The 288,358-nt window shown below is 40.3% G+C and overlaps 1 protein-coding gene, 1 long non-coding RNA gene and 1 pseudogene across 2 annotated transcripts; 1 reads left to right on the top strand and 2 right to left on the bottom strand.

Moving 5' to 3' along the window:
* Window positions 1-149,629: 149,629 nt before the first annotated feature.
* LOC123836145 (large ribosomal subunit protein eL8-like) lies at window positions 149,630-165,933 on the top strand (annotated as a pseudogene).
* Window positions 165,934-181,402: 15,469 nt separating this feature from the next.
* On the bottom strand, window positions 181,403-286,809 carry HIBADH (3-hydroxyisobutyrate dehydrogenase). Its single transcript, XM_045864520.3, has 8 exons — window positions 286,581-286,809; window positions 274,626-274,786; window positions 265,978-266,087; window positions 263,404-263,525; window positions 197,172-197,305; window positions 195,048-195,124; window positions 187,150-187,306; window positions 181,403-182,354 (listed from the first exon to the last, which is right to left on the bottom strand). Exons 1-8 carry the CDS (start codon window positions 286,669-286,671, stop codon window positions 182,196-182,198), a joined length of 1,011 nt encoding a protein of 336 aa, XP_045720476.1. The 5' UTR covers window positions 286,672-286,809; the 3' UTR covers window positions 181,403-182,195.
* LOC135362094 (uncharacterized) lies at window positions 239,428-263,362 on the bottom strand. The gene is made up of 2 exons (XR_010406453.1): window positions 248,880-263,362; window positions 239,428-248,031 (listed from the first exon to the last, which is right to left on the bottom strand). It is a non-coding gene; the product is annotated as an uncharacterized LOC135362094 (long non-coding RNA).
* Window positions 286,810-288,358: the final 1,549 nt, after the last annotated feature.

Genomic DNA, 288,358 nt, shown 5'->3' with positions numbered 1-288,358 from the left:
ATAGAGTCTAGGCTTTGTGCTTATGTACTCCAAATACACACCAAGTAGCATGCTAAAAACCTTGTGCAACGTGCAGCACATCCCATGTTGAACATCCAAATGGAACATTTCTGACATCGTTACAGTGTTGTTCATAAACAAATAAGTATATACGGCATAAAGAAATCTTTGGATATATTTTGTGAAGTGGATGATAACAGAAGATTCACCTTTAAAATCTGCCTGCCCCGGGCGCCTGGGTGGCTCAGTCGGTTAAGCGACTGCCTTCGGCTCAGGTCATGATCCTGGAGTCCCAGGATCGAGTCCCGCATCGGGCTCCCTGCTCAGCGGGGGATCTGCTTCTCCCTCTGACCCTCCCCCCTCTCATGTGCTCTCTCTCTCTCATTCTCTCTCTCAAATAAATAAATAAAATCTTAAAAAAATAAATAAATAAAATCTGCCTGCCCCCCCTCACAATTGTTATGTTTTATACTTTTAAAAATGTCAAAAGCCTTGAGGTTGAAAATCTTCCTCCTCCTCACTCACAGCCCTCCCTTCTTCTCTCTGTGAGTACAGTCACTGATTATAGTCAGCTTCAGAGCACCTTTCCCTTCAAAACACGTTTGCAATGATGAAAAATGTATTGTTCATTTGTGAAATTTTATCTGTAAGTAAGTTTAAGCGCTCATCTTTGCATTTTTTAGGAGTACTTGGCAAGAGGCATCCTCAAGAAAAATAAAGTGGAAGTCAGAAAGCTTGAACGTTGAGTATTTTAGGCTAATTTCTAGACCATAAGTTCTCTCAAGGTAAAGAGAGTGTCTGATTGTTGGGGAAAAAAAAAAAATTTCCCTATCATGTACTCTTGGAATCCAAAGAACCAGAGGTTCAAAGTGAAAACATATGTAACTTCTCTTAGACTTTATATTCTCAAAAGAAGAAGGAAAGAAATGGTGGGGGGGGGGGGGGGAGGGAGGGTGGGGTTGGGGAGAGGGAGGAGGGAAGGAAGGAGGGAAAGAAAGAGGGAAGGAAGAAAGGTAGGAAGGAAGGAAGGAAGGAAGGAAGGAAGGGAGGCGAATAATCCCTTAAGCCCTGGAACATAATACGTTCTTCATAAAATCTTTTATATTTACCACATTCTCTGAATGATTTTAAGATTTGTCTCTTTATCATTGTTTTTTTTTAAAGATTTTATTTATTTATTTGAGAGAGAGAATGAGAGAGAGAGAGCACATGAGAGGGGGGAGGGTCAGAGGGAGAAGCAGACCCCCTGCTGAGCAAGGAGCCCGATATGGGACTCGATCCCGGGACTCCAGGATCATGACCTGAGCCGAAGGCAGTCACTTAACCAACTGAGCCACCCAGGCGCCCCTATCATTGTTTTAAAGCAATTTGAATATGACATGCTTTGGAATAGTTTTTGAGTTTTTTTTGCTTGGGTTTGTTGAGCTTCTTTGATCTGTGGGTAATGAAATTTAGAAATATTTCATCCATCATTTCTTTAATTAATTTTTTTTTCTGCCCCACTCCCTTCTTCAGGGACTCCTCTACCAAATGCCCCATGAATTGTGAGGTTTTCCACTCTGGCTGGTGGGAAGAGGGACTCTTCTTGGCCCTGAATGTTTTCCAGAGATTGTGTCCTTAAATCCTTCCAGGTGTTTCTTTTCCCAGCCTCAGGTGGCTTCCTCACCCATAGGTACTATCAGCACTTAGCTGAAGACTCGAGGGCAACTACTCTGCCAATCTGTGAAGTCTCCTGTGCACTTGCCTCCTCCCTGGCCCTCTGTACCGTGTCCTCTAGCTGCCTTGGCCTGACTGTATTCCCAGCTCTCCCCAAAGCAGGGCACTTCCAGGTTTTCCCCTCCCTATACCACAGCCTGGAAACTCTCCAAGTAATAGACAGGTAATTGCAGGGCTCACCTTGTATGTTTTCCATCTTTCAGGGATCCCTGTTCTTCATTGTGCTATGTCCAATGACTTGAAAACTATATTTTGCATTTTTGTTTGTTTCAGGCAAAGGGTAAATTAGGTCCCTGTTACTCTATCGTGGCCAGAGCATAAGTCTCAGTAAATTCAATAAATACTTATTGAATAAATAAATTAATTCTGTGTGATCATAATGGAGACCACCTCTTTATAGTTTTCTTACTATTCCGGCCCAGTGGTAGAGTTCATTAAAATGTTTTCACTGAAACTTGTTCTGTTCCTTGAAAAACGAAATCAGGAGAGAACAGTAGCTCTTGAGGACAAATATGCTGTTACTATTTGGCCATTTTGTCAGGACGCCATTTCTGTAACAGATGATCTCCAGCTGTTTTATTTTCCTCTCCTTATGTCCCACTACTAAAGATGGAGAATCCTAGAGCCTGATTGGTCCAGCTGGAACCACATGCTCCTCTCTTGGCTTGGGAGCATAGTGTGTCTCGGTTGACAGTCCTATCAAAACTGCCTACTGTGACGGGAAGGTAAGGCCCCAAAAGGAAACAGGGATGCTGTATCCAAACAAAAGAGATGGATTCTGTGCAGCTACAACAATAAACGCCTCCTGCTTGATGAAGATATTGATTGGATTTTTTTTTTTTAGTACTGAAATCTGATTGGCTTCCGATACCATGAACTCACAGGTAAATGACTGTTAATTCTTTTCATTGTACTTGAAAGCATTTTTAATGATATGATTCTCAAATGATTGCTGTTGCATCCCATTAGCAGAAGAACGTATATAAATGTGCCCTGCTGCACACACTTGGCTTCTATTCCGAACATCTGAAAATGCTCTTCTACCTAACATATTTTAGCCCCAGAGTGGCTACAAGACCACAAGACCATATGGCAAAATGTATAATTTTGTGCTAAATCAGATGTCAACTTATTTGAATTCTTGTACAGACATGCAGTAGTATGTGTCAAAGATTCAGAAAGAATCTGAGATAAAAACTTAAAAATAAGAAAAATGAATGCATTATTTTTCTGTGAAAGTAGAAAAAGTCATAATCTTTTCATTTTTCATTAGTGGAGAACTTTGATTTAACTTGTCTAACACTGGGGTTCTGTGTGAGTAGACATTGAGAATACTTAGAGTGAATGGTCTGTTCTTTTTTTAAAAAGTCTTTTTATTGAAATATAATAACATATTTATATACCACATTAGTAATAGTTAATATATATTCACAATCCACCCCTTGCACTATGTGGATCCATGTGCTGCTCAAACCCCCTTTAAGAAAGAGTTCATTTCTTTCTTTTTTTTTTTTTTAAGAAAGAGTTCATTTTGACTGATGGTTACCAGAGGGGAGGTGAGTGAAGGATGGGTGAAATAGGTGATGGGGATTAAGGAGGGCACTGGTCCTGATGAGCACTGGGTGATCAAACTTAAAAAAAAAATTGGGGGGGTTGCCTGGGTGGCTCAGTCAGTTAAGCATCTGACTTTGGCTCAGGTCATGGTCTCAGGGTCTTGGGATGGAGCCCCTTGTTGGGCTCTGTGCTCTCTGCTTCTCCCTCTTCCTCTGCCCCTCCCTCTACTCCTGCACTCTCTCTCAAATAAATAAATAATCTTTTTTAAAAATTAAAAAAATTTTTTTTAAAGAACTCATTCCCCAGTTGTAGGGAGTATGCTTAGCTGACAGCCTCTCACTGTTAACACCTTCAGGTCTGCTTTTGAGCTTTTGAGCTGAGGTCATGCTCTTCCCAATGTGGCCCCAGCCAAAGACCCCAGCAAGACTTTGTTACAAAGGCCTAGTCATTCTTCCCAGGGAAACTTCTCCAACAAGCAACCTCGCTGTGGCCTCCAGATGAGCGGCTGGTATCTGCCGGCTCCGCCCAGGGTCTGAGAGCTTGTCCTACACAGTCCTGTGTCTCTCCCTTGCCTTTCACAAGCGTTGCCCTCCAAGAAACTTTTTGCACTCCTCTCTGTCTCAGCATCTGCTTCTGACCCAGCTGAGAGAGAGGTGCACATATCCCAAGTGTCCACCTTGATGAACTTTTCCAACCTGAACATCCTCATGTGACCAGCACATTCAGAAGATAATAAAGAGCACCCTGGAAGTCCCTATGTTATCTTCCTTCTGGTCACCACCCTTCCTAAGAGTAACCACTATCCTAACTTCTAACAACATAGATTCTTTTGCCCCGGTGTAGTGCTTCATAGAAATAGAACGTTAGGGTATCTTTTGTGTTTGACTTCTTTTGCTCAAGATTGTGCATTTTTAAACATTCTTTTAAGTTCATATAGGTCAGCTGTAAGCTTTTAAGTAAATGCTTGGACTTTTACATCTTTCTCTTCTTACCTCTCTCTCACACACACATGGCAAGTACAATGAACCTTTTTCAGTTCAATTTTCTATTTGATATAGGGTGTATATGAAATAATAGTAAAGTGACATAGGATGTTCAATCTGTAAATTGGCAAAATGTAGACATGCTGGAATTGTCTGTGCCTTTATTTGTCTCACACTTACAAGTTCTGTGGTTTAGCTTCCACAGGATCTGAGTCATCAGGGACAGATCACCTTTTACTATTATTATGGAGGATAGTAACTGGTTTCAAAAAAAACCAAAAACCAAAAAACCACCAATGGACCATCAATAGCTATACCTATGTTAAGTAGATCTTTCCTGAGTTTTAATCAATTCACTAGCTTTGCCCTAGAGAAATGGGGATCTTATTACACAATATTTTTTTTTGCTCAATTCCAAAGACATTTCTTCACTCGTTAACTACCTCATGGTTCAATAGCTTCTAGAAAAACTTAAGAAATACTTAAGGGGCTTGATACTCTAAGATTTCACCCATTAAATATATATGTTTAAAGACTTTCCACCTTTCGATTCTTACTCCCTATCCTATTTAGGAGCATTCTTGAAAATAATAAAGGGAAATTTAAAGGCATTTTGCATAATTGAGCACATGTACTTATGTATATTATAAAGAGTCCTCTGGTGAGAGGGCAGCTTCTAAGGTCTTTTTGTTTATAGCTTTATTGTTGGTGGGATTATTTGCTAACCACTTCAGAAAGAGAATTCTCCATTCCTCCCTGGAGCAGGAATTATCTTGCTACAAATTGCTATGCTTTTGCATATGATTTTGTTTCAAATTCTTGAAACCAAAATGGTGGTTTAATATAGCTAGCCTTCTTTTTCCATTCTTAAAAGTACTCACAAATATTCATGTTATAAAGACAAATGAAACCAGGGTTCTGCACTCTAGAAAATCTTTTTTTTCTTAACGCAGGGAACTGTTAGTATTATTGACCACATATAAACTCCTTATTGGCTTTCTTGGGGAATCAACTTTAATAGAGTACTTTAATAGAGTAAGCTTTAATAAAGTAAATGAATGAATTGATATAAAGGCCTTTATAGTTTCTTACCATGTTAGAACTAAAAATGATCTTAAAAATAACCTATCACCGCTCACCCCATACAGATGGGGAAGCTGACACAGAGAACAGGGAAATGACTCTCTACATCGCCCCACTGATAGATCTGGGGCTTTTCACACTGTCTCCTCTTTAGGGACCCCAGGGTAGACTGGACCATTGTTCTTCAGAGGTTGTCAGTGTATTTATCTCTAATTTACATATCTTTGGGAAAGAAATGACTGACATCTCAGGGTCATCTCATTTACCTCAACATTTGAAGTTACTCTAACCTCTTCCAACAGTGTCTCTTTCAATGTCCATAACATACATTTGACAGTTCACCTAACTGAAATATACTGGATGTACCAGATTTAGGCAGGGAGTGCATAGTCAGGAGGAGAAGACAACAACTACAACACCATGTGAAGAGTATGATAACAGGAGAGTTATGGAGGGACCCCAACCCAGACTTGAGAGGGGGGTTGAGGAAGATGGGAGATGAGAAGAACACTTTGAGGAATGGGGAGAACATGCCATGTCCAAGAGTCATGCCTGTGAGTCTACAGGGAAAAGTGTTTTTGATTTATTATGGAGAAAACCAAAAAGGAAAACAATAAACTCTGGTAGAATTTTGCTTTGAATGGAGAACTTAATCTAAGGTTAGGAAAACCAACAAGCTCTGGTGGGAAGAATACTGGATGGGAAGTCTGGAAACCCAGGTTGTCCTCCTGGCTATGCTGCTAACTGGCTGTTTGACCAGGGTAAGTCACATAATCTTTTTAGGTTTTAGATTCTTCACCCAAAAAATAAGGAGTGAAAGATGATATCCGAATTTCCTCAGATTCTAGCATCTAAGGATTCTATGAGTCTAGGTAGCTTTATGCACTTACGTCTACTACACAAGGAAATGTAATGAATAAAATTTCTGAATTTTATCCCATCCTGATCCTCATTACAATTTTATTAAATCCACTTTATTTAGAGAGACATAGGCAATGTAGACTTCCCAGTGACTCCTTTTCCTTTTCTAAGGGGAAGGAGAATAAATATTTACAACCTATTGTATTTCAGGTATTTTATTTAACCATTGAAATAATACTGCAGACTAGGTGTTACTACTTTCATTTTACAAATGAGGGAACTGGGGCCACAGATGTTTTACTTTATTAAATTCAAGTTAGTTAACATATAGTGTATTATTAGTTTCAGGAGTATAGAATTTAGTGATTCATCAGTTGCATGTAACACCCAGTGCTCATCTCATCATGTTCCCTCCTTAATGCCCACACCCAATTATCCCTTCCCCCCACACACCTCCCCTCCAGCAACCCTCAGTTTGTTCCTTACAGTTAAGAGTCTCTTATGGTTTTTACTCCCTTTCTGTTTTATTTTATTTTTCCGTCCCTTTCCCTATGTTCATCTGTTTTGTTTCTTAAATTCCACATACGAGTGAAATTATATGGTACTTGTCTTTCTCTGACTAACTTATTTTGCTTAGCATAATACCCTCTAGTTCCATCCACATCATTGCAAGTGGGAGATTTCATTTTTTGATGGCTGAGTAATAGTCTACTGTATACATGAACCACATCTTCTTTATCCATTCATCCATTGATGGACATCTGGGCTCTTTCCATAGTTTGGCTATTGTGGACATTGCTGCTATAAACACTGGGGTGCATGTGCCCCTTCAAATCACTATGTTTATATATTTTGGATAAATACCTAGTAGTGCAATTGCTGGGTTGTAGGGTAGTTCTATTTTTAACTTTTTGAGGAATATCTATACTGTTTTCTAGAATGGGTGTACCAGTTTGCATTCCCACCAACAGCGTGAGAGGATTCCTCTTTCTCTGCATCCTTGACAACAGCTGTTGTTTCCTGAGGTGTTACTTTTAGCCATTCTGACAGGTGTGATGTGGTATCTCATTGTGGTTTTAATTTGTATTTCCTTGATGTGGAGTGATGTGGAACATATTTTCATGTGTCTGTTGGTCATTTGTATGTCTTCTTTGGACAAATGTCTGTTCATGTCTTCTGTCCATTTCTTGACTGGATTTTTTATTTTTGGGTGCTGAGTTTGATAAGTGTTCTATAGATATTGGATACTAGCCCTTTATCTGATATGTCATTTCCAAATATCTTTTCCCATTCTGTAGGTTGCCTTCTAGTTTTGTTGATTGTTTGCTGTGCAAAAGCTTTTTATCCTGATGAAGTCCCAATAGTTCATTTTTGCTTTTGTTTCCCTTGCTTCTGGAGACATATCTAACAAGAAGTTGCTGCGGCCAAGGTAAAAAAAAAAGTTGCTGCCTGTGTTCTCCTCTAGGATTTTGATGGATTCCTGTCTTACATTTAGGTCTTTCATCCATTTTGAATTTAGTTTTGTGTATGGTGTAAGAAAGTGGTCCAGTTTCATTCTTCTGCATGTGGCTGTCCAATTTTTCCAACACCATTTGTTGTTGAAGAGCCTGTTTTTTTTTTTCATTGGATATTCTTTCCTGCTTTGTCCAAGATGAGTTGAACATATTGTTGAGGGTGCAGGGGCCCACAGATTTTTAGTAATTTGTTCATCCATCAGATAATCAAAGTGGTGCTGCTGGAATTTGAACCCAAGCCTGTATGATGCCAAAGCCCATCTTCCTATTATGCTATTTCAAAGCAAATGTCTGTTAGAATGTTCACCATTTAGGAAAATACACTATGAAGATGACTTCCACTTAGACAAAAGACCTCAGGGTCATCTTCCCCATCCAGTGGCAAGCCCTAACCCATTTATTTTTTGGCTGACTCTCTCTTCTTAGTTCTCCATACCAAATCATTTTTTGCTCAGGTCATTGAGTGAAAGAGAACCAGGAGATAAGGCTAGTGGAGCAGGAGAAGTTTTCTTCAGAGACCACCTCCTCCACCTGAATGCAATTGCCTTTGCTCTGCCCAGAACCAGAGTTGAAGTGTCCCAGTACCCAGACTGGAGGCAGAAATCCCTCCCTGTTTCAAGAATTTTCTACAGGAGAAATTACCTGGCATGCCTTTCTCACTTCTCTATTTTCTTTTTTTTAATTTTTATTTTTTTTAAATTCTGGTTTTTAAATTCTATTTTCTTGTTATTCTATCTGTAAAAGCCCCTCTCCTGGTCACAGATATTGCTTCATAGTGGGACCTATTATCAGGCCCTCAGGGACTATGATTGACAAAACTTGTTTAGTTGCAAGCAACAGTGATCTACTCAAGCAAGTTCAAGAAAGAAGCAGTTTATGTAAGGATTAACATGGATCTTCATGGAATTCCAAGAACATAGCTAAAACAGGGCCAGACCTCACAGAGTCCAGAACTTGGGGGCATTTATGGATCCAAGGTGGCCCTAAAGGCCCAAGGACCAGGAGTCTATGGGTCCTTACTCTGGTGTTCCACCAGTGGTGTGTCTTAGCAGTCTGGGTATACCTCTTTGTCTCTGATTATAACTAGCTCCAACGCACCTACTCTTTTCATTTACTTTATTCTTTAAAAAAAAAAACTTAAAGAAAACTTTCTCTCATGGTTTTGACTTAATGATAACTTCAGCTTGCCAAGACCCCACACAGCCCCTACTCCACCTTCCTGTCATAATTCCAGCACAACTTCATGGCTTCTCTTTCCTTTTACATCCTTTAAGTCTCCACTCCTGCTAATTGTCTATATTTCTCCATGTTTCCCAAATAAAATTCCCAAGGAACTGTTCCAGATCATCTTTCACAAGAACAATGTAAATCTTCCCCAATCTAGCACACCCAGATCAAGGGCACCTGACTCAGAGTGGACAATTCATTGGCTAACCAATGATTTATGACAGAGCCTGAAATTAAAATATGAGTTGGATCTGTAATTCTTTGCCTGAAGACTTTTTTTTTTCTTTGAGAGAGGAGGCTATGGGAGTACACTCAACCTGTTAATAGGCAAGCTGAAAGAATAAGAAAATTAATGACCCCCAAAACAGTGCTCTACCAAAGATGGATGGGGAGTTGACAGATATGCTACCTAGTTGTACCTCATTTAGGAACTTGAGGCATGTTCCACAATACTCCCAGAGTTCCCCAGGAAGGCTGAGTTCCAGTTGCTGAGTGAGAGGGGTGCCTGACCTGATAAAGCACTCCATATTGGCTCCCTTCCTTCTTTCCCTTCTCTTCCCCACCTTCTATTGGTGTTTCCTGGGATCACCTCCTAAGTAAACTATTTGTCCTTTAATCTTTGACTTAGGCCCTATTTCTGGGGGAACCCAAACCAAGACCCTCCTTCTTGGGGACAGACGGGTAACACATCAATTAACATCTAATACCCCATGAGAAATATTGATCTAGGGGACACAGGAGCTAGGGAAAATGACCTTTATCTCAAATGAATTGAATTTCCTGAGATTTGTTGATAGTAAAACGAATAGCTCAAGTATTTTTGATTTAAGGTGTTCTTCACTGGGAGTAATTTGACATATATGAGGATACTTAGATCTTAGATGTGAAACCATTCCATTTTCATTTTACCTCTTTGTTACTCTCTCCCTGAAGTATGGTTTACATTGTATTCTTTTCTATTACTGTATCTCACAAGGAAGACATAGTAGAGCGTTTTTCTCAGAATGACTATAAATCCTGGTTGTGTTTTTGAGCCTGGCTCATTTTAGGTATTATTTTGAGGACTCTGTGAGTTACCACAAATATTTTCGTGGTGTTAACAGAGGCAGGGATACAGTTTGGCCTGTTAATATAAGAATTTTCTCCATTGTAAGATTTTGAATCATAATGATTTCTAAGACTACATACATTATCCAAAGCTTTTAACTTTTAACTAATAGATTTCTTTTTTTTTTTTTTAAAGATTTATTTATTTTAGAGGGGGTAAGGGCAGAGGGAAAGAGAAGGAGAGAAACAGACTCCCTGCTGAGCATGGAGCCCAACATGGGCTCTCACGACCCTGAAATATGACCTGAGCCGAAATCAAAAATCGGATGCTTAACCGACTGAGTCATCCAGGTGCCCCACTAATAGATTTCTAATAATTTCACTATTCTAATCTTCAAATTTTTAATCACATGTCACTATTAGCTGAGATGATTTTATATTGGGCCTTTCAGGTGACTTCTGATCTAGATAGAAGAGGATTCTCATTTAGGAAAATAAAACGTATTTTCAAGAAAGCTGGAGCACCTCACAAACGTAGTAGTACCCTATACTGGTTAGACAATTTAAGATTAAGACATTCAACTAGTTGTAGTATAACTTTAAAAGCCCTCAAATTGAAAAGTGTACATGTTCACCTGTATAGATTTTGTTAGATGTTTGGCTGCAAATAATGGAAAAACTCCTAGTCAACTGTCCTGAACAATAGGGCATTTTATTTTCTTATTTAAGTCACAGTGGCTCTAGAGCTGGTGAAACCATCAAGTCATTATCAAGGACCCAGCTTTCTATCATCTGTCATTCTCAGTATGTTGGCTTCTTTTTTAGGCTAGCTCATTTCATGGTCATGTGACAAGCTATTGCTTAAAAGAAGAGGAGTGTTTCTTAGTGCTTCTTCTTTGTCTTCTTTCTTTTTTTTTTTTAAAGATTTTATTTATTTATTTGAGACAGAGAGAATGAGAGAGAGAGCACATGAGAGGGGGGAGGGTCAGAGGCAGAAGCAGGCTCCTTGCCGAGCAGGGAGCCCGATGCGGGACTCGATCCCGGGACCCCAGGATCATGACCTGAGCCGAAGGCAGTCGCTTAACCAACTGAGCCACCCAGGCGCCCTTCTTTGTCTTCTTTCTAATCAGAAAACCTTTCCAAGAAACCTCTGGTAGACTTTTTCTTGGGTTTCATTGTCCATGGCCTTCCCTAAACTAATAACTGGAAGAAGATGATATTACCTTGATTGGCTTGGTCTAATCAGGCTTTTCCTATGAATTGCATAGAGGAAGGGTGGTCCTCAGACAAAATCAAGGCTCTTTCAGCAAGGAAAGGCAGAGAGGATAATTGTTGGGTGAACGACTATTCAAGTCTGTTGCCATCTCTCATACTGTTTGTCTTGGGTTGACCAGAGTAGGAGCAGCAGTTCTTAAAGCACTCTCTTCTGTAAAGTTTTATGGGTAAAGAACATAATCTATTAAGGAATTTGCAATGATAAACTATCACGTTCTGACTTAAAGATGGCTACTGAGCACCATATGGTGTTCAAAATTCCTAATACGAACTTTGCTGTGGTAGGGAATGGAATGGATTTGGAGTTAGAAGACCTGAATTTGTTCTCTGACTTCAGCAATTACCAGTTTGACCTTAAGTAATGAATCAGCTCTTAGCCTTATTTTCATCATCTGTGACATAGAGATATTGTCTACCTCACAGGACCTCAAAGTTCAATGTGAGGATTAAATAAAATTTGATGCAAGGCAGAGTGCTTTGTAAACTATTAAGTGGTCCATACATAAGAGAGATATTTAAAGAAGAGCCATAATATATCATTTAAAAAGCAGAAATATCTACACTGGTCTTGGCAGTAGACTCAAGGAAGCTCAAAGGGGAACCCTTGGAAGGATTACAGTGAGTGAATAGGTTTTTTGATGAAACAAAGCTGATTTATGAACAACCCAAACAAAGTCTCAACAAACTTTTTTTTCTTAAGTTAATAATTCAGGAGGGGGTTTAGATGTACAAGTGTGTCACCTGTCCTTCCAACGTCTGGGCTGGAACAGGGTATACTGGTCTGAAATGGATTAAGGAGCACGATGACTTGTGTTTTAACATAGTTAAGGCTGGAAACCAAAGGTCACCCATACAAGTTCTAACTAGCTCAAACCTGCACACATTTCCAGATGGCCTACCAGAAAAATATTTTTTTCTCCTGAAAAGTTACTGCGATCTCAGTTCTCTTGCCACACCGTCATCGGAGCCTGAATCATTCCTCTCCAACTATAGAGCTGGACTCCAGCTGTTCATATTGAAGGAGGCCCTGTTGACCTTGAGCTCAAAAATTTGTATGTGTTGTAATACAGATGGCATTAAAATATAACATTTACCTGCTGAGAACAACATTATACTATTTATGAAACCATATAATTTCAATAACTAAACTCAGCAAGATTTTATTGCTCTCTCCACCTGTAATCACAGAAGTGCTGACTCATCATTCTAGAACCACTGCTTATGGAGTTGCAGCTTTACTAAAATCTGCAAGGAGTCTTTCTTTTCTCATCATTTCTGTGTGACCTTTTTTTTTTTTTTTTTGGCAGTTAAACAACCCCCTTCTAAAAGGTTATAATTAATTAAAGGTTCAAATTAACACCAGGAAAACTTTCATGTCACAAAATTCTCAGGGCCTCCATGGTTAGAAAGGGCTATAATTCTAATATCATGATGATAAATTAAAATTCATGAATGTCTTTAAAAATTTTATAGGTATTTTAACAGTCGATTTCACTTTCTCTGAAGATATACTAAAAGAAGACTTCTTTGATGTATTGGAGTGCTTTCTTCCTAATTTCCTTATCCCTTACTCTGGTTTATTTATTTTACTTTATGTTATACATACACACACACACAAAATTTTCCTTCTAATATCAGTCCCTTTTTATTGGAAAGTTTAAGTGATTTTGTATTTCTCTTAAGGCCCTTAGAGATGGTCAAATGAACATTTATACCGCATTATATCTTGATCTCCCTCAAAAAGGAGGGGAAGAAAGATTTGCCACATAGAAATAGACAAATAGTCCCATTTGCACTCTGAACCGTAGTTGACATCAATATAGTCAGGGCGAGAGGAAGGTTTGAGAAGAGCAGAAAAAGCTAATCGTGCACTGGATACTGGTGTATTTATATCTTACCAACTTAGTGTGAGTATGTGGAGGGCAAACAAAATGTCTTCCTGACTTCAACTGAGATGAGTGTACGTACAGCAATGTGAGGATTGATAGTTACCAGTTGCTAATGCCATTTTGATCTGTAGAAGTTTTACATCATTTAAAAATTTTTACTAAGCTGTTAGCCTCCATCATGCCCTGAAGCGGTTATTTCCACAGGTTAATGATGTGTTAGATAAAGAACGAGTTCCCTTTTATTCTCAGTGAATTTGCCTTTTAATTTCATTTAGCAACCATTTTTGTCTTACATGATAGAGTGGTGTAGATTTAAATGAACTCTCCAAAGATTGATAAAAATCGATGTCTGTTCTCCATGCTTTGAACTAAACGTCAACCTTATAAATGGAATTTGCTGTTTTCTTTTAAGAGGGAGGATCATAAAGAATATTTGATTATTTTAGTAAAGTCGAGCTTCCCTTAGTACCACAGATGGTATGTTATGGAATGACGTTTATAACCTAATGTTATTTAGATAAAGTGAAGGGAAAAAAAAACCAAAAACCCAGCAGGACCTCAGTGAGGGAAGCAAATCTGGAAAATGAGGAAATCTGTTAAAACAGAAAACAACCATTTTCCTCTTGTTTTGCAGGACCTCGTCATTACCTGCTGGGGAACCCTGGCAAGTCTGTTCAGACAGGGGTTGGCAAACAGATTTACTAATCATCTCCGGAAAAATGAAGAATACCTTCAAAGACAATACCCTCTCCTGGGCTTCACAGAATCTTTTTACGTTTTACTGTCAATAAGATTAAATAAGAGATGGGCAGTAAAGATACTGGAGTGGAGTTTCTTGTGAGAAAAAGTATACATTAAGAATCAGTCTCCCCCTACCACTTAGCTCAGCACTCTGTACACATTCCTCCATTCAGATTTTTTAATTGCTGTTTGCTTAGAGAAAAAAAGTCCCGGGTGAAAGAATGTGGGCAGGAATACATTCACGGCCTCTCAGGGGCTCCTTCTGTTGTGCAGGGCCATGCATCCCTCCCAACTTTGTAGCTCTCTGCTGCTCTGAGTTGTAGGCTGCTGCTGGCCCAAACCCAACCTTCTCCTTGCAAATAAAGGAGTCATCTGCCAGCCTTGTATTTGTTGGGCTTCTTCTGAGCCAAGAGACTGCTCTTGATGGAAAGATGAGGAGAAGTTTATAATAGGATCAGTTTTGTTTGCAATTTGTTTCTAATAGATGCCAATAAGCCAGTTAACTAGGCTCCAGTTAATGGACATTTTATTGTGTGTCCCCCCACCCCGCCCCGGCCCCCCTGCACACATGACCTTTCCTTAGAAGCATTTGTGATGCCTGAAAACATGTATCTGCCGCCTGGTAGCCGGAGGGCTCTCTCTGCTCTAGAGAACTTGTTTGCCAGCCTCAGGCTGCAGACCAGGCCAAAATACTTTGATCATCCTGTCAGTGGGAAATTTACAGCAACATTCGGGCTTTTGTTCCATGTGTATTTCTCCAAATATAATATCTCCCTCAAGAAATCAATGATAAGCTGTTAAACTAAAGAGCATGGTAACATCCACAGAGCAGTAAATTAATGGTCTTTTGTGGATAGATGGTTACAGATTTCATCATAAAAAATGGATAAAAGATTACATATCACGCAGAGCGAAACTTTTAATAACTCAACATGACTTTTCTTAATGGGTTTTATTCATTTTAATCATTATAGTGTCAATGATGATTATAGCCTTATTAGATTGTAGTGATTGAGGGGCCTGTTTATGAGATATTGAAAATCTCAGGCTGCTCAGAATAGCCCAGCAGCCTGTGTGGGTTTGATGTGTAACTTTATCTGGAGGAGTAGGGCCTGTCAGGAGAGTTTCAATGAATACTTTTACTAAATTGCTCCTGTCTTTAGTGACCTAGGTCACAGATGACTTAAGGATTCTACAACATCAGCTTTTCAAAACAGTTGAGCTGCAGCAGTGTAAATCAAAGGAGGCTGTAAGTAAACGTGTGTGTTTAAATAAGGTAGGGCCAGGAAAAGCCTCAGGCAAAAGTGGCAGATGTCCCTCCACCTCATTTTGTAGCCAGTAGGGTCCTCTTTAGGCTTTCATGGTACCTCCCCAGAAAGGAGCTATTTTAACAACAGCATCTAAAGTTGGAAGAATCAGGAAAGTTAAATTTTCAGCTTTCCCCTCGATGTCTGGACACATGATTAAAATGAAAGCCAGGACTTTATTAGTGATTAAAAGGTGCTATTCCAGAGAAAAGCCCCAAAGACATCGCCATGCTAAGAATACTATTGTAACAAAGGTGTCAGTGTTGTTCCTAAAAAACACACAAAAAGAACTCTGCTAGTGAATACCTTCAGTGGGACCAGGATCATAACATCATCCACCTGATATCTTCTTGATTTAGTATTGATTCTTCGGGATGTCTGTTTCCATTACAAACAATTCTGTCACCTAAAAATTATTCTAAATGTTTCACTATAATAGAAGTCATATATAATGGGCCTAGGGGAAGCAGTATGTCATGGTGTCATAGCAGGAGACCTGGGTTTGCATTTGGGCTACCTCCTTCAGTAGCAGTATTTTCTGGGGCAAGTGACTTGAACTATCCTAGCCTCCATTTCTCCATCAGTAGAAATAGGATTGACATTAATACCTGTTTTGTGTATCTCTTTCACAGGGTTACTAAAAGAATCCAATAAGCTTACTTTTGTGCTTAAGAAACTCTGTTTTCAAGTTATTCTTTAAATCTACACCGAGATCAAGGGGTGGGTGACCTGGCTTTTATACAGGGTTCAGTAGTAGGTAGAAAATACCACGGGATTTTATGAAGAGCTGGAAGAGCTTAATCCAAACTGAGTGTAAGTGATTAGGCCCAATCATTTGAAAACAGAACAATAGAAGTGAGGAGGAATCCAGAAAAGCTTCTCTTTCCTTTTCTGGAGGGAGGAGAGGTAAATACTTGTGTTAAAAAGGATAGTGCAAGCCAGTGGGAATGGCTTAGGAAACATAAGTATGTATGAGTATTCTGTCTCCATCTGTCAGATGGGCAGAGCTGAGAATTAGCCTCAGTCTAGACCTTAGCGAAAGAGAAAGAAACCAAGGGTGAGAGAGGTGGGCAGCTGACAAGACTGTTGAATGTTCCAGTGAAAAGGGAACATACAGCAAGGAGGAGGGTGATCTAGTCAGGGGAAGAGCATGGACTTTGGGGTCAGACAGCCCTGGGCAATTCACCATAGCTCCCCAGTTGCCAGCTCCAATATCCACTCATCTACCAAGAAACTCCTATGAAGTCAGTCATATTTACATCCGTTTGGGATAGATACAGTCTCCTTAGTGGTTAGGGACACTCAAATGGCCTCAAAATATACTTTTCTTTTCTTTCAGTAATCTCTACACTCAACGTAGGGCTCGAACCCACAACCCCGACAACAAGAATTGCACACTCCACCAGCTGAGGCAGCCAGGCACCCCTATAGACTTTTACTCTTGATCTATAAACTCTCCCTGCAAAATTCCATCCCAGCCTATGGCCTCCCTATACATCAGTCACTCCCAGATTTCTGTCTCTAGCTCCAACTTTCTCCAGGGGTCAAAAAAAACCTTTCTAACTGCCTTGCTGGCCATCTTTGCTTAGACATGTCTGTCCTAAATCTACCTCTTTCTCATTAAAACTATTCTTTTTCCTGATCCCTGCCTTGGTTGGTAACATTCTCACTGACCTAGGTCTTATGGATTGAATGTTTGTGTCCCCCTCCCCCAAATTCATATGTTGAAATCCTAACCTCCAATGTGATGATTAGGAGGTGGGGCCTTTGGGAGGTAAATAGATCATGAGAGTGGAGCCCTCATGAATGGGATTAGTGTCCTTCTGAAAGAAACCCCAGGGATGCCTGGGTGACCCAGTCGGTTAAGCGTCTGCCTTCGACTCAGGTCATGATCCCAGGGTCCTGGGATCAAGTCCCACATTGGGCTCCCTGCTTGGTGAAGAGTCTGCTTCTTCCTCAACCCCTCCCCCTGCTTGTGCTCTTTCTCTCTCTCATGCTCTCTCACTCTCTTTTAAATAAATAAATAAATAAAATCTTAAAAAAAAAAAAAAAAGAAAGAAACCCCAGAGAGCTCTCTCCTCCCTTCCACCACATGAGGACATAGTGAGAAGATAGCCATCTATGAACCAGAAAGCCCACTCTCTTCAGACATTGAATTTGCTTGTACCTTGATCTTTGGTTACCTAGACTCCAAAACTGTGAGAAGTAAATGCTTGCTTTTTACCTACTGAGCCTATGGTGTTTTGTTATAGCCACTGGAATAGACTAAAATACCAGATGATTAATTTTGGAGTCAGTTTTTGCTCCCTATCTCTTCCCCAAGTCCAAGCAATCATTAAGTCCCATCAATTCTAATTCCCTACTGTGATGGTTTTAAAATATATCACAAAGTCTTTGACATTCCTCCCATTGAGAGGTGGGTTTATATCTCCTTGAAACTAGACTTCTATGACTGTTTTGACCCATAGAGTGACTCCGTGTGACTTTCCAAGCTAACTCATAAAAAATGACTCAGCTTCCACCCGCTCCTTGGAACATGTCAGCAAAAGGCCTTCATGTTATGGGGGAGCCCAAACTAGCACATGTGGAGGAACCACATAGAGAGGCCCTGAGACTGCAAGAAGAGACAGATGCCTGGCTAGCTCTCAGCCACTCCACCCCTCTGCTTTTCAGGTTTCAACCACCACCTGACTACAACTGTGATAGCCGCTACCTAGATCACCTAGCTGAGGTCTCCCAAATTCTGACCCACAGAAACCATGAGAGGTGATAAAACGATTATTGTTTTTAGCCATTAAGTTCTGGGGTAAATTGAACATAGCAATAGAAACTGGAATGCAGACCATCCATTCCTCTCTCTGTTCCTGCTATTAGCACCGTAGGTCAGGCCCTCATCACCTTGCCTGGCTCAGTGATTGGCACACAGGAGGCCCCATCAGATTTTTTGGCTGAAGGAAAGCCAACTCCATGAGTGCAGGCTTTGTGGGTGGGATTAGGATCTTAAATCTAGTTAGGCCAGAATTTTGTGACCATAGAGTTATCCTTACATTGCAAAACTGTCGATCTATGACCCAGATGAATCAGAGAACTTGGATGAGACACACACTTCTATCATAAATGAAACAAACAAAGGGAAGGGAAAAGGTTTTAAAAAATGAGCATTATCGAACCCTACAGAGATCTTTTCCCAAAAATGTAGTCTTTCTGTTGTCTTATCAGTTGAAATCAGCCCAATTACTTAGTCTTTGTTTTCCAAAAGGGCAAAACAAAGACTGTCTTACGTTTTTCTTTTCATCCAGATGGTGCTCCCCAGTTTCTGTTGGAGACATTTAGATTTTGACTTCTTTTAATCCTTAGACAATACTAAAAGGATTCGAAGCTTCTGATTTACACAGTCAGTGAGAAAGAGCCTTCCAAGTTGTATAGCCTTTTACATGTTCCATTTTTCAATTTTATCTATTGGAATGTAAAATTTCAGCCCTTTTATAAATTGCCTATTAATATTTAATTTCTTATATCATTGTATTGTTACTGGATAACCACAACTGCTACATGGAACAATAACGGAAGATGCATTAACTATCAATAGATGAGGACACAAATAGATAGCAAAGGTAATATACATGAAAAATAGTCTGTCAAGCAACGTCAGCCTCAATGAGCATGAATTTACAGTCGTGTACAGTAGCCACAATGGTTCTCATTGTTGATTCATCCTCTGATTACTCTGTTTGCACTGTAGACAAAATGGTCCAAATGAAGACCAAGATAATAAGTGAACTATCTATCATCTCTTTTATTTTCATTCCAAGCTAGGAGAATTGGCAGAAAGAGAACAGTAAATGGAGATTCCTGCTGGTTCTGTGTCATAGGACTCTTTTAAAACACTGAAGGAGCTGTGAATTATTTAAGACAGAGAATAGAAAGTAGGACTTTGCAATTTTACTGAAGCTTTATGTTGAGTTCCTTACCCATACTCCAACCATGGTAATCGCAGGCTATGATTTTGGTTTTTTGTTATTGTTCAAAAACTATCAGCACACAACTGTTTGCTTTCAGTAAAAGGTAGAAATGGCCAAGTCAGGAATTAATGAAAGGATCAGGAATGGAAACAAATATTCTACGTGCAGGTTGAGAACTCAGAGGAATATTTTCAGTTAATCAGAGAATCTCTTATTTTAAACCCTCTTTAAGTAATTTTATCTGCTTGACATCTCTACTTGGAGGTCCCATGGGCATCTTAAACTCACTGTATTTAAGAGAAGACTTACTATTATATTCTTCGCTAGCCATTTTATAACACAACATTACTAACCCTGTTCCTTTTCATCTTAATTGCTCCCTTGCCTTCATGGCATCATGATTTTTTCCCTTACTGGTAACCTTACTCCCTCTTTCTCTGTGTACTTGCTGTGTTCAGTCATTGCTAAATGAGACACATTGACCAAGAGGCAGATGAAGCTTCAGTCCAGGGCCTCTCTTGTACACAAGTGTCTTCCAGGACAATGTTTTGGTAAAAGCCATATATTTTCATTAAATTTGGAAAAATAAGATATTTCAGCTGATGTCTCTTTCCACTCAAACTTCTCCTCAGCCACAATTCTCCTCTTACCAAGTGCCAGTTTGGAGACTGGGCAAAAGGGATGTTGAACTGAGTTTGGAGATACGTTTATCTGGGTTCCATGGGACATATTTATGTGTTTTGGAGGCAATCCTGTTTATATTTAATTATTGCTAGTTGTCCCAATGTAGCGGTTGGCTTTCAGTATATTCCTACTGCCCACTGTGCTGAATCACCTGGTTGATATGACAAAGAAGCAAGGTCAGAGTGTGTTGTGCTGTGTGGGTGTGAGGAGAAACACGATGTGAATGTGTGGAACCAGAAGCTGGTCTGTGGAAAATTCTTCAGGCTCTCAGACGGGTAAAACTGTAAGCAGAGAATTTACTTCTCATCAGCACCTGGTCAACATACCAGTTCTCTCCTATTAGGAATATACTCTAAAATGCAGTGTATACGATTATGAATTCACCATACATTTTTTTCTTTTGTAATGGGAATAATGAAAAATAGAATTTTTCAGCTTGTGCTTGTATGGCACAAACCTGTAGCAGGATTACAAATAGTAAGGGGGTCTATTACAACTCATTTATTAAAGAAACTTAAGAGAAATGTTTCTCAGGGTACCTGGCTGGCTCAGTCCGTAGAGCATGTGCCTCTTGATCTCGGGTGTAAGTTCCAGCCCCATGTTGGGTATAGAGATTCCTTAAAAGTAAAATCTTAAAAAAAAAAAAAAAAAAATTTCTCAGTTTGAAAACAATCCTAAAAATTTACATGACTTCACCAGTTTCAAAGAAATTTTGCTAAACTACCAGTAGAGAAAAGCTTTTCAATCAACCATGCTCGAGGAAAGACTGAGTTATCTTTCTATTCCCTCTATGGAAAGTGGTATTATAAAATATTGGTCCTATGAAGAGGCAATCAAGAGGTATAGAGCCCAAAGTGTACCAAAACAAGATTTATAGAGGTCTGTCAGGCAGTTCATTTTTAAATGATATTTGTCCATTTTCTCAGTTTTGTAATTTGTTATGATTTCTTTCCTAGTTCTAAATAAATACTCAATTTTCTACTTACTATTTCATTCTTTTCCTTTAAAAAGATCTCCAAATTATGTAAGCTTCATGCCCTACCAAACCTGGATTCACCCTGGCCCAGCCCTATGGATTCTTCCCCCGTGGTGTTTCTCGACTCTGCATCATCCTTCCATTTGCTACCAACATCACCTTTTTCAGACTTCATTTCTTTTTGGGTGTAATCTAGCAGATGAGTGTCTAAAGTGCTCCCCACTGCACCTTCTTTTCTTCTTACTCGAACCCATGCTCCTTCCTGATATCAGATTATTCTTATTAAGAATAACAAAAGCACAAGTGACGTAGTGCCTGTGAGTAGCGGGTACTTTGTATATTTTGTCTTTAATTCCCACAGTCACCTTAAGATGTAGGTAGGGTACCATTGCTGAGATGAGAAAACCAGGGCACAAAATGCTTCAGTAACTTGTCCAAGGCCACAGAGTCACCACACGACAGGGGCGGGATTCAAAACTAGTGCTTCCAATTCTCCGTCTGCCTAGAGCATATGGCTTGCCTCTTTTCTAAAATGCTCAGCTTCTTCCACTGCTCCCAGAAAGAAACTTTAACCCTTGCCCCTCCTCAGGAAGATGCTGGCCTCTCCTTCCAGGCAGACGTGTCACCTTTCCCATGTTTATGCCCCACAACGCAGCCGAATTGAACCCTTGGTGGTCCCCAAATATATATGGCATGGAACTTCCCCCTCCACAGTAACCCCTTCCCGACTTTCTGGAACTCTTGAATGCCAATTTCCTGTGCCATCTCCATAGTCTCCACATGGGTGCCATTGCTTTTTCTCTAGCTCTTAAAGCACTTTGGTTTTTCTGCAAGGGATTATAGCATTTATTCTATTTCTTTTCATATTAGGAAGAGGGGCACTCATCTGTACATTGTTGCAACATTTCCTGTTAGAGTTTGCTTATTTCATTAATGTCCTAAACATTTTTCATATTTCTGCATAGTCTTAATAGTTTCCATGTTGACTGGCTATGTATCTTATTTTTTTACATAGCTTATTTAAATATTTCTTTAGACATTTTTTGTTTCAGTCTTTGCTTGTGTTTTTTTGTTGTTGTTATAAAAATGTAACTTTTAATGATATTTCAAAGAATGAAATCTGTCTGCAGAGTTAGTGCTGGGTTCTCCGGAGAATTAAAGCAACACAGATAACAGATTCTCACAGTCATTTTGGAGCTATCTCCACCATGGAACAGCCTTTTTTTTTTTTTAATTTTTTATTGTTATGTTAATCCCCATACATTACATCATTAGTTTTAGATGTAGTGTTCCATGATTCATTGTTTGTGCATAACACCCAGTGCTCCATGCAGAATGTGCCCTTCTCAATACCCATCACCAGGCTAACCCATCCTCCTACCCCTCTTGCTTGTGTTTTTGTTGGTTGTTGCTGTTAAAGTCAGCTTTGGAAAGAACATCTTTGGAGTATAAATTTCTTTCCCCTATGGCATTATTTTCTCAGGATAAAACTCGGGAAATGGTATTATGGATTCAAAGTGCATGGACATTTTTTGACTCCTAGGGTCCTGTTGTTTTGCAAAGATTTGCATAATCTGCATTGTTTTTAGTGGTACAAGATTGTACTAGTTTCACCTGGCGGCATTGGATGATATTATTTAACTTCATGATATTATTTAATTTTCTGTTTTTGCTACTAGCAAGTTGTTCCTTTTTATTTTTTATTTTTTTTTTTGAGATTGTTTTTTGAAATTGGGCCCAGAGGAAAAGAGGGAAACTAGATGAATTATGTGAATAAAATGACTTCAAATTTTTAAAATTTTAAAAGGAATAGGGGAGGAAAGATACATTGGGAGAAAGGTTTGTGAATAAGTTGATACAAATTGTAAAAATAATTTGATACACAAATGTGTCAAAGTCTTCAAACCCACACAATTATTACCTGTCAATCAGGCTCAGTTGGCTGATTGGCTGAAGATTTGCAGATGCGAATATTACTGCTACACCAGATGTGTAATTGGACAGCCCCTGCCAATTAAGCAAGGCAGCAAACTGAAGGGGTCCAGGAGATAATTGATTCTCCAAATTAGTAACTCAATTGGTCAAAATTATAATACCTGTTGAAGTTACTTTAAATTATGCTCTAATAGTAATTAGAGGCTTTGCCTCATGTTCTATGAAATAGTTCCCTTTGCCGATGAAGTACTAAGGGACTGGTAATTTAGGCAAATAAATGATGATTGCCTGATCAAAGTCGTTAAATTAATATAAAATGTAATGGTAGTAAATTCTCCGATAAAAGAAAATGGCTTAATATCTCTATAGGGAGGTGGCCAAAAATACATTTTGCAAATATTTGGATACATTTTTCATAAGGTCCAGCAGCCCATTCCATTTTGCAGGTTTTCTTGATAGGTTCATAGACCCATCTTTTTTCTTTTACTATGGCAATAAGTAATTGTATCTATTCCAGGCCTTTGTCATACCTAATTGCCACTTTATTGTTCCCAAAGGACAATCGGACTAAGACTTTTAAAAAGCTGAATTTAAAATGACTAATAAGGATTAAAGGAACGAACCAGAGATCGCCGAGCCATCACAGCCTGATACTATTTCCTATGGTTATATTTTAATATAATTAAAAATAATCACACATTGTTGAGAGAGCAACTGTGCTTTCTCAAGATCTAAGCTCTAAGAACCACATATTCACTCTCATTTATGACATAGCACATTCTGATTCCCTCAGACAACTTTGGCTAACTTTCCCATCCAACACTGTCATTTATTTAAAAAATAAAATTATCCCTATGTTGTGCAGGATCCACGAAAGAAAATGAGTCTGAAATAGAAAAAGTCGATTCTCCACATCCTGGGAATTTCATTTAATATGCAGCACTTAGAGTGTGAGAGGATTTTTGGCTTCTTCTTGATCATGGCTCCTGGTTGCTTTGTAGAAAAGAAGATTATGGCCCAGTCTATGCATCCCAGAACAGAGGGCCTGGAGAGTACTCACTTTCTCACTAAAAGGAAAAATTGTAAGTATCTACTAAATTGCAAGACTGAGTTCTGCAGCAATGATACTTTTGCAGAGATAATAATTCCTCTGCCTTGAACAAAAGTTATGGTCGAAATTGTTCCCAGGACTTTTGAATACATGAATATAACCTAAAAGTATAACCCTCTGCTGCTGCAAAAGCAGTGTAAAAATTTCACATGATTTTTGGAATATTTTTTGGCAAGGCAAGCTTCTCTTGGATGCTGGGTAAGTGCATGAGGAAGGAGGCCATACTTTCCGTGTTTAGCACTTACCAAGAGCTAGTGAATCTGAACCTTAATCATTGCAATTCCAGTTGGTCTGCCCCAAGTGAAACACAAAATCGTATTTTAAAGGGGTGAATAGATGCTGTAAAAATGTTTTCAGAATAAATGTTCTGAATGTCAGTTTGATTTCGGGGTTAAATTGCTTCTAAATTACCAGTTCTAAAATCGCATTTCAAAGCTTTGGGAAAGCCTATCTGGGGCCTGTCTAGACCTCAGAATTGGCCTGGTTTGTTTTAAGGTTTCAACAAGGCCCTGGCCTGCTGTGTTTGCCTAATGCCAGGGGAGAGACATGTATGAGACGTGATGCTGATTTCTAAGGTACTGTTGTGGTTTTGGGTTTTTTTTTTCTTCATTATAGTCAGTATGGAAAAATAATTTGAAAGATGATGTCATGGTATATTTCTGGAATTGCATCACCCCTTGGCTTCATCACTTCTTAAGTGAAGCAGGACAGAGTGGTGGATCGAAACCAACGAAGAGAGATGAGAGACCTGGCTTCTAGTCTGACACCATCCCCCACCCTCTGTGGGACTCCGGAGAAGTCACTCAGTCTCTCTCTGCTTCATTGCTAAAATGAGAACATTTGACTTTCCACAGTCTCTTTGCTTCTATCCTCCTACGATATTACAAAAAGCGCTGACAGGTTTTCTAAGTTTTATTGTATTCTATATGTTTTTACTAGAAAACAAACCAACAATTCAGCACTAAGTATATACAGGGCAGGTCTAAAACTTCAAATGGACTTAGCAGCTGGGCAGTCATGAGTGAGTAAATAAGGGTTTGTGGACACTCGGAAGCTCATGCAATTAGGGCACCAAGCCAGAGGGGTTATACATCTGTCACAATTGGTGTGGCAAAAGATTCAAACTGAATATACACTTTTAAAACACAGACCCACTTTGGCTTTTTTTTTTTTTTAAATAAAGTTTTGGACAGAACCAGAAACATTGATCATATCAATTAGCTCATACCTTAGCAGTTCTGCTTTGCATGCATTTGACAGGGTGGAACATTCATAAATAAGTACGTTCAAGCCCCCGTCAGGGCTGGATTGTGTCATGGTCTGGTATGTGTGACTTCTACCTTTCTCTAATTACTGCTTCATGCAGCACCTGTGCCACATGCTGAGCACTGTGGGTCTCGAGAGCCTACCTCACACTGAAGGGATGGAGGGCATCACTCGTATCTGTTGCCTGATCCTTTCAAGTTGGACAAAGCAAGTGGGTCAGTCATTGGGGACTGGCACGGTGGGCGCCATCCTGGGCGCTGTCATTCCAGCCAGCAGAGGTGTCCCCTCAACAGCCAGAGCCATTCGCACGTGAGTTTTGAACAAGGAGGCTCACAGCACACACCACGGGGCTACTCCTTCTGGCATCTCCATCCTACTTTACGCCATTCTCGCTGTATGAGAAAATTACCGCCCCTAAAGGGAGACATGTTTTCAGTCTTTACTCAGGAAAGAGGAGATGAAGTCCTTTTGGGTAACTGGGAAAAATTTTCTTTCAAATAGTACGTATTAAACAGACTCATTGGCTAGTTGTTAAACTCTCTTCTTACAGACCCATTCCATGATGTGAATTTTCTCCCCAAAGGTATCCCTGAAACTCTGTTTCATAAGAGAATGGACGATAGGATGAAAAGCAAACGAAATCTGTGAGAACATGCTTTACCTTTTTAAGAAATTGAGGTGAGGGCGCCTGGGTGGCTCAGTCGTTAAGCGTCTGCCTTCGGCTCAGGTCATGATCCCAGGGTCCTGGGATCGAGCCCCACATCGGGCTCCCTGCTTGGCGGGAAGCCTGCTTCTCCCTCTCCCACTCCCCCTGCTTGTGTTCCTGCTCTCGCTGTCTCTGTCTCTGTCAAATAAATAAATAAATAAAAATCTTAAAAAAAAAAAAAAAGAAATTGAGGTGAGATTCGCATCACATCCAACGAACCATTTTAAAGCGTGCAATCCAGTGGCAGTTCAGTGCGTTTGCGATGTCAGGCGACCATCACCTCTCTCTGGCTTCAAAACTTTTCCATCACCCCAAAGTACACCCCACACCCATTCATTCAGTCGTGACTCCTCATTTCTGCTTCCCCCATCTCCTGGCAACCTCAAATCCACTGTCCATCTCTGTGGATTTGCCTATTCTGAATGTGTTTTATGTTTGGAAGAGCTACTTTTATTCCAAAGTACTCAGCCCCAGAGGACATGAAGGAAAAAAGCATGGATCTGAAGAGAAAAGGTTCCCGGAATTATTAAATATTTACCTGTTGAGGCCTCCAGCTTCCTTCCTCCTGAATTACATCCACCTTCAGAGCACAACAGGCTGCCGACCAGCCGGGAGGGAAGAATGATGTCCATTTAGAGTTCCAGGAAAGGCGTAAGTAGAACTGAATAAAATGATTTTAGTTGGAATCTGGCCACATTCAAGGGCTAATTAATGGAGATTATGAACAAAGTGAGGAATGTGCTCCTGGCCGCCACGGAGTTATCAACGTAAAGTATGGCCTGTGAGTTTCCTAACCTCTGGAGAAGGACGCCCTTGTGCTCCATCCAACTTATTGAGTCTGTGAAGTGCTGAAGAAACTGGACTCTTGGAAAGGGATGTGTAGTCTCTTATTCATTTGCTGAGAGGTTGGTGCTTAAATCTGCAGGGACCTGGATACTTGACTCTTTTGATCTTAAATCTCGGAGAGAAGCAGTTCGGTGAGAGGTCTCTGTTGGGCTGCCATTCTGAAGCTTCAAAAAGCAAAAGGAGGGATCATTTGCCTTTTGCCTCTCCTAACTCAGACAGTTACCGATTCCTACAGTTGAACTGAGGAGACTTCTATACAGGTGCAAAATGAGAAAAACAACTTTGTGGGTGAATAGGAGCAGCTCCGTGGTCTTGTTTCTTCATTAAGTATTTTATAAACCTGGGAACTCAAGGAATGCCAGGCTGGGAAGAGAATGGGAAAATGAGGAAAATGACCCCAAAATGATGCCCTCAGGCATCATTCTTCAAGAGTGAAAAAAGTTTCCAAATACCTGCCTGTGTTTCAGGATCATTTAAGGAATCTTAATAAACTCACCCCTATTTCCTTATTATTCCACCCCCTAGTCATTTTTTCCCCTCTAGAGTTGAGTACCAAGTTGCATTGCACATGGAAATGCATGGGTTTCATCCAAAAGCTGTGATTTTTCTTAGGTGAGCTCTTTCTTCACTCACATAAAGTAGCATTGTACATAAAAATATAAAAATCTCCAGCCCATGATTTTTTAGAAGTAACTTGCCTTCCCCCTGTAAATTTCTGGCTAGGTAACTCAATAAATGAAAATTCTATGCTTTGCCATCTAGCTTTTAAAATTTGTCAACAGTAAGCATTCACTGAAATTTGCTTTATGACATGGGGCCTAAACAGTGTTTTAAGAGAAAAGGGAAGGGTACAAGCAAATGGAAATGGAGTTTGTTTTTCTACTTTTGAACTGGAATAGCAGCTATTTTGCATTTCCTCAAAGTCTTGAAATAAGTGGGGCAGGTTGAGATGGGTCTATACCTGGCAAGAGGATAAGGGAGATGAGAAGGCTGTCTACAGGGGTTTCCCTGAGGCAGGCTAGGGTGGGGCAGGTAATGAGTATCTGAATAAAGAAGAGCTTATTGGAGGTTTGTGACTATTTCCCCTACTGGGAATCTCAGAAAAGCCCAGGTATGGATTTGGTGGAAGGCAGAGCTGGCTTCATGGGCGCTTTGACTTGCACGGTGGCACAAGGTCTGGTGCTCAGGGTGTGCACTGGGTTTAAGGTTCTGCTATCAATCTTGAGGTTCTCTCTTTCTCTTGTACTCCCTCCTCTCTCTCTCTCTTTTTACTGTTCATACCTATATTCCAAATAGCACAGCACAACCTTAATAAAGCAGAAACTACCATATATGCAAAACCCTATAGACATCATACACTAGTCAGAGATTTTAACATATACTTCTCAGTCTAAAGAGAAATAAAGTGGATACAAAAATAAGGTAGAATGTAGAGAACATAAGCAACTTTAATAACGTTTATCTTATGGCTATATATCAAACTTTATTTTCCCAACACAGGGAATGATATTCCTTTTCTTTCTTATTTAAAAAAATTTTTACATTTTATTTCCAATTTTTTTCACCACTCTGTATCTTGCACCTAGAAGTGGATTTGGTACATATTTAGCATTAATAAATACCATTTGAGTGAATGAATGAATACCAGGACCTGCAACAATCTTTCAGTATATATTTTTTTAACATTTTGAACTCTCAATAATTTTGTTTTTGAACTTGTGTTTTGTATATAAAGTCTGATGGACCATGGAGCATGCACATGAACATTCATGCAGTGTTCAGGTTCACTGTTCCTTACATCACATTCTCATATCAGCTCACGATGCCTCCTGAGCACAAATTCCCTGAATACCAAATACCATGTTTCTTTACCAAAGCACTTTGCCCCTCTTATATTTCCATGAGATAGGTCCATTTTAAAAATGAGAACAGTTCTGCTCCAAGGAGTGGCTTGTCTTTGGGGGTCTCCTCCTAGGGCTGGTGCAAGGGCTGAGATCTCATACCCCTCTGTTCTTCCCACTGAGCGTGGCTGGTTCCTCAAGCTCCAATTTGTTACTTTACAGTCCATTAAAAAACTTTTAATAAAAATCTCCAAGAGAACAGGGCGCCTGGGTGGCTCAGTTGGTTGGGCGACTGCCTTCGGCTCAGGTCATGATCCTGGAGTCCCGGGATCGAGTCCCGCAGCGGGCTCCCTGCTCGGCAGGGAGTGTGCTTCTCCCTCTGACCCTCCCCCCTCTCATGTGCTCTCTCTCATTCTCTCTCTCTCAAATAAATAAATAAAACCTTAAAAAAAAAATCTCCAAGAGAACAATAACAATGTAAATTTTCTAAAAAGGTAATACAGGGGCACCTGGGTGACTCAGTTGGTTAAGCGTCGGACTCTTGATTTTGGCTCAGGTCATGATCTTAGGGTCATGAGATCGAGCCCTGAATAGGGTTCTGTGCTCAGTGCTGAGTCTGCTGGAGAGTCTCTCTCTCTCCCTCTGTCCCTCCCTTGGCTCACGTGCTCTCTTGCTCTCTCTCTCAAATAAATAAGTAAATAAAATCTTTAAAAATAAATGAATAAAAATAAAAGGTAATATAAAAAGGCCAAAAAAAATCACATTAGCTATTTTTTTCAAAGGCCTCAAACCATAATCAGATATTATTATAATTGTGGGTGTCGTTAATCATATCTTGCATTTGTTTTCACATTTGTAACTGTGGGGTTTACTAATCTCAGAGCTATAATACTTTTTATAACTGTAAGTAGAAGCTCTTCCCTAGGTTTGATTTTTTAGTCTTCTATTCTGCTGTTAATTTATTGGTTCATTCTACATATTTTACAAAATCTGACCCTTGCAAAACAAGCCTTGGCAATTTAGCTCCATATATACTTTAAAACTTAAGAAATGGCTGATGTGTTTCATTGATATTCTTTATTATTCATTTGACTTACAAAGTATAGAGGCATGGAAATTGCCTGTCAGTTTTACTACTGGAAGCTCTAGCTACTCTTACTTAAGATTAAAGTCATTCTTTTTATAATCACTCACTTCCCTCTAAGAAAATTCTCTTTGTGGGGGGAAATCTTCAGTGGAGAAGGATTCTATGTAGACTTCCAACCCTTTAACCTAGATTATGGTAGGATGTTTAAGTCAGGAAATGACATATCGGGGCAGGAATCAGTGGTTCTCCCCGCCAAGTCTATTTTAAAGCACTTTCCATTTTAAATATAGCAATAAAATATCAGCCTTGAAATGTCTGATAAGGATAAAAGCAATAGATCCAAATTCAATCTAAATCTGACACTGCCAGGAACAAGAATTCACATTGGTAAGTCAGGACTCATTTATGGGGCCATAAATGGGTGGGCCAGCCATAATTTGGGTATTAAACTTGTAAAATATATCGATGGTATGTAAGAGCTAAATAAATAATTTACTACAAGAAAATTGGAAATCTTTACATGGCACTAATTGACCAGTTGGTCTCACAGATTCTCAATGGCTCCTTGCTTTGCATTTGTGTTTTCCCCAGGCTAGATTTTTCTTTTCCTTCCTTCAGTTTAATTTCCCTCTGCAGTGAATGATCACAGGTTAGGGCATTTCTGAAAACACACATCCGTTTCCATTTAAAATTCTGCCAATCTATTACATGCCTTGACAATTTCATTTACCTTTTAAGAGGATAAACGTGCCACATACTCTGTTCTGAGATTAGACAAATTTCTTTCTGGCCCCCAAAAGTTTCTTTAGTACCACATCTCAGATGCCTGTTCCAAGCACAGAACAGGAGGGATTTCAATGAGATGCTTTAATGTATTTACTGTATCCTTTTGTTTGGTATTTGGGGAATCTGCTGAATAGGGAGAAAAATGATGCTGGAAAACTCTGTCACTGCCTTCCATACATCGATGAGATGCTTAGTATGGTTGGGGAAAAGAAAGGAGAAAGAAAACAGAAACTCAAACCAAGGCATTGTGATTTACGTACACGTACTCAGAAAAACAAGCAGATTTTCTTGACATACTACAAACGTATTTACCCTAAGGTAATCATACCTCATATGGATATAACAATGACATGTTTCAAAGGGCTTGCGTATGTCTTATCTCCTCAACTCTAGTGGTATTCCTCCAAAGTAAGCAGGATGGGTATTACAATACTCAGTTTTACTAGACAAGAAAACAGAGGTTTGGGGAAGTTGGGACTTGCACAAAGGAATTTGTACAGTAAACAATTAGGCTGGAGCCTAGAGCCCAATTCTCCCAAATCCCAGATTGGCTCCGGAGTGGAGAGTAATTTTGTGTTTTCAGGTACACGCAATAGAAAAGCTAACTAAAACAGGCTTAGACAATCAAGAGTTGCATTGGCTCATATAATGGAAAGACCAGAGGGGGCAGGCTTCAGACTTGGTTCCATTCAAATTTTGACTGTTTCTATTCAGTTCTTTCTCCTCTGTGCTCCTCAGGCTGCTGACTTTGATTTCAAGCTGGCTTTCCTCACAGCTGCGAAATAGTGGTCAGTAGCAATTGGGGCAGTATGCTTCCTAGTTCACCCCTAGCAAGAAAGAGTCTGATTTCTCCAGTGTTATTTCTTAAAAGTAAGGTAAGACTTTCTAGACACTTCTAGAGACTTTTATTCCTTCTCCAGAGGTAGAGCACATGACACCCTCCATCAATGATGGAGAAAAGGCCGCGGGATTACCACGATTGGCTTAATCCCGAGTCACATGGCATATTCAGGGAAAGGGAACATACCTGAACAAAATCAGGGTTTTGGAAGGAAGAAGTGGAAATGGGTCAACAGAATCCTGTGAATTTGGTAGCCAACAAATTTGAAAAAAAAAATCCATGTGTTTGCTATGGAAGAAGGCAGCCGAAAGAGACGATTTTATGTGGTCAGAGGGAGTGACCAAAACTAAATTCTGTTGTTTCACTGTCTTTTATCTGTTTCCTTATTTTATTTCCACAGCAACATCCCTGATCCCATGTAGCCTCTGCTTATCCAGGGCAAGACGTAGGGCTTTTCACAAGCTCCATTACTGTGCATCACCCTTAGGATCCCAGTGGTTTGGCAGAAGCATTCACTCCCCCAGGGTCCCTAACTTAATTCTATGCTAGATCTCATATTAAAAGGGAAAACACACAGGGAAGTTAGTCAGATGGAATCCTATGCAATTCCAAGAGGGAAAGCAGATGAGAGTTCATTCCCTGAAATGAGTCCTGGCAATCTAAAGTATTCATAAAAATGTGCTGTAAGGTAGCTTATCGGCCATGTGGTCTTCTTATACCAAACTACTATCCCAACTACTACTCCATTCAAAAGAGTAGGGCCATATAGCTAACCAGATCCTATCTATCTTCCCTGACAAGAAAGGACTTTATTGAACAGTACATACCCTGGAGCTTTTATTTTCCTGTCTGGAAGAATCTCTGGTGTTCCAAATATGTAAAGCCTTCTTTGTAGCAGGCTCCCGCCTCTCACTCTGAAGGTGGGCAACAGCGATTCGCTTCAAAACCAGGATGGGCTGCACACACCAGGGCCCAAAGGACCAGACCCCGAAGTACAGAGAACGCACAGTGCTTAAAATAATGCTCGCTGGAGATGATGAGGATGAGAAAGCCAGCCAGGCCTTGATAACATCACGTGTTTCCAGGAGAGGATTCACTGAAGCAAGGGAAAGTACTTTCCATAAAGGCATTGGGCCCAGCTAGGTAATAAAAAGCAAAGAACACAATTCTAAACCCCAAACGCTGTGTTTTTAAAAATGAGGCTTGAGGCTTAGTTGTTCATGGGTGACTAGCAGGACTAGTGAGATAATTTGCAGGGCCCGGTGCAAAATGAAAACATGGGCCCCTCATTGACAAATTAAGAATTATAAGACAGTGACAGCAGAGCATTAAATCAAGCATGGGGCCCTTTTAAGCGTGGGGCCCTGTGGCTGTACAGGACTCAGGTCCATGGGGCCGGCCCTGGTGACTACACTCTTTAAAGTGACCGAACACATTTTCTATCATTATTTACAGTCTGTATTTCTTAGATCTAGTGATTTTCTTCCAAAGAGCGCAGAATATGGAAAACTAAGTTTTTTGGGTATTAAGAATTGTTTTAATTGGAGAGACTGAGCTTAGAAGGAGATTTAAGAGAAGCTGAGATTGAATAAATAAAACTGTTGTTTTCCCTCTGGAGTCAGTCTTGGTTTGATTGTGCTTTAATCCCTGAATGGGCTTAGGTGGATCGCCTACATCTCAAAGTTTTAGTAGTCTCACTGTAAAACAGGGAGAATTCTAGTACCTACCTTATTGGGCTGCTGTAGGGATTAAAAGCAATATTGAATATAATGCCTGGCTCATAATAATTGCTCAATAAATATTAACAATTGCCGTAATTATTCCCGGTTCCAAGGAGAAGGGATGGTTGAGGACTGGGGATCCTCCAAGCATGCCTTAGGGTCAGCAGGCTCAAGCTGTGTCGTCTTCACCTGAGCTTTGTTACCACTAGAAATGTTTTAAGTGTCTATTTTTTTTTCTGATAATATGCTCTTTAATTGTAGAAATTTTAGAAAATATTTTTAAAATGACATTTACTTGTGGATTGGTCATTCAGGGACAACTGTATTTTACATATTTTCGATTGCATATATATGTATCAAAACGAATCCTAGTATATCTACGGTTGTCTCTCTTGCTCTTCACTCTCACTCACTGTGAATAGCACTTCATGACATCACGAATATCAACTCACGCCGTTAAGTGGTCTTCAAAAATTTCTTATGACGGCTTAACTTTACATTGGGCAGATGTTCCGTATTTTGTTTTCCTATCTCTTGGACTTTTAAGTTGTTTCCAATTCTTCACCATTCTAAATTACATTGCTGTGAGTGACCATGAGCAGATATCCCTGATCAACTCTCTGATATTCTTCCTCAGGGAAGAACTCTCCCTTAAAGAAGGGTAAGGAGCAGGAACAAATTTAAGCCTCTTGATAGGTACTTCCAAAAACATTGTACCAGTTTCTCTCCCATCGGATGTGAATAGAGGGGGGCGGGTTCTGTCCCCTCACACCCTTACCTGTATCAAGCATTCTCATATTGCAAACCTCTGACCACTTTACAGGCAAAAAATTAATTGCCATGTTTATGATGATTTGTTTGCCTTGATCAATAGCAAGGTTGGGTATGTTTTAATGTTTATGGAGTATTTGTATTACTTTTTGTAAATTTTAAGTTCATGGCTTTGTCAGTTTTTCTACTGAGGAGTTAGATTTGTGCCTTAAATTATTTTTAATAATGTACCCCCAATTCTTGCATCTTCCACTAATAATGCATCTCACATACATCAGGTAATCTTCTGTAGTAATGTATTTTACTTCTGAAAACATATAGGACCAGAGCAAAGTATGAAGCAGTAAAGATAAGATGGTAAGGTAACTGACCAATGTCGCCACAGACATCTCCTCTCACCATCACAGTCATGTTAGATGAAACTTGTCTTTTTAAAGAATTACAACAATACTGATAGAGAGCAATCATTCTATATTTTACATGATTTTTGAGAAGTCAAGGGATTATCACCAAAATGTGAATAATAATTTTTTTTCTGTGTGTTGGGGCAGCAGGTGCTTATTTTATTTTACTTTATTCCTTCTACTTTCCAAAATTTGTATCCTAACGCATTACTTTTTTATTCTCTCTTTTATAGCAAAAGTAAACAATAAAATAAATCCAAAGACATAATGATAATCAGAAGACACCTGTAATATTTTTGCTCCATCTGAGTTAGCAGAACTGAAATTTCATGTCAACGAATTATTTGACCAATTACAAGTGAGCTTTGTAGGCAAATTGCCTTTTTAGTGTTTATCTACTCTGGTCTTGTAGTTGACCACTAGCAAAGTGCTCCCGGGGGGGGACGCTGGGCTCTCCACCACAAAATTTGTGTCACCTACATGTGAGGTCAGATCCACATGGCCTCATATTTTAGGTTGCATGACCCTGGACATTAATGTTTGTGTAACTCAGTTTTGTGTCTTTTAAACGGGGACAACAATATCTTTCTAATAAGAAATAAATTAGACCGTAGAAGCGATGCCACGCCTACTTGAATGGATAAATTGGAGTCAGCTATAGCACTGAAAGTCAAGTCCACTGAGGCCTCTTAGGACTTCACCCCGAGTGAGTGATGTCCAGGGACAAAGTTCACTGTGATCACACCTCCCTGCCTAAGTGGGTCTCGAGGAGAGAGGTCTGATGGGGCCGTGTACATGTACATCTCTCTTTCTCTCTCCCCCTCCACCAAGTTTCTCCCCGGCTTACCCTCTCTCTGTCTCGGTCTCTCTCACATAGGACACACTCATACGTACTCTGTAACCTCAACAAGTTGTGCATGTTGGAGGTATACATTAGTTTCTTCCTTTCAACGGATTTTCATTTTATGACACGTGGTTGTAACCACAAATATGGTTAAGACAACTAATTGGAAGAAGATTGGTGGCAATCAATGAAAAGCTTAAATTAAAGAATGTGTGTCTTTTAAATGCAAACATATTACTTTTGAGCATACTTTATGACTGGAATTAAGCATTAGAAAGCAGAGGTCCTGCTGGGCCTGTTCGAATCAACAGACACACTGCGATTAAGGCAGAGGCCCATGGCTGCAGTGAGGAGGCAGAAGCCCTGAAAATAGCATTTTTGCACAAGTAGATGAGCAGGCCCTATGAATCTTAATCTAAATTCTGCCTATCACATCAGCAAAGAATTACAAGTCTAATGCTGCTAAGGGAAAACAGGCATTCTCATATTCTACCAGTAACGTGTAACTTGAGATTGTCATCTGGAGGGCATCGAACCCCTTGTGGATCATCAGTGAAGATACTTTTAGATGCAAGTAATAGAAAACCTAGACAAAAATGACTTAAATAAGAAGGAAATTTATTATTTCACATAACAAGATGTCCAGAGGAGAGAGAGTTCCAGGGATGGTTAATTGAATGGCTCAATGGTCATTGGGGTTCTGTGTCTTTTCGGCCTTTCTGCTTTGCTTTCCCCAGCATGTGGGGGTGGTCCTCATGATTAATTCCTCATGGTGGCAGGATGGCTGCAGCAGCTCTAAGCATCACAGACTCATTCAACAATGTACAAAGGCTGGAAGAAAGAATATCCCCTTCCAGTGTCTTTACTTAAGAGGAAGAAAACTTTTCAGAAGGCCCTCTGTCTGCCCCACTCTGAAATTTTTTCTCACATGGCTCATTGGCTAGAATCATATTACATGCCTATTCCAAACCTATCATTGGCAAGGAGAATGAAATTACATGATTGGCTTGGAGCTAGGGAGAGATTTGGCTTCCTCTGAAGCACAGACCCTCTCAATATCTGAATCAGATGTGAATTCGATGAACAAGGAAACTTAATGAAGTCTTGCTGTCTAGGCATCAATAGGGTCTGTGATCTTCTCTAACAGTGCTTTCCAGTGATTTTTACAACATAGCACACATTGGAAATTCTAATATTTACATGGCACACCAGAGTAAATTGGAGGGGGTTGGGGAGCTTCTATGGGGCTTGGTAAAAATAATCCCTACTTTTTCTTTATGCTATATAATTAGGATACAAAAAAAAGTACTAAGAAAGATCCAAAACATTAAATTTGTATAAAACTTACAAATAAAACCTTTCTGAGTTTTAAGAAACTTGAGCTTGCTTCTATAGACATTTTTTTCTATTTCAGATTTTATGTTTGAAATGGCTATATTCAACACCAAATCAAGACTTTTCTTTTAACGATGATCTTGTCAAACTTCTTATAGTCCCCAGAGAAAAACTTTATTCTCAAAGTAGGTGATAAAAAAAATTTTAAACCATTTTTACAAACATTCGGAAAATTTCTACAGTTGCAGATCTATTAAAAAATTTAATAGATCTTCCTTTTCTTTCACTGACAAATATAATTTTGAAATTTCTTTTATTAATGTGATTGAGTTTCAAATTCATTTGAACCTTTTCATGGCAAGTCTTTCAAAATCATGACAAAGGTCCCATGTGCCCATGCAATGTGAGAGCAGACATCAGTACGTAGCCTAGGAGCTGCTAAAGGGGCTCCCCAGCTACAGACGGAGAGAGGTGTATGGGGTACATGAAGAAAATGGTCCCCACTTCACTGTTGGTATAGCCATTACAGAAAACAGTATGGATTTGATTTGTGGTTGTTAAAAACAAAATTCAACTGAGTACCTTTTAAAGATCTTATTGGCTTTATTCAGTGATTGATGAATCAGGCAGCATCCAATCTTGCAGATAGGAAGGAGCTTCTAAGAGCTCTCCAAGGCAAGAGATGGTACAGGCAGAAAGGCACAAGTACAAGGAACTTGTGCTGGGCAAAAAAAAAAAAATGGATTGGTTATCTCAAGGTTACTTTCTTCATAGGGGATGTCAGGAGTCTATCAAGCAGATTATCTAATACTGATCAGGTGGTTCATGATTAATTGGGATTCATCCCAGATTCATCCCAGATTCAATTTCTGGGAGAACTAAACTATAAGTCTTGGTTTGCCAATGTGGGATTTATCATACTAACAACTCCATTTTGGGCCTATTGTCTTGTTTTAAACATGGTGACACTGAGACTTGACCTCAAGGATTCTGGCTCTAAACATTCTCCCCTCCTCAACCCCACACGCCCAACCTCCTCATCCTTTCACATTATTCATCCTCAGCAGGTCAGGGTCAATCCCATCCCTATAGACTAATGATAAAACATTCTGAGACTTGCTTTGTCTAAGAAAAGTATTGTTATGTCAATAAGCATCCTCATTTTCGGGAAATATTCTTATTTAGACTATCATTCTTTCTTTGTAATGGAGCCCATTTTTTTTCTTGTTCTCTTCTGATAAAAAGTGGGTGTGTGTGGGTGGGGGGTAAAAATAACAATAACTGAATTTATTGAGCATTAGTGTGTTCCAGGCCTATTCACATGTCTGTCATTATTTAATCCCCACCCTACATGAGGTTAGTACTCTCATAGCCTCACTTTATAGAAAAGGGAAATTGAGGCACAAGGTGTTAAGTAAACTGGCCCAATGACTAATATGTGGTTAAGCAGGGATTTCAGCCAGGTGGGTGGACTCCAATTCTATGTGTCTAACTCCAATACCATGTTGACTTTAAGGAAAGAGATCCCTGATAATCTACTTTCTTTTTGTATTTTGTATAATTCCTTTAGTCTATCTCTCCAAGTAAATCCAGATGCTTTTGTAGTTTTTCTCAGATCTTACCATTCAGTTCACCTCTTTCTCTCTCTCTCTTTGTTTTTCTGTCGGCTGCCCTTCAGCAGTAAACACATTCGGGAACTTGTTTCTATGTCGTTTGACTCCTGGGTTATTACTTCCACTGTGGCAAAACTGTTAGACCTAATTTGAATGTAGACCTCCCCAGTAAATTTTTTCAGGTCCCTCCTCTTCAAGATCAGCAGGAATTTCCCTCCTATCCTCTGCTCCTTTCCCTCCAGGCAATACACTTCAACTCAGAAATTCACATTGCATAAAGACTCAGCCAAACATTTTTTTTTTTTTAAGAATTTGTTTATTTATTTGACAGAGAGAGGCACAGCGAGAGAGGGAACACAACTGGGGAGAGTGGGGGAGGGAGAAGCAGGCTTCCTGTGGAGCAGGGAGCCCGATGCGGGGCTCCATGCGGGGCTCCATGCGGGGCTCCATGCGGGGCTCCATGCGGGGCTCCATGCGGGGCTCGATCCCAGGACCCCTGGACCAGGATCAGAGCCAAAGGCAGATGCTTAACGACTGAGCCACCCAGGCGCCCCAGCCAAACATTATTCTTGAGGCTGCTATAAAATTCCCCAATATAATGAAACAAAAGATTTTCTATTAGTTTGAATAATTTTCAGGTTAATTTAATGGAGTAATCAAAATAAAATAAGTAAAGTCTAACCAGTCAACTGAACCTATTTTAAAAGCTTGGAATTCAAGGATGCAGAAATGAATAGGAATAAGCCCAGGCTACAAAGACTAAGAAAAAATGCTTTCATCATTATTCCTAGAACTCCAGAGCAGTTCTGAGCAGAAGACTGGGGAACAGAGACAGTGATTATCCCATCCAACACAACAGCTTCTTCCTAATTTGTCCCTGGCTATCATCATTGTCTGATATCCACTTCAGACACCTGCTTCTCTACAGGGAAGCCTTCCCTGATGCCCCCAGATTGGGTTATGTGCCCCCTCCTGCCTCTCCCAGTGTCTCCGATTTGCCCATACTGCTGAAGGGCATGGTCTCCATCCTCCTCCAGGCTGCTGGTCCTTGTAGGCAATGACCTGGCCTTGCCCTTCATTGAATTCTAGTCTTACCTAGTAAAGGGACTCATTCATAGATGCACAATGAGTTTTTAGTTAATGAATTGAGCGAGACTTTATTAGTGAAGACACTTTTTAAATTTACTTTTTCATTTCTGTAACAGAGGCACCCTGACCTTCCTATGTTGGTGAACATAATTAGAGTGTTTTTTCCCCTGACTTCTGTCCTTTAATTAGGTGGATCATGAAAAATTACAATGTACTTTTTAAACTGAACTGGTTTGGAATATCCATCCCAATTATTAGCAGCTCCCAAGGATACTACAAAGTGCTTTCATGGTGTCCCCCTTTCTCACTGATGTTTCCAGAACCTGGGCCCAGAAAGAACGTCTGAGAGGGGAAAACGTGATAGGTTGTTGGGCTGATTTTTCAAGCCAGCTTCCCAGCCAGGCCTTTTTCTTCTACACTTTCCCAGAGATCAAGCCGGTGACTGCTTCCTGCCCCCCTGCTAAGCTGGACCCGGGGGTTGATGGTTTTACTATTCTTCGGTAATCATGCAGATTAACAGCTGCGGGTTCAGTAGCTTGAGGCCTCCCTTAAATTGAGAGGGCTGGAGCCACACATTCCACAAGCAGTTGGAAACGTCTCTGCCTTTGGTTCCTTATTATGAGAATGTTACTGTGGCTCTGGGCTAGACAAGGAATGAAGCAATGGTTTTGATGTCTTTTGTTTCATGCAGCCCATAAAAAAGCAGCTTTACATCCCTGTCCGCACTTGGTTTGGGCAGATAGACCCTCTACCACAACAGCCCTTAACTTTTCTCTCACCTGCAAGGGGATAGCTTGCATATCATGCTTCATTTTATAGTGGCATGTAACCCCTTCCTGATGCCTGCCCCCACCCACTCGCTCTGGGACCCTGATTCAGGAGCTAAAGAGTATTGTCTCCATTTGGTGTCTCTTAGAACTGTGCCTAGTTCACTGGCCTGCTATGTCTTTTCTTCCATTCAAAAGCTGCAGCTGAATTTGGTGATCTCCTTTTCTGCCTCTGAGGTGATTTTAGGGAATACATGGAAATCTAAATCTCCTGCTGGTCGACCGGCAAGAGCTGGGTACCAGAGGCTGGGCAGCTGATGGGGTATTTGATTCTTTTTCATTCTGATTAAGCCCCTGGAGACTCAGAGTCCAAACATGAAGGGCAAATGGATTTTAAATTAGTTCTTAGGATCCAAAAACTCTGGCTGCAAGTACAAAGAGTTTAATGGCCTTGTAGGCATTTTTACTTGCATCTCAGTTTTACAGCTTTGAGTCCTTATGTGAGCCTCTCTGGGCTTCTCTTTGGCCAGAGATGTTAGAGAACTAAACCCAGGAATAATAGAAATAGTTTAAGGAGAGACTGTCAGGCTGTTTTGACTTTTCTCAACCCATGCAAGCCTGCACCTGGGAGAGCAGGGGAAGATATGTGAAGGTCCCTATCTCAGTCTATGTCTGGGGCTAGGACAGAATTAAGGGCAGAGTGTCAAAGGCCTTCCTCCCCATTCTGATGTGCCCACCCAGGCGGAATGGCCCTGTTGCTTTTTTTTTTTTTTTCAATAGTGGACATTTATTAAATGAGGGGAAAGTCCTTTTGCAGATCTTTGTGCAGAATGCAATTATTCATTCAAAAGCAAAAATGGTGGGAAGTCAGAGATAAACCAGCATATGCTAACAGAAAAGCGTAAGATATATACAATTTCCTCAACTAGTACCAAAGAAAGTGTTACTTCTATTACAGATACTTGATTCAGAGAAATTCAGATGAAGAAGATAAGCAACCTTAGCTGAAGTGGTAACGGGCTTCTATAATCTATATGTCATCAGTCCTTCAGCTCAGATGTGGGTTGGAACATGCAGCTTCCAGCAGTATTTCCAGTTCCAAAATTGAAAGCAAAATTTTAAGTGCCAGGATGAAATCTGCAATAATATAAAACGTACTAGCTCCATTTACTATTGGAGAGATAATCCAAGGTCTGTGGTTGTTTTCAATCACAGTGTGTTTTAATGGCAGTATGTCTTGTTTCTCTGTGGGAAAAAAAGGTTGTGATCCAATAGCCCTCCTGAGCACATTTCACACCTCTGCACAAGGCGCTTGGGGAATCTCTATGAGAAGAGTCTCTTTGCTTGGGTTGAACGAGACTTGATTTGGAAAGTGGAGGGGCGATTGAAGGCAGGAGATGCTTCCTTTGACTTGCTTAACAGGCAAGCTGTTGTCTCTGTGCCAACTTCCTCTGGGTCCTGGGGGCAGAAGTGGGCAAAAAGTGTTGTTGACATGGTCTGTGAAGTCAAAGATTCAGTGGTCCGTGGAAGAGTTTTATAGCCAGTCAGGGAATCTGTGTCTAGGCTCTGGGAGATGCAGTGCAAGAGGTAGGGAGAAATGGTGTAGGTCCTTCAAAGCAAAGCACGGCAAACATCTCTGTTCCATTAGAAAGTCTCCATGTATTGCTAATGGGCTGGTGGCATATGAGCTGGTCAACGCGCTGGCCAGAGTTGATAGGCTGCTTCTGGAGGAGCGGGGCCGGGGGGGGGGGTCTCTCTTGGGTGATGGTGGTAGGGGATATGGTGTCCAGCTGTCCCTGCTTTGCACATGACACCAGGTCAGGATTGTGTGGTCTAGTCAGCTCTGCACCAATGTCTACAGGCTCGTGGCCAGATCAGGATTTATCAGTGGACAAAGTAGTGGGAGATGAAGAAAGAGTCCTTCCCACATGTCCCTTTTGTTTATGATTCTCCCTTGGCCATTTCTACATTTAGTCACATAGGAATTAGAAACAAGCTGTTTAATCTGGGCAATTCGCTGAGCCTCTCAGAACCTCTGTTTGCTCATTGCTGACAATCCTTACCCCTTACCTCCCCACCCTCAACCTGGAACTTCACAGTGAGATTTCTTATTCTTGCATCTCTCTCCACAATCTGCTAACTCTTCCAAACACTGAATTCCTTATTAAACCAGACATGTGTATCTAATTTAAAAGGTGATCAATTGAAAAGTTAAGGGTGTGGATTAAGGAGCAAGGCCCACCTAGCAGTCCCCAAAGTTGTTAGTGTTTTCACATTGGAAAACAAGCCAATTGATCCCTTTCAGTGGAAGAAAAAAAAATGCATTGAATTCTGTGACCAAGAATGTGTATGATGCATCTGACCCCAAATTGCAAAACCCATTGAAAATAACATTTAAATTTCCCAGCAATCTGAGATTCAGCAACACAAATGAGGAACAAAGCTAAGAGACTATGTTTCATCTTTGAACTGAGGTTTTTTTTTTTTTTCTTCTTTTAAATAAGGTCTTGATAAATGATTTCCCATGTACCTTCTTCCTTTCCCTGTTGCCTCTAACCTTGAAACTGGATTTGCTGTCCACCAAGTGATACTGATTTGCAACTTGACTAGGTAGGATGGGGGAGGAGGGATCTGCAGACTCAGAACAGCCCTGTCTTCCTCATGGAGGGGAGGCTGGAGGGAGGGGTGCTCTGAGTGGGGCTTTGCTGGGTGCTACTCAAGGTCACAGGCACTGTGGTTGGTATTCCCAGTCCCTAACTGGGTGAATCTTTCGAGTGTACCTATATAGCACATTTCTGATGCAGAAAGACCATGTCTGCTCTGCAGAGCTGGGTGTGAACACTCTCAAGGCTCGGAGGCAGCCGTGTTGAGTCACTGGGTGAGAAAGCTGGGCAGACTGGCCTCGGGTGCTTCCGGGCAGAACACAGGCCATTTTTCTCTCTGTAGGCAACAGTAAGCTAACAGAATGCCTTTAAAAAGGCAAGTCAGAGACTTGTTAACTTTTTCATAGAGGCTGGATTCTTGCCCTAGTGCTAAAAAACACATTGCATTTTTTTTTTTTTAATTGCCATCATGTGGCATAACTATCATTTCCCTTCTCCGGCGTTTCTTCTTTCTTGTCCTCCTACCTCCAGTCCCCACAGCTGAGCACCCCTAGACAAAACCGCAGTGGAGGTAAAGTTTGCCCATGGCAGCTCTGACACCCTGTTTGTACCGCTCTGTTCCCTGTTCCCCACCCCCGGTGCCCAAGGAACAGCCTCTCAGCCAAGGGACTTGCTCTCTAATGGGCAGCAGAGCATGAACTTCCATTCTGACTTCTGTCACTTACTGCAAAATCACAACCCCATCCCCCCAAACAACAACAACAAACCACCTCTGTGCCTCTATATGTTTCCCCATATATGTAAATGGATAATAATCCTCATTCTATCAGTTGGGTGTTTTCAGCAATAAGTAACAGAAAATCCAAGTCAAATTATCTTCAACAATCAGAATACTCACTGATTCCTGGAACAGGAAGCACAGTGGTAAGGAGGAGTTAGCACAGTGGTTCCCATTTCCTTTCCTAGCATCTCCTGTGTCAACCACAGTCTTGGGTTAATAGAGAATCAGGGGCAGCAGTTCTCAGCCTGACATGGGCGCATAGAGCACGCAGAAGAGACAGACAGGGTTGTCTCTGGCTGCTTTCCTAGAAGAGTAAGATGACCAAGAAATTGCTTGGAAAACATTTTTCTTGAACCTCAGTAGCCTGAATTGAGTCCCAGAGGGGTGGGACTGCCCTTAGACTCACCTCTGGAGCTGGGGGAGGCAAGGGCAGAGGGGAGGGGCTTCAAGGGGATGAGAAGGGTGCTGGGACAAGAAGTGAACTCCTCTTAGCAAGAGGATGGGCGTAAAGGATGCTGGAGCAACACCTGACATTGTCTATTACATGGGCTTCTCTGGATGGTCTAAGGCCCAAAATCAAAAGGAGAAAAAGCTTGAAAACTCACTTTGGAGGGTGCAAAACATTCAATTAATATAAGGGACAGTTACAAAGCTAATTTTGCCAGGCTTTGGATGATTTCATTTAAGGCATCATCATCCTAAAAGAAGATTTTGATCTACAAAGGTTCTGGTCTTTAAAGGTGAGATTTAGTGCCCTACAGTCAGTCACTGGCATTTATAGATTTGAAGTATGAGGTGGACTTCCAATATCTGGCTATCATGCTTGCGTAAGAACATAGGGCCAGCCTTACCTCCCTTGGCATTTGAGAATGTGTCCACACCAGAGTGTAGGAGCTGGAACGTCCAGACCTCCTGTGGGATAACCTGCATTATCAGATGATGCTCTTCTTAGGGGAGGTAGAACTGATATGCCCAATTAATACCCAGAGCTGGAGAGGCAACTTGAGGCTGAAATTTAAAAACTTGTCCAGAGACATCAGGTTGTGTCACCTTGGGTTCTCTTGGAAGGAGGAATGCAGAGCAAGCCAGTTCTCTCACTCCTGCTGGTCCTCCAGAAACCTAGGGCAGTGGTTCTCAAACTTCAGCATATCAGAATGCCTTTGAGAGCTGGTCAAAGTACATATAGATCACCTGGCCATATCCCAGGAGTTTCTGAATCAGGAGGGCTGGGATCATCTGCATCTCAAGCAAGTTTCCAGGTGAGGCTGATGCTCCTGGTGCAGGGACCACACTTTGAGAACCACTGGCCAAGGTAGGTGATAAATGATGGAGTATGGTTTGCAACAAAGAGAAAATAGCAGCTGTCCAAACTCAGTTGACTTTCTCCCTACTCTGGATTAGTTCATTTGTTCTCAATATGCTCCCCCATTTGTTGAAGTGTCCTGGGTCATTCACTCATGGAAGGAACCTCATTTTTATCCTATAGGCTAGAGTTTCTTGTGGGAGAGTGGTACGGTGTGTAGTTTGTCAACTATGAGGAGCCTCAAGATTTTGCCACCCTGGCTGTTTATAATGTACAAGAGAAGAACCACATTTCCAGAGGTGCTGCTCTCTCTGCACTGGATATTCAACACTGGGAAGCACAAGGAAGTCCCAAACAGAAACCTTACACAGTGCCTCCGGAGAACTTTTAACTAATGGGCACTTGTAAATCTAACAGGATTTCCTACTGTGTGAATGCCTTGGGTAAAATACTCATTAAACTGTCAGCTAGCAGAGAGGTGTTGCTCCTGGGAAGAGGGTCATAGCATCATGGGGTGGAAAGAAGCCCCCCCAGGCAACCAGGGTCTTCCCCTCCCCCAATCACTCACTACCCACCCCAGGCTCAAACCCTTCTTTCCAAAGCCCTTCAGAGGATTTTATAGTTCTCTTCCAACTCCATCAGGAAATTATTCATTTTGTCCAATCCAAAATATATATCCCTTTTAAATTTGCTATTTCCTCTTGTTGGAGAAGATCTCCTCTGCGGAAATTGGGAATGGCTAGCCACTGTCCATGGTAGAACCATTCTTTGTGTATAGTACATAAAGTCCCTTATAAAATCACTCTTGAATCTTAATTTTTTCCTTTTGTTTCAACAGTTAACATTTATTATTACTCAAATAACACCAGCACATGGTAAAAAAATTTTTATATAGCACAAAATGGTATACAATGGAAAGTGAGTTTCTTTCCCACCCTTGGCTCCTGGGCTGATTCCCTAGCATTAACCTCCAACAACACTTTCATAGGTGCCTCCTAGAAGTTGTCTGAACATATATCTGTATACACGCAAACACAGACACACACTCACACTTTCTTTTTTTTTTTTTACTTAATGATACATCTTGGGGTTCCTTCACGATAGCACATACACTTCTTTGTAAGAATATACCATAAATTATTTATCAGTTCTCTATTTATGGTCTCTTGGCTGTTTCCAGTTTTGTGCTTCCAGACAATGATGCAGACACACCTTTGATTATGTTGACAAATATAAGATTTCCTAAAGCAGAGTTGCTGGGTCAAAAGTTTTGTGTGTTTTTAATTTGGCAGCTTATGTTCAGTAGAGATTACACCAATTTCTGTTCCCTTCAACAATATTCAAAAGTGCCAGTATTTTACCATATGCTATAGTGTGTTGACAGCTTTAACATTTTTGCCTGATAAGCAAAACTAATGCTCTTTTAAACCTATGATTCACACCTCTCTTATTATGAGTATCATTGAGCAACTTTTAAAAAAATTATTGTATTTTACTTTTAAGTAATCTCTACACCCCATGTGAGCCTTGAACTCACAACCCTGAGATCAAGAGTTGCATGCCCTATGGACTAAGCCAGCCAGTTGCCCCTCAGTGAACAACTTTTCATATGTGTATTTGTATTCCTTTTTGTTTTTTAAATTTGTTTATGATCTTTTACCTATTTTTCTATTGGTTGTTGAACTTTTTTCTATAGTTTTAAATGGTATTTATATATATCAGGAATTAGGCTTTGTCTGTTATATATATTGTAAATTTTAAGTATTATTCCCCAACTTGTCATTTCTCTTTTGATTTAGTTTAAGTTTTGATTTTGATTTAGTTTAAGGTGTTTTATGTCATGGAGGAATGTCTAATTTTTATGTAGTTAAATGTAATTGTGTTTTTTATTAGTGAATTTTAAGTTTTATGTCATGTCTAGAAAAGAAAGGGCTTCTTTTTTTTTTTAAGTTCTTCCTTGTTTTCTTCTAGTAATTTTGTGGTTTATGGTTTTGTGGGTTTTAAAAAATATTTATTTTGGTAAAAGGAGATGCTGATCCAAGTTCATTTTGCTTCCCAATGACTCCCCACTTCTTCTGACACTAGTTACTGAATAATCCGTTTTTCTTCTATACTGATATGCAATGTCACTATAATAATAGCCTAAATTCCCATTTGAATGTGAGCAGGTTATTTGTGCGATCTATATTCATTCCATTGACTGGTATATTCATTTGCCAGAATCTCATTATAAGAAATAGTGCAACTTTATAATGCATTTTAATATCTGGTAAGACTAGTATCCTTCATTACACTTCTTTTTCAGAACTTTCTAGATATACTTGCATATTAACTTTTCCATAGAAACTTGAAAATTAGTCTATCTGGAATTGGAAATTATTCTGGTGGTATTTCTACTGAGACTGCATTAAATTTATAGATTAATTTAAGGAGAATTGAACTTCTTTATGGTTATTATCTTCTTATTCAATAAAAGGGTAGCGTTTCTATTTATTCCAGTTTCCTTTTGTGTCCCTTAGCATTTTGAAGTTTTCTTCACATATAACTCGAACACTTTTTGTTAAGTTAATTCCTAGGTATTTTTTGGTCTTTTATTGTGAATGGATATTTTTCCCATTTTGTTTTCTGACTTGTGTATATTTTTGTATCTTGTTTCCTATATCCATCAATTTTCTAAATTCTTTGGTTTATAATTTTTCAATTAGAGTGTCTTTTTGTATAATTTACAAATAATAATTTTAACTTACTTTTTTCCTGTATTTTCACTTTTTATTTTTTTCTCCTGTTCTAGTTGCAATGCTAGTACATCTAGAAAATGGTCAAATATAATTTGGGGCTAGTAGACACCTTGGTCTTCTGATTTAAAGATGAAGGCTTCTACGGTTTCCCCATTCAATATGATTCAGGCTTTAGTTAATGATCATGTTATTTTACTGAGTTAAGATATTAGGGAAGTATCCATCTATAACATTTTGTTAAAAGTCATATAAAAATAAAAAATGGATGTAAGATGGTTTCATGACTTTTTGGCATCCATGGGAGTCATTATGATTTTTCTCTTTTGCTCTATTAAAATGGTGAATGGTAGCAATAGGTTTTTCCTATATTGAATAACAAATAGCTAATATTTATTCAGTGTTTACTATGTGCCAGACACTATTCTAAGCACTTTACATGCATTAATTCATTGAATCTTCTCAATACACTATTATTTTTTAAATTTTTATTGTTATGTTAATCACCATACATTACATCATTAAATACACTATTATTAACTTCATTTTATAAATGAGAAAACTGAGGCATAGAGAAGTTAAATAATTGTGTGTGCAAGGTCACATACCTGCTGAGTAACAGAGCTGGGAACTGAACACAGGCATTTTGGCTCCAGGCTCTATGCTTTCAACAGCTATGCTTACCAACTATCTTTAAATTTTCTACCAGGAGGCAGCATTCTCTTAATGTACTGTTGGATTCTGTCTGCTAAAAATTTATTTAAATTTGTTTTGCCTTGATATTGATAGATTAGTTTGGACTATAGCTTTTCTTTTTATATGTGTGTGTCATCTTTGTCAGATTTTGAAATCAATATCTTGCTTGTTTCACCTCTAATTTGAATGTTTTTCTTCTTTTACTGTGGCCTGGAACAGTTTGGGCAGCCCTGGAATTATTTTTTCTGTAAAGATTTGGTAGAAGGCATTCATCATACCTGTGAAAGTGTCTGATTCTGCTTAGGGAGGGTGAATTTTTGATAATTTATTCCATTTCTCCATAATAATTAGTCACTTAGATTTTCTACAACTTTTAGTCAATTATATGCTTCTAGAAACCCATCCATTTCAGGGACACCTGGGTGGCTCCGTTGGTTAAGCGTCTGACTTCAGCTCAAGTTAGGATCTCACGGTCCTGGGCTCCCCACTCCTCACGTTGGACTCCCCCCTCAGCCGGGCCTCTGCTTGTCCCTCCACCCCTCCCCCTGTTCATGCCCTCTCTCTCTCAAATAAATAAATAAAATCTTTTTGAAAAATCCATCCATTTGATCCAGATTTTCAGCTCCATTTTAGTAGAGCTGAGCAGAGTCTCAGAATTCTTTTAATTTTTATATATATTTATTAGTTCCCCACTTACTATTTTCATTTTGTATTGTTTGTTCACTTTTTCCTTAATTGTATTAAGCAGTAAGTTTAATGTTTTCTTTTGTTTTCAGAGAACTAGCTCTTGGATTTATTTATTGTTTCTCCATTTTATTATACCATTTCCTGCTTTAACTGTGGTTACTTCTAATTTTGTATATTTTTGTTCCACCTTTTTAATTAACTAGGTTGGCTGATGATTTATTTTTCTCTTTTATTGTTTTCTTTTTTTTAAAGATTTTATTTATTTATTTGACAGAGAGAGATAATGAGAGAAGGAACACAAGCAGAGGGAGAGGGAGAGGGAGAAGCAGGCTTCCAGCCGATCAGGGAGCCCAATGCAAGGCTCCATCCCAGGACCCTGGGGATCACGACCCTAGCCGAAGGCAGACGCTTAACGACTGAGCCACCCAGGGGCCCCTCTTTTATTGTTTTCTTTGCTTTATTTCTTCCAAGAACTATCTCTTGGATCTATTTATTAGTTCCACTATTTTTTAAGAAAGATTTTACTTATTTATTTGAGAGAGAGAAAACACAAGCAGGGGGAGGGGCAGAGGGAGAAGCAGGCTTCATGCTGAGCAGAGAGCCCAACTTGGGGCTCCATACCAGGACTCTGGGATCATGACATGAGCCGAAGGCAGATGTTTAACTGACTGAGCCACCCAGGCACCCCAAGATTTTTTTGTCTTTGACTAAAAAATTAATTTCTAGTTTAGTTGTACTGAGATCAGAGATTTTAATATGTAGTATTTCTGTTTTTTGAAACATATTGAGATTTTTCTTTGTGGTTCAACTTTTGTAAATATGGTAATTTTTATCAATGTTTCAAGAATTATTGAATAGTAGGCATATTCTCTGTTTTCAAGGTTTAGAGGTATAGATAGATACAGACAGATGTAGATAGATCAGAGATACTCATGCTTATGCACACACACATGGGCTCCACCACACTAACTATGGGATGTAGATTTTCACTTTATCTTAGCCAAAAGGTTGAGAAGCAATTAGGATATAGATTTTCCACAGCCTTACTTGCTTTTTTGTCTATTTGATCTGCCATGAGCTGAGAAAGTGATTTAAATTTTTCCACAATTACCTTTTCATCTATTTCTTTCTGTATTTATTGCAGTTTTCTTTTACACATTTTGAAGCAATGCTATTTGAAAATTCACTGAATTATATGTGTACCATTACAAAGTGTCTATCTTTGTTTTTTAATGTTTTTGAGTTCATTTATATAAGTAATCTCTGCACCCAACATGGGGCTCGAACTTGCAACCTCGAGATCAAGAGCCACATGCTCTACTGACTAAGCCAGCCAGGTGCCTCTATCTTTATCTTGTATAGTGCTGTCTTGAATTTTCCTTTTCTTTTTTTTAAGGTTTTATTTATTTATTTGACAGAGGGAGATGCAGCGAGAGAGGGAACACCAGCAGGGGGAGTGGGGGAAGGAGAAGCAGGCTTCCCGCTGGACAGGGAGCCCCACGCGGGGCTCGATCCCAGGACCCTGGGACCATGACCTGAGCCGAAGGCAGACACTTAACGACTGAGCCACCCAGGTGCCTGATACCCCAGTAACTTTTAATAATATGTTGAAAAGTCTTCTTGATTTGTCAACTTCAAGCAATATATTTTGACACCCTGCCGTAAAAAATGAGGAAATTAGCAAGACTTCCTCTTGCCCTCCATACTTTCCTGCCCTTCAAAATTAGCTCCCCTCCACCATTATACTCAATCACTACCATTAGTTTACTTCTTCTTGGCACAGTGTGTAATTATCCTCTTTATTTATTCATTTACTTGTTTGTTCTTCAACTCCTTGAGTGGACAATAGAATACTTGAGGCCAAAGGCATTGTACACTTTTGGGTGATCTGAAAGAGGTGGTACAGTTACAGAATAAGAGCAAGCAATATGAGATTACCCGATCCAACTCTCTTTTTACAAGTGAAGAAACCCAGCCCCAGGGGATGGAGACATTTGCCCTTTGTCATAGAGTTAGTGGGTGAAGGACCTGGGCTAGAACTTAAATCTGCTCACCCAAGTTTGTTCCAAAACTCCAGGTTTCTTCAAAATGCATCACCACAATGTTTACATCCTAACACCAAGGGAAAGTTGACACTTACACAGGACCAATGTCAAAAATATTTTTTTCGTTATTAAGCAGTAAGTTTATTGTTTTCTTTTGTTTTCAGAGAACTACCTCTTGGATTTATTTATTGTTTCTCCATTTTATTATACCATTTCCTGCTTTAACTGTGGTTACTTCTAATTTTGTATATTTTTGTTCCACCTTCTTAATTAACTAGGTTGGCTGATGATTTATTTTTCTCTTTTATTGTTTTCTTTTTTTTTAAGATTTTATTTATTTATTAAGAGAGATAACGAGAGAAGGATCACCCAGTGCCTTCTAAGTGACATGTTTGAAAATAGCTTTATTATAATGTGCAACTTAAAGGGATTGCCATTTCAAACATCCACAATAACTCCCATAACTCTTTACAGATATATTCTGAATCTTGACATTTCTAGATTGAGGAAGCCCAACAGGGAGAAGACCCCCATTGTAAACTGGGAACCAAGATTCTAAATGACACACTCCAGCTGGGAACCAAGATTCGAAGTGACACACTTAGAATGGCCAGAATTGATTCCAGAAAAGAATCTCTGTTTCCTGGCAACCAGCTCAGGACTCCCTGAAGGGCACTTTGAAGAAAAGTTCAATCAATGGAAGGGTCAAATGTTTTCTTTTTCAAACGTCCATTTTGCATGTAATGGCTGCTATGAGCAGACTTTAGGGAGTGTTCTTTTCTTATCCCCAAGATCTAGGGTCCTTATGCACAAATGCATGTGCTATGGGTAAGAAATTACTTCAACTGAGTTTATTGACATTTCTTAGAGCATATGAGTTCAAAGAAAATTATTACAGGTAAGAGCTCGGTCCGTTAGAACACCACTGTATAGATTACATAGTGATATATATGGTCAGAGAGACATCCAAGAAAAGCTCAGTACAGACCTCACAATTCTAAAGACCAGCCTTTACAACAGGTCGGTAAATCTTTCTTCTGACCCCAGAGCCACCTGCTTGGCCCTGATTATTTTTTCAATCTGACTGAGATCTCACTAGTGGAAATGAATGGGGTACAGAAAGGGTGCTATACAGTCAGACTGTCCTCGGTTTGAGCCTGGGCTTTTGCATGGCCTTGAGAAAGGCCTTTAACTTTGCTAAGCCTTGATTTCTCTAGATTTGGATAGAGTAAAATAATAATGTTTTAGACAGTAGATGTGATATTTCAGTATTTTATATGCAGGAATCTGCCACTTGGTATGCACTTCATTTGACCATAACGCCTTACTGGTTGTCAAAGAGATTGGCATGGAGGTCTGGACCAAATGGCAAACCGAGGACTAACTAATGCTCTATCATCATTTGTGCTCAATTAGGAATTATGTCAGTTCTCTAAACTCTATATTAAGCATAGAAAATAACTCCTAGGACTTGGAAAAATGGATTTCCACTTAATAGAAGGACAAGTGTAGTCATCAAGAAGGAAAGTCATAAACTTAAAGCTACACATATCACTAGTCAGCTCTGTGGGTGAGCAGCTTTCACAGGGCACACTATGGTACCCTGTGGGGTCCCATCTGTGAGTGTGGAGGGTATGCCACAGATCCCCAGAGCCTTAGTGTTCCAGAGAGCTCTCTGTTTCTGACCAACATGACATATTTCCTTAAATTCCAAGTTTCACCCTACAGACACTCAGTTTGCTATCCATAACCATTATTGCTTTGTGTGCTAGAAATGAGTTAGAAGGAATAGGGCAGCCTTTCAGAAGACAGGCTTATGAGAAATAACCCTACAGAGAAATGGGGAGTTGTCATTTCTCGCTCAAGGAATATTATGGAGCACTTAAATGGGCTAGACTCTGTGAGTGCTAGATGGGAGGGACACCATAGGTCAGTCAGACCCAACCTGTCCAGTGTTGAGCTGCAAATAACTAAATAAGACTGTTGTACTAACATGGGCCAAGTTAACCCAAACCTCAGTTTCCTAAAGTATAGAAAAAAGAGGCCTGGACTAGGTGATTCCCCAAGATTCACTGTACTTCTCTGATTCATATTTTTATGAAACTTTACCCTAAGTTCCTTAAAAAAAACAAACCCCAAAGGATAAAGGGATATAATAAGAGACAAACACTTGAAGTGATTTTACAACATCTTAATGTCCTCTCTAAAAAGATTTGCCCTGAACTAATAATGGTGGCTTCATCTTAGAAGCCAATTTCAGTGGGTTAGCCTGGTGGTGGGTATTGAGGAGGGCACATTCTGCATGGAGCACTGGGTGTTATGCACAATGAATCATGGAACACTACATCTAAAACTAATGATGTAATGTATGGGGATTAACATAAGAATAAAAAATAAAAATAAAAATAAATTAATACAATCATTAGTAAAAAAAAAAAAAGAAGCCAATTTCAGGTCAACATTTAAGAGTCATTTTGAGAGAGTCCAAGAGCCTAGAGAGTTGAGTCCTTTTTTGGGTTCTTCTTCTGGTCTGTGGCTGCTAAGTCTTCCATGTAGATTTTTTTCCCTTTTCTTGCTGCCAGCTGGTTCCTCCATATTGTGTACTGCCTGTGTTAACTCATTTTTATTTGACCCCTAGCATCATCCATCAAATTCTCATGTGGCCCTTAGCATATTGTTTTAGTAGAGGGCTCATTGGCATCTGGCCAAAATTCCTGTAACTCTTGCCGTTCTTTCTTCCTCCTTCCTTCTCTCGCTCTAGCTCTTTATGGGTGATATTAGCATTTAGAGGTCTAGCCCATCCACCTCTGTCTTTTCTCCCACCCAAATTTCAGCTTTCAAAAGTGAACAAAGTGGTAATGCAGTAGGACACTATTATGCTAAGGAAATTGGGATTTTGCTTATTAAAGAAGTGGGGTTTCAAATCATAATGGATTTGAATTTTTCTTTTGAAAACATTACATCCAGTGAAGTTGTATGTGAGCTAGGCTCACAGTCTATGGTTTATATTGTTATAATTGGCCGACAAAATAAAGATTATAAAACATACTGATGAGGGAAATGCAACTTAAATACGTTAGAAGTGTTAATTCAAGACATTTCAATTTTTTATTAGCCTCTTTATAATTAAAAGTACAAGCTAAATGAAACTAAAAATGACGATAAAAGGATATTTTTAAAGACTCAACTTAATGTAATTACCAAACATTCTCAGGTTTGCCCAGAGTCATCTCCATCTATCTGTCCATGTTTCCTTTCAACAGCTGGCACTGGAGGGCAGGGTTGTGAACAGAAAACAAACTGGATGTTGTCCCTTCTAATGAGCTTTCATTCTAATAGGTGGAGACCCAAAACAGAAACAAAAAACAAGTACACAAATAAATGAGCATAAAAATTTCAAAATGTGGTGAGTTCTATGAAAAATGGTGGAGGGGGAGATGGTGGAGAATGCCTGGGGAACCCTTTAGGGTACCAATGTCTGAGGAGATGGCATTAGGGAGGAAGCCTAATGATGAGAAAGAGATAATCATAGACATATTTGAACAAAGAGTGTTCTGAGATGGAAATATTAATGTTCTTTACAAGGAAAATGAACTTCCATCCCATAAGCATGTTTTCTTGAAAGGGCTTTCAGAAGATGAGGAGAGAAATGAGTAGTCAGGAGACAATTCGTAAACCAAACTCTAGCTGAGAGAATATAAGTCCTTACAGTGTTGGCTTGTAAAGCCAGAGATGATGGAGCCTAACCCCCACTTAACCTCTCTGTTCTGTCCTCTACACTTTCTCTACTCAGCCACACTGACCTCTTTACATTTCCTTGAACATTGCAGGCATGCTTCCATCTCAGGGCCACCATTCTTGCTGTTCCTCTGTCTGGAATACTCTTCTCCCAAAGAGTCACATGTCTTGTTCTCTCACTTCCTTTGGGTCTTTGTTCAAATATTACCTTCTCTTTGAGATCTTCTTTGGCCATCCTACTTAAATGTGAATGCCTTACACCCTGGCTTTATTTTTTTTCCTGTAAGAATATCATCATCTTTCATGATATATATTTTATTAATTGTTTTTTGTCCAGCCCTCCTTCCACAAGAAATAAGGTAGGGAATTTTGTCAGCTTTGTTTAGTGCTGTATCCCCAGGGCCTAGAATAATGCCTGGCATATAATAAGTGCTCTTTCTTTGTTAAATAAATGAAAGAATAAATGGTCATATTTGCAGAACTAAACCCCTAGTATTATAAAAGGAAATTATTATACTTGAAGCTAAATACAGTAAGTAGAATATATGTGTTTATCTCTGGCTCCTCCAGAAGCCTCTCTAAAAGAACATGCAAATACAAACTCACAAGGACTAAGGAACTAGAAAAGACAACAGCAGAAAAGAGATTTCAACAAAATTTTGATGGCTTATAGCCTTAACTATTTTGCCAGGCTGGAAAAAGCTGAAACATAAGCCTACATGGAGAAGCCAATTAGAAACAAGCTCTTTGTGCCATTGATCCATAGAAAGGCTCAGGATTTGGAGGCATCTTGTACCTCATCTGCACCTTTCTCAGGAAGCTACTAGAGGATGCACCCCAGCAAAACAGAACAGAAATGGAGAAAGAAAAAGACCTAGGATTGAGGAAATAAAAATCTAATACAGGAAAAAGGTAAAGGAAATTTCCAGCATGAGAGCAAAGGGAGGTCCCAGTCTGACAGATGGTTGGCAGGTATAGGGAATAAGCAGTCCAGAATGTAGCAAGAAAAAAACTTCCAAGGTTGATGTCTTAGAAAAAAAGAAGAAACTGATAGACAATGTGGTGTATTTGAACATACAGAGAGGAGATTTTACAGTTCTATCAGAGGATTTAGGGTTCGATTAGTTATGGGAACATGGAGAGTAAACAAATGAGAAAAGCAATTATTAACTCCAGGGAAAACAAAGAGTTATACAAAAATGGAAATGGAATTATTATTTACTACTCTGACTCAACTGTGAATAATACTTATTTATTCATCATCATATGACATTGAGAGGCTGAAGGGGAGGGCAAGTGTCTGATGTATGCAGGGAGGTGATAATACTAAGAGGAAAAAACCCAATATCTTCCATAGTTGGGAGTCGGTAGGTATTAGTTAAAACTGGAAAAAAAAAAAATCAGTAGAAACATATTATTTAGAACTATGGAGATAAAATACAAGAAGAAATGGCTAGAAATTAAAAGTGGTGACCTCTGAAAAGCAGGATTATGGGTAAGGAAGAGGTAGGACAGGAAATATAGCTTTTCATTATAAGCCCTATAAGCTTTCTAAGCCATGTGCATACGTTATATTTTGATATAAGTAAAAAATTAAATTAACAAGAGAAAATTATGCTTTCTTATTAATCTCAAGGGAAAGATCTTAAAATAAAACATGTTCATCCTGGAATACCCATACATAGAAGAATTTGTTAAATTATAAATGAATGAGTGAGAACTGTCATGAACTTATTTAGAGTTCAGAATGTATCACTGGCGGCAGGTGGAATGATGAGAGGTTCTGCACTGGAAAACGATTTAAGGAAGCCCAGAGAAGATGTGTAATTGTGTACCCCACCACTATGGAGCCCTGGGGTTTCTGCTCAGTTTAACCTATAACACAGTGTAAGGCTGGCAAAAATTGCTCATTTCCATAGAGCTGACTCCACAGATTTAAAAAGTCCTGAATGGGAAATAAATATGCTGCTCTTAATAAATGTCTAGTTAAGGTATAGTTAATATAGTTAAATGTGAAAGTGTATAAATGATATATTTTAATAGCATTCAGAGCACATTTCAGCACTGAGATAAATGCAAACTTAAAAAAATTCTAACATCCTCTAAACACATTGCCTTATCATAGCAAATGATAAATTACTAAAGAAAAATGTTATTCTGTAATGTTTTGAAGATTAAGTGGAGTATGAGTGGAATTAACATTGTGTGTAAGTGAAGCTGTGACTATATCATGTCAGGGTGGTAATAAAATTGCAAAGGGGAGAGAATTAGAGTTTTATGCCACAGAAATGGAAGTAGTTTTCATTTTAATTGTTTTTCTTTAAATGGATTGTTTCTGTAATATACTATATTCTTTCCAGTTCACAGATGTTCAGGAAGGATAAAAGAGTTATAAAATATTCTAATGTGAGCTTTTAAAATAGCTTTTTTGGAACAGAAAAAGAACAGCCTAAAGAATTCAGAATTTTTAAAGTCCAATAAAGCATTCATATTGCAAAGTTAGTGATTTGCATTTTGTGATATGGAAAAACAAATGGCCTTTTAACATTGATGCCACGGCTGGCCTCTCAGTTAAATAAATCAGTTTCATTGATGATAATCTTTCTTGAAAGTCAGGTATCCCTACAGGCATTTCTATTCTTTCTTCCTCTTCTCATCTTCTGCAAGCAGTTCTTTATGCCTGGCACTAGAAAAGTCCTCCTTTGCTCTGTCATATAAACATGGTCCCGGGCTTCACCTGAGCTCACCCAGATGGATGAATTTGTTGGGCCAATGGCAGAGCCTCCCAACTGTCGCCCTGCTACCTCAGAGCCCCCTTCTCCCTTCGCTCATCCTGAAGCCCCTGCCATGGGCTGCCCGGAAGCTCAGCTATGTCAGTAGAACCAGGATGCTATGCTCCCTACAAATTCCACACTGGTATTTCTCTTCCCCTTCTTCCTTCTTCATACTTACTTTTAGAAAGTCATTATTTTTTCCGTGATTCTTTCTACTACTTGTATCCTTCATGCTGTGTACGAAAGCTCCAATGTATCCCAACAGCCCTGATTTTCTCTTAAAATCATAGTTGCTTTTCTTTCCTGGACACATGGTTGGAGCCTAATATATACAGCTTGAGGAGTGGGACCACCGTCCCGAGTGGGTTAGTGTTCTATTGGAGATTAGCATTAAGATTAAGATGCTACATGGGCCGCCTGGGTGGCTCAGTCAGTTGAGCGTGGGACTCCTGGTTTCCTCTCAGGTCATGATCTCAGGGTCATGAGATCAAGTTCTGGGTGGGGCTCTTGCTCAGCGTGGAGTCTGCTTGAGATTCTCTCTCTCCCTCTGCTCCTCTCCCTACTTGCACTCTCTCTCTCAAGTAAATAGATCTTTTTTAAAAAAAATTAAGATGCTACTTTATTTGCTTACTTATTAAATGACAACAGTATTTACTAAGTGCCTAAATTGCACGTACTGTGCTATGTTCGTAATGTTGAGCAAGTTGGAATGGGCTCTGTCCTTATGAAGCTTACAATCTGGTGAGCAGAATAAACATTAAGCATACAGCTGAAATGAATTAATTGGTGAACCCATGAATTTCAAGTATCATAAATATTTTGGTTTTGCAATTCCTTCAGTAAGCCAGAAGGTTAGGATGACCCTACCCTCCTATCCTCCTCTCTATAACCCAGTAAAAGTATTTTCTCTGTGGGAAGCAACACTATTTGGTGATATTTCATTTTCTACCAACTATTTAGAAAAATAAATTATTCTGCTCATCATTCCGTGATTCCATTCAGCATCAGAGTATTTTCTTTTTTTTCTTTGTTTTTTATTTTAATTCTAGTATCATTAATATACAGTGTGATATTAGTTTCAGGTATACAATATAGTGATTCAACAATTCTGTACATTACTCAGTGCTCATCATGATAAGTGTGCTCTTTTTTTTTTTTAAAGATTTTATTTCTTTACTTGAGAGAGAGAGCACAGAGGGAGAGTGAGAGGGAGAAGCAGACTCCCTGCTGAGCCGAGAGCCTGATGCGGGCTCTATTCCAGGACCTTGGGATCATGACCTGAACCAAAGGCAGATACTTAACCAAATGAGCCACCCCGGTGCCCCATGGTAAGTGTGCTCTTAATCCCCTTCACTTCCCCTCTAGTAACAATCAGTTTGTTCTCTGGAGTTAAGAGTCTGTCTTTTGGTTTGTCTCTCTCTTTTTTTTTTTCCTTTGCTCGTTTGTTTTGTTTCTAAAATTCCACAATGAGTGAAATCACATGGTATATTTCTTTCTCTGACTGACTTATTTCGCTTAGCATTCTATTCACTAGCTCCATCCATGTTGCAAATGGCAAGATCGCATTCTTTTTTATGGCTGAAAAATATTCCATTGTATATATATGCCACTTTCTTATCCATTCATGAATCAGTGGACACTTGGACTGCTTCCATAATTTGGCTATTGTAAATAATGCTGCAATAAACACAAGAATGCATGTATCCCTTTGAATTAGTGTTTTTGTATTCTTTGGCTAAATACCCAATAGCGTGATTACTGGATCTTAGGGTAGTTCTATTTTTAATGTTTTGAGAAACCTCTATACTGTTCTCCACAGTGGTTACACCACTTTGCATTCCCGCCAACGTGCATGAGGTTTCTTTTTTCTCCACATCCTCACCAACACTTGTTGCTTCTTGTGTTTTTGATTTTAGCCGTTCTGACAGGTGTGAGGTGATATATCATTGAGGTTTTGATTTGCATTTCCCTGATGGTGAGGGATGTTGTGCATCTTTCCATGTGTCTCTTGGCCAACTGTATGCCTTCTTTAGAGAATCTCTGTTCATGTCTTCTGCCCATTTTTAATTGGATTATTTGTTTTTTGGGTGTTGAGTTGTGCCTGTTCTTTATATATTTTGGATACTAACCCAGCATCAGAGTATTTTTTTTCTGCTACATTTGCATTTATTTATTTATTTATTTATTTATTTATTTATTTATTTATTTATTTATTCTTATGTTAATCCCCATACATTACATCAGTAGTTTTAGATGAAGTGTTCCATGATTCATTGTTTGTGCATAACAACCAGTGCTCTATGCAGAATGTGCCCTCCTCAATACCCACCACCAGGCTAACCCATCCTCCCACCCTCCCCCCCTCTAGAACCCTCAATTTGTTTTTCAGAGTCCATCGTCTCTCATGGTTCGTCTACCCCTCCGATTTCCCCCGCTTCATTCTTCCCCTCCCGCTACTTCTTCTTCTTTTTTTTTTTTCTTAACATATATTACATTATTTGTTTCAGAGGTACAGATCTGAGATTCAACAGTCTTGCACAATTCACAGCGCTTACCAGAGCACCTACCCTCCCCAGTGTCTATCACCCAGTCACCCCCTCCCTTCCACCCCACCCCCCACTCCAGCAACCCTCAGTTTGTTTCCTGTAATTAAGAATTCCTCATATCAGTGAGATCATATGATACATGTCTTTCTCTGTTTGACTTATTTCACTCAACATAATACCCTCCAGTTCCATCCACGTTGTTGCAAATGGCAAGATCTCATTCCTTTTGATGGCTGCATAATATTCCATTGTATATATATACCACTTCTTCTTTATCCATTCATCTGTCGATGGACATCTTGGCTCTTTCCACAGTTTGGCTATTGTGGACATTGCTGCTATAAACATCGGGGTGCACGTACCCCTTCGGATCCCTACTTTTGTATCTTTGGGGTAAATACCCAGTAGTGCAATTGCTGGATCATATGGTAGCTCTATTTTCAACTTTTTGAGGAACCTCCATACTGTTTTCCAGAGTGGCTGCACCAGCTTGCATTCCCACCAACAGTGTAGGAGGGTTCCCCTTTCTCCGCATCCCCGCCAACATCTGTCGTTTCCTGACTTGTTAATTTTAGCCATTCTGACTGGTGTGAGGTGGTATCTCATTGAGGTTTTGATTGGGATTTCCCTGATGCCGAGCGATATTGAGCACTTTTTCATGTGTCTGTTGGCCATTTGGATGTCTTCTTTGGAAAAATGTCTGTTCATGTCTTCTGCCCATTTCTTGATTGGATTCTTTGTTCTTTGGGTGTTGAGTTTGATGAGTTCTTTATAGATTTTGGATACTAGCCCTTTATCTGATATGTCATTTGCAAATATCTTCTCCCATTCTGTCGGTTGTCTTTTGGTTTTGTTGACTGTTTCCTTTGCTTTGCAAAAGCTTTTTATCTTGATGAAATCCCAATAGTTCATTTTTGCCCTTGCTTCCCTTGCCTTTGGTGATGTTTCTAGGAAGAAGTTGCTTCGGCTGAGGTCACAGAGGTTGCTGCCTGTGTTCTCCTTTAGGATTTTGATGGACTCCTGTCTCACATTGAGGTCTTTCAACCATTTGGAGTCTATTTTTGTGTGTGGTGTAAGGAAATGGTCCAGTTTCATTCTTCTGCATGTGGCTATCCAATTTTCCCAACACCATTTGTTGAGGAGACTATCTTTGTTCCATTGGACATTCTTTCCTGCTTTGTCAAAGATGAGTTGACCATAGAGTTGAGGGTCCATTTCTGGGCTCTCTATTCTGTTCCATTGATCTATGTGTCTGTTTTTGTGCCAGTACCATGCTGTCTTGATGATGACAGCTTTGTAATAGAGCTGGAAGTCCGGAATTGTGATGCCGCCGGCTTTGCTTTTCTTTTTCAACATTCCTCTGGCTATGCGGGGTCTTTTCTGGTTCCATACAAATTTTAGGATTATTTGTTGCATTTCTTTGAAAAAAGTGGATGGTATTTTGATGGGGATTGCATTGAATGTGTAGATTGCTCTAGGTAGCATTGACATCTTCACAATATTGGTTCTTCCAATCCATGAGCATGGAACGTTTTTCCATTTCTTTGTGTCTTCCTCAACCTCTTTCATGAGTATTTTATAGTTTTCTGAGTACAGATCCTTTGTCTCTTTGGTTAGATTTATTCCTAGGTATCTTATGGTTTTGGGTGCAATTGTAAATGGGATCGACTCCTTAATTTCTCTTTCTTCTGTCTTGTTGTTGGTGTATAGGAATGCCACTGACTTCTGTGCATTGATTTTATATCCTGCCACTTTACTGAATTCCTGTATGAGTTCTAGCAGTTTTGGGGTGGAGTCTTTTGGGTTTTCCACATAAAGTATCATATCATCTGCAAAGAGTGAGAGTTTGACTTCTTCTTTGCCAATTTGGATGCCTTTGATTTCTTTTTGTTGTCTGATTGCTGTGGCTAGGACTTCCAATACTATGTTGAATAGCAGTGGTGATAGTGGACATCCCTGCCGCGTTCCTGACCTTAGGGGGAAAGCTCTCAGTTTTTTCCCATTGAGAATGATATTCGCTGTAGGTTTTTCATAGATGGCTTTTATGATATTGAGGTATGTACCCTCTATCCCTATACTCTGAAGAGTTTTGATCAAGAAAGGATGCTGTACTTTGTCAAAAGCTTTTTCTGCATCTATTGAGAGGATCATATGATTCTTGTTCTTTCTTTTGTTAATGTATTGTATCACATTGATTGATTTGCGGATGTTGAACCAACCTTGCAGCCCAGGGATAAATCCCACTTGGTCGTGGTGAATAATCCTTTTAATGTACTGTTGTATCCTATTAGCTAGTATTTTGGTGAGAATTTTTGCATCCATGTTCATCAGGGATATTGGTCTGTAATTCTCCTTTTTGATGGGGTCTTTGTCTGGTTTTGGGATCACAGTAATGCTGGCCTCATAAAATGAGTTTGGAAGTTTTCCTTCCATTTCTATTTTTTGGAACAGTTTCAGAAGAATAGGTATTAATTCTTCTTGAAATGTTTGGTAGAATTCCCCTGGGAAGCCATCTGGCCCTGGGCTTTTGTTTGTTGGGAGATTTTTGATGACTGCTTCAATTTCCTTAGTGGTTGTAGGTCTGTTCAGGTTTTCTATTTCATCCTGGTTCAGTTTTGGTAGTTGATACATCTCTAGGAATGCATCCATTTCTTCCAGGTTATCTAATTTGCTGGCATAGAGTTGCTCATAATATGTTCTTATAATTGTTTGTATTTCTTTGGTGTTGGTTGTGATCTGTCCTCTTTCATTCATGATTTTGTTGATTTGGGTCATTTCTCTTCTCTTTTTGATAAGTCTGGCCAGGGGTTTATCAATCTTGTTAATTCTTTCAAAGAACCAGCTCCTAGTTTCGTTGATCTGTTCTACTGTTCTTTTAGTTTCTATTTCATTGATTTCTGCTCTGATCTTTATTATTCCTCTTCTCCTGCTGGGTTTAGGCTTTATTTGCTGTTCTTTCTCCAGCTCCTTTAGGTGTAGGGTTAGGTTGTGTACTTGAGACCTTTCTTGTTTCTTGAGAAAGGCTTGTATTGCTATATACTTTCCTCTTAGGACTGCCTTTGCTGCATCCCAAAGATTTTGAATAGTTGTGTTTTCATTTTCATTGGTTTCCATGTATTTTTTTAATTCTTCTTTAATTTCCTGGTTGACCCATTCATTCTTCAGTAGGATGCTCTTTAGCCTCCATGTATTTGAGTTCTTTCCGACTTTTCTCTTGTGATTGAGTTCTAGTTTCAAAGCATTGTGGTCTGAAAATAGGCAGGGAATGATCCCAATCTTTTGATACTGGTTGAGACCTGATTTATGACCTAGGATGTGATCTATTCTGGAGAATGTTCCATGGGCACTAGAGAAGAATGTGTATTCCGTTGCTTTGGGGTGGAATGTTCTGAATATGTCTGTGAAGTCCATTTGGTCCAGTGTGTCATTTAAAGTCTTTATTTCCTTGTTGATCTTTTGCTTAGACGATCTGTCCATTTCAGTGAGGGGGGTGTTAAAGTCCCCCACTATTATTGTATTGTTGTCGATGTGTTTCTTTGCTTTTGTTATTAATTGCCTTATATAATTGGCTGCTCCCATGTTAGGGGCATAGATATTTACAATTGTTAGATCTTCTTGTTGGATAGATCCTTTAAGTAGGATATAATGTCCTTCCTCATCTCTTATTACAGTCTTTGGTTTAAAATCTAATTTGTCTGATATAAGGATTGCCACCCCAGCTTTCTTTTGGTGTCCATTAGCATGGTAAATGGTTTTCCACCCCCTCACTTTCAATCTGGGGGTGTCTTTGGTTCTAAAATGAGTCTCTTGCAGACAGCATATCGATGGGTCTTGTTTTTTAATCCAGTCTGATAGCCTGTGTCTTTTGATTGGGGCATTTACATTCAGGGTATTATTGAAAGATAGGAATTTAGTGCCATTGTATTGCCTGTAAGGTGACTGTTAACGTATATTGTCTGTGTTCCTTTCTGGTCTATGTTGCTTTTAGGCTCTCTCTTTGCTTAGAGGACCCCTTTCAAGATTTCCTGTAGGGCTGGTTTTGTGTTTGCAAATTCCTTTAGTTTTTGTTTGTCCTGGAAGCTTTTTATCTCTCCTTCAATTTTCAATGACAGCCTAGCTGGATATAGTATTCTTGACTGCATATTTTTCTCATTTAGTGCTCTGAATATATTCTTTCTGGCCTGCCAGGTCTCTGTGGATAGGTCTGTTGCCAATCTAATGTTTCTACCCTTGTAGGTTACATATCTCTTCTCCCGAGCTGCTTTCAGGATTTTCTCTTTGTCTATGAGACTTGTAAGTTTTACTATTAGATGTCAGGGTGTTGACCTATTTTTATTGATTTTGAGAGGGGTTCTCTGTGCTTCCTGGATTTTCATGCCTGTTTCCTTCCCCAAATTAGGGAAGTTCTCTGCTATAATTTGCTCCATTATACCTTCTGCCCCTCTCTCTCTTTCTTCTTCTTCTGGGATCCCAATTATTCTAATGTTGTTTCGTCTTATGGTATCACTTATCTCTCGAATTCTGCCCTCGTGATCCAGTAGTTGTTTATCTCTCTTTTTCTCAGCTTCTTTATTTTCCATCATTTCATCTTCTATATTACTGATTCTCTCTTCTGCCTCATTTATTCTAGCAGTTAGCGCCCCCATTTTTTATTGCACCTCATTAATAGCCTTTTTGATTTCTACTTGGTTGGATTTTAGTTCTTTTACTTCTCCAGAAAGGGTTTCTCTAATAACTTCCATATTTTTTTCAAGCCCAGCTAGTATCTTTAAAGTGATGATTCTGAACTCTAGATCTGACATCGTACTAATGTCCGTATTCAGTAGGTCCCTGGCAGTCGGTACTACCTCTTGTTCTTTTTGTTGAGGTGATTTTTTCCGTCTTGTCATTTTGTGTAGAGGAGAATAGATTAATGAGAGAACAAAATGCTAGCAGAGTAACAATGTCCCCAGAAAATATACTCTAAACAAATCAGAAAAGACCTGAAGCAGTGGAACAAGAAACGGAAAGAGAGAAAAAAGAAAAAGAAAAAAAAGAAAAAGAAAAAGATAAAGATAAAAACAAAAACAAACAAAACAAAACAACAACAACAAAAAAACAGAATGTGACCAAATATGATCAGGCTGGTATATAGATCAATGCCACACACTAGATTTGGGGTGTATTTTGGTCTTTTAGAAGAAAGTGTCTCCCAAAATTTTAAAGAAAGAAAAACTTATATATGTACAAAAATAAGGGTTGATATGATGAAGGGATGGAATATGACTGTAAAGATGGAAATTATAAAAAATTTTATAAAAGGAATTGATAAGAAGTTGTTTGAAAAAAGAAAGAAGAGGATTTAAAAAAAGAAAAAAGAGAAAAAAAAAGGGAGAGAATGTGATCAGGCAGGGGAATAGTAAACACCATATACTAGAGATTTAGGGTATATTTTAATCTGTTAGAAGAAACTATCTCAAAATTTTAAAGAGAGAACAACTTATATATATAAGCCAAAAATACGGGTAACTACTATGAAGGGATAGAATATGACTCTAAAAATGAAAAATAAAAATGTTTTTTTAAAAAAAGGGATTGATAAGATGTTGGTTGAAAAAGGGAAAAAGAAAAATTCAAAGAAAAAAAAATAACTTTGAAAGACTAAAGAATCATGGTAAAAAAGCCGTGAATTCTATGTGCAGTAGTCCCCTAGCGCTGGAGTTCTGCCGTTCTCATTGATCGGTAAACTTGGTCTTGGCTGGCTGTTCTCGCTGATCTTCTGGGGAGGGGCCTGTTGCCATGGTTCCCAAACGTCTTTGCTGGAGATGGAATTGCCCTGCCCTTGCTCGGTCTGGGCTAAGTAATCTGCTCGGGTTTGCTCTCTGGGGCTTTTGTTCCCTGCGAGCTTTCCGTACAGCTTTGGAGGCGGAGAGTGAAGATGGCAGCCTCCCAATCTCCGCCCTGGAGGAGCCGAGAACTCGGGGCCCCACTCCTCAGTGAGCCCCAGAGAAAAGCCGCCAGTCCCTCATGTCTCCCCGGTCTCCGGCCGCACTCCGTGCTCACCCGGCCTGTGACCGCGCGTTTCTCTCTCTGGCCCCCGACCCCGGGTGGAGTCTCCAAACCCAGCAGATCCCTGCGGTGCACTCCCGCGCGGCTCCTCCCGGGGGAGGAAGGTGAGTCTCCCCGGATCTGCCGCTTGTTGGGTCCCTGCTGGAGGAGCAGTGGCCCGACTGTCCCGCGGATCACGGTTTATGGCCACCCCGAGCTGAGAGCCCGCGCCTGGGCTCCGCCTCTGCAGCCGGCTTCCTTGCTCCGATACCTGGGAGCTCTGCCGCACTCAGGCACCCCCAGACTTGCTGTGACCCCGAGGGTCCTGAGACCACACTGTCCCGGAGGGTTCCACCCCCCGCTTGGGCACCAGAGTGACGTCCCTCAGCGGAGCCGACTTCTAAAAGTTCCGATTTTGTGCTCCGCGTCTCTATCACTTGCCAGAAGCGGCCGACGGAGGCCCCTCCCCCGCCGTCTATCCTCCCGAATATCGCCTTGGATTCACTTCTCCGCACGTCCTACCTTCCAGAAAGTGGTCGCTTTTCTGATGAGAGAGTTGTTGCTCTTCTTTTCTTCGATCTCCTGTTGAGTTTGTAGGTGTTCAGAATGGTTTGATCCCTATCCAGCTGAATTCCTCTGAGGAGACGAAATCCAGGTCTCCTACTCCTCCGCCATCTTGCTCCGCCCCCCATCAGAGTATTTTCTAATGCTTTCCTTGTAATTCAGCACTTGGTTTCACTGGGCAAAAATGTTTTCTGAGTATAAGAGTAAATCCCTCCCTGCCTTTGTCTGTCTCTTCCTTCCTTCCTTCTTCCCTCTTTCCCTCCTTCCATCGCTAAGTATTGTTTATGACATTCAAAGCGTTAACTTCACTTCAGGGTCAAATTTGGGTGAAATAACAGTTTTGATAATAATGCCAGCATTGTCCTAAAATGGCTCCCTATTTATTGATGGCCCAATACTGCCTGGTCAAGTCAGATGATGTCCTGGCCATGTTGATTTTGCAACTACAAATCCTGTCTAGCACATTTATTTTGGTTTACCCAGGCCTTCCCTATTTGTGTGCCTTTTTTGGAGGGGTATGAGAAAAAATTGAGTGGGTGGAGTGGGAGAGGCTATTCCTTCCTGTAAAAAGGAGGGGACAGAAGGTGACAGTACAGCTGTACACAACAGAACTCAGGCACCTGAGTGAGGCCCAACGAGTGTTAGAGAGTGGAGCGGGTACCCACAGGCAAATGACAGGGGAGATCCATCAGCGAGAGAAGGTGGGAGCTAGGGGGAAGCTTGGGGAGATGTGCTTATCCAACCCTCCCTAGCGCTTGACTAGGGCAATGTTGCCTCCCCGACCAGCCAGTGGAGCCTTAAGGCCATTACGCTTCTCCCTCTGGCTCTATTCATTAGCACGTCTGTGCACCCACATGCTCAGCAAACATTTATTGAACACCTTGTTTGGAAACAACATTGAGATGATCACACATCTTTTCATTCCTCAAGGAGCATAAAATCTAGTGGGAGGGAAAGAAAGAGACCACAGAAGTAATCTGTGGCAGGGTGAAAGAAGAAGTTACTCTAACAGAGGGACATTGGCAGGGATACAGGGAGAAAGGAAGAATTAATTCTGGTTGAGCTTGAGGTTCAAATAAGGGAACTAAATGCTTAGCCACAAGACAAGGTCATGATATAGGAGACTGTAATGTCTGTGATGTGTCTGTCAACTCTTCATATCAAAGAAGCCTGATGTATGAAAATGTAATCTTAGAAAAATTAGGTGAGACAGTTACAGTATAAATAGGTGCTTTGCTTTACAAAAAAAAGATTACTTAAATAACAAGTGTATTGGGGCCCCTGGGTGGCTCAGTCGGTTAAGCGTCTGCCTTTGGCTCAGGTCATGATCCCAGGGTCCTGGGATGAGGCCCTGAGTCAGTCTTCCTGCTCAGTGAGGAGTCTGCTTCTCCCTCTCTCTCTGCTGCTCCCCCTGCTTGTGCTCTCTCTCTCTCTCAACTAAATAAATAAAATCTTTAAAAAAAACCCCAACAAGTGTATCTTATGCTATAATATTAACTAACAGAGGGCATAGATTTAGATAAAAGACTTTTGAAATGTTAGTGTATCTGTGTGAAAATATGGTTCAAGCTACAAATACGTTACTGCACATGACTTTTCATAATATTTCTGTTGTATAAGCCAAACTATACCTGTAATTTTGATCACAAATCACAACCAGCATTTAGTAAATGCAAACATGTTAATATGAATACACCCAACAAACGGAAAATATGTAGGACAGTAAGGAGTCAAGAATGCAAGAAGCTCTCACTATGGATTACTGGGCAAAAAGCTACTGGCATGAATTCTGATAAAGGTCTTCCTTTAGTTCTCCTTCCTGGCTGCACATTAAAATCATAGAGGGTGCTTTTTAAAAAATCCCAGAGCCCAGGCCACACCATCAGAGAATCTCTAGGAATAGGACTGGGGCACCAGTAGTTTTTAAAGCCCCCTAGATAATTCTGGTATGTGGCCAAAACTAAGAACCACTGCTCTGGGGAAAGGGAAGGGCTTCTCCAATGTTAATGTGCATGGAGTCTTGGGAAATGCAGGTCTCGATTCAGTAGGTCTAGAGAGGAGCCTGAGATTCTGCACTTCTAACAAGCTCCCAGGTGGTGTTGATGCCGCCAGCCCAAAGGCCACACGCTGGCAATGATATTGGATTTAAACCATGTGCACTGGCGCATCTGGAGGAGCATGTGATTTGCCAGTGGGGACTTGATTTCTCCAGGTCTCACCCTGGAGTACAAAATGGAATTATGTAACAACAATAACGTGAGTTCTACTACCTCTCATTTGAATGAGTTCTCACAGTGCACAGCACCCCTTAAATATGTCCAATGGTCCTGTGATAGTTCTCATGGGGGGGATCTTAGGGAGGGTCTTCAGTGGGGTCACAAACATTTCCCCCCTTAATTAGCTCTGCCTTTAATGAAACCCCACCCCTTGCCCCCAACCATAAAACACAGTGATTTCAATCGGGAATCCAGCCAGCTGACAATTCTAGGTATAAGACACCACCCTGTCTTCAGAATCACTTGTCCCAAACTCCTCAGTACAGCTCCAGGTGCCAGGGTTGGACTTCCCTTAGAACGGCTTCTCTCTCACAGGCTCCCTATTCCCTACTACTAAAGGCATCAGGGGGCCTACCCCTCAGGGAGACTGCCCTGTCTGAATCCCTGCTCATCTTCAAGTAAGAACCGTGGCCCTACCAAGCTTTGTTTTGTTGCTAGAAAGAATAGAACAGGTCCAGTGGGAAAAGGAGGAAAGAGTTCTTGGGAGGAGTTAATGCTAAGGAGCACTACAACCCCAATCTGCACAGCAACAGGGCACTTCCGCTGCTCCAGACCCGGTGGGCTATGCTGTAAGAGGAGGGCTGGACTCCTTGGCAGTGTGTTAGCTCAGGGATTTTGACTTACCACAGACCAGCTGTCTCATCCTAGAGTGGACCTTACGTGACTGGGCGTAGGTGAGCGGCTTCCCCATCAGTGAAGAGTGCGGTGCTTAGGGAGGCACCTTTCCCTCCAGTGGCTGGACCAACCTCTGTGACCCCCTCTCACCATTTTTCCAAGTTCTACTTTTTCTTTCCATTTGCTCTATTCCCATCTTATATGTGGAGGATATGATATGTGTCTGTGCCCGATGTTACTGTTAAACAAATTATCTTCTCTTTTGCCAAAATGTGCTTTTTGGGGGGTTATTTGAGGGGCTACTAGCCAGTTGAAGTGGCCCTCATAATGATTTTAAATACCCTCTTGCAACAATGTATAGCCTTCAGGAAATACTGGCGCAGTGTCTATTCACATTGCCGTATGAAATAGTGAATTCTTGGAAAATTATATGAGGCACGGATATTCAAACCATTCTGCTGACATTTATGCCAAATGGGTCTATAACAATATATACTTCACTCTTTTGTGCATATTCCTATTGTTTCATAAAGCTCTCTTGAATAAGCATTGTCCACTTTTTAAGTGGACTGGAGATGCCAAGATGGTCGCATCCTCCAAAGTTTTGTCTTATGAAGGCAAGTAGCGTGAGGGTCACAATGTTCAACTATCTTAGCATAGTTTAGATGTAGGGAAGCAGAAATGTACCTTACTGCAAATCACCACCTCCAGCACCATTGCTGTGTGAAAACCCCAACTTCCGAAACATACAAATTCAATGAACGCTGAACCCTTCATCTTACAAAATGTTCCTTAAGTAGTGAGTTCCTAGAATGCATTCACATCAAGGCAGCTTTCCAGAAGTTAACCTCCTGCATGATATGAAGTATGCATACCTCTCATCCTGCATGAAGCATTCCGACTAATTTTAATCATGTAGCCTGAACTCAAATGCTTTACAAGGAGGAAAAGAGCCCCATGTTTTTACATTTGTAACCAGAGGATAGAACAAGATCAAATCTCATCTTTGAAGCCAAGAATATCTAGTCCTGGAGAGCAAAGGAAAACATGCAATGTTTGTCAGTGTTCCAGCAGCCCATGCCAGAACCACAAAGATAAGCAGCTCTTGGTGCAGGCTACGGTCAGGGGCCTGCTCCAGCCTGCCCGACCTTCCTGTAGGATGACAAGCGGGTTTGCTGGCTGGGGCACACAATCATGTCCACCCCGTGGGCAGACATCACTAGGCAATGGCTCACTTCTCACTCAGATTTTCCCAGACCTGGTGGACTCCTCTAACCAGGCTTAACCAGGTGATTGTCAAAGTATTTCTGGACAGGCTGGGTCTTAGGAAAGCCACGTAGTTCTGTCCCTTAACTTATGAGATGAAGAAACAAATAACTTGCTCAGGATCATAACACAAATGAAGGCTGGGGTTGAAAGTATAGTTTAGTGCTCTTGGCTTCTAGTCCAAGGCTCTTTCTCTACCTGGTACCATAACGAACTCTTCATCTCTTTACCTCCACAGTGGGGGTACCCATGTAGTTAACCTGCCAGTTAACCTGTTCATTAATAAAGAGTGATCATGGAAAACTCTGGGGCCTGAGCTCCTCCAGCCATGGTGTGAGTTCAACAGGTAGAGATAACAATCCCCAGGCTTCCACGTGCTCACCTGCTCCCAAGCCCAGCTCCTGGTGCTCTTAGCAAGGAGCTCAGCCTGCTCTAAATCTCTCCCAGTACAAACCTTAGGACCCTTCACCTTCAGCTCCCGTATACACAGCCACAATGGGGCATTAAGGCTGCCTTGATTTCCTCCAGGAATGATCAATAGTTCATGGAGCATTTTCTATCGGCTCCACGTGGTTCCAAATCATAGCCTGTGGCCACGAGAGCTGCCAGCACCCTCCACAAAATTGGGAACTTTGTGGACCCTGCGAGAGGCCTTATTTATTACATCTCCCAGAGAAAGCAGACTGGGGCAATAATCGTCAAAGTAATATTTACCCCTTAATAACTGCCTATTTTTATACCGGTGTTAGAGGTTAATAGCAGCGTTATTTACTCCTCTGCCAAAAAGAACTGAGGGATGTGAGATGTAGCAGTCAATAAAGCTGAACAGTCAGATAAATAACATTCATATTATTTCCTGGCAAATCCTTCTGCAACCCAGGGATATAAATAACTCTAAGAAAGCAGTTCCTGCATTACAAGTTTACTGATGTGTAAAATGTAATTTTGAAGGGAACTTCAAACCCTCGAAGCATCGGATTCTATAACTGTATACGCCGGCAGACAGCCCCCACGGTGAGTGCACATGCATGTGTGAGTCCTCTGGGGGCACACATGCTTTCTCAGACGTGCTTAGTACCTTCCATATGTGAGTGTGGTGTCACTGTGCTTAGCTGTCGCTTGTCCTTTTCTCTCCGCTTCTGTGCTATGCCCTTCTCTGCTTTTCTTCCTGCCTCACTGATGGCTCTTTCTTAGTCTCCTTCTCTTATGCTCTTAAAGTTGGAGACACGAGGGCTCTGTCCTAGTCCCAGGCTTTCCGCTCTCGCGTCTTCCTAGGTGATCCCGCCCATTCCCATGGCTGACGGGCAAATGTGTGTCCTGCCCCTCGGTCTCCCTGAGCTCTAGTAACAGGATCCTTGATTTCCACTTGGATGTATAATAGGCCTTCCAGTCACTGTCTGGCCATGAGGCAGCTCTAAATTCCACCCCAATCCCTACTGTCTTCCCCACATCAGCCAATGGTACCACTTTCCATGCAGTTGTTGAATTAAAAACCTAGTACGTTTTTATTTTTTTTTAAAGATTTTGTTTATTTGAGAGAGAGAGACAGAGATATTGAGAGAGAGCCCGAGCGGGCAGGAGAGGGAGAAGCAGGCTCCCCGCTGAGTAGGGAGCCCGACGCGGGTCTCGATCCCAGGGCCCTGGGAACATGACCTGAGCCGAAGGAGATGCCTAACTGACTGAGCCACCCAGGCGGCCCCCCACCAGTACCTTTTTAATCCCTCCTCTAATAGTCACCTGCCCCCCACCTTGCATCCAGTCCCTGAGCAATTCCTATAAACTTTTCCTTCAAAATATGTCCGGCATCCATCCATCCATCCATCCATCCATCCATCCATCTTCTTCTTCTTGTCTCCACCTCCCTCCCTTAGTCCAAGTGTACCATCTTTCTGGCCGCTTTCCCAGCTTCCATTCCAGCCTCCTCCTCATTCTCCTCCCAGCAGAGCAAGCTTTAAAATATGAGCCCAAATGTCTTTCCTTGACCTGCAGGCCCTATGGGATCTGGACCTGTTCCTCCCTGACCTCTTCTCTTGTCTGTGTCCCCTCCTTCATTGTCCTCTGGCCACTGTGTCCACCTTTGATCCTCAAAGAGATTCTGCCCAGAATGCTCTGGAGCTGGTGTTCCCATGCTGGTTCCTCTTGTCAGTCCATGAGCAGGCTATCCCTGGTTGTTCAACCACCTGGTCTAAATAGATGCACCAGCACCCCAGATCACACCCTTCACACTGTCCTTACTATGTTCTTCATAGCACCCCCCATTTCTTTTTTTTTTTTTTAAAGATTTTATTTATTTATTTGACAGAGAGAGACACAGCGAGAGAGGGAACACAAGCAGGGGGAGTGGGAGAGGGAGAAGCAGGCTTCCGCTGAGCAGGGAGCCCGATGCGGGGCTCGATCCCAGGACCCTGGGATCCTGACCTGAGCCGAAGGCAGACGCTTAACGACTGAGCCACCCAGGCGCCCCTAGCACCCCCCATTTCTTAAAATTACATTGTTCATAGATCTGCTTGCATGTTTATTACCTCCACCTCACCTTCTGAAAGGCAGGGCCTTTGTCTGTCATCTTTACCATTGTACATCCTAAGATGTACATCCTAGGAACCCACCAGGCACATAGGCATCTGTGTAAGTGTCCTGAGGTTGCCATAACAAAGTACCACAGATCTGGTAACTCAAACAACAAAAACTTATATTCTGAAGGTTCTGGAGGTCTTGAGATCATGGTGTTGGCAGGTTTGGTTCCTTCTAAGACCCCTTCCTTGGCTTGTAGGAGTCTACCTTCTCCTTGTGCTCTCAAGTGGCCTTCCTTCCATCATGTTTATGCCCAAACTTCCTTCTCTTATAAGAACACCGATTATAGGGCGCCTGGGTGGCTCAGTTGGTTAAGCAACTGCCTTCGGCTCAGGTCATGATCCTGGAGTCCCTGGATCGAGTCCTGCATCGGGCTCCCTGCTCGGCAGGGAGTCTGCTTCTCCCTCTGACCCTCCCCCCTCTCCTGTGCTCTCTCTCATTCTCTCTCTCTCAAATAAATAAATAAAATCTTTAAAAAAAAAAAAAAGAACACCGATTATATTAGATTAGGGGCCACCCTACAGGCTTCATTTTAAATCAAGCACCTCTTTAAAAATCCTGTCCCCAAATACAGTCACATTCTGAGGTATTGGGAGTTAAAGCATCAATATAAAAGTTCTGGGGAGGGACACAATTCAGTCCATAACAGCATCTAATACAAACTAATGGTGATGATCAGGAAAGCTAATATTATTGAGATATTGTGTGCTGGACATTGTTTCAAGTGCCTTTCCTCTATTATCTGAATCTTCACCATTAAGATGAAGAATGAAGAATGTCACCATTTTCCAGATGTGGAAACTGAGACACAGAGAAAATAGGTGACCTGCTGGAGGTCACAGGTTTTAAGTGGTGGAGAGTGTTGATTCCGGGACCTGTGTCGTTTCCTACTACCCTACCCTGCTCCCCTTGTGTTTATAAACTCTGCTGAATGAATGGACAAAGAAACCTGCATGGTATTCAGCTTACTGCAAGCGCATGGCCACCAACGACAGCTCACAGTGGCCAGAAATACCTCATTTATAGCTCGGGCTCCCTTCTTAAAAATGATTTGAAGCCAAAGATATGCAAGGGCATCTATGCAATATCATTAGCAAAATAGAAATTAAATAGAAAATCAAGAGGAAGAAGAGGAAGAAAAGGAAAAAGACATTTACAGGGGTACCTCGGTGCCTCCATTGGTTAAGCATCTGCCTTCGGTTCAGGTCATGATCCCAAGGTCCTGGGATCGAGTCCTGCATCCAGCTCCCTGCTCAGCCAGGAGTCTGCTTTTCCCTCTGCCCTTCCCCTGATCGTGCTCTCTCTTCCTCTCTTTCAAATAAATAAATAAAATCTTTAAAAAAAAAAGAAAGAAAGACACAAATTATGAGCATTAATGGAGCTGCTGAGATTAACACCAGTTTTGGCTCTGGGCTTCCTAGTTCTTTTATCAGAAAAAAAGCGTACCAGTTCCTTAGATTAAAATTTTTTCTAGAGCTAAATTCTAAATATGTGCCTCACATACTTGCATTCTCCTGAGAGGATCCACATCCTTTTTTTCTGCTCATTAGGGACGTTCTGTGACTTCACTCATTCTCAGTTTACTAATCCATCCAGAGTTAGGCCCTCGCAGACTTTCCTCCTTCATACCAGTTAGGTGGAAGAATGGCTGTTCTTCCAGCAGAAAGCCTCCGAAGGGCGGAGACGTTAACCACAGGGAAAGAAGCCCCCATTTCAGAGAGGGGGCTGGGTGTATGCAAAGGAATGAACTCATCTCTTTCTTTTGAAATGATAGTGGGCGGGGCAAATTGGAAGGGCCAGAGAGATTAGCTTCCCCTCTAAGAATCAGTTCCCCGGAAGAAGCAACTCAGACACGGCCTCCAGCAGCGAGTCAGAATTTGGCGGAGGACGTTGCCTGTGAAAGACCCAGCCAAGGGCCTGGCCTATGGTAGCAGGCAGGAAGTATTAGTATACGAGGGGCTTGAGAAAAGTGTTCGCTACGCCTTGGGAATTCGGACGAAGTGTTCTCTAGAGTATTTTCAATAATACGGGCACAGAATAGATGTTTATTAAATTGTGGAATTCCTGGTAAAAAACAAACTAGAAGAACATTTCCAGAAACATTTAAAAACTGTGTATCTATAGCCTTCGTAATGGCCATAAGCCCCACCCACTTCTACGCTTCTATGATTTTACTCTAAGAGAGGTGTGTAAAAAGATTATGAACAGGGGTGCCTGGGTGGCTCAGTTGGTTAAGCGACTGCCTTCGGCTCAGGTCATGATCCTGGAGTCCCGGGATCGAGCCCCGCATCGGGCTCCCTGCTCGGCAGAGAGTCTGCTTCTCCCTCTCCCGCTCCCCACTCTTGTGCTCTTTCTCTCTCTCACTCTCTCTCTCAAATAAATAAATAAAATCTTAAAAAAAAAAAAAAAGATTATGAACAAAGATTTCATTATGGAATTATTTGTAACAAAGAAAACGAGAAATTAGGGGATTTATTTTGAATAAACCCAGAAATGATATATCAAAGGTTCGAAAATCTGAATAATATTATAAACATTGTTTTCCAATTTATTTTTTTCCACTTACTCTTTCTTGGTTTTTGTTACAGCACCTATAAGTCTACTATATTCTTACCCTACTGTCCAACTTTTCATCATGAAAATTTTCTAATAAACAGAAAAGTTTAAAGAATCATATGATGAGGGGCACCTGGCTGGCTCAGTCGGTCAAGTATGTGACTCTTGATCTTGGGGTCATGAGTCTGAGTGCCACATTTACTTAAAATTTTTTAGGGGTGCCCAGGTGGCCCAGTCAGTGGAACGTCCGGGATTCTTGATTTCAGCTCAGATCATGATCTCAGGGTCCTGAGATTGAGCCCTGTGTGGGTCTCTGTGGTCGGCATAGAATATGCTAAAGTTTCTCTCTTCCTCTCCCTCTGGCCACCCTCCCTCCAGCACTTTATTTTTTTAAAGATTTTATTTATTTATTTGACAGAGAGAGCAAGAGCGCACAAGCAGGGTGAGCAGCAGGCAGAGGGGGGAGCAGACTCCTCACTGAGCAGGAAGCCCAATGCAGGGCTCGATCCCGGGATCCTGGGATCATGACCTGAGCCAAAAGCAGATGCTTAACCGACTGAGCCACCCAGATGCCCCTAAAAAAATTTTTTTAAAGAATAATATATGGTGGAGGAATTCAGCTGGATAGGGATCAAACCATTCTGAACACCTACAAACTCAACAGGAGATCGAAGAAAAGAAGAGCAACAACTGTCTCAGCAGAAAAGCGACCACTTTCTGGAAGGTAGGACGTGCGGAGAAGTGAATCCGAGGCCATATTCGGGAGGATAGACGGCGGGGGAGGGGCCTCCGTCGGCCGCTTCTGGCAAGTGATAGAGCCGCGGAGCACAAAATCGGAACTTTTAAAAGTCAGCTCCGCCGAGGGACGTCACTCTGGTGGCTCAGCGGGGGGTGGAACCCTCCGGGACAGTGTGGTCTCAGGACCCTCGGGGTCACAGAAAGACCGGGGGTGCCTGAGGGCAGCAGAGCTCCCAGGTAACGCAGCAGGGAAGCCGGCTGCAGAGGCGGAGCCCAGGCGCGGGCTCTCAGCTCGGGGTGGCCATAGACCGTGATCCGCGGCACAGTCGGGCCCCTGCTCCTCCAGCAGGGACCCAACAAGCGGCCGATCCGGGGAGACTCGCCTTCCTCCCCCGGGAGGAGCCGCGCGGGAGTGCACCGCAGGGATCTGCTGGGTTTGGAGACTCCAGACCGGGTCCGGTGCCAGAGATAGAAACGCGTGGTCACAGGCCGGTTGAGCACGGAGTGCAGCTGCAGACCGGGGAGACTGGAGTGACTGACGGCTTTTCTCTGGGGGCTCACTGAGGAGCGGGCCCGAGTTCTCGGCTCCTCCGGGGCGGAGATTGGGAGGCCGCCATTTTCACTCTCCGCCTCCAAAGCTGTACGGAAAGCTCGCAGGGAACAAAAGCCCCGGAGAGCAAACCCGAGCAGATTACTTAGCCGGGAGGGGGCAAGGGCGGGGCTATTCCGCCTCCGGCAGAGACATTTGGAAACCACGGCAACAGGCCCCTCCCCAGAAGATCAGCGAGAACAGGCAGCCAAGACCAAGTTTACCGATCAATGAGAACGGCAGAACTCCAGCGCTAGGGGAATGCTGCACATAGAATTCACGGCTTTTTTACCATGATTCCTTAGTCTTTTAAAGTTAATTTTTTTTTTAACTGTCTTTTTGTCTTTTTATTTCTTTTTGAATTTTTCTTTTTCCCTTTTTCAAACAACATCTTATCAATCCCTTTTTTAAAAAAAAACATTTTTATTTTTCATTTTTAGAGTCATATTCTATCCCTTCATAGTAGTTACCCATATTTTTGGCTTATATATATAAGTTGTTCTCTCTTTAAAATTTTGAGATAGTTTCTTCTAACAGATTAAAATATACCCTAAATCTCTAGTATATGGTGTTCTCTATTCCCCTGCCTGATCACATCCTCTCCCTTTTTTTTTTCTTTTTTCTTTTTTTAAATCCTCTTTCTTTTTTCAAACAACTTCTTATCAATTCCTTTTATAAAATTTTTTTATAATTTCCATTTTTACAGTCATTTTCCATCCCTTCATCATATCAACCCTTATTTTTGTACATATATAAGTTTTTCTTTCTTTAAAATTTTGGGAGACACTTTCTTCTAAAAGACCAAAACACACCCCAAATCTAGTGTGTGGCACTGATCTATATACCATATAGATCATATTTGATCACATTCTGGTTTTTCTTTTGTTGTTGTTCTTTTGTTTTGTTTGTTGTTGTTTTTATCTTTATCTTTTTCTTTTCTTTTCTTTTTTTTTTTTCTCTCTTTCCCCTTCTTATCCCACTGCTTCAGGTCTTTTCTGATTTGTTTAGAGTATATTTTCTGGGGACGTGGTTACTCTGCTAGCATTTTGTTCTCTCATTAATCTATTCTCCTCTGCACAAAATGACGAGACGGAAAAAATCACCTCAACAAAAAGAACAAGAGGCAGTACCGACTGCCAGGGACCTACTCAATACGGACATTAGTACGATGTCAGATCTAGAGTTCAGAATCATCACTTTAAAGATACTAGCTGGGCTTGAAAAAAATATGGAAGTTATTAGAGAAACTCTTTCTGGAGAAGTAAAAGAGCTAAAATCCAACCAAGTAGAAATCAAAAAGGCTATTAATGAGGTGCAATCAAAAATGGGGGCACTAACTGCTAGAATAAATGAGGCAGAAGAGAGAATCAGTAATATAGAAGATGAAATGCTGGAAAATAAAGAAGCTGAGAAAAAGAGAGATAAACAACTACTGGATCATGAGGGCAGAATTCGAGAGATAAGTGATACCATAAGACGAAACAACATTAGAATAATTGGGATCCCAGAAGAAGAAGAAAGAGAGAGGGGGGCAGAAGGTATAATGGAGCAAATTATAGCAGAGAACTTCCCTAATTTGGGGAAAGAAACAGGCATGAAAATCCAGGAAGCACAGAGAACCCCTCTCAAAATCAATAAAAATAGGTCAACTCCCCGACATCTAATAGTAAAACTTACAAGTCTCACAGACAAAGAGAAAATCCTGAAAGCAGCTCGGGAGAAGAGATATGTAACCTACAATGGTAGAAACATTAGATTGGCAACAGACCTATCCACAGAGACCTGGCAGGCCAGAAAGGACTGGCAGGATATATTCAGAGCACTAAATGAGAAAAATATGCAGCCAAGAATACTCTATCCAGCTAGGCTGTCATTGAAAATTGAAGGAGAGATAAAAAGTTTCCAGGACAAAAAAAAACTAAAGGAATTTGCAAACACAAAACCAGCCCTACAGGAAATCTTGAAAGGGGTCCTCTAAGCAAAGAGAGACCCTAAAAGCAACATAGACCAGAAAGGAACACAGACAATATATGGTAACAGTCACCTTACAGGCAATATAATGGCACTAAATTCCTATCTTTCAATAGTTACCTTGAATGTAAATGGGCTAAATGCCCCAATCAAAAGACACAGGCTAACAGACTGGATTAAAAAACAAGATCCATCGATATGCTGTCTGCAAGAGACTCATTTTAGACCCAAAGACACCCCCAGATTGAAAGTGAGGGGGTGGAAAACCATTTACCATGCTAATGGACACCAAAAGAAAGCTGGGGTGGCAATCCTTATATCAGACAAATTAGATTTTAAACCAAAGACTGTAATAAGAGATGAGGAAGGACACTATATCATACTTAAAGGATCTATCCAACAAGAAGATCTAACAATTGTAAATATCTATGCCCCTAACATGGGAGCAGCCAATTATATAAGGCAATTAATAACAAAAGCAAAGAAACACATCAACAACAATACAATAATAGTGGGGGACTTTAACATCCCCCTCACTGAAATGGACAGATCATCTAAGCAAAAGATCAACAAGGAAATAAAGACTTTAAATGACACACTGGACCAAATGGACTTCACAGACATATTCAGAACATTCCACCCCAAAGCAACGGAATACACATTCTTCTCTACTGCCCATGGAACATTCTCCAGAATCGACCACATCCTAGGTCATAAATCAGGTCTCAACCGGTACCAAAAGATTGGGATCATTCCCTGCCTATTTTCAGACCACAATGCTTTGAAACTAGAACTCAATCCCAAGAGGAAAGTCGGAAAGAACTCAAATACATGGAGGCTAAAGAGCATCCTACTGAAGAATGAATGGGTCAACCAGGAAATTAAAGAAGAATTAAAAAAATACATGGAAACTAATGAAAATGAAAACACAACTGTTCAAAATCTTTGGGATGCAGCAAAGGCAGTCCTAAGAGGAAAGTATATAGCAATACAAGCCTTTCTCAAGAAACAAGAAAGGTCTCAAGTACACAACCTAACCCTACACCTAAAGGAGCTGGAGAAAGAACAGCAAATAAAGCCTAAACCCAGCAGGAGAAGAGAAATCATAAAGATCAGAGCAGAAATCAATGAAATAGAAACTAAAAGAACAGTAGAACAGATCAACGAAACTAGGAGCTGGTTCTTTGAAAGAATTAACAAGATTGATAAACCCCTGGCCAGACTTATCAAAAAGAGAAGAGAAATGACCCAAATCAACAAAATCATGAATGAAAGAGGAGAGATCACAACCAACACCAAAGAAATACAAACAATTATAAGAACATATTATGAGCAACTCTATGCCAGCAAATTAGATAACCTGGAAGAGATGGATGCATTCCTAGAGATGTATCAACTACCAAAACTGAACCAGGATGAAATAGAAAACCTGAACAGACCTATAACCACTAAGGAAATTGAAGCAGTCATCAAAAATCTCCCAAAAAACAAAAGCCCAGGGCCAGATGGCTTCCCAGGGGAATTCTACCAAACATTTCAAGAAGAATTAATACCTATTCTTCTGAAACTGTTCCAAAAAATTGAAACGGAAGGAAAACTTCCAAACTCATTTTATGAGGCCAGCATTACCTTGATCCCCAAACCAGACAAAGACCCCATCAAAAAGGAGAATTACAGACCAATATCCCTGATGAACATGGATGCAAAAATTCTCACCAAAATACTAGCCAATAGGATCCAACAGTACATTAAAAGGATTATTCACCATGACCAAGTGGGATTTATCCCTGGGCTGCAAGGTTGGTTCAACATCCGCAAATCAATCAATGTGATACAGTACATTAACAAAGGAAAGAACAAGAATCATATGATCCTCTCGATAGATGCCGAAAAAGCTTTTGACAAAGTACAGCATCCTTTCTTGATCAAAACTCTTCAGAGTATAGGGATAGAGGGTACATACCTCAATATCATAAAAGCCATCTATGAAAAACCTACAGCAAATATTATTCTCAATGGGGAAAAACTGAGAGCTTTCCCCCTAAGGTCAGGAACGCGGCAGGGATGTCCACTATCACCACTGCTATTCAACATAGTATTGGAAGTCCTAGCCACAGCAATCAGACAACAAAAAGAAATCAAAGGCATCCAAATTGGCAAAGAAGAAGTCAAACTCTCACTCTTTGCAGATGATATGATACTTTATGTGGAAAACCCAAAAGACTCCACCCCAAAACTGCTAGAACTCATACAGGAATTCAGTAAAGTGGCAGGATATAAAATCAATGCACAGAAGTCAGTGGCATTCCTATACACCAACAACAAGACAGAAGAAAGAGAAATTAAGGAGTCGATCCCATTTACAATTGCACCCAAAACCATAAGATACCTAGGAATAAATCTAACCAAAGAGACAAAGGATCTGTACTCAGAAAACTATAAAATACTCATGAAAGAAATTGAGGAAGACACAAAGAAATGGAAAAACGTTCCATGCTCATGGATTGGAAGAACAAATATTGTGAAGATGTCAATGCTACCTAGAGCAATCTACACATTCAATGCAATCCCCATCAAAATACCACCCACTTTTTTCAAAGAAATGGAACAAATAATCCTAAAATTTGTATGGAACCAGAAAAGACCCCGCATAGCCAGAGGAATATTGAAAAAGAAAAGCAAAGCCGGTGGCATCACAATTCCGGACTTCAAGCTCTATTACAAAGCTGTCATCATCAAGACAGCATGGTACTGGCACAAAAACAGACACATCGATCAATGGAACAGAATAGAGAGCCCAGAAATGGACCCTCAACTCTATGGTCAACTAATCTTCGACAAAGCAGGAAAGAATGTCCAATGGAACAAAGACAGTCTCTTCAACAAATGGTGTTGGGAAAATTGGATAGACACATGCAGAAGAATGAAACTGGACCACTTCCTTACACCACACACAAAAATAGACTCCAAATGGTTGAAAGACCTCAATGTGAGACAGGAGTCCATCAAAATCCTAAAGGAGAACACAGGCAACAACCTCTTTGACCTCAGCCGAAGCAACTTCTTCCTAGAAACATCGCCAAAGGCAAGGGAAGCAAGGGCAAAAATGAACTATTGGGACTTCATCAAGATAAGAAGCTTTTGCAAAGCAAAGGAAACAGTTAACAAAACCAAAAGACAACCGACAGAATGGGAGAAGATATTTGCAAATGACATATCAGATAAAGGGCTAGTATCCAAAATCTATAAAGAACTCATCAAACTCAACACCCAAAGAACAAAGAATCCAATTAAGAAATGGGCAGAAGACATGAACAGACATTTTTCCAAAGAAGACATCCAAATGGCCAACAGACACATGAAAAAGTGCTCAATATCGCTCGGCATCAGGGAAATCCAAATCAAAACCTCAATGAGATATCACCTCACACCAGTCAGAATGGCTAAAATTAACAAGTCAGGAAACGACAGATGTTGGCGGGGATGCGGAGAAAGGGGAACCCTCCTCCACTGTTGGTGGGAATGCAAGCTGGTGCAGCCACTCTGGAAAACTGTATGGAGGTTCCTCAAAAAGTTGAAAATAGAGCTACCATATGATCCAGCAATTGCACTACTGGGTATTTACCCCAAAGATACAAAAGTAGGGATCCGAAGGGCTACGTGCACCCCGATGTTTATAGCAGCAATGTCCACAATAGCCAAACTGTGGAAAGAGCCAAGATGTCCATCGACAGATGAATGGATAAAGAAGATGTGGTATATATATTCAATGGAATATTATGCAGCCATCAAAAGGAATGAGATCTTGCCATTTGCAACGACGTGGATGGAACTGGAGGGTATTATGTTGAGTGAAATAAGTCAAACAGAGAAAGACATGTATCATATGATCTCACTGATATGAGGAATTCTTAATCGCAGGAAACAAACTGAGTGTTGTTGGAGTGGGGGGTGGGGTGGGAGGGATGGGGGGACTGGGTGATAGACACTGGGGAGTGTATGTGCTCTGGTAAGCGCTGTGAATTGTGCAAGACTGTTGAATCTCAGATCTGTACCTCTGAAACAAATAATGCAATATATGTTAAGAAAAAAAAAAAAGAAGAAGAAGAAGAAGGTAGCGGGAGGGGAAGAATGAAGCGGGGGAAATCGGAGGGGTAGACGAACCATGAGAGACGATGGACTCTGAAAAACAAACAGGGTTCTAGAGGGGAGGGGGGTGGGAGGATGGGTTAGCCTGGTGGTGGGTATTTAGGAGGGCACATTCTGCATGGAGCACTGGGTGTTATGCACAAACAATGAATCATGGAACACTTCATCTAAAACTAATGTTGTAATGTAAGGGGATTAACATAAGAATAAAAAAATTAAAAAAAAAAAAAAAAGAATAATATATGGTGAACATCTGTGTATTCACCTTTTTCAATTATACAATTACCACATTATTTTTAAAAGAATGTAGAGTAACTTATCTTAGGACAGACTATTTCACTTATTCCTTAATGATGTATATTTATGCTTCTTCCAGTTTTTGGTGTTACATAGCACATCAATAATCATCTTTGTATATATATCATTATGTATACATACAAGTAGATCTGCAGTATAAAGTCTTGGAGCTGGGGACTCAAAGATCAAAAGATATATGGATTCTAGAAGTTGATATATATTGCCATGTGTCTTACCAAACTGGTTGCAAAAAGAGGGTAGGAAAATGCTTATTTCACTTCACACCTGCCAACACTGGGTATGATCAAACATTTAAAGATTTTATTTATTTATTTATTTATTTATTTATTTATTTATTTATTTATTTATTTGAGACAGAGAGAATGAGAGACAGAGAGCATGAGGGGGATGAGGGTCAGAGGGAGAAGAAGACTCCCTGCCAAGCAGGGAGCCCGATGCGGGACTCGATCCCGGGACTCCAGGATCATGACCTGGGCTGAAGGCAGTCGCTTAACCAACTGAGCCACCCAGGCGCCCTCATCAAACATTTAAAATAGCTTATAATTTCATAGATGGAAATGGTGTGTCTCTTAGTCTATTTGGGTTGCTGTAATAAAATACCACAAATTAGGTGGCTTAACCAAGAGACATTTATTTCTCACAGTTCTGGAGGATGGAAGACCCAGATCAGGGTGCCAGCATGGTTGGATTCCAGTGAGGGATCTCTTTTTGGCTTGGAGACAGCCAAACAGCCACCTTTTCCCTATGTCCTCATGTGACAAAAAGAAGGAGCAAGCTTTTTGGTGTCTTCTCTTGTAAGAGCACTCGTCACATCATGAAGGCCCCACTGTTAAGACTTCATCTAAATCTAATCACCTCCCAAAGCCCAATCTCCACATACCATCACACTGGGGGTTAGGGGTTTGACATAGGAATTTGGGGAAGATACAAACATTCTGTCCATAACAGTATCTCACTGTGGTTTTGTTTGTTTTTATTTGTGAATTTTTAATATGTCTATTTGCCATTTGTATTTATTTTTCCATTAACTGCTTGATTAGCTTCCTTATCCACATTCCTACTGTATTGATTAATAAGAACTTCTGAATTTTAGAGAAATTAGCCCTTTGTCATATATATTGCAGATTTTTTTTTTAGAATTAGTCTTTTGTCTTTTGAGTTAGTTTATATGGCTTTTTGGGCAGAAATTCTAAATTTTTATATAGTCAGATTTATCAGTCTTTTTCTTTATGGCTTCTTGTCTCACTTAGAAAAGTCTTTCCTTCTTCAAGATTTACAAATTCAGGGATAGATCTTTCTCCCTAATCTTGAGGCATGAATTGTTACTTAAGAAGGTCATGAGAGTCATCCTTTTGGTATGACTTAAGCAATGTTTTTCTTAATTCACAACCACCAGAAACTTTGGACCTTGCATATAATGGTGGTAGAGACTAGAAAATTTGTCATTTGCAAACCTTCACCAGGACTACTCCCCACAAACCCTTCTTCTCGTGTTGTGTTAGGCACTTGGAAAGTATCGTTCCACTTATATTCTTCTAAGCCAGAAGTCCCCAAATATTTTCCTGATGGCAGTTACTTTTAATTTCTCTGAAGTCTTCAGAAAAAGCAGGGAAGCAAATGTACCTTTGTGTGTGTGTGTGTGTGTGTGTGAGAGAGAGAGAGAGAGAGAAAGAGAGACCAATAGAGGAGTGGGGGTAGGGTAGTTACGGAGATCTGATGATTGCTTCCCCCCTCCGCTTGAAGTCGCTAAAAATCATGGCAGATAGAATGATTGAGCAGGTTAGGGAGAGAGGGGAGGAAACCACAAGGTGGCTACAAGGAGCTGGCATGAGTGAGCTGGCCTGAATGTTGACCCAGTAAGGCTTGGAACCCTATTAGTTGCAAACATCAGAGCTTTAAAAAACAAATCCTACTGAAGTAGTCTTGGTATGGCATGTCCCATTCTGGAGATTTCGGGCAGGTACGATCTGTCATCATGTAGCACTTCATCACTGTCTCTTCCGCAAATTTCTGAGAATAAAAAGAATTGGCTGAAAAAAATTCCTAACATCTCCATCGGTTTGTAATCAGTGAATACAGTAAGTGCAGGGGGTTGATGACTGTTTGCCGAGTATGTTATTTTATATATCTTGTGGGAGAGGTTGAGAGGATTCTGTTTAAAAAGCCTGCCCTAATAAATGATTTACCAGGGCAGCCAGAGATCAAAGAAATTGCTCAGAAATTGCATCTCAGGGCACCTAAAATTGTAAGTTTATGGAAGTCCCCAGAACCCCAAACCTTTTATGACTTTTATATTAGCTAACCACTAAATTTTCAAAGCAGTGTGACTGCTGTGGGTTTTAATAAGAGCTGCATGTTTGACCCCTCCTCCCTTTAATAAATGTAATGGTGATGCTGCTGAGACATTTTGAAAATATGGTAAATGTCATGGAAGATATAACACGAGTGAGGCTCAGGCTGCATGGTGGAAATTTTTAATTCTGATGTGAAAAAAAATTGACTGAAGACAAATTCCACCTACCTTGTAACAAAATGATAGGAATACTGCCTTAGACATAGTGTGTTAACTAAAGTCTACATGTAAGAGCATTGTGGGAGGCTAAGAAGCTATGGAGATCGGAAACCAAATTTAGTGGTGTCCAAACAGGCTGGGCACTGATTACTCTTGCTTGCAGTTTGACAATTAGAAAAATTTCCCATCACCCTCAGGACTTGGGAGAGTTTCTCTGGAGTTAACTGGTGTCTCTCCTCCCAGACAAGCCATGGTCTAGTCTGAAAATGGAGAACCAAAAACAGGTAGGATAGTGGTTTTCAAAGTGTATTCCAAGGACCCTGGGGCCCCTCCAGATGGTATGTAAGGTCAAAACTATTTTCATAATAATACCAAGGTACTATTTGTCTTTTTTATTCTCATTCTCAAATGAGTGGCCACTAACAGGACTGAGGGAAGAATGACCCAGATGAGCACTGTCTGAATTGCAGAATCATGAGCAAATATGGTCATTGTTTTAAGCCATTGAGTTTCAGGGTGCTTTGTTTTGCAGCCATAGATAATTAGAATAGGCATGTTGGGGATGTATGTTGATGCTGCTCGTATTGGTGATCCTGATTAGGGATCACTCTAAGTTTTTTCAACCATCTGGGGACCTAGTCTGGGCATCACTGTGGAGAACACATAAAAGGATTACTCACAGGGACAGAAATCAGAATGACTGGTTTCCTGACACATGGACAGCTCAAATCAGAAAGTGAGGCGACAAGCCTGAGCATGGTTCCTCCATCATAGACAGAGCCAAAGATAATTCCTGACACTTGAAGGAAATTTCTTCTGATGAATAACTTTGAGAACATTCATAGTGATGCTGCTGCTGATGTTGATGATGACGTGATGAGGAGGAGGAGGAGGATGATAGGAAGGATAATGAGGATGATGGTGGCAATGGCAGTGATGATTGTGTAGCAAGGATGGAACTTGGTCAAGGGACTCTAGAGTCTTGAACCAGAAGAAATGACCACGGGCGATAATACACTGTACTGGAGAGAGTATAGACTTTGGCATCAGAAAACCTGGTCATGTCCTGGCTTCATAATCTTGGACAAGTCATGCCTTCCCTCTGAAGTTCAGTTTCCTAAGTACCAAATAGGAATAACTGGACTCCCTGCCCTTCCCCCTGACAGAATTTTCATGAGGGTCAAGTGAGAGTATGTGAAAGTGCTCTATAAACTGTAAAGTACTATACAAAAGGGAAGAATATGAAGATAAGAGAGAGGAGATTGTTGCTAAAAGGAATCTTCCTTCTACTTAAGCTGTTCTGAGAAAACACAGAGCAGATGATTAAATACCTTTCTGCAAGAAGTTTTTGAGTTTGCTTGTGGGAGTTCCTGAGCTTGCTGTCCCATACAGCTGCTAGCCAGCCTCAGCAAATAAATACAGGTTCCTGCTGTCTGGAGCGTGTGGTATTTTCTGTTCTGTTTACCAGCATCAAATATAAACCAGTCAATATTTTCTAGACATCCAACGCTGTATTAGAAATTGGGGATGGGGCTGAAGATGTAAAAGTAGCTCCATCCTTTCTAGCCTGTCTGTGGTAAGCAGAATAATGGCCTCCCAAAGATGGCCACATCCTAATCCCTGGAACCTGTGACTATGTTAGGTTACATGGCAAAGGGGAGTTAACATTGCCGATAGAATTATGGTTGCTAATCAGCTGTCTTGTGATGGGGAGATTACCCTGGGTTATCCGGGTAGGGTTAGTGTAATTACAAAGTCCTTAAATGTGGAAGAGGGAGACAGAAAAGGGAGAAACAGAAAGATGGCAGTGTGAGAAGTTCTCAGCCTAATGTTGTTGGCATTGCAGATGGAGGAAAGGGCCATGAGGCAAGGAATGGAAGCAGCCTCCAGAAGCCAGAAAAGGCAAAGTAATGGATTCTCCCCTTCTTCTAGAAGAAATGCAATCCTACCAACATCTTGATTTTAGCCCAGTGAAACCCATTTCATACTCCTGACGTCCAAAACTGTAAGATAATACATTTGTATTGTTTAAGCCACTACCTTTGTAGTAATTTGTTATGGCAGCAATGGAAAACTAATATATTGCCCAGGAGCCTGCTAGGCAAGCTACCTTTGTGGGAGGGCTGAGCAAAAGAATGGGAGATTTGACCCAATGGTACACATGATGTCAATGGAATTTTAGTTCCATTTGTCATGATAAATTCTAAGACCTAAACCAGCAGGCAAGGTCTGCAAATTTTCCCATTTGGGAAGCTATAGTTGTGTGCACAGGAAGTATATTGGCACCAATGGCCAAGCTGTATACAGCTTATCGTTTGACATTGATATATTGACTCATCTGGTTTATGTCTGTCTTCCCCTCGCTAGAATATAAGCTGTGTCAGGCTTGCTTCTATACTTAAATGCTTAAATTATGCCAGGGTTCTAGTTAGTGCTCAGTAATTTTTTATTAACAAATTCCCTCCTTTAACAAATTTTAAGACTATGCATCAAGCCTAGAAAAAAAGTTAATTTTAGGCAGAGCTATGCATCTGTTTTGTTAGCCACTGTATTTTTGTACATAGAATACGGTGTACCTGGTATTTGATAACTTATTAAATTTATTAAATGGATGGATGAATGAATGACTTAAATGAATGAACGATTTCAAGAATGAAACATAAATGCCCCTTGCTCTTGAGGGATCCATAGTTTATAGACTTGGTTTCAGATTTGTCAATACAGCCACTTACACCAAAATTGAATTTGCTTTCCTCCTCAAAATTTCCAGGAATTGGCAATGATTTGTCAGGTCAATGTGTTGTGGAAGAGAAGAGGTGAAGGCAGAGAATGGAGGTGGGGAAATAAAGTGGTGACATGTGCTGGGTAACTTGGGGACTCATCTAGACAAAGAGAGTATTTTCTGGAACAGTTAATTTCTATTTTTATTATTATTGTACATTATTCGTAACTTTGCTGCATTACATGCTCATTGTAACAGAGCTCCAACCCCCCTCAGAAGTAACCACTGTTAAGAGTTTGGTCTATAATCCCCCCCTCTTCAACTATCTTAGTAGATGACTCATTTTCAGAACTGCTTAAAGTAAGTATAGGCCTAGACCTTGATATGATACAAAATGGCTGAGAAAAACAATTTAAAAACATATACTAAAAATATATGAGACAGCCATGTAGCAGAAATCCCTAGATGGGAAAAATCATTTGTAAATTGCTGTGATTTGTACAATAGCTGGCTTTCCCATGCTCTATATTTTTGTCTCTTTAGAGTTTTTCATATCTTGAAATTGGAGCCCCAAGCCTATTTGCCTGAGAATTAACAAATGAGACTCTATTACTATATTTTAAAAAAAGAACATTTCCTGACATTTATGGGAATGGTATTTTTGTGAAAAGTTGTTTAAAGTACTTCGAAAAAAATTTATGTTTTTCTCAAAGGGAGGTGGGGCTATCAGTCACTACTGAGCAGCCTACTGATTCCCGTCCATGACTGACATTGACAGAACCCCAGAAGAAAGACAAGTCAGCAAACTAGGACTGAAGTCCGGTCAATGCTCTCAAGGCTGCACCTGAACTTCTCTGTCACTTTTATTCTCTCCTAACCCAGTTTTGTCCTGACATTTAAAGAATAAGTTACACTGTAAAAATAATTAGCACTTGCATATCACTTAGTTTACAGAATGATTTCCTACCTATTTTCTTATTTGATCCTTGAACTTCCTAAGAGATATGTGTTATTGTTCTTGTGGTGACTATTAACTCTCTCAGATGAGGAAGCTGAGGCACAATGAGCTTACATGTGACTTGCCCAAGGTCATATGGCCAGTTAGCAGCAGGACTTCCACCTTCAAATCTCTTCCCTTTTCCTCGAAGCACTGTTGACTCCAGATAAGGAGCCCCAGGCCATAACCTCCTGACATTGTCATTAAAACTCTCAACAACTTGTTAGGAAAAAATTAGACAAGGTGTATTATTTCACTGTAATCTTTCATGCAGTCAATGCAAAGTGTCCAGTGCCTCTAAGATGTCTTCTGAGTTGGGGAATGGACTTGCTTAAGGGAGAATAATCAGCAGGTGCACGTGGCCTACATCTGACTCTCCACTGCCCTGATGCCAAGCCCTGACTAGGGCCCTGGACACTGTTCTGCATGAGTGCAAGTCCTCAAGAAGGCAGAGAGCTTTCCCACAGCATGTTTGCCAACACCACTTACCCCAGTGTCACTCTTCCCCTGGTCTGCTGTCTCATCATCCAGACCACCCTTGTAGCCAGCCAGAAAGGCAGGTGAGGGAAGTGACATGCCAGGAACTTTCCAAGGCTTTATTGAATTTAATGCAGGTCTGAACCTAAAGGTAAGACCCCCAGGCTGTCATAGAAGGTATGTCAGGCTTTAGGCTTCCAGTGGTCTGGCTCATTAGCTACATTTGTGCACATGGCTGGGATCAAAGCATTATGGGAAAGCCTTGAATAAAAACAAGATGGGATGAGGGAGAGCTGAGTTTGAATCCTGCCTCTGCCACCAAATAGCTAGAAGCATCCTAACCTTTGAGATTCCTTTTTATCATGGAGGTGAAATGGAAGTAGCATTGTGTCCCATTCCTGGTATTTAAGGTTATAATGACCCAATGAAAAAAAGTTTGTGGAAACACTTTAAAAACTCTAAAGTACCAAAATAACATCTGTTTGAGTTTTTGTTGTTGGTGGTGGTTTGTCTTCCAGATAGAGATCTCTGCTCATAAAAATCTTCCACAGCACAGAGACACCGATACAAACACATGTCTCCTCTCCATTACCTCATCATCTATGTGCCCCTTTAGACAGCTCCCTGGTGAATTCCTTACTTCTCCTTTTCCCTGTACTTACTTGAGTCCTTTCCTGATGACTTACCATAGCATGAAGCTTTGGTCCTCCTTCCCAAGTAGTCTGAAGAGACCCATTTAATGGATGGGAAAGTAACTACAGGGTGAAAATGAAGTCTCCCTTCTGTTCCTCCTAATTTTAGCAACACTGCTCAGACTGCTGATCTGACAGTTACTTAAGTTGAGGTTCTATGTCAGGGACTGGATTTTTGTCTCCCAGTATGTATTTTCTCTTCTTCTGTAATTAGCTTTTAGCTGGGCACATGGCTGCTGAATTAAAAAACCACATTTCCCAGCCTCCTTTAGGTGTGGCCATGTGACTAAGTTCTGGCCAATGGGAGATAAGCAGAAGTGATGTGTGCAAATTCTGGGACAGAGGCTTGAAGGGAAAGGACACAAAACTCCCCTTTTCTTTTCCCCTTCCCACTGGGTGGAATGCTGATGTGGCAGTGGTTGTTGGAACAGTCATCTCAGAGCACAAGATGGAAGCCATGTGTTAAGGACGGTAAATTAGACATTGGAAGCAGCCTGGGGCTCTGACCTTGCTAAGACACCCTACCTTTGGCATGAGACAGAGAAATGCATTTCTCTCCTGTTTAAGCCCCTTTATTTGTGGGTCTCTTGTGATGGCAGCCTGATATATATCATAACAGATTATAAGAGGAATACTTTGAGGTTTTTTTTTTTTTTTTTTTGTACTTTTTGTACAAAGTGTAAAAGTTTTGTACTTTTTGAGCTTGGGAAGTTCCATGTCTGCTCTAGATTTTGGTCTAAAATAGGAAAAACTCACAGGTGCTCTCCTATGGCTTCCTCCCTCTGTGTCAGTGTCCACTATTATCATTACTGTTGTGGTGGTTATCACCATTAACATTGCTTTAAATAAGCCAGGGGATATAAGCACAAGCAACAACTGCAACAACAAATGGAAAAGTTGGGCCTCATCAAAATTTAAAACTTTTGTACATCAAAGGACATTATCATGAAAGTGAAAAGACAACCAACAGAAAGGGAAAAAATGTTTGTAAATCATATGTCTGTTAAGAGGCTAGCATCCAGGGACGCCTGGGTGGCTCAGTCGGTTAAGCATCTGCCTGCAGCTCAGGTCATGATCCCAGGGTCCTGGGATCGAGTCCTGCATTGGTCTCCCTGCTCAGTGGGGAGTCTCCTTCTCCCTCTCCCTCTGCCTGCTGCTCTGCCTACTTGTGCTCACTCTCTCTCTGTCAAGTAAATAAATAAAATCTTTAAAAAATATTAAAAAAAAAAAGAGTCTAGTACCCAGAATATATAAGGGATTCTTACAAGCCAACAACAAAAAGATAAACAACCCAATTAAAAGGTGGGTAAAGAACTTGAATAAACATTTATTTCTCTAAAGAAGATATACCAATCAATGGCCACCAAGTCCACATCGTTAGTCATTAGGGAAGTGCAAATCAAAATCACAGTGAGATGCCACTTCATAGAAGCCACTAGAAAGGCTATAATCTTTTACAAAGGGAAAATAGCAAGTGTTGGCTAGGATGTGGAAAAATTGGAGCCTTTGTACACTGATGGTGGGAATGCAAGGGATTCAGCTGCTGTGGCAAACAGTTGGGTGGTTCCTCAAAAAGCTAAACATAGAGTTCCCCAGCTCCTACTTCTAGGCCTGTCCCCCACAGAATTGAAAACAGGTACTCAGACAAATACATGTACACGCAAGTTCATAGCAGCATTATTCACAATAGCCAAAAGGTGGAAACAATGCAAATGTCTATCAGGGGACGGGTGGATAAACGCTTGGTGACATACACATTCAATAGAATATTATTTAGCCAGAAGAAGGAATGAAAGTGCTGGTACATGCTGTAACATGGATGAACCTCACATGCATCGTACTAAATGAAAGCAGATGCAAAAGGTCTCCTAGTGTATGATTCCATTTATAGGAAATATCTAGAATGGGTAAATCCTTTGTTTTTAAAGATTTTTACTTATTTATTTGAGGGAGAGAGTGAGCGAGCAAGAAAGAGTGAGTGAGCATGGGAAGAGCAGAGGGAGAGGGACAAGCTGACTCCCGTTGAGTGGGGAGCCCGACGCGGGGCTCGATCCTAGGACCCTGAGATCATGACCTGAGCTGAAGGCAGATACCTGACCGACTGAGCCACGCAGGCGCTCCTAGAATGGGTAAATTTATCAAGACAGAAAGTAGATTAGTGGTTGCCAGGAGCTGGGGGAGGAAGAGTAGGGAGAGTAACTGCATAACGGGGTTTCATTTTGGGGTGATAGACTAGATAGTGCATAGTTTGGACTAGATAGACTAGATAGACTAGGTGATGGAACTAGATAGACTTGGTAGCTGCACAACATTTTGAATATACTAAATGTCACTGAATGGTACACGTGAACACTGAGATGGTTAATTTTGTTATATGAATCTCACTTCAGTTAAAAAAAAAAAAAATCCATGGGGTCCCAAAGCAGTAGTTGTGTTGTTTGTTTCCAGAAAGGCCCCTGACAGTGCAGGGGTCCGCTTGAAACAGGAACGTGAACCCTCTAAGCCACTAGGTCACTAATGAGCGCCTCTCCTCCCCTAGAAGCAAATGCTCCTCCTCCTGCTCCCAACCATTCATCAGGCTCTACCCTGCTTCTTCTGTCAGGTAGCATTAGTTGTGCAGGTATCCAGGGAACTGGAGTGCCCTTGCTCTTCCAGATTCCTGATTTATTATGTTAATGAGAACATGACCACTGCTCTGAGGCAGAAACTCCAAGATGGGTGGCTATTTGGGCTGTATTCAGTGGCAGGTGGTCTGCACAGGGTGCTATGGAGGGACTCCTACCAACAGGTCTGTTTTCAAACAATTTTGTCACACACCTGCTCCATATTCTTGAGAAAGTCAGTTATTCTGAGACTGAGGTTTCTCACTCTAAAATGGGACTAAATACTATTCTCCTTTCTTCATTTCCATATCCAGAAACTGATTGCTTCTCAATACCTTCCTTGCTACCATCTTGGTTCGACCCACTCTTATATTTTCCGTGGTGAATGCCATGGTCTCCTAACTAGTCTCCCTCTTGCCTTTGCCCTCTCTCCAACCTATTGTTATGCTGCCATAAGACTGGTCCTTCCAAGCATAAGTCAGACCGTGCATTGCTCTGCTCAAAACCCTCCAGAGCCCTCAGCTCATCAGGGGAAAAGTCAAGCCTTCACATTGGCCTTCAAGGTCCTCCATGATGGGATTCTTGCTTCCACTCTGACCACTAGTTCTCTGGCGCATTCTGCTCTACACCCAATGCTCTTTCATGTTCTTGACTTGGAGCCTTTGTATTTGCTGTTCTCTCTGCCTGCAAGGCTGTTCCTGCCCTTAGCAACTCCAGATCTCTCTCAAATGTCATCTAACCAGTGAGGTCTTCCCACCGTGGCATTCCCTATTCCCCTTCCTGCTTAGTTTTTATTTTATATTACAATTCCAATTAGCACCATTCAACACTGAACACCCAACAAAAACATATTTTTGTTCATTTATTTGTATTTTACTTGTCTCCCCCTAAAATATAAATTCCATGAGCTGCTTTGTTCACTGGGGTATCCAGAGTACCTAGAATAGAGCCTGGAACATAGTAAGTGCTCTATAAATACTTACTAAATAAATGAATGAGTTATTTTGAAGATAAAATAAGCGATAAATGTGAAAGTACTATACAAATGTACAGTATTTTATTATTTGTATCAAGATGAAATTCATCTCAACAAGGCCTACATCAGTAGGATTTGTGATAGCTGGAGAAAATAAATAACAAAAATTAAAATTTTCAGTGCTCAGAAAACTTTCATGAACCCCAAAGGATATTTTAAGATCCGATACAGCCTCCATTTTTAGACCCTCATCATTAGTAATATTCCCAGAACTCATTTTGTCAACCTTAATGGAATGGACTTCAGATGCTCCCTGATATGTGTGAGTCGAAGGAGCCTGCATATTTCATAGCCTGTGTGGGATTTTACGGATACATCAAATTGGCTTTTTATTTGCTACTGCAAAATTAAATTAGGAATGAAAGTAATTTGGTTCAATGAAGATAAAAAAAAAAATACTAAACTCAAAATAGGGGAAAAAAGGCCAAATCACGCAGAGGTCAGGACTGCCAAGAAGGTTCCTCTTAAAGTCTTATAAATAGAAGGTAATTTCTAAAATGTCAAGGGTTTCTCGGCTCAATTAAAATTATTTGTAGCACAAATGGTTGAGACCAGGGAGTGCTTTAAACCATGGAAATGCAGTAACAAGAATAATAAGCAACTAGGCTATTGTTGCTCAGGAGGAGTCTTATTTAGATGTTGAAGAATTTCAATCATGTCGGATGCCAGAAAGGGCCAGTTATAAAGGGAAGTGGAGCTGTTTGCCCTCAGATTCCTCTCCTCCTGCTCCCACTTAGAAATAGGAAACAGCCAAGAGCCATTTTGCAATCGAAACGACTTCATTTCCCGTGTCCATTCGGAAGAAAGAGCCATAACTCAACGCATACACATTTAGGACAGGTTGGGGAATGGCCGTGATGCCGCAGCCCTGAGCGAAGAGCATATAACTTCTTTCTAAATGTGTTTTGGACTCCGTGGCTGTCATCTACTAAAGGATGAATTTTGCAAATATTATGAACTTACTCATTTGGGAAGCAAAAACAAATATCGGATAGACCCAGCTTCTGTCATAGATAAATAGTTCTTTACATAGCAAGCCCAGGAGTGTTTGGAGCAACCTCGCAAAGTCCAATGAAGTGTCAGTTCAAACCAGAGGCGTGATCATTTATTGTCAACATGGACTGTCACCACTTACGGCCATAATCGGAAAAATTACTGATGATTGATACTGACGGCAGTGATGATTACTCTTGCACTAAGCTTAATTAAAATAATGAAGTGTTATTGCATGTGACTTAGTTGTGGCATGGGTGAGATAACGTGTACGTGCCACAGAGAAGTCACCAGCCAGCATGGCGCTCATGTTTCAATCCTGACACAATGGGGAGCCAGGAGGAATCGTGTGCAACTCCCGTGGTCCCTTCCCTTCTCACCGAGGCCCAAAGTTCCTCATCCCTCCTGCACATATAATTGCTGGCATAAGTGGCAATGACAAGAGATCATTTCAGCCGTAAATCCCGCCCAGCAGATGGTTGCGACTGTCTGCTCCTGGTTGGTCTGCCCGTGGAGCGGCTTTACCAGACTCCATCGGGGGCGGGGAGGGGGGCAAGTTAAGCTGTGCACTTTCCCCACCACGGGCAACGCACCCCCTCAAAGGTGAGAGAAACGCAGCTGACCTCCTGGAACAAGGGCTCCAGAAAGTTCATGTTTCTTCCAGAGCCACCTGCTGCTTCCTTTTCCTCGGTTCCTTCGGCACCGGGGAGGTGGGGGAGACAGTAGGAGAAAGAATAACAACCGTTGAGGGACTTGGGAGCCACCCAGAAGGCCAGCCTCCAACCCAGTTCTGCATCCATTTCATATAATTGATGAAGGCCTTAAACACCCAAACAGCTCTCATCCACGGCGGGAAGATCAAAGGGACATTTACCTACTCACTTAACTTAGAAAAAATAAAACGCCCAGCGCAAATTGTGGGCTTTTAACTATCTTGTGAGACCAAAAACCTAATCGGAGCGCTGAGGACTATAAACATGTAGGAAGGGAAGCAGACAGGCATTAAAATCTGATTAGGAGCCCGGCAGCGCTGATAGGGTCTGATGGCCCACCTTCCTGCAGAGGGATCAGGTGAGAGTGTAGGGAGAGTGAGCACAATTGGCCTTGAACGTCTTTCCTTCACATACAGAAGAATTTGGAGGCATACGGCCACAACAACTTGCCTCGTTTCAAGAGAAAAATCGGCCTCAGCAGTTCCTAGAACTCTTCTTCTTGCAGCTCACAAAACATTCATTGTACATCAGCCATAGAAAAACGCACACCTTCACGTAGCATATCAGAGCAACTCTCTCTGGCTATTGGGAACTGGGATTTGTTTCATTTCTCCAACAAATATTTATCGAGCATTTGCTTTATGCCAGGCTCTGCTCTGGGTGCTAAGACGTGGCAGGAACAAGACAGACCGAGACCTTTGCCCTGTTAGAGCTTACATTCTAGTAGAGAGACACATACAGTAAACACATATGCAAAATAGGAATATGTCAGATGGGAAACATATCATAGAGAAGGGGGATAGGAAGTGTATGTATGGGGTGGGCTTCAGTTTTAGATAGGACAGCCAAGAAAGACCACACAGAGAAGGGGATGCTTGAATAGACACATGGGGACGTGCTTCTTGGAACGACTACAATTGGAATTAGGAAGAAATATCAGGACAAATTATCAAAAGCAGGGACAGTACTGGCATTTATGGAATGCCACCCTGTGACAGGCCTGATGCTGGTTGGCCCCTTTACCTACGTTGTCTCTTTAATAGTGCCTTCTGTTGGCACCCATTGTATTACAACAAGTAACGCATTCGAGGTCAGATGTACATCAGCCAGTGCCTCTGGCACCCCAACTCTGAAGTCTTCTGGGCATCTAACTGACTCAAAGGCGTCATTCTTGGATTAAGGTCTTGCCTGCAGCAGAGCAAAGACACACATTTCCTGGACCCACTACCTCCAATCTATTAATTTTTATATCAATTGTATTATCCTCGTCACTGTTAATGTTTTGGACTCGATGAGTCTTTGCTGTGGGGGCAAGCTGTGCATTTTAGGATGTTTAACAGCATTCCTGGGCTCTCCTCGGTAGATGCCAGCGGTACCCCCCCACCTCCAAGCTGCAAGAATCAAAGATGTCTCCGCAGGGCAAAGTCACCCCCATTAAGAACCAGTGACCCAATGTGAATTGAATTAAGTTTGAAAATTCATGTATTTAAGATAAACTCGAGCAACCTGAGCATCATTCAGCGGTGCTCCTTAGCCACTCTTTGGCGAGCCCCTCCTGTGCTCGAGGTGTAAATGGTGGAACTCTAGGTTGCCTCCCACCCATCTCCTGCCACATGCCCATGCTCAGTGAGTCCCTCTTCTTTGGCCTGCCTGCCACCAGTCTGCCCCCCTGCGACACCCTATGCGTCCTCCACATGGTTTCTTTAATGAGACCCGATGCTGTTACTCTTCTCTTTCAAAGACTTCGACAGTCTTACAGAATAAAATCCTAATGCCCATCACGATATTTCAGACCCCTCACGGTCCGGCCTCAACCTTCCTCATCTCCACATCCAGAGCCTCATCTCCTCAGGCTCCAGCCTCCCCGTTTGGTCTGTGTGTCCCAAACACGGTCATGCCTTCTTGCCCTGACCACACTCTCCCCTCTGCCTCTGCTCCCTCTCCTCACTTTTAGGTAGCAAAGACTTACTTCTCCTTTAAAGTCCAGCTCCAATTGCATCTCTTCAACTAAGTTTTTCCCAACATTCTTCTCAATCCTTTCAAAACATTGTTTCAAGACATACATTCCCATAGCACCTTGATCACACTTCTGCTACTGCATTGTCTCAGCTCATCTGTCTGTCCATCCATTTATCCATCCAGCCAGCCATCCAGCAAATGTTTGTTGAGCACCTACTATGTGCAAGGTACTCTTCTAGACCCTGGGGATTGAGATGTAAACAAATCTGGCAAAAAGCTCTGCATTCACTGAGCTTATATTCTGGATGGGGAGCTCAAAAATAAATAACTAAATATAGGTCAGATGGTCATGGTGCCAGGTGCTAACAGTGGTTCTAGGAATAAGAATGAACTAGGCCCAGTCCCTGCTTTCAAGGAGCTTATGGGCCATGGGGCCGGGGTAGGGGAGGGGTCCGGTAAGAGGTGGAGGAGGAAGAGTAGGGGGTTGGGAGAAAGGAAGAAAGAGCACACTTATTCTGCCCAAGTGTTAGGGGTCCCCAAGGTCACAGAAAGATCAGTGAGATGCCTAAATGTCTTGGAGAACCTTTTGAGAGGCTTAAGTTAAGACATTTACAGGGTGGAATGCACCTCAGAGAGGCCCGGCCTCTGAGGTAAGGAAAAGAGATAGTTGTTAGGAATGCTGAGATGGAATCCACATCCAAATTTACCTCAGGCCAGAACTTTTCCCTTTGCTTCAAGGTCACTTGCAGAAGGACTGGAAGCCCCTAAGGCCACACCCCTGGTTCACACTTTGCTCCTGAAACATTGTGCTCCTCCTCGAGTGGGCCTTCCTGCTGGCAAACTGACAAACACCTTCGTTCTTCCTAGGAGAGACCTCATGTGCACATCAGGTCAGACAAATTTTCATGCCCTCCTCCAGGCAATATCCAGGGATAATAAAGGCTGTCTCCCAGGCCTCCCCGCAAAGCGAGAGGTAAACCAGAATGCATCAGATAAGAAGCCCAAAATCATTCCAAGAAGTTGACATTGAATCAACAAAAAGATCTTGTGGGTTTTACTTGCCCAGTTTTACATGGTTTGTGTGAATTCCCTCCCACCTCCCCATCCGGCCAGAGCTTCAGGGATACGATGACATTTCATTTCCTTGAAATAGTTAATCTTTACAACCAACGTTTCAAATGGGAGGCTTAAGCTGGGGATCAGCTCACTCTGTGTGTAGGTCATTTAAGAGCTCAGTCTCATCTTTGAAATATAGATTAGCCAGGAGAGTATGAGTTCAGCATTTCTATGTAATGTTGTTTCATTGATCCTGCAGGCCAACTGGACATGGCTTCAGATGGATACCTAAAAATTAGTTTTAAAACTTTCCCATCTTTTAATATTTTATAACCTGTCAGAAAATTAATTATGGACTCTGCCCCCTTTCAATGCTTGGTTTCATAGGAGCCGATGTTTAGCCAAAGTGAGTTTCTTTCCTCTCCTTTACAAAAAGCAATGGACAAGTTCAGAGTGAATGATGACTTCAGGGAAATTCTTGGATTTGTAAAGATTTAGAGATGAATTGAATAGCTTTGACCTGCCAAGTCCAGAGCTTGAGTTTCTCTCGCATGCAATAGCCAGAAATGCTTTCTTAAACACTGGGAAAGATCAGGAAATTGAGAGGTTAGTGCTATGGGGATCCAGCCATAATTTGAACTTGTCAAATATCTCCAAGCCCAGGGAATCACAAAGGGCTTTCTCCAAAACCCACCCCTCCTGCATGCATACACACAGAGCATCGTCTTTCAGGTTTAAAAAATATTTTTTCCACTTTTTTTGTAATAGAGGAAGATTTCAAGGAAAGAAAAATATTAGGAAACATGCCAAAGTGATTTTTATTTTCCTGTCTTTTCAGTGTTCTATACAATTTCCAATATGAAAATGCATTAATGTTATAAGAAAAAAAAACTTTAAAAAATAACCACTTAGGTAAAGTCATACCAACATAACACCAAGAACCGATGGTGAAAGGTAGTGGAATTACTTCTGGTGCCAGGTCAACTAAACATTGCAGCGTCCACACCGTGGGAGTTCTTAAAGAAGACATACATGCACCAATCACTGTTGCATGGCTGTATTCATCACAAGGAACAGTGATGGGGCGCCTGGGTGGCTCAGATGGTTAAGCGTCTGCCTTTGGCTCAGGTCATGATCCCAGGGTCCTGGAATCGAGTCCCGCATTGGGCTGCCCGCTAGGCAGGGAGCCTGCTTCTCCCTCTGCTTCTGCCTCTCTGTCTCTCTGACTCTCATGAATAAATAAATAAAAACATTAAAAAAAAAAAAAAGGAACAGTGATGTCTGTCCCATGAAAATAGGTGTGTGAAGTATCCGGGTTCAAGAAATGGGGGACAGGAGCAAGGAAGCGAGAGGAGAGAATAAAGGGCGGGGCTAGGAAGACTGGGGATAAAAAGGAGGTGAAGAGTCAGAAGAAGAAAGGGAGTTGAGTCACATGACTGTGGAACTGGTAAAGTGGGGTTCCGAGCGGGATCCCAGCTCGCCTCACGCCCACACATAGAGCAGTAAAGTAGCAGTGGCAGTACCATACCCCTCGTCCGTCCCGGGTAGGAGCTAGGGCATAACTGAATGTTATTCTTTAAATGGAAGTAAAACACTCACTACCTTTGTTATGCTGACATAAATAACCAGAAGAAGCCTGGGAGAAAAACACTCACAAGTAGCTGCCTTTGGCCGCAGCTCCCAGAATAGGGACACCAATTACCTGCCTCTCTTTCCACTTTCTAGCAACTCCTAGCCCGAAAACCAACAGCCAGCAGTCTAGCCACCAGCAGAGTCTTTCTGATCTACCAATGGCTTAAAACCTGGGCAGTCTTGGGAGGAAGGGGATGTGTTTGGCCCGGGGCACAGGGGGAGTAAAGTGGTTGCTGGTAGAAGGCACACGGGGTAGGGTTTGGGGTGGGACATATGCTGAATCACAGTGAACATGAGTTTACCTAACAGATTAAAAAGAGTATGTTCAATTTCTGCTTTGTAACCTACCTGCCTTGTTGGTTCTGAGAACTCAAGTTATTTCTTGCTTATTGCATTTGCCAAATTTATCAAGTCCCCAAAATGTGTCACCAGGCAAATGAACCCAGTTTGGTTTTTTCCACTAGATGGAAGGAACCATATTCTTTTCTTTTTTTAAAAAGATTTATTATTATTATTTTTTTGAGAGAGAGAGAGAGAGAGAGAGAGAGACAGCAAGCAGGGGGAGGGGCAGATGGAGAGGGAGAGAGAGAATCACAAGCAGGATCGACACCCAGCGCAGAACCCAACATGGGGCTGGATCCCACGAGCCCAAGATCATGACCTGAGCCAAAGCCAAGTGTCGAATGCTTAACTGACAGAGCCAACCAGGCAGCCCATGCAAGGAGACATATTATTTTCTTATTCCCATTTGGCAATGACATTTTACCTTGGCTGGGGGAAATGTCTAAACATCCTCCTTACTTATCAGTTACAGAGGCACCTTGACGTCAGCCTCATTTTCAAATCCACCCCTCACCAGCAGTGGGACCTTGAGCAAGTTAATGTCCCTCTCTCTACTTGAGTTTCCTCACCTCCAAAATAAAGAAGATAATAGTACCTACCTCATGGAGTGGTTGCAGGGATTACCCATGTTAATGAATGTAAAGTGTTTAGAAGAGTGCCCAGTGAGAGTTTACTACTCTGTGTTCAGTATTTTTATTTCAGTTGTCAAACATATTTTTGGTACCTGTTATGTGCCAGGCACCATGCTGAACACCAGAGATAGAAAAATGAGAATGTCTTTGGAGTTTACATTCCAGTGGGGTAATAATAAAATCATAACAAATAACAGTTAAGAGCAGCTAATATTTATTGGGAGTATAATATACATAATCTAATCTGATTTTCATAATAACCTTAAAAGCCTGGTAAGGATATTATTTATAGGAGAGGAATCCACAGGCTTAAAAAGGTCAACTACCTTGATCACACAACACAGCGGGTGACTGGCAGAGTCAGGGCTGGAACCAGCCCACTTGGCTCCCGAATTCTAAGTTGTGTTTTTTTTTTTAAGATTTTATTTATTTGACAGAGAGAGACACAGCAAGAGAGGGAACACAAGCAGGGGGAGCGGGAGAGGGAGAAGCAGGCTTCCCGCAGAGCAGGGAGCCCGATGTGGGGCTCGATCCCAGGACCCTGGGATCATGACCCGAGCCGAAGGCAGACGCTTAATGACTGAGCCACCCAGGCACCCCCCGAATTCTAAGTTTTAACCATGTCTTTTCTTTCACTTTAGTGGAATGTGGGCTACTTTCAAAACATATCATCTTTCTGGGGAGCAACACATCCACCTCGTCCCTTCAAAGAATCATTGCCCCGCCTTCCACTTCTTTTATGCCAGGCATTGAGTTTTTTGGTAGCCACTCATTTAACATGATAAAATTCAACTACCCGGCGTAAAACATTTTCCCCCCGCTGGTCAGAGGAACAAGTCAGCATTTGCAAGAACATTTAACACTGTTCAGCTCGGCCTTCATGCTGAGACACGCGCTCACATCTCGAGGCCTACCCTGAGCCAATCACTGGAGAATGGTTTAATTGGTTAATCATATAAATTACAATCACTTAATCATTTTAATCACCATCAGCCAATTAGCTCAGAGTTATGTGCTCTGAGGTAACAGCTATGCAAATGTTTGTTCCACGGTAGGCTATTAACAGCCATATTTTCTCCATCAAGCTGACAGAGACAGATTGGGGGGGAAGAAAAGGAAAGGGAGCATTTGTTTAGTTTAAACTTCTTTCCTGTTGGGTTTTAACGAAGCATTCAGTGAGGAGAAGCACCGAGCCTGGTGATTTCTTCATCTTATTCAATGTGAGTGTGCCAAGTGGATGAGAGGGAGGCCCCTGAGGGAAGTGTAGGTGGTGGAGAAGGGGAGGAAGGACCAGCTAAGAAACTGTTGAATCTGGACTGAGTTAGCACGTGAATGCTGAAAGTGGTGGCACTGTCCTATCATGGCTACGGAAATGAAGAACCAACATGGGGACGTACGTTTGCTGCTGCCTTTCCTCCACTAGGCAACAGGGAAGGTCCACGAATAATGCAGGAGAACTAGGTCAAGTTCGAATGGAGCATCTGTCTATACGTAGTCATTATCATCTATAATAAAGCTACATAATAACCATAAAGAATATATAACAGCCCTGGGATGGTATAAGTCATTATCGGTAGACCAGAAACTATGAAGAATGCGGAAGGAAATGTGCTGTATATATCCAGTTCTAGGGTGAGCATCTGGCACCTGATAGCTCTTCAAGAGATACTTGTGAATGAACAAACAGTGACCAAATGTGAACCCAGGAATCAAGGAAAGAAAGGAATTTGAATCTGTTTACTCTACGTGAGCTGTGCAGACATGGATGTGCTAGCGTGCACAGGATACTTGGCAGCATTTGCCTTCCTTTATCTCCCGTAGCCCCGAGTCTAATAGAGCTTTCTGTCGGATGGTCAGAAGAGCGGACTGGCTTCTTTGCGAGCCTTCAGTTGTAATATCTTCAAGTGCTATGACAGTGAGGAACAATCAGAATCTCAAAGATAGAACTAACCTTGTCAGGAATGTACAGGAAGTGACATGGTTTTGTGGTCCCCCGAAAGACCCTTTGTGATTATGGCAGCCTAGTCTTTCTTCAAGGAATATCTTAACTGCCCCTGAGACTTTGTCTGCTTTTGCTGGTTAGTTAGGTCTAGGATTGGGGTTGGACCCTCCCCACCATTTCCCAGACACAGACAGACAGACACACAGTGTGTTACAAAAATTGATTTATTCATTTAATAATACATATTGAACTTCTATTGTGTGCCGGAGGTCATGCAAAGGACTAGGCAAACAGCACTGCCCAGCAAAACACTTGTGGTATGATGATGGCAAAGTGTTGTCAGATGCACACAGGAGAGGCCGATTCTTGAAGGCTGACGTAGTCTTGGAGAACCTCCTGAAAGAGCTGGGGTTTGATCTAGGAGAAACTGATAGAGAGATGAAGGGAGGGAACTTCAAGGAGAAAATTAATTTGGCATCCCAAAGGTCTAAATAATATCCATATCACTAATGTAGGGATAGTTTTTTAATTTTTTTTTAAGGATTTCTATTTTCCAATTTAGTAGTTTTTTTGCCTGGTACCTGGCCTTGTTTGAACTTGTTTACAAAGGTAGGGCCCAGAGGTTCCTTACCCACAGGCGGACAGGTCAGTCAATGTTTCTTGGCGGTAGCTTCCTGTTTGACCTGAGCCAATGATATTTCCCCTCTTGCTTGCCTTGCTTTTCTCTTCCTCAAACAGGAAAAATGATATTGACTTAACCTACCACTGTTGTGAGGAAAAACTGATAAAAAGTATGGTAACACACTTCAGAGAGTGAAGAACTGCTATAAAAAATGCCTAACAATGAGTACGCTTAGCTTGGTGAGACAGAAAACAATAGGTAGAAATGGAAAATTGGACAAAAATCACATAAAGAGGTTTTAAAGATTTTCTTCCTTCTGCATTTACAACATTCTATTATTGACTTAAGATTTTTTCTTACACTTAATTAGTCAAAAACCAGGGGAACACTCTCTCAAATCTTTCTATAGGTCAGACACGAGCCAGAGTCCATGTTCCTAAAGATAGAGTGTTGAGCCACTCCCATCTTTGATTTCTTCTCTGTTTTCAGTTTTTGTACATACTAAGCTTGCACAATATCTGTTTGTCCTTGTAAACATGAAGTCATTTTATTTGTCTCTGGGGATCCCCACACCTTTACCCCAAAATAAAATATAGGTCCTGGACTTCCTAGCAGGCTTGTTTAATGAAGACACTATAGTAAGACAACTCTCTTAAAAGAGATCTTCTAAAATTAGAACAGCAGGTTCAAAACGCATTCTGACACCAGCACCCAAGAGATGTGTTCAGGCCATATGCCCAGTTTGGTTCAAATTCTTCTTACCTTTCATGGTTCAGGATGGAGTTGAAACTTAGGTTAGGCTAAGCCCAGCTTGATTTATATAATATAGGACAGTTTGTGTCTTAGTTTGAGTTTCCCCAGAGGTAGACACAGAGGCGAAGTTTCAAATGCAAGTAATTTCTTTGGGAGGGGCAGGGAACACTAGCAGGGGAGAAGGGAAGCAATACAGACAAAGTGGCCAATAAAGGGTGAGTAATTAAACCAACTGCCACAGTGAGTGACTAGAGCTGAATCCAGGATACACAACTCAGAACTAACCTACCAGATGGCAGCTAAACCAGGGTATTGAGGCACCAACTCCAGGCAGTGATTGGTTAAAGGCAGCTGGAGGAAGGGTTACTTCCGGGCAGAGAGCTTTGCATAGTTCCAGAAAGAGCTCTAGGGCTTGGAGACACAGGTCCTAGCAGTAGGACACTGTCCTTGTTCTTGGCACACTAACATGGTGAGGTGGGAGGGATGTGGATGGGACAGGGAGAGCCGTTGCTACGGTTTGAACCATAACATTTGTACTTTCTTACTCAAGGGTACAAATTGGAAGAGGAAGAGACTTCTGGGACAGAAGAGCAGGCCCTGACCAGGAGAGTGCCTCTTTCCTATAGCAGCCATAAAAAGGGCAAGGTCATCTGGACTCACTGTTGGCAATGTGCCTTGAGTCACACTGTAGTCCTTGCTAAAGCATCTGAAAGGGTCCGAAGTGTAGACATTATGACACAGTTACAAGCTTATGAGAGCATGATCACAAATATACACCAGAATCCAGAGGAAGCCACAACACAGCCCTTTATTTTTCCCTTTGGATCATCTATCAGAGGACATTGGACCCATTCTAGACCCTGGGAAGGGAGTCATGTTTGGTGGTTTCAGCCCTCCTGTCCATGATTGTCATCAACATAGTCATGTATCCCAGGCCTGGCCTATGAAACCTGAGCGGAAGTTGGGATGGTACATGGGAGGGATATGGAAAAGGTTTTTCTTGCCCATAAGCGAGATGCCTGGATAAGAACATCTTAAAAAAAAAAAAAATTATTTAAATTCAATTTAGTTAACATATAGTGTATTATTAGTTTCAGGGGTTTAGTGATTCATCAGTTGCATATAACACCCAGTGCTCATTCTATCAAGTGCCCTCCTTAACACCCATCACCCTGTTACCCCATTCCCCCACCACCTCCCCTCCAGCAACCCTCAGTTTGTTTCCTAGAGTTAAGGGTCTCTGATGATTTGCCTCCCTCTCTGTTTTTAATCCTATTTTATTTTTCCTTCTCTTCCCCTTTGTTTCTTAAATTCCACATATGAGATAGACACTGGGGAGGGTATGTGCTCTGGTAAGCGCTGTGAATTGTGCAAGACTGTTGAATCTCAGATCTGTACCTCTGAAACAAATAATGCAATATATGTTAAGAAAAAAAAAAAGAAGAAGAAGAAGGTAGCAGGAGGGGAAGAATGAAGCGGGGGAAATCGGAGGGGTGGACGAACCATGAGAGATGATGGACTCTGAAAAACAAACTGAGGGTTCTAGAGGGGAGGGGGGTGGGAGGATGGGTTAGCCTGGTGGTGGGTATTAAGGAGGGCACATTCTGCATGGAGCACTGGGTGTTATGCACAAACAATGAATCATGGAACACTTCATCTAAAACTAATGATGTAATGTATGGGGATTAACATAAGAATAAAAAATATATATATATGCTGAAAATTAAAAAAAAAATTCCACATATGAGTGAAATCATGTGGTATCTGTCTTTCTCTGACTGGCTTATCTCGCTTAGCATAATACCCTCTAGTTCCATCCATATCATTTCAAATGGCAAGATTTCATTCTTTTTGATGCCTGAGTAATATTCGAGTGTGTGTGTGGGGGGGCGTATCTCACATATTCTTTATCCATCAATGGACATCTGGGCTCTTTCCATAGTTTGGCTATCATGGACATTGCTGCTATAAACATTGGGGCACGTGTGCCCCTTCAAATCACTGTTTTTGTGTTCTTTGGATAAATACCTAGTAGCACAATTGCTGGGTCATAGGGTAGATCTATGTGTAACTTCTTGAGGAATCTCCATACTGTTTTCCAGAGTGGCTGCACCAGTTTGCATTCCCACCAACAGTGTAAGAGAATTTCAGAACATCTTTTTTTGCTAGAGATCTTAGAGTCTGCTTCTGATGCCTGGGACTTCTACACCCATTTTGCTGCCATATAGGGTAACAACTGGCATAAGGCCATGTAGTAGAAAGATGGAAAATCCTTGGGTCTGTGAGCCTCTGAGTTATGAATACAGGAGACATCCCACTTTCAGACTTCTTGTTCTTTCAATTTAAGATACTTTTGGTTGGGTTTCCTTTGGTTTAAGGCGCTTTTCTGTTGCTGATGACTAGAAGAATCCTAAGTGATATAATGTCAGTTAACCCAGCAGGTTGGTGAAGAGAATCTCTACTATGTATTAAAGCAATTGAGTGTGGGACTGTACAGATAACCTGGCTCAGGCTGGAAGCCTGTTCCATGATGACTACCAAGTATCTTGTGCTTAATTGTCTTAGCTCAGGCTGCCATAACACAACACTACAGAGTGGCTAAATAACAGAAATTAATTTTCTCAAGTTCTGGATACTTGAAGTCCAAGATCAAGGTGCTGGCAAGGCTGATTTCTCATGGAACTTTCTTCCTGGCTTATGGACACCTGCTTTCTCACCATGTCCTCATATGGCCTTTCTTTGGTGCATGTGCACCCCTGGTGTCCCTTACTCCTCTTATGAGGACATCAGTCCTATTGGATTTAACCTTAATTACCTCTCTAAAGGCCCTCTCTCCGAATACAGTCACATTGAGGACTAGGGCTTCAACTTATGAATTTTGTGGGGGACACAATCCAGTCTGTAACATTAATCATTTATATGTAGGGGTAGGGAGAAGAATATTCTCCTTAAGTGTTCTTGGCTTTTTTGTGTGTGTTCATCCTCCATTTACAAGCTAATAATAGTTATTTATTAAGCCCTTACTACCTCACAAGTTTGTGTTAAGCATCTTATATAGATCAGCAGTTTTCAAAATGTAGTTTACAATTCCTGGGGGTCCCCAAGTCCTTTTTCTCAAGGGATCTGCAAGGTCAAAATTATTTCCCTAATAATATTAAGCTCTTATTTGCCTTTTGCACTGTGTTGACATTTGCACTGATGGTACAAGAGCAATAATAGGTATCCAGGGAGTGGCACCACGTTATATGAATAGTCATTATATTTTTGACCACCACCACCATGCATTACAGAAAAAAAAAGCTGGTTTTTCTTAAGAATATCATTGATGATGCAGTGAAAGTTATTGGTTTTCTTAAATCTCAACTCTTGAGTACACATCCTTTGAATATTCTGTGTGATGAAATGAAAAGTTCACATAAAGCACTTCTGCATAATTAAGTAGAATGATGGTCTTGAGGAAAAGCTCCTGTACAATTGAGTTGTAAGATGAACTAACTGCTTTTTTTCATGGAATACCATTTTTGACTTGAAAGAAAAATCAACAAACAAGCTATGATTAGTCAGACTTGGGACTTTTGTAGACTTCTTGCAAGTGAACAAGTTGAGACAGCTACTTCAAGGAAAACGAGTGACAGTATTTGTTGCCAATGATAAAATGTGGTCTCTCAGGTGAAAATCAGAATTTTAGAAAAACCTGTGTTTTCTCCTGGAGCTTGACAGCTTCACAATATTTAAAAAGAGTTCTCTGATAAGAGATAAGATCAGTTCTCTGATAAGATTAGAAATAATAATAATAATGGATATGATTTTTGAATATTATATAATGAAATGTTGAATGTATATTTTCCAAATGACCAATATGTGATGTTTCAAAATCATGCATGGGTGAAAGATCTAACCAAACTGAAAGAGATCTCAATGAATTTTAATGTAACAGCATATGAAAAGTTCATTGATAATGGTTTTTAGGTTCCATACTGCAAATATGTAAGAAAGTGCTACTTGTCAAGTTTTGATATAGTAGCAAAGAAGAATGTCCACAATTATCTGAAAGGCTATTAATATCTGTGTAAATCTAGTTTTTTAAATATACTTCAACCGAAACAACATATTGCAGCAGATTAATGTAGAGGATATGAAATGGAGCTGACTTCTATTTATCCAGACATCAAAGAGGCTTACTGAAATAAAAAGAGTAATGTTATTCTTCCCACTAATATTTCATTTTAGAAATTGTGGTAATTTTTTATATAAATATGTTATTAATGTTGATATAGAATGGGCTCATTACTTTTAAAGGCATTGACATATTTTTAAAATCTTAAGATATAATACAGTAAATATTGATAAATATAACATAGATAAACAAAAATTCTTTGGAAGTCTCAATTTTTAAGTAAGTAAAGGGATCTCAAAACCAAAAAGGTTGAGAATTACTAACATAAAATAATTTAAAAAACAACAACAACTGAATAGATAGCTGTGTTGGAGTTCTCAGCGGCAGACCAGAGAAACCCCTCTCACTAGCTAGTTTATGCAGAAAAAGAATTCATGTAAGGATATTAGGAGCTCCCCCAAAGCTAGGTGATTCCTCTACCACCATGCCTTCTCACCCAAGAAAAAGGTGACATACTTTCAACAGTAAAAATGCGTTTGTTCAATTCAAGCAAAATATTTGAGGGTCCTCCAATCTGGAAGGTAATGTGAAAAAAGGAAAGGGCATTTTAAAGTAAATGTCTCCTTTCTTGTGACTGTCAGATATCCCACTGTTAAAGAAGGAACATCCTGAGATGGTACAAGTGAGAATGGTCATCTGTTTATATTCTGCAGGATGCCAAACTGGGGCAAGTGATGGACCTTAAATAAAGCCATAAAGCCGAGAAGCATTAAAGGTAGGAAAGAACAATTATAAACTCCTGATGTAGACTTTTAACACACCTGAAAGTAGCATTGCTGCTGATAAGGATAATGACTAAAACTCATGCCTATTTCCATTCTCACATAAGGGGAGAGAGAAAAAAAATGAGGAAGAACAAATGGAAAATAATGTGGCTATCTTAATTTTTAGCAATGAATGGGTTAAGTTTCCAGTATCCAATAACCAAAGAGACCCTATTCACCTTTGGTTTGATAACTGCTCATTTATTGTGTCCCTGAGAAGCTCTGTGAGGGCAGGCACTGGTGTGTCTTGCTCATCACTATACCCAAGTACCTAGAACAGTACTTGGCACATGGTAGGTACTCAGTAAATACCCACTGAAGAAGTGAACAAAAGAGACTTCCTTGCTTTGCTTTTATACTACAGCTGCTCTGCATTCTTCAGAAGCCCCAATAGTTTCATAAATGTGTGCCTTGGCATTTATAAGCCCCTCAATGTAATACAACAAGTAACTGAGCTCCCACTAACTATACTGGGCACAGAATCTGCCTTTAAAGAACTCTTGACTGATCAGTGTATTTTCTTAGTGCTTCTCAGACTTTAATGTGCATATGAATCTCTGGGGATCTTGTTAAAATGCAGATTTTGGGGGGCACCTGGGTGGCTCAGTTGTTAAGCATCTGCCTTCGGCTCAGGTCATGATCCCAGGGTCTTGGGATCGAGCCCCGCATCGGGCTCCCTGCTCAGCAGGAAGCTGGCTTCTCCCTCTCCCACTCCCCCTGCTTGTGTTTCCTCTCTCGCTGTGACTCTTTCTGTCATATAAATAAATAAAATCTTTAAAAAAAAAATGCAGATTTTGCTTCAGAAGTCTGGAGCAGGGCCAGAGAGCCTGCATTTCTAAATGAGATGCTGCATCTCTCAGGTGATGCCAATATTGTTGGTCACAGCACTTTGAGGAACAAAACATTCTGGCACATTTGATTGTGTCCTTGCATATTGGAAGATGGCTCTGTCAACAGACTGAGTCATAGACTGATTCCCTTAGCGTGAATAAACTTAGCTCTGGTCCTGTAATCCCCAAAGGTGTTAGAGTCCCAGAGCGCACACCTCCCAGCACAGGTAGCCTGAAGGCAGGCAGGATTACCTTAGTGTTCAGCTGAGGTGTGGAAGAGACGGCTGTGTGGACGCAGTCTGGGTGCTGACGGGAGGTAAGGCATTTACATACATACATAGAGGCAGGGTCTCCAAGGATACCATTTTCTTTCTCACTGCTGGAGACTGCATTCTCATTGTCACATCTAGTGGAGATATTTCATAAATCTGCAGGGTAATCATTTAGAACTTAAGTTCTTTCTCACTAAAACGTGTTCATAGAGGATATGAAACTTAGCAAAATGCAAAGGCTTTTCTTTTCCCACATCACAAATGTGCTTCCTCGGCAACTAACAACTTTCAAATGATCTGTCACATTTTGCATAATTAAACCACAGTCTCAATGGCAGTGAATCATTGCAGGAACAGTTGGACGACACAAATAGAACATGAAGCATGGAGGGAAGAATTTCTTGGTTAGTAAATATCTCTTACATTGAGCTAACTATTCCACACCAGCAAAAGAAAATGGAGGGAAATACACTCTCAATTCAGATCCACAAAAGAACATCTCTGGAGCACCAACTGAGGTGATCCCTGCCCTCAAGAAGCTTCCAGTCTTAGGAAAGACAAAATATCAACAGTAAAAAAGTTCACCCATGGAATGACAAGAGCACCAGCTAGATGATGGTGTGATAATTACAGGATTGTTAGAATAAGGGTCACTTGAGGGCGCCTGGGTGGCTCAGATGGTTAAGCGTCTGTCTTCGGCTCAGGTCATGATCTCAGGGTCCTGGGATCAAGTCCCTCATCGGGTTCCCTGCTCAGTGCAGAGCCTGCTTCTCCCTCTCCCTCTGCCACTCCCTCTGCTTGTACTCTTCTATCTCTCTGTCAAATAAATAAATAAAATCTTTAAAAAAAAAAAAAAAGACTAAGGGTCACTTGATGGAGTCATTTTAAATAAAAATTTTCATGTCTACTTTCTTAACACTCCTCTCGGCCACCCAACAACACGGGTTCTTCAGAACTGTCCTCCCTCCGAGACTCTGAATTCAGATTCAGTTCCCCCATCATATCATTATCACTATTTTTCCTGGGCTGCACTCTCAATAATCATCACCAGGATTTCCTCGTTTTTCAGACAAGTCTGGTGGTCCATAACACAGAAGAACATTGGACCCTAACTTTCTGGCTTTGTATGACCTTGAGTAAGGCACCTAATTACAGTGCACCTCAGTTTCCTCATCTGAAAAATGGGGATAATCACGGTGCCATTTCAGAGGGTTGTTGTGAGGATGAAGTGCGTTTAGTAATGCAGGTAAGGTGTGTAGAGCTGTGCAGGCTCATAATCCCTACATGGTGTTCGCTCCCATTGCAATCACTGCTCCTCATTCTCACAGTTCATCTCCAGCTGTACATCTGCCCTTGCTCCTGACCAATGGCAATCAGTCTGCTCTGCCTGCCTTCACAAGGTACAGCCCTGGAGACCCTTGGAGTTGGTCTTCTCTACTCCCACTGCTAAGATGTCAAGTGTTGTCAGAGAAAAATGGAGTCAGGAACCCTCTTGGCGTGTCTGTCAGACTCACTATGCTCCCCATTCTTGGGGAGCTGCCCCCAACCCAATACACAGGGGTGGGCTGCCAGCCATTGCAAGCCTTTGTGTCCTGGCTGTGGCGGATCAGTCTAGGAACAGACTACTGGCCCGCGTGGGTGCATTCTTCTCTCTCCCAGGAAGTTGCCGTTGAAATGGAGCACTTGAGTTGAACCTTTAGTGGCAGAACTTTGGGGAGAGGGCCCCTGACTCTTGCTGCTGAGGCCCTGAGCATTGCCCGGGCTCCGTCACTTCTCATGGCCCCTGTTGACTCACCCCCACATCCTTCCAATGAATTCCTGCTCTTTCACACGCTGGCCAGAGTGTGTTTCTACCTTTCACAAACCAAAGGAACCTCAACTGAGGCAGCCCAGAAACCATGACAATGAAGTCTTCTCCAAAGTCGTGCTGTTTAACCTCAGGTGGTCCATTATTACGCCTGGATGCTTACTTATTCATCACCTTAGTCACTCCCTGGGGAATTCCCCACCACAGCAGCAGTTGGAAATTTCTCCACTGGGGACTCACACAACACGCCGCCTCTCCCTCTCCCTCATTTTTCATGCAGTGGTTCTCAACCCTGGCTGCGCCTTGGAGTCCCTTGGGGAGCCTGAAGAATATGGATGCCTGGGTCCCAGCCCCAGCGATTTGGGTGGAACGGGGTGCAGAGCACCCTGGGATATTCTGATCGGCACCCGGGGCTGGGAACCGCCCTGAGGCCGACCAGGACTGTCCAGCGAGCTCCGTCAACAGACCTCGGCTTACTCACGTTTTCACTTTCTCTAGTCCTTTTTTCCTCCTTCTGGGCTTACGTGTCCCTGCCCTAGACTAAGGCCCCCATTGGAGAAGGTGGCCGGTCCCTGCACCACCTTAGTGACCTCACTCCTCTTCCTTTCTGTTCCTCCAGCCAAGTTCCTCAGAGGAACTGTCTACAGGCTCCAATACGAGCTAAACCAAATTAGGGAGACTAAAGAATACATTTATCCTCCTGGGCATCACATGGCTCAATGGTTGTAATTAAGAGTTTTTAATGAGTGGAAACATGCGGTAATAATAATAGCAAACACGTGCTCCAGTGCCTACTACAGTAATACCGGGCAGTGTATTGTGCACTTGCCGTCGGTATAAATATTATCTAATTCCAACCACCAGCCTATGAGACAGGAGCTAGTCGTACCCCTTTACAAATGAAGAGACTGAGCCGTGGCGAGGCTAAGGAGCTTGCCAAGGATGCTGAGCTGGAACACAGTGCAGCTGGGGTTCCAGGAGATTGATAATAAACATTTCGTAACAGGTCATTGTTTTTTATTTAAGAAACATATACATGCATGTTTTGCTCTAACTTAAATAGTTCTTCACATATGGTTAACTCTGAGTTTGATTTTTGAAATGGCAGTCTGACCAGAATTTTAAGATTCAGACAAAAATTAAACAGCTGCTGTCCCTTAGCCTAGAATCACTTATTCTGTAGTAATAACCTTGTTTTTTTAATGAGAAAGAGAATGTAGGAGGGTAATTGACAGCATTTTATAGTGAAGGCCAACAATTGTCTAATCTAGCTGTGTCATATGCTAATATCGATTAAATTTAATGCTGAGATTTTTCAGCAAATGAAAAAAAAAATCAATCTGTTCGAATCAGCCTAAGAGGGACCATTTATGGAATTCTTGCTGTTTGCAATTGACTGCTGTTAGAACAGATACTGTGTAATGCAGTTGCTCCCGGGGATTATTTTCTGCTTTCCTTAAGAAATTGCAAGTTACAGTAGCACTCACTAGGAGCACTGTTTGCCGAGTCAGTCTGTACAGCTGAGGGCGGAATTACCAGATGAGCACCAGCAGGTCGAGGGAGGATACTGCCGCTCCCACCATCATAACCAGTTCACCCAAGTGACAAACAAGCCCTCGCTACCACCTTGGCTACAAAAAGCAATTGACTGCTGCTCAATTAGGCAGAAATGAGACTGTCACTCACTGAGGTGGAGACGTGAGAATTGCCTTATCTGGTTCTCAATAGCAATTTGGGTTTTTGGAAGTTATTTTACAGTTGTAATTACAAAGGGAAATGAAGTCTGCTTTTGTGATGCTACCAGGTGCTCTTCCTTCCATTATAACCTTGATGAATAGCCCCCCAGAGCAAACTCACTGGCTGTTCTACTAACTAGTTTTATTAGGCAAATACAGGATTGAAAAAACACCGTTCAATGAAGGCAGCATCTTAAGAACTAGGAAGGTAGCTGATGTTCAAATATTTAGGTGAATGATATAAACTATATTTAAAGTCAACAAAATCCTGGGGCGCCTGGGTGGCTAGTCTTTAAGCGTCTGCCTTGATCCCAGGGTCCTGGGATCGAGCCCCGCATCAGGCTCCCTGCTCCGCGGGAAGCCTGCTTCTCTCTCTCCCACTCCCCCTGCTTGTGCTCTCTCTCGCTGTGTCTCTCTCTGTTAATAATAAAATAAAATAAAATAAAATAAATAAAATAAAATAAAATAAAATAAAATAAAATAAAATAAAATAAAATAAAATAAAATAAAATAAAAAAATAAAATCTTTAAAAAAAAAGTCAACAAAATCTTTTCCGGCCAAGAAAACCACATTCTAATCTAGACTTTTTATTTAAAAATTAGATTTCATGAAATAGGCTAAACATATTGCCAAGATCTGAACTCTTCTATGGGCTTGTTTCTGGTCCCAGAGAATCACTGGAGACAAAGACAATCACATGGCCAGCTCCAGGTCCTGAGACTGGCAGCAGGGCGGGTAGAACTTCTCCAGAGCTCTGCTGTTGTTCCCTAGGGTCACACCTCAGGGTAAGTCCCTTCACTTTCCTGGGCTCCACTTTTCACCTGATGGAGTTTTTTAAGAGGGCAAAACTCCTAAGGAGGACTATTGAGAAAAAAGCCACAGAAACCAAGCAGAGCAGAGTTATGGGTTCCTAGAATGTCAGAGGGGACTTGAGCAGCCGTGCTGGCCAGTCCTCTTTTTGACAGTGGAAGGGACTGAAAGCCAAAGAGGCAGAGTGACCACCCCCGGCCACTGGATCAGTTAGTTGCAAAGCCAGAAGGAGAAAGGAATCTCGGAGTCCCAGGCCAAGGGCATGTTCAGGAAATCCTTAAGTGCTGTGTGGAATCCAATGCACAAATCACCATTTGCTCCTTAAATTCGACACACAGTGGGTCGCACAGCCTTAGCTGCCTGTTTCTCAGAAACAGCATTAGCTTATGGTCAAATGGTCAGGCCATTCCCTCTTGAAATGGACATTATTGCCAAGTCTGTATTAAAGAGAGCACCAATGATATGACAGTCATTAAGCATATGCCATCTGTCAGGTGCCGTCTTGATCAGTAGGCTTTCTGACAGGATTCCATCCCTTCCCCCCAAATAAAGGAGGAGAGTGGGATCCTTTCATATCCTTCTGCCTAAAAAGTTTCCTCTGAAGCTCAGACACAACAATGGAACTAACCAATGAATCTTCATCTCCCAAGTATTTCAGAAACTCTACACCTCTGGTGGCCTGAGCAAGAAAGCACTTGCAAAGATTTGGGTTGGTGTGCTAAGAGGTACCCTTCTGACCCTTGCAATAAACAAATAGTAAAGTTGTCTTTTGCTAGTCAGTACAAAACTCCCTCTCGCTGCTCTAAAAACCATTTGGAATTGGTCCAGCTTACATATCTGTTGGATGTTTAAGAAATAGATTAAGAGGTCAGCAGGGAAAATGAGACATCTCCAGATGGTTGTCTAAATGGACTATGGTAGGAAGAAAGGGATGGGGGAGGGTGTTAGTTGTGGTGAAACAAATAGGGGCTAATCAGACCACAGAACCAGAGACACTCAGAGTCACCAGGTGAGGGAGCCTGTGACAGAATTTGTTCAATTGAGAGTAGCAGAAAACTCAAGTCAATGGGATTAAACTGTATAGGGTGGCACCTCTTAAACTTTAAAGTGCACATTAATTACCTGGGGATCTTTATAAAAGTGCAGACTCTGACTCAGTAAGTCTAGGGTGGGATCTGAGATTCTGAATTTCTAGCAAGCTGCCAGATAATGCTGATGCTTGCTGGTCCTCAGACCACATTTGTTAGGGTGTTTAATAGGTCGTGTCCCTGATGAGACAACTATAAGGGCAAACTTCAGGATTTCTTTTCTTTTTTTTTTTTTAGAGGGTGTGCAGAGAGAGAGGGAGAGAGAGAATCTTAAGCAGGCTCCATGCCCGGTGTGGAGCCCAGCGTGGGGCTCGATCTCACAACCCTGAGATCAAGACCTGAGCCAAAATCATGAGTCAGATGCTTAACTGACTGAGCCACCCAGGCATCCCGAACTTTAGGATTTCTTATCCAGAGGCTCTACCTTGTCCTTAAAAATCCAGTTTCTATTCATTTCTCTGTACTGCTTGCTATAGCTTGCTCTGAAGTCAAAGGATGCTTCTTCTCATGCTCATGTAATGGCTCCAAATGCTTGCCTCTTTATTCTCATCCAGTGAGTGATCGCCCGGTAAAAGCTCTGGAAATTCACCCCAGTCGGACCTGCTCAGGTCACATGAGTCAGTGACCAGTCAGAGGAAAGGGTTATGTGACATTTGCTAAAGCCCATCAAGCCCCACCTCCCTAGTTGAGCGAGAGAGGAGGCTCCCCTAAAGCACAAAGGCTTCATGGGCGACAAGTGGCTAACAGATTTTTTAAAAAATGGGACTGCAGGGAAAGGTATGGAAGAAGGGATGCTGCAGAGCCAAATAACAGAGCATTTTGTGACCAGAGTTGAAGAACGTGCTGTGCTGGCTCTGCATTCTTTGCCAGTCTTGGGTCCTTTGATGCCCTGTAACTCTCACTCTGTGTTCGCAAGATCACGTCAACAACCTCACACTCACAAAGGGCTCTGCCAATATCGATCCCTCCCCCTGCCACACACACACACACACACACACACACACACACACACTCCTAATCCCCTCAGTAAAGTGGGTAAAACAGACATAGGGACATTGGTGTTTCGTGAGTGAAGTGTGTTTTCCAGTCTCTGTCTTCTATATTATGGACTTCCTTCCTTGCCCCTCCCATTTGTACTATACTGCCACCAGATCCAAATGTTTTCTTGGGCAAACCCAGTAAAATGTATCTACTCTGTGTTTCACTTAACAAGGTGACAACCAGCTGCCCTGACAAACTACTTGGTATCATGTGTGCCTGCCTAACAGTGAAATGTGTTACTTCTCCCAGAGGGGCATGCTTACATTTTTGACTGGTGTCCTCTGGCCATTCAGCATCTTGTGTTAAATGACTGAGCCCAATAATGGGGTTTCAGGCATCATGACATGCCCCTGGGAGAAGGCATTTTTGGGCAAAAGAGCTTTCAGAGCCCCTTAGGCCATAGCATGTTGGTAGCCATGTGTTCTCACCCAGAGAGCATGCTAGCCCAAGACCGATGGGAAAATGAGCTTTCAGTTTCAATGCCGCTTCCCATATGGGAGCTTTCTCTAGTTGCAGTCCCCACCCCATAATATAAAAAAGCATGTTGTTTACACCTCTATTTAGGACTTACTTCACTCCAACTTGCTGTCATGGTTGTTTCTCTACACCATATTGTGCGTTCCTTGCAGGTAGAACCTTCACGGCGCCAAGCATGGTACCTGGTACTGTGCAGATATCAAATATGGGTGTAGTAAATGGAATGGAAGTGGTGAGAGCAGTCACACAACCACACCAAGTTTCTTGTAAAGGTTACTCTCTCCTTAGTAGAGATACTCTACAACAAGTACTAACTAGTAATACTACCAACGATTCACTTCCATTGTTTTTGAAATTGAAAGATGCCATTGGAAAGAGTGAGCATTTCAAGCCATCAAGAAATACACTCCAAAAGGGGGAAGCAATAATAGAATCAAGGATTGAGGACCAATAAAATCTAAATATGGTTTTGTCACCACATTGATAATAGTCTTCTCGGAAGAAGAAGGAAGAGCGGGTAAGGGCAAGAAAAAGGAAAGGAAAGAGGGAGGAAGGGGAGGAGGTGGGGGTGGGGAGAAATTTCTGGGCAGGGTGAATACTTTGGCTACTGAGCAACAGGGCTAAGTACTAAGTGTAGAGGCCACTTTTAGGCAACAGCTTAAGCAATGGAAACTTGAGCAAGGGCCCCCAGTGACCACTAAGCTGACGCAAACAATCTTGTTAAGGAACCTACCTCGAGATAGCCATAGACCCTAACTGACCAATGGGCTACTTAAACCAAGCATGGTTCCTAAGATTACCAAAAAGGGGGAAATTCCATCGTTCCCATACCTCCTCACTCTACCCTATAACTATAGCTCCTCACCACCGCCATGTGACAGATAGTCTCCCCTGCTGTTCTACCCGCAGCTCCCTTGTGGTGTATTCAACAAACTATCTCTTTGTTCTGCCTTGGGTGAATTCTTTCACCTCCCACACCACTGGCCCTCATCCAATCGGAATGCAATACGCTGTTATTTTCTCCTTCTGCACAGGTCCTCATAAGATAAAGTCCAAATTAAAAATTAAAATAAGAGTCTTTTGAGGATACCCAATATAGTCTGTACCTTCTATTAAATCTATTAAATTTGGAAAGTAGCCGAGGCAGCCAGCCACGGTATGAGCAGGACACTGCCCGGCCTCCTTACAGAGGCCAAAAGTGCCATCCCTGAGGATTCCTGTGTATTCGTGGTCATCAACTTGGACACAGGATCACTATGTTCTACACCCAGAGGAGCCGTGTACCAAGGAGGAGTTAGAGTAGTCTTTGCTCCCCTAGTTATCTTGCACTTTTCATTTCCTTCTCCAAACTGGCAGGAAAATGAATTAGATTTCCATTTTTAAATGTGCAAAGTTTTGCTTAACACTTGTTTAAATTATTGGATGTTGGACCAATAAGGTATAAGCTGAGAATGTAAAATTTTTCCAGAATCTGCTTCCCCAGTAAGTTGTAAAAGCTATTGCTTTGCTCAGAGTACTACTGGAGGTAATTTTCAGTTCCTTAGATCGGGCTGAGGAAGTAAAAAAGAGTGGAGGAAGGAGATATTTTTAGTTTTCTTTCTTCAAAATGGTCAGTATTATATTGGAAAAAGACATAAGAGAGCACATGATTTTGTATAGCTCCATTGTGAGTATAAGTTCTCTGTCTTTCAGCTTCTGGCCTGGAAAACAGAGGGAAGCTTGGAGAAGTGAGACAAAGGGAAATTTCTTTTCTCACCCCAAAGAAGCTCATCCTCAGCTGCACCTATGAAGGAAGCTGTAAGGATGAGGGCTTTATCTTCAGGGAGTGCGTAGAACTTTCTAGCAATGGATACAACTGTATACAGGAGAAAAGAGTCAAGTACAGCTCCCTATGAAAACCTAAAAGCCTAGGTTTGAAACAAAAGAGAAACAAAAAAATATTTAAATGTAAGAACTAAGAAATGGACACCAAATTATTCCTAGATGCACATTTTTAACTCTTGCTTTCATAAAATCGTGTTCTAAATGCCATTTAATAAGGGGAAAGTGTTGCATTACAGGGCCAGAGGCTTGGGCTCTGGTGCCATTTCTGCCATTTACTGCTGTGTAACTTTAGGAAAATCACTTAACACAGCAGGGTGACCAACTAATCCTGATTTTATTTTATTTTATTTTATTTTATTTATTTATTTTTAAAGATTTTATTTATTCATTTGAGACACAGAGATACAGAGAGAGAGAGAGGGCAGGGAGAGAGGCAGAGGGAGAGGGAGAAGCAGGCTCCCCGCTGAGCCAGGAGCCCAATGCGGGGCTCTATCCCAGGACCCTGGGATCATGACCTGAGTCGAAGGCAGCCGCTTAACCATCTGAGCCACCCAGGCGCCCCACTAATCCTGATTTTAGCCCTGAAAGTCCCATGTCCCTGGAAATTCCTCAGTCCCGGAAATTCCTCAGTCCCAGGCAAATTAGGATGGTTGTTTGCCCTCCTTAACAATGCTGAGTCTCCTCCTGAAGCCAGTACTACACTATATGTTAACTAACTTGAATCTAAATAAAATTTAAAAATTTAAAATATTTTAAAAACAATGCTGAGTCTCCTCATTTGTAAAATAAAGGAGTTGGAAGAGATCAGCTCTTAAATCCCATTTAGCTCCAGATAAAGCTGGTTACCTTAAGTTGTTACATTGTTCATTTACATATACTTGGACTACTTTTACCAAGGATTTGAGGAAGCTTATAAGGATCAGCAGTGTAAAAAAAAAAAGGTTTTAAAACAAAACAAAAACGTCTAGAATAGAAGAACAAGACCAAGGTTTAAGTTGAAACAGAGATATGCTGGTCATTTGACCCAATCATTATTAAAAGTGAATGGCAACTTTGGCTCTGAGTTTCCTGGCAGCCAAAGCAAAAAGGGAAATATAACCTACAGTGTGATTCACATTGTCCATTAGGGAAAGTATCAATTCCTCAGGGGAATAAAAGATTTCCTCAGGATTTGATCTTAAAGAAATTTTACACTTGCATCTTTATATAGAGGACATTGAATCATGTCAGAAACACTGCACTTAACAATATTCTAAGGGTAAATGCAATAATGACACTCACATGGCTGTTTATTAGTGTTCTTCAATGTAACCAGAGGGTATTATACCAAAAGAGTTTCAGTGAAAATAATCTCAGAGTCTCCCAAAACAATATGGTACAAGCTGGTATTTTTGAGGTTGGCTTAAAGAAGAGAAAATCTACATAATCTAGAATAATTGGTATACTACAGCCCATCAAACAACCCTCTTTAAATTAGTATTCTTTCAGTCAGACTTTTTCTTGGTGTTCAAGAAATCTTGGATTGTAAAAGGTTTAGAAATCATGGAAGGAAAGCTTAAAACTGGATCTGAGACAGAACCACTCGAAGGGTCCATTGGCCATGGCCCTTGTGGGAAGCACCTCCTGCTTTCCTTCTAACTTCCCCTTCCTTCAACCAATCTCTACATTGCGGGTCCTCTTACTTCTTCCAGAAGAAGTTCCCAGGCCTAGGTTTCGTCCTTCTTTTCAACATGTCAAGTAAAATGTTAGCTCATAATGTATAGACATCTGTTATATTACTTTCCATAGCTACTTATTATTAAATCTCTAATTCAGAATTTGATTTGGGTTTTATCTTTAAATAACCCAATGTCTATTGAAGTGTTTTGTCCTAAGTGAGAGCTCAAACTCCCAATTCAAGTTTCTACCTGGAAATACACAAGGAATTTTAAGGCCTTAGATCAAAGTGTGGTAGTCTTTGCAAACTAACAGGATTTCCCCAAGTTCCTATGGCATCAAAATTGCCTGGAGAATCTGGGTGGGGATTTAGGAAGAGACCATCCTTCCTTTACCAATGGCAAATGTCAAGGATTGTGAACTTCCCTTTGTTATACCTGTAGCACAGATGTAAATTCAAAGGGAAATTAAGAAATTCCATCCAGGGGTGCCTGGGTGGCTCAGTCTGTTGAGCGTCTGACTCTTGATTTTGGCTCAGATAATGAAATCAGGATCGTGAGATCAAGCCCCACATGGGCTCTGTGCTCAGCGAGGAGTCTACTTGAGGATTCTCTCTCTCCCTCTCCTTCTGTCCCTCCCACTGCTCACATGTGCACACGCTCTGTCTCTCTCTAATAGATAAATAAATCTTAAAAAAAAAAAAAAAGATCCTCTCCCTCTGCCCCTGTGCACACCTGCTCTCTCTCTTTCTAAAAGAGAAAAAAAAGAAAAGAAATTCTACCCAGATGAAGGTGAACATCTTACAGAAACAATGTCTTTTTTAAAAATTAACTTCTTTTTTGTTTGCTTTGTTTTTATTGTTTCTAAAAGCAATACATTCTTACAAAAATCCAAACAATAAAAATGGGTAAAAAGTGAAAACTAATATATCTTTTCCCTCCCAACTGACTCCCCAAAGGAAGATACGCTTCTTGAATATCCTTTTAGAAATGTTCTATTGAGCCATATTTCTGATCAAAGATGGAAGGATCTGAAAGCTGACTTAACAAATACATTACAAAACATATAGGGGCACCTGGGTGGCTCAGTCAGTTGAGCGACTGCCTTCGGCTCAGGTCATGATCCCAGGGTTCTGGGATCGAGCCCTGCATTGGGCTCCCTGCTCGGCAGGGGATTCTGCTTCTCCCCTTCTCCCCGCTCATGCTCTCTCTCTCACTCACTCTCTCTTTCAAATAAATAAATAAAAATCTTAAAAAAAACCCACACACATCACATATACAAGCTACTCACTAGTATAAAAGTCATGGTTCTCAGTTGGATCTCAAATCAAAGCATGCACCTTATTATTTGGTCACCTTACCATTTCATAACAGAGACCCTTACTCACTTAACATAGGCTACCTAACATGGGTAGCATAACATGACAGCAGGCAAAACAATCCAGAAGAAAGAAATGTGTTTTGAGTAGTTCTGTAGGGAATCCTGTGAAATTCAGAAGCCTATATTACCATGATATAAAAAAATTAAGATGTTCTAAGACACAACTTGAGATGTCTTGACATGAGATCTATTAGATTCAGATTTTTAAGATGGTGGGATTCTTCCTCTGAATTACGTTCAGATGGTTATATAGTTCTGATTCACCATTACAGTTAGTGAGTGTTGGAAACTGGAAAACAAATAGCACCAAATTTAGGAAGGAGAAAGAATAATCTGTCTAATGTCCTTGACACTTGCCTCACTTTTTTTTTTTAAGATTTTATTTATATATTTATTTGACAGAGAGAGAGAGACACAGCAAGAGAGGGAACACAAGCAGGGAGAGTGGGTGAGGGAGAAGCAGGCTTCCCGCCGAGCAGGGAGCCCGATGCGGGGCTCGATCCCAGGACCCTGAGATCATGACCCGAACCGAAGGCAGTCGCTTAACCGACTGAGCCACCCAGGTGCCCCAACACTTGCCTCACTTTTTAACTTTATGGGCGCTTTTGAAGAATTAACACAGGCATAGCAGAGATGTCTTTTTCACTTCCTCAGCGTTGGTTGCTTCAGCTGGAAGACTAGAAGCCTGAGAGATGGAATCATCTAAAGGCTCTTCACTCATATGTCTGGCGGTTGATGCTGACTATTGGTATAGCTGGGACTGAGGGTTGGAACACCCACAAGTGGCTTTTTATTGTGGCATGGGCTTCCTCAAAACATGGCAGGTAGGTTCCAAGGCCAAGTGTCTTGAGAGAAGGAGCCAGGTGGAAGTTATATCCTTTCTCTGACCTGGTCTCAGAAGTCATATAGCATCACTTCCACCATACTCCATTGGTTAGGGAATCATTCCAAGATTCTAGGGGAGAGAATATAGATCTCCATCTCTTGGTGGAGATGTGTTAGGTATATTGTAAAAAGAGCATGTGGAATAGGATAAATGTGTAGATGTGACCATCTCTGGAAAACATAATCTGTTGTACTATCCAAAGGGTAGAGGTTATTTTTAGCAATGACATGAACGCTAGGAAGGTCTACTAGACATGGTTATTGGCATGCCTCTTTTGTCAGATCCTGGACTAGCCCTATGCAACATCATCAAAATAGGTAGGGCTAATCTTCAAAGATGTATCCTTGCCCCCTAGCCTTCTACTTCAGTCTTCTATTTTTGCTTCCTTCTCTCCTAAGCCCATAATGCCTTCTAGGTGCCTAGACTTTTCTATTCCTCTACCATCACGAAAACTTACCCTTGGGTGTTTCACTCCACCACGGCCCCAAGAGATTTCACTTCCAAACTCACTTGTTAAAGTGAAAATGGCTTCACTTTTTAGCCACCTCAGAGAATGAACATATTTCTACAATATCAGGGCTTTGTGAAAACAAGGTCATATGCCAAGGCATGATTTGGGGGAACTGGTAAAGCCAGGAAAGTTCTTGATAGTTTGTACGTTCAGGAATTTTTTCCTTTCTTTAGAAGAGCAAAAGAATGACCTTGATACACACCAGAAAGTTAACTCTTGTTGTCTGTGGAATTATGGTTGACCTTTATTTTATCCTTTCGTATTTTTAATCTTTTGTAAGTTTTCCACAAAGAATATGTATTGATTTTGTAATTTGGAAACAAAGCTATTTTTTTAACAGCTTTATTGAGATATGACTCACATACTATACAACTCACCCGTTTAAAGTGTACAATTCAATGACTTTAGTATATTCACAGAATTGTGCATCCATCACCACAATCAACTTGTGGTGCATTTTTATTATCCCCCCAAAAACTCCATACTCCTTACCTGTCATTCTCCAAAACCACCCCCCCATCCTCTATTTTCTGTCACTATAAATTTGCTTATCCTGGACCTTTCATATAAATGGAATAATATAATATGTGATCTTTTGTGACTGGTTTCTTTTATGTAACATAATGTTTTTCAAGGTTTGTACAAGTTATAGCACGCATCAGTACTTCTTTTTATTGCTGAATAATATTCCATTGTATGGATATATCACATTTTATTTAGCCATTCATCAGTTGAGGCACATTTGCATTGTTTCTACTTTTTGGCTATTATGGAATGCTACTATGAACCTTCATTCACAAATCTGTGAGTGAACGTATGTTTTCACTTCTCTCGGTAATATAGTTATGAGTGGAATTGCCAGATCATATGGTAACTCTGTTTAACCATGTGATGACTTTTTCCAAAGTTGGGCGAACCATTTAACATTCCCACCAGCAATGTATAAGGGTTCTAAGTTTTCTACATCCTCACCAACACAAATTATTATCTGTCTTTTTTTGAATTCTAGTCATCCTACTTGATGTAAAGTGGTATCTCATTGTGGTTTTGATTTTTATTTCCTGACTAACTAATGATGTTAAGCATTTTTATATGTGCTTGTTGGCATTCGCACATCTTCTTAAGAGGAACGTCTATTCAAATTCCTTCCCGATTTTTCAATTGGGTTGTCTTTTTTTTAATGGAATTGTAATAGATCTTTATATTTTCTAGATATAAGTCCTTTATCAGATATATGATGGGCCAAATTTTTCTCCGATTCTGGAGGTTATCTTTTCACTTTCTTGATGGTGTCTTTTGACACAAAAGTTTTTAATTTTAATAATGCCCAGTTGATCTGTCTTTTCTTTTATTGCTAGTGCTTCAGTGTAATATATAAGAAACCACTGCCTAATACAAGCTCACAAAGATTTATTCCTATGTTTCCTTCTAAGAGTTTATGGTTTTAGCTGTTACACTTAGTTCTGACCCATTTTCAGTTAATTTTTGTATATGATGTGAAGTAGGGGTCCAACTTCATTCTTTTGCATGTGGAGTACCATATGTTGAAGAAACTATTCTTTTTCCCATTGAATTATTTTGGCACCCTTGTCAAATATCAATTGAAATAAATTTTTCTTTATGTTATTTTGTTTCCATAAAGCTTTATCTCTGGTTTATCAATTTTATTTACTACTTTGTATCTCTATCCTTACGCCAATACCACACTGTCTTGATTACTACAGCTTTGTAGGAAGTTTTGAAATTGGGATCTGTGAGTACTCCAATTTGTCCTTCATTTTCAAGATTGTTTTGACTGTTCTGGGCCCCTTGAATTTTCATATGAATCAATTTCATACAGATCAGTTTGTCGACATCTGCCAAGAAGTCAGCTGGGATTTTGAAAAGGATTGTGTTGAATCTGTAAATCAATTTTGGGAATATTGCCATCTAAATATTATGTTTCCTGATCCATGAACATATGATGTCTTTTCATTTATTTAGGTCTTATTTAATTTCTTTCAGCAATGTTTTGTAGTTTCCAGAATATGGAATAAGTTGAATTTCACTCAATTTGCTAAACAATAAATTTTTAAAATTTATTCCTAAGTATTTTATTCTTTTTGATGCTATTGTAAATATAATTGTTTCTCAATATCATTTTGGTTGGTTTATTGCTACCATGCAAAAATACAATTGAGTTTTGTGTATTGATCTTGTATTCTGCGACTTTGCTGAGCTTATTTATTAATTCTAATAGTTTTTCTAGTGTTGTTCTTAGGATTTTCTATATACAAGATCATGTCATCTGTGAATAGAGATAATTTTACTTCTTTATCTCCAATCTGGATACATTTTATATCACTGTCTTGCCTAATTGCCCTATCTACATCCTCCAATACAATGTTGAATAGAAGTGGTGACAGCGGACATCCTTGTCTTGTTCTTGATCTTAGGGGGAAAACATTCAGTCTTAGAGCATTTGTATGATGTTGGCTGTGAGTTTTTCATAGATGTCTTTTACCAGAATGAGGAAGTTCCCTTCTGGTCTTAGTTTGTTAAGTGTTTTTATTAGGAAAGAGTGTTGAATTTTGTCATTTTTTTTTTTTTAATTTATTGAGAGGATTACATGGTTTTTGTCCTTATTCTATTGATGTAGGTTTTCATCCTTTTTCTATTGATGTGTTGTATTACACGAATTGATTTTCAGATGTTAAACCAACCTTCCACTTCTGGGTAGAGCCCACTTGAGCATAGTATATTTTATATATTGCTACTATTTTTGTAGAAGTTTTGGGGTCTATATTCATAACAGATATTACTCTCTGGTTTTCTTTTCTTGGGATGTCTTTATCTGATTCTGATATCAGAGTAATGCTGGCCTCACAGACTGACTTGAGAAGTCCTCCCCTCACTCCTGTATGGAAAAGTTTGGGAATTGGTATTAATTATTCTTTAAAAGTTGAATAGAATTTAGCAGTTAAGTCGTCTGGTCTTGGGCTTTTCTTTGTGGAAGGTTTTTTGATACTAATTCAATTTCTTTACTTATTTTAGGTTTATTCAGGTTTTCTATTTCTTCTTGAGTAAATTTGGAAGTTTTTTCTTTCCAAAATTTGTCTATTTCATCTAAGTTATCTCATTTGTTGATCTTTTGAAGAATCAACTTTTGGCTTCATTGATTTTCTCTATTGTTTTTCTATCTCTATTTCATTGATTTCTGCTCTAATGCTTGTTATTGCCTCCCTTCTGTTTGCTAACAAAGCTATTTTTGATTTTTTGAAAAGAAGAAAAGATTATTTATCCAATATACTTTTGGTGGTCATTTGGATTGTTTCCAGACTGAACTATTATGTATAAAGTTGTATGAACATCTTTACATGTGTTTATATGAATGTATGTTTTCATTTCTCTTGAGTAAGTATCTAGGAATGGAATAGGAATGAGATAGATGTATGTTTGATTTTGTAAGTGTTGTAAGATAAATTGAGGTGTATTAAATATGTTAAGAATTTATTTGAGCAAAAATTAATTCCAATCAGGCAGCATCCAGTCTAGCAAATGGGAAGGAGCTCCGAAGAACTGTACAAAATGAATGACCTTTACAGGTGAAGGGAGCAGGAGCAATGAAGTTCTATTAGGTAAAATGTAGGTGGGTTATTGCAAAGCTACTTTCTTTTAGAGGATGGCAGGTGTCTATCAGACAGCTTATCTCACTAGTGTGGATCAGACAATTCCTGATTGGTGAAGATTCCATTTCTGGGGGAGCCAAAACTATATTACGTGTCAGTTTGGTGATGTCAGGCTTAGCATGAGTGACTCTGTTTGGGGCCTGATGTCTGGTTTTTTAATAAAAATACTATTAAACAGTTTTGCAAAGAAGTTGTACCATTTTACACTCCAACCAGAAATCTATGACCTACCCCCCCACACACACACACATTTGGCATTGTCAGTCTTTTTCCATTTAGTCCTTTTGCTAAGGAAAATACTGGTATTTTCTGGTGTTAGTTTGCATTTCCCTGATAATTAATGAGATTGATCACCTTTTCACTTCTGTCCAAGTGACTATTCAAATTTTTGTCCCCTTTTCTGTTGGTTGTCTGCTTTTTCCTTATTGACCTCAGCTCTTTGTATATTCTATGTATATCTTCTTTGTCAAATAAATTATAGTGTTGATGGGGTTCAGGACATACTACCTCAAAATATATAGCACCTTGGCCTACTAAGTATTTCAAGTGGAAGAAATTTGGGAAATGGCATGTGCAGGAAGGACTGTCGGACCCTCCCATGAAGCAAGTCATAAAATCCTCATGGAAGAAGTGCCCTCCCTGTATCCAAAGAAAGGAGCATCCTTACTTCAAAAATAGAGAGACACAGGGGCGCCTGGGTGGCTCAGTTGGTTAAGCGACTGCCTTCGGCTCAGGTCATGATCCTGGAGTCCCGGGATCGAGTCCTGCATTGGGCTCCCTGCTCAGCAGGAAGTCTGCTTCTCCCTCTGACCCTCCCCCCTCTCATGCTCTCTCTATCTCATTCTCTCTCAAATAAATAAATAAAATCTTAAAAAAAAAAATAGACACAGAGAGAAATCTGAATGAACAGGCCTTGCTAAGTTTCCCCCTGTTTACCACACTTACTTCATACCTTTGTCCTATCATATTTTTCCACAACTTTCTACTCTCTCAAACCTACCATAAAAATATTCAGATTTAACTGTTTCTTTGGATCTTCATTTCCTAACGAAGGTTCTGTGTCACGTAAAACTTATATTAAACAAATTGGTATGCCTTTCTCTGGTTAATCTGTCTTTTGTTACAGGGATCCCAGTAGAGAACTTAAAGGGGTGGAGGAAAGACATATTTCCCCTCCCCTACAGTATACATACATGGACTACTCTACAGCAATCAAAATGAATGTACTATTGCTACATACAACTATGTGGATAAATCCATAGACATAATAATGAGTAAAAGAAGCCATCATAAAAGAGTATATACTATGAGAAAAAGAGTATATGCTATGTAATTTCCTCTGCATACAGTTTAAAAATTGGCAAAACTAACTTACTGTGTTAAAAGTCAGAGGAATAGTTCCCTTTAGGATATTGGGTAGTAACTGGGAGGATGCATATGGGGACCTCAAGGGTGCTGGCAACATTCAATTTCTCCAATAGGACACTGGTCACACAGGTGAGTTCACTTTTTGAAAATCCACTGAGTCGTCACTTTGTGGCTTGTGCACTTTTCTGAATAATTATACTTCAACAAACTGTTCAAAAGAAGGAAAATCGTGTTCTTGAGAAATGTGTTAATTACCAGATACTTGGTATTTATGAGCAGGTTCTCTGCATGTGATGTATTTCTCACTTATTATATTAAGGTGTTGTTTTTCTTTGCATTAAATATATTCCTCGTGCATACTTTCTTTATAAGACTAACATTTCATCTAATAATAGGTCAATAGCAGAGTTTAATTTTTCCTTTGCTCTGGACTGTAGACACCTTGGCAGATAACACAATCTGAGTTCCCGAGGGCTGTAAGATTTTACAGTCTACCCCTTCCCCATCAATCCCATACTGCTGAATACAATTCTCATACAATGAAATGCCACAGCTAACACTGCGATCGCTGTCCCCTAGGAATTCATTGTAAAAGGTTTCACTGTACTTTGTAAAGCAATTTGGAATCCTTCATGATGAAAGGTTCTATATAAAGAAGGTAATATAATGGACTTGGCTTTCAACTTCTTTCATTTAAGCCTTAACAGAAACATGAATCTAGTATATTAGCATCATAAACCAATAGGTGCTATATAAATGCTGAATAGAAATATTCTGGATGAATAAATTGCAAATATAGCTATGTATTAGCTAAGTGCTTTACCAAGTATTATGCAAATGAGGATTAATAAGGCAATTACACTTAATTAAAATAATAATAATAATGCTACATTCTTCTACATTCGTCCAATCCTCTCAGCACCCATTGAGTTAGATATTGGGTGTGTGTCTGCCACTTAAATCCCAAGCCTAAATGCAAACTCGGATGAGATACGTCTTTGGAAGGAAACGGTTTTCCTTTGAGTTCGTACCAAACAAAAGCTCTAAGCAAGTTAGGGGAGAGAGGGGCAAAGGAAGCCCCTCTCATGCACGACAGACATTGACTTGATGCTTTGAAAGAGTCCATGATACTTAAAACAGTATTCCCAGGCCCTAGAAAATGTATAATACTGCCCAGAATTTCTTTATGCTTCTCGGCATTGCTTTGGAGACTAGATCCTCCAGTACTTCCCGAGGCCGTAATCACCAGGTTTAATATTAAATGATTGTCGTACTCACCCCAAGACAGTGACGACCAGAAACACCCCATGTTATCCCTACTTGGAGCCTAAAAAGTTACTAGAATGTTGTTGATGAAAGGTGTGTTAACATGAATCATTATCATCATCGTTCTTTTTTTTCTATAACATCTTTGGGCACTGAGAAGTGATTTCCACTTCTAGAGGAGCTGCATCCAAAACACATTTTTTTTTTTTTTTTTTGGTAAATTCAAGTCCAGATTTACAGAGAAATGTATTTATAAAGAAATGTATTAAATCTACAACTATTTTTTCCTGTGTATGTCAGATGAACTACTCAAATTTGTGGCATTTCTATTTGACCTCTCATTTTTGAGCCTTACTGTGATACGACAGAGCATAGTAAAGCTCTCGCTAGAAGCCAATTTCCTTGCTTCAGCCCTCTGGACAAAATGATATAAACCACCAATCCTTTTGCAGAAAGTTTCAAATTTCACTGTGGATGGGCACAAATTTGAAGAATGGGGAGGAGGACACACCGCCCAGACTGGAGGGAATGCTACCCAGAGGATAGCCAGCAGCTGTTCCCCGTCTCCCTGAAGATGAGCCGGGCTTCCCTGAAATGGCAGGGGTGGAGGTCCACATCTCTGAAAGGAGCCGCGCTGAACATGCGGTTCACAGAATGAACCCCACTCTTTGACTCTACTCCTTTTGGTTGCAACATCCATTTGGTTGCAAGAAATAGCATATTCTACGCAAGCAGATTCTTGTCTCAACGGTCATCCAGTGGGTCCCAAAGCTGTTTTTGTTACATGAAACCCCAAATAGGAAACACATAAAAGCCCTCCACGGGGTCCCTCAGCAGCCTGTTAGCGCCGATCTAATCTAGTGGAATCCAGGATGTGAGGTCACTGTTAGTTAGATCCACACCATCGTCAGTGAAGCCTTTGTGAAGAAGATGGGACCTGAACTAGGCTTCGCGTGTCCAGTAGACGTGGCCTGAGTGATGTGTCTGTCGGGGTTCAATGCAGGAACAAACCAACCACTCCAGGTGTGTCAAGCAGAAAGGGATGAAACACAAGGCATTAGGAGCCTAGATGATCACATGAGGGACCAGAGGAGTAAGTCAGGGGTCTTCAGGCTGGACATTTGGCTTCAAGGCCACAGCACAGCAACCATGATGTGGGGGCGCAAGGACTACCAGGAGCCGTACTGCTGGGCGGCTGCTTGTCAAGCAGCACCACGGCAGGAAGAGAGCCTCTGCCTCCTTCTGTCTGCCCATCTTCATGCAAGAGCATCTCACGCAGAACCTAAATGGTATCTAGAACCACAACCTCAAAGGCGCCCAGGAATAGAGCATTTAGCCTTCCAGCTCTGGAACACAAAAAGGCACCTTGAAGGAGCTGACTGGATCATGACCAGAAGAACTGGGGGACGGGGGGTGGGGGAGTGGGAAGGAGCAACATATAGGAGGAGCCTGAGCAACAGTGAAGCTAACGCAAACTGGAGGGTGAATTCCAGCTCAAGGTGGAAGCTGCAGGTCAGCTGTAAAGTCAGGAAGAAGTCTAGAATGGATAAATGGAGGGCAAGGGATCATTTCTCCATTGAAAAGTTTAAGAATAGCTCAAGCAATCTTCTTTTAGGATGATATTAGATGCCGTCTTTTATTTCTTTCCTATTTTTATAGCATGAGTAATCTATGTTCCGTGTAAAAATATTAGAAAATACATTCACCCAAAAAGAAGAATAGTCAGTCATAATCCTACCATCGGGGATAATCAAATATTGGTGAACCTCCTTCCAGATATTCCAGTGTTTCTTTTATTATGATATCACAGTTTTCCTTGTGGATAGCTCTCCACATTAATAAATTACCATCTGGTGACATTATCAATGTGTTACCAACCACACTGTCAATAGTGTTGTGTTATAGAGATGTCTCATATTTTGTCTAATAAATACTTTATTTAAAGGCCCTCTTTGCTGGGCATTCTGATATTTTAGATTAATAGTGATGGACTGAATAGAAAATGCAATATTTCAGGGGGGATTGAATTGGGAGATGTGAGAAGCCAAAAATATCAATGAGATGGAAGGACGCAGCAAAGCTCATAACGTGTTCAGGCTGAAGAAACTTAGAAGTCGTTCTCATCCATCTTCCTCATTTAACAGATGGGAGCAATCAAGACCACGTTTCACTCTCTTTATCCCCAACTCTCTGCTCTTCATTCTCCATCTTTTTTAAATCTGTACATACACTTTCTGAGGTCTCAGCTGGATGTCTCTGAAGCTTCGAGGGGATTATGCATTCCAAGCATGGTTTAAGATCTGGTCATTTTGCCTGTTATTGTATTTCCTCTGCTCGACAATTTGTAGCTTTTTTTTTTTTTTTTCCTTTTTTTGGTCAGAGTAATAGCTCTTAAGCAGATGGTTATAATCAGTCCCCACAGGTGAGCCTCGGAGGGAAGTTGGATGGGAGACTCAGCAAGGATCGAGGATTCTGTAACTCACTTGGCTTGAACCCAGGCCAGGAGTGAGGGTGCTGATTGCTTCCAACCTGTTTTTTGGTGAGTAATAAATAGCAATTGATCTTTCCTCATATGGTAGAGATAATAGACTCAGATCTAAACAGCAACTAACAAAAAATATGACTTACAGAACAAGGTCAACAAAAATCCAAACTATTACAATTCAGTTCAATTCAATTCACCTCACCTAGCATTTATTGAGAGCCATTTCTGTGGCTAATACAGTGTTTGTAGGGGAGGATCAGTGTTAAGAAAAAAATCAGATACAGACCCTACCCTCAAAGCAACTACTGTCTGACAAAGGAGATGAGAAAAAACTTTCAGTCACATTGTGGCATCTGCTTATGTTTTATGTGGGAATGGCCCTGGGTCCCAGATAATTTCTTCCACAATGTCCTCACCTCTTGGGTTTTGGTTGTGAAAAAGTAGAAAAGTGAGAGAGAACTGTATATAGTTTTATATTTTTTCAGTACAAGAACACTTAAGACGTGATGTCTAATATTTTTCTTGTCTAGACATCCTCATCTTTTTACTTTTTTTTTTTTTAAAGATTTTTTATTTATTTATTTGAGAGAGAGAATGAGCTAGAGAGAGAGCATGAGACAGGGGAGGGTCAGAGGGAGAAGCAGACTCCCTGCCGAGCAGGGAGCCCGATGCGGGACTCGATCCTGGGACTCCAGGATCATGACCTGAGCTGAAGGCAGTCGCTTAACCAACTGAGCCACCCAGGCGCCCCTCATCTTTTTACTTTTTAATAAAGCAATAGGCAGTTTTCCCTTGTGGTTTGTAGCTACAGTTCATTATCAGAGGAACGCTTGCCTTTTAAGTGGTGTTAACACTGAAACCCTCTTTTCTTGTCTCTTTCTAGTTAAGATTTCCTCGTCTTGATCCTCTCTCCCCACATATTGATCACACATTGCATGCTTCAAAGTGTTCACTTAATCATTCCACTTTTTCCAAGAGAGTAGCTAACTCTTAATATGCTGCCGGTTTCCTATTACACTTCCTTTGCCTTAAAAATATCTTGAAAGAGTAAATCTGCCAATAAAGAAACTACCCAGACCAAAAAGCCTTTCCACAAATTTTCCCAAACGGAGCTGGACTGCAAACAGGGAAAATGTAGCAATAACGCTGGCATTGCTGTCCCAGAGCTCCTGGCCCCCTGCATCGACTGGTCCAGCCCCAGTGGAAGTGAAGCCTCAGCCTGTCACTTGACGCTTGACCCACACCTTCTGAGGTCTCAGCTGGATGTCTCTGAAGCCTCGCGGGGATTATGCATTCCAAGCATGGTTTAAGATCTGGTCATTTTGCCCTGTTGTTCTTGTATTCCTTCTGTTTGACAATTTGTAGCTTTTACTTTTTTTTGATCCGAGTAATAGCTCTTAGGCAGATGGTTGTAATCAGTCCACACGGGTGAGCCATGGAGGGAAGCTGAACAAGACACTCAGCAAGGATCGGGGATTCTGTGACTCACTGGGCTCAACCCAAGCCCAGGAGTGAGGGTGCTGGTTGCTTCCAACCTGTCCTTCAGTGAGTCATAAATGTCAGTTGATCTTTCCTCATCTGGTAGGGGTGATATCCACAGAAGAGGACATGGCAAACAGTATGGGGTAAGAATGTATCCACGGGAGCCAAACTCATGCGTGCTTAGAATGAAGTTGTTGAGTCCGTTTGTCATTCTTTTTATGTCCAAGTTTTAGTAACAGGATGTTTTCAAATAGTTTATATTTCTCTTGGGACATCTTCCCTAACCAAATGTCACACTAGCGTTAGCCAGGAGTTATTTGGATTTGCTCGACTCTTGTTGTTTCCAGACCCATGATTTAGGCCATTTCTGCAAGCGGGATCCTGCATTGAAGATAATGGGCTTTTCTTGCCTGTCCATAAGGAGAAAGATTATTAGATCTGTGGGAATTTGACAGAGCACATTATTAAATCTTCGGACGTTAAAAATTTCAGTTACTTGGAATGCTCACGATAGAAGCAAACTGCAGATGACATTCAAGAGCATATTTGATGAAAATGTTAATGCTAATATTTATTTTTATTAATGTTATTTTATGTAATGCTATTCTCTAAGGAAATTATAGTTATTAGGCCTTTCTTTTTTCCACTATACCTTTTTGTTATGCTCCAAAAATATCTTTCTTTTTTTTTTTTCCTGGTTACAGAGTAGTAGATTTTCATTGTAGAATATTTGGAAAACACAGAAAAGTATTAAAAAAATGTTTAAAATACCTATGATTCTTCAATCCTGGGGTCCTCATTTTTTGAAAAGACAGTCAACAGTGAACATCATTTGAAATTTTGTAAAGCTTTTAAATTTTTTCTGAATTGAGTATTTTCCAATTTAAACTGTGATTCATTCTTCCAACAGAAATCTTGCCCTGGGGTGCCTGGGTGGTTCAGTCGGTTAAGCTTCTGATTGTTGATTTTAGCTCAGGTCATGATCTCAGGGTTGTGAGATCAAGCCCCACGTTGGGCTCTGCGCTCAGCACAGAGCTGCTCAAGATTCTCTCCCTCTACCTCAGCCCCTCCCTCTGCTTGAGCTCTCTCTCTCTCCCTTTCTCTCTTTCTCTCTAAATAAATAAATCTAAATAAATAAAAAAAAAAGTCTTGCCCTAGCATCAATACTCCTTGATGCCACACATCAAAGGTTAGTTCTAGAATGAGTCTTTTTCAGATACGTGGACAAGAAGATCCAGGCAAGAGGTGGTTTAGCCTGGTTCATTTCCCTGGGGTCTTGGTAAAACCACTATTTGCTTTTTAGTATAATAATCAATGAATAAAATCTAGAACCAAGCGTGCAATTGAGAGGCTCACTCAGTAGGAATAAGAGAATATATTTGGGCGCCTGGGTGGCTCGGTCGGTTAAGCGTCTGCCTTCGGCTCAGGTCATGATCCTAGGATCCTAGGATCGAGTCCCGCAAGGGGCTCCCTGCTTGGTGCGGAGTCTGCCCCTCCATCTCCCTCTGCCCCTCCCCCCCACTTGTGCTCTCTCTCTCTCTCACTCACTCTCCTTCTCTCTCAAATAAATAAATAAAATCTTAAAAAAAAGAGAGAGAATATATTCAACAAATTAGAAGATGAAGTATCAGCTCTGGCTGCCAGAGAATCTTGAGAAGTCAATATTTTGAGTTGGATATATTGCTGCTCTGGGCAACATGATGTTTCCGAAGTGAAGGGCAAGAAGAGAGTGGATATCTGGTAGGCAGCTGTGTCTGCCAGGGAGATATTTCTCCCAGAGCTAGTTGGGGCAAATCTGGGACACTACCCAAGGCCTCTAGCCTTACCTCCCATGAGCTGTGAGCTAATTATGCCCACTTTCCCATATAAACCTAAAGCCAGATCAACAAGATGGTTATGTGTTAGAATTATTCAACATGAGTAGTGAAAGATAAAGCAATAGTCTTTTAATAGGGTACACGGAGTTTTTATTGAGCCAAATAATGTAGATGCATTTATGACTAAATTCACCTCCTATTTCCAGCAGGCTTTTTAAAGCCAGGTCTCTGGAAGCAAATTCTTTCCAGATACAGCTATCCTAAGATCGATGTCAAGAAATGTTTATTCTAGAACCAGTAGTTTTACACCCTAGCAATTTCTAAATTGAAAAATACACCCTGGCTAATGAACATAGATAGGAAAAAAAAAAAACCTACTTATTTAATTCAACAGATTTTTTATATTGGTACAACTTAATCCTACAGGTTTGTATATAGGTATGACTTTAATCTGGTAGGACATCATCCATTAATGTGCTTCAGATATATCTTGATTGTAAAATTCTCACTAAGGTTACATTTCTATGACTTTTTCTTAGGCTATGTCTTCTGACCCCAGTTTGAAAGGAAAGGCATTCTCCAATTAATTCCTGCCACCTTGAACCACTTCTAACCGGAGAACTTGCTAATTATTCTTCACCTTCTCTTTCCTCCTGTTTATCACCTCAATTCACTCACGCTAGCCTGTAGATTGGGAGAAGTGTCTAAAAGTATAAAAGAGATATTCTTTAGAACAACAGCTGTCACAACAAAGTTTTGTTTTACTGCAGCCTTGCCCTTCTTTGCTCTTTTCTGCAAGTGAGTGGCTAATTGCCCAGAATTTCTAAGATCTGGGGTTTAAAACACCACCGTCTCTAGCCTGTTCCTATTATGGGATGAGATAAGTACATTTGGCAGAGGTGCGTTTGGCTGTTTTGATGGCAGAGAACATTAATTTGCAACCCCACGGCTGCACAGAAAGAAGGAAATGCAACTGCTGTCCTCCTGGGAGAAGCCACTTAGGCAAGAAAATAAATAAGAGGATTTGATTATATTAGGAACTCTTATGCTTGTGCCCAGGGAGGCTCCATCTTTAAACTCTTGTCATTTCATGTTTATACAAAAATTATAATGGAAGGAAAAAGGCTCGTAGTTTTCTGTACAAGCATTTCACATTTAAAAACTCTATCCAGGGTGCCTGGGTGGCTCAGTTGGTTAAGCGACTGCCTTCAGCTCAGGTCATGATCCCAGGGTCCTGGGATCGAGTCCCACATCGGGCTCCCTGCTCTGCGGGGAGCCTGCTTCTCCCTCTCCCACTCCCCCTGCTTGTGTTCTCTCTCTCGCTGTGTCTCTCTCTGTCAAATAAATCAATAAAATCTTTAAAATAAATAAATAAATAAATAAAAATAATAAAAATAAAAACTCTATCCATGTCCTATTGGGGTCATGCAAGCCACGGTTTGCATTTGTTCCTTATTTCATCTCATTAAATGAGATAACAAATATAAAGGGCCCAGTACAGCTGATGACACACAATGACACACATAGAAATGTCTTTTTTCTTACCTTCTCCCTCTTTTGCATCAATCTTGTTGCCCCTGCTCCTTGTCAGAGGTCAGAAGAGAATCCAGACTTGCACATACCTGGGCTAGAGTTGGTTGGAAACGACTGGAACACTCTACTGTGGGGCATCAAGCTCTCCCAGTCCCCACTATTTCCTATGTGCATCATGGCTCTTCATTGTTGGCTGCAAGGAATCCATGTTCATGCAGTTTGCTCTTCCCCCACCTACTACGACTAATTCAACAAATGGAGTGTTGGCCCAGTTGAAGGAAAGATATGCACATAATAACTTTATTTGTTTTTTTAAAGATTTTATTTATTTATTTGAGAGAGAGAGCTTGAGGAAACACAAGCAGGGGGAGCATCAGACAGAGGGGGAGGGAGAAGCAGGCTCCCCGCTGAGCAAGGAGCCCGATGCGGGACTCAATCCCAGGACCTTTGGATCATGACCTGAGCCGAAGCCAGACGCTTAACTGACTGAGCCACCCAGGCACCCACACATAACTTTAATAATAATACTGTGTGCCAGGCACTAGGTGATAATACTATAACAATAATAGCCATTATTAGTGTAGCTGATATTTATTGAGCATTTATTAGATGCCAAACGTATGTGCTAAATGTTTATACATATGGGATATACTTTTTTACGAAATGGGCCCAGGGGAGTAGATTTTCAACATCTTTATCTCCTTCAAAGATGGTCTGTCAGACATTGGACAATGTCAGATCTCTAGCTCTCCTGGTCACTCTTGATTAAGAAAACAGGCCCAATTCAGGTACAACATAGTCCAGTCTAGACTAAAGCAACACTTCAGACTCAGATAATGTTAAACCTGCCTGGATCCCTAATGGCCTCCCAGTTCCCATCTGCAATCCCCATGAGGACCAGCTGTGCCTGACTTCATGAGCTGCCCCTATAATTGTTCAATATCCTCCTCTCTTTATTTGAGCAAGCTGGCAAGCTTACAGCCAACCTTCCGCAGCAAGGAGAAGATGGGCAATAAATTCTCAGCAGAGCTTTCGAGTAACAAGACACTTGGGCTGCTGCAGGCCTCCACCCAAGTGCTCTGGCAGTAACCGGCTGCCTTTCGCTACCTTTCTCCCTCGGAGAGCTCACGTGTGGTGGTGTCGTGATTTTTTTAACTAACATCTTTGTTTGTGGAAAGGGATGTTGGGGCTGAAGTTTCAACTAGGCACCAAGAGAGAGGGAAGGGGAGATTTTTTTTTTTTTTGAGGAGTTTATTTGGGCGGAAGCCTCACCCTCGATCGTGAGAGAGGTTTTGCCCTCTCACCTCCAGTGAGACAGGGCTACTGGGCGAGTGTAATATGTCAGCCCCATGAAGTGCGGTTAATCTCTGGCCTTCTCTTGCACCGTCTGTTGCGGCCATGACCGCTGCATCTCAGAGGCCCCTCTTTGTAAGCCCTTGGGGATGTCTCGTTCCACTCTTCAAATGTGCGGTTCCTTATCACGTAAGGTCTCTACCCTGGAGATTCGGTTGCGAGCTGAGCCGACAGGTTATGTCCCCTCCCACATTCTGTCGAACAGACACTGTCTGACTTAATCCTCTCAACAGCCCTCTGAGGGAGACCGAGTCCTGCTCTACAAACAAGGAGCTGCAGGGAGATTGAATACCTTACCCCAGATCACATACTCAGTAAGACCATTACAGGATTAAAACCCACTGCTGGTCTAATCCCCAAATCCATTCTTCCCACGATGGCCTGGCAGAGAAGGAAAAAAAAAAAATCATAACATAAACCAGGCTGTGAGGGGTGAGCTGGCCAAGTGTATGCCTCTGACTGATGGCAAGTGCTCCCAAAGAGCTGTGGGCAGAAGAAGCACTGGGGAGGGGGCGGGATCTCGTCTGCAGAGGCCAGATTGGGGGACATGCATGGAAAAATGGTGGGAAGACTCTGCCGGAGATCATCGGAGTCATTCAAGTTTTGAGCAGGTAAGTAATTCCCTCATATCTCTGCTCCAGAGATTGTCCAGGTGGTAGAGTGGAGAACTTGGGGTGGGGGGGGGAGCAGGGCTGCTGTTAGAAGCATAATGTAACCGTCTGAGGGGGAGGCGGAAGTGAGAGTCCAGGACGCAGTACTGGTGGGCAGGGAGAGGGAGGAGGGGAGGGACCAGGGCAAGGGAAAAAGTAGTGATCAGCAGTGACATGGACAGAATGGAGACAGACACTGAAAAGTAGCATGGATGCTCTCCAAGGGACCCCGGAAAAAAGCCGATCCACAGCCTTCCCCTGTGAGCCCAGCCCAACTGGCACACACGACAGAGAGACGCTGAGCTCTGCAAAGGTGAGGGAAATGCTCAGCAAAACGCATTCCTGCAGCATCCACAGCGCAGGCCGGGACATGTGTTTGTAATGGATGTGCAGGCTGCTAACAGTGAATGCTGTTAGTGACCTTTGGGGAGTCCAGCTCTGTGGATAGGGCTACCTACAGATCTTGGTTGTTACTTGTAAAGTATGCAAAGTGAGCCCGGGCTGGTCCTTTTCTGTTCTTTTTCTTCTTTTTAAAATGCAGATGCCGGAGTCTTTAGAGCGTGAGTGTGTGTGTGCGTGTGCGCGTGTGTGCCCATGTGCGTGCACAGGATCATGACTGAATCGCTTTCCCTCTGTGTTCAGCAGACCACTTTCCCTGCCCGAATCAGGTTGCCTTGTTACAGCCAGGAAACTCCATGTCAGGCGTGAAACTTCGTTCTAAATCATCTTTCGCTTCTAACTTAGTTCCACCCAACAGTGTCCATTAATCAACATCTCGTTCAGCCAGAGGTCCTTTCAGGCTCAGGTACAGTGCTGTGTGAGCGTCTGACTTGGGCTTCCGGATGAAGTCCATGTTCCCGATGCACCCAGCGCTTCATGCTCGGCTCCCTTTCTGCCCTCCCAGCCTCATCTTCTGCCCCCCAAGGGCTCCCTACTTCTCAGCCTTTCTGAACTTGGAGTTCACCCAGCATGCTTCTTCACGCCGCGGGGCAGCAGTATATTTTGTTCTTTCTGCTTGAGACGTCCTTCAACGCCAATACCACCCACATGCCACCCTCCCTCATCCCCCGTCGACTCACCTTTACTGCTCAGCATAGGGGAGACCTCTTCCGAGAAGCTGTCCCTCCCTCACTGCTCTCAGTTTCCTTCTTCCACGTTCCCATGGAGTTGTCACAACACATTCACACTGGATTTTAAAGTACTTCCCCCCATTATAAAAACCACTCAGACTTACTGTAGACAATTTGGACAATAAAAGATTTTGGACAAAAAGACTTAAAGGAGAAAAAAATTTGTCATAAGCCAACAACTTGGGGTGATAAGCCCTGTTAACATTTAAATGAATTTCTTTCCAGCATATTTTCTATGCATATATTCAAATACTTTCACATACTCAGAAAAGGAAAAAAAAATCAAATGCTGCAAAAAATGACAGAGAATATTGACTAACAATAGTTCAGTGAATGTAGTGCTTCTAGGAGACTGGTAAGTTTAATAAATCATTCAGAAAGTTTAAAAATCAGATTGCAAGAGATTTTTTTGAACCATCAGTTTAACAAAAATACAGGCTGGAAAATGAGTGCTTAAATGGTTTGTACTCTTTTTTGTTTGTTTTTTGGGCATTTTATCACATCCTAAAACTTCTTTGAGAATGCATTGTTAGTCTATAACCCTCTGTTTCATAATTCTCACTGTATTAGAGTGTTTGCTTACTTTTTGGTACCCCTACCAGACTACAAGCTTATTTAAGGCAGGGCCTATGAATTCTGTCATTTTTTATCTAGTACCTAACACAGTCTGACTGGTTAGCATGTAATAAAATGAATGAATGAAAGACGACCTCACTTTTCCTGAATTCTTTACTCAGTCAACCAAGTCCTGACTAGTTGTTATCTATGCTGAGGTGTCCAAGACTATGCTTGAGTCCATAGATCTGGTGGATGCCAGGAGGCTCCACTAGCCACATGCCCCTTCAAGGATTAAAGCCGGACCCTTGCAAATGCTGGGAGTGCTGCTGGCAGGAAGCCCTTGGGGATTGCCTCTCTGAAAGGGAGCTGCTTTGTCCAAGGTCACTGCCTTTCCTAAGGTGGCCTGCATCCGATGACTGGTCCATGGAGGTACGAAGCCCTGGCTCCCAGACCCCAAATGGGGCCACAGAATGCCCCTTAGTGCCTGGTGACGCTGCCACAAAGACCATATCACAAGTCAACTTCTCCCTTTGCCCAATCCTGCTTCCTTTCCCTTTCCTCAGGTGTCAATTCCAGCAGCACCACTCCTGCTCCCCCCTCCCCACCCCCAATAAACCTCTTGCACATTAATCTCCATCTTAGAGCCTGCTTCCTGGAGAACCCAACCCAACCTAGGTCAGCAGGGATCTAGAAGATGAGTAGACATACCTCTAACTTGGGTTTTATGCACTTCCAGATCATAGATTGTAAGCTGCATCTTACACCTGTCATGGCACTGGGCCTCACACAGTCTCTAATACATAGAACACTCTCAAATACGTCTCCCCTCCTCTGGAAGGATGATAATGAATGGAGAGGGAAGTGTGAATGTGAGGAATTCTGAGTAAGCATCAGCTGAGTGTTGATGGCTATTGGGATTAAAGGCAAGAATAGCCAATAGGTTCCTGAGTTTCAAGTCTGAGAGACTGAGAGAGGGAAATGCTGCTGGGGGGACAGAGTGAGTTTTGTGGAAAATTGGTTTGAAATTAGTTTGGGGCACACGTGTTGCTTTTGAAGTATGTCAGGATCTTCAAGAGGAAATGTCTGATAGGCAGTAGTTGATACAGAACCAGGTCTTGTGCACGAGACAGTTTGAAATACAGACTGGAGCACTGGGGATTCACCCTGAGGGAGTAGTTGATGTTGTGAGAATAAGGAGAGTCTCAGAGGTTTGTTTGTTGGTTTTCTTTTGAAGTCTAGAAACAGATCCATCAACTGATTGCCCCTCAATTAAAGAAGGAGAGAGCAGAGAGAAGTCAAATATATTAGGAAGAGACTCTGTATGGTGTAGTGTCTCCAGAGACAAAAAGACAAAAATTTCAATAGCGATTTCCTTCTGTTAATTTGGCTCAAGCCTTGCTAGAGCCGCAGTTCGAGTTATCTGTTCCATGATGCGTACGGCGGAGGATACAGAGGTGATGCAGGGAGCAGGACAAAACTTCAGGGAACATTGCCTGCTATCCTTGGAGAGGAAGAAAAATAGCAAGATGCTGGGAAAGAGGGATAGCCAGTGGACAATACAAAGCTCCTGGAACTTAAATATAATAACGGAAATTTTAAATGTAATAGAATTGGCAGGTAATTAGTGAACTCTTCCCAAAAAATAGAATAAATAGGCAAAAATGTAGAGAAGAGAAAGTGGAGAATTAATTCAGGAAGTCTAATTTCTGAAAGATAGGTCAGATAAAACAGACTAGGGAATTATCCAAAAAATTATACAAGAAGATTTTCCTGAAGGACGTGAGTTTTCAGTTTGAATGGATTCAACAAAGGCCCAGTGCAATGAATGAAAATTACCCACAGCAAAGCAGGTCATGATATTGTAGAGTTCTAGGGATAAAGAATAAAAACTCTGAGAGAGGGAGAGAGAGAGAGGCGAAAACAAGTTGCATGCAGAACCAGAATGGTATCAGACTCAGTAGCAACACCAGAGGTTAGAAGACAGTGGACTAATGTCTTGAGGTCCTAAGGGAAAATAATTTCCAAACTAGAATCTCATACTCCGCTAAGTTTTCAATCAAATATGAAGGGGAAAGAAAGATAAGATCTTAAAATGTGTCTTCCAGGTATTACTTTTCAGAAAGTTACTAGAAAATATTCTCCACCAAAACAAGGTAGTTAAGAAAGAGCAAGACAGGGCGCCTGGGTGGCTCAGTCGGTTAAGCGACTGCCTTCGGCTCAGGTCATGATCCTGGAGTCCCGGGATCGAGTCCCGCAACGGGCTCCCTGCTCGGCGGGGAGTCTGCTTCTCCCTCTGACCCTCCTCCCTCTCGTGCTCTCTGTCTCTCATTCTCTCTCGCAAATAAATAAATAAATAATCTGTAAAAAAAAAAAAGAAAGAAAGAAAGAGCAAGACATGAGATTAACAACAACCATAACAACAAACACACAAAAATTAGAAGATCCAGGGCACCTGGGTGGTACAGTTGGTTGAGTGTCTGACTCTTGGTTTGGGCTGAGGTCATGATCTCATGGGTCATGGGATCGAGCCCTGCATTGGGCTCCATGCTCAGTGGGGAGTCTGCTTGAAGATTCTCTCCCTCTGCCTCTCTCCCGGCTTGTGCACACACACGCACACTCTCTCTCACTCTTTCTCAAATAAATAAATAAATCTTCTTTAAAAATTAGAAGAGAAGAAAAAATTCCAATGATGATTAAGGTGGAGAAATATGAGAGAGCTGAATTCTGACCTTCCAAGCAGGAAGTTAATGAGCAATACCTAGACCTGAAAAATAAAGAAATAGCAGTATAATATTTTTATTTAGAAATATGAAGGAAACAACAGGAGGAACAGCTAAAGAGATGAAAGGAATTTCCTGGAATCTCATGGAAGCAGGAATTGGGGGAGCGGGTTGGGTGGGAAAGGATTGCTGTTTTTCTTCAGAGGTCTTGTAGTAGTATTTGACTTTTAAACTAAGCACATTTCATACAAATAAAATCTAAATAGGCAAAAATCCATTAATATGCCAGAAATAATTTGTAAATTGTGCATAAAAAGAGCCCCCTTACCAACATTATTAGAAGTAGTATTTCAGGGGAAAAAGTAAGCCCCTCTGATTTGTCTTTCTTCTTCTGCAAATGGTTTTTGAGCAAATTCTTGGGAGCCCATCAATCTGCCAATTAGAAGAAAATGTAAGAGTAACAGCAGGAATCATGACTGCAAGGAAACAGTTACCATCCCATAAAATTATGGCCTTTACCAAATTAGAATAAACCTGTCAAGACAATGTTTAACCATTTTTATGTAAAAATCAAAATGGTCTGACTTCAACTGTCAAACATACTCTTTCAACTTGTCTGTAACAAAGTGCTCCCTTACTAAGTCGTATACTTCAAGTTGCATTTGCAGTTTGGGGAGATGCAGCTGGTCGGCCCATGAATCCAGAGAGTCTGCCTTCCTCATGGCTGCCTCCGGGCCCACTGGAGGATGGCTGGCTCATTTAGTTGGCCTGGCAGTTTCGGCAGGCTGGGTGAAAAAACTATGAAGTAAAATATCATTGCACCTACCTCACTGATCCATAAAGCAAAATAAAAAATCTAGCTCTTCCATTTGGAGGAGAGGCAATTTTCTGTGACTTCTCACATTTGCTAGAACTTTACGAATATGTATCCCCCAAACCACCAGATGAGACAAATCGGTACAATACTAGTTATTTTTATGTGCTGCCTCATCCTTTATACAAAGTATCTCAGATCGCTTTAAAGTGAGAGGGCAGAATGGAGAGTGTGATTTATAGAGCCTGAGGGACCCAAGGCTAACGCTACAGAAGCAGGGAATGGTTCACCGAGGATTCTGGGAAAGGAAGGATGGCTAAGAGGCGGATGCAAACTACGCGTGCAGCCCCTTGCAGGGACAGGCAGAGAATTGTAGCTGGGGTCACAACTTCAGGCTTGGAGCTGAGGAGCTCATCATGAAGGGCTGATCAGAACCAGAGGACAGATGGACAGCAACAAAAGTTGCAATGCTTATAAATCTCTCTTCACGATGTTTTCTTTTTTAAGAGAACTTTATTGAGATATAATTCACATGCCATACAATTCACCCCTTTAAAATGTAAAGTTCAACGGTTTTCAGTATATTTACACAGTTCCACAATCATCCATCAATTTTAGAATGTTTCATCACCTTCCAAGAAAATCCATACCCCTTAGCGGTCACCCCCTTCCCCCTCCCCACCTGACACATAGTCTAGGCAAACAGTATCCTACCTTCCGTCTCTATGGATTTGCCTTTTCTGAATGTTTCACATAAACAAAGTCATACAGTACATGGTCTTCAGTGACTGTCTTCTTTCATGCAGCATAATGCTTTCGAGGCTCGTTCATGTGGTGGCATGCATCAGTACTTCTCTCTTTGTATGGCAGAGTAACATTCCATTGTCTGCATGCACCACATTTGGCTTATCCATCCATCAGTTGGTGGACATTTGGATTGTTTCCACTTTGTGGTCATTATCATTAACACTGTAGTGAACATTTATGGACAAGTTTTAATGTGAATGTAAGTTTTCAGTTCTCTTGGATACACATCTAGGAGAGCAATTTCCGGGTCATATGATAACACTATGTCAAATGTTTTGAGGACCTGCCAACCTGTTTTCAAAAGCACCATTTTGCATTTCCATTAGCAACGTATTCAGTTTCCAATTTTTCCATAACCTCCCCAACACTTGTTATTACCTATCTTTTTTATTCTAGCCACCCTAATGGGTGTGAGTGGTGTCTCACTGTCCCATTAATTTCTCATCTTTACTTTTGTTCCTACACTCTCATGGTATATGGCTTTAGTGGCCAGTGGCTGTTGTATTAAAATTCCAAAATTATTATTCATCACACATTATTACTTATTGAGGACATATATAACACTAAAGACTGTGCCAAGTGACTTAAAGGAAATTAAAAACACCCAGTCTCCTTACCACCGAGGACTTGCAGAATTCTAGACCTCACAATGATAGCAATAATACTGTTTGCACACAACTTTACAGATGATAAAGGACTTTGAAATCTTCACTCTGTTTTTTTTTTCCTTAGAAGCCAAGAGTTACAGCAGCCGGGGCTCTGTAATCCTGTACCCCAACGAGACAAGGATCAGGGTGGATGTGTCACGGAGCAGAATGGCAGACGGAACATCCCTCGCAGGGTGCAGCTGGGGAGCCACACGACCCAGTGGGTGTGAAGAGCCAAGAAGGACCAGCGGCCTGGGAAGGCAGTCTAACCACGTCACAATGCCACGGGCAGGAGAAACGGCTGGGTCCAGAGACACACCCTGGTGGCCTAGTTGCCCACCCAGAGCACAGAAGCCTGGGGACCCAACGGGAGGGTGCCTGGCACCACCTGGAATGGCCCCATGGGCCGCCACTGGCTTTTCTGGGCTACCTCCACTCCTCTATAGCAATGCTGACCCATTTTTGAGTTTTTCAAACATGCCTCCCATTCTCACATCTGTGTGCTTTTTCTAGAAGAAGTTTTCTGAAACACTCTCCTCCAATTCCCACACCGCACTGCCGAAAGTGTCATCCCTCAAGACAGTGTCGCTTGCTTCTGAGAAACCTCTGCCCTCTCACCACCGCTTAAAGGAAGGCAGCCAAAGGTGGCATCTGACGCTCTTCCCAATCTTCGTAATCTGCCCCGACCCGCCTCTCCCAGCTCCTCTGTGGGCCCCCTCCTGTGGCACCTGCCGGTTTCCCGTAAATACTCCGCAAAGCCTTCCCTGACTCTCCTAGGCAGGATTGACTGCCCTTTGGCCGGTGTTCCTCACCCATGGCCTTGCACCAGCATTGCGCTCCTCACTACTGAGCGTGTTATGTACAAAGGTGTGTACATTTCAGTTCCTCTGACTGGGAGGTCCCAGCAGGCAGGGGCTCTGTCTCATTCATCTTTGTATCAATAGTGCCAGAGTGGGTTATCCAAGTGGAAATGTCCAAAAGGGGTTGTATGAATGGGTGAACTAATGAATAAGCGAATTTAGACAAAATGCCAGACCAATTTGGCAATATTTAGACAAACATTGCCTTGGACAAATGTTATAGCTAAGAGTTCATCCCAACATCAGATCAGAACAATTGGCAAATTATGCTTATGTTTACACTTTTGTTGTCAAGAAAACCTATTTAAACCTGCTTTGATTAGAGCTCTTTTTTCGATTAGAGGTCGCGTAAAAGGTATAGTTTTATTCAACCAAAAAATGCAATTATGACAAAATATAAATGAAAAAGCGAAATGCAAGCACGCTTTTATTTGCCAATGGTCATCAAAAGGGGTGAGCAAGAAGTGCAAACAGAAGCATAGTTCCTGAACCTAATTATTTTCCATGGTAGTAAGATATATTTTTTATTTCATTTCATTTTATTTTATTTTATTTTATTTTATTTTATTTTATTCCCCTTAAATTGTGACCTATGGGAAATCCCAAGAGCTAGAAAGATAAGAAAGGAAGGGTTAAATAATGGCTTGAGAATTGCTCTACAGGAAGGGCCTGAGCATGGGAAGATTGTCAGAAGGAGAGGTTGGAGAGTCTGCTTTGAAGCAGACACTCTTCTAATTTATATTTCCTGTTTATTTGGAGCGGATCTGGGGGCAGTGTTTGAGTCTATGAATAGGCCACCCCTTGGTACAGCCACCGAAAAAGTTACTTGCAAGATAAGTTTGATTGGTTCTCAAAAGCTTACTGTTGAGCCTGGGTGGCTCAGTCGGTTAAGCATCTGCCTTCGGCTCAGGTCACGATCCCAGGGGCCTGGGATCGAGTCCCATATCGGGCTCCCTGCTCGGCGGGAAGCCTGCTTCTCCCTCTGTCTGCCACTCCCCCTGCTTGTGCTCTCTTCCTCTCTGACAAATAAATAAATAAAATCTTTTTTTTTAATTAAAAAAAAGAAAGCTTACTGTTGGTGGCAATATCTGATGTGCCCAAAGAAGGTTCCTGGGACTGAGAAGAAAATTACCTGATTGTGGGTTGAAACTCCACCACTAAGGCAACGGCAAGAAAGCATTAAGATTTCGCAACACTAGGCACGGAGACCTCTGCAGATGGGGTCTCTGCCCTCGGGAGCAGTGTTTCTCAACCCTGCCCGGCCTCCATTCCTTGGAGACTTTGCTTTGATTGATGTGAGGAAAGACTCCCGCAGTATTTTCTAAACTTTTCCCGGGTGTTTCTAATGGGCAGTCAGGATTAGGAACCATTCATTGTTCTAGAAGCTTATGTTGGATCCAGAAACAATGAGAAGGACCACTGTGTACAGGACACTCTGGCAACAGAAAAAAAACACTGTCTGCTTATGAAAAGAGCCACATTGTATGTACATTAATTCATCTGACATTTATTGCGTGCCTATGATGTGGTAGGCCTCGTGCCAGAGGCTAGGACGTGGTGATGTACAGCGCGCTCCTGGGCTCACGGAGTTTATAGAAGTCTAGTTAGAGAATCAGACATTAAATAATAAACATATACATAATTACAAATTGTGGTAAGTGCTGTGGAGGAAAGGACAAGATGCTGTGATACAGAATAATTCAATTTAGGTGGAGTGGGACAGGAAAGCTGGGAGCAAATCCCATTTAGGTTGGGACTTAAGAATACAATTCAGGGGGCACCTGGGTGGCTCAGTTGGTTAAGCATCTGACTTCGGCTCAGGTCCTGATCTCAGGGTCCTGGGATGGGGTTCCGCATCAGGCTCTGCACTCAGCGGGGAGTCTGCTTGTCCCTTTCCCTCTGCCCCTCCCACTTGTGCTCTCTCTCATATAAATAAGTAAAATCTTTTTTTTTTTTTTAAGAATACAATTCAGTGGTACTTATTTGAGGAGTTGGAGGTTAGCATTAGGTTGAACCACATGAAATTGCTGGGATTTAACCATTTATGACCTCCAAAATGGTAATTCCATATGGTTCAACCTGACGCTGAGTCTGAGCAGAGGCCAAGGAGAGAAGGCATGGGTGTTCTATTTCTTTCAGAGCAGGGACGGATGGCTGCAGGATTGGAGGCACCTGCAGCAAAGGGAAGAAAATGGAAGATGCCAAAAGGAAAGAAGGCAAAGGGGAAAGAAGGTGGTCCCAGCTCTTGTTATGGTGAAGCAGCAGGAGGCCAAGAAGGTGGTCAATCCCCGGTCTGAGAAGAGGCCCAAGAATTTGGGCATTGGACAGGACATCCAGCCCAAAAGGGACCTCACCCACTTTATCAAATGGCCCCACTACATCCGGCTGCAATGGCAAAGGGCTGTTCTCTGTAAACGTCTGAAAGTGCCTCCCACGATTAACCAGTTCCCCCAGGCCTTGGACAGCCACAGAGCTACTCAGCTGCTTAAGCTGGCCCACAAGTACGGACCAGAGACAAAGCAAGAGAAGAAGCAGAGATTGTTGGCCTGGGCTAAGAAGAAAGCTGCAGGCAAAGGGGATGTCCCCAACTAAGAGGCCAACTGTCCTTCGAGCTGGGGTTAATACTGTCACCACCTTGGTGGAAAACAAGAAGGCTCAGCTGGTAGTGAATGCAAATGATGTGGATCCCATCAAGCTTCCTGCCTGCCCTGTGTTGTAAGATGGGGGCTCCCTACTGCATTATCAATGGGAAGGCCAGGCAACAAGTGTTGGCAAATATTTGGAGGGGAAAAAAACCCTTGCACGCTGTTGGTGGGAATATAAATTGTGGAAAACAGTATGGAGGTTCCTCAAAAAATTAAAAGTAGAAATAGCATATGATTCAGTAATTCTACTGCTGGGTATTTACTCAAAGAAAATGAAAACACTAATTCAAATAGATACGTGCACCCCTATGTTTATTGCAGCCTTATTTACAATAGCCAAGATATGGAAGCAGCCCAAGTGTCCATCAGTAGATGAATGGGTAAGGAAGATGTGGTGTATATAGACACACTGGAATATTACTCGGCCATAGAAAAGTATGAGATCTTGCCATTTGTGACAACATGGATGGACCTAGAGGGTATTATGCTAAATGAAATAAGTCAGACTGAAAAAGAAAAATACCATGTGATTTCACTCATGTGTGGAATCTAAGAAACAAAACAAATGAATAAACAAACAAAAAGCAGAATCAGACCTATAAATACAGAGAACAACAGATGGTTGCCAGAGGGAAGGGTGGGGAGATGGGTGAATTAGGTGATGGGGATTAAAAGATACAAACTTCTAGTTGTAAGATAAGTAAGTCATGGGGATGAAAAGTACAGCCTAGGGAATATAGTCAATAATATTGCAATAACTGTATGATGACAGATGGTAACTACACTTATTGTGGTGAGAAATGCATAGAATTTCCGAATCACTATGATGTGATGTACACCTGAAACTAATATAACGTTGTCACTATACTTCAATATAAAGGAAGGAAGGAAGGGAGGGAGGAAGAAAAAACTTATGTCATTTTTTTTAAGAACATACATCTTATTGGGGAGGGTATGTGTTATAGTGAGCACTGTGAATCACAGACCTGTACCTCTGAAACAAATAATACATTATATGTTAAAAGAAGAAGAAGAAGAAGAAGAAGAAGATAGTAGGAAGGGGAAAATGAAGGGGGGAAATCGGAGGGGGAGACGAACCATGAGAGACTGTGGACTCTGAGAAACAAACTGAGGGTTCTAGAGGGGAAGGGTGTAGGGGGATGGGTTAGCCTGGTGATGGGTATTAAGGAGGGCACGTATTGAATGGAGCACTGGGTGTTATACACAAACAATGAATCATGGAACACTACATCAAAAAAAATAAATTAATTAAAAAAAAGAAAAGAACATACGTCTTTAGTATTAGCAATCTAATACTAGGATTTTAACCTGTAGGTACAATCACAGATACATGGATTTTACCCAAAGACATATGCGCAAGGATATTCTCTGCAGTTTGTTCATAATTGCAAAAGGTTAGGAACAACACAATTGTCCATCAGCAGGATTACAGCACGGAATGGGGTAGATTATTCTGATGTGCAACAAGCTCCAAGATATACTGTCGAGTGAAAAAAAATCAGTGCACACAATATATACAGCGTACCACGTCTTCTGCTTTGAAAGGGCTACTACACACACACACACACACACACACACGCCCACACGCAAACATACATCCATCCATGCTGGTATGTACATAGCCTAACTCTGAGAGGGTGTAGAAAAACCAGGAAGTGTGGTTGCTCCTTGTTCAGGGGAAACAAAGGCCTTGGGGTAGGTGGCAGGGGCCGGAGGAAGGGAGCCTGCTCTCATGTCCACTCACCTGGACATTTTTTGTCTCTAACTATGTTCATGTATTACTCAGTAAAATTAATTAACTAAAAACCCAATACAATAAACACACAGCAAAGGAGACATTCTATATACAATTCAATGATGCATTTGGGGGCCGAAGGAATAATGTGAGCACATGACTAAAAATGTAACATGTAGAGGTCATATTTCTAATGATTATATAGGTAAGATTTCTGGGCCTGTGGAGGAAACTGGGAGGGATGACCTACATGAAGGTGGGCTGACAGGGTGGACATCACCTTGGCTTTGCTCAGCCAGGGCCTCTCTCTGGGTGCCTTGGCCAACTATCAACATCAAAGAACATTCTCACTCCTGCCACCTGGCAAACTGGACGTGAATTTTAAGAGACAGAGCATTAAGCTATGACTTATCTCACTCATTCTTTTCCAGGATGTCAGTTACTAACATATTTTTAGCAAAATCGGACTATGTTAAGGATGCAGAGAGAAAGGGGACAGAGAGAGGGTTGGGGGAAGACTGGCAAATGTTTGGAAAGTGAAGGCCTTGAGCGGAGAGCAGGAGAGGTTTCTGGGTGACCCTCAGAAGCATGGATCACTCTCCATCCCCCCCCCCCAGCCCTCCCTGTTCTCCCTGAAGGGGACAAAGCCACCCCTGCAGGAGGCTCTGAGCTCCACCATCTGGTTGCCGCCTAGTGCAATTTAAGGCCCCAGAGCCAAGCGGAGATGGCCAGCCTGCCCGGGGGCCTCCACGGCCTCCACGACCACACTGCATCTTTACTGCTGGCCCATCTGCACATGACTGGGGCTCTTGGTGATCCCCTTGATGAAGCCCCAGCCCTGGATCCCCTTCCTCTTCTACACCCTCTGATGGATGGAGTCAGCAACCCTATGGCATGGGGCCAGTATCCACACTGAAGGCTGGTCATCTACAGGACAGCGATTAGACCCTGGATCAGGTGAAGTTAAAATCCTAGTGTATGGAGCTTGGTGGAGTGAAGAGTTCCCTTGACTGAAATCCTGTGGATATATAAATGTATTCCAACTCGGTGCCACATAATTATTTTCCAGCTTCCCATACAGGTCAAGATTACCACAAAAGTACACATGTTTGAGCCAGAGAAAATCAGGGAAACAAAGACCTGAACTAGAGCAGCAGGGCACTAAATAGTTGATAAAATCCAGCTCCTCACATTTCTTGGGGGCCTGGTTTCATCTGGTTGATACTCACACAGCCTGGGAGGCCTACCGATGATTGCCTGCCTGTCCTACCTCTGAACCCCACTTCATGCTTGGATCCAGATATGGCATATTTGCCCAGAAGGAACACATCTGCCTTCAAGATTTTTTTAAAAGGAAGATTTTTTTTTCTTTTAATAAGAAGCTTGTAATTTTTACTTGGCCCCTGACTACTACTGAGGTCCATCCAGGCAACAGTTCTCCTGGACTCAGGAGTGTGAATGAGACCTAATTTTGCCAGCACTGTGTGCCAGGCCCCCGCTAGGTGGTAAAGGGCATCGTGTCACCTAATACAGCATCCTCTGAGGTGTACTCTATTCTTAGCCCCATTTTACAGAGGAGACAGGTTTGAAGAGAAAAAGCAAATCACCTAAAGTTACCTGGGTAGTGTGACTCTGTCACTCATAAACCTCAGGTCCTTTTATTAAAGAACAATAGAAAGAAGTTAAAAATCCAAGATTCTTGACCCCCCAAAGTCCTCCTTTTGAATTCAGTGACAAGCGCCCCCCCCCCCCCCCCCCGCAGTCCAAGCCCCGCAGAGGGGGCAGAGATGAGGGACACAATCCCCGGCCGTGGGAGGTACCCAGGCGCAGGCAGGCAGAGGGCCCCGCTGTCCCATGATGGCACCTTTTCCTCCTCCCCCCCACCCCGCTGCTATAGAAGCTGCGCTCGCGGGTGACCTGCCCCAGTGCGAAGCGCCTTCTTCCGGGCAGACTGTGGCTGTGTGTTTGTGTAACGGGCTAACTAGGTTGCTCCTGGAGGGGGCGGGTGGGGGGGGTCTGCCCTGGCAGGAGTCACCTGGCGTCCGCTCCGGCTTGGGACGCGCCGCTCCTCCCGGTCCCCGGGTCCCCGGGTCCCCTCCCCGGCCCCCCGGCTGCGCTCAGGCTCCAGGGCACCTGCCGCAGGGAGACCGCCTGCTTCCACCAGGCCGTAAGGAGGCCCCCTACCTGCTTTCACAAGAGCCAGTGCTGGCCGGGTCTCCTGAAGTCTTCACAAATCTTTGCTTTGAAATCCCTGGAGAGAAGGAAAGGCGCCCTAAACTTCTTTCTTCTTCACCTTTTAAGGGATTCCCATCCAACATCTCCACTACCCCGCCCCCTTTCCTAAGCCAAAGGAAAGGCATGCCTTGCAATCCCTTTAATTAACAGTTTGTTTTTATTTTTCAATATTTGGTGGTCGATTTAGTTTAAGGTCCCGGGGGAATTTACACGGATTAAATAAGAGCAGCTGAAAAGTGGAGAATGTTTCCTCCGAGTTTCTCTTCTCTCTCTCTTTAATTGGTAGCAGGACAATCTAACAAGGTGAGTCTAATTCCATTCTGCTGAGAGAGGAAGAAAGTTTCATCTTTATTATCCTTCCAAGAATATCTAGCAAATTGGCAGAGCTGGGGTTTTTTTTTCCCCCTTAACTTAACGAAAAGGAGAAAAACCCCAATTTCTGTCCATTTCTGAGGAATCACCAAGTGTGGGGGTCAAATGAGGACACCAACATGTCTCCTTCATCAAGCCTTTGCCTTGCTCCAGAGCCCGGATGCTGCCACCCGTTTTACCGAGTCCAGCCGGGGTTGGCCGCCCGGTCTGTGGCCAGCCCAACGCTCCTGCTCCCAGCGGCAGCAGGTAGCACCGACTCCCACCAGCCACCCTGAGACCCTCCTGCCGGGGCCAGTCTGTCTCTGCCTCACATCAGCTGTTTCCTCGACCTCTGAACCAGGCAGTAATCTGCTTGTGAGGCCTCCCTCCAGCTTCACCTCCTCCATGAAGCTTTCCCTAACATGAACTCCTAAGATTACTTCTTTTCTATGAATCCCACACCATCCTGCACCATTGGGTCTCATTCTCCAGGTGTGACCACAGCAGCATGGAGAGCAAGCTCCAAGCTGTAACAGACACAGACTGTGCACACTTTTAAAACTATTTTTATATTTCCCAAATACTCTTATACTGGTCCATTAAAAAGCAACTAGATACAGCCTTAGTGGAAGGCACTTGGCTAATATGAAGCAAAAAACTTACGATTTTGTCAGCCCTTTAACCCACCAATTATACCTCTAGGAATATATCTTCAGGGAAAAAAAATCATGTATGAAGGACTGCTTATTAGAGGTATTTTTTACTTCTAAAAATTGGAAACCATCCAAATGTCCAACAATAGGAAAATAAATTACAGAGCAGTTATACAACGTACTATTCTACAGCCATTACAAATACTACATAATAATATTTAATGACAGCAAGAGCTATTCAGGTTATATTGTTAAATTTTTAAAAAGCAGGCTTCAAATTAATGGCAAATTTATTTTTAATCATCTAGCTGGAGTTCAGAGGAGCTCGAAAAGGAAATAGGCAAGTCATAAAATTAAAAGAGATTCCTTGATGCTCCCTTCTCTAAATGTTTTTTTTGTTTTTTGTTTTTTAAAGATTTTATTTATTTATTTGACAGAGAGAGACACAGCGAGAGAGGGAACACAAGCAGGGGGAGTGGGAGAAGGAGAAGCAGGCTCCCCGCCAAGCAGGGAGCCCGATGCGGGACTCGATCCCGCGACTCCAGGACCATGACCTGAGCTGAAGGCAGTCGCCTAACCAACTGAGCCACCCAGGCGCCCCCTTCTCTAAATGTTAAATGAAATTTTTTTAAATACAGAGAAGTAAAAATTACCCAGATTGCTTTCATCCACATGCAACCACAATTAAAAATTTTGATGGACCGTCCCTTCTCTCTGTGTGTGTGCACAGGTGGAGGTGATCACATTTATGACAGGAGCACTCTTTACTATTCCTATAGTCATTACCCTAGAGACTACAATAAAGATCTTTGGTTTATCAAAGCTAATGTTGCTTTGTATTTTTACCCTCTTTTGATAATACAAAAACCTTAGTACATTAATTTACCCCTCCTCCCCGCTTTCCTGAATTTATGCAACACTGTTGCCATGCATTTAAATTCGATACATATTATAAATTCCACAAAGCAATATCATAATCAATATTTATGTTCCCTACATATTTACACTTCCCTTGCTCTTATTTCTTATTTCCACTGTTCTTTATTCCTTTCTTCATCTCTCATTTCCATCTGTGATCATTTTCCTTCTCTGTAAAGAACGCTCTTTAGTATTTCCTTTAGTACATGAATGCGGGTGACGTATCCATCAATTTTTGGCTGACAAGTTTTTATTCCACCTTCATTTTATCTCAGGATATTTTCACTGAGAATAGGATTCTAAGTTGGCAGTCATATATATATATATATTTTTGGTCAATTCTTTGAAAATGTTTTGAATAGTTGTACTCTAATGTGCCTAGGTCTGGGTTTTGTTTTGTTTTTATTAGTCCTGCTTGGAGTTTGTAGTGATTCTTGAATCTGTAGCTTCATATCTTTCATCAGTTTTTTCAAGTTCCCAGCTACCATCCCTTTAATAATGCTTCTGCCCAGTTTCTCTCCTTGACTTTCAGGATTCCAATTATGCATTTTCTTAGACCTTCTCACAGAATGTGTCTCTTATTCTTCCAGTTTGTTTTTTTATTTCATCATTCAAAATATCATTCCAAATATTTTTTTGTGACCTGTCAGTTCACTAATTTTTTTAAAAAATTTTTTTATTTAAATTCAAGCTAGTTAACATATAGTGTATTATTAGTTTCAGGGGTAGAATTTAGTGATTCATCAGTTGCATACACCACCCAGTGCTCATTACATCAAGTGCCTTCCTTAATGCCCATCACCCAATTACCCCATCCCCCCACCCACCTCCCCACCAGCAACCCTCAGTTTGTTCCCTATAGTTAAGAGTCTCCTGGGGCACCTGGGTGGCTGAGTCCATTAAGCATCTATCTTCAGCTCAGTTCATGATCCTGGAGCCCTGGGATCGAGTTCCAAGTTGGGCTCCCTGCTCAGCAGGAAATCTGCTTCTCCCTCTCCCTCTGTCCCTCCCCCCGCTTATGCTCTCTCTCAAATAATAAATAAAATCTTTAAAAAAAAGAGTCTCTTATGGTTTGCCTCCCTGTTTTTATCTTATTATATTTTTCCTTCCCTTCCCATGTTCATCTGTTTTGTTTCTTAAATTCCACATTTGAGTGAAATCATATGGTATCTGTCTTTCTGTGACTGACTTATTTTCGCTTAGCATAATACCCTCTAGTTCCAACCACATCATTGCAAATGGCAAGAGTTCATTCTTTTTGATGGCTGAGTAATATTCCATTGTGTGTGTGTGTGTGTGTGTATGTGTATATATATATATACACACACACATATATATATACCACATCTTCTTTATCCATTCATCTGTCGATGGAAATCTGGGCTCTTTCCATATTTTGGCTACTGTGGACATTGCTGCTATAAACATTGGGGTGTATGTGTCCCTTTGAATCACTATTTTTGAATCCTTTGGATAAATACCTAGAAGTGCAATTGAGTTCACTAATTTTTTTTTTAAGATTTTATCTATATTTGAGAGAGAGAGAGAGAATGAGCAGAAGGGAGGAGCAGAGGGAGAGGGAGAATACACTCCCCACTGAGCAGGGAGCCCCACATGGGGCTCCATCCCAGGATGCTGAGATCATGACCTGAGCTGAAGGCACACACTTAAAGGACTGAGCCACACAGGTGCCCTGAGTTCACTGATTTTCTATTCAACTGTATCTAATTTTCTATTAAGCCCACTCAATGAGTTCCTCAATTCTGTTACTGAAATTTTCAGTTCTAATTTTCTTTTGATTTTTCTCTGCCCCAAATCTCACTTTTATCTTTCATATCTTTGAACATATCAAACATTATTATCTTAAAGTCTTTATTAATATCTCCATGGTCTGGATTCCCTGTAGGTGTGTTGTTTCTTTTGATTTGTATTTGTGTATTTTCTTCCCTCAAGTGCCTGGTTATTTTTGATTGAGTGCCTGAAACTGGCTAAGAAAAACTGTAGAAAAATTTGAAGTTTAAGATGATGTTATTCCTTCAAAAAGGATTTATCTTTGCTTCTAAATGTTAACTAGGGACATCAGGCATCTGGGATCCTCTTAAATCCAAAGCCAGGGATGAGAGGATTTGAAGGTGGGCTTCAGACCCTTTGAGACTGTTTACTTCTGGTTATCTTTACTTCCAGGATACAGATATTTAGGGGTATCACCCAAATTATGGAAGGCTGACTGTGCTCCCTCACCTGGGGAAGCTTTAGATTCCGATTTTTGCCTCCCTGTGTCCTACAAGGCTATCAGAGCCCTGCTTAGCTTCTCAAACTTGCCACCACCTCTTCCGTAGTGGGCAGAAGTGAGCCTAATGCCACTGGGTTTCAATTGCTCTGGGCAATATCTTCTCCTGAGTCTTAACCTGATAATCGTTTCCTGCCTTATTAGCTCTCAAATGCCTTCAAGCAGATTTTTAAAATGATTTTGTCCAGCTTTTCTGACTGTCCTCAACAAGTACATTGATCCACATTTCCTAATCTGCCACCACTGAAAGCAGAATTCTGTCGTCTATCACGAAACTCAGTTTTTAAAGGGCTCCTCTATTTTTTTACCCCTGTTATTGGATAATTGGTCACTGTTTCTTATCATTATTACTGAACTGGTTGTTCTTTGTTTCTTTGAATCTCAAAACAACTACCAACAAAAACTGCAGAAAATTACTTCTGCCTGGGATGGATTTAGTGGTAGAAAATTTTCAAGGATTCTTTCTTTTGTGATTCACCTACTTTCCCCCACTTCACTCGTCAGAAACTGCTCTGGGATATTGCCTGTCAAACCAAGGCCCCAGATGAGATGGAGTCCTGATGTCTCCTTGAGTACAGACCACACTGCCTCTTCCTCCCTGAGGTCTAATTCTGGCCAAGGGGTGAAAGCCTGCAGTGAGCCACATCCACTGTTCCAATTCCAATGCAGTGGGGCTGAGGAGAAGAAGGAAAACACAGTCTACAATTCCACACAGTAAATCTCTGGGAAATAAAGCTGAAGCATCCACAAGATAATATTTTAATTTGCCTTTGCCTGCCTCTCATTTGTATCAGTGAGAGTTGTAGCTACGGGCCCCTTTTCTGTCAGTGACTTACACAGTTTTGTTGCTAGTGCTGCATTTCCCAGCTACCAGAAAGAGGATCTAATGTTTCTTTTTCAAAGGTCAAGTCCATCACAGTTATTATTTTCCTGTTTGAGCTGATTTTTTTTTTTTAAGATTTTATTTATTTGAGAGAGAGAGAATGAGAGAGAGCACATGAGATGGGGGAGGGTCAGAGGGAGAAGCAGACTCCCCGCCGAGCAGGGAACCCGATGCGGGACTCATCCAGGGACTCCAGGATCATGACCTGAGCTGAAGGCAGTTGCTTAACCAACTGAGCCACCCAGGCGCCCTGTTTGAGCTGATTTTAAGAACAGCCTCTGGAAGGAGTGAGAACGAGGTGGCATACTAGAGCCGGGCTTCCGTCTCCAGGGCCCCTGATGAACAGACGTGGATGCTGGGAGGAGGTGACTGCGGCAGGGTCAAGGCCCTCAGGGTCCTACTCTTCAGGGCACAGAGCTTCTTGGGCTCTGGCTTCTTAGAGAAGTTTCAGAAGCAATGGCTTTCTGTGCCTCATCAAGTCTGCATGAGCTCGTGACATTTGGACACCCGATTGGCTGACAAGGGCCACAGAACTTCTAGAGACGTGGTGGTTTTTAAGTCTGGCAGAGATGGCTCCGTTCTAGTCCTATCACCCTCCTCCCCGACCTTTCTAGGAGAGGAAGACCTGCCAGACTCCAAGTGTTCTTGAATGCACCATCTCCCCACCTTGACTCACACAGGATTTTAACACTACTATGCTCTCTCCCTCAGGCAAGTTCTTCGTAGCTCTTTCTCCGGCCTAATTCACCTTCCAAACCCAGGGGATAGGGATCAAAATAAAGGATCGGGGAGAATGAACTTTAGAAATTGAATTCAATTTAAATCACCTTTAATGAATTCTTGGGGTGGACATTATAGGCTATATCTAGGGCATTTTCTGAAATGCCAGCAGTCTTTAATACAGTAACCTCAAGATGTCGGTCATATGCTTTTTTAGGAAAAAATAATCTATGTTTATGACACCATTTTAGACAAACAACACATTTACATATAACTAGATAATAGTATATACATTTAAAAAATCTAAAAGGACATACAACATGCTGTTAATAAAATTAAGAAGGGAGGACTTAAGTTTTTTACTTTATACACTTTGTTTTTTGGATTTTTTTACATTTTATTTTTTTTAAGTAATCTCTATGCCCAACGTGGGGCTTGAACTCACAACCCCAAGATCAAGAGTCACACACTCTGACTGAGCCAGCCAGGCATCCCTATATACCTTGTTTTCTTTTTTCTTACAAGTAAGAATTAGTTTCTAACAAAGATTAAACATTTTTTAAGTAGAGACTTTAGAAGAGTTTCATGAAAAGGAAAATTATAAGAAGACACACCGGGGTATTCAGAATTTTAAGTTAGATTTAAAATTCTGTTCTGTACTTGATTCTTTTTTTTCATTCATTGCAAACATATTTTTGAACATCACTATTCTTAGCATTTTATCACTAGGTGATTTTTAGAGTTAAAATGGATTGGGTTGGGGGAGAGAAAGGAGAGCAGGAAAGAACCATGACAGGAAGACCAAAAAACTAGAAGACAAGGTCTTGTGCTTCAACTTACATAATTTATTCATCCCATCCATCCAACCATCCATTAATCCTCTCATTGACTCTATACTCACTAGATACTTACTACTTGCAGGACCCTATGCTAAGTACTTCAGGGCAAAAAGAGATGTTTTTTTTTTTTAAGATTTTATTTATTTATTTGAGGAAGAGCAGAGTAAGAGAGAGCATGAGCTGCAGGGAGGGGCAGAAGGAGAGGGAGAAGCAGGCTCCCCCTGAGCAGAGAGCTGACTCAGGGCTCAATCCCAGGACCCTGAGATCATGACCTGAGCTGAAGGCAGATGCTTAACCAACTGAGCCACCTAGCACCCCAAGGGGGTAAAGAGATTTTTAAAAATCACTCCTACCTAAGAAGTTTATAACATAGTAGATCCCACTGTCATGGCCCTGAAATGTTTGTACTAGGTCATGGACATAGTAATGCACCTCCCAAAGTCCCCTTCAACAAAAGGTCTATTGTCCCAGCTGTTGGGAGTGTTGGGCAGACAGCTTTCAGTTTTGCCTCAGTACAGACCACACTGTCTCTTCCTCCCTGGGATTGCCTCAGCTCCAGAGAGCCATCTCACCCAAGGTTTGGCCCCTTCCCAGGTGGCCAATATCCTATAACCAATTGATGCAGGATATAAAGGTCTGAAATCTTAGCCCAACTTGGGAACACTCTGAGGGCATATTCTAGGTCCAGAGCTCCCTGTGGAATGGACTGAGTCTTGCTGGGCCTGAATCACAGCTTGGCTCCTCCCTCTTCCACTAGACTCCCCTCCCTATCTTCCACAGGTGTCAATATCAAAGCAACCCTTAATGAATATTCTACACATAAACTCATCTCAGAGTCTGCTTCCTTAGGAATCTAACCTGCAACACACGAGCGATAGAAAACATAATGTTTACAAAAATGTCAGAATAAGTTAGGTTCACCTACTTCTTGGCATTAGTCTAGCCAGGGCTATAGAAGCAGTAGAGATAGGACAGGGGTTGGCCTAGGTAAAGGGTCAGTGAAGGGGCCAGATAGTAGGGTTTTGCAGGCCACATGAAGTTTCTTTTGCTTATTCTTGTGCGTGTGTGTGTGTGTGTGTGTGTTCACAGCCCTTTAAAATGTAAACATCATTCTTAGCTCACTGGCAGTAGGAAAACAGGCTGCAGGCCAATGGGCTGTAGTTAACTGACCCTGGTGTAGAGTATTACAAGCACACACCTATTAGGAGACAATTCTCCATGGATCCTTTGTGTTTCTGCACATCTAGCAAAACAAGACGCTGAATGACACTGTTCCGTACTATCTTTTTAGGGATTCTGTATAGCGTACAGCCTTAGAAGATGGAGTGTCTCCTTCCATAGAGGAGCTCAGGCATGCTCTCTGCCCACTGCAGAAGATTCAGGTCCCCTAATCTCCGGGTTCCTTTCCTGTAACTCAACCCATTACATTTGTGAAAGTGTCAGCTGACTCTCTTCATGTTGCCCTGTGGGAACTAAGGTTCAGGAGATTTGTTGATGCTCTGGCTACTGCTATTCTACAAGCAATAAGCCATCCTTTGTCTCTGACCCAGGAGTATCGTGTCTGTGGCCAGCATCCGTGAAACTGAAGTAGGCTCATTTGTTAGACTTCAAGTAGAGTCAAACCCCAGACCCTTCATAGTTCTGGATATCCTGGGTTCAGATTCTGGCTTCACCACTTACAGGTTGTAGGACACTGGGAAAGTTATAGGACTTCTCTGAGCCTCAGTTTTCTCCTCTGTAGAACAGATGTGGTGATACCACTAACATCATCTGTCTCATAGGGCTCCTGTGAGGATCACATTAGGTAAAGGAGCCCATCCATGACACGTTACGAGCTTGATAAAAATGAGCTCTTAATTATTATTGAGGATTAGGTTATCTATTTCCCAGGAAGCCTCGGAAATAGGGATGGGGACCACACCTGGGAACTACCCACAAACTCCAACAGCTGACCACATGTTGGGGCTGCCTCTTGCCCTGGGGCACAGACTCTGCAACTGCTCCCAAGGCAGCTTGCCTCATCCCTGCATCTCCTCCCCAGTTCATGGGACAGCAGTGGGCCTAGAGTGTGGTCACCAGACCTGAGCATCACCGGAGGATGAGCTAGAAATGCAAATTCTTGGCCTCAACCCAGATCCTTTCCATTGAAACTTAGGGGTGAGACCCCGCGATCTGTTTTAACAACTCCCCAGGTGAGGGCGATGCAGCTATTCCACTTGAGCACCACTGCCTTAGAGCCTCTGGCCCCCTCAGAAATCCGTTCTGCCCCACAGCCAGAACTCACGCTCCCCCACCAGAACCCCAAAGGTCCTGGGATTTCCAATGAGCTACTGTGCCTTTTGGGTGAATTTCAACCCTTCTGGGTAACTCGGACACCCATCCAATGACATATTCTAAGCACAAAATTACAGAATTGCACATGCCTCAAAGTCAAGGGCTCCTGTGAGCAGACAACACATTCAAGCCTGAACACGTGTCAGCCTCCAGGTACACACTTTTCTGCATCTGAAAGCTCATCAGCAAACTCTTCTAGGTGTCATTCTGAAAGGTAACCCACGCCCCTTCGGGAACTATAAAAAAATCTCAAAATTTTTCTTAAAATTTTCGAATTATAAATATCTTGACTTAAATCACACACACACACAGACCCCTTGTGATCTGTAAAAGGGCTACAAATAAATACACAGGAAAGGAACACGTTACCAAGTGCCAAGTGCTGCACCCACACGACCTCAGTGAACCCCACGACAACTCTCGAAGGCTGGCAGCAGCGTCGCCTCTCCTCTGCCAACTGCAGAAATGCTGGAGCTGGGAGGTGGGCCCGCTGCCTGAGAGGCCAGCCGCCTCTCGGTGGCAGGGGGGCTCCCAGCCGCGGTCCGCTTCCCGTCACGCGGCATCCTAGCCCTGCCTTTGTTCGCGGGGCTCCAGTCAGGCGGCCCTAGAAGCACCTGGGCAAGCTTTAACAGACTCCCCAAACCAACTCGGTCAGAAGCCCTGGTGATGGCGTCTGGGCTTAAGCATTTTTGGGGCGGGGGGGGAGGCTTAAGCATTTTTTAAAAAAAACTCCCCGCGTGGTTCTCACGTGCAGCAGCGTGAAGGGCTGAGCACTCGCCCCGGGGGTGAGGGTGCTGGCAGACGACGGCTAGAGCCCATGGGGCCGCCAGCCAGGCCCCGCACCCCTCGGCCAATGGGGGGGTGGGGCTGAGGGTGCTCCCATGAGACAGCGTCTGCTTCCGCTCCTCCCCACACTCACAGCTGGCTCATTGGCTTCTAGGTGTCTGGGGAACCTGCCCGACCTGGGTCGGCCTGCTCCGGCCACCGGCCCTGGAACCGAAGGCTCGAGCTCCTCCAAGGCTGATGGCACTCTGAGGCCGGCACTTGCCAGGAACATTGTGTGGCTTCGTGGGTCTGCCAAGAAGGTGATCATTAAAAATAGAACCTGCCCAAGAAGAGAAAGAGCAGCTATTACAACACTGGGATGCCCCTGGTGGAGGCAGGGGGCTGGGTGCTTGTGGCCAGAGATAGGCCTATTTGGGCTTCTTTCCAGAGCTCGTCCGGAACCAGCGCCGCCGCTCTGGGCCCTGCACACTTAGTCTCCTGGTGGCCAAGCAGGGCTGAGCGCTGGAGGCCTCCCTTATTCAAGAGCTGATGATCTAGCCGTGCTCCCGGCTGCTTCCTCCCTTACAGCCCACCTTTTGGTCATTTCACTGCTCATTAGCACCTCCTCCAGAAGGTGACCTGGTTAGGGGGAGGAGGTGAAACTCAAACCCAGCAATTCTCCGGCCTGTTAGCAGCTCTTATAAAAGCCTTGATGAATGAGCAGGTTAATGCGGTTGGCTGAGACTGGAGCCGCCAGCATCCCTGTCCCACCGCTGCACTGGGCCTCGGCATTCACCGAGCACCTGCCATAACCACCAGAGCTGCAGCTGACGGCTCAAGAGGCGCCCGGGAGTTGGCGAAGCGCGGCAGAAGACGTAAGCCAGGACGTCAAGCCTGTCTTGCCATTTGTGTTCTTTTACAAACGTAGAAGTGCGTCGGGGACAGACGAGTGACTCATTCAAGACCACCCAGACCGCAGCCAGTAAGTCCACCAGGTATGCGAATTCTGACAGAAGTCAGAGTGCGAAGTCTGTGGTGCCCTCTGACTTTCTGTGCGGCCAGTCTCAGAGGGAGCTTTTCAAGTCCCTGTCGTCAAGGGACTTCGGACCCAGTGTGAAAGGAATGGCATCTTGGCTTAAAAAGAAAACCACAGAAACAACAGGGGGAGTGGCATGTGAGCGACACAGTTGCTGAGAGGAGGATGAACCCCCACCGTGCAGAAGAGTGAGGAGGGGTCCCGCAGGGGCAGACCAGGGGCGCACTTGGACAGGGGCAGGTGACCATCAGAGGAGAGGGGAAGCAGGGGCGGGAAAGGTGGGGCCTGGGGCACGAGGCCCTTGGGACGCTCGGGGGTTTGGTCAGGTCGGGGCGGTGGGACCTGGTGTCCTCGCAGCTTGAGCAGATCTGGGGGGGCCCCTGTGTGGAGCTGTGCTCCAGGAAAGCCAAAGTAGCAGCCTGTGGGGGGTAGGCTGCAGGGCAGAGCGCAGAGGAGGCCGGGATCAGTCCCCCTGCCGCCATAACCCAGGCTGAGCCAGGAGGGAGAAGGCAGGGAAAGAGGGGCCTGACCAGCAGAGAGAAGTCCGGCAAACCAGATCATCCCCATTTCCGCGCTATAACAGACTCTAGGCCATGCTGTAAAACGAGGCCATGCGGCTTCTATCAGGTCAGGTTCCCTTGTTGCAGCATCAAAGGGTTAGTTTTTGGTCCCCTGATGGCTGAGATATCTGCTCTGGGATTTACAGTTTTTCTAGAAATACTCAAATTCTTAGAATTCTTAAGGATTTAAAATCCTTCCATAATTATTTTTATTTTTATTTTTATTTATTTATTTTTTTAAAGATTTTATTTATTTATGAGAGAGAGAATGAGAGAGAGAGAGCACATGAGAGGGGGGAGGGTCAGAGGGAGAAGCAGACTCCCCACCGAGCAGGGAGCCCGATGCGGGACTTGATCCCGGGACTCCAGGATCATGACCTGAGCCGAAGGCAGTCGCTTAACCAACTGAGCCACCCAGGCACCCCATAATAATTTTTAAACACTAAGTTTTTCTCTAACAATTTCTCCCAGGCTTCATAAACTCAGCTACACTATTAGTCTCTTTGAAGAGAAGTAAGGGGGTGCCCTGTCTTCTGAATGGTCACCCAGCAAATGTCAGCCAGTGGGACTGTCTCTCCCCAGGCTCCCATGTACATAGTTCTGTATCTTGACATGGTAAGTCTCTAAAGTAACTGGCCCACAGAACATCTTAAAATGAATGTTCAGTTCTCCACATTCATCTTTCCCTCTTTCCTACCCTGGAATAGGTCTGGTAATAAATGGATTTAGAAACATTTTCTATTTCCTTGCCTCAAACTGACATTGGCTTTGGGAAGTGCCTTTCCCCAAGTGCATTCAGAATTTCATGCTGGGGTTCTTATAAACTGTGATGAGATTTATAGGTGGCCAGGAGCCCATCTCAGGGCTCTCTCCCTGCCTGTCCGTTGAGGGGCAGCCTTTATGCAGACCACTTGCCTGTCCCTGCCCCCAGCTGATCCAAGAGTCCACTCCAGTGATTTATGGGTGCCTGGAAGAAAAACACCATACTGGGCCAGATTCTAGCTCTTAGATATGATGATGGAGGAAAGGACAGGGGGAGCCATGATGGGCCAAGTAGAAGTCAAGGTGAGGAGGCAGCAGAAGCAGGGGGTAGCTTGCCCCTAGTGCTGCCTCGGATCTTCCTTTTGGATTCCAGCTCAGGTCCATGTATGTCCCTTCAGTAAACCCTCTGCTTCTGGAAGTGCTCTGAGTCTCTCTTTTTTGCTTCCAAGGAACACCCACCCCTTCAAACTAAAAACCTGCCAAGGAGACCGAAACACAGCATGAGCTATTCTCAGATCTGAGTGTGGAAAGGAATCCTCTGGGGAACCTGTAATACAGAGGATTCTGATTCAGCAGGTCTGGGCTGGGGCTGGGATTCTGTGTTTCTATCCTGCTCCCAGGTGATACCAATCCTGTGGGTCCCCAGCCCATGAGGGCAAGAGGATAGGTGACTGCTGTTACTTACGTGGAAAGAAAACCCTACACCAAAAAGCCAACAAAAACTAGGTTTCCAACCCGTCCAAAAGATAGACAGTAAAGAGGCAAAATTGGTGATACTTTCTAGCTCTTTGCCTTTCTATGGCATTTAGAGAGTAGATGTAGGTGGTCAGAATGGAAAAACTATAAATAAATAAACAAGCTATAAGGCAAAAAAAACAAAAGCCCACAAAAAACCCTGACATGACCAAGGGCCTCGGAAGTTTTAGAATACCATAATGTCTTGAGGCAATCTTCCTTTAATTTTTTTTTTAGAGCAGAACTCTTGAGTTTTTAAATAAATCTGTTCTCTGGCATCGATAAATCCACTCATTTTGCTAAGAGGGTTGATTTTTGAGTAATTTCTATGACTCTAACACAAAACTTAGATTTCACTAGAAGGCAGTATGCTGGAATTTGGTAATCATTCTAAACTCAGCGGGTATGTTTTCCCCTGCACTATTTCCAACAAGGCTGCTTTCTGTGGCTGCTGACCTGTGTCGAAAGTAGAAGCCTAACTCTTGATCAAATGCAAATGCTAACATCATTTTCCTTTCTGTTCTAACTGCAAGATCAGTCAAACCGCGCACCCTGAGCCCCACTGGGGTAGAGGCGGTAGTGAGATGGGAAGGAAAGGGAAGGCAAGGGGCACCTTTCTGTAAATATGAAAGCCAACCTTGGATCTGGTTGAATCAAATTCAAAAGCATAAAGTAAAAAGATGAGCTCTAGAAATATCCAGTAGGCTACACATTCACTCATCTTTAAAAAAAAAAAAAAAAGGCTTTGCCTCAGTGGTGTTATCATCTGGGTTAAAATCTTGGGCAATGGCTCGTTTAGTCCATTACAACTTGTGAGCATTTATGGCCTGTGATAAACTGGAAGCATGACCATGAGGTTTTAGTGCTTCAGGTAGGGTGATCACAGCTCTCCAAACTGTAAATTACTTTAGCAGCTCCTCTGAGCAGAAGGAAGTGAATGAAAGAGAAGATCCAAGGCTTGGAGGACCATCCTTTACTAGTTCTGTACCCTAGTGCTTATCTACATGGGACACTTGGGTAAAAGCAGGCTTTCTACCACCACCTCCCCCATCCCTTCCCTGACCAGCCTTTTTAGTTGTATTCTGAGCAAACTTCAAAGGCCTTTGTCAGTCACGCAACAGATGTGAACACAGCTCAGCGTGATGATAAACGCAAGTGCTATCAGAGGACTAGCCACCTCATTTCATGTAATCACATTTTTAAAATGTTTCTCATGGCCTTACTGATCTACTTCTTCACTATTCAACCAACTTGCTGGATCAGTCAACGAGAGCGTCTTTAATCAAAAAGGTTAATACAAGAGTAAATGCTTTAAAACCCCACTGAGGTCATGAAAATTATGCCAACTATACACATCAGACCATTCATATCTGGGACATAAAATAATTTTAAAGATGTCACATTGATCGTTTCCTCTGAATCCAAAATCAACACACGTTGTAGAGCACACGGATTTCTTAAACAACAGGACAAAATACTTGAAAGCGGAATTCACTATTTTTTAAAAAAATATATTTTAGTTTTAAGTAATCTCTACACCCAACGTGGGGCTTGAACTTAGAGTCCCGAGATCAGGAGTCACATGCTCCACTGACTGAGCCAGCCAGGCGCCCCAGAACCCACTTTTATTATCTGCCATGGGTTCGATGCTTCATGTACACTCTCTCATCTCATTTAATTCTTGCAATAGCTGTCTGGAATGCTTTTCCATTTTAAAGGTAAGAAAACGAAACTTCATGAAATAGTTTGCTACCCTTTGGCAAGGCTGGTATGCAAACACAGGTCTATTGTATTCCAAAGCCCTTCGGCTTCCCTTGTCTCCTCAGATGCTAGCCAGGCAATGGTAGTCCTCCATCACCTCTCCTCCCACACTCCCGACCCCAGTCTTCTCCTGGGGCGCACGGATGCTCTCTCTACCTCCTAGGGCTCTATCATGCTAGCATCAGGTTTGGCTGCCTGTAAACAACCATTTGTATTCCCTTCCTAACAACTAGGAGGGCTACTGGTGGCTAGAAGCAAGGATGGATAGGTCATTTTCACTGGCCCTACGGTGCCTCCATTGACAACTTAAGAGACATAGGGGACGTTCTGGGGCTGCGAGAGTTTGCATAGCTCTTCCTACCTTTCTTCCATCTCCAAAGCCAAACCCTCTTACCAGCTGACTCTGGGCCTGGCCAAGACCTGGAAAGAGCCTGATAAGGAGACCAAGGCACCGAAAAGGAACCGAATCACTTGTTACTACTCTAAAGCAAAGACGAATGAGTACACTTGTAAATATATCTCTATGTGTTTAGTTATAAATAGATGCTTTATTATTTTTCTACGATACCTTCCCAGGAATGAAATGCTGGGTCAAGGAGTTTACGTTGTGGCCAACAATACACCATGCACTGCACACAGACTGTCCTTTCGAAGCCTCTCCACTCTGCGGTGAGGTACGTACTATTATCATCCCCGTCCTGAGGTGAGAAGGCAGGCAGAGAGGGGCTGGCAGTTGCCCGAGGCCACACACCAGGAAATGGCAAATCTGGGATTCCCACTCAGGTCTGACCCCTTCACGGCCCGACACGACCGGCTCGGCGCTGCCAGGTTAAAAGATGCAGCAGGTGAGTGGGGGGAGGAAGGGTGGCTTTCATCATTATTTTCAAAGGTTTGATTGCGAGCCTGTAAAATAAAGGAGGGTTTATTTTTTTTAAGATTTTATTTATTTATTTGTTGGAGAGAGAGAACACAAGCAGGGGGAAGGGGCAGAGGCAGAGGGAGAGGGAGAAGCGGGCTCCCTGCTCTGGGATCCCTCCTGGGGATGGGGGACTCGATCCCAGGACCCTGGGATCGTGACCTGAGGCGAAGGCAGACGCCTAACGCCTGAGCCACCCAGGTGCCCCTAAAGGAGGGTTTTAAAACCTATCTCACTCATATGTAAAAACTCAGGAAACCAAGAGCAAGCAAAGCTTTGGGCTTCCTATTCCGAGGGCTTCCTGGGTTCTCTAAGCTTGGTTGGTAGAAGCGGCATTTCAGGGCGACACGTCGTGACTCCGGGCGCGGATCTTCCCAGCCAGGATTCGGCCACAGCCACCCTGAGAGGAGGGCGTTCACCGAGTATCTGCTACAGGTCAGAGCTCTGCTAGTAGCTTCACAGGTGAGACTGGCCGTCCAGAGGGACTTTTCCTGATACCCTGGAATTGGCCTTGGGGCCCATAACAACAGGGGTTAAGTGTTCTTTGCTTCTAACTCAAGAAAACTTCCAAACACTGGGGCTGGACACCACGCCTACAGCCCCGCCCCAGGCTGCCTCAGAACGGGCAAGCCTGCCTCACCACAACCAGACCCTCTCCCTCCAATCCCTCTGCCCTGGAGCCCCGGGAAGCAGAGCCCCTGGGAACTTTGGCTTTGGCTCTGTTCCCGGCAAGTCACAGCAGCGGGAGTGTCAAGCATTCCTAGTAAAAATCAGGGATGCGTCTAAGAGAAAACTGGTATCTCATTCATTCATTCATTCATTCATTCATTCATTCATTCATTCATTCATTTTCCCAACAAATGCAGTGTTTAGTGAGTCCCTACGATGTGCCAGGCACGTACTAGGTGTTTGGACGTTATCAGTGGCAAAACAATGGTCTGGCCTGCACGGAGCTCGCATTTGGGCATCTGCTCAGGCAGTGGTCTTGCTGATCGGCCTCATGCCAACCTGAGCTGGCAGGAGTGAACTGGAGAGAGATGTCTGCAGACAGAGGAGGAAGGAGAACAGCCCGGATTCCCACTGTTGTGCATCAAAGACGCAGGTGCCGCCATGTGTCAAGAGGACCCCTGAAAGGCAGATTGGAGCCTTCTTGTCAGTGCCCACCTAGACGGCTTCTCCAGGCGAGCGCACCTGCCCGGAAGAGGTCATCAGGTATATTCCCATATGGAAGTGACAAGACATGTAGAAAATGACGAGCCAGAGGGAGATCTCCCCATTAGGAAACAGTGGAATGGGCGTGCTAGGAAGGGGACCAGCAAGGCCCTCCAAGCCTTCACCCGCATTCCCTTGAGAGATACAGGATTCACGTGACTCAGCTTTCCTAAGGAGCATGCTGATTGGATCTCGCTTCTAGGAAGCAGTGCAGGGCTGAGGTCCTTGGCCTTGACGAGGCAAGACACAAAGGCTGAAGGTTGTTATTTAAACCCAAGTTCCCAACCGAGCAACTTAGTGTCACCAATGTTTACAATGCTTAAAAACATCTCTTACAAGCAGAACAACGCAGCTGCAAACCAGACAAAGAAACAGGCCATCGTCCACCATCAAATCACTGCACTTCTGAGAGATCCGAGTTGAAAACTTCCTGTATCAGCTCATTTTATTTCAAAAGTCCTTCTTTTCAAAGTTACCCTTCATCTCTACTGAGCTGCTCCTCTTGTTACCTATCAAGTTAGCAGAGTAAGCAAAGGCTTTGATATTTTCTTCACTCCAAAATTTAAAAAGAGGAGATATTCCTGATCATTGACATCAAAGCGATGACTGACTCTTCTGAAAATCAAAAATAAAACTGGAATTCTATTGATCAGAGGGGATTTTTTTCTCTCTGGGGATACTGATCTTGCCACCTCTCAAGCAAATGGCTGCTAATTAGTAAAAATTTCAGAACATGGGCTTATACTGGCCCATTTCCTTTCCTCTACTGCTCCCATTTCTCCACAATGGCTCTGGAAGGTAGGCTCTGTGAGGGCAGGGCCTTCCTCTGCCTTGAGCACCTAGGGAGGCCCAGCCCAGAGAACACAGCCTGGCTCTTAAGGAGGTCCTCCATAAACATCTGTAGATAGATAAATATTTGTGGTCCCAGCCTGCAGCTGCATGTTACCTCTTCTATTATAATTTGGATTAATCCTCCTTTATCTCTCAAATAATAGAGAAAGGGAAGAAAACCTTTCTGTAACCTAATTTTAAACTCATAACCTATTTCCTTGATTATATCCTTCACCATTTAGAGCAAGCAAAACAAGTCTCAGGTCATCATTTTCCCATTAGCTGAGGACAGCAAGGATTCACTTTATGTGAATATTCTTTCCCTTTCCCACAAAGTAATTACCTAAGATTTCTAGCTAGGTAAAAAAAAAAAAATGGTGTCATTTCCAACCTGGAAATGGCATTGCTCATTAAGGTTGAAAAAGTGACTGGGGCTTGCTGAATCCTATGCAAATCAGTCCTGATGAGCCCTTAACTAATCTGTTTACAAACCAGACCTGCTAGACAGGCCTCAGTGATTTTCTATCAAAGCAAAGCACTGCTCTTTATGGGCATCTGGCTGTCCCTGAATGGGTAGTTTAAACATAGACTCTTTCCTTCAAAGTAAGATCAAAGGCTTTATTACTCCTAAATGAGTGCATTATTTCCACTTACTACCTTCTTGTTTGCAATTTGTGTTTATTAACAGCACTGTCTCAGATTTATTTTGTGAATTACTAGTTTCTGAAAACAGTATGGCAGTTTTATGGAGCACAGTATCCATTCATGGAGATTATGTAGCATATAATACATAGAATGGCCCATCAGATAGGACATCAGGCAAAGAAAATTCTCTACAAAGATGACAATACCTGACCAAGCAGAATTCATTTAGGATTTTTTATTTTTTTTAGAAGAGGAAACCATCTGGCATAACAGGCTAACATAAGAAAAGATGCCCCAGCTCTAAAGAGCTGGAGATTAGATCATTCTTTGACTGCTAGGAGAATTTTCTTTGAAGTTTTGTTTCTTCCGAAGAGAGCAAGTGTGCAAAGCTGGACCGCGGACAAGGGATGCCAACAGTACCATTCCGGGAGAAGCACGGCGAGGTATTTTCAGAAAAGAGTAAGCAGATTGTTTTAAAAAACTGACATTGCAGCATGTGCTAGACCCTCGTCTTGGAGGCCTCAGCCAGTGGCCTCCCGGGGGCCTGGGTGAGGGAGGACAGAGGCGCCAGCCCTTCCTGGTCCTAACCTGGAGAGGAGAGCCCCGGCCTTCACTCCCGCCCTCCTATTCATCCGAGGAGGATGGAGCTGCCCAGAAAATTGCATCTTTTAAGATTTGTGGTGACACAGGTATATAAACTTGAGGGTGTCGCTGACCTGCAGAGGGAGCCAGGCTGAACTGCTTTGAGTACAGTGCAATGCAGGGAACACCCAACGTCGGAAGGGGCAGCTTTTAATGTTGGACCAGCCAGAAATTAAATGGGATGGCCAGGAAGGGCCATCATCAGGGATCGAGCCACCGCTCAAAGTCATACCACGTTTTAATAGTTTTTTTTTTTTCTTTTTGACATTGAAGCAAGCATAAATTCACAATGATAAAAACACATTTATCAGCACCCCATGGTCAGATACCTACCGATCCAAAATGAATTGGGCTGAAAGTGGTAAGCTCAACAACAGGGAAACTAAACCCATCGTAAATCTCTTTTAAAAAGTCTCCTCCTGCTTGTCACCTTGTACGTGTCCTTGATGGCCCAGTTCTGCCACTGCCACATTGGGGAAGAAAGAAATCAGAGAACATGTATGAAACACTAAGTGAAAAACCCATTCCTGCACACACAAACAGTATCAGAAATTGAAGAAATAGGACATTCAGATTGCAAAGACACCAGCAGAGAAATGTGTGACTGGCAGATGCTAGGAGGCCTCGAGCTCCAAAGGGGAGTTCTGAGCAGGAGGGCGTGAGGCAGTAACTGCATAATAAAATACTGTTCTCAGTGAACATGTATACTGGATCTGTAACGCGGTAGCTGAGGCACAGAATCTGATATTCTGTCTCTCTCTCATTCTCCAACAGTTTGCTTTATCTTTCTTTCCAGTGCAGTGTCTGTCTCCTGACTCGCGTGTTAACATTCACTGTTCGAATCTCCTTTGTCTAAAACATGGACCTTGCATCTCTGAGACAAAGGGTCAATTCTAGGCAAAAGGAAAAGCCAAATAAATGAGTTAGGAGTTAACTAGTAGAGCATACTTACATTAGCACAAATAAGTTATCAGGTCTCCCTGGTCATCTTGGCTCATTAAAGGGACAAAACTAAATCAAGCAAGGAGAATGAATCATGTTTGGCACTTACAGAGAGCAGACCTGGGGTCAGGGTTAAGCTCATTAAGAGGAGGAGAGACAGGGATTAAAGCGACGTTTGCTCCTCGACGTCTGCTCTTCGAGTCTCTGAGATTGGAGGTCTAAGGTGACATTTCTGGGAAAGGCCTCCAATCGTCTAAAATTATCATAAGATGTTTCAAATTCTACCCATAAATGGAATGAAAATTAAGTTCAACAGGCCCAAAACAAATGTAAAAGAATAGTGAACTTGATTATCATCTGACCACTCTGCTCAGAGGGGCTGAAAAGCTCCATCTGGAGGTGGATTAACTCTTTCAGGGGCACAAGGCTATCTCTTAATGGTGTCGGGAGGAGTAATTCACTTCCAAAAGTAAGTCACTTCCAGACCATTCATTTTTACAAGGAGTACTGGCAACAATTATGCCCAATTTCATATGATTTAAAGGGACAATAATGAAGGGTTTTTTTTACTTTCTGGTTTGACAACATCAGTGAGAAGTTTTCAACTCTAAGATACTGTTGGGTACTGAAGCAATATTTGTTCTAACCTACAATAATCCCAACTCTAAAGCATTTTAGGCATTTATCATTTTTAATGACTACAGCAAATGCCAAATTTTGTCCTTTTGAAGATAAAATGCTGCACTAAAAAAGTCATGGGATTTGCATATACAGCCAGGGCTGGGAAGCACACCCCAAACCCGCCCTTTGATTTTATGAGTCTGGCTGTGAGGAAGGTTTCCATCGTCTTTCCCTCTGCCAATGTCATTATTTTACAGAGAGGCCTGCCAAAATGCAGCTCGTAGCTAAGCTTGTGTGTCAGGTTTATGCAAGTGGCTCATTCTAGATGAGCTCTCTTGCCATCTCTTTGCCAGGCATGACGGACCATCATTAATAAAAATGTATTGATCTCTGAATCTATTCCCGGCTATAAAAAAACCCTAATAAATGAGATGGCTATGTAAGCAATAAATAATACCTGACCAGAGAGAGTCCAAAAACTGTCAGAAGCACATGCCTCACATTTTCTCAAGCCCTTAACTAAAAGGAAGCAGAATTTTAGAGCTAAAACAAACTTTGGAGATCAGCGCACTGCTCTCGTTTTCAAAAGAAGGAAACTATCCGTACGATATTGCACAGGTTAGTGTTGACCTGAGGCACGGGTCTCCTGTCTCCTCACTGGGGACAGTTCTGGTAACCAAGACACTCGAAAGCACTCCTGCAGTGTGCTTCTGGTTCACTGTAATTTCCTATTCACGTTCTCAAAGAGGCGAATTCTAGTTTGAGTGAAGAAGTCTTCATCCCTTTTAGGTATTCTTGAATTATGAAATGATGAATACAATAAATAGTAAAAGGTCATCTTCAATCTCTCTGCCACCAACGAGAGGCAATTCCACGTGCACACTGGTGCGATGGACATGCTAGTTTATGGGTCTGACACCTTGCACGGAACATTACAAATCCCTCTGATGTTCTAAAGCTTCCTCTTCAACTGAACTGAAAGATGGCTAACCAACACCCCCCCAAACCCTCTCCCCGGGCAGGTGCCTCCCCACTGGCTGGCCATTTGAGAATGCTCGAGGGTGCAGTTAATGCAGCCGAGGCCAGTAGTAACTTGTGCTGTTTTCCCCGAACAGCAGGCTCCTGACAGTAGCCTGAGTGGAATTCATGCACGTGGATAACGCTGTCCCATTCTCCGCTCAGATCTGCTGTTCTCCCCCTCGCTTCCCACTCCCCACAAGAAGTAGACAGATCACACACATTTCTGATTGCCTGGAAGATAAGTCAAGATCAAAATTCATGCCCTGAGAAAAATGACCAAGGAGTAGGCCCAGTCCCTTTGGAGTTCACTCAGCGCTGGACTTAGCTGGGGCTGAGCATATGCTTCCTTATCCTGATGTCAGATCGACAGGAGAGCAAAAGATTCTCCCAAACAGCTAACTAGTCACAGAATCCCTCGAATAAGTCAAACCTGTGTTCTTATGAAATTCACCTTATGCCTCAAGGTCTGTGTAGCATGTTACAGAGATTACGTTTGGAACTACCATGCTTCAAAAAGGGGAATGTGTGCATGCAAGTTGACGTTTAAAGTACATAAACAGGGGTGCCTGGGTGGCTCAGTCGGTTGGGCATCTGGGTGGCTCAGTCAGTTGGGCACCTGGCTCTTGATTTCAGCTCAGGTCATGATCTCAGGGTTGTGGGATCAGCCCCACGTTGGGCTCTGTGCTCAGAGGGGAGTCTGCTTGGGATTCTCTCTCTCCCCCTCCTTCTGCCCTGCCCCCCACCCACACTCACTTGCTCTATCAAATAAATAAATCTTTTTTTAAAAAACATAAAGTACATAAACAAAGAGACAAAATCTTGCTACCATGCGTATTTTTCCCCAGAAGTTTCTTTCAACTAAGAAAAATTTATCAAAGTTTCACATTCTGCAAGACTTCTTGGGCAACCGTGTGTAACAAACTGCATCACTGATAACAGAGTAAAATAAACCTGATCTGCTAAGGAAGACTCTTGAAGAAAGAAGTTTGCGCGGTTAGTTCACCGGACACAAATGCAATGTCACAGCTTCCACTGACTCGGTCATTCACACGTTCACACATTCACTGAGTTCTTACTCAGATGCAAGGTGCTGAACTCGATGCAGGACTCAGAGCTGAACATGACACTTTCTGTGCCCTCAAAGAGCTCCGTGACTGGTGTGGAAGACAGCCGGGCGAGCCAGCACATATGATGTAATAGGATAAGACCTCTGATACAAGAGGGATCATCAAAGAGCTATCTATGGAAACAGAGGGGAAGTGACGCGGCCTGCCGTGGCTGAGGAAGGCCTTTTAGGAGCTATGGCGCCTGAGCTGGCTGACTAGGAGTGGAGAAGGGCATTTCAGGTGCAAAGGGACTGAGGTGTGACAAATGTGGCATCCTTGAAAAACGGCAAGTGCCGTGGTTCACAACCTTTGGCACCCAGGCTTATACCACAGACAAAGCCGAGGGCAATAATGCTGGTGAAGTACAACAGGAGCCGGGACATGAAGGGCCATGAACACCACGCTGCAGAGCTCAGACCGCAGCCCAGCCTAAAGGATTTCATGCAGGGGAATGACGGGCCTGGATGTCAGTCTTATAAAGATTATCTCTTGCAGGGGCATGAAGGACGAACTGAAGAACCAAAGTGGTGGCCAAGAAGCAGCTGTGAATCTACTGAGACAGAAAGATTAGTGGGTGCCTCTGGAGAAAGGGTGGGGGGGTGAGCAGTCAATGAAAGTGAACGGACACAAGGGATTTGGGGGGGGCACGGTGATGGAAATGTTCTAAAATTGGATCGTGGTAATGACTGTACAACTCTGAAAACTTACGAAAAGTCAATGAATTTTACATTTAAAATGAGCAAGTTTTACTGTATATGTATTATACCTCAGGAAAGCTGTTAGGAAAAAAGAAGAGCAATTCCAAAGACGCTGAAGCACCCCAGGCCAGGAGCGATGAGGCCCTGAAGCAGGCTCTAGGGCTTTAGACCTCACAATGCAGAGTGCGTAGAGGGAGGGGGGAGTCACGGATGGCTCCTGGGAACCTGGATGGGAGCGGGACCAGTCAGAGAAGCAGGTCTCCTGGGTGGGGCGATGGGGTATATCAGGTTTTGATGTACCAAGTTTGAGGTACCTGTGGAACCCACACCTGATCAGGGTTTCTCAAAACTCTGCATTATGGACATTTGGGGCAGGAAAATTCTTGTTGTGGGGCCTGTCCAGTGCACTGTAGGATGTTTAGCAGCATCCCTGACATATACCCACTGAATGCCAGGAGCACTCCCATCCCCCCTGTATGACAGCTACAAATATGCCCAGACATTGCCATATGTCCCCTCAGGGCAAAACTGCCCCAGTTGAGAACCACTTATGAAGAGAGAAAGATTGTAACTCATGATATTTTTCCTTAGTTTTTCTTTTTTTTTTTTAAAGATTTTATTTATTTGACAGAGAGAGACACAGCGAAAGAGGGAACACAAGTAGAGGGAGTGGGAGAGGGAGAAGCAGGCTTCCCGCAGAGCAGGGAGCCCGATGTGGGGCTCGATCCCAGGACCCTGGGATCATGACCTGAGCCGAAGGCAGACGCTTAACGACTGAGCCACTCAGGCGCCCCTTTCCTTAGTTTTTCATAGGGATATAATTCACACATCATAAAATTCACCATTTAAAAGTATACGATTCAGTGGTTTTTAATACATTCATGAAGTCATGCAACCATCACTATCTAATTCCAGAACATTTTCATCACCCTAAGAAGTAACTCCATACCGAAGAGCAGTCACTCCCTATTTCCCCCTCCCCATTAATCCCTGGAAACCACTCATCTACTTTGTGTCTGTGGATTTGCCGATTTCCGACATTCCATACAGAATCGTGTAACATGTGGCCTTTTGTGTCTGGCTTCTTCCACATGGCATCGTGTTTTCAAGGCTCACCCATGTTGTATCACGTGGTAGTACTTCATTCCTCTTTATGGCCATTCTTCCATTGCATGGATTTGCCAGTTTGTTTATGCAGTCATCAGTGGGGAACATTTGGATTGCCTCCACTTTTTGGCTCTTATGACTAATGCTGTTATGAACATTTCGTGTACAAGTTTCCATGCAGACATATATTTTCATTTTTCTTGAGTGTATATCTAGGAGTGACATTGCTGGGTCCTTTGGTAACTCTATGTTTAATTTTTCAAGGAACTGCCAAACTATTTTCCAAAGTGGCTGCACCGCTTTATATTCCTGGCAGGAACGTATGAGGGTTTTGCTTCTCTCCACATGCTTGCCAACACTTGGGATTGTCCTTCGCTCATATTTTTTTGTTTCAAGTTTCCAAACAAGCACTGAATATTCAGCTCCATTGTTTATGACAACCTTACAGATGAGAAAAGTAACGGTCAGAGGAGGCTGAGAGGCTGGTAAAGTCCTTTCTAGCTCTAATACCCTTCACGTAAGATGCTTACAGGTCCGACACATGATCTGTGTGTGCTGGTTTTTTGTTTTCAGAGATCCGGCCCTGCCTGTCCCCTTCCCTCTCCACTGCAAGATATTGCTTGGCAGGTGTCCTCTCTTTCATGCACTACTTCTTTCCCTTTACTGGATCATCCCACTTCCATCAGCATAACCCCATAGTATCTCCAATCTTAAAAATATCAATAAAATTTCCCTTGACCCCATATCCCTGCCAGTATCTACCCCATTTGTCTGTTTCCTCTAACAGTAAAACTTCTTGAGTGTTGTCCCTACTCTTTGCTTCCAATTTCTCTTCCCTTTCCCTCATGCTCAATGTCATTTCCAACACACCCCAGCACACCTGCAGAGTCACCAATGACTATGCCAAATCCAAATCATTAATTCTCAGCTCTTAACATTCATTACTCGTCAGTAGCTTTTGACACAAATAACCATTCCTCCTTAAGACACTGTCCTCATTTGGCTGCCAGGTCACGACTCCTGCTGTTTTCCCATCCACTGTCACTCCTCCTTAGTCTCACTTGCTGGCTCAACCACTGAAAGTGAGAGTGGCACAGGGCATGGTCTTGGACCTTTGCTTTTCCCCACTTATGTGGCTCCTAGGCACCTCGAACACAGTTTTTTTCCTCCTAAAACCCCCACATCTTCCCCACGGTAAATGGTAACTCTTTTCCTTCACTTTGCCCACGAACCTTGGATTCTTCCTTGGACTTCTCCCCTCTTCTCTCATCCTATCCATCAGTTCGTGGATCTATCTTTTATATTCAAATCTGACCATTTCTTGCCTCTTCCATCACTAACATTGTGGCCCCAGCCCCTACTGCTTCTCATCCGGATTATTACAATTCCCTCCTACCCGGTCTCCTTGCTTCCACCCTTGGCCTCCACCATCCCCTCCACACAGCACCCAGAGCAATCCTTTAAAGAGTAGGTCAGACCACATCAATCCTCCAAATGAAACGCTCAGTGGGTTGGCGTGAAAGGATCTTTGCAAACTGGCCACCCTAATGCCTTTCTTTGTGTCCATACTCTTACGTCGTCCACTCCTATGTGGACTCTGGGCTTGGCTCTGTGACTTGCCTCGGCCAATGGGACAGTCTAGCCATGAAACAAGCAGAACCCTGCAAAATGTCTGTTCACTGGGGCTTGTCCTATGTTGCTGTTGACGGCCTTTCAGCCACCATGTGAAGAAATTCAGATTAACCTCCTGCACCATGTGGAGGGAAGCCCCAACCATTCTAGCTGTCCCGGCTGAGGGAGGCCAAACTAGACCCTCCAGCTCCAGAGGAGTTGGCCCGTTGTAGAATACAGCCAACCTACAGAATCTTGAAAAATAACAGACATTTGTTATTTGAAGCCCCTAAGTTTTGGGTGGCAATGTGGCAGTTAGCTTTTGCTTTGGCTAACTGATACCATGTGATTTTGCTCAGAATAAAAGCCAAGGGGCGCCTGGGTGGCTTGGTTGGTTGAGTGTCCGACTCTTGGTTTCGGCTCAGGTCGTGATCTCAGGGTCTTGGGATAGAGCCCTGCATCGGGCTCTGCTGAGTGCGAAGTCTGCTAAAATCTCTCCCTCTCCCTCTGCCCCTCCCCGTATCACTCTCTGTGTGTCTCTCTCTCTCAAAAAAATAAAAATAAAAATAAAAAAGAATAAAAGCAATATCCTAACATAGCCTACAAGGCCCTACAAGTTCTGGTTCTCATCTCGTGACTTCACTTAGAGCCTCCTTGTTATTCCTCATATCTAACATCATCCTACCTCTGTGCCTTTGTGCTTTCTGTTCCCTGTTCCTAGAATATTCTTTCCTCAGATACCTGCATGGCTTGTTCCCTCACTTCCATGTTATCTCTGTTCAAATGCCATCTTACCACCCTAACAAAACACACTGGGCACTTCCTTCCATCCATCCCCCTTATCTTGCCTTCTTTCCTTATTATTACCTGACATATTCATTAAACATTTACTTCTTGTCTGTCACATCCCCTCACACACACACGAGACACCAGAACTTAGGGTCTACAAGGCAAGATTTTGTTGTGTTCATCAACATAGCCCCAGCGCTTATAATAGTGCCTGGAATTTTTTATGACCATGAAAATCGTAGTACTTCTGCCAAATTTGGTATCTAGGTCTATCAACAAGAATATTCCTAGGGGCTGTGGTAGGGCAAGTGGCAACTGCACTCAACACTGGGGGACATTCCACTTAATGCAGGCTGAATTCTCATGCACCCACAATCTAGAAAACATTCAAATGAATGCCCATTAAGGATTCAAACAGAGCCCAGCAGGATGCTGGCTTGCCACTGCCCAGTTGAGGCTCTGTTCCTTTTGACCTCCCCTCCCTTCCTTTTCTTCCTACCCTTTCCCCATCGGTCTGTAACACTAGTTTGTCAGATCATTTAGTTGTTCACCAAATGGCTGGGAAGACACAAAAACTCCAAGAAAGTATTATCAGCATAGAAATTTATTTGAATTCAAAATAATACAGTTATATTTAGAATAATGTAATAATTATCTAAAGCAAATACCATCATTGGCTCTGAAACAGTTCTAAAGATGTCATTCTTTTGAAGTCAAAAAATATGTAGTAAGAATGTACAAGGAAGCAAAAATATAAAGAACAAGTTTGCTGAGTATTGGGAATTGTAACAAGGACACACTAAAGTAATGTAACAGAGTCCAAATTATAAAACATGCAGCAAGGAGTTCTCTAGCTTTATCAACTCCCTGGAAAATCCGTGACCTCAATACTGCAAGAATACCACCACTTGGTTAACAGGACAAACTTCCCGAGGGACACAGGTAGTCATTCACTATACTTCCCCTTTTTCTACCTCCTTTCCCCACATCAATTTCTTTTCTTTTCTTTCAGCTTGGTTCCATCCTGTTTAAAAAATATTTGGTTTTATCTGTGAAATGGAGTAAATAATATCCTGATTGAAGTATGCAATGATGTAGTTGAAGATGCTCAGGGATCAAACTTTTGAAAAAGGTTAATCAGCTAGTTAGCAGAGACCATCAGTGGCTTTCCGGAAAATAAATTCAGATAACACATGTTTGCTAAATAGATAAAAAGAATAAGCAGTTAAAAATGGGTGGAAAATCCTAGGGTTCACTGGGACCTAGATAATCCAAAGCAGACAGGTGACCTTTGATTAAACCCATTTACTTGTGGAGTGAGCCATAAGGAGGCTCCAGGATAGAGTTTGGTGTCCAACAGCGTCCATGGCCAAGGGCAAACTCAGAAGCTCTCCTCCTCTCGTAGAAACTGGAAGACGGATGAGAAGTCTTTCTTTGAGTAACCCTTTGCACACATCATCCTGTAGATTTGATGGGCTTGACTGCCCAGAAGGATCGGGCTCTTTGTGCTGGTGGCAGAGTCTTGTGCTAACCCCAGATCCTGAATCAAACAAAGGCAGAAGGAAACACATTGAGACTGGTAGTTAAGGCTCTTTGGAACTGTGGCTCCGAAAGCTTTGGTTTCAAAGAAGGAGAAACGAGGTCTGAAAAAATAAGATGCTTACGAATACTGTGGTAAGTTATATATATATTATTTATTTATTTATTTATTTATTTATTTTTAAAGATTTTATTTATTTATCAGAGAGAGAGAGAGAGCGAGCACAAGCAGGGGGCAGCGGCAGGCAGAGGGAGAAGCAGGCTCCCTCCTGAGCAGGGAGCCCGATGCGGGACTTGATCCCAGGACCCTGAGATCATGACCTGAGCTGAAGGCAGAGGCTTAACCAACTGAGCCACCCAGGCGTCCTATATATATTTTTTTGTAAGTACTTTCATATGGCCGCAAAACTGCTCCAGACAGAAACCTTAATTTCTGAGTATGCTCTCCACTCCTCCACCAGACCCGTTTGTTTTGTTTTGACTTTGGACAGGGGTCACTACACAGATGAGATCATATAGGGAAATGCTTTTTCAAATCTGCAGAAGCCTGTAAGCCTAAGACAAACCCCATTGTGACTGAATATCCATTCAGTATCTTATTCAACAAATATTTAGCAACTGCTGTGTGCTGGGCACTGTTCCAAGGGCTGGCGACACAGGCATGATAAAACCCAGTGACTGTTCTCATCAAGCTTGGGGAAGATGGACAACAGAATACTAAAACTTCAGACAATGACAAGCACTATGAAGAAAAATAAAGCAGGGCAAGGGATTGGGAAGTGGCGGAACAGCAAGGGTCGGGTGGAAGGAAGGGAGTCCTGGTAGACGAAATGTTTAGGGAAGATCTCTCTGAGGTGCAGACACCTGATCTACAAACGGAGTGTTAGGGAGTAGTGAGTTCTTTGGAGAGTAGGGGGAAGAGAGTTTCAGGTAGATGGAACAGCAAGGTGAAGTCCGTGTGAGGGGACATGGCTTGGGTATTCAAGAAATAGCAAGCAGGGCAATGAGGCTGAATGTGAGCCAGGGGCTGGAGAGGGAAATGAGTCCAGGATGGACACAGGTAAAACACGGCAGCTTTAATGCGTTTGGTAAGGAGTCTGGATTTTAAGTGCAATGGGACATCTGCCTTCGTGACAGTTAACATCTCAGCAAGCTAATGCTTCATTCTGAGGGTTTCAGAAAACTTATGGCTGTTTAAAAGTAGACAAAAGTGGGGCGCCTGGGTGGCTCAGTCAGTTGAGCGGCTGCCTTCGGCTCAGGTCATGATCTCAGCGTCCTGGGATCGAGCCCCGCATCGGGCTCCCTGCTCGGCGGGAACCCTGCTTCTCCCTCTGCCTGCCACTTCCCCTGCTTGTGCTCTCTCTCTCTGTCAAATAAATAAATAAAATATTAAAAAAAAAAAAAGTAGACAAAAGTGAACATTATAAATCTTTTATAGTTAATCGGTAGCTAATGAATATCCACTACCATAAAAATGGAATCTTGTCCAAACCTGAACTATCTGAGGTTGATGGAAGACAATGAAGGCTTGGATAATTGGAATAATATTTCATTTTATTTGTGATTTTATAAGAGCTGCAAACTAGTGGCAAAACCAACTAGATCTTCTTACCATTACCATCCTCACTTCTCCCACCAATGGAAAAGTCAGCAAACAATGAAAGGGGAAAAGAAGAAGCAAGATGAGAAATATTTTTACTCTCTGAGGAAATCTTTGATAATGGAGCAGTTATTGATACACTCCACTCAAAGGAAAAAATTATTCAAAGAAAAAATAACAAGTCTCTGGAATATGTATGATGGTAGAGGTGCAAACAGGATTTTGTGCTTACTTGTAAAATTTTCACGGGTAGACAACAGATTTGAAAAAACTGCTTAATCTTAAAGTCTTCTATAGCTTCCTAAAACTAAAAAGGGAGTTTAATTGTTACCCACACAGTTAACAAACATACAGCTTCACTACCGCTTATACCCAGACAACCCTCTCTTGTTGACATCGTTTTGCAGCATATCTGTAAGAATGAGTTAATTTTCAAAAGACGTAGAGAAAATCTACATAAACTGCTTTCCACTTCTAACCTAGTTAACTGGAACAGAAGAACTCGGAGTTAAACGTAACACACTGAAGAGAACACAATACTATCGAGAAGAAAAGTCTAGAGTTTTTCAACGGGCAAGTACATACCCCAGATAAAACCTAACAAAACCAAAAACATGGACAGTAAAATAGCTTTGGCGCCTGTTACCTTAAAAGGATGCACATTCTAAAAAGAGAAAAGTGATTAGTCTCTCAAAGTCTGAGAGGCTTGTCTATCTTGAAATGTTAGAAAAAGAAGGCATCCTTTGAAGCTTATGATATGTAATTTAAAATAAACAGATTTTCCACTTCACTAGTCAAATAAAATATTTATGAATTCATGAGCTAAGTAGGTAGTTCAGGAAAAAATATAAAACAATAATAAAGTTTCAACAAGTTAATGGAGGACCAAGTTATGTTTTACAGGGAAATGGGTACACTGGGGGAGGACCAAGAGTTGTGATTTTCCGTATGTTGTTCTCTAGTGGCCATCACAGACCGACATCTAGGTTGGAAAGTGCAAAAGAATGATCTAGTTTTCATATTGACTATGTTCTGATTATATAACATGATAGAATTTTATGATGCTGAGACCTAGAAATAAATGTACAAGCCTCTACTTCAACGACACACTAACATATCCCCTCCCACAATACATTTAATGGCAGTTGAGCAAAACATCTCCTAGGAAGTAAAGCCTTGATGTGCCCAAGCAGGTCTGACTGCTTTAATCAATGCAGCATTGATAGGGATTTCTTTAACCTCCATCAATTTCTCTATATGAATCTAATTAGCTATGGTGTGTTTTTGTTAACAGCAATCCAAAATGATGCAAGATTTTTTTTTTTAAGTTCCTTTCTAAGTACTCTCATTCCAAGCAAAATTAATCAATCTTCCTCTTTATAAGGGAAATCACAACTGCATTTCACAGAGGAAATGAGATTAAAGGAGACCAGTAATTTCCATATGTGTTACTCCCGCACTGTCTCATGCTGTTAGTTGAAAATGCTATCGTTTATTATCAAGAAAATTGTTGCAAAGGGAAGACCTTAACCGTGGCAGATTCTTCCTGGGCAGCGACTGCAGCAGACGGCGAAAGCCAGGTGTACCACACCGGGGAGGACAGCGAGGGCGGAGTCCCCAGACAAAGCCAGCACGGCAGAGGACCAGCAGGCCAGACAAATTCATCTGACCCCTTTGACGAGAAGCCTCCCACCTCTTACTACACTCTACTTGTTAGCTGCTTCCTCTGCTCCGACCATCAGCGGTGTTACAGGAACCGAATAAGCTAGCGGCTCACAACCCACTTCATATGGAGACAGAATGGAAACTGAGCATAAATGTGATTCTTCCATCCTTCCATGTGCTCTAATAAATCACCCGCAGCTTCAATGAAAACAATACACTTAAGGAGCTACTTCCTGTTTCTAACAACAGCCACACAGCACAATTACAAAAGCCTGTGTGGAGGACATGCAAATCTAAATACAGGATACAGACTGGCATAAAAATAAGTATTTTCTTAAATGAAACATGAGGAGAAATCAAATTGCAAAATAAGAAACAGTTCGAACACTGCTTTATCCAATAAATATTTAAAGCGCGCTGACGATACACCAGGAAGTGTGCCAGAAGCTGGGATGGAGGGGGCAAGGACAAATGGGGTGCAGGCAAGGGAACAGCCAGCCTGGAGGTTTGCAAGTGAGAGACAATGAGGGGCAGAGTTCAGTATGACTGAAGCAAAGAGAGGGGCTGCGAGGGCAGAAACGAGCTGGTGGGACAAGCAAAGGCTAAATCATCAAGGGCTTCATAAGACAACTTGTAGAGACAGACTTTCATCTACAAATGATTGGAAACCATGAGAGAGACTTAGTAGGAGAAAAGGCACACTCGGGTTTTTACATCTCAGAGAGCCCGCTCTTTCCCATGATGTAGAAAATGAACCGAAGAGGACTATGAAAAGCAAGGAGACCAGTAAAGGGCTGACGTGGTATAATCTAAAGGAGGCTCAGCCAAGGTACTGGTTGTGGCAGAGGAGGGGACTTCATGAATTCAAGGCATATTAAGAAACAGAATGGGCAGAATGCCATGGAGAATACAGGAAAGTAAGCTGAATACGGTGTCCAGGTTTAGGCTTTATTACTTTTGTAATGGGGGGGGGGAGTTAATTATGGCGGCAGGGTGGGGTGGGAAATAGCTCTACACAGAAATCTGGAAGTCTATCCCCCTAAAAAGTATTTTCTAAAGTTGAGATCACAAATAGAAGGTCAACAATTTGCTTTTCAAATGACTTTACACATAAATACACACATGTTCTTAAAGCAGGAATGTATTTAGAAATCTAGTATCATGAGAAAGATCCTCTCTTCTTTTGTGATGGGTGTATCCAATGTCAACGTATTATCAGAAAATTCTTACTGCTTCCATTCTAAGGACTTGGTAAATTAACGAAAATTTCTGATGAACAAAATTTTGCCATCTCATATAACAAACAAACCCAAAAACCCACAAAATAAAACTCCCAGCCTATTCTTCTCTTCTGAAATGAACAAGATAAGGGTTTTTATCGAAGCTAAGTTTTAACTCATTTCTAGAGAGTGAGTGAATTTTAGTAATCCTGCCTTCTAGGATAGGCATATGCTTTGTTAAAAGGGGGTGAGGGATTAGACCATTAAGCACTTTTTCCCTCTCTCTTGGGTCGTCTCTGCATTTACCATACCTTAGCCATGAGTGTTGCTCCGAATCCACCCTGATAGTTATTAGCTGACGGAACGCCATCCATCACCCCAGGTACGGGATTGTAACTGTCACTTGACCAACACCGTCCTGAGCTCATATTTAGGATTTTAGCCAATAGTTTGGGGTCAAGCCCTAACCTGTCAAAGGTCAAAGAAAAGAAGTGTTAAATGTCAAAATGTACAAGTCATGCGTGACTTACTTACGTATGAGGATGCTCCATCTTCTTTCTCCATTTATTGTATGTCTTCAAAAATCAAAGCAGATTGATGAAAGCAAAGAACCCAATCTTAGATTATAGGGTATTAAAAGCTAGTGATTAAACATTTCAGACCCAGATAGTTCTGCACTGAGAGAAAACCTTCTGCACTATCCTATTTTTCACAAACACCACACAATTGCCGAAGTCTTGTGGGTTTATCACACACGTGGGTTTTCTAGTCTTTTGGATATTATTGCATTTATGTGTCACATAAGAACCTAAACCAATATGATAATCGAAATTCTACCTTCTTCACTCACAAAATGATATATTTCAGAAAGAAATACTGACAGATAAGCTATGCATCATGGGAGACCGTGTGGATGCATTTATATGTATGTTTACTCTTTTAGCTTTCATGAGAATGAATGCAAGAGATGAGCCATGAGCAGTAAAACAAGCTTAAGAGAAGTTATCATTATAAAAGAAGACATTTCTTGCTGCAAACTTTTCCTTATTTATTAAATCTTCATTAGACGATCTTGCTTATGAAGCAAGTCTGCACAGAGCTGTGACATATGCTATCTATTCAGAGACATGCATTATAGTTCTGGGTCAACTGCTGATAAGGTTACTGATCCTGATAAAACAAAGCTTGCCCAAGCGGAAACATCATTTGTTCTATCACTAACTGATGGCATCAACGGCTGTTCAATGTGGACCCAGAAAAAAAAGAAAATCAAAATGCTGTAATACTTTGATTCTGAGTATCTTAATGCAGTTTGAGAAGCAGTTTTGCTAAGTATCACTGAATCAAGTTTCAAATAAAACTTTCTACCCAGCAATTTATTGGTTTCTTCCATACAAAGAGCCATTATAAAACAACTGTCATAAAAGCTTTCTTTTTCTTAGAACCAATCTCTTCCAGAATTAAAAGAAAAAAAAGAGACTGAAAAGAGACACATGAAAATGTGAAACAGATTGTGCATTTTGGCATGCCTAAGTTGTTTACTTCCTGCATTTGAAACCTATGTCTGTTTATTTCCCAATGTGAGTATCACGAGCAGTACAACATTCTTTCAATGCTAGAGCAGGGGGCTGGGGCTAACAGCCAGGATATATGTACGGATTTACCACATAATATAACTGTTATATAATCAGGCTTTCAAGAAGTAGCCATGGTTCAAGGAATATATATGGCATGCCACATATGTGAATTCATATGGTGGGCCATGTTATTACAGGGGTTTTCTTAAGGATTATAACAGAGAAGATTCACTCTAAATCAGCTGCTATACATTCTGTTCAATGGTAGATTGCCAGAAAGAAAGTCAACAGTTCATTCATTCCTTTATAAAAATCCAAGTTTGTTATTGGTGTAGTTTGCTATTGCTGCTTTCTTTCCCCTTTTAAATAAAGTGAGGCTATCAGTATGCTGTTATAGCAGATGACTTGGGAAAAGATAAAGTCAATGTGCTTAGGGAATAATCTGAAAAGTAAAATCCCAAAGATATTAACAATCAATTAATCTGCTATAACTGTAATAATACATTCTCTAAGCACAACTGTTCAAGAATATCTATGTCTAATGTGTTCCATGAGTAGGGAACATTTTTAAGACCCCAAAACATGGTTCTTCCCTTCCACTTGAAATATAATTTAGGCGCTTCTGAATTTAGGTTTTCTTTTTAAATGGTTCATCACATTTTAAGCAGCAGAGATGCTCCTCTCTTCATAATCTACCTGGTTATACTCAACAGAACCTCACAACAGTCTTTACCGCTAAAGCAATTCATGCTCTGTCTCTAGGACTCACCAAAATGGTGAACAAAGCTTATTATCCTTTGTAAAACCCTACATTTCATTTTTCTTGAGTGTTCAAGGAAAAATACTGGCACTGATTTATGGAACCCTGTTTGGTGAACATATTACTATTTAGAAGCATCCCGAGGGGCACGCAAAAAAGCCAGGTGGCAGTTGCTACGTGCTCACTTGCAAATCTGATGCTTCCCCACTGTGCTGATTCCCCTTTAGGAGACGGCTACTCCCTCTCCGCTTTTCCTCCCCCGACTCCCCACCCTACAGCAAAGTGTATCATTAAAAAGAGCAAGTTAGAAGTGTTTTGCATTTCATCTTTCTGAGGATTCTTTCACTGGCACATATATAACTGACAGTTAAAATTAGACATAATATTAAAATCAGTTACTGAAGTCCTCTGTCTTCCACTGTGCCTAAGGCTTGTAATGGTCTGAAACCAGCTAGAATACACAGTAATTGTCATTCAGAGAGTCTATCCTAGAACGTCATGCTTCACTGGAGAAGACTGAGTTTCCATTTGAAATCAACAAATTAATCCAAGACAGGTATCTGAAAGGGCAAGTTTAATAGGAAGCAGCTACTGGGCTCTCAACCATGATAAAATGTTATTGCTGTTTCCCTGTAAATTGGCTGGGAACATATGATACTTTCTGCATAAGAGCCCCATTGCTGTTCAGGAGATATACAGCTCAAGCCATCAAAAGGATGACAGTCTGTCAGTCCCCATAATAACTTGCCACTGGATGTGGTTCGAGAGTGTGCGCGTGCATGCATGTGGCTTTACAATTGCTGGAATGTTCTCTGATATAAACAGAGAATGAATTCATTGCTCTGACCGCATATATAATGCAACTCAAATAAACGTCACTGTGTCAAATCTACTCACCTTTAAATCATAAGAATTCTAAAGGAACTTTTGAGAGAAGTAAAAATGATGCATACACTGTAAAAAAAAAAAAATTAAAGAGAATCCAGATGTTTGCCTTCACTGTAACCAAGGCTTTTAAAAGGACCAAAAAAGTTTGTTCACTTTATATTCTCTAGAAGTATCTATACTGTCTGGTTTTATGTAAGAACAAAGCAAATTATGTCACTAAACTGATATGTTTGTATCACAGAAACAGATCTGGAAATGAAACACTTAAGACTATGTCAGTTTTAATCAATCATTCACTTACTCATCATTGTTTACACAGATCTGCCATGTGCAGGCGCTGTGCTTGGAGCCAAGGAGACACAGTAAAGAAGCGAAGAAGAGGCTGTGCCCACCTTCTAGGAATGGGCCAGTTAAGACACATACACACAGGTAACTTTTACCTGAGGCAGGAGAAGTGCCTTCCTTCCCTCTCTCTCCCCCTTTTATCCATGTGACAAATCTTCCTTGAGTACCTACTATGTGCTAGGTATGTTCTTAAGATATAGCAATGAGCAGATAAAGCCAACCCCTTCCATGGAGCATGCCTTCTAGTTGGGGAGACAGGCAATAAACAAGCACATGAATAGACATGCCAGCTGGTGGGAAATGCTATGAAGAAACTGCTTTAAAGGTACAACTCAATTCAAATACTAACCACCACCACCATCAACCACATAGATAACTACCATGTTGAGCACTTACAATGTGCCAGGAACTGTTTTAAAAGATCTACATGGATTAATTCATTTAATCTTAGCAACAATCCTGTAGATAGATGCTATTATTTCTGTCATTTTATAAATGAGAAGAGCTTAAGTCTGTGGCAGAGCTGGGATGCAGGCATTGACAGACACCCAAAATCCCACCATCCTGAGTCTCACTGGGTCATGTGGGTAGTGAACTTAACAGTCAATAAGCCAATACTATGGTGTTTTATCAGTTTATTAAGAAATTTGTTCGGGGCGCCTGGGTGGCTCAGTCGTTGGGCATCTGCCTTCGGCTCAGGTCATGATCCCAGGGTCCTGGGATCGAGCCCCGCATCGGGCTCCCTGCTCTGCGGGAAGCCTGCTTCTCCCTCTCCCACTCCCCCTGCTTGTGCTCGCTCTCTCGCTGTGTCTCTGTCAAATAAATAAATAAAATCTTAAAAAAAAAAAAAAATTGGTCAAACTTTTATTATAAACCTTTTGCCACTTGTTATCTATTGTATAGGTATTAGGGTATACAACTAAGAGGCTTCATCACCTAAATGAAAACGCAACACTGTCCTAAGGGCAGTAGCCAAGAAACTAAAATTATGCTTGTGGAAAAGTTCTCATCTTGAACAGCCTTCCAGAAGTTCAACTGTTTTAAGTTTCTTTTAAGGTGGAAGACAACATGGTTGTTGCTAGAGGGGCCTGTGCCCTGGTTGGTAATGCGAATGACCTGTTATGCCACCAATATTGAAAAAAAGAAAAACAAAAAAGTCAATTCCCAGGGGGGCAAAAATAAAAACGTAATAGCAAAACTTCTATTGTCAACATTGTTCCTTTGTGATGCACAGGACAAAACTTCTCTAATGCAAGCAGGGTACCTTCAGTGCCATAAAACTATGCTCTAAGTCCCAACTAGAACCCAATTGGAAAGTAGAAAGGTCCTGGGCAATAGACACTGGGGAGGGTATGTGCTATGGTGAGCGCTGTGAATTGTCTAAGACTGATGAATCACAGACCTGTACCTCTGAAACAAATAATACATTATATGTAAAAAAAAAAAAAAAAAAAAGAAGATAGCAGGAGGGGAAGAATGAAGGGGGGGAATCAAAGGGGGAGATGAATCATGAGAGACTATGGACTCTGAGAAACAAACTGAGGGTTTTAGAGGGGAGCGATGTGGGGGGATGGGTTAGCCTGGTGATGGGTATTAAAGAGGGCACATTCTGCATGGAGCACTTGGGTGTTATACACAAACAATGAATCATGGAACACTACATCAAAAACTAATGATGTAATGTATGGTGATTAACATAACATAATAAAAAAAAGAAAAAAAGATTCTCAAAATATGTTGTATACACATATTTTTTTATGCTTTACTTTTTTTTGTAGCATTTTAAAATTTCACTAACATCCATAAAGAGTCACTGTAAAAGATCATAGGGTCAATAAGAGTTTTAAACTATAAGATTTTATTCTTCTATTTTTTAAAAAAATGGGAAAGTGTTCTAGAAAAAATACTGACTTATGAGGATGAAATTAATCAGAAATGATCACTTCATAGGAATAGGTGACTCAATTTGTAAATGTTGACATTAATGCTCTAAAAAAATTTCACTTCAGAGTGAACAGAATATAAATGTGGCTGAGCCACTCTGATGCTGTACTACTTTGTGGGAATTTACTACTTGGGAATTTATGCTTGCTGATGCCAATTTTCTCTTTCACCTTGCAAAGCTCAATAAATCGTGGCCACTCTCTATACTCTATTAGAGAACAATCCTGTCATTTTAAACCATGTCTGTAAACCATGGAGAAAAGACAATACCAGAAGCAATCATTTTTAGGACTTTCAAACCACTGAGAATCTTTTTAAGATAAACTGATAAAATCCTAATGTTATGAAAATAAGCAATTCATTCGTATAATCTGAAGCACCAGGAACTTACAAATTATTATAACAGTTAAGTAAAACTAGGGAGTTCCTAATTTGTATCCATTCTTTATATGTGATATATGTAAATATATACTGATATAAGTATATATAAAATATATATTATATATAGAGAGAGGTAACTAATGTATGTACAGTTTCGGAAAAATTAAACATTTAAAGGTTCATCTCTCTAAACACTGTTTTTTATCATAATTTAGGATTAAGGCCAATAATAAAGGAAAATCTATTTGTTGCTTTTGCTTTTAACATTTCTATTTGGAATTTTATCACTTTTCCTCTTCTCTTTGATAACAAACTCACTCTAGTAGCCAATGTATATATTTCATTGTATACATTTTATTCAATTCATTTGATTCAAGTGACTTTTTTTTTTTAAAGATTTTATTTATTTGACACAGAGAGACACAGCAAGAGAGGGAACACAAGCAGGGGGAGTGGGAGAAGGAGAAGCAGGCCTCCCACCAAGCAGGGAGCCCGATGCGGGGCTCGATCCCAGGATACTGGGATCGTGACCTGAGCCGAAGGCAGACGCCCAACAACTGAGCCACCCAGGCGCCCCTCAAGTGACTTTCATACTATTCTTTATTAGCTGGTGTTTGGAGTTAGACTTCTATAAGCACTAATCATACAAAAATTTCATTTTAGAATAGCAAGTGATCATCTAATAAGAGTTTTACTAGGAAAATTATCTGAGGAAGACCACAGGATACATCATTATGCCTAAGGAATACCCTGATCCAGTAATGCTCAGAGTATGAAGCAGGATATAAAATAAACTGGCAAAGATAAAGAGGGAAATTCTAGTAGAGTATAGCCTAGGTTATTTACGCTTTTGCTTTTTTATTAGATATTCATTTATGCCCAGAAGAGTGAAGATAAAATTCTAAAGACGCATATGCATACTAATGTTCTATCCTATTGTCAACACCAATTAATTTTGTATGCAATTTTGGTTCCAGAAATTTACACCTTTCTCTTCCATGAAATTAGTCTAGAGGATGGACATGAAAACAAGTTACTGGTAACAAGTTTTTCATTTATGAGTAAGTGACCCATAGCCTAAAACTGGCTATAATACAGACATACCACTCTGAACAGCTTTCTGTATACCACCAGTTTTATTAAGGCTTTGTACAGATACGCCTTACCATCTTACAGACATTCAATTTTAAAATGTAAATGGTACAGGATATTGATAAACCAATTAGCACTGATGCAAAGCAAATTCCTCTTTTATCTCAATTACAACATGACAACTTAATAGGTCAAGATAGTTTAACATCTGAGACAAGGGCAATTCAATAAACAACGGCATCTTGATATGGTAATTAAGAGGAAATGTGAATCCATTACTGTGTTTTAAAAAATACCTCAAGCACTTTGGCTCTTTTAATTTCTTTTATCAAAAGCTGTGATATGAAACACTACTCTGATTTGTGATATATCTGGTAAGCAGCTTGGGGAAGTGTGAAGAAAACACCTGAATAAAGCACCTTGCTAATTAAGCATTTTCTAAAGTAAGAAACGTATATTTATTATCATGAAATACAAAACATTCAAAAAAATTAATTAGGTGATTAATCATATGTAGCATTCCTAACCCACAAGATTAAAGGCTAAAATTAAGACATTAACCTTAAGCATTCTAAAAGATGATGATCATCATAGGAGAAACAAAATTCCTGAATCACTTTAAGCAAAGTATGAATGCCATTTTATTTTAATGGAAAGATATATCCTTAATTTAAAGTAACAAAACCACAAACAAGTTAAAATGAAAGAATTATGCACATGAGTTGCAGCTTTATGAATGCCATCCAGTTTATCCCAAGACTAAACAACCAAGAGCCTTTTTAGTGTAGATTTTGGAGACTATATTTAAAGTAGATACATAAAACCAGTCATGTGGTAGGATAACACTTGAATTCACTATACATTAAAACGCTGTTTTATACAAATTTGTCCTACACTGCCAAAAATATGTTTAAATTTTATAGTAAAAGTTTCTTGCATTTCAATACAATAGAAGAGATGGAGCTCCCATATAAAAAGGATAATGTAACTTTGAACATACAGCACAATACATTTTATGGCTATGGTAAAGAGTATTCATGCTCTCCAGGGTCCTATTGGCCGTCAAATAAGCAAAGTATGTTAAAGTTCAATAATGAAGTACTTTCAAAATGTTCCTGGATCAACTCATTTATCTCTCATGAACATTTTTTTTCAACATCAGAAAATCAAATAGGGAAGCTCATAAAAACTGTTAGTACATGAAAATATATATTCAACAAACCTGATTCCAAGATTCATAGCTTCAGCAGTTCCAATCATACTAATAGCTAACAGCATGTTGTTGCAGATCTTTGCAGCCTGAAAATAAATGGAGTACATATTAAATATTGTAATTTTCAAGTTGTACTTCACAGGAAGTTGTTCTTTACCCAACGCCACAGGTTTCTTTCTAAAAGAGCATTTAACTGTTGATTCTCTCAAATGGGCAAAGGAACGTGGTGCCACATGCCTCCTTCTGAGCCTACCAGGCTATCTGGCAGCAGACCCTTCCACTGGGTAAGAACCCCACAGTGGTGACCAAGCTCCTCCTGTGAGCTCAGTCTATAAGGAATCTATGTGGCATGACAGCTCTTTTTGTCCCAGTTTCATCGAGATCGAGTTGACATAGAGCACTGTATAACTTCAGGTTGTAGAGCATAAAAATGATTTGACTTACACATATCATGCAATGGTTACCATAAGGTTAGTTAACACCCATCATCTCATACAAATACAAAAAAATACATGTACATATATATTTTTCTCCTTATGGTGAGAACTCTTAGGATTTTCTCTCTTAACAATTTCCACATATATATCATATGGCAGTGTTAGCTCTAGTCATCACGTTGTACACAAAATCCCTAGCACAACTGCTCTTTATGGAATGGGGCTTACATTCTAATTGGGGCAATGGAGTAACACGGTGAAGATAAAGACAACAAACACACAAATAAAAACAACTGAGTGGAAAATTGTATGGCTATGAGACAGAGACAGCAGGAATTCCAAGATTGCTGAAGGCAGGAGCAGAGAGGAAATGGAACCTGAAACCCATCTTTTAGAAGGCCAGGCAGGAATTTAAAATAGGCAAGAGACAGAAAGGAGGAGAGCAGAGAAAAATGTAAATATATAAGAGGGATTAAATATATCAGATCATGGGATGTTCCTGAGAACAGTAAGAAAACGGACTCATGTACGTATGTTTTAAGGAATAGTGAGAAATTTGATAGGCAACAGCTGTGAAAGCTAGGGTGGAGAGTTAAAATTTGACCTGACAAGAAACAGGTATCCATTCAAAGTTTCAGAATGGGGATGTCTATGATGATACAAACATCTTAATGGAGTTGGTTTTGGTTTCAGTGTTGGGCAGAGTGGTAAACCTGGCATCCAGGGTTTCCGAGCGGTACACAAGGTATGAGAGACTGGACCAGGTAATATGAGGAATGGAGAAGACCGTCAACAACGAGAGACACTGAAGCAAAAATCAACAGAACTTGGAGACTGGACAAGAGAATGGAGACAATAGGTATATCTGAGATAATACCAAAGTCTTGAATAAGATAAAGAGGGTGCCAGCGACCAGGACCAAGGATTAAGAAGAGAGGAGACTAGTGACAGCAAGCGTGTTGATGGGTGGGGGACAACTACTTTGATTTCAGAGTTCAGTGTTGTTATTCACCTCTATCTGATTAGAGAATTGATACATTTCTAAATGAAAATTATTTGCTTTTCAAGAAAAAGATTAAAGTGTGTAGGTTACTTCTTCCTGACTATATTACAAACAGAACTATAGCAAGTAATTAGATGGAGGATAACAGCAACTCAGACACCATGAGCACTTCATATGGAAGCAGTTTTGAGAATGATTTCAGTGGCCACTAGGATGATGTATTAGAATCTGAATGATGGAACTTTCAATATCTTTTTTAATAAGTTAATTGGCTGATGTCCACTTAATTCCAACAGGAATGATGGAAAACTAATTTATTCCAAATTACTTTAAGGAAACCTGAGCAAACAAAGGGGCACCTGGGTGGCTCAGTCGGTTAAGTATCCGACTCTTGATTTTGGCTCAGGCCACGTTCTCAGGGTTGTGGGATCAGGCCTCAAGTTGGTCTCCACACTGGGCATGGAGCCTGCTTGGGATTCTCTCTCCTTCTCCCTCTGCCCCTACCCTCCCCCGCCCTGCCCCCCCCATGCTCTTTCTCTCTCAAAAAAACAAAACAAAAATTCTGAGCAAACAAAAAATCCATAGATTGAACACAGTAGGTAGTAATAAGAATAAGAATGTGGTCAGGAAAGAGAAATGAACATTAGCCAATTTTATATCATCAAGTCAGTGTCATTAATGTGAAAATGTTACCTGCCCGGTCCCAATAGCTCCACAATACACCACATTGGAGCCCATGCACCCCAGCAACTCCTGGGCAGCAGCAAATTCATCTTCGACTCCTCCCACCATAAATGTGAGGTTCCCAGACCGAGCAGCTCCCACACCTGAATGGTTTGGGGGTAAAGGGATAGAACAAAATGATACATTTCTTCAAGTGTTTAAGTAGATAGTAAAATTAGAGAAAACCCCAAAACAAATAAAAATATCTTGCCTCCAAACTGTATATACGTCAGGCACATATAAGATACTCTAAATCTCTCCTGGAATGTGTGTGTGTGTGTGTGTGTGTATTTTTAAGTAAGCTCTACACCCAACATGGTGCTTGAATTCATGACCCCAAGATCAAGAGTCACATGCTTACAGACTGAGCCAGCCAGGTGCCCCTCTCCTAGAATATTTTAAAAATTAAGTGTTGTGGAGTTTAATCATAAGCCAAAAAGGACATACGGATTCAAACTTTTATTCTCAATTCATCTCAAATATCTCGTACAATCATGGCATGAGAGATATGGGAATCTGAAATGTGCACTTTATTCATGTGCACCTATTATTCTAAGAAATCTATTCAGTAATAGAAAGTATATGAAAAAGGTAACTTGTGCCCTGACCAGTACGAGAACAGCCAGAGGGGTCTGCTGCCTGAGTATGGATTTGGGGGTCTCTGGCCCATTAGCTTACTCACCGCATACTATCTGTAGATGAGATCTACAAAGAGGGACCTGGCTCTTTCTCCCTAGACAAGCAGGCATTTCAGATGGCCAGAGTCCGTTTTAAGGTAAAGAAAACAGTTGCTTATTTAGACTGATTATTCTGATGGCACTTTCCAATATTATTTGATTTTTCTTTTCCCTCCTGCTATATACTTTTTGGGCAATTCATTCCTAGTGATATGAGCAGGAGGAAGAAATAAGCTTTGGTTTGGCTACTCCTTCATTGCTCTAAACAAAGGTCTGATGCATATTCATTGATTGAAATGATTGGTTAGCACACAAAACATGCCTTAGACTTGTCTTTTTTATTTATTTATTTATTTTCGCCTTTTTTTTAACTTTTTTTTATTCTTATGTTAATCCCCATACATTACATCATTAGTTTTAGATGAAGTGTTCCATGATTCATTGTTTGTGCATAACACCCAGTGCTCCATGCAGAATGTGCCCTCCTCAATACCCACCACCAGGTTAACCCATCCTCCCACCCCCCTCCCCTCTAGAACCCTCAGTTTGTTTTTCAGAGTCCATCGTCTCTCATGGTTCATCTACCCCTCCGATTTCCCCCGCTTCATTCTTCCCCTCCCGCTACCTCCTTCTTCTTTTTTTTAAAAAAGGAGAAGCTTCATTCATCTAAATTTTTATTAACTATAAATAAAACCAAGAGTATTATTATTTTTAATATTAGAGAAATTTTAATTCATAATTTTCAAGTTAGGTTTTGTTGATCAAAACCAGGGAAGTATGTGGAAGAACTGTATTAGTACAATTTTTGCCTTTATACTTTATTTTATAGTACAGCTAGGAATAAAGAAATCGTAATTATCTGTGCTATGTATCAAATCTGGCCATTAGAACAGACAACTGCAAGTAATGGCCTATTTTTTAATTTAATTTATTCAATGAAATACATAGTTTATATATATAAAAAGCCCAAGTGAAGAGATCCCTATTTCACTGAAATTGTGAATATTTTGCTATTGCCAAGTCAAGTAGCCTTTTCCATTTTACAGTTCATGCTATTTTAACTAATTATTAAAAGCAAAAGAGGTCAACCCAATTATAACAAATGCTTTTAATTAGCCAATCTGTGTCCTTTGAACATTCTGGTAATGTTGAAGTTTAAGTGACTGTCATTTTTGTTAGTTTCTAATTCACTAAGATGGTAGATTATCATTACTATTTTACAATTATTTGCTCAATTTCTACAGCCATTTTTATTCAAACCACATAACCATCCTTACTCCTAATCCTGTTGATCTGACCTAGGAAAATTAAGTAGACGATTTAAGTCAAAGCTTACAAACAAATCCAGCACTATCCATCACAGGTCAATAGCTTTGTATCTAGATTACAGATTGCTAAATAGCTTCACAGAGTCATTTATTAAAGGAAAATTAATGCTGACAATGGTTCTCAGCTGGTTAATCTTTTGACAGGTGTACTTTCTCACTTGTTCAAACACATATTTCAAAAAGAAGAAGTAAGTTACTTAAGCAAGAAAGACCACAAAGAAAGAATAACTCATCTTTTAATTCAGAAGTCTGTGGTATTTCCACTCTCTTTCTCTTAATGTGGTGGCATCATTATTAGGACTTTTTCATAACCCACACTCCAATGTCAGGATCTGACTAAACTGGGTAATTCTAAAGGTTTGGCATTCCTTGGGACTAAATCCTGTCTTTCCATACATACTCCTCTAAATGTGTGACACTATGAAGCCTGGTCCCATTGCAAAGGCAAAATTAAGACCTAAGTAATCCTACAATATATGTAACCATTTTGAGCTTAGGAAATACTATCTAGGAAGGTGGAACTCTAAAGTTATGTAAGACATTCTATGGATTTCAGAAGACACTGTACAGATTTTGATGTCTATCAATCATAAACAATACATTTATTATATTGCCATGCCACTTTAATTCAAGTCTACTTCCCAAAACAGGAAAACAGACTACATACTTGTGCAGTTGCTAGAATATTGGGGCAAGTAGTTTAACCTTATATTTTAGTAACTGTATAAACAAAATCAAAATATATCCTGTACTTAACTGTATTACAGCATTTACAACTCTGGTGCTTCTCTCCCATGACCGCAGAATCAGAAAAACTGAACTCATTTGTACAAATGAAAAGGCAAATGCCCAGTCCATTCAAAACAGGTGGCTAGACTACACTGTTTTTAAGGGGATATCCACCTAACACTTCTGGAGTCTGCTTCAATTTCAATCAACCTTAGAGGGGAGAAACACTTTAAATCTAATCCAAGTCTCAAAGTCAGCCTCTCTCTATTTTTCTCTCTCTCAAAGGTATCACAGGAAGCCTCCATTACCTAAACTGTCCTCCTTCTTTCTTTCCTTCCACTCCTATTTATGGTGGACATAAAAAATCTGACCACTGGAGAGCCATCTGTCAGTGGTTCTTAACCCTGGGAAGGAAGAAGAAATAGTCCTTGTCCTCAAGGAGTTTGAAACCTAGTGTTTGTGGTGGTGGAGGTGAGTGTGTACATGTATATGGAGAAGAGAGAAGGTAAACAATTATAAATAGTAAAAGACAGATGCATACTACAGGAGAGGTCTGCATATAGTCATCTGGAGGTTCAAAGAAGAAAAATATCATCAGCAATTATCTGTTCAGTGCCTTTAACAATTTGCTCCATCCTTGTGCTTGGGAGAATATTTGAAATACAACTATTCCAGAAAGTCCAAAATGTAAGGTCATGGTAGGTATAAAACACAGTCTTTGCCCTCAAAAACTATAAAATACAGTTAGGGAAAAGAGACATATACTCAGAAGTAAATGCCAAAAGGCAGCATCATGTACCAAGTGTCATGGATGAGGACAATTGCCACCAAATCCTGATTCCCTCTTTCTTTCCATTTTTTTGACCTCCGTCATTGAAAGACTAATGAGTTCTCAGAAAGAGAAAGGGTGAAAAAGGAAACAAATTGTTCTCAAAGAGTAATGGTCTTGCCATCAACTGTGGGTAGGCTTTGAAAACTTTAATAAGAATATAGTTATTCTGGGGGCGCCTGGGTGGCTCAGTCGGTTGAGCGTCTGCCTTTAGCTCAAGTCGTGATCTCACGGTCCTGGGATTGAGCACTGTCTCAGGCTCCCTGCTCAGTGGACAGCCCGCTTCTCCCTCTCCCTCTGCTCCTCCTCCCCACTTATGCTGTCTCGAATAAATAAATAAAATCTAAAAGAAAAGAAAAAGTTTACCTCCCCTTTCTTAAAAAAAAATAAATAAAATGTAAAAAAAAGAGTATAGGTATTCTGAATCTATTTGTAGATCGTGTTCAGAGCAGTTTAAAACAACATGAGCTGAGCAAATAATTTTCTATGTTTTATATATGGACACTGAGTTCTGCCTGTTATCTAAATACACATAAAACCCTATCCCTCTTCACAACAGACTTAAGTTTGCTTTTTAGACAAAAACAGAAAACTGAGAATCAGAATTAAGAACAAATACAAAAATGAAACCAAAAGATTTCACAATGAATTTCAAATATGGGTCTGAGTATCTTAGAAGTCCTGGCAAACACTATTTGGGAGAGGAATAAAGCAGCCTCAAGGAAAATGGAGTTCTTCCTTGAGTTACATGGTTTAAAAAATTCTCATTTGGAACTCTATGCAGGAGATGGTAAATGAAATAAGACAATGTTCATATTTTTATATCAAAAGCAGTAGTAATTTTTTCAAGGTAATTCAATTCTTGTTTTATATCTTTTTCTAATTCAGCCCACCTGCAATAGAGGTCAATATTAACAGTGATCATCTCAGTCTAATATTTTATCTGTGTCCCAATCTTTGGCAGTTTTATTTGTTATAAGAACCAAAACAGACTTAAGTTTCAAGTTATGTGTCGACATGAACATAACCAGCAGCTGAAGCATTCATTATTCACTATTACTCAGCATTTCTATATAGCGTCTCACTATTGTTTTCTTTTTCTTTTTTTTTAGAGAGAGAGCACGCTCTCTCTCATGGAGCATGCTCAAGCAGGGGGTAGGGGTAGAGGGAGAGAGAGAATCCCAAGCAGGCTCCATGTCCAGTGGGGAGCCTGATGCAGGGCTCGATCTCACAACCCTGAGATCATGACCTGAGCCAAGATCAAGAGTCGGACGCTTAACCAACTGAGCCACCCAGGCGCCCCACACTATTGTTTTCTATTAAGTAAAAGTTATTCTTTCTGAAGTACTTGTATGTTTATGTTCACCAAAAATAAGAACTACATAACTCACTGTATCTTCCCTTTGGTCTTGAGTTGTAGGAAACAATGAACTTTCTTTTTTTTCTCCTAAAATGGTTTCTGACTTTTTAAGTTTTACTTTTCTTGTCAATGGGCTCTAACCACTTCTCTGGTTTTCTCATCCACTCCCTGCAACAAAAACCATGTATCCATGCCTTTCTTGGGCAACTCCCTTGTATGAAATTCCCTTGCTTTCCTTTGCCTGGCTAACTCCTGATTATCTTCCAACACTCGACTCATGTCAACTCTAAGAAGCAATTCATGACCATAATCCCCTTTCTCTATTTTTATAACATTTCTAGTGGTATCTGTAATAATGCACTTACACTACTCTTGTAATCAATGATTTTTCTGGTGTGTCTCGTAAGGATCCTTATGGGCAAGAGCTGTTTGAATCTCAGCACCCAGCATATAACATGTGTGTGATAAATGTTCATTGTCTTTTTAGGAGGTGAGCAAAGAAGAAATCAACGGTTACTAAAGTAACCAAGAATACTAATTAAGACTAAGTAAGACAATGTTTTCTAGCTTATCAAAAAAGCTCAACTTTGGAGTAGGATGATTCTCCATATGCGGTAATGGCATGTTCACTTACCGCTGCATAAACATGCATAAGTATAAGTGCACATGTATGGAGACATTACTATGAAGACACAAAAAATGAAGAACATGTAATCTGAGTTAAGAGACTTGGAGTGAGGTCACAATTCAAGGTCACCCCACTTGGACAAGTTATTGTAACACCTTTCAATCTTGGTTCCTCCCTCTGAAGATAGTGATAAAATCACTTGCCATGCATACTCTGAAGCTCAAATGAAAGAATACTTTGGAAAGGTATTTTACACGGTTATCACATAAATGTTACAAATTTTTTTTAATATTAAAATAAAATTAAATATAACAACAAGTTATACTCAGCCTGAATATGTCAAGGTCTATGGCCTAAGAGCAGCAAAGAACTGAAATTCGGAACTTAGTCCTACTGAGAAGCTGAACCAAGGGTTATGACAGAAAATCCATTATGCAAGTGCCAATAATTTAGAATAACCATTTACAAGTCACAAATAAGGAGATCATTTTCAATTCTAGGACTATCAGAAAGAGGCCTTCAAATCCAGAGAGGAAAGAGATTGAAATCTAAAAAGTACAAATTATATTTGTTTTTGATACTGTAAAAAATCTTGCCACCAAAGCACTCTCATTGATATATAGCAAAACGTAGTAAATCACTTAATTTACTCAAAAGAACTTAAATGTTTTAACCAGTCTGCCATCAAAAGAGATCAAGAAGAGGACCAATGGGACTTGGGCTGCAATGTGAGCCGTCTTTAAAATGCAATTGTTCTAATCATTTTCTACAGATGCAGCCTCACAAGGGGCTGCTGTCACAGGGACCATTTACGACTTGTTATGGTGTCTCTATTGTTTATCAGCGACATTCGCTGAAAAAGGCGACAGCTGGGATAGAAAGCTGCTACTCATCGAACAATATAATCCCGTGAAAGTAATCAACAAATTTAAGGGTGTTAATTAACTTTACACTTTATCATGTTCAATTAGTTGTCCTTTCTAGAAAAGATTGCCATGCACAATCAGTTTAGAGCGTGCCATGTTTGATTTGTAAGTGATCACTGTTTCTGTTTCAGAGTCCATGTCAGATGTTCTCTTGGGTTTTGGTGACACAGATGAATGGCTCTGCACATGTTAGGGGGTGATCTGGTTTAACATAAGCCAGCATAACATAACCCCTTGTTAACACTATTTCTGGCATTATTCGTGCTAGAAACAGAAAAGCAAAAACACTCTCAACACTATTCTAGAGTCAGATAAACAAAATTTACTTAGTTTTTCCTGAAATAAACACAGACACAAATACATGGGAGAAATAAGCAATTTTTCATCATTATTTTTCAAAGTAAGACTTGTCTTTCAGGGCATGTTTGGGATCATTTCCTCCCAGCAAGATCTCGAAACTCTGCTGCATTATGCACAAAGCACCACTGTACCCTCGTGCTTTACATAATGCAAATAGCCTTTTCCATGGCAGGTGAACAAATGCTAGGGATGTGTTGTTAAGTACTCGCTGGTGTTAAATTCTAGAATGTGACTTTTAAATCCAGAAGCTATATTTTGTAAGTGTGGGAAATCTGCAGGAAAAGTATATTAATCTAGGAATGCAATTTGCCTTTTCTCTTACCTTTAATGCACCTGTCCCTACTTGCTAATAGGACAAGGAAAAGCTCATGATGGAGTGACAATATATGCAATATTGCATTTTAATGAAAGTCACGGAAGTTCCTCTGCACTGATAGAGCTTTTGCATCAAAATATTTCAGAAGTCACTGATGAGGTGACCAAAACCGGAAACAGGTTTGGCAGCAGGTGTCTTATCTTCAAGAAAACAAAAGCAAGGGACAGGCATCTATCTCTTAAAAACAAAAACCGAAAACAGAACATCTACACAGGATTCTGAAACATCTTCATAAAGCTATACCTTGTTCTTCTACGACTAGCTGTTTCCTGCCTAATATAAATGAAACACATAAATATACTACAGCTGGTTAGCTAGTTATAGCATGCATAAGGACAAAGCTGAACTTCTTCAAAATAGAAAAGTTAACTCTGAAAGCTAATAATGTCCTAAGTTAAATATTAAAGAAGGAAATTATAGGCTATATCTGAAACAGCTGAAACCACAATACACAGCAGCAGAAAACATTAGTTTTCTGCAGAAGATCTGCAGGGAGAAGGGAAGCGGTCGATAGATCCTTAAATTGGAAGCAATAGCCGTTCTTCTATCCCAAGTTGGCAGCTGCTACATTTGCAGACCTGGTTCATTATTTACCCATAATGACCATCAAGCTGCAGTCAAAGTCAGATCACAACAACTGTCAGCAGCTCTTTTAATTAGCCTTGTTTGAATTCAGATAAATATCACAATAGACCTGCTTATGCTGAAAGAGCAACAGAACGTTCCACATGGAGCTGGGCGGGCTTGAGAAGGACCAGTGAGTGCAGTATGGAAGCCATCAGACAGAAACAGAGTGGGGTTTTTAAAGGGTACGGTAAATCAGAAAACAAAATGGTTTGCTTTCATTTTGAAAATCACTTTAAAAACCAATTCCCTGACATTCACCCCAGATGAAGATGGTGCACAGTGTTGGATTGCAATGAAAGTCTCAGCTTGTGATAGCTTAATGTCTGGAGTCCAAGGAGAAAGTTAATTTAATGCCTTTGGAGACTGTGATTTTAAAAACTCCACCTTGTAGACAATGTATCTTTCAGCTTTAAAATTAATTTCTAAAAGCCAAGTTAAAAAATCTTTCATTAAATATCTTGCAACTTTATTAGACTTTTCTAATTTCTATTTTACTTTCTTTAGGAGCTGCATAATTTGCAACATTTTTCTGTGATAGGAATCTGATATCTTCTATACATTCCTTGCATTCAGCATTAACAATCACAAAGTAAAACAAGGCCAACAACCAGATTTTGAGTAATCCAATTCCTGCCATATTCCACACCACTCTAGGGCTTCCCCCCTCCAGTCTGCTTGAGAAGAAAAACAAGTGCGATGATCACCTGCCTTCTATTTTACAGAGAATTGATTGTTCACATACATTCTTTACAACTTTGGGAGTAGGTAAAAAGAAGTGACGGCTGACAGAGAAGGGAGGGTAGAGAGTAAGAAGGAGTAAGAAAAGGCAAGATGATAACCTCACAGCAAACGAAAGTAAACTGAGGACAGCAAGAAACTAAAGAGAAGGCTGTGCTAAAAAGCTATACTCAGCTAACGAGGAATTATCATCTCTGGAAACCACTCAGGAATCCCTTTGAGAATCTAGACTCTTGAATTTTGGAGTGGGCATAGTTGAAGAAGTGGTGCTTCTAAATGGAAGCTGGACTCAGTCCACTCTCATTCCTTCTAGCCCTCAGCTATTACATATTGTTCTGCAACCATTTCTGATGCTGCACAACATAACATTAAGGAAGAGTAACCAGATTTGCATGAGGATCCAGGACATGCTGTTTACACAGGGTTTGGATCACACTATTTCCTTATTGAGTAGAAAAACACTCCTATAGGAAGTAATAGAAAATCATTGTATTTGTGGTCAACTTCAAGTACTAAAACCTGTGTAATAAAACTTTCACAAAGTGTTGTGAGACCAAATATGTGATAAAGGCAACTACTGAATGTTGACAATGTAAGTGGGGAGAACTCTTCATCTGGCTTCATGAAAATGAATCATACCAAAAAGCAGTATTTCTTGCCCCTTTTATTGAAAATAAAGAATAAGCCACATACATCACCATCTCATAGATAGCCTTCCCTCCTTACCCTTTAATACACCCTACCTCCTGACTACGTGCATAGCCAATAGTTGTAACTTGGTCAGTATGTCAAATACAAAGACAACAATTAACTTGTCATTCCAAGTCTAGACTCTGGCTCAATATATATGAATCAGAATTTATTCTGTAAGAATACCAAACAAAGCCTCATACCCATTAGGATGGCTACTGGAAAGCAAAACAGATACAACAAGTAGTGGCAAGAATGTGAGATATTAGAATGCTCGTGCACTCTATTGGTGGGAATATAAAATGATACAGCCACTATGGAAAACAGTATGGTAGTTCCTCAAAAAAGTAAAAATAGAATCACCATATGATCCAGCAATTCCGTTTCTGGATATATACCCTAGAGAACTGAAAGCAGGGTCTTGAGGAGATATTTGTACACCAATTTTCATAGTGGCATTATTCACAATAGCCAAGAGGTAGAAACAACCCAAATGTCCATCAATGTATGAATGGATAAACAAAATGTGATACATACACACAATGGAATATTATTCAGCCTTAAAAAGGAAAGAAATTCTAACACAGGCTAAACATGGATGAACCTTGAGGACATCATGCTAAGTCACATAAGCCAGTCACAAAATGACAAATACATTGTCAAGATTACACTTATATGAGGTACCCAGATAGTCAAATTCACATAAAGACAAAGTAAAATGGTGACTCCCCCCAGGGGTTGCTGTTTAATGAGCATATAATTTCAGTTTTGCAAGATAAAAAGAGTTCTGGAGATAGATGGTGGTGATGGGTGCACAAAAATGTGAATGTAGTAAATTCTTTTTTTTTTTTTTTAAATATTTTATTTATTTATTTGACAGAGAGAGACACAGTGAGAGAGGGAGCACAAGCAGGGGGAGTGGGAGAGGGAGAAGCAGGCTTCCCGCCAAGCAGGGAGCCCGACGCGGGACTCAATCCCAGGACCTTGGGATCATGACCTGAGCCGAAGGCAGATGCTCAACTACTGAGCCACCCAGGCGCCCCTGAATGTAGTAAATTCTACTGAACTGAACTGTATACTCAGAAATGGTTAAGATGATAACTTTTATGTTATGTGTATTTTACAATTAAAAATAAAATAAATTTAAAAAGAAAACCAGAAAAACTTTCTTTTTATTGGCGGTATTCTGATTCTCACACACTAAAACACCAGAGTATTTCAGTGAGATGCTATTAACTTTTAACATGCTGGTAACGTTTAATATAATGATTTTTATGAGCCCTAAATGTAGTTATCTAGAGAAAATTGAGGAAAGCCCTACTAGTCTGTTAATCTCCATTTAAAAAATAACAATTAATAGAAAATAAGCAAATGTACACAGTTGAGGCAAATGGGTCAAACTAAGATCCTCTGATTCCCAGTAGTATCCTAACTTCACTAGGCCAGGTGGCTTCCCCAAAGACAATATGCACAAGTTATGCGGAGAGGTCATCTAGGAGTTAAGTTGAAAAAAGCAAGAGACTGACCAAAGCACAAGACGTACAATCAAGAATTGGTTAAACCAAAAGCTTGCGCTAAAGAAAGAAGCAAACGATTATAAATCCATAGGAACTGGTATTTGAACTTAAGCCACAAACATGGTAGTAGGGAGAAAAAAAATCCCACCATGTTATATGTGCCACAGATATATACCTGCCAACATTCATAAAAATGAGATGCCACCTAGAGTCTTGGCATGGCGGGGCTGATGGGTGGGGATATAAAATATGAGAGGATGTAAAGTGAAGTGAAATGGCTCCAAGATCTAAGAGAAGGCAATAATCAATCCCAAGATAATAACTGGGAGCAAAGTGAGGGCTGCTGCTTTGCCTAATTGTGAAGCCAGATTTAGGCCAAGAGGCTACGGTTATTTAATTTCCTTTTTCCCTATAGGCATGAGAAATGGTGGTGCCTTTGCATGAACTGTAGATTCATACCATTCAAGGCAGACCAACTACAAAATGGTAGCCCCTGTGCAGAAGCAAATCAGAAAAAGGATTTACCCGAAGCAGGCAATTAGAAGACGGTAAGAAGACCGAGTCTGGCATGTGGCGAGTAGGCAGCAGTGGGGAAGGTAACAGCAGACCTCAGCTCAAGCTCCAGGTCTGACACTAACAGTATTATTTTGTGCAAATCAGCCGCTTGGCACCTCAGCACCCTCACCTATAAAATAAGCCTCATCTCCAATTCTACTAATTTGTGAAATCGATCAATTTATCGCAGCTAATTCATATATCCATTCAACTTTACTGAACTCCTACTATCGTACACAGCACTGTGCCAGGCAACTTCAAGGCAGGATGGTATTTTAATAGCCTCTAGGCTCAAAAATCTTCCAACCTAAAACAAAACAAACAAAATATTTCCAATCTAATGAGCTCCACATGTTCAAACAACTTTTGTCTTCCCATTCTCTCCTCATGCAGAACCCAAACTGGTTCTTCCTCTCATGTGTCCTCTCTCAGTTAAGACAACTACTATGATTCGCAAGCACTAGAAATCCCATGGCAGCATTTCTCAAGGTCAGTTCCCCAGAATATGACTGCCACAAGATATTAATGGATATTTACAGTGATGTGTGGCCATGTTTTGTTTCCAGCCAATAAGTTTTCCCATCCTCCTTCTCTTAACAAATCCTGCCCCTCTGGCCAAAGGGCTGTACTCATGGACAATAAGGGCATCCCATCCTTAGGGCAACAGTAACTAGTCCATGGGGCCAAGCAAATCCAACAAAACCGAGAGTTCTGCCCTGGGTTGCCAAGCTATGGCTCCTGAGGGCTCACACGAAGAGTGTGTGCAGTAATATAATGAGGTTGACATGCAAAGCATAGCAGAAACAAGCAAATAATAAAGACAGAAAAAAGGAGAGTGTTTTTAGCTGCACCAAGTGCTCAGTTCTTGGTTCCTGAAGCTCTTCTTTCCATTTGAGAGCTTTCCTAGTCATTTCCAAATCCCCATCCAAAAGTTCCTCAACTTGATTAAAGATTTTGTGGTAAAATACATATACCTGGCTAAACAAAGTTAAATGTCTAAGAATTTAAGGACTTACTTAAATATGCAATATGCACCTTGAATATTTCCAAGAGAGGGATAGGAAAATGCACCATTTCTCAAATTTATTTGATCACGAAATTCCTTTTTGTAAGGAACATCCTCAGAATTAGTTTTCTGTGGGGCTATGCTCCAGGAAATGCTACCTTAGAGTCATTTGACTTCTTCCTACCTTTCTATATCCAGCTACTAATTTCTGTTGATTCTGGTCTGAAATTTCTCTTTCGGTTAATACTTTCTCAGTGGGTTATTGTCTTTCCATTTTGACATAGCTTTTCCTTTTTAAAGATGCTTGGGCTTATCTCATAAAGAGTAGGTAGCTGGATTTTTAAATTATAATTTCATGAAAAGTGAATTTAATTTGCTTACATTTATTGTGATTAGACATATTTCTAGCACTTTTTTGTATTTACTTTCATTTTTCCTTGAAAATTTTTTTCCCTCCTCTCTTGCCTTTTGTTGTATTGATAAAAGTCTTCTAAGTTCCTTTTTATTTTCCTGTGGGCTTTGCAAGCTACCAATCACTTTTCTATTCTTCTAAATGATAATCCTTTAAAACTTTAAACATATATAACTAACTATAAATTTTTCTAATACCATCAGAAGTTTTTGAGGATTTCTATTTTCTCTTAAACATGATGTGAACCTTAGTATGCATTAAGCCAGGGGACATCACGCTACTCCCCCAAACACAGTAAATCTTACTGTCCAGTGTTTTAGTTTTACCTTTTTTTTAAAAACACACACAAAAACAGGTTTTTAAAATAGTCAATAAAGTTAATAATTTGACTCCAAAAAATCTTTTTGTGCTCATGATTGTTCCTTATATTCTCTAACTTTCTCCTTAGATTGATTTTTTCTTCTTACTAAAGTACATCATTTAATAATTCCTTAGGTACAGTTATTTTGTTGACTATCGTCTTTTTTATGTATGTAGAATTTTAGTTTGCAGGCTCATTGTGAATGGAAAACTTTTTGTTTACTCCCCACCCCTTGCCCTGGCCATCTGTGCTCACGTCTCCCTGTCTACGATTTTACAGTTGTCTCTTTTGGCTTCCTGGACCAGTTCTCACACTGGCTGGGGGTTGGGGTGCCTGCTCTTTAGGGATATTAGGGAAATCACAGATCCTGTCATGGAGCCAGCAGATGGCTTGGTTCAGTGCCTGGTCTTACTGTTGTAATGTCTTTCCATGTCCTAGGTTCAAAGCTTGCTAAAAACTATAACCCTAGGCAATGGTCAGTGGGGGATTTGAGCTTCATGGTCTGCCAGCTGTGTGCCTGGGACCAGTCCCCATTACTCACATGGAGTACTCTTTGCCCAGGAACAGAACTCCCAGCCACTACTGACCAGTTCTGGACCCAGAGCTTAGCTAGCTGATGGCTTTTGTGTCACTCAATACACTATATTTCCACTCTGTTTTTGGTCCATGGAGACATGTATCTTATCTTGGAGCACAACTGTGTCCTACTTATTTTCTTGTATATTCTATTACTAGTTTCTATGATTTTCATATACTTTGAACAGAACAGGTACATCGAAACATGAATTTACTCTATCATCTTAACAAAACATATTTTTCTCCCATTTTTCTTTTCTTTCCATTCCCAGCTACTGGCTCTAGTTGTGGCTCTGTTCATCTTTCACCTAAAATATTCCAACACCTTAGTTGGTCTTCCCCTGCCTGTACAGTCTCCCCTGAACCCAACTGTCACCAATGCCATGAGAACCATTCATCTTATCTGTCTAGTTGAAATCTTTCAACATGTCTAACTTACCTCAAGATTACAAGTTTTTCAGCACGGCATGCGAGGTTCTTCCAAGCTTGATCTCAGCTCACCTTTCCAGATTAATTTCTCAGCCCCTGACCCCACCACCTGGCATTCTAGCCAAACAAGATGATTCCTTCTTTTCCCCCATGTACAAAAGATGAACTTCCTCTTTCTTGCCTTCCTACACTCATGCTGTCTCTTCCTGGTATGCTATACCCACACTCACTCCCAACTCCAGCATCCATCTCAGACTCTGCTTAGCTAGCAAAAATCCACTTACTCTTCAAAAGTTCAGCTCAAGTGTCATTTCCAACCCCCACCCATAAGTACTCAGTAAGCCTGTCTGTGCATCCTCCACACACATTTTATTTGATCGCATCACTCTCTATTTGTTTCCCCTAGACCCTGAGCTCTTTGCATAATAACCATCTAATAAATTGATAGTAAATTTCCAGCAACAAGAGAAGTAGAGGAGGTCTTATAATGTAGAAAATAATGAACACCATTTTATTAAAAAATTTAAAGTTTTTAAAAATTTTATTAAAATTTTTTCCATGATTTGTTAATGAAAACAGAAGGTAAGGAAAATCAGAGAAACCTGTACAATATGATTTAGAAAATACTATATCCAGAATACATAAAGAACTTCCACAACTCAACACACACACACACAAAAATACTCCAATTTAAAAATAGGCAGAGGACCTGAATAGACATTTTCCCAAAGACGACATACAGATGGCCAACAGACACATAAAAAGATGCTCAACGTCACTAATCACCAGGGAAAAGCAAATCAGAACCACAATGAGATATCACCTTACACTTGTCAGAATGGCTATAATAAAAAAGATAAGAAATAAGTGTTGGTGAGGATGTGGAGAAAAAGGAACCCTCATGCACTGCTGGTGGGAATATAAATTGGTGCAGCCCCTGTGGAAAACGTATGGAGGTTCCTCAAAAAATTTAAAAAAGAAATACCATATGATCCAGTAATTCCACTACTGGGTATTTACCCGAAGAAAACATAAACACTCATTCAAAAAGATATAGACACCCCTATGTTTATTACAGCATTATTTACAATAGCCAAGACAGAGAAGCAATCTAAGTATCCACTGATAGATAAAATGGATAAGGAAGATGTGGTGTGTGTATATATATATATATATATATATATATATAAATGGAATATTATGACACCATAAAAAGGTTCAGATCTTGCCATCTGCGACAACATGGACTGACCTAAAGAGTATTATGCTAGGGGTGCCTGGGTGGCTCAGTCCATTAAGCAACTGCCTTCAGCTCAGGTCCTCATCCCAAGGTCCTGCTCATCCAGAAGCCTGCTTCTTCCTCTCTCTCTCCCCCCCTCTCTCTGATGCTCACTCTCAAATAAATGGATACAATCTTTTAAGAAAAAAAGAGTATTATGTTAAGTGAAATATGTCAGACAGAGAAAGACAAATACCATATGATTTCACTCATACGTGGGAACTAAAAAACAAAAATGAATAAACAAAAAGCAGAATGAGACCTATAAATACAGAGAACAGACTGATGATTGACAGAGGGAAGGGGGTAGGGGAAAGAAATCATACAATATTTGTCCTTTTATGTCTAACTTATTTCACTTAGCATAACATCTTCAAGGTTCATCCATGTTAGAGCATGTATCAGAATTCCATTCCATTTTGAGGCTGAATAACGTTTTATTGTATGTACCTACCACATTTTGTTTATTCATTCATCCATCAATGGACACTTGAGTTGTCTCTACTTTCTGATCACTGTGAAAACTGCTATCAACACTGGTGTACAAATAACTTTTCAAGTTCCTGTTTTCAATTCTTTTGGGTATATACCCAGAAGTAAAATTGCTAGATCATATGGTAATACTTTAATTTTTTGATTAACTACCATACCATTTTCCACAGAGGGTGTACCATTTTACTTCCCATGAGCAATGCACAAGGGTTCCAATTACATCCTCACTAATACTTGTCGTTGTTGTTTTTCCATAATAACCTAGAGTCTAATGAGTGTGAAGTGGTATCTCATTGTGGTTTTGATTTGCACCTCCGTAATGATTAGTGATATTGAGCATCTTTTCTTTTTTTTCTTTTTAAGATTTTATTTGAGAGAGAAAGAGAGAGAGCATGCATGCACCAGCAGGGGTGGGGCAGAAGGAGAGGGAAAAACGGACTCCCCACTGAGCATGGAGGCCAACATGGGGCTTGATCCCATGACACTGAGATTATGACCTGAGCCAAAGTCAGATGCTTAACCAACTAAGCCACCCAGTTACCCCATTTTTTGTTTTATTGGCTATTTGTACACCTTCCTTGGAGAAGTGTCTACTCAAGTCCTTTACCCATTTTTTAATTGGATTATTTGTTTTTTGTTGCTGTTGAGTTCATTTTATCCTTCAATATATATTTCATTTTTATTTAGGAAATTTTAATTTTTAGAAGCTTTTTTTTTTTTTTTAAAGATTTTATTTATTTATTTGACAGAGAGAGCACAAGCAGGGGGAGCAGCCAAGGGAGAGGGAGAAGCAGGCTCCCTGTTGAGCAGGGAGCCCCATGCGGGGCTAGATCCCAGGACTCTGGGATCCTGACCTGAGCTGAAGGCAGATGCTTAACCAACTAAGCCACCCAGGCACCCCTAGAAGCTTTTTCTTATACTCAGCTTGCTTCCTTATAATATACTTTCAAATTCCATTCAAAATTTGCATTTACTTTTTCCTAAAAGTTCTGTTAGCTGCATCCCCACTTAACATATATATATTTTGAGTTCTAAATATTTTTTCTTATATGACTTCTTTGACTAAAGAATATGAATTCTTTAGAAATGTGATTTTAAATTTCAAATGTATAGAAGGTTTTTTATTTTTTTTGCTATTGATATCTAATTAAATTGCATTGTGGTTAGAGAATGCAATCTATAAGATATAGATGCTTCGGTGTTGAAGACTTGCTTTGTGGTCTATTGTGTGGTTAACTTTTAATAATTTTTCAAGTCTTTTTGTTGTTGTTGTTATCTCTATACCCAATGTGGGGCTCAAACTCACAACCCCAAAATCAAAAGTCACATGTTCTTCCAACTGAGCCAGCTAGGTGCCCCTAAAATTTTTCCAAGTCTTGAGACATTTCTTCTTCAATTTCTGGGTAAGAGGTTCTATATATGTTTTTCTGATCAACTTCATTGTGTGTGCTTCTCAAATCTATCTCCTTATCAATTTTTTATTGTTGTTTGATCATCAATTGCTTAAGAGAGATATACTGAACTGTCCCACTATGACGGTGTCCCCTATTTGTCAATTTCTCCTTGTGGTTCTACACTTTTTTGCATCTTACATTTTAAGGTTATTCTATTAGGTACAGTACCTAATGTTTTTAGAGCAGGACTTCAGGAGATAAATTCTCTTAGTTTTCCTTTAGCTGAGAATATCCCTATTTCACTTTCATTCTTGAAGGATATTTTGCCATATTTGGAATTCTGATTTCAGCTCTGTAAAGTGTCGTTCCACTGCCTTCTGGGATTCATGGTTTCTCTGAAGTCATTCCAATCATTGTTGCCCTGCAATGCATTTTTCTCTGACTGCTTTCAAGATTTTTTTTTTCTTTTTCTCTGGTTTTCAGCAGTTTGATTACACTATATCTGGGCATGGGTTTCTTTGAGTTTATCCTTTTTCAGGCTCACTGAGTTTGTTGGATTTATAAGTTTGCCTTTTGTCAAATTTGGTGAGCTTTCAGTCATTTTCTTCTTCAAGTATTTTTTTCTGTACCACACACCCTCATCTCTTTTTAGAACTCCAATGTCACAAATGTTAGGCCTTTTGATATTATCTCATAGGATCCTGAGACTCTGTTTATTTTTTTAAGTCTTTTTTCTCTCTGTTGTTCAGAATGAATAAATTCTATTCAAGTCATTTCTGTCTTCAAATTCACTGACTCTTTCCTTTGTCATATCCACTCTGCTTTTAAACACACCCAGTGTTTTTGTTTTTGTTTTCAAATTTTTAGTTACTGTATTTTTCAGTTATAAAATTTCAAGGTTGGCATCTTGTCTTTTCACTTGAGAATTTATCAGACTTTCCTGGTTCTTCCTATGTCAAGTAATTTTTCATCATATCACAGATATCTGGAATATTATATGAGACTCTGGGTCTTGTTCAAATTCTCTGAAGAATATTGTGTTTGGGGTTTTGTCTGTTTGTTTTACCAGGCAACCAACCAGGTTAGGGTCAAACCAAATTGCAACATGCCTTTTGTGGGCTGAAGTCCAAATGTCAGTTGAGTTTTCAAAGTCTTTGCAGTACTATTTGAATCTGTTCTACACATGCATCAGTCAGGGGCCAGTCTGACACTTGGAAGGCTGTCTAACCCATAAAATTCTTATATCCTTTGGTATACTGTTTAGGATGAGATCCATGCTGTATGACTCTGGAGGATCCCAACAATTTATACAACATACGGGACCCCTTTCTTGAGTTCCCTCCTATGAACTGCTCCCCCACTGACACTCAAGTACTCCCACTTCCAATTCTCCCTTTGTGGTCCTCTGCCTATAATGTCCTATGATTCCTGAAAAAAGGTATATATCTGGGGCCAAGGAAAAGAGGAATTAAAGAAAGTAAAAAGCAACAGGGATTCCTCCCCACTCTTTTGACCATAGTTCCTCTGGTCAGTGAGAAGGATTCCCCTGCTCAGATTTTTAAGAGTCTGCACGGCTGCCACTGTTACCACAAAACTGCAGTTTCAGGAATAAGGCTTGTCAGTGTGGCAGTGCTAGGAGTAAAAAAGAGTGAATTTCCCCCCCTCTCTCTGTCTCATAGGGCCCCTGTTCCTGCTTCTTAGACCAGAAAGTTCCTTTCTCTTGCAACTTTTTTGTTTATACTCATCACAGTTCCAGAATTCACACTGCCTTTGAATCCAGGCTGGGAGACACAAAGGGTAGGGGAAGGGTTTCAGGGAGTTTGTTGGCAGAGCTTTTGTACTTCAGGTTCTGTTTTCCTTCTCCAATCTACCTGCTACCATTTACCTCTCGGAGTTCTCAAATAGCTGCTCCGTGCGTTCTGTCCAAGGTTTTCACAGTTACATTCAGTAGAAGAAAAAGGGCAGTGTTTTTTTCACCCCATCTTAACCAGAACTGGAATCTCCCAATCATTCTCGAAGAATAGTTTTGTTGGATGCAAACTGTAAGTTGACAAATTATCCGTCAGTACTTTGACAAGATTGTTTCACTGTCTTCTGGCTTCCATTGTGGCTCTTAAGAAGTCTGCTATTCACACAAAAGACTACATATTGGGGCGCCTGGGTGGCTCAGTCGTTAAGCGTCTGCCTTCAGCTCAGGTCATGATCCCGGGGTCCTGGTATCGAGCCCCGCATCGGGCTCCCTGCTCCGAGGAAGCCTGCTTCTCCCTCTCCCACTCCCCCTGCTTGTGTTCCCTCTCTCGCTGTGTCTCTCTGTCAAATAAATAAAACCTTTAAAAAAAGGGGCGCCTGGGTGGTTCAGTTGGTTAAGCGGCTGCCTTCAGCTCAGGTCATGATCCTGGAGTCCCAGGATTGAGTCCCGCATCAGGCTCCCTGCTCAGCAGGGAGTCTGCTTCTCCCTCTGATCCTCCTCCCTCTCATGCTCTCTCTCTCTCATTCTTTCTATCTCAAATAAATAAAAATCTTTAAAAAAAAAAAACAAACCTTTAAAAAAAAAAAGACTACATATTGTATGAATCCCACAGGCATATTTACATGATGTTGTTACCTATTCTAAAATAGACAAAACTGCAGTAATAGAAAGCCATCAGTGATTACCTAGAGCTAGCGGGGAGGGAGTGACTACAAAGTGGCATGAGGGAGTGATACCTGGCTGGCTCAGTCGGTAGAGCATATGACTCTTGATCTTGGGGTTGTAAGTGGGGATGTAGAGATTACTTTTAAAAAATCTTTCAAAAGGGAAGGGCATGAGGGAACTTTCTGGGTGACAGAAATATTCTATATTTAATTGCAATGATGATTACATGACTATATCTAATTGTCTAAACTCATCAATCTTTAAAAATTTAAAATGGGAGAATTTTATTGTACCAAATTATACCTCAATAATGCTGGGAGAAAGTCTGGTATCAAACTCTTGTTCTTTTGTAGGTGATTTGTCTTTTCTTTCTAGCTATTTTAAACCTTTTTTGTCTTTTATTGTTGGTATTTTGCAGTTTTACAACCATGTACTTAGTAAGATTTCTTTCTTTTTTTTTTTAAACTCCTATTTGGTATATCTTGTGCTTCCTGTTTCTGTGGATTTATGTCAATTCTGGAACATTCTCAGACATAATCATGTTGACCATTTTCCCCATTTCCCTCTATTCCATCTGGAACTCCACTCAGATGCATGTTTGACTTTTTCTTCCTAGCTATATACTCGTGTTTCTTAACCTTTCTTTCATATTTTCCATCTCCAAGTTTTTCAGTATTACATTTGGGTTATTTCTTTAGATCTCTCTTCCTATTCACTAATATTTTCTTCAGCTCCCATGTGTCATTTAACTTATCTACTGATTTATAAATTTCAATGATTTTTTTTCCAAATTTGATTACTCTTTTCTGATATTCTCTTCTTCCTTGTCCATCTATTTTTAATTCCATCTTTTATTTCTTTAAATGTCTTATATATAGTTATTTTGTATTGTATTCAGTATTCGTAGTTATTAGATATTAAATTGTTTGTTCCTGTTCACTCTTGCTCTGGTGACTTAGCTTCAGTATCCATAGTTATTAGATATCAAATTGTTTGTTCCTGTTCACTCTTGCCCTGGTGACTTATCTGGGTCTGGGTTTTTTTTTTCTTTTTCTTTTTTTGGTTAGCTCATATTTACTGTGCTTAATATTTGTGAATTCTGAGAGTCCTGGATTAAGGATGATTTTCTCAAGAAAGGATTTTTATTCTTTTTATAGGTGACAGGCCCTACCAGCCTTGTCATCTCAGAACCCCTTAAACTTGGGGCACCGGGGTGGCTCAGTAGGTTGAGTATCTGACTCTTGATCTCTGCTCAGGTCTTGATCTCAGGGTTGTAGGTTCAAGCCCTGCAGTGGGCTCCATGCTGGGCATGGAGACTACTTTAAAAAAAAAATAATAAAGCCCTTAAATGTATTGGTTGAGTGTTCTCCCAATTGGGTGCACTGTTTCAATCTGAATTCTACATCCATGAGAACCAAAATTATAAAATTACAAAAATTCAGGGGAGACTGATATATTTTATTTCCTATAACCAGAATCAGCATAGACAGACAGATGTACTAGTCAGTCCCCTTTACCAGCAGGGAGTCTATCTGCAGACCACCCTTTTCCCTGAGGGAATGGACTCTGGGTATTTTGGCTTTGTGGAGGGGGAGAATGGAATGGAGGGATCAGCCTTCTCACTTTGCATGAGCACAAGGCCTAGTTTTCCATTAAACACATGATCCTTCGCCCATGAGTATTAATACTCCAAACCCCTGGTACCTGGAATCAACATTGCTCCCAAAGCAGACAGAGCTTCTGGGTTCTTCACTCTGATTTCAGGTTACTATTCCATTATTTAGTCATTGAGGATTTCCCTTATATTTTGAGGAATCTGAAATGCATTTAAAAGTATCCTTGTTGTAATTTATCCAGCACCTGGGTGTTTTATGACAGGAGGGTATTTTAACATACTTAATCCACTATACTGCCAGAAGCAGTAGATGGCTATGTAAAGAAACAAAATGGGTCCTTAAATGTCAAAGGAAAGATTGATTTCCATCTTATTTTTATGCCATGATACCTTTAACTCTTTTCTGATAATAAAACAGTTTTCATCTTTACCATTAGTACCTGTATTACACTAAAAATTTACAACAGAATGTTGTTTTTATGGCATCTACTTTTACAAGTGAAATCAAGAAATTTCATCCAACTAGATATAGCAGTCAATCAAGTTTATAAATACTTTCCGTGAAAGTAATCTAAAAGGAAACATTAAGTACTGGGAATCTCTAGATGACTTTAATTTTGTGCTTTACTTATTTAGGTTTGAAACATCTCATAAAAAATATTTACTATACACAAATCAAGTATTTACACAAGGTACCCATTCTTGGCTCTTTGGGGTATACAAAAATAATTAAGACAGGATTCCTGTTCAAATTAAGTTTTGTGATCCAAACAAGAGTTATTGCATTATAAAATTAACTTTAATATTAAGAAAATTAATTGCCATAAAAAATGTTCAAAATTCAAAGGAGGAAAACATTATAGCCATTTGTGGACTGAAACTAGGAAAAATGAGTAGGCAAAACTTTACTAAAAAGATCCAATCAATATGGGCCATGAAAGATGATTAAGATCCTGATATGCTGGCAGGGAATGACTTGGGGTACAAAAGGAAATGAAGTGAACTGTGAAAGCAAATACATAAAAGCATAAAAGTATGGGATCTATTTAGAAAATATTAAGCAGGGGCACCTAGGTGGCTCAGTCAGTTAAGTATCCAACTCTTGATTTTGGCTCAGGTCATGATCTCAGGGTCATGGGATCGAGCCCCGCGTCAGGCTCTGTGCTGGGGGTGGAGCCTGCTTAAAATTGTCTCTCTCCATCTATACCTCCTCCCATTCTTTCTCTCTTGGAAGGAGGGAAAGAAGGAAGGGAGGGAGGGAGGAAGGAAGAGAGGGAGAAATAGTTAAGTAGCTGAATTTGGAACAATTAAAACTCCCAGATATACTGACTCTAACTTAATCTTCTTCAAATATGCCACGCCCTTTTCCAATTCCAAACCTCAAAAATTATCTCTTTTTCTTGGAACCTCCTCACCAACTCCCCAATGCATGATAAACACCTATCAGCTCTTTAGGAAAGCAACTGGCCTACAAATCAGATCCAATAAATACAAATAACCCAAACTATAGCATCAATTTATCATGGAACTCATTTATACCTCTTATGGCAATTATCAATCTGCACATAATGCAGTATCTTTTTCCATGTCCACCTCACTTACTAGAGTGTGAGCTCCTGAAAACAAGAACTATGACTTACTCCAACCCAGTAATTTATATTATATATTATATATTTGTGTGTGTGTGTGTATAATCCTCACAACAGGAATGGAAGAAGGATAGAAGGAGGAAAGGAGGACAAACCTGTAAATTTCCATGCAAGCACTGAAAGAACTTAGGCAGACAATGAAGAACCACAACATGCCACTGGCTGATGAGAAATAGATGTTAACAACAGACTCTAAGGCTGTGCAGTATCCAGGACAGTAGCTATTAGCCACATGTGACTGTTGAGAACTTGAAATATAGTTAGTTCAAAATGAGATGTCTTTAGGTTTAAAAATATACACCAGATTTTGTGCAGCCATTCTGGAAAACAGTATGGAGGTTCCTCAAAAAGTTGAAAATAGAGCTACCATATGACCCAGCAATTGCACTACTGGGTATTTACCCCAAAGGTACAAATGTAGTGATCCGAAGGGGTACGTGCACCCTGATGTTTATAGCAGCAATGTCCACAATAGCCAAACTATGGAGCCAAGATGTCCAACGACAGATGAATGGATAAAGAAGATGTGGTGTGTGTAGTCACACACACACACACACACACACACACACACACACACACACACACACACAAAATGGAATATTATGCAGCCATCAAAAGGAATGAAATCTTGCCATTTGCAACGACGTGGATGGAACTGGAGGGTGTTATGCTGAGCGAAACAAGTCAATCAGAGAAAGACATGTATCACTGATATGAGGAATTCTTAATATCAGAAAACAAACTGAGGGTTCCTGGAGTGGTGGGGAGTGGGAGGGATGGGGTGGCTGGGTGATAGACACTGCAGAGGGTATGTGCTATGGTGAGCGCTGTGAGTTGTGTAAGACTGTTGGATCACAGACCTGTACGTCTGAAACAAATAATACATTATATGTTAAAAAAAAAAAAAAAAGAAGATAGTAGAAAGGATAAAATGAAGGGGGGGAAATCGGAGCAGGAGACGAACCATGAGAGACTATGGACTCTAAGAAACAAACTGAGGGTTCTAGAGGGGAGGGGGGTGGGGGGGATGGGTGAGCCTGGTGATTGGTATTAAAGAGGATACGTGTTGAATGGAGTACTGGGTGTTATACGCAAACAATGAATCATGGAGCACTACATCAAAAACTAATGATGTAATGTATGGTGATTAACATAATAAAATAAAAAAAATATATATATACACCAGATTTCAAAGACTTATGGGAAAAAAGGGAATATTTTTTATAATGATTACATGAGGAAATTATAATATTTTAGGTATCTTGGGTTAAATGAAATGTTATTAAAATGATGTTAGGGCACCTGGCTGGCATAGTTGGTGGAGTATATGACTCTTGATCTTATAGTTGTGAGTTTGGGGCCCCACAGTGGGTGTAGAGAATACTTAAAAATAAAATCTTTAGTTACATAATTACAGAAATAAATAAATAATAAAATGATGTTCAACTGTGTTTCTTTTTACATTTTAATGCAGCTACTAGAAAACTTAAAATTACCCATGTGGCTCACATTGTATTTCTCTTGAACAGTGCTGTTCTCAGAATTTGAACCTAAAAGATCAAAATATTTGAAACTGTGGTACACTATAATAAGGGAATCAAGAGGAAGAACTGGTTTTATAGGAAAGATGAGCCTGACTTAGAATATGAGTTTGACTTAAGGGATCCAAGAGATCAAAATGCAGGTCTAGAAAGTAGAAAAGTCTATGATGGGAATACAGAATTAGGAAAATTCTACAGGGATGAAACAGTTAAAATTTTGGAAGAATAGGTGAGTCCCCACAGGAAATTTTAGATCCCTCAGCTTAAAAGGAAGAAGAAGAGGACGTAGGTAGGTTTTCTCAAAGGGTAGGAAGAGCTAGCAACCTAGCTGGCATCCCAAGTTGGATCTCTGAAATTATTATCTGCAATGTGATATTAATATCATCATAATTTCAGAGTACTCTGGGTTGAATATATTTGAGGTTGAAAATAGGGACCTAAATATATTAGATGTTGTTGCCAAGGAAAAGTACATTCTGAATTCGAACAGGTAACTCTCCACATGTTTGATTATAAACAAACAAAACCCCTGCAAATTAGTTTCTATTATAATAAAGTGCATACATAGGTTTAGGCATGTGAACCTTTTACTTATTACTCCTCTAGGTCAGATACTTCTCTGTCTAATAATATGGAATTTATATACTACATTTGGCCACTGGAAGTAATAATTGAAAAAGAGCTGAAAAAAATAGTTCAAGTTCAAAATCCACATATCCTCCACATTTCTTTTTATTTTTATAGAAACACAAGAAATTTGCAGCATTTATAAGCAAAATTTTTAACTAAACTCTCAATTTCTTCAAGATAGAACTATGCAAATGTAAGGAGCATCATTTCAAAGTATAAAATAACATTTTTCTCCCATGAGGTTTAATAAAGAACTGCTGTAGTCCCAGTGATATTACAAAGTACGTAATCAAGAAAAGCAAGTTGACTCTTAGTTTATATGCCCATAGATCAAAGGTCTATGTTTTGTGAAAAAAATTTCCAGCAAAGGATATCCCACAACTCACAAACCTTAACATTATAAAATTATTTTAATTTTCCATGCACCCTGCCAAATGGGTTTTTTGGTTGGGAATTTTAGTATTTTTAATTTATTTGCCAAGAATCCCTGGAGTTAATGGATACACAATGTAGATGAGGAAAGAACACATGTACACATGTCATTACAATGCAAGGCAGGATGGTAAGTGGCTTACATATAAATAGTGGTTCACAGAAAGGATCACCCCTGCCCAAAGAGGAAATCACTGGAGATGTCATTTATTTGGGCCAAGTCTGACAGATAAAAAGTGAAATTAAAATCCTAGTGGAGGGGTACCTGGGTGGCTCAGTCGGTTAAGCATCCGACTCTTGATTTCGGCTCAGGTCACGATCTCAGGGTTGTGGGATCCAGCCCTGTGTTGGGCTTTGTCTCTCTCTCTGGTTCTCTCTCCCTCTCCCCCTGTGCCTTCCCCCTTCCCCTACTCTCGCTCGTGCTCTCTCTCAAATACATAAATAAAATCTTTAAAAAATGAAATTAAATAAATAAAATCCTAGTAGAAGAAAAGCATAAACAAGAACCAGAGACTTGAGTAAATGAGGTACATATTTGAGAAACAGTGAATGGTCTAGTTTGGCTAGAAGTTATGGCATGTGGAGAAAAGCAGTAAAAAATAAGAATAGAAAATTAAGTTGGATCCAGATTGTGGAGGGCGTTGAAGGGCAAGCTGAGAAGACTGGGCCGACTTGGGGGAACAATGTATCAGCTACGTGCCTGATGCAGAGAGAAGCAAATCTCAGAACAGTGCATATAAGCACACAGCCCGGGCCACGGGGGTAGTGAAGGCAACAAGAAGCCGAGGAAGCCTGAGCAGCAACTGCTGATGTACCTGCTCTCTGAGCACAACGTGGTATTGCCTGCAAGGAAAGGAAACACGTGTGCACGTGTTCAATTTTTCCCTATGTTTCAGAGGCCTCCTCCTCCGGGGCAACCAGCCTAGCCTTTAAGAAAGAAAACAGGGCACCTGGGCCCTTAACCAGTTGGTTAAGCGACTGCCTTCGGCTCAGGTCATGGTCCCAGAGTCCTGGGATCAAGTCCCACATCAGGCTCCCGGCTCAGCGGGGAGCCTGCTTCTCCCTCTGACCCTCTCCCCTCTCATGCTGTTTCTCTCTCTCTCAAATAAATAAATAAAATCTTAAAAAAAAAAAAAAGAAAGAAAGAAAACAAACTTTTATCACATGCGTAGGGAAATCTGCCTTTTCCCGAATGGATTCCAGGCTGGACAGGCTGAGGACAGCCATCTGCCCACAGCAGTGGTGGCCGTGGCAGGAGCCAGGGCACACGTGCTCGCATGCATCCCATCTTCCCTTTGCTGGTTGGCTCGGCCCAAGCTGCCTGCCCTGGGATTCCTTTAAGATACGCAGTTAAGAGTCACATTCTACTGCTCACTGAATCAAGGCTGGGAAGCTTGAGAGGAAACATTCAGTCACAGAGAAAACAAAGCAGCTGATTCACACTGAAGTGGAAAAGGAACCCAAAGGAGGGAGTTAAGACATCAGGTGAAACACAGCAAAGAGCAGGGATGGGAGCAAGAGAAACCAAGAATGGACAGGAAAACTTCAGACAAGGGAGAGAGGGAGGAATGGATCAGAACCATTACACCTACGATCATGTAAGTGTAACTTTCTTTTACAGTGAAACTTTATTTTTAAAAGAACTTTTGGCCCATGAAAGGGGTGGAGGTGGTAACAAAGTTAATTACATCTCATAATTAGTCATTAGGATTAGATAACAAAGCCTTCAGCAGTGTACTACTCTAATGATGGAGGACCAGCATCTGAGAAATATAATAGTATATTAGCATAACCACATATGCAAAATACATAGAACCACCGCCACAGTTAACTTGTCATTGAATGATTAAATATGAATTCATAATTAGAAAAATCCACACTGTAATTTATTGGCTTTCCTGACTGTTATGGTTCATTAAAAGTTGATTACTAAACAGTGACCTCTAGTGGCCCATAATTTTCTAATGCTATATTGTTTCTTTTAAAGAGTCAGCCAGCATACATTCCAAAAACCCATTTACTTAAATAAGGCTGTTACTTTGAAGATGTTAATATTCCTTTTCCCTATAAAGGGAAATATTGCTTTTACTCATTCTCTCTTTAAAATACATTCTGTGTGACAAATACAAAGTGGTTTAAAAAAAAAAAAAGCTCTCTTGCTTCTACACATTCATTAACAAATTGTGACTGAACCCCTATGTAGGTGTTGGGGGTATTTTATTAATACTCAGAAACTGCATTAGATAATAACAGAATGAACTTCATTCATTCTATATTATCTAATTAGAACCTATGTCAAAATTGACGACAGTCATGCTACTATCTAATTACTGCCTATACACACATGGGACATGATGAAGACACGTTTTATTTTAAAATCCTAAGGTACCAGTAATTTCAGATCACTGCATACCATACTATTGAGGTTTATCTTAAAAGGCAACTGATCAGTAACTGTAAAAAAAAAAAAAAATCTAGCTCATTTCTAAAAATTTTTCTTCAAGTTTTTTTTTTTAAATAATAACGACACTTCTCAAGAAATCTACCTCTATAGCACAAAGCAAACTTTCCAAGCATCATCTCTCCCTTAGCATGATTATCTTTTTAAAGTATTCAAATGTCTATAGTAGTAATTCTGTAAACATATCTGATTTTATTACTTGCTACCCAGGTATACTCATTTTTAAAACAAGGTCTCAGAAAGGCTCACAATATGAAAAGATGACTTTGGGTATATTATTAAAAGAATTATATGTATATATCTTCATCCCCCCAAATCAGTCATGGTATTGATCCTGGTTCTCTAAAGTAGTGGCAATGCTGTAGCTTCTGTAGATAATGTGACTAAGCCTCCAATAAATTTAAGATGCAAACAAAAGAAAGATATATACTGCCTCCTGTACTATTTCTACAGAACATGTGGGTGTGGGGTGCCAGTCGTTTCCTGTGATGATTTAAGAGAGTAGTTGGATAATGAGTTATACCTTCTGTAAGAACCGAATCACCATTTAATGCTATTATCAACAGTTCATGACCCACCAGCAAGAAATGTCAACCTGATTAATATAAACACTGCTGACCTCAAAAAAAAAAAAAACAACTTACTCCTCACTGTTATTAACATCTACTGTTCTTTAGTATGAAAATATAAAAGCCAAATCTTTAAGTAAAAATATTTTGAGAGAATTTGCTATGCAAATTTTGCTAAGTGAGGGTTGGTAAGGTTCTGAAGACAGCACTTAAATATACACATTGGTTACAACTAAGGGAAACATCTTTTTGGAGATACAAGATTTTATAAGTTCATTGTGTCATTTAAAACATTTATTTTATCTTTTTAAACAGACAGCATAAACTAGGGTTAGAGTAAGATATCATTTTGGTTACAAAGCTCACTGTTAAACTTACTTCTGATACACAAGTTTCAAAAACAAAGAGATAAGATCAGAAAGATCTAGAAATACAGAATTTGGAATGTCATATTTCCTTCCATGAGCACTGGTATAAGAATGTTGGTATGAAAGATTCCTTTTTCTCGGTGTAATTATAGTACATTCACTTGCAATTCAGCCTGTTTCTGCTTTACACAATGAGCCATTTTTGGCTGCAGGTAAACCTGAAAACCTGGAATTTCAGAAGAGATTATTTAATGCTATCATTTTCAGATTCCAAAAGGTAAGAGAAAAGAACACATCCTATGGGAAAACTCATTAGTTCACCCAATGGACAGCTGGGGAACCAAATTTTCCTCATTACAATAAGCTAGGTTTTTAGAATCTACAAAAAGTAAACCAACTCCTGCTCCTTTGTACCTGGTTGAAAGGCTGGGCCTCTAGGAAAAGCATCTGACAACAGGCAGAACAAGTCAAGATTCTCTACAAATGAATGCCAAGCTTGTAAAAACTTTATTTAAATCAGGCTCCCTGTGGTAACCAAGAGTTTAACCTGAGACCAATATTAAGGAAACAATCCAACAAATCCAGAATGAGGAAAATTCCATTAGATAATTGATCTGGACTCTAAAACTGTCAACATCATGGAAGACTTTTTTTTTTTTTAAATGGAGAGTATGGGAATTGCTCTAGATTAAAGAAGGCTGAAGACAAATGACAACGAAATGTAACGCATGAATCTTTATTAGACATTGGATCAAAGAAAAAAAGCCCAGTTATCTGGAGGATAATTGAGAAAATATGAATATGGGCTCTTTAGTAGATGACATTAAAAATCAATGTCAAATTTCTTGGATGTGATAGTTTTGGAGTTACAAAGGAAGATGTCCTTCTCAGGAGATTTATTAAAAATATTTGGGTGTGGGTGAGTGGTTCAGCCAAAAGAACAAGTGTGGAGGCTGGGGGGAGAGCCTATACATTGAAATTAGAAACAGAACAATTGATTAGATAGCAGAGCACTGATCCACATATAATGGAATCTCTATATACTGATTATTTAGAAATGTTTCAAGAATTCTATTTTTACTGTCTTTTAAAAAGGCAGGAGGTGAAGGAGGAAAAATTCTGACCCAAAGACCAATGTAGATAAATACTTGCACCTTGATTAATAAAAGATACTTTCTTAAAACATGAGTTAAATTCCTATAAACTGAATAATTCTTCATTAATTTACATTATTATATTGCCGAGTTACTCTGTATCTCCATTTTAACAATCAGGTTTATATATATGCTTTCTCTCTCCAGTAGCTTTGAGTTTTCCCTGGCAATAGCTTCCCAAGTAAATAAGTAACCACACTAATGGTATTTGTTCTAGGATATCTACCAAGGCATTATGTATGGAAATTACCTAGCTGAGTTCCATCTGAGGGTTGTTTTACAAATAAAAACTCAACTACCAAAAAAAGAAGCTAGGAATTTTTATCCTACTACTATCTGACTCACATTAGTAAAGAAACCTGGAAGTAAGGCTCACAGGCTGTTTCTTGCTTTTTTTTTTTTCCCCCTAAGATTTTATTTACTTATTTGAGATAGGAAGAGTGAGAGAGAGCATGAGCTGGAGGGGGTGGGGGGCCCCGGTGGCAGGGAGGGGCGGAGGGAGAAGCAGGCTCCCCACTGAGCAGGGAGCCCAACAAGGGCTCAATCCCAGGATCCCGGGATCATGACCTGAGCCAAAGGCAGATACTTAACCCACTGAGCCACCCAGGGGCCCCTCACAGACTGTTTCTATAACACACTGCAAGCTACTAAGTTACAGCTTATGTAATTCCGGAACACTTACTTCCATACTGAAACTACACTGCATGTATATTGCACGTGTGCACTTTCAAAATAAACAGAAGTCTATTTGAATAACCACATTTCTATAAATTAGGGTTTAGTGAAAAGTGATATAAAACCAAATTAGAATATATGTGTGGTTGTTTTTCCTGTGAGTTTTCATGAAACAGAGGTGTCAAGAAAATAAATTCTTCCCATGATTTTAATGAATGAAATGCAATCAATTATAGTAAGACCACAACAGATATAACTCAATATAAAAATAATCATCCCTTGCCTCCTTAATAGATGAGAAAAAGTGACAGAGCAGGCATTTGCACCCAGGTCTTCTGAGCAGCAGTGCTGGGTAAAAAGAACCTTGGGATTTGTACAGATCCACTCATTTGTGAAACCGCCACCAATGAAATCCATCCGAAAAGAAAAGCTTGAGCACTCAGAAATCAGAAAAAAATCTCAGCTCCCAGAAACCAAAAACTATCTAGATAACTAGAACTATCTGCCTAAAAGTTGTAGGAAAAATTTTCAGATAAGCGTATTTGTAGAAATTCAGTAAAAAACTCTTAAAACCAAATTTCTGTTAAGATTTTTTTAGCTTCCAATTTGGTAAAATGTATTTACTAAAATACTTGGTAAAAATGATTTATTAGGTATATTTTGTGCTCTTCAGAGTTTATACTGTAATTTGTATCTTTTCTTTTTAGAAAGATTCATACATCCACTCACTCATCTATTCATTCAACCCAAGTTTGTATGCCTACTATCTGTTAGGTTCTGATCTAGGCACTGAGAATATAGCAGTGAACAAAACAGAACAAATCTCTACTCCTGTGGAGCTTACATTCTAGTAGAGTGGTTATCAACTCGAACTGTATATGTAAACTAGTAGATGTGGTTGTAGGATCATGTGGAAGTTCTTTCGTAACTGTCATTTTCTTTGTGAAAATAAGGAAGATCATCAGCTGACACTGGGGAAGGTTACTAGAGGGTGGAAGAGAGAAGAGAAGGTATGAAATATTGTTTAGGTAATGGAAAAAGTGAATGAGCTGTCAAGCAGTCTTAAGGGTCCACTTGAGATCAGTGATCATTAATTTACAAGTAAAACCAGGCCAACATGGTCATCCATTTACTCCACCATGTTCAGCTACTCAAGGGCAGGTATAGGGCAAATGAATAGCTGGATTTGCTCAGGGATGGGGTCTAATTCAATAGGGGGAAAGAGGTACAAGAGAGCTGTTTATCCTATACCATGGAACATAAACCGGATAGGAAAGGAAGTGGAGACATGAGGAAGACAGGAATGAAGAAGAGGCTATTATTCTGCTTCAGTTCTAGCTCCTCCAGGCACTGCCGTCAACTATATTGCTTATCCTTTTAACACCTAAAATTCCCTTCTTTTAAAATACTCAATGCTAGGCACCTGGGTGGTTCAGTCGGTTAAGCGACTGCCTTCGGCTCAGATCATGATCCCGGAGTCCCGGGATCAAGTCCCACATCGGGATCCCTGCTCAGCGGGAAGTCTGCTTCTCCCTCTGACTCTACCCCTCCTTGTGCTCTCTCTCTCTCTCTCAAATAAATAAAATCTTAAAAAAAAAATAAAATAAAATACTCAATTATTTTTCTTTTACAAAAGGTAGCTTGATTACTTTTGTTCAGGAATGACCAAACACAGCCTATAATCATAGTTTCTTTTATATTTCAGGACAATTTAGCATTTGCAGGTCTTTCAGCATTTAAAGACCAAGACACTGAATATCATTTTTCCACTTTCATCAAAAAGAAAGGAGATTCTATTATAAGTAGAAATCTGGAGAGACAGACCAATTCAAACAGATTTGGCCTTTTATGGTTTCTTTGATAAAGGCAGATCCTCTATGCTATGATTTAGGATTTAGAGTCTCTTTTGAACAGAGCTATCACTTGACTATCTCTTCCTCAATTGGTAGGTAACCCATGCTTCTTTATTCTCCTTGAAACATCACTGTATGCTTGAGGAGTCCACAATCCCTTTCTTAAAATTGTTATATAAAAACCTCTAAAAGCAAAAGATCTTTTCTTCACTCATTTTACAGCAAAACCTCACCTGGACTGAGGTTAGGTTATTCACAGTCTCCATTATCTGCTTAGTTTGAATATTCAATTACTTCACTGCAGAAATAATTAATGTGTCTGATTACAGAAGGCTGCCCTGGACCCTACGAGGGATGTTATATAATATATGGTAAATATAAGGTTACTATCTTTCTAAAAGTCAAAAAACTCACATGGTTCCAAGAGTTTCAAGTAAGGGATTATGGACCTACAGTGATTTTTTTTTTTTTTTTTTCCTTTTCGTATTTTAGGAACAGGAACCCAAACTTCTGACTTGGTCATATAGTTAATAATAGTTCACTTCCACTTACTGAATGATTATAATGTTTTATATATGTTATTTTAATTTAGCTGCACTGAGGAATGAGTCCTTAAATCTGATCTTAGAATTTATGAACTTTAATCAAATCTTTTCCCTACCTCAGAATCCATGCAGCTGGTCTGCCACGGTGAGGAGCTGAGCTAGCCATCCCTTGTGCTCATCTGGTGGTTTTCATTTCTCTTTAATCAGAAGTAGCATATTAGATGGGTGAAACACACAAACCTTAGAGTCAGCCAGGCTTGGGTTTGAATTTGTCCCACCTCCACAAATGGCTAGGACAAGTTCCTTAACCTCTTTGTTCAATCTTTCCTACATCAGCAAAATGGGGAGTGGGGAGCAGTACTTACCTCACAGGATTATAAACAAGAATTAAATGAGATAATGTCTGTAAAGCATTCAGCTACTTCACAACAGTACCTGGCTGGGGACTTATTATGTAATTGAAGCTCATGAAATAATACTCTCCCTTACCTACCTCTACCAAAGGCAGGTATATGATGCTATTTACTTTCTGAATTATAAATGTTATTCATAAAACTTTTTTCACTGAAATAAACTGATATTTACATGATATATGCTCTTCTTGTTTTCAAAGGACCCTTATTTTGATTTCAAGAGGAACTTTACTGGCCATTCAATGTCAGATACACTGCTGGCATACAGAATTTTAGTGCTAAGACAGATGTTAGAATGAAGTATATACACTGATCAACTATTATATCCCAGGCATATGACACCTCAATTCTTTCAACAAGCCTAACAGGTAGTTATCGTTGTCCCAATTTTTAAAATATGGGGAAAAAATTTCAGTTTAAGTAACTTAGATAAGGTCACAAGAACAAGATGTCTTCGGGCTGCCTGGCTGGCTCTGTCGGTAGAGCACGTGACTCTTGATCTCAGGGTTGTAAGTTCAAGCCCCACGATGGGTGTAGAGATTACTTAAAAATAAAATCTTAAAAAAGAAAGATGTCTTCATCAAAAGCCAGGAGGAAACAGTATATTGTGATACAGCCCTAACACTCTTACAACATTTTTAAAACTTTTTCACCTTCTAGGGGCACCTGGGTGGGTCAGTCAAGTGTCTGCCTTCGCCTCAGGTCATGATCCCAGAGTCCTGGGATGGAGCCCCATGTCAGGCTCCCTGCTCAGCGGGGAGTCTGCTTCTCCTTATGCTCCTGCCCCCACTCGTGCTCGTGCTCTCTCTCCCTCTCTCTCTCTCACTTTCTCTCTCAAATAAATAAAATCTTAAAAAAAAAAAACTTTCTCTACCTTATTCCCCAAACTGCTTAATACCTTAGCATCAGAGAATACATTTGTAATAGACACAGTGTAATTTTTTATAAAAATTGAGTCATATTGTGTTTTACAATTTCCTTTTCCTAACAAAACACTGTAAAGCTTTTTCGTGTCAAATATTTATCGTTTTGATTCATATTATGTCATTTAATCCCTAATTATTAATTCCCTCCTCCTGGCCATCAGGTTTTTCCAAGTCATCCTTATTTTATTTATTTTTTAAAGATTTATTTATTTATTTGACAGAGAGAGCCAGAGGGCACAAGCAGGGAGGCGGGAGCGGGAATCACAGAGGGGAAGGAGAAGCAGGCTCCCCTGATGCAGGGCTCCATCCCAGGACCCTGAGATCAACCTGAGCTGAAGGCAGACGCTTAACCGGCTGAGCCACCCAGGTGCCCCAAATTATTTTAAATCAGTGGTTCTTAAATTGAAGACTCCAAAGCTTTTGCTTATGTGGATTATATCTGTATTTACCATATTAGAAATTAAAACTAAGAAAATTTTAAAATATTTCTTAATTCACTTAAAAATAATGAACCCACTACATGTTAACATGCTTTCATGAAAAATAACATGCTTTTCCAAAGCAAAAGAGTATTTACTGAGAAGAGTATCCATGTCTTAAATTTTGCAATCTCTTCAATTCTGACTTAATAGAAAACAGCTGGATTTTCATACCAGCTTGAATGCAGCAGCAGATATATGTTGTTTTGGTTGAAATACATAAAGGAAAAGCTGATTTCATATGGATATGTGGTAGGCAAATGGAGGATTATTTTGTTTTCAGATAATTGTGGATATCTTTGATATTACACCAAAAATTGACACATGGTGGTTTTTTAAAGACTAACTGCACGTGTATAATCTAAAATTGTTATCAAAGTTTTTTTCAGTCTGCTACATTAAAATCTCTCTATTTTGAACTTTGAATGCATCTTTTACTCAGGCATAATTCTATAACATCATACAGTGGTTCAGTGAGTTATGTAGATCTTCCAAATTCCTAATATCTGATATTAGGAATTCACATTCTTTAATAGTACAACAAATCTCATCATCAGTCTTTACCATTAGGAAGCTGTCAGGTTCATAGCATCAGACACAAGTTCTCAAAAATTCTAATTTTTGCTTAAAAGATTCAATTTTATCATTGGCAACAAATACTATATGAGTTGCTTTCCTTGAAGTAAGAGACTGACTTTGTTCTTTTTCTGTAAAATGTCTTGTCAGTTATTCTTCTAAATAAAAACAGTGTTCCACAAAAAAGTAGACACTTCAGCCGGGAAGTCAATCACAAAAGTACTTTCCTCAAGACAACCACAATACCTACTGCAGCAGTGTTTTGTGCATACTTTCCATTTCATCACACAAGATATAAAAAAACCACATGTATGCAAAAGTCAAGATTTAATATTAATACATTTTGTTGCTTCATCAAGGGCATTCTTAAGCGAAACTACATGTGTCACAGTGAAGAACACATGGACACTGTCTTGATTCATACTAAGGGTTTGTAGCTTTACCCACCATTCCATTTGCCCTGTAATATTAGTATTATTATGAAAATAAAGTTGACCTCATGGCCCCCCTGGAGGTCCATGAGAACACATGAGAACCAGTGTTCTTAACAATGCTATAAGTACATTCATAGAGCTAAATCTTTACATACATTCTCAATTTGGGGGATAAAGTCTTAGAAGTAGAATTACTAGAGGAGTTATTTATTTATATACATGTTTTAAAGCCTTTGATGCATACAGCCAAACTGTTCTCTGCATTGGCTGAAATAATTTACATCCCCAAATTTGTACCTTCGCCAGTTTGAAGGTGAAAAATGGTTAAGTCTTCTGGACTGTTCTTACTGCCATAAAATCCAAGTTGCTCCAGTATGGACTGCTTTGTTTCACTAGAATTTGGTTGTACGAAAAGTGAGCTTGGAGCTTATAACAGCAAGTTTCTCACCGTACTGGAAAATGCTTCTAAGTAGAGTTTTCCTGCCTTTAAAAAAAAAGTTGTATTGTCTAGTTACATGATTTTTTAGAGTAGGAATGTTATAAGATGGCAAAATTCTCAGTTTAAGAACACGGATGCAAACTTTTTAATAGCACGCACTAGGCTGGCCTTCTTCCACGTTTATTCTAATCTGAGAAGATGGGTTATATAATTCCTCCACGTAAATGCAGTCCACCTGGACACAGGAGGGAGGATAACCTGAACACACGGACTTCATACCAGTTCACTTACTTTCTTTGTAGTTTATTCTTTAAACAAGTCATTTTTTCCTATGAGCAATAAATCCAAGATAAATTATCACCAATTTCCCAGAAGGAAACATGTCCTTGTTACAAATATGCAAAGACAGAGGGAAAACATGAAAAGCAATATTCTTTTCCACCTCAACTGATGGTCAACACGGGCTCTCAGGAAGGTGGCCAACCTGGTTTCAAGGTTTTAAGAATACAAAGTGATCCAGAATAACTGCAGTCTAGAGCAAATGTGTAAAATCAGGCCTACCATCTTTGAAAAGGAGGGGGATCACTCTCGGATGTGTTAGCTTTGTGGATGTTAACAGTGACCACCTCTACTTCCCTGGGACAGATTTCTTTAGCTTAACAACCTTGGCTGGTGACTTGTGACATTCTCCTGCCGGTCCCTGCAGGTCCAGTACCCTGACAGGCCATTATGAAAAGGCTCTCTAACAGGGCCACTGGCTGTCAGAAGCCACCAGCTGGCCTGCCACAGCCCTGCAGTCGCCAGGGTCCAGCTGCCAGTCTGGGCGGTGCTGTCCATGCTGAGCAACGTGCCACCCAGCTGCTGCGTGGTCACGTCCATCTGGAGCTCTCTAGCTAGACAAATCTCTATGCCTGTCAGATCTCTTCAGCAAGCCTTGTTATGCAAATTCAATTACTCAAGTGTGCCCTATTACTGCTGGCTAACTGCTCCTAGAACCAATCTCACACTGACAGTCAGTTCACATTTTTTGCTCACCAAAAAGTACCTCATTTATTCTTGCTTTGCTATTCCCTTGTATCATTAAGCTGAACAGCCAAAGTCCACGGTATTCTAACCTCTCTGCAGTGGGCTACTGTTCTCCACAAAGAGCGCAGAGGAAAATTAATTACAAAAGAAAACCTTCTAATCAGACATGAAGTGGTGTTAAAGCTGCAGCCTCCCTACACTTGACAAGAGATGATTTTACTACCAGAAATAGGAAATTTAAATCTTAATGACTGAAAGGAAAATCTGGTATAACAAGTTAAACTGGACCAGAAAAAACTGAATTATTAGGAGAAAAATGCTGTAGTAGTACTTTTACTAATACCCACTTTTAAATAAAAAGGGAAGAAGTGACAAGAAATTTCAGGTGAAGTTCATGCTGATGGCTCCCAGCCTTGTCTACATCCCCCACTTCTGGTGCCCCCCTCCAGCCACACACCCCCCCTGCCAGCAACATGCACTCCCTCCCTACCTTTTCCTCCCTCCTCTCCTTCTACCCTCTCGGCCTCCCCCTTCAATTAGGTTTCCTTCTCTTTTAATAACTCATTTTAACAACAAATAATTTGGAGATTATATCGGATATGAGGACTCAATGGCAATTAACCATTTCTAAATGCAGCTTAGGAGGAAAAGACTCTAAGTAAATGTTTGCTTATGAATCATGCAATGATACAAATACCAACGCAAATTTAGTGAAAACAGGTATTACAGAGTAAAGAATGATATTTGGACCCCATTCCCTAAGGAATGTTTTTAGCACAGGAATGTTTAGAATCTTTACTCTTAAAATAACAATTCACTGTTGACTGCAAAAATGAAAGAATGAAGACAGCTGGCCAAGCAAAAGCCAAATGTGAAACATATTTCAGGTTTAAAGCCTATAATAAAAGGGAGGGAGGGTTACTGGTTTTCCTGGTTTGCTAAATTTTCTAAATAAACCTGGAAATAAGTAAGGAAAGGAGGTCCAAGGTAAATACAAGGCGGGAAATTGTGTTAAATATATATACATATATAACTGTATAATATATACAGTATTTTTGTATCAGCATGCATACAAAGCATTTTTTTAAGATTTATTTATTTTTAGAAAGAGAGAGCACAAATGGGAGATGGGACAGAGGGAGAAGGAGAGAGAGAGAAAATCCTTAAGCAGACTCTCTACTGAGGGCTGGATCCTGACACGGGGCTGGATCCTGACATGGGGCTGGATCCCAGGACCCCTAGATCATGACCTGAGCTGAAATCAAGAGCCAGCCACTTAACCGACTGGGCCACACAGGCACCCCCATAGTATTTTAAATACATATAACAAAATATATAGTACACTCAAATACATCACAAAATCATCTTGTTATCTGATAATTTACTAATTTATATTTCCTTAATTTTGCTTCTAGAAATCACTAACAGTTCTTCAATTATATCTAAGGAATCAACACTCTAAAAGCATTATTTGTTATATTCTCTACTTATTTTTACTTTTTTTACCCTGATCTTGATCAAATAGGAAAAGTGTAGTATCTATGTGCTTGCCCTTAAACCCCTAAAATCATTGTTTTTAAAAATTGCTTCTCAGGGAACCTGGGTGGCGCAGTCGGTTAAGTGTCTGTCTTCCACTCAAGTTATGATCTCAGGGTCCTGGAATCAGCCCACGTCAGGCTCCCTGCTGGGGGGGGGGGTCTGCTTCTCCCTATCCCTCTCCCCCTGTTCATGCTCTCGCTCTCTCACTCGCACGCTCATTCTCGCTCTCTCTCAAATAAATAAAATCTTTAAAAAAAACCCTGCTTCTCAAATGCTTCATTTTTAATGATTTTTAAAACCAAGTACCTTTTAACTTTTGAGAGACAAAGATTTAAAAAAAATTTACACAAGTTAAAATTAAAAGAGAAAACAAATTATTTCACTCAAATATGTAAAAGTATAAATATACTATGTATACAAATTAGGAACCATTCATATTTTTAAGAAAAAATAGCTATCTCACAGTAAGACTTTTTTTAAATGTGGGAATGGTGCTATTAGGAAATACGGTAATACTGAAAATGTGTTTTATTGAAATGTTTTTATCAGCATGTTATATTTCTACTTATAAATTCAAATTAACAAAAAAGGGCAAGTAAAGTATACTTCTATTACATTTAGAAATCACTAAAATGCTTATACTTTAATTAGAAGAAACCAAAGATTTATTTTAATTGTTTACTCTTTATGGTGGTGACAGGGTTCAGAACACACTCTCCCAAAATACGGTGCCTTGTATATGACAGAATTTGAGAAACTACAGATGCAGGAAGGACCCCCCCCGACCTTCCCTGTCCCCTGAAGTAGGTCACAAGACCCTGAAATGAGGGGTACCCTCCCTATACCTAAAGGAAAGAAACATCCTTATCTCCAAAGACAGAGAGAGGAACTCTATGAGAGGAATCCCAGTGAACAGGCCTCGTAAAGCTTCCTCCAGTTGACTACCCTCACCTGATACCCTTTGTCCTATCATATTTTTCCACTTTCCACTCTTCGTCAAACTTGGTCCAAAAACAGCTTTAACCATTGAGGGAGGTGGGTGTTTTCCTCCTTATGAAGACTGCCGATTATGTAAAACTCATATTAAATAAACTTGTCTGCTTTTCTCTTGTTAATCTGTCCTTTGTCAGTCTCATTTACTGACAAAAGAATCAGGAGAGTAGAAGGGAAAAAAATATTTTTTTCCTCCCCTTCAGTGAATAAAACCTTTCTCCCAAATCTTTACAAAGTAGAAAATCAGTAACTAGGACTCATACTTAAACTACTCTGCTAGATTCTCAAATTCTTATCAACTGAGAACTTCATTTTTTTCACCTTAATAATTCCAACAGTGATCTTAATAACAGGAGTAATAAACACTATTGAGCACATACTATGGATCAGATACTTTTCTCTAAAGACAACCCTATGAAGTATTGTTTATAATGTCCATTTTACAGAGGAAGAAACTGAGGAACAGAGGTGTTAAATACCTTGCTCAAGGTCATATGGCCAGTTTGCAGCAGGGAAACTAACTCTGAACTCCACTGTCTCCACTTTATTATAGAAACTTAAGAGAAAACTAGAAATCAACCACGTGGTGTAAGATAATCACACCAGATTGTAAATGTAGTCTTGGGAAATATACTTCTGACTATATATTAAACTGAAGACAGTTATGACAGCAGTCTTCTCTATGGCAGGAATTGTTTGGTTCATTTCTGGAAATGAACGAACTTGCCTAAGTCTATACAACTAGAAAGCGACTTAAACTGGAGTTCCTGAATCCAAAAATCCCATGATCCTTGCATCACACCACTGAGTCTCTTCTCAAAGCTCTAAAAGTTCTGTTTTGCAAATCAGAGTTCTGATCTGGGTTTCAACATTCCCAAGTAAATAGTAATGTATATTTTTCCACTCTGATTATGTTAGAACATTCTGGTAACGTCAACCCTGAAGTTGGGGTTTTGGTGAAGGGGGAAAAAAAAGGAAAGATAGAAATTCCATTATTTGCTTTTCACAAAAAGCAAAGGCCTTAAAAATGGCATTACAGTAAGGACTGTGCTCACACGGGAGACTCAATGGTCATCTTTTTACAGATAAGTGAGTTTTCATCTTACATATTATTTCATTTAAGCCTCAAAATAATCAACACAGATAGACTCAGTACTAATATTCTAACCACTTTTAGTTACACCTAGAAAAGTCAAGGCTCGGAGAAATCAAATAATTTACCCAAAGATACAACAGGTTGTGGGAACAATGGAACTCAAATTTGTCTTCAGATTCCTAATATAAGTGCTCTTTTTACTATACCCAACTTGCTTTCATACTGTAATTAAATACTTTGCTGCCCTGTTTATCAAAATTTCCTTCCTATGCAAATCTGTCTACTTTTCAAAGCAAAAAAATACTGGTCTCCAAATTTCTAAATCATCTGAACTGTTTCTTCTTGATTTTTTCAAAAGCATAAAGCACAAATATAAAGGTTTCCCACAGAATGAAGTCAGCCAAAAATAAGCACAGTCCTTCACAGACCGTCTGGCTGGCAGATTTTAAAGGAACGCCCGCTTTTACTTAGCCCCCCCCCAATCTGATCCCTCTAGAGCCCTGCCTCTACCTACACCTCAGCTGTATAGTGTTCTGACGGTATCTGCTAATTCCTTCGGAGTCCTCGATAAGGATCTCACTGAATTCTGTCAGGTAGAACTATCACTTTCTTCAAAGTATGGTCATAATATTAGCACCTGGAATTAGAAAAGCACTTTCTTATCACATTGAAAACATACTACCAGGAATGGCTAAGTAAAATTGTATTTCCAGCCTTTCAGTGAGGCAGCCTGTGGTTTCAATCCTTGAATATCTCCCTCAAGGAACAAAGAAATGGGTAACAGGAGGCGAAAACATCTCAGGAAAGATGCTAATGCTGCAAGAGAACCACATTAGTTTTTCTTTTTAAGGGACTTCAGTGATAACACCATCATATTTTTGGTATCAGATGATCTCATCTAAGACTTCAATTTTTAATTTTAAGCTTAGCTTTTAGCTTTTCTAAACAGAGACACAATGTAAATTCTATTAATTGAGTACAAATCACAATTATCATTTACGCACTTCTCCACAAATCTCAAGTCTCTCCCTGGAAGGAAATTTTAAGTTTGGTGAGGTCGTGGGCCCTCAAAGCTCACTTGCGTATCACTGAGCCCACTGCAAGTTCTGACGGCCTCCAGTAAACAACACAGGTGCTTTCATCATTTAGTTTTATTATCTACAAGTGTTTGCACAGGACACAACGTAAGACATTTACAAAGCTAGTATTTTTCTAAAAAGTACAACTAAATCTGACTTCTTGAAACTTAGTCTAACAACTTGCTAGTTAGCCTAGAAAAAGGGACATTTTTTAAATGGAGTTGTGGGCTTCCAAAAACTAAATCGATTGCTCCCTTAATTTCTCATGCTATCCTTTTCTACCCGACCCCCTCCCCACCAATCTACATAAACACTTTTCTAAATACAGTGATTCTGGAAGAAACTTCCTATGTCTTGCCAATCTGGCTCATCTCATTTCTTGCTACTTCTCCGTCCCCTCACAACCAGAAACATCAAAATCCAGAAATATCCAACTGCCACACTTCAGCAAAAACATTGTGCTACTTCATGTTTCTGTGTCCTTGCACGTGCTGTATTCCTGTGGCCTGAAAATAGGCCTCCTCTTCTCCCCTTGGCAAATTTATATTTATCATTTATTTGTTTTTTGTTTGTGTAAAGATTGTATTTATTTATTTGGGAGAGGAAGGGAGTGCAAGAGAGAGCACAAGGGTGGGGAAGGGCAGAGGAAGAGGGAGAAACAGGCTCCCCGCTGAGCAGGGAGCCATGATGCTCCATCCATGGGCGATCTGATCCCAGGATCTGGGAGCCACCCAGGAACCCCACTTTTTATCTTTTAAAATGTAATTTAGACCTCACCTATTCCAAAAGGTCAATCATGAGATGGCCCTAAATGGATAACTTCATTTTGAACTGTGTGTATGCTACATTTAGTATCATGTATTGCTTTATGAATATGCATCTGCCTCATCTAATACATGATGATGACCTCGAGAGCCCATTCATCTCTTTCCCAACACCCAGCAGAATACAGGAAACACAGGAGCTGCTCAATGAATGTTTGCTGGATGAATGGATGTTGAAGAATAAAGAATAGAAATATGATGAAAAGGGACTGGATTTTTAGTCAGGAAATAAAAAAAGAAAAGAGGAGAATAAATGGAGGACAAGGATAAAAACAATAAAGCAAACTACTGGGACCAATTTGGATATTTCTTATCCAAAAACTGTACCTCTACCTGGTTCCATCCAAGCTAGGAGTCTCTGTGAATTTCACAGACCCTGTAATGCCTAAATCTAAAGTACTTTAAGGAAAACAACCGAACACACAATCGTGTTACCACTTTTCCTGAAACCACGACTCTAGCTCAAGCTACCATCCTCATGTGCCTGGCTTATTGCAACAGACTCCCAGTTAGTCTCCCAGCTTTTACCCTTTTTTAGAAAGTCCAGATCTGATTATGCTGCCTCCCTGCTTAAAAATTTTGTTCAAGACTTCCCACTGTTCTTAGTACAAAGAACAAAATGAGCAGCATGACTAAAAGGAGCTTGAGAGGCCAGCCCAACTGTTCAGCCCCATACAACACCACACTTCCCTTCAAATGTCCTCTATTTGGAACATTCTTCTCCAGTGCCTACTTAATTCATTCCCTCCTGGACGGTCACAAATCAATGGTTATTCTGTCCAATAAGACCTCCCGACTTCCAAGAAAATCTCCCTATCTATACACTCTCTTAGCCCAACGTATCCCACTGCATCACAGCAACAAAAATACTGTACAGCTTTTCATGATAAGATTAGTATCTATCTCCCCTCAACTAGATTATAAATTCTATTAGGGCTAGGACTACGCCTATTCTGATTGCTCACTTTCTAGTGCCAATGGAAACACACGTTAAGGAATCATGGGATACTTCCTTAACATAATTTTCTTAAAAAATCTCCCTCCAGCCAAAAGCCACCATTGTGTTTATGATCAAATCCATAAATGCATTCTCATGAATATCAGGAAAATGACAAGTTCATCTATTATCACTACTATTATTCAAAACTGTTCTAGAAGTATCGACCAATGTAATTAGTTAAGGGAGAAATAAGACATCTAAAAAATTTAGAAAACCTGAGGAAAAATTATCATTTTTAGAACTGGAAAACCCAAGATGGCCAAACGAAAAACTACTAGAAACATAAGAGAATTCAAACGGAAGTTGAGTTCAAGGGTGCCTGGGGTGGCTCAGTTAGTTCAGCATCTGACTTCGGCTCAGGTCATGATCTCAGGGTCAGGCTCCCTGCTCAGTGGGGAGTCTGCTTCTGTCCCTCCCCCTACTTGTGCTCACTTCTTCCCCCCCCTCAAAAAATTAAATAAAATCTAAAAAAAAAAAAAAAAAAAAAGTTGAGTTCAAATTAACATTCAATTCAAAAATTGAAGCTTCTCATATTTATGAACAAGAATAAGTGGAAATGTTAAAAAAAAAGAAAAAGAAAGGGCTCCATGTATACCAACAACAATAATAAAGATAAAAAGACTTTCGAATAAACTGTACAAGAAATATTTAGGATATACAAGAAGAAAACTTGAAAATCCTAGTAAGAGACATAAAAGATCAATGAGTAAATCTTAAACTTGGTTTTGTAAATATATCAGTTTTCCATAAATTAATATATAAACAGTACAATCCCAATCAAGATATTAATAGAATGTTTTGGGAGGAACATGATAAAATGACTTTCATGTCTATTTAGGACAATAAACAAGCAAAAGTAGTCTGGAGAGTTCTGAAAGGGAAAAAAGACCCATGAAAGGCTATCCTCCCAGGTAGGGTAGACAGGAAAATAAAGCAACTGAAAGTAAAAATGTCCTACTTATGGAAAAATCAACAAGGAAATATCAATATAAGAGTATAAAGAGCTCAGAATAGACCCAAATATGTATGGGGATTGAATATATGAAATTAATGGAGTTTATAAAATTAATGGTGAAAGATAGATTTTTCACTAAATTGATTTAAAGAAAAAAAGGTAATCTAGATCTTTATCCTCATTCCCTCCACAATAAATCCCATATGAATGAAAAACTTAAATTTTTAAAAATGAAATCACAAAGCAAAATAAAAATGTGTAAATCTTTTTTTAAATTTTACAATCTTGGAGAGATAAACAGGACAAAAGAGTCAGAAGCCATAAAAAGTAAGACTGACAAGTTCAATGACATAAAAATTCAAAATTTCTTATATTTCAAAAATAAATAAATAAACAAAATGAATAAAAAAGAAAGGACAAACTGGCCGAAAATATTTGCAACATATCTATCTCCCCACATGTATTCACATTCATTAAAATATAAACTCCCTAAGAGCAGGAATGTGTAATGTGGGTGTTATGTGTGTGGAGGGAGGTTCTCTCTGATGTATTCCCAGGCTAGATTAGTACTTAGTACATGGTAGATCGTCAATAAATATTTGTTGAATAAATGAATGAGCATTTGACACCCATACATATCAATTAGAAAAGATCAATGCCTAGCACAGGGCCCAGCACACCCTAAGTACTCAACAAATACCTGCTGAATGAATGAATCCAATAAAAACATGTCCAAAGAATAGGAAGAAAAAATCACTGGAAAGAAAAAAACAAAAACAAAAAAATGGCCAGGAAACATTATTAAAATGCTCAAACTCATAATATGGAATTAAAAAAAATGAAAGAGGGGCGCCTGGGTGGCTCAGTCATTGGGCATCTGCCTTTGGCTCAGGTCATGATCCCAGAGTCCTGGGATTGAGCCCCGCGTCGGGCTCCCTGCTTGGCGGGGGGGCCTGCTTCTCCCTCTCCCACTCTCCCTGTTTGTAGTCCCTCTCTCGCTGTGTCTCTCTCTGTCAAATAAATAAAATCTTTAAAAAAAGAAAAAATAATAAAATAAAATAAAATAAAAAATGAAAAAAATGAAAGAAAGAAAATCAAAACCACATTATACCATTTTTTAACTATCAGACTAGAAAAGAAATGTAAAGATAGTATTGGCAAGACCATTAATAAATAGTTTCCTACACTGTTAATGGAAGATTTAACTTTGGTGAAAAAACTGGCAACACTGACCAAAATTTAAAATACATAAACTCTTTGACCCAGTAATTCCATTTCTTAGAATTTCTCTTACTGATAAATTCACATACACTGTACATGAAAAGATCTATGTCCCAGAATATTTAGAGTGGCCTTTCTATAACAGAAGTCTGTCCACTTAATAGAATGCTTTATATTAAAAAGTATAAATCTTTTATATATTAAGACACATTAAATTACATTAAATGAAAAAATAAGTTGCAAAAAAGAATCCCATTTTTGTTTTTTGTGTGCATATGCATATACACATAATAAAATCTTTTAAAAATATTAAGACACTGTATTCAACTAGAATATACAAAAGTTTTAAGAAGAAAAGGGAGATAAGAGTATTCATTTCATTAAAAATATTTTGAAGGGAAAAATAAGCAAAGAAAATGAAAACAAAGGGAGGAGGAATAAAAGTACACAGAGTAAAATTTTCTAAATAGAGAAGTGGTAAGAAAACCTGGTGGCCCTAGAAATCCATAGTTATGATTCATATCCTTATTTCCAAAAAGGATTCTGAGCTAGTTTATGACACAAACACATGGACCATAAGCACTAAGAGGAAGGAAAGCGGGTCTTTCATGCTCACCATGTATTCCCAGTGCCTACTAGGCAGTAAGGACTAAGTAAATATGCGATAAGGTAAAGTTACAAGTGAGAATGGAAACCATATAGAAAAAGGGAAGGCTGGGAAAAGGATGATGATTATTACTGGGTGCCAAAATCTAGCTCTGATTTCCTAGCAGTCACAGTAGAAAGAAAAACCTGGATGCTACAAGCCAATAACCTTCCAGCAGTTACATAGGTTACTCCCCCCTGTGGGATGTGGTGCCAGAATTCCCCCAAACCAGATTCATTTGCATACTCTACCTCAGGTGCTGTAACCACAGTCAAAGACCTGGGAGCACTTCAGACACCGCTGAGACCACTGAGTACTCTGATGATGGTTCACCCCCTTTTCCCTAACACTAGTAAAAAGAAGGGACTTGAGACGGCAGACATTCCTTATCCTTCCCTATGTTGCTTCTAACTATTAAAGCTAGGAATACATAAAAGCTAGGACATAAAAGATAAAGGAGCTGGAAAAGGGAGTTTCAGATACAAAAACTAGTCAACTTTTAATTCCCTATATTAAGGAAGTAATTAATGCAAATAAATAAAATTGAGGGTAATAATTATTTGCAAATCACTCCACAGATTCAGTTCAGGATACATCTTTATTCCCAGATTGTATCCAGTTGATCTAGAATGGGAATCCCTCAAGAAAGAAAAAACCAATGTCTTCAAATTAGGTAGTTAGGTTAGAATCTCCTACCTGTTTGTCAAGGGATTTGATCAAACTTTTGCTTCAATACAATATCTAAGGGCTGGCTAACACCTTTTAACTCCAGTGTAGATAAACCACAGATTTGCATAAAAGCTACTGGAAGTACATGATTATCTAAAAGTTATACTAGTTAATCAGAATTAAACTAAAAAAAAAAAAAGGCATGGCCAAAGAGGGACATGCTTCTTAGAATATTATAAATATGCACAAAGAAGTCTTTTTAGCAATAAAACTAGGGATAGCTATGCTGTGTAAGACTTCAACACTGCGTGAACACAAAAGAACTGCATAACTTCTTTGCTTCCATTCTTATTTTGCAAAAAAGGAACAATTCTTCATTATGTAGACATCTCTCCCTGTATGCTCTGAGGGAAAAGGTTTGACTATTTCTACCATTTATATTATTTCAGACAAAACTGATCATTCCTGGGTTTTGTTCCTAAACCTTTGTAAAAGAAGAGAAAAAAATCACAAGCATCAGTGAAAAGTACACATTATTATTGCTGATCTGCTGATGGGCTTGTTTCCCCAAGAGTTTGAATACTATGATTCCATTTTCTTCAGGAAACCAAAAAAAATAGTAATCTTTCCAGATCAAACTTCCACCAAGCAGTTTTAGTACTACATTTATCATACCTAGCAAAACCACCAGAGGACAACTCCATCTGCTACAACAAAACAGAGAAAGATAAAGGTCTCCAAACACTTAATAGCACTTTCCCAAAAAAGGGCCATAAACCTAACACCACTGAAAGAGAAATGCAATCTGCACTTTGCAGACCGAGACAGGAATTGCTTCAATACTATCTTTTTCCCTCTTCCTCACCATAAAAACTACCCACCCCTAGTTGTGATGTACAGATCTACATCCCAAGACTCTTAGGAGATTAGGAACCCACAAGTGCCAACAAAGACAGGAAACAAGGACTTCTTTCCCACACAAGCTTTATCGCCATTTCATTTCAATAATTACATATTGAGTGAATACTGAAAAGAAAAGCAAAAAGTATGCCCACTCAGAAGCACAAGCAAGACAAAGTAAGTACAACTCAAACTAGACATACAATAACACAATCACCCCTGCCAAACCAAGGTTAGATGCAGAACACCTTAAGAGAATAGGAGAATGATCCCATCCATTTGCCTTAAATCATTCTTGGGAAAGAATAATTAAAGGGCCCATTATAAAGCAAACACCATATCAAAGATATGGGTTCACATATGAGTAAATACCCTTAAGAATCCATCAAAGCTGTGGTTTAGGGTCCGGAGGAAAAACGTTTACTAAATGCCTTCCTTGGGTCCAATTTAAAGAAAGGTAGAAAGGAAGGAACTTACTTTAAGGAATTTCACTGGGAAATGCAAGGAAAAAACAAACAAACAGAAGCAATTAGATAAATTTTTCAGCCTAAACTTTATTCTGAATCCTTTACATTTACTTTTTAGCTTTTAAAATTATGATTAAAATTTAGCAGGAAAAAGTAAAATAATGCAAATAAAATTAAATATCAATGACTCAAAAGATGGAGGGTTAGGAAGGTTTTTTTCTCTCTTCAAAAAAGGTTTGTGTGAAAAATTGTAAGTAGATGTTTGTTGGTCCTCTCTTTGTAATTGTGTACATTGTGGTATCATATAAAAAATTCAAGAACATTTAAAATTCAGACATAAGTAAATGGAGGGTCTATCAACTTTCATTTTTGTTGCCAATGGGAAAAAAAATCAGTTTAAGTTACTGTGGGATGTGGAGGAAAGAACAAAGAAAATAATCTCTTATTTTTTAGATGCTAAAATTTTGTCTTCGCAGGGTAGGGAGAAGTGCCAGGTGAAGATTCACATCTGCACAGATGCACATCTATGATTCTCAATGGAAAATAAGTGGGAAATAGTAAATGGTTAGAGTGTGAAACCACAAACAGCTTATTGCCATAGTACCTTTTCCCAAAACTCATGCCCCAGTTGTGACGTTCATATCCACACGACACATTCTACAAATTAAAATAAAAATCAGCAACTCCTTATCTTGGAATTTATTTCGAGTTTATTTTGGTGTTTAACTGTATTGCAAATATACTTAATAAGGGGTGTTTGGTGTGGACATCAAAATTATTATTCTCAAGTGCTACTTTCCCCTATTATTTTTAACTCTATACCCACATTCAATTGATAATATTTATAAATTCCCCAGTTCTCTCCCTTAAACAGCAAAACCAAAATGGGTATTTTTCTTCTGGAGTCCTTATTTTTCTTTACCCTTGTTACTACAGTTTTCCCATATCACCTTCCCTTCATAAAAACACTGTTGTATGTGCACATACTTTCTAAAATATCCTAAAATATCACAGCTCACCCTTTTAAAATCACAACCTCAATCTTCAAAAAACACATCACCATTTAAATCTGATATACAGATAAAGATCAAGAATTGCTCTTTTTTTTTTTTCTGATGAACAATCTCATTATCATAGGCCGCTGTGGTTAGAAAGGTAACACCACTGAAGTCAAGCAAAACTAAACTTGACCTTCATCCTGTCATAATCAGATGACCCACCAAAGGTCCCTTCCAATAACAACCAAAAACAGGAAAAGAGCAAAAACACACAAAAATAAATTTGGCTGAACTCCAGTTTTCATCACCATCCAGTTGGATGGTTTTCTGACCAGCAATAATCTTTATTCCCTTGGAACTTTACCCTAGTAAGGGCCAGGGTCAGAATATCTTTTTTTTTTTTTTTTTTTTTTTTGCCAGAAATTTCTTGCCAATATTCTCTGCTCTAACCTTTCCTTTCACAGTAATCCATCCACAGTAGTAAGCATTTCTAGAAACAATGTGCATAAAGGCCGGGAATATTAAGAATAAAGACAACAAACAAATGAAAGAAGCTTCATATATGACTACCAAAAAAACCTGGGAACTGGTAAGAGGCTCTTCTTTAGTGCTCTAAGCTACAGTAACAAGGATGTTGGTTTGTTTTTCCCTGCTGAACACACCAACATAAGGGAAAGAACTTCCTCTTCATTCTTCTTTCCAAACTACTGCCAATCACATTTGGAGCTAGAAATCTATAAGGATGAAACCAGACATATCTATCAGATTATTTAAATACCTGAAATTCTCAGGGTTGTTTGTTTTCCAAATATTCATTAGCATATCAAACTTCAGCATACTTGATTTTTATAAAAATCAGAGAAAAATTGGCAAAGCAAAATGTCATAAACATCAGATTTTCTTACAGACATCAATGAAATCTATGTGTTATAGTTAGACTATAATGAGTATGAGTTTGTTCACTTGGTTTGTTTTAAACATAATCTGAATTAGGTATAGAAAGCATCTTTCAGAGAGTTATCTTTAGGATAAAACTATTAAAACACACACACAAACCCCCCCATACACATACACACACATCCCCCACACTACTCTTAAAGGCCTTTAGTTAAAAGTTGTTGAGACAGATTTTTTTTAGCAACATGACTGAAGAAATGTATATATTCAGAGGGGTTAAAAATATTGACAAAATAAAAATCATCAATTCCTAACACATTATAATTCAGTAAAATACCCAATGATAGTTGCAACATCAAATAAGACTAAAGAGTATACTTTATTATTATTATTATTATTATTATTATTATTGAGCAATAAGCTGCATACACTGTTAGTCTTAGGTCTTAATGTTGAAAACTATAAACTATCAAAAGGTATACGTGCACACAAACTCTCACTAATCTTTTGTAAAGGCCCTTTTTTGGTATTTAAAAAGTTGTGACTAATTTATTTTGGAAAATAAAAAATTTAAAACACAAGGTAAAAGAGAAAACATACTCTAAATAAGACACACTTCGGCTCTTTTTTAATACCCAACTTCTAAAAGACCTTCCAAGGAAGATATTTTAGGTTTAAAACTTACGGTTTTCACTTCCGGTTCCAGATTTTCTCTTTTATTCCTATAGGTGACTAGATTCAAGCATATAAAACCAAAAACAAAATTGCTTTAAATTACGTATGTGAGGGCGCCTGGGTGGCTCAGTCGTTAAGCGTCTGCCTTCAGCTCAGGTGATGATCCCAGGGTTCTGGGATCAAGCCCCGCATCTGGCTCCCTGCTCCGCAGGAAACCTGCTTCTCCCTCTCCTACTCCCCCTGCTTGTGTTCCCTCTCTCGCTGTCTCTCTCTCTCTGTCAAATAAATAAATAAATTCTTTAAAAAAAAAAAAATTATGTATGTGGACTATTTTGGTCGACTAATTATTCTTTCTATATTTTGATTTGGGGTGGAGTATGTCATTAAATGGTGATATCAACGGAGCATGAAAAAAGTATTTCTACTGAATTTGTTTTTAAATAAACAAATGAAAGCTTTTTCATTATCCTAACAACCTAAACAAATGCCAGACTTGAAGGTATTAGTCCTATACAATATTTTAAAATCTTCTACCTAAAATGCCTTCTTTTTTGCTACATCAGGCTAATTCTTATAATAATTACATGTTGTCATGTGGTCCCTTCCTAAATAAGCCTCAACTTCCTCACTAAAAATTGAGGATAATATGCATTTCATGAGGTTGCTGTGATAGCCTGACACACCAAAGGTACTTAATAATAAATATTAGTTGCCTTCTTCTAGAAAATGCTATATTATGAAACTTTTTAAAGGTGATTAAAGCAAAGCTATTTCGAATCCATTTATTGATAAGGCCATGTGCAATTTTATGCTTTCCACTCTATTAAGATTGTCAGATTTTTTTCCCAAGGAAGCATGGGGGTGGGGGTGGGGCAGAGCACAGCAGACAAAAACTGAAAGAGAAAAACAACACAGATGTTGCCGCCCTTACTTTCATTCTCTTAAAGTATTTTTTGATAAGTTTGACTTTTTATCACTCTTACTATCTATTTTTCCAAGAAATACATTTTTCTTAGTTTTTTTTGTTGTTGTTTTAAGAAGTCAAATCTAAAACTAAACAGATATCCTATGCCAAAGTACACCTCAAAGCGGGTACCTTGGTTGCTGAACATTTTACAGTATAAGGCCTCAGTCTCTTTACCAAAAAAAAAACCCTTTAAAGATTATTGACAACTAAGCGTTCTCACAGTTATGAATTATTTCACACCTCTTGAAGGTTTAACTTGGTTAATTTTATATGCAAACATACTTTCTCATTCTTTACTCTCAATCCTACCGTTTTCTATGCCGCAAAATCCCCTGATGGCTAAACTTGCTGCAACCCAGCTCACTTCTCAACACCCCCTTTTCCACGCAAACATCCACCCCTCAAGAAGAGATGCCCCGCATTGTTTGTGCTGAGTTGGAAACAATACACTTCCACTGCGGTTAATTTACATCAGATGTTGCCTGGCCTGGGGAGCGGAGTGCTGTCTTTTTTACCCTCTTTCTTCTCCCGCTCCCGCCTCCCATTTTTAATTTAAATTACTCTTTTTATTTTAAAAACTTCCGGATGTTTTATTACCTTGGCAGCTTTACTTTGTCTCTGGACTGACTAAAGAAGGTAAGTTTAAACAGTTTTTGCCAGGTTAATGTCTCTTCCTTTTTTACACGTGTATCTGACAACCAGAATCCATAGTGTTAAAAGTGCAATATGATGTTGCTTTTCTACCACGCTAACTCATGTTGGACACAATTTCACTGTGTTTTGTAATCTAAATTACAAAAAAACAAAAATGTTATTTTATATGCAGTTAAATTGGCTATTCTCTAATCATCTTTATTAATAGCAACACATGTGCTCCTAAAGGATACAAAAGGATTTGATGTTTGCTTTTGCTGTTTTTATTTTTATTTTTTAGAAAACCCTACAATATTACACATGCAAATACAGTAAGTCATTGTTTCCTTGAGTAATATTTATAAAGTATTAAAATTTTTTAACTTTTGAAATCTAATACTAACAATACTTTATAGTATTTAAGTATACTTCATAGCCAGTTTTGCTTTGAAAGCCAAATGTCTCCAAAAAATAGTTTTTAAAAATTTTCCAGATATCTGAAAAAGTATAACTATTTTTAATAAAATTTATAATTAAAGCCATCTCTGAGACCAATATCCTAACCTTCCAATCAAATTTCACTGAACTATTTTAACTAAAATCAAGTTAAACATGTTCCATCAACACAGTTTAAAAATAAGGTATGCAAAGATTCCCAGCATATGCATATGACACAAATAATTAAGAACCACATTTCAAACTTAGAACACTTCCACCTATGAGGTTCCAAAACTATGAGTACATGGTTTTAACTTTTACTCTCTGTACTACTTTCTCTTCCCTTCTCAAACCAGCTCCCCCTGTACCCGCGACACACATATAATAGATCATTTAGGCCAGTGGTATTTTAGTACATCACCCCTCCTCCACTTAGACAGTCTTGCCTTTTATATCTCTGTGGAGGTTCCCATGGCAGCACTCACTTAACACCAATACTATTTCCAACTGAAATGAAAGAAGCCAAAATCTAAATGCTCCATTACCAAATTACCCACACCCTGAAATGAGTAAGGATTTTTTTCTATTATTTTTTAATGAAAAAGTAAGCTTCTGGAATTTCTACAAAAAAATAGTTAACTAATATTACAGAAATAACTAGGAAAACAGAGTCATTGTAGGTAATTTTATATATGCATATTATTACATGAGATTTGCATGGGCTTTTATTACATAAAACTGATATGCTGAGCCAAGAGGTTTACTCATTTATCATCATGAACAGTAAGTATAATTTTTACTAGTCCAGTCTACTGTATCAAATTTTTTTTTTTTTTTTTTTTTTAATGTTGGCTACATAGCTCACAAAAACCCTGGTGAGAAATTCTAACAAAACAAGCCAAGAAGCAATTCATGGACAGCAGGAGGCAATTCCAGAACACAGGCACAATCTATAAACAGAAACCACTACAGCTTTTTGATGTTAAATAAGTAGAAATATCAGTATACCACAAAGCTAAGAAACAGCCTGTTGTATCAGGTTTAAAAGTAAAATATTCAGGGTCAAATGTCTTGAGTACCTTTGTCTAGACTATTTTCGAAAGTACTACTTTCAAATTTTTATAATTTTTAAAACAAAATTCTCTCTTTGTAATACTGAAGTCTGCATATATTTAGTTTTAGTACAACACACATTCCAAACAAGTTATTCAAAATATAGAGACGTGGGGGCTTATGGGTGGTGTGTGTGTGTGTGTGTGTGTGTGTGTGTGTGAGAGAGAGAGAGAGAGAGAGTGTGTGTGTGTGTGCGCGCGCGCATGTGTGTTTAAAAGCAAAACATCAAGGTGGGAGGTCAAACATTTACTTTGAAAACATATACATTTCTTAAACAGGTTGTACACACTTCTAAGAAGCCTCACAGAAGAGACAAGAATATAAAATGAGAAAAATTTCATAAAGCTTTTTGATAAATGATCAAAGCTAAGCATTAAACATCTCTGCATGGTGAATACATTTTTTAAAAGGATAAAAATCAATAGAGTGTACACTGAACCTTATTTATTCTGACAACATATCATAGCACTTGGATAGGCTGTATTAAATAATTTGTTTCTGTACAGTTTATTAATATATGTGGGTTCATAAAATAGAACAATATGTATTTTAATTTAAAAATCATACTTTTATAAACTTTGTAATGAGGGGTTTTTTTCTTGCTTTTACATTATCACTTTCTTAAAATGAGCTGACTCAAAAGACTATAAAGACTCCCTCAAAACCAGTACAGGAAACTGCAAGAATTTACTTTGCCAAAAGCAGCTTTTAAGACATGAGCATGAACTGCCTAATGAATCTCATAGTTAGACTTGTGAAAAGGACTGACTTGCACCTTTCTGAGGTCTTTCTGTCTTTTTAAAAATTCCCATACAGTGGGACTGACACTTTTTTTTATAAGGGCTGGGGCAGGTGTGAGTGTGTTGGGGGAAGGGGTGATCTGAAATATTGGGGAGTTTCTGCAACATTTGTGAGGGTTTTTATAGGTAGGATCCTCTCTCGAGTATTTAGAAAAGCAAAACAAGAATAACTATTAAATGTTCATTTTACAAAAAAAAAAAAAAAAATAGCAATCCTTTGCAAATGTTTCAACATTTTACTTTCATTTCAATATTAACCACCTAAAGGCAAACATTTGCAGAGTTCAGAAATCCTTCCAGGTCTTTGGAGACATTTAATCAATGTTGATATTAGATATATTTTTAAGCCAACTTCAAAAGCAAAATCCAGAAAAAAGTATTATAACCTCTCGAACAAAAAAGAATTTAATTTAAAAACCTTCCTTTATCACAAGCAGGTTTGGATGCAATGCCACCTGGTGGCACAAAAAAACTCTTAAGTAGGCTTCGGTTTTTAGAAACTGAGCTGTTGAAGTTCCAACCATCCCTTTGACTACTCTACTCTCTCCCAAACAAGATATTCATCCCAGAGTTTAACAATAAATGATCATTTTATTTAAGAACTTTAAAATTTTTAAGCAATTAACTTCATGTGACAATTTCTTCAATGTTTAAATATCATAAAAGCAGCAAAGTATTTTTTCAAAAACCTAAATTATACCACAGCTTTAATTTTTAAAAGATGAAATGTTTAAGAATGGAGGGAGGGGGCAGGGATGGAGTAACTGAGCTGCTTTGTAAAATTACACTGTATAATTAATTCCATGGTAAGAATGTTTTTATGGTGTGTTTTGGTGACCTTTTATTACCATCAAGTTCACAATGCTGGTGGGCTGCCTTTTAATCCCTCCGCAGACAAAGGCCCTAAATAAACACAGATCCCTTCCTGGGAAAAAGTCCACTCTGGTTAAATGGTAAGGAAATGAGTAAATCATTAGTAATCTTTAAAGCCAAAGCTATAAACTCAAGTTACCTTAAGTTTAAATGAAAGTGTCCTGCAAGAGTTTCAAAGTTCTGTCACAGATAGAAATCTCCAGCTCTTGACTCCAGACTAGGCGCCAGCTGATAAACAAACAATTTAAGTCAAGAGCTGGAGAATTCCCAGCTTTTTCATTTAATGGCTTTGGCCAAGAGTATTTATTGCCTCCAGTTTTATTCTCACTTAGCTCTAAGAGGAAATTTAAACTCATCATTATCTTAAAGCCCCATATGGGTAGCAGTCAGCTCACCTGATAGAGCTCCTCTTACTCTGTACCAGTTTGAGTCTCTAACTAGAAGTGATGTAATAATGTAAACTAATTAACTACAGTTTTAGGTTGACTTTTTAACAGGCTAAATAAATTTTGTTCAATATAGTTTATATTCCCACTCGGGGTAGTAACAATTCCAAAAAGTTTAACTTTACAGTTTTACTCCAAACTACCAGCTAAAATGGAAAAGGACAGTGTAATCTCTCTCTCATTCCCCCACATGCTCCTGCCCTGCTTCTCCCTCTCTTGCCCTTGTCCACTAGCCCTTGAATACTATATAAACTTTTCTGAATCAAATATAGACTATTCCTATTAATTTTTAAATATCCAGTGTTGTTCCATCTATTTCCTAAGAGAGCAGTGTGCAAGATTTAAGATGTAAATGTCTTATCATGAAAAGCTGTTGATTTTATACAAGTACTAATAAGAATATAAAAATACATCCTGATTAAAGATCATTAGAAACCATCAAATTATAATGCTATGTTTTAAAATTAGCTATTAAAGATTACAGATCTCAAAGTCACCATGCTGTTGCTTTTCTTCCTTTCTCAAAATTATCATTTACTTTTAGAAAAAAAAATCTCACCTCTACTTAGGATTTTATGTCGAAATAATTCTTTTAACTATTGGAATGTTTGCAGATATTTGACAGTTACAATAAATCAACTATTCTTCTTCCTCTAGCTGCCTAATGAAAAAAATTTGCTACAAGAAAATGCTTATACCCTAAAAATAGCTTTATAGGTAAAGGGTTAATAAAATATGGCATTTATGCAAAGAAAAATTCTCTCCCTCCCACTTCTTAATTTTCAGAAAGTTTTATAAACCTATTTGGCAGGAAAAGCCAATTAACCATTTCAGTGTCTGCCAAGACTATTTTTCTACTCTTTTAATATATGTGCATAGTATGTCAAAAATGTTGGCCACTTGAGAACAAGTATTACCCTAACACGTAAGAATTAGGGGAAATACAATGTAATTAATGATAAAACTATTTGTAGGCCGAGCTTCATATTATGTTTAATTTTTAAAAAACCTCCCTAACAACAATGCTGTCTCAAAGACCACAATGGATGAACGTTCAGATGACCATAACTAACAGTCAATAACTCAATAAAAGAGATGTCATGGACAAATCTTAAAATTGTTAATACCCTTCTAAAAAAGTCCACATTCTCTCATATTGATAGAGGTAATCTGAGCTAAGTACAAAACACCACCAACAAAACCCTTTACCTTTAGGTCAAGTTAAAATCACTTCAAGGAAGAGAGAAGGTAAGTGGGCCACCATACCTCCACTGGCCCTGAGGGAAGGGTCCTTACTATGAAATGTGCCTTTGGATTTAAAAATTTTCACAACTAAAACACCCAAAGCAATGCAAAACAAAATAGAATCATACAGCAAATATAGAGAGAGGATTTAAACTCTACTTAATCTACTTTTCATCTGCTAACATTACCAAACTTGAAGAAAATCAGACATCTAGAAAACCACAAGTAAGTCTGATAATGGTTTGATGGCAATGACAAGGCCCTTGTGAAATTCTTAATTCCATTTCCTCCTCCCACTTTACCCCCAGTGCTATCCAGGGATCACAAGTGAAACAAATAAAGACATAATACGCAGGTATAGTGGAACTAATTTCACACTGCTTAGGAATCAACAGATGTTAATAAAAAAATAAATTATATATAAGTAATAGCTTCATGGGATTTATTTGCTAAATATACTTGACCTTTATATAAACACCACTAGGCAGTTCTGAACTGTGACCAGACCCAATTGTGTCTGGTCTGACTTACATCCTGAATGGCAATTAAAGGACATTAAAAATACCCTAGGATTACTTCAGACAGGACCCCTGCCTTATCCATGCACTTTCCAACATAACCAGGTGAAGAAAACACAGTATCCCTCCACCACAGGACAGAGCCTGGCAAGAGCAACCCTGATAATGGTTGCTTGACTAGAAACTGCAATGCAATTAAAACCTGGCCTCCAGATTGGGAGATGGGGGAACCGCAACTGCAAGAAAGTGAATTCTTAGAAATGAACTAGGTTGTCATTAGCAATGATAATTATTACTAACAATAAATGATAACAATAACAAGACTGAATGAAGTGATCACCGTGCCTTCTCTAACCCATTCTTCTATTTTCTTAGGAGACAAATTATTAAAGCTGCCTCAACTATGTTACTTTGGGCAGTGAGTCAGCAGTCTTCTCTAAACGTGTGAAGAACTCGTTAACACCTTATATAGGGACTCCTGTCCATGACAACTGTGGTAGGGGAGACTTAGGCATGCCGAAGAATGTAAAAAGAGGTTTTTGGGGGGCACCTTTTCTTAGGGACTAATTTCAAAGAAATCTCTGGTATTTACCAAACATTTCTGAACTAGTGCAAACTGGAGAAAATCCTACACAAAAAGGATACTTACTGGATACAAGGTGATAAGTAAAATTATGGGTAAATGTAAATGGCTAACATAATTAACCCATTTTTGGTGTGTTGGTATTGATGAAGCTTACGTCATTTTTAAGGAAATGGATTTGTCCATCAAACAAAATTAAAGAAAATTTTAATTATTTGAATTACTAAAGCTTTAAATACCACCAGAACAGACCAAGGAAAGGCTTACTTTACCTAATATTTTTCAAGACCGAATAATTCAAGTCTCTCCTACAAAAGTGAGTGCCACAAAATGTCCTTTTTTCTTAACTTTTTTTTTTTTTTTTTTTTTTTAAGTAATCTGTATGCCCACCATGGGGCTCGAACTCACTACCCCAGGATCAAAAGTCCCATGCTCTATGGACTGAGCCAGCCAGGCACCCTGCCACAAAGTGCTTTTAAATTTTATAATAAGTTAATAATGTAAAAAGAACTAAAAATCATCACAGTACTACAATTCTTTAAAGGGAAGAACCCATGAAAATGAATTATCTTAACCCTGTTAAACCAACTTATTTCAAAACATTAAAAAAAATAAAATCTTACCGACGTAAGACTAAAATGTAAGACTAAACACCACACCCAATACTACTGTGTAATCAAACAGCCTGTGAGAACATGAAAAAAGACCTATTGTGTGTGACAGCCCTTCCCTCTCCACACATTATCAAATAAGGCAAATCCAGTTATATGAAATTTGGTAACATAATTTACTTTTGGACAGAAATAGCAATGTTTCAGCCCAAAGCCAAGTAAAATTGCCAAGTTATAAACTTCTCTAAGAAAACGTTCTAGTAGAAATGCCAACAGACCCTTAACTGTAATGGTGTTATGTGCCGAAATAGAAGTAATTTTTGTTTTTGTGGTCTCTTTACCATAAATTAGATACAGATCTAGTGGAAAAACAGGGAAAAACAGCAGATACCAGTTCAGTGAGCAGTTAAGGCCAAGACTACACATTGGGTTTTAAAAACAATAATGGAGTCTATGTGAGACTTTCATTGAGGAATTTAGCAAGCAAGTCTAACGCTCTAACAGAAACGCCTTAATAGATTTTGTGCTTACTGTTACTCCCTATTCTAAGAATACCTCGAACAAATTACTAAAAACCCAGCCAAGCAGAGTATAAAATTTGGTTTCCTGGTAGGGAACTGTTACACAAACACATACACATCAGTTCAATTATTTAATTTTGACATTAATCCCTAACTGGAGCAATACAGTTTAGCAAATCAATGAGGCTTGCCATCCCGGACAGCCTTGGGCTAACTACAAGTGCCACTTTAGAGTCACTTTAACTCAAGGTCTCTGTGTAACTCTACAGACATAGGAGGCAATCAGTGAATTTATTCTTCAATTATCCAAGCACAGTTAAGTGCTATAATTACGCCCTTGGAGCAGACTGAACAGTATTTGGTCATTAGTCACAAACGATAGTTTTTAATTTGCTTTATGTCCAGCATTCATTATATAAGAGAACTGATCGCATTGGAATTAATCCTGTAGTAGCAGACCCTCTCTCTACACTTAAAAAAAAAAAAAAAAAAAGCACATATCCAGAACAAGGTGACTAAACGACGGACATGTGACATTAAAGAAGGATTACAACTTTCATAAAGATGTGATTTACACAAGACAGGTAAACAGATTAGGGCATCATATTTGAGGCCAGGGTCATGGGCTAATTTATATAAAGCCCAGTTAGCTTTCCTTTGATAACCACAAACTGATAAACAAAGGCATGGTGTCAGACATATGGGGAGTCAGTGTAAAGGTGAGTTAATTTAATAAACACTGAGCGCAATTACCTGCTAAGTCCTGGTGATACAAAGATAAATGTTTCACAAACATACCAGGCTTCTTCATACCTCAGAGCCCATACAGAGCAGTCTGCTCCACTGAAATACTCTTCCCCTGAAGTTGTGCACTCAGATATCTGCTTAATGATCACTTCCCCAGAGAAGACATCCTGTCCATTCTATGTAAAAGGACCTTCCCCTGAAGTCTTTGTTTCATTAAATGTTTACTCTGCCTTTTTTTTCTTCATAGCACTTCTAATTGAAATTATTTTTGTTTGTTTATTCTCTCTATTCCTACTAAATCACAATTCATGAGGCAAAAGATTTTGAATATCTTCAAAGCACTACCTCTAGTGTCTAGACCATACCCACCACATAAAAGTACTCAATAAATGCTTGTTGCATGAAATGAAGAATGAAGCGTGTCCCTTGCAATCAAGACATAATAGTAAAATTAGATAAGAGTATATAATCAGAAAACAGTATATAATCTTGTAAGAATTATATAAATAGAATAATATTAAGTACATTTCAGTGAAGAAAAAATGAAGACCTTCATTTTTAGAGTTACCTTCTTTCCCTAAAAGTTCTAGGCTCTTCCTAATATCAAGTGAATGTCTCTGAGTTTATTAACAGAAGTATAACAAAACTGAAACTAAAGGTGATAAGAGAATTATATAAGCTAACCAATTCCCTTTCTTCCTTGCTTAAAGACTATTTACTAAAGAACTGTCAAATCTAATTCCAAATTCCACTGGTTCCCCTTGGATGTAACTGGGAATCATTTATGAGGTTTCTAGGTAATCTTTAATATAAATTTTCCATTTCCAGAATTAAAAATTCTTCTGTTGCCCCAAATTCAACTGTGTAAGTCAAATCAGGTGTTACCCTCTCTCTAAATATCCATACAGATGAATATAAGGTAAAAGTCAAAGTAAGTTTTAGTAGCCACCCCAGAAAGGACAAAGACAGTATTTCTTTACAATGCCCAGCATGTTGCTATGGTCAAACTGTTTTTTTAAATTTCAATTAATCAACATATAATGTATTATTAGTTTCAGAGGTAGAGGTCAGTGAGTCTTATATAATACCCAGTGCTCATTACATCACATACCCTCCCCAATGCCCATCACCCACTTACCCATCCCTCCAGCAACCCTCAGTTTGTTTCCTATGATTAAGAGTCTCTTATGGTTTGTCTCCCTCTCTGATTTTGTCTTATTTTTTTTCTCTCTTCCCCTATGATCCTCTGTTTTGCTTCTTAAATTCCATATACGAGGAGTATCATATGGTAATTGTCTTTCTCTGATTGACTTACTTCACTTAGCATAATACCCTCTAGTTCCATCCATTATGATTAAACTGTTAAGAGTTCCCTTTCTGGTTGCTAAGTACCGGGAAAACTGCTGTGCTACATTATTTTGCACTTTGTAACAATTTACAAATCATTTTATTAGTATGTTTTACTAAATTCTAAACTTCTAATGTAAGAACTTTTACTTTAAGTTGCTCTGAATATATTCTACTTCTTTTATCCTACCCCCACCCTTGTGATCATAATCACACTTCCCAATGGCATCTAATATTACAATATAACATTCTGAACACAGTAACTACTTATCTTACTGATGTTAGAATATAGAGGCAGTTACTTGAACTTCAGAGAGAGGTCAATAATCTGGAGATAAATAAACTGGAGAACAGCCTGGGAGTGAGAAATAACTGCAGGACGGCTCAAAATATTTAACACTAACCCTGAATTTTAAAAATAGAAGATTCTTGATTCAATCAACCATACTTTATTACATGCTCACCAGGAGATATACACTGGAGATAGAAAGTTGAGAAAGACATGGTATCTGCCTTCTTCGGAGTCTAGTAGTAGAAGAAACAGGCACAAACATAAGCATAACACGGTGGTCCTTGCAGTGGCATAGATACTATACTATGGGGACATAGATGAGAGCCATGGAAAACAGCTTCACTGCTTTCAGGTATAATCCTGTTCAACTCCAAGTCCTTATACCTCAGAACAGATCCTATCCTAGTCAAATTCAAACATATTAGGAATATGTCAAAATATTACTTTACTTTCTCTTTTCCTGGACATTTATTTGATTAAACAGCACCAGCCAGTGGATCCAAAACAGGAAAGACCCAAAAACCCCTGGTTCAAGCCATCCGCAGAACAACAGACTCCTGATGGCCAGTTAATAAACATTCTAGGATGGGGTCAACACAATAAGACTGATCTGATCTCTCCAGAAGTCTCCTGATTTGAGAATAATGTCCTCTCAACCATTTCTTCCCAAATGACTCTGGAACAGAAATGTTAGGCCTCTCCCAGGTCAGAAGCTAACCTCTGAGAGTTAGAAAAGAAGGCAATTCTCCCCTCACCTCCCCGCCAAAAGTTTCACTACATGGCAGTGCCATAGCTAGCAAGACAGAAGACAGAGGACCAGCCACTAGATAAAACTGTTAGAAATGGGTTAATAGTAGGCCATTGCTTTCAAAAACAGAAAGGCTACCATACCACAGGGTGGGACTAAAGGGAAGAAGGTCTGATGGGAAGATCCTTAGACTGAGTTGGGAGAGTAAGATTCTAATTCTAGATTGGCTATCAAACTGGAGAACCCTAGGCAAGTCACTTAATTAACATCTTTGGATCTCAACTTCCCAAATGTAAAATAACAAAGTCAAATTAAATTACTGCTAAAGTCTCTCCCAATAATAAAACTCAATTCTAAAAGCAGAAAAGACACTTAAAAGCTAGACGTACTATTTAACCCCCAGCAGTCCATGAGAACACCATAATGAGACTTACTGAATTTTTACCAACTTACTTTTCCGGATCTTACTAAATATGGGTATCTCATACCAGCTCACCAGGGCAGCTACTTAGGTAACATTTAGGCAAACATTCTCCTTTGTAATCAGGAATAGAGAGATATAAGTCTGGGACCTGTTTACAGCAAACAAAACTCTTTTCTGGACTGGCTTAATAAACTTCATTTTGGCAACTCAGCTTTGGCATTAAAGTTGGCCTTTTATGCTAACTACAGGACTATCATTCTCCTTCGGAAAGGGTTTATAACAGACTAAGTAAGCACAGGTAGCACACTAATCGATACATTAAGTAACAAACATTTGTACGTAACTATGGCAATATCAACTATATTGGCTCTATCAGTTATCTACTGCTACACTACACCCCCAAACTTAGTGGGTTTATTTGCTCACAATCCTATGGGTGAGTAATTTAGACTACCTTAGCGGGGCAGTTCATTTGCTCATCAGGCCTGAGGTCACTAATACAGCTGCAGTCATCTGGGAACTTGACTCTAGCTGGATGGTCAAGATGGCCTCATTCCCATGCTTGGTGGTTAGCGCACGTCCCAGGTGGCTAATCCAGGCTTCTCTACGCAACAGCAGAAGAGTCCCCGTGAGCAAGACAGGGCAAGACTCAATGTACAAAGTGCTTTTCAAGTCTATCCTTGTGTAACATTTGCTAACATACCACTGGCCAAAGCAAGTCAGATGGCTCAAGTCAGAGTCAATGCAGCACATGGTCACACAGAGTGGATTCAGAGATGTGAGTCATTAAAGGTCATTACTATAACAATGTACCATACTAGCTGTTGGCTATTTTTAGCACTGTACTAAGATGGATGATTTTATAATTTAAGGACAACCTTCCATTTAGCAATCTTTATTTTCCTCTTAGAATAAATTAGAACTTTATAGAAAATAGTATTTCCTAATGCAGTGGGATGTGAGACAAATCTAGTCTTGGTCTTGAGCAAATGATTGGTTTCTTCAGTCCAGCCTTTCTAGAAAGTCTCCAACTAGAAACTAGTCTTCAACTACAAATTACATATGTACGTGTATATGTTTGTGTGTGTGCAGGTGTGTGTACCATTATTGATTACACAATAATTTTGGAACTTGCAAAATTATGGAAAATCATAATACCCATAATACTACCATTCCAAAATACCCAGATACCTACTATTAAGATTTGATATAATAATATGCTTTTAAAATTTTATTAGTGAGAATCCTTGTCCTCCGATTGAGATGATCATATGATTTTTAAGTATGTTAATGTGGCGAAGTAGATTTATAGATTTTCTAATATTAAGCCATTTGAGTACATAGGAGATAAACCTGATTGTAGTGTTTGATCTCTTTTATACACGGCTGGATTTAGTTTGCTAATGAACTTTTTAAAACTTTTTACTTCTGTATTCATGACTGATATACACCTAAAATTTTCTCTCTCATTTCTCTCTCTTTTTGATTGAAGTATCAGAGTTACAGGTCTGGTAGAATGAGCTGGGAAATGTCTCCTTTTTTTCTATTGTCTGGAAAAGTTCATATAAAATTGAAATGATCTGCTACTTGAAACTCTGGTAACATTTCACTTGTAAAAAATCATCTGGGCCTAAAGTTCCCTTGTGAAATGACTTTTTCTTTTTAACCACTTCCTCAGCTACTTTAAAGTTAAAAGATGATTCAAGGAGGGGCGCCTGGGTGGCTCAGTCAGTTGAGCATCTGTCTTCGGCTTGGGTCATGATCCCAGGGCCCTGGGATCGAGCCCCACATCGGGCTCCCTGCTAAGCGGGAAGGCTGCTTTTCCCTCCCCCTCTGTTGCTCCCCCTGTTTGTGTGCTCTCTCCCTCAAATAAATAAGTAAGTAAATCTTAAAAAAAAAAGATGATTCAAGCTAATTAATTACTTCTTGAATCTGTTCTGAAACGTTAAATTTTCTACGAATAGCTCTAGCCCTACCCACAGCAATTTGGACCAAAAGTTCACAATTCTTCAAAGTTGTGACATCCTTTCACCTGAACTTAGAACAAGCAACATATTTTGAGAATACTAAATAACAAAAGTGAGTTTTGTTCTTTGTTTTCAATGAGGAAATTGAGACTCCTTGTAACAGGTCTAAAAATAACTAGATATATCTTGGGTACCACAAAACTGTAATTGCTATTTCTGACAAATAGAAATAGGTGTGCATAGATTTTAGCTGCCACTTACCACCAGAAACAGGGGCATCCATGAAAACTGCTCCCATTTTCTCAACTTCTTTGGCCAATTCTTTTGAAACTGCAGGATCAATAGTACTGGAGTCTATCAGTAGTGAGCCTTTCTTCACTTTTCTAAGTAAATAAATAAAAATAATAGTTTTTTAAAACTATAAACCTATAGTTTACAATTCTGAATAAACATTTCATGCAACTACCTATAGAATTAGAATCTGCTAAAAGCTGCTACATATCAAGGAGGTCTTTGCTTTAGTATTAAAAGCATTATTAGAACTGCTTCAAAATCTCAAATCCATTTCCAGATCAATTAAAGTTCAAAGTAAACCCAAACTCTTTCAAACAAACCTAAATAATCTAATAAACTACATGGTATAAACTCTGGTTTCAGGTGAAATACACAATACCATAATAATATAGGTAGGCAATTTAAAACACCTATTAACTTTAAAATGCAAGCTTTAAAGAACTTTTTATAATTTGGTAGGATTTAAATTTTTGTTTGTAAAGTAGCTGGGGCTCTTTAAAAAGTATTCTATTTATCTTTAACAAGTCATATTGCAAATTTCACATATCCATGTCATTTCCACTAGGTAGAAGAAACATAAACCACTGAAATTTAGCCATCTGCTTCAGGGTGGCATACTCTTCAGTAACTACCGCTTTTTAAAGATAAAATAAAACATCAAAGAAGCAGAAAGGAAAATAAAGGAATGGACCTGGAAGTCTCGCAGATAGTTTTTTTGTTCTTTATGGTAAATGTATACACATACATTGGCAAAGCAGGGAAACAGTCTTTTCTTCTATCATATTTTACATCAGTAGTAAATGGCATTCTTATAAGATATTTTTGTTTGTACTATAAGTGCAGATTATATCTATCTACACGGTTCCTTTATAATCTATGCCTATCTACGCTGGCTAGGAAACTGACCTAAGTTATCATTTATTTAAAGGGCTATGGCTTACCTTTAATTCAAACTTCCCAAAGTCCTTACTACAGATTAACTAACGCAGATAACACTTCATCATAATTATGACTGAAAAATTAGAAATGAATAAATATAAATATTGAAAGAGAAAATAGAAAATCATCGCTAAAAAACTATTAAAGAAAAATCCTTTATAGAAAAAATAGCATCCAAAATGCTTTAAACAAAAATTTTAATAAACATATGAATTGATCTGGTCCAAATGCAATGATTGGGTATATTCCACAGAAAAGAAATAGCATGCTCTATTACAGATCACCTCAGTATGTGGAAGTTTCACTTTATGTGAAAAATAAGAATTACATTTACCAGTGTTGTATGATACTAATATTCTTAAGCTCTTAAATCTTTAAGCAAATGGGAAACTGTCTCAAAAATTACATATGCACTAGGTATGGGGAAAGGATTCCAACCCAGAAGAAAATAAAGAACTACCCATGAAAAGCAAATTATAGTTCAACGTAAAGCCGCATTCTCTGAAAGCACTCCTAGACAAAATTCCTTGCTAGATGACCACCATATTCCTTAGTAAAGAATATTAATAAACACAGGATTTTGTCTCCAAATTTTTAGTAACTTTTCCTAGACAGGCAACACAGGGCCATAACTGGGGCAGACTAGACAATGAGACAGCTAGGTTACCTCAGGACCACACACACCATGGGCCTGAAGTCTCCATCCAAAATGAGTGCCTTTCAACCTTCCCTGAAATCTAAACATTTATCTTACCAGTTTTCTGCCTAATATCCAAGTGTCTTTTGCTTCCAAGTTTGTTAGTTTTCTAAAGCAATTCAATTCCCAAAAACCTCATATTTCATGTATTATAGCTTCATGAAATTAAACCCTTTCTTTTAGTCCTACATATGTCTACAGTTTTTTCTAGCTCTTTGCTGAAATTCAACAACAAAACAAGTTAGAAACAGGAACCAGTAAGACCAGGAAATTAAATCAGAAATTCAACCACTGTCATTTTAACACAACCACAAGGATTTGGCAATAGGCAGAATTAAACCAAAGGTTCTCAAAGCCAGGGAAGCTAAGCACTGGCTAGAAAACTCTGACCTAAATTACATTTTATTTAAAGAGCTCCTGCTAACCTTTAATTCCAACTTTTCGAAGTTCTTACTACAGATGTACTAACCCAGAGGACATACAATAACTTTTTATAATATAATAAAATGTTAAATAATGGTGTTCTTTCCAATGTTTGGTTCTATTTTTCACAGAAACCTTTTCCTGAATTTCTATAAACCATAAGAAAATTATGCTTGTAACATCTGTACAGTTTAAAATGCAAGCTTTAAAAGTCTCTTAAACATGTTAGTGATGAAAGCATAAGGTTAATGCAAGAGTTAAGGAAAGAAACAGAAACAAAAAAAATTATTCCCAAAAGTCACATACTTGCTTTCAGTGAAAAAATAAACCCTTTACAATGAGAGAGAAACCACATCATTCACTTTTAAGAAAACAGTATAGAAAGGTTTAACAAACATAATTGTAATTTCCTAAAGTGTTAACAAATGTGAAATTCATGGACTATCATAACAAGAAAATTTCCATGGTTGAGAAATACATACTTTAGAATTCCATTCGCTCCAGAATAAGCTTCTATTGCATTGATACTGGTGGGCAACATTGTAATAATTCTGTCAGCTTTTTCAGCTACATCTGCTGGGGAAGACACTACCTTTAAAAAAAATTACAAAGGCACATTATTTAAATTAAAATGGAAGCAGTTCCTAGAGCACAAGTAGGATCCACTTTTTATGCATGCTGACAACAGAGACCGTGAATAAAACTAATTCTTGTTTCCAAATGACAAAAAAAAAAAAAAAAAGGTTAATGCCTAAAATAGAGTCCATTCCTTATACACATATAGATGGAGTTTCTATGGAATTGAATCTACTGTTTATTTTAAAAAGTGTGAAGTGAGTTGAAGGGGAAAGGGCAAAACCCAACAGTCCTGGGAACGGACGTACTTCTCATGGATTCCTCCAACTTGGATTCTGAAACAGCATACTTTTTGGTAGATGCTTTGACTAAGAAAAACATTCAAGTGCAACAGGGATGGTAGCTGAACTCCAGGATTCACCAGTGATTCCACAGGCAGCAAAATCCCCTAGCAAATTCTCAAGCCCCGATTACCATCATCCTCCACTCTCCATTTTCAATGGAAAAAAAAGCAAAAAATTAAGCCTGTATGGAAATGAAAAGGTCAGGACAAGGATATGAGCACTTTCTGCATTAACTGTAAGTACTACCATAAAGGCTGAGCATGTGAGCTACCAGGACTCATGTGGAAACTGTAGATACAAGAAAGACATACAAATAGGCATCAAGGTACACTCTCATTTCCACCCTCATTTCTGCCTTATGATGACCATAAACATACTGTCAAGGAAAGTTACTGTTCATCCTCTGTTTGTGTGCATGCATGCAGAGATGTACACGCCCTCACCGGCGTTCCCCAAACCCCTGCTCTCTCTCACACATGCCCTTCCTTGATACACCTGGCCAGGGAGTTGGCAACCAAAGAAGTCAGAAGAGACTGGAGCTCACTTCTTGATTCAAACTCTCCTTTAACAAAAATAATCCGTCATCCCACCTGTCATGAAAGCTTCATCTCTCCTAAAAAAAGACAAAGGGGGGCACCTGGGTGACTTAGTCAGTTAAGCATCTGCCTTCGGCTCAGGTCAGATCCCAGGGCGCTAGAATCGAGTTCCACATTGGGCTCCTTGCTCAGAGGGGAGCCTGCTTCTCCCTCTGCCTGCCGCTCCCCCCGCTTGTGCTCTCTCTCTCTGACAAATAAATAAAATCTTAAAAAAAAAAAAAAGACAAAGGACTGTCTGGAAGATAACTGAAGACTTCTTTCTCTGTAGAATGATGTACACATGTATGAGAAATGGACATATTTTCTGCTAGGAAATGTGAACTGCCATGTAAGCAACCTACAAATGGGAATGCCTCTGATTTTTGTGTGGCGGAATGATACCTAACATTTTTTTTGTCTTTGATATGCAGTTGATGAAAGTGGAATGGAAAGGCAAACAGTGTGTAATCTAAGTATTATGAGCTAGAGGTAATCACAATTCAATTTTCCCTAGAAGACTATTAGCTTCGAAATCAAATTTGAGACAAACACAGTTTTAACATAAAGTAATTTAGTAAGTCATACTTTAAAATTTCAGGCAGGGGCACCTGGGTGGCTCAGTCGTTAAGCGTCTGCCTTCGGCTCAGGTCATGATCCCGGGGTCCTGGGATCGAGCCCCGCATCGGGCTCCCTGCTCTGCGGGAAGCCTGCTTCTCCCTCTCCCACTCCCCCTGCTTGTGTTCCCTCTCTCGCGTGTCTCTCTCTGTCAAATAAATAAATAAAATCTTAAAATAAATAAATAAAAATAAAAATAAAAAATAAAATAAAATTTCAGGCAATCAATATCCTAATACTCTGTGTATTAATATTAAATGCTAACATAAAATATCTCCGACCCTAAAACAAAAAAAGAGATACTCCTTCTTTCAATGTTTCATTCTAAAGGCAGAATGGCATCTTAGAGTCTACAATGTACACTCAACAGTACATTTTGATACATCCTCAGGATTTGCCCTAAAAATTTTCGGGAAAAAAAATTTTTTTCTGTGAAATTACAAAGAAATACTTCAGTCAAGTAAAAACCTTTCCTACGCCCAAATAAATGCTGAGATTCAAAAAGAGGCAACTATTTGCTGGCAAACAGTTCACATTTACTCAAGAAAAACAGAGCTGAGTAAGATGAGTATAAGAAAAGGAAAAGTTACAGTAGTATTTCTCTACTCCTGGACTGCATTAAAAATATGAGTACAGAGAAAGCCTCATCTTTTCACCTCTCCTTCAGTGAAGTAATACATACAATGCAAAACAACGGCATACCTTTCAGTGGTCTTTCCTTCCATCTCAGCTCCATGTCTCTTGATCTTTCCGAGACCCCGTGGTAAGCCCTGAGGTCTAAGAGTCAATTTCAGACTTTCTCTTAGGAATTCAGTGAGTCTCTTCCATTGAAGGAAATTCAGTTCTACCCAGATGACTCCTTGAGAGGTGCCCTCAGGGGCACCAACAATTAGTTCACAGATCTAAGTATACTTCACACCTCCAAGCTTCTCGTACCCATGAACTGGCAGTGCCAATTCATGCAACTGCCAAGTGCATGGGGTGACCAATCAGCCCCCTGCATCCCTAGCATCTGCTTCTTGGGATGCCTGGGTTGCCAGAGTCCTGCTAACCCCTCAATTATATATTATATAGTGTCAAAGCTCACAGGTCCAGAAAAAACACACAATGATAGTGATAGCTGGAATGTCACCACCGTATTGGCCACAACTGCTCCGTATCTAATGACTATATACATTTGGTACATTATAATAACAGTCTCTAATTTGCACTACAGAAGGCATGTTTGTTAGACAGATACATAGACATGTGTGTCCAGCTATTCAACTCATCTTGACTTCCATGTGATGACTTCAAGACTGAAATAACTGACTGACAAAATTTGGCCACGACTCAAAAGCTGGGGGGAAAAAAAACAAACCTTGTTGCCAGCCTGACACTAACCACAAAAGCCTTTAGGAGACAAACTAATTAGAGTCCCTACAATTACATTTACTAATTGAATGGATAAGCAAAGACAGCATGGATCAGTGAAAGGAACACTAATTTGGGAAGCCAGAGACCTAGGTTTAGTTGCAGCTCAGCCACTAAGCCCATGTGTGGTTTTGTGAAAATCACTTAACCCCTCTGCCTTCAGTTTCTGAATCTACAAAATAAGAATAGTGATTTGGGTTATCTTTAGGGGGTTCTATCTCCAAAGTAGAAAGGAAACTTAGGTAAAGAAATATTTCACTTAAGGTCTAGAAAGGTAGAGCCTCTGTGAAAAAGGGCTCATGGGATATGATCAGTACAAAGGTACAGCATTAACAAGACTCTTCCGCACCTCCCTGTCTGTGGATAGTCACTGACCTGGCTGACTCTGGGCCACTGCTCTGCTCTGTCTGTCATGATCACCCAGAAAGATCTCTTGCTAATTCCATCTGCTTCATTCTTAAATTATTATGAATTAAGATGACTCTACTTTTCCATTATCTCAATTTTAAGTACAGGAGATTGGTTCCTTTGTGTATCACGATATCTCCAGTCTTTGAGAATTTTTGCAGCCAATTTCTCTGGATTTAGATTCATCTGTATACTAGTACCCATCAATGGCAGGTATGCAATACAAGGAGTAGAAGACTGGATGAATTAAAGACAAAATCTGGGGTGTCTGGGTGGCTCAGATGGTTGGGCGTCTGCCTTCGGCTCAGGTCATGATCCTGGGGTCCTGGGATCGAGCCCTACATCGGGCTCCTGGCTCAGCGGGAAGCCTGCTTCTGCCTCTCCCACTGCTCATGCTCTCTCTCTCTCTGTGTCTCAAATGAATAAATAAAATCTTTAAAAATAAATAAATAAATAAAAATTAAAAAAAAATAAAGACAAAATCCGCTTTGCTGGGTGGGAGGAAGGAGGGAGCATGGGAGCATGGAGGCCCAGAGTAATCTGAGGGAATTGTACCTCCTTTTTACATTATCCACTGGAAGGAGACAACTGTTAACTAGTTGCTTTCCACAAAGGAAAATCTCATTGTCTCTTCCAAATAAAACAGTCACAAAAATTAAGCTCAGCATGGCTTCCAAGTAAGCCAAATGGGTAAAAGAAACTTGCTAAGAAACAAGATGATCGTGACCTTGGTTAAACCTGCCACTCTGTGTTTTTTTAATCTTTCCAAGTAGAAAAGCACACTGTTACTGCAAAATTACACTACACTTGAAAAACTGACAAAAACAGCTTGTACCTACATCTTGAAACATTTGGTCAACAATGACAGAGCCCACTCTGTCATGAAATGAGGCTTTTAAAGTCCTCATTTAATAAGATCTGAGTGGATGCCAGCTTAGATCCCAAGAGAATTACTTAACTAAACATGCTCAGCCTTACAACCCTGGAACAACAAGATAGCTTCCAAGTTTTCAAAGAGAAAACAAAAGAAAAGACAATCTAATTAAGCCTAGTTCAACCAGAAAACTCACACAGGAATGGTGTAAAAGTCCCAAGACTTTTGGCACAGATCAGCAGCATCTCCAAGGAAATTCCTAAACAATGAAAATGAAGCACAAGTCATATGCCCTTGACGCTAATGCTTAAAAAGAGAAGTTGCTATCTTCTGCAAAATGAAAGTGGGATGGAAGGGACAGTGCAGAATGTATTCTTAAACAGGGATGCTACCAAATCACTTTATCTCCTAGTTTGGTTTTAATTTTTACCATCATTCTTTCATTTAAAAATATGTCTATAGGGTGCTGCCTTGGCTCAGGTCATGATCCCAGGGTCATGGGATCCATTCCCACATCGGGCTCCCTGCTCAGGGGGGAACCTACTTCTTCCTCTCCTCCCAGCTTGTGCTTTATCTCACTATCTCTGCTCTCTCTCTCTCAAATAAATAAATATTTAAAATATACATATATATATATATATATCTATAGTTCTCTTCCAAAGCACTCTGGACTCAGTGACTCGGCCAAGACAGTGGTATGTTTCTATGGGTGGTGTTGGGGAATGAAGATTTGGGAGACAGATGGTAGAGATACAACAACAACCACCGTAACAACAGTAGTAAGAATAGTAACATCAGTAATAGCACGCTGTAGATGCCAGGTTCTCCAGGACTGAAAAGGTACTATTAAAATCCCCATTTTATAAAATGAGGAAATTTAAGTAGAGAGAGGTTAAATAATCTGTCCAAAGTTACACAGCCAGCAAATGGTAGAGCTGAGATTTAAGCCCAGGCAGTCTGGTTCCAGGGTTTATGTTTTTATACCACTGCATTAACAATTTATCGATTCATGATTTCTAATAAACAAAGGCTTCATAATTACATTTGTAATATAGGTTACCTTCTTAGAAAAGATTCTAAAAGTTGAAATGATGCATCGTGGTAGGTTAAACCTGAGTTTCCAACAGAAATAAGGATATAATAAAGGGATACTGAAAGAGGAATGCCCACATTTTTTGTGGAAATAACCAAAATGAACATATTTAACCAAGTATAAATACCCTGTTAGAATAACTTTTTTTTTTTTTTTTTTAAGTAGACTCCATGCCCTCCATAGAGCCCAACATGGGGCTTGAACTCACAACCCTGAGATCAAGACCTGGGCCGAGATCAAGAGTCAGATGCTCAACTGACTGAGGCATCCAGTTGCCCCAAATTAACACTTTTTTAAAAGTAAACTCTATGCCCAGTATGGGGCTTGAACTTACAACCCCAAGATCAAGAGTCACATGCTCTACCTACTGAGCCAGCTAGACGCCCCTAGAATAGGTTAAATTGATTAAATACTATCAAGCATGTCAAACATTTTTAACATGTCAAAGTTTTTATTTCCTTCATAATCCATATACTATGTTCTACTACTAGATTAGGCTTAAAGAAGACCTCCAGGGGTGGAACTTTCTAAAGCATTTCTTCACCTGGAACTGCAGGTGGCTATCAGGTACCCTGAGGGGAATGAGGAGCCTCGGAGCAAAGCAGACAAGAGGCAGACAGAAAAGAATCAGATTATATCTGTGCCCAAAATTCAGCTGTGACTTGGGTCAGACCACTCCCCAACTCTTCAGTTACAAGAAACAGTAAGTCCCCACTTTTTGCTTTAAAAAAAAGCACTTCTTCAAGGAAATGTCCAAAGATCTTTAGAACCAGGTATCTCTATTTTGGTACTTTCTCTCCCTGCAAATTTCTCACTGAAAGCACCGTTAACATTAGAAATCAACTAGCCAGTCTATGCAATCGTTGGGGGAAAAAAACTCGTTTTCTTTGGCAGCCATTTTATAAGCTTCACCTGACATAGTAATGTTGGGAGAAGGGGGGACACCTGTCCTTAAAATGAAAGTGTCAACACAAAAAGACTCTGAATTGTTGAACCCTTAAATGCTTCATTGCACTACTGTGCATAATGGCAAGAAGTTTCAAGGTTTTATACACCTACATTTTTCCATCCCATTCTAAGTCTGGTCTTTGCTGTTAGTAGATTGAAACTCATTTTTTTCTTTTACCCAACATTTTTTAAAATTAAATATAGCTATGAAATAATAATGCTGACATTTTAATATATCAGAACTTATTCATCCAAATTGTTACTTTTTAAAATAGCCCTCTTAGGAAATCACACTTGTTCAAATGACAATGCCACCATTCAAAACGTTTTTTAGGCTGCCAGCATAAAGTATTTAACAAATGTTTTCATTTTATTATGGCATGATACTTACCCTCAGGCCCAAAGCTTTCTTATCCTTTAGCCTTCTCCTTTCATTCATCTAAGTTTCACATTCTCCTACCCTCTACTGCTGTTATAATCAATACTCAGAGGACCTCACAGAGTCAAGGTCACAGGGGAACCAGAGATGTGGGGAAGAGAAGATGTGGGAAAAGAGGATTCTCTCTTCCAGGCTCTTGCCTCAGTGTGAACCATCCACAGAACTTTTCCCACCATGTGCTGGGGGCAGGGATGGGAACTCCAGACGAGAAGCTAAGACAAGTCTTTACTCTTCACTAATCTGGGAGGAGCAGCTACCCAGAATCCATCTTTTTTCCTTCCTCATACCCACTTATATATCTCAAGGAAAAAGAAAATCCAGTAACTAAATCTGTGTCCTAGAATCTTCTCATTTCTATTTAGGAATCTGAGAGATCCTGTCTCTACAACATTCATTTCAGACTACACCATTTCTGTTTAGAGGTGAGCAAAGATTATACACAATATTTTTATAGTTCCTCTGAGACATGAAATGACTCTTAACAGTTATAGTTCCCTACCAGAAACTGACTCTTAACACTTAATAATTATTCCCCCCCCCCAAAAAAACCGCTTCAGTACTTTATTATAGTCAAAATGCAATTTTAATAGAAACTTCCTTGTACTATTATTTAGTCTTGCCACCTGAGACACCCCTAACACCCTGCCACATCCAACTCAACCTGTTTTATTCTCCATAGCACTAGGTGGACTGCTAGACATACAGGAGGTATTCAGAAATTCTATCCTAAAGTAGAATTCTACCCTAAAGTAGAAATCTCTAGAAACTTAAACCTGCTCTTTACATAGGCATTACGTTTCTTAGTATTTACTTCAAGTCTATCATCCAGAAGTGGGCTGTTTAATTTTATTTTTTCTCTCACTTTTTTCTATATTTCTTAGGAAATATTTAGTACTCTCCCAATTCTGGGATTATATTCAGCCCTTACTTTCCACTCTACAACTTGCACAGAATTTCCTTCACATCTCAAAAAAACAAAACTCTAAATTCAGTTACTAATACATGATCTCCTGTCATGTGAGTTATTGATAAAGTTTAACAAATCCAAACAGGAACTGACCAGTAGATGTTATCATCTAACAGGATATACTCTAGCCCCCAAATTCTTGAAACAACAATGATAGCCTAAGAACAAAACACTAGAGATATGTCATAACTCAGCTCTGTACTTCATTATGGCATATAGTGTTGCTAGGTTGTCTCCTGCTTTACGGCCAATAACATATTTATTCACAAAGTACTGCCATACAATATTTGTGAAGTACATTCACATATATTCTCATTGAAGCCTCATAATCTAATGACACAGGTTGTCATCATGCCCATTTTATAGATGAGGAAAACAGCTGAGGTGAAATAACATGCCCCCAGTAAGAAAGCAGGTGAGTATCTAAGTTGGGATTCAAACTAAGTTTCCTATCCCTAAGCCTATTCTTGTCCTAAGACAAATTGTGCCTCTCAATAAGATGAGAAGCTATTTCCACCAAACTACCTGCTTTCACAGCATAATCAGTAAAGTTATTGTCTCAGAAAACTGATACATAGCCAAGGCAAGCACAATGACCCGACCTGGGAAATGTTCCCAGTCACCTGCCAAAGTAGATCGCCTCAATCTTTGTTGCACAGATAGATATTGGATGAAAGTTAACAATAATAATATATATATATATATACACACATATATACACACTTGTAATGTATATATATGTATATAAAACAACAAATATATAACATGTATAGAATTAACAGTGAAATAGGTTTATAATTCCATTGGGTATACTCCTCAGTTGTCATATTTATTTTTAAACATCAAAATCTAGAACCAATCTAAAGAAAAGGACTTACCTGTTCACCTGCATCTTGAAACTCTTTGCATGCATCAGGGAACACATCATAAATAATGAGTGGATAGCCATGTTTCATGAGGTTTTTTGCCATTGGATTCCCCATGTTGCCCAGTCCAATGAATCCAACTGGAGTCTTAGAAGCCATTGACCTAGAACACACTGATTTCAATAAATTACTTTCAGTAGGGGCAGTGACATTTCTTATTGTAAACGTTCATTCAATATTAGTAAGTCAATTGCTACTGAGATGTTTTCTATTTTTAAAAAAACCTTTAAAATGCTAGTTTTAAACTAATGATCTAATCACATTTAAAGACATCAACCATGTATAGACAAACATATAATTATTTAGTTCTGCAGGAAACAACTATACAATTTTAAGCAATCTCTCCTGTTTTCTACCTCTATTAATATCCCTTTACCATTTTTAACAATAAATTTTAAAATGTTATCATTTCTAAAATATGTACTTTACCTATTATGTGAAGTACTCTAGATTCTTCATATCTATATTATCTCCTTTAATAATGTATATGACAAACTGAAAATATTCCATAAAACATGTATCTTGGACAAGGTCCAAGAATGGAAAAGTTTTTTACCTTCTCACCCCCACATTTATAGAAATCATCCCCTCCAATGGTATAAAAAACATCTTAGTAAAATGTTAAACCAACTAAGTCACCATTTTATAAATTGGGTTATAGGGGAGAAGACGGGGATGCTTCCATAGGCTTTAAATGGCAAGGGTAATAGTTTCAGTGCCTTGGGCTAATAACTCCATGCACTTTCAGAGAAGAGACATTTCCATTTACAGAAAAGGAATTGTTTTTAAAAAGCTGTAAGCAGGTTTTGTTTGATTTTCTTCTTTTTCACAGAAGGCCTTTTGAAATCATACTGGGGCACACAATGCAAAGTAATGCTTTTTGCAAGAGAGAGCAAATGGACTTTGCACTGCCTTGAAAATAACCTTAAACATCATTTCATTTCTAGATTTAGAACTCCACTCAACAAGTATTTACTGCATGAAGTACTATGACAGAGGCAGAGATAGACATAAGCAAGATACATATAGTCCTTGCCCTTGAGAAGCTCCCAGTCTACTGAGAGAATAATTCCACTTGCCCTTTCCCCTGCCATTGAAAGCTTTATTTTTCCTTTGTCTTTCAAGGACTCCAGTTACAAAACTGTGTAGTGCACCAACTAATCACAGTCACCCTTTTAAGTTTCAGATGCTCTCAACTGATGGATCCCTGCTCTTCCTTGAATTTAATCGAAATGCAATGAGATTTCCTAAAAGCAAATTATTTGAAGCCCTAAAGCTTAAGAAATAGAGGTCTTGAGAGAGACAAACCATAAGAGACTCTTAATCATAGGAAACAAACTGAGGGTTGCTGGAGGGAGGTGATGGAGGGGGATGGGGTAAGTGGGTGATGGACACTGGGGATGGTATGTGTTGTAATGGGCACTGGATGTTATATAAGGCTAATGAATCACTCCTGAAACAAATAATACATTATATGTTAATTAATTGAATTTAAATTTAAAAAGAAAAGAAATAGAGGTCTTCTGGGGTGCCTGGCTGGCTCAGTCGGTCAAGCATGCAACTCTTGATCTCAGGGTTGTGAGTGTGAGTCCCATGTTGCGTGTAGAGATTACTTAAAATAAAATCTTAAAAAAAAGAAACAGAGGTCTTCTTGGGTTAGAAGCATATTTAATTCCTTTTAACTTGATGATTGACTCTAACATTGCCATTAAATATGGGTGTCATTCTTGTGCAACATCACCTTACCAGTGCTAAGTTTAACACCGTGAGTATAATAGGATTCCTGTGTCTGACTTTCTGGCCCACAAGGGGTTCAATGACAGAGAAATGACACCTAACTGAAATGTTATGATATTAAACAGAATGAGAAGCATACTTTGTAAGAGAACTCTAGCATTAATAACTAATGATGATGCTAATAACTATTGTACCTGAGTATGGTATTAAGCTTGGAAAGGTATCATTTAACTAAAATTATTAGAAATTAGGACGATGGTGATTTAAAAACAGTTAATTTAACAGGCAACTCTAGGTCAAACAGTTAAGTATGGCAAGGTAGAACCACAATTCATTCACACATTCAACAAATATGAAGCAACTATTATGTACTGTGCCAGATGCCACAGAAGACATAATGACATACAGTCCTTGCTGTTAACAAGCTTAAAATCCAAAAGGAAATAAACTATGTACACAAATATTAAAACAATAAAGTTGAAGGTAAGTATAAAAAACAATGCTGACGTAAAGGAGAATTCATCTGGTTTAAGCACGTAAAGAAGGTAGCACGTGACCTAAGTATTCTAGGATTTCAAATGGGAAGGAGAGTAGGAAGGAAGGGAACTCCATATAAAAAAGAACATGAGTATATGCAAGGAAATAGGAAAGCCAAGAAAAAATAAATAACAGTAAAAATTATTCTTGGCAATTTTACTACATGCCAGATACTTACTAAACACTTTATAAATAGCACTGTCATCATATTCTATCATTAAGCCTCCTTTCAGCTGACAGCCCGGACACTTAGTGAATTTAAATAAAATGCCCAAGACTATAGTAAACTGCAATGCCAAGATTCAAATCCAGCCAATCTGACTCTAGGTTCTTCACTTTTAACCACTATATGACACTGCCCTTCATTCTTCCTAGAGGATCCACAAAGAAACAAAACAACATGAATTAAGACTGAAAGAAACAATGTGGGGCGCCTAGGTGACTTAGTCGGTTAAGCATCCAACTCTTGATTTCAGCTCCGGTCATGATCTCAGGGTCGTAGGATGAAGCCCGCAACAGGCTCCACACTCAGCAGGGAATCTGCTTGAGATTCTCTCTCTCCATCTCTCTCTGCCCCTCCCCACTGTGTGCTCTCTCTCTCTAACATGGATGGACAGATCTAAAGAAGAAAAGAAAAAAAGAAAAAGGAAAAGAGAAACAATGCAACCATAACGTGGAAGACTGGGAAGCATGCTAAACAATTTGACTATATTTTTTAAGGAAGAGGTACTGCCACAGGCAGCAATCTCTTTGACATCATCAGCCTTAGCAACATTTTTCTAGATGTCTCCTCTGGCAAGACTAACAATAAAAATAAACCACTGAGACTAATATAAAGACTAATATAAAAGTAACAGTAATACTACCAGAGGTCTCTCTTTGTCCATTTGAGCTGCTATAACAAATATACCATAGTCTGAGTGGCTTAAACAACAAACATTTATATCTCCCACCTCTGGAAGCTAGGAAATCCAAGATCAAGGTGGCAACAGATCCAGTGTCTGGTGAGAACCCACTTCCTGGCTTGCATATGGTCATCTTCTTATATCCTCACATGGCGGAGAGCAGAAAACAAGAGGACAAGTTCTCCTCTCTTTTTATAAGGATACTAATCCCATTTGTGAGGGTTCCGCCCTCATAACCTAATTACTTCCCAAAGGCCTCATCTCCTAATACCATCACAGTGGGGGTTAGGATTTCAACATCTAAAAGAGGGAGGCAAACATTCAGTTCACAATTAAGGTCATAGTATAATAAAAGGTGGTGGCCTTAGAAAAGACAGATACGAAAAATATTTCAAAGGCAGAAGTAAAAGGACATAGCAATAGATTGGATTATGGGCTAAAATAAGGGAAAGATCAAAGATGACAGCAAGAAAATAGTGCTATCAATAACCTAAGTGGAGAAATCGAGAAAGAGAGCTATCTCCATTTTAAATAAAGTAACTATGAACTGTCAATGAGCTGAAAGATGTCCCACAGACTTAGAAATATTATAACCAATTATGATCATCTCAAAGATAGGATGAGAAAAAAAGACACATATTTGGTAACAATCTGCTTTAAGGCGAGAACTGAAATTGTGGCAGTTGATAGAACTGCCAAATGAGAGTAAAGGAGACCGAAGAACAAAGTCCAAGGGAACATCAGCATTTAGAGGTCAAAAAGAAGAAGAGACCAACTCTGAACCGTCAAAGATGTTTAAATTAGGGGACAAGGATATTAAAAGTTATAATAACTGTAGTCTGTATGTTCCAAAAGTAGAGATATGAAAGACACAAAAAAGACCCAAAATCGAATTTCATAAGATGAAAACGAACATATGTAAGATGAAAATCACACTGGATTAAAAGCAGAATAGATACTGCAGAAGAAAGGATTAGTGCTCTTAAAGACATAGCAATAGAAACTATGCAAAACAACATGCAGAGAGAGAACCTAAAGAATAAAAAGAACATTAGTGAGCTGTGAGACAGCTTCAACTAGCCAAATACACATGTCACTGGAGTCATCAAATGAGAGAGAGAAGTAGAGACAAAAAAAAAATACATGAAGAAATAACAGCCAAAAATGTCCAAATTTGATGAAAACTATAAACCGCCCCACCATACCACATTCAAGAAGCTCAATGAACCCCAACACAGGAAACATAAACACAACTATACCAAGACACATCATAATCAAAATGCTCAAAAGCAGCCAGAGAAAAAGACATTATATGCAGACAAGCAAAGATAAGGCAGATTTCCTGTCAGGAACAAAGCTACTGAGAACACAGTAGAGCATCATCTTTAAAGTACTGAAACAACAACTGTCAAGGTAGGAATCTATATCCAGTGTAAAAATACATAATCACAAATATTTGTGTATATGAAGGGGCAGGAAGAAATTTGGAGGCATGTTGGATATATTCACAATCCTGATTCTGGTGATGGTTTCACAGGTATATACGTATGTCAAAACTCATCAAATTGTATGCTTTATTTTTTTCCTAAAAAAAGATTCGATTTGGGGCGCCTGGGTGGCTCAGTCGTTAAGCATCTGCCTTCGGCTCAGGTCATGATCCCAGGGTCCTGGGATCGAGCCCCGAATCGGGCTCTCTGCTCGGCGGGAAGCCTGCTTCTCCCTCTCCCCCTCCCTCTGCTTGTGTTCCCTCTCTCGCTGTGTTTCTCTCTGTCAAATAAATAAAATCTTTAAAAAAAAAAAAAAGATTCGATTTATTTATTTGAGAGACAGAGAGTGCAGGAGTGGAGGGGAGGGGCACAAGGAGAGGAAGACGCAGACTCCCCACTGACCAGGGAGCCCCACGTGGGGCTTGATCCCAGGACCCTGGGATCATGACCTGAGCTGAAGGCAGACGTTTAACCGAATGAGTCACCCAGGCACCCCAAATTGTATGCTTTAAATATGTACAGTTTATTATAAATCAACTATATTGCAATAAAGCTGTTTTTAAAAAGTCAACATGTTAGGGCGCCTGGGTGACTCAGCTGGTTAAGTGTCTTCCTTCAACTCGGGTCGTGGTCCCGGGGTCCTGGAATCAAGTCCCGCATGGGGCTCCCTGCTCTCCTCCTTGGGCTCCCTGTTTGGTAGGGAGCCTGCTTCTCCCTCAGCCCCCCAACCCCACCTCCCACTTGCGCTCTCCTTCTCAAATGAATAAAAATCTTTAAAAAAAAAAAAAAAAGTCAACATGTTTCTGGAACAGACATGAAGGGCACCTGGGTGGCTCAGTCAGTTAAGCCTCTGCCTTTGGCTCAGGTCTTGATCCCAGAGTCCTGGGATCAAGCCCCAAAACAGGCTCCCTGCTCAGCAGCAAGTCTGCTTCTCCCTCTGCCTCTCCCCCTGGCTTGTGCTCTCTCTCTCTCAAATAAATAAAATCTTTAAGAAAAAAAAAAGAACAAGAGAAGACAGTTCTCAAATAAAAGATACTAAAGTGATATATCAATCAAATGCAATGCATGGAGTTTGAATGGATCCTGATTTGGAAAAAAGAAAGAAAAAAATTATAAAAGATATTCTTAAGAAAACTGTGGAACGTTAAGTATGAACTGGATATTAATTGATGTTCTGGAACTGCTAACTGTCTTAGGTAATGATAGTTTGGTTATTTAGGAGACAGTCCTTATTCTTGGGAGATTCACCGCATTATTTAGGGTTGAAGCGTCATGATGTCTGCATTTTACTTTCAAATGATACAGGTGGGATAGGAGTATATTTGGGAAAAAATTAAGCAAATATGTCAAAATGTTAACAATTCTTGACTCTAAGCAAAGAGTACACAAATATTCATTGTATTATTCTTTCAACACTTTTGCTTAAAAATTTTCATAATAAAATAAAGGGGGAAAAAGCATTATCTATATGGAAAGAATATCACAAACATGACAATACGAATAGCCAGGAAAAACACTTGCAGCGCACAAGAGGAACAGCACTTCTTTGGTTTATATGCAAATGATTCTTTAAAATCCAGAAGAAAAATATGAATAACTCATTTTTAAGTAGGCAAAAATTGCAAAATAACAGTATACAGAAAATACGTAAATGACAAAAACTTTAAGAATATATTCGATTCTGTCATAATTGGAGTAACATAAAACAAAGCAATGTAATACCATTTTTCATTTACCAGATGAACAAATTGGTTTCTCTGATAAAACTATCGGCAAGGAAGGACTGATGAAAACATGTACTCTCACACACTGCAGAATTACATACTAGCCTTTTGGATGGCAACTTGAAAAACATTATCTACATACTGAATTTTATTATGAAATTTAAAATTAAAGTGTACATACTCTTTGACCCAGTAATTCCATGTCTAGGAATGTATGCTCTACTGGGGGGTCAGCACACTCTTTTTTTTAAAGGGTCAGATAGAAAACATTTTCAGCTTTCCAGGCCATGAGGCCCCTGTCACAGCTATTCAACTCATCCACTCTAGTTTTAAAGCAGCCATAGACAATCTATGAACAAATGACCATGCTTGTGTTCCAATACAATTTTATTTACAAAAACAGGGGACCAGCTATAGGCCACAGTTTGCTGATTCCTACTACGCATAAACTCTGAACAACACAAAAATATATTTTATTATAGTGCTGTTTGTAACAGCAAAAAACTGTAAACTAAATACACATTAACAGGGCACTTGATAATCCACAGAAAATCAATACAATGAAATATTATGCAGATGTTCAAAAGAATGTGTTATCTAGAAGTATAATGAAAAAAATCTCCAGGATAGGTTATTAAGTGAAAAAAAGAAAGATGAAGAGCATTATATATAATAACATAGTATATAAGGAGAAAAGAATATATATGCATTAACCTTTACTGATTTCTGTAAGAATACATAAGAAACAGTAGCTACATCTAGAGAGTTGGACTGATGGGTCAGAGTTAGAGAAAAGACTTTTTTATAACCTTTTGAGTTTTTACCATGTGCATATAACTTTTGTAACTACTTTTATAATAAGATAAAATACATGAATTGGCACACAGTGAGTGTTTACTAATGTTACATGAGTGAATGACTAGAGAGAGCTTTCATCAAGTGGACATATGGGGATAAAGTCAGTTCTGAAGCAATCAGAGTAAAGACGGTGATAAAGTGGATCCAGCAAAGTGGATCCACACCCATTAAACATTGCAGGTTGACTCTCCAATATCCTTCCTCCCAGACCCAGAGGCAAGTTCCAAATAGCCTAAACCAATCATGGTCATGCTGTCTTCTCTACAGCTGACAGGTTCCCCAGACTGGCAGCCCTAAGTAAACGATGTGGAAATGGTGTGGGCAATCTGAATATGTAATAAGGAATGAACTAGAGATTAATAAAAGGATTGTATCTAATCAGCAAATTTCCTTGACTATCAGTAGTAACATTACTTAAGTGGCAGCCAGGGGGAACATAGACCACAGACAAGAGAAGCTACCCAGAATAAGAGCAGGAAGTGGAGGAATGCTATCAAAGGCATCACTAAAATTTCTGATTATAAATAAATCTGAAGTCTGAGCTGGATACAGATACAGATAAACCTAGAGAGGAACCTAATGAAATGAGAAAGCAGAAAAGTATGTCTATGTATTTGCCGTGGTGGGGGCGGCGGGGAATAGGGGGTCAAAGGACCAAGTGTAATGATGATGATATACAGCACATCGGTTAACAAAACAGGGGCAGGGGGTGCTGTAATATTAACCAGAAGGCTAGGGGTGCCTGGGTGGCTCAGTCGGTTAAGCGGCTGCCTTGGGCTCAAGTCGTGATCCTGGGGTCCTGGGATCAAGCCCCACATCCGGCTTCCTGCTCAGCAGAGAGCCTGCTTCTCCCTCTCCCTCTGCCTGCCACTCTGCCTACTTGTGCTCTCTATGTGCCAAATAAATAAATAAAATCTTTAAAAAAACAACAAAAAACCAGAAGGCTAGTTCAGCTTTTGAAATATTCGCAGTATAGCAATTCCTAGCAATGAGATCTTGGAAGAGCTGAAGTAGAGTGCTGATGTTAGTTGTTAAAGTTGAGGCCCAGCTTTGGATGGGCCAGTATGAAAATCAATGAAGATAAAGTCTTTTAATGATGGGCTCAGTTTGGGCTCAGCTGTTCATTTCATTTTTGCTTGTGGCAAAGATAGAGAAAGGGTAGTATAATTAGATGATTTAATGTCAAAAGAGAAGAGAGTTTTCACTGATGGTGATAATATTTAAGAACTTCTCTGAAAGATGGCCATATACAAGACCTAGGTTCCTATCCAGGCAAGGTCACTTCTTAGATGTATGCCCCTGAACTAACAAGTTACTTAACTTCCCTAGACATTAAGTTTTATCAACAAGAGTCACTACTTCAGGTTACTTAAAGATACTTAAGGACTCCTTGAGATAATACACGTAAAGTGCCGAGCAGTGCCTGGCACATGATAGGTCATTAAGTATTTACTACTTTTACTATCAGTAGTCAAGAAGGAGTACGGGGGTACAAGTCTTATGCAAAATGCCCATTTTGTCTAGAAGGTAAGAAGAGCCAGAGTGTTAGAAAAAGGGATACAGCGTATTTTAAAGGATGCTCTCTATCTGAAGAAATAGAGCTCTTTTTAAGGTGAAGCATCAGGAGTGCTTGGACAATATAGAATATGCACCCAAAGAGGCAGAAATACAAATAAGAGAATTACTGCACTAAAAGCTTTCAAACTTAATACATTTTCCTTTAAGTAAGGCACACAATTAGTGTGCAGAAATAGAATCAGATGATAGCTAAAATCAAGCTGGCAGGAAATCAGTCAACACAGACAAAGGTGACACTGGTTGGTAAAGAAACTAGCTAGAAAATTTGGCAAAATTAATTTCTAAATCTATAGATGTAAGTTTATAGGTTATGTCCTTTTTCTCCAATGAGACAGGGGCAAAGTTATCCATATCTTGGTAACATGTCATGTTACCAAAAACCAGGCTAATCTAAATATCAAAATGCAAAAATTGTAGAAAACTGGAAAATATGTCCCCATAAGGGAAAAAGTTAATCTCACTACACAAAAATAATCACTATTAGCATTTTGCATAGCCCTGCCAGTCTTTTAAGTACATTTTCTCATTATATTGAGATTATACTGTATACACAAATTTTATCCTATTTTATTACATAATATTATGTCATCTCTATTCTATTTGCTTTAATATTAAGAGTTACCGAACTAAGGGTAACTTGAGTCAAGTTATTTCAGAAATAAATATTCTCCTTATGTAATCTCACAAGTCTAAGGTCAACTTTTGGTCCGAGGACCATATGCAGCTTTTCAGAGTTTCATGTGCAACCCTAGACGCTAAGGTTAAGGAAAAAAATTGCCATGTATTTTATTTATTTTTCTTTCTTTTTTTTTATGTATTTTATTTATACTATGCATTGCTTTGAAAGTAGGTTTCATATACACAAAAAGGGCCATAAAAAATGTTACTCCCAGTTCTATACATGATTCTGGTTAATTTTCCCATCCCACCTTTGGTCGGGTGGTCATTTTAACATGATGTGATACAAATTATTTTTCCATGTACATATTGATGAGTCACAATGAATACAAAGGGCCTATAATTGTAGATTTTTTCTTGTCAGTTTAAAGAAGTCTAAACTAAATCTAATTACCTTTTAAGATAAAATACAAAACTTTTTATAAATGGTGATGAAATAGTAATATATGTGTAGGTTAATAGTTCTTATATTTTTCCTTTTTGATGCTTTTAATATTTTAAAATTAAGGTATGCTATTAACCAGCAACCCTTAGGTTTCCCTCTCTCTCGCTCTCTTTTTTTTAGTAAATAAATTGTATGGATCTTTATAATAGTATCATCCATATGATATAAACAACCTAAACATACGACGGAGACAAATATCCCACAGAATTCAGAAAACTAAATAATGTTACTATTTGAACATGGTTCTTTCAGTCCCTAGACTCTAGATTTGCATGTAATTTTTTTTTATTTTTTAAGACTCCAATGCCAAAAAAAGCTAATGCAAAAGTAAATTTAGTAAACTAAAATTCACAGAAACATCTAAACAATTCCACCAAGTAAAAACAATTGTTAAAGTGTTTTAAGCAATCATCACAAAATGAAATATTTAAAATTTATCATAAATCTATATCCACACATCTTTGGGTCAAAGAACCCAAAGAACAAGATTATATGCCAAAGTAGTCTAACCAGCACTCTGAGGTAGGCTCATCCCATACAGAGGCAACTATGATAGTCTTAGGCCTCCGGCCCTTCCAGCATGAATTGAAAGAACTTTCATAACTCTAATGGGTACATCCAAAGTTCATGAAAATATCATTAGAACACCTTGTTAAACCACTAAATAACACATACATCTTCCCTGGCTAATCAACACTGAAACAATAGCACATTCATGTGAAAACTGGTTTAGCAGATTCTGTGAGTTTGTATCTTGTTAACTGTGATTGTGTAGCAGACATCTGTTCTCTTGCATCATGTGGAGCCTAAGCCAGTAGAGGAAATTCACTCTTCTGCTTAGGTATTACTGAGTGAGGAAGAAGGGAAGCTATTAAGCACGAAATTGCCAGCCTGGTATTTTTTTTTTTACGTGATCAGAAAAATATTAATACAAGGCTTTTTAAAAAATCCTGAGTATGAAACTGCTCAACAGTGCATTGTTACAACTCTCAAACTTTTACAAAAAGACAATGGCAATGTCCCCATAAATCAACCAATTTTTCAATTAAAGAGGAATGCTGGTGTACTAGTAACTGCAGGAATGAGGAAGAATCAAGAACTACCTTCTAGATCCTGATGGGATACCCTGATTCATTCATCCAAGGGGCCTCAGGTTCTTCAATGGAAAAATGACAAAAGATTAGATCTCTGTGGATCTAAAAATTGCCTCTTCCTAAGTCGATGGCTGGCTTCCATAACTTATAACGGTATGCGGGGAGGAACAGGATAGGTTCAGGCCACAATTTTGAGGACGCTGAAAGTGCCTTGGTTAACAATCTGACAGAAGTGCCATCTTCAGGTAGCACAGTTACAAAGAAAGAGGGGACGGAGGAGGCAAGTCTTGCTGGTCAAGGGTGATTTAAAACTTTACTGGAACGACTTGTCCAATAGTTTTGTACAGACGACCACTTGTGTGAGACCATCCTACGCGATTAAGGTGGTTAAACAAAAATCAAGCCCCACAGCCCGATGGCACGCCCACCAGGGTGCATCCCTGGGGGCGTTGAAAGGTCAGCCAGCGCTGTAAGCCTAGGAGTCGCAGGGATAGGTGCCCGGTCGCCCCTGGAGTTGGGCCCTCCAATTGTCCTTGGAGCCCTAACTCCAAAGAAGCACGCCCCGGAGCCAAATATTCCTCCCTTACCCCAAGCTCTTCCCACCCCGTCCTCAGTCCCGAAAAAGACGCTGAAAGCCATTCACCTGGATCCCGAACGGGGTTAAAGGGGGCGGGGGTGGGGGGGAAGCACCAGCTGTGCGAGCGGGAGCCGCAGAAGAGGCCAGGCCTTGGGACCAGCCAAAATTGGGGGTTTTAAGCCCCGACCCAACCGCAGCGCCTCCCGTGAAAACACGTCTTCGGCCGTCAGGGCGCGAGAAGCGGGTAGCCGGAGGAGGGACGGGGGGAGAAGGCGCGAGGTCCTTACCCGCTGCAAGGCTGGCGGCTGCCGGGTGCTGCCGGCGGCTCCAATACCGGAGGCCGGAGGCGGCTCCACGGAGCCGTAAGGAGGCTGCCATGCTGCCCCCGCCCCGCCTCCCCGCGGTGACCTCCGCGGCTCCCCGCTCAGCCACTGCGAGCGTGCGCCGCGGAGCAGGCAGGATCCACCGTGGCGTGGGGCCGCGCGCGCACGCGCTCTGCAGCTCGGAGCGGGCACCCACCGACGGCAGGAGGAGCGCGACGCGGAGAGGCGCGGCCCGGCCAGACAGAGGTCGTAGGTCCCCTGACGGATAGGGGACCAAACCAATCAAGATTCTCAGGTCCCCGCACCTCGCTCACCACCAATAGGAAGCCTTTTCGAGCCCCACCCACATCAAGCGCCCTGGCCCCACCCCCAAGCTCCTCCCCCGGCTACCGACTGCAGGCGGGAGTCTAGTTGTTTATCAAAACGCCGCGGGTGTGCGGGAGGCGGTGGCTGCCAATCATTACCGACACCAACGAGCGCCTGACCCTCCAGAACCGCCCCCTTGGAGGGTGTAACTGCATGGGCTGCCTCCGTGCAGACAGGAGCAAAACTTTGATTCGCAGCAGCTGCTGTAATTTTTATGCAAAAGCAGAAATTCCTGGTCTAAGTATAGGGACCCGTAGGGACTTCAATAATATGTGGATCTCCTAATGTTAGTATTTGTATTTTTAGCGTCTGTTCATTGAAAAACAACAAAAATCTACCATAAATGTAGTAACTTTGAAATTCATGTCATTTTATTTAACACAACAGTTTGTCCATAAATTTGAAAAACAGTAGGAAAGCAAGTCGGTAACATTGTTCTCTTTGATGGGTAGAATTACGAGGAACTCTATTCCAGTATATATTTCTCTAATGTTTGAAAATTCTGCATTTTGTAAGCAAAAACTAAGGATAAATGAAAATCCAAAAAAATAGTCTATATGTATGTGTGTCAGAGAGAGAGAGAAAGAGAGATTTATTCATTCTTCTGTCTGTGCTTAGTGTACATATTTGAATCTCTGAACCCTTTGGCAATAATTGCAAGGCTTCCCATCTCCACTGACCACATCAAAGGGTTGTGAGCCCTGCGCACTCCAAAGCAAGACTTGGAACCTTTGCAGAAAGGTAGTACAGGAGGAAAAACAGTGAGGAATGTCTAGGGCAATAGAAATCCCAAGGTGTCCACCGCCCCCCAAATTTATTCAACTTATTCACTTGCCTAGATTGTGCTCACCCAACCTTTTAATCGGAGTTGCAAAATCAACAGATTTGACTTTGACCTTATTTTTTACTTTTGCCCAGTCACTCATGGAGTTGGAAGTGCCAAAAGGAAAGGAATTGGATAATTTCCAAGCAGGTTCTTTCATGTTTCTGGGTAGACTAGCAATGTTTCCAGGAACTAGTACAGAGTTGAAGGTTCACATTTGTAACTGGTACTAAAACAACTCCCTTCTTTGGCTCTCTGTCCACTCCAGCCCTCTATTCTACACCAACCAAAAAGAAGGGAGGAAGGAAGGAAGGAAGGAAGGGAGGGAGGGAGGGAGGGAGGAAGGAAGGAGGGAGGGAAAGGGAAGGGGAAAAATTATTTCAGCATTGGGACAGTCTCCTATATTTGGGTTCCCATCCAAATCTATTTAATTGGTTTCTGGAGAATGTCTCACCTGATCTTCTCTCCCCAGTTTATTTGGGTTTTAGCTGGAATAGACCTCCTGCAACCAATAAATGTAGCCCTACGGATTTCTATAATTAACTGCCGAAAT

This window comes from Mirounga angustirostris, unplaced genomic scaffold (genome assembly GCF_029215605.1).
Source record: "Mirounga angustirostris isolate CCGP_5_RB_7025 unplaced genomic scaffold, mMirAng1.0.hap1 SCAF_12, whole genome shotgun sequence".
NCBI lineage: Eukaryota > Metazoa > Chordata > Mammalia > Carnivora > Phocidae > Mirounga > Mirounga angustirostris.
Note: the sequence above shows the minus strand (reverse complement) of the source record. Positions and strands in the feature narration are given on the sequence as shown.

Coding starts and splice junctions, on each gene's coding strand:
- HIBADH (XM_045864520.3), bottom strand. CDS start 286,671: ATGGCAGCCTCCTTACGGCTCCGTGGAGCCGCCTCCGGCCTCCGGTAT. Junction 266,088..274,625: donor TTCAAGATGCAGGTGAACAG/GTAAGTCCTTTT, acceptor TTTTTTTTAAAG/GTAGTGTCTTCCCCAGCAGA. Junction 263,526..265,977: donor GGAGCGAATGGAATTCTAAA/GTATGTATTTCT, acceptor TTATTTACTTAG/AAAAGTGAAGAAAGGCTCAC.